The 251,035-nt window shown below is 56.3% G+C and overlaps 9 protein-coding genes across 48 annotated transcripts; 3 read left to right on the top strand and 6 right to left on the bottom strand.

Moving 5' to 3' along the window:
* Window positions 1-13,610: 13,610 nt before the first annotated feature.
* Window positions 13,611-86,585, top strand: KIF1A (kinesin family member 1A). 27 transcript variants are annotated; one of them, XM_070422552.1, is made up of 52 exons: window positions 14,254-14,301; window positions 26,520-26,561; window positions 30,676-30,843; window positions 35,310-35,386; window positions 35,637-35,816; window positions 36,394-36,459; window positions 37,100-37,278; window positions 38,239-38,350; window positions 39,790-39,867; window positions 40,573-40,638; window positions 41,350-41,367; window positions 43,251-43,326; window positions 44,042-44,120; window positions 44,963-45,105; window positions 45,545-45,571; window positions 46,806-47,017; window positions 47,729-47,808; window positions 48,095-48,170; window positions 50,237-50,316; window positions 50,847-50,953; window positions 51,747-51,830; window positions 52,264-52,444; window positions 52,623-52,695; window positions 52,894-52,987; window positions 53,937-54,085; window positions 54,415-54,593; window positions 56,327-56,464; window positions 62,009-62,127; window positions 63,698-63,783; window positions 64,339-64,477; window positions 64,690-64,864; window positions 64,972-65,062; window positions 66,598-66,716; window positions 66,870-66,925; window positions 67,737-67,845; window positions 68,069-68,135; window positions 68,236-68,320; window positions 69,761-69,866; window positions 70,276-70,401; window positions 72,144-72,170; window positions 75,476-75,499; window positions 76,630-76,744; window positions 77,550-77,683; window positions 78,183-78,244; window positions 78,624-78,769; window positions 79,240-79,440; window positions 79,902-79,979; window positions 80,403-80,527; window positions 81,418-81,570; window positions 81,997-82,189; window positions 82,921-83,054; window positions 83,397-86,585. In XM_070422552.1, exons 3-52 carry the CDS (start codon window positions 30,738-30,740, stop codon window positions 83,437-83,439), a joined length of 5,373 nt encoding a protein of 1,790 aa, XP_070278653.1. In that variant the 5' UTR covers window positions 14,254-14,301; window positions 26,520-26,561; window positions 30,676-30,737; the 3' UTR covers window positions 83,440-86,585. The 27 variants fall into 27 exon arrangements, with proteins under 27 accessions (XP_070278655.1, XP_070278660.1, XP_070278656.1 ...); XM_070422554.1 differs by lacking the exons at window positions 14,254-14,301; window positions 26,520-26,561 and adding an exon at window positions 13,611-13,706; XM_070422559.1 differs by lacking the exon at window positions 26,520-26,561 and having other exon boundaries at window positions 14,199-14,301; window positions 46,884-47,017.
* Window positions 86,586-89,984: 3,399 nt separating this feature from the next.
* AQP12A (aquaporin 12A) lies at window positions 89,985-93,425 on the top strand. Of its 2 annotated transcripts, XM_070423384.1 has the most exons (4): window positions 89,985-90,107; window positions 90,144-90,591; window positions 92,613-92,729; window positions 93,070-93,425. In XM_070423384.1, exons 1-4 carry the CDS (start codon window positions 89,985-89,987, stop codon window positions 93,273-93,275), a joined length of 894 nt encoding a protein of 297 aa, XP_070279485.1. In that variant the 3' UTR covers window positions 93,276-93,425. The 2 variants fall into 2 exon arrangements, with proteins under 2 accessions (XP_070279485.1, XP_070279484.1); XM_070423383.1 differs by having other exon boundaries at window positions 89,985-90,591.
* Window positions 93,426-108,070: 14,645 nt separating this feature from the next.
* LOC139015467 (G-protein coupled receptor 35-like) lies at window positions 108,071-109,099 on the bottom strand. The gene has a single exon (XM_070423255.1). It carries the CDS (start codon window positions 109,097-109,099, stop codon window positions 108,071-108,073), a length of 1,029 nt encoding a protein of 342 aa, XP_070279356.1.
* Window positions 109,100-127,035: 17,936 nt separating this feature from the next.
* GPR35 (G protein-coupled receptor 35) lies at window positions 127,036-139,047 on the bottom strand. 3 transcript variants are annotated; one of them, XM_070423380.1, is made up of 2 exons: window positions 138,823-139,047; window positions 127,036-128,816 (listed from the first exon to the last, which is right to left on the bottom strand). In XM_070423380.1, the coding sequence occupies exon 2, from the start codon at window positions 128,804-128,806 to the stop codon at window positions 127,901-127,903; it is 906 nt and encodes a 301-aa protein (XP_070279481.1). In that variant the 5' UTR covers window positions 128,807-128,816; window positions 138,823-139,047; the 3' UTR covers window positions 127,036-127,900. The 3 variants fall into 3 exon arrangements, with proteins under 3 accessions (XP_070279481.1, XP_070279482.1, XP_070279483.1); XM_070423381.1 differs by lacking the exon at window positions 138,823-139,047 and adding an exon at window positions 134,287-134,300; XM_070423382.1 differs by lacking the exon at window positions 138,823-139,047 and adding an exon at window positions 131,657-131,715.
* A 2,810-nt stretch (window positions 139,048-141,857) lies between these two features.
* CAPN10 (calpain 10) lies at window positions 141,858-154,215 on the bottom strand. 4 transcript variants are annotated; one of them, XM_070422548.1, is made up of 12 exons: window positions 153,667-154,215; window positions 151,156-151,287; window positions 149,789-149,985; window positions 148,766-148,979; window positions 147,021-147,162; window positions 146,197-146,363; window positions 145,739-146,017; window positions 144,689-144,891; window positions 144,327-144,582; window positions 142,639-142,838; window positions 142,423-142,468; window positions 141,858-142,252 (listed from the first exon to the last, which is right to left on the bottom strand). In XM_070422548.1, the coding sequence occupies exons 1-12, from the start codon at window positions 153,790-153,792 to the stop codon at window positions 142,223-142,225; spliced, it is 1,992 nt and encodes a 663-aa protein (XP_070278649.1). In that variant the 5' UTR covers window positions 153,793-154,215; the 3' UTR covers window positions 141,858-142,222. The 4 variants fall into 4 exon arrangements, with proteins under 4 accessions (XP_070278649.1, XP_070278650.1, XP_070278648.1 ...); XM_070422549.1 differs by having other exon boundaries at window positions 145,739-146,014; XM_070422547.1 differs by having other exon boundaries at window positions 145,739-146,019; window positions 148,762-148,979; window positions 153,667-154,213.
* Window positions 154,216-158,962: 4,747 nt separating this feature from the next.
* RNPEPL1 (arginyl aminopeptidase like 1) lies at window positions 158,963-168,049 on the bottom strand. 2 transcript variants are annotated; one of them, XM_070422546.1, is made up of 11 exons: window positions 167,434-168,049; window positions 164,549-164,689; window positions 163,839-163,972; window positions 163,293-163,409; window positions 162,871-163,106; window positions 162,498-162,611; window positions 162,042-162,154; window positions 161,842-161,950; window positions 160,690-160,920; window positions 160,474-160,616; window positions 158,963-159,974 (listed from the first exon to the last, which is right to left on the bottom strand). In XM_070422546.1, the coding sequence occupies exons 1-11, from the start codon at window positions 167,965-167,967 to the stop codon at window positions 159,687-159,689; spliced, it is 2,160 nt and encodes a 719-aa protein (XP_070278647.1). In that variant the 5' UTR covers window positions 167,968-168,049; the 3' UTR covers window positions 158,963-159,686. The 2 variants fall into 2 exon arrangements, with proteins under 2 accessions (XP_070278647.1, XP_070278646.1); XM_070422545.1 differs by having other exon boundaries at window positions 163,839-163,990; window positions 167,434-168,048.
* A 294-nt stretch (window positions 168,050-168,343) lies between these two features.
* DUSP28 (dual specificity phosphatase 28) lies at window positions 168,344-175,421 on the bottom strand. Of its 2 annotated transcripts, XM_070422543.1 has the most exons (3): window positions 174,949-175,421; window positions 174,644-174,773; window positions 168,344-168,660 (listed from the first exon to the last, which is right to left on the bottom strand). In XM_070422543.1, exons 1-2 carry the CDS (start codon window positions 175,354-175,356, stop codon window positions 174,654-174,656), a joined length of 528 nt encoding a protein of 175 aa, XP_070278644.1. In that variant the 5' UTR covers window positions 175,357-175,421; the 3' UTR covers window positions 168,344-168,660; window positions 174,644-174,653. The 2 variants fall into 2 exon arrangements, with proteins under 2 accessions (XP_070278644.1, XP_070278643.1); XM_070422542.1 differs by lacking the exon at window positions 168,344-168,660 and having other exon boundaries at window positions 174,396-174,773.
* Window positions 175,422-179,337: 3,916 nt separating this feature from the next.
* Window positions 179,338-221,783, top strand: ANKMY1 (ankyrin repeat and MYND domain containing 1). 5 transcript variants are annotated; one of them, XM_070422538.1, is made up of 18 exons: window positions 179,338-179,382; window positions 179,908-180,028; window positions 182,624-182,813; window positions 184,969-185,112; window positions 189,100-189,572; window positions 191,072-191,288; window positions 191,671-191,835; window positions 195,660-196,072; window positions 198,662-198,833; window positions 200,030-200,170; window positions 200,560-200,700; window positions 203,102-203,209; window positions 204,734-204,865; window positions 210,520-210,633; window positions 210,961-211,126; window positions 213,782-213,860; window positions 214,570-214,664; window positions 221,363-221,783. In XM_070422538.1, exons 2-18 carry the CDS (start codon window positions 179,925-179,927, stop codon window positions 221,479-221,481), a joined length of 2,973 nt encoding a protein of 990 aa, XP_070278639.1. In that variant the 5' UTR covers window positions 179,338-179,382; window positions 179,908-179,924; the 3' UTR covers window positions 221,482-221,783. The 5 variants fall into 5 exon arrangements, with proteins under 5 accessions (XP_070278639.1, XP_070278638.1, XP_070278640.1 ...); XM_070422537.1 differs by having other exon boundaries at window positions 214,504-214,664; XM_070422539.1 differs by lacking the exon at window positions 191,671-191,835 and having other exon boundaries at window positions 214,504-214,664.
* Window positions 221,784-222,424: 641 nt separating this feature from the next.
* GPC1 (glypican 1) lies at window positions 222,425-249,620 on the bottom strand. 2 transcript variants are annotated; one of them, XM_070422536.1, is made up of 9 exons: window positions 249,449-249,620; window positions 228,841-228,999; window positions 227,423-227,814; window positions 226,507-226,672; window positions 225,819-225,949; window positions 225,612-225,731; window positions 225,384-225,517; window positions 224,846-225,021; window positions 222,425-224,505 (listed from the first exon to the last, which is right to left on the bottom strand). In XM_070422536.1, the coding sequence occupies exons 2-9, from the start codon at window positions 228,947-228,949 to the stop codon at window positions 224,270-224,272; spliced, it is 1,464 nt and encodes a 487-aa protein (XP_070278637.1). In that variant the 5' UTR covers window positions 228,950-228,999; window positions 249,449-249,620; the 3' UTR covers window positions 222,425-224,269. The 2 variants fall into 2 exon arrangements, with proteins under 2 accessions (XP_070278637.1, XP_070278636.1); XM_070422535.1 differs by lacking the exon at window positions 249,449-249,620 and adding an exon at window positions 248,319-248,962.
* Between the last annotated feature and the right edge of the window lie 1,415 nt (window positions 249,621-251,035).

The following is a 251,035-nucleotide window of genomic DNA, read 5'->3' as shown; positions in this document are numbered from 1 at the left end:
GGTGGTGAGAAGACTCACAGCTCACGGCTCTGCATGCGGCCCAGGAGAGGCAGCTGCCCCAGGTGGACAGGCAGTGCCAGAGCACCCGGGGTGGGAGCAGGCAGGCGGGAAGGCTTTCTGAGTCAAGACCTGACATGGAGGAAGGGTAACTGGGTGCGGCTGGGGGTGCAGAGTAGGCCGGGCCCAGGAGCCGGGCACAGTTGGGAGCGTGGAAAGTCTGTTGGAGGCCCTCGGAACCACAGACTTCACCACCGACAGCAGGAGCGATCACGGCCAGGAAAGCCGAGAGTTGGCAAGGAAAGGGAGGTGCCTCCTCCTGGGTGACCCTCAGTGCCTAGAGTGCATCAGAATCCGCAGATTCCGACTCACAGGATGAAGCCGGGTCCAAGAAGTTGCATTTCTTGCAGGCAGGGAGCCCCAGGAGGCCAAGTTCCCAAGCGCAGGGAGGCTCTAAGGGGGGTGGGCCTCGGGTCCCAGGTCACCGGACTTCAATAGCCTGTGCTTGGGCCCCACTCTTGACAGAGAAGGTGAGGGGACTACGTGCTGGCGCCATGGGGCACAGCAACACTGAGCTTCCCGTCTTCCCTTAAATGCAGCTTTCTGCTGCTTCTGGAAGGCAAAGGGGGCAGGCTGGTTGTCCCCATGGGGCGGGGGTGGCAGGCTACCTGATCCCACCCAGAATCAGGGTTGGAGTGCAAACCCTGCAGATGGTCCAGGTGGGTGCAGGACACCCAGAACGTGACTGGGTACCCACCGACCAGCACCATAGACTTGGAGCTGGCTGTGAGCAACACGACAGTGACCTCTTGTGGCCGAGTCTGTGAGACATGCAGAGGCAGTGACAGATGATAATCACAATTTTAAAATGTCTGCAATGTGAGTAACGCACGTTCTCCAGACACACACTGTGGAGCACGAGGAGCCTTCAGCTCCGTCTCTGCCAGCCTTATTGCACCATCTGTCAGCAGCTGCCTGGCCCTCACTTTCACTTGTCTAATTTTGCCAGAGTTTTTAATCCTCACCGAGGATATTTTTTCCATTGATTTCTAGAGAGAGAGTGGAAGGGAGGGAGGAGGGGAGAGGGAGGGGGAGAGAGAGGAACTTAGGTTTGTGCCTTGACCAAGAATCAATGATGCTCCAACCAACAAAGCCACCCAGCCAGGGCGAGGTCTCTTTTCATGGGTGATAGTACTTTAGTGGACACACACCCCAGGAAGCTTTTTGAAAACACTTTCTGGCTCAGGCAGCTGGGTTGGGCCCAAGACACTGCATTTATACAAACCCCCATGGCACGGAGAGCCCTGGGTCTGCAGGCCTTTTCGCTGCCCAAGGCCCCTGCCACCTGGCCAGCCTCCTCTCCCCGAATCTCTCCCACTCTCCCCCACCCTAGGAGCCTCTGGGCAGAGGGGACAGGATGAAGGGAGCAGGGCAGGAGGGTCCCTTCCCTGGGTGGGAAAGGTGAAGGTGCTCCGAGAAGGGTCATCCTAGGTCAGGAGACTCCCCTCCCAGGGCAGACCTACCCCGGGTTTCTCTGCCAAGTCCCAAGCTCAGACCTTCACCCAGCTGTGCTGGAAGCCGGGGCAGCCCTCCCAGCCCTCCTTGTTCCCTTGCCTCTGCCCTGCCCTGCCCTGGCGGGGGCCCCGGGAGTATCTGCACATCCCTCTGTGCTGCCCCTGCCCCCCTCCCCCCAGACCTGGTGTGGCTGGAGGGGTGTCTGAGGTCGAGGGTCTCCTGCTGACCTGTCCCCTCCACCTGCCCTCTGGGAGGCCATCAGTGTCGGGGCTGCTGAACTCCCCAGACTCCAGATATGGCCCAGGAGGCTGCAGAGGAGGCTGGGGAGAGGTGGGGACCCAGGGGGAAGCTCCTCAATGCCCAGCCAGGATCACAGGTCCCAGGGCGTCCTGAGGGGACTGGAGCCCCCTCTGCCAGATCCATCTGGGAAGGGCTGAAACCAAAAGCACAGGGGAGGGTGGGAGGGGTCTTCTGCATGTCCCTCTCCGGTCCTGTCTTTGACACATCACAGAACTGAACTCAGGCAGTCCTCGCACCCTCTCAGGAAAGCAGTCCTTTTAGTCCCCTTTTTACAGACAAGGAAACTGAGGCACAGAGCAGGGTGTGACCTGTCCAAGGCAACCCATTTACCATGGGGAAGAACACAGGGAAGGAGAGGCTGGCCGAGCTGTCCTGGAGTGGAAGGGGGCCTGGAGTGACCCCCTGGGCCCATCTTCACCCGGACACTGGCTGCTGTGTCACACGCTGATGGGTGTCAGTGGTGTGTTGGGGTCCCCTGGCCTCAGCCCCAGGTGCGATGTTCCTGGGAGGTGGGCAGGCCTGTAGCTCCACTCCTGCTGGCCAGGGCCCTGATCCTCCAGAGGAGGGAGCCTGGGCCAGGCATGGGCCTGGTGTTCGGGCTTACTCAGAAAACTTACCCCCCCAGGGGCACCCCCCTAACCTTTCCTATCATTTCTTCACTAGTTCTGGAGTATGGCTGAGACCAAGCGATCCCTGGGGTCTCATCCATACTGACAAGGCTGGAGGAGCTCACTCTTCCCCATCAGGGCCGCTCAGACTGAGCATTGGTCTCCAGATTCCAGGGTGAACCCCTGCCTCTGCTCAGCCTTTCCCTGGGAGCCCCTCCACATGCCCCCCATTATTTCACCCATCTTCATGGCCAGATCATGAGGGGCCTGAATTCACCCCAGGAAGCGATGCTCGTGGTGGTCAGCTTGCAGGACCTCGAGCCCCACACTCATTCCTGGTGAAACTTCAGCAAACAGCAGCATCATCCGGGCTTGGACTAGCCTCCTGGCTCCTCACACGCCCTCTGGGAAAACAAACGAGGAAGACATTGATCCCCAAACTCCTTCCTCCAAGGTCAGCCTCTTTCTGCCAAGATCTAAGAAAAGATTTAATTTCAGCCACCTTCGTTGCCAATTTTGTTTTGCACTGTCATCTTCTGACCTCCGTGTCGGAATGAATCCCCTGAGCTGCGTTTTCTGGGAGCAAAGCAGAACCGAAGACCCTCGAGGGCGCTCCTGCCCACAGAGATCAGCCTGACCACAGCCAGGGATTCACTCTCAGTTCTGTCTGTGCAAAGAGGCCCAAACAATTGATTCCTTAGGAAAATAACAAGCACATCATTGCGCAGAAAGAAACACAAATTTGGGGGGAAAACAGACAGGTAGAAATGGGACACCAACGCACGTGGAGGTGAATGACCTGAGTCCAAATATTCTGCGTCCAGGCACTTAGCCTGCGGGTCTCACCAAAGAGCCTCACGTGGGAGGGGGTCCTGGCCACCGTGTGCAGTAGGTGACAGACAGATACACGACAGTGCAGAATGTGGTTCGGATTAATTATGGGATGTCCATGCAGTGGACGGCCACAGCCGTTGAGTCTGATAAATGAGGAGGGAGCCTGCCCACACTTTCGTGGAATAGAAACTGACGCCTTTGCAAACTCAGTTGCTCCAGGTGGGGGTCCTCGGTCCCACTGCCCATGGCATCCACTTCACACCGCCCAGGCCAGGTGTCTGCACAGCCTGACTCAGTGTGCCCCTGAGGCTCAGGCAGAAAACAATGTGATGATGAAAGCAGAGACTTACGGATGTTGCTCTGCTGGCTTTGCAGATGGTGGACTGTAGCTCCCGAAGCTGAGAGAGGAGGGGCAGGTTCTCCCCCTGGGCCCTCTGGAAGGACCCTGCCACTCTGACACCTGGATTTTGGTCCAGTGGAACTGCTGCACTGTGGCCTCCAAAACCGCCAGAGAATAAATGTCTGTGTTTTAAGCCACCACGTTTATGATGCGTTTTACAGCACCCACAGGAAACTGCATGGTTCAAGAGGAGTTCTCCCAAAGGATGGATGCGAACGCATACACATCACATGCACACAGTGCATGCACACATGCACACACGCACACATGTGCAGACACACACACAGATGCACACACCGAGCTGTTCATCAACCCTGCCCTCTCCCTGCCACCCCCACCCTCGCTTTTGTTACTGAGCCATTGGGGTTTTCTCTCTCTGTGTCTTAGTCTGTTTGGGCTGCTCTAACAGAATACCACCAATGAGGTGGCTTATAAACTCCAGAAATTTCTCTGTCTCAAGTCTGAAAGTCCAAGATGAAGGTGCCTGCAGATTCTGTTCGGTGAGGACCTGCTTCCTGGGCCATAGGGGGCACCTCCTTCCCGTGTCCTCTGTGGTGGAAGGTGTGACAGAGCTCTGTGGAGTCCCCAACCCCATTCACCAGGGCTTTACCCTCATGACCTATCATCGTCTCCAGAGGCCCCACCTCCTCACACATCACACAGGGGGTTAAGACTTCAACATAAGAATTTTGGGGGAATACAACCATTCAGCTTTAACACCTTGTGAAAAAAACCTTGATAATATATTTTTAGAAAATTAACGATTTTATTTAGATTTTCACTTTTTATATATTTACACTAAAATATTTGTTTCTATAGTTATATCCTCTTCTTATTATCAAAGAACCAATCCCTTTTTATTCCCTGAAGTTAATTTTTTAAAAAAAATATTTTTATTGATTTCAGAGAGGAAGGGAGAGGGAGATAGAAGCATCAATGATTAGAGAGAGTCATTGATTATCTGCTTCCTACATAACCCCCACTTTGGATCAGGCCACAACTTGGGCATGTGCCCTGACCAGGAATTGAACTGTGATCTCCTGGTTCATAGGTCGACACTCAACCACTGAGACACATTGGCAGGGTTCCCTAAGTCTAATTTTGTTTTTTATTTCCTAACTTCAGGTTTTGCCTGAATTTCTTTCCTTTACTTTCTGCTGAATTTTGTTGTTGCTGTTACTCACTATCTGAATTCTGAGGTTGGATGTATACACCAATCATTTTCAGTCTTTTGTGGATTCTTCTATCGATGCATTTTAGACTTGATCTTCCCTCTCTTGGCACAATGGCCACATCCCACTGGTTTTTGTAGATCATTCTCACTCTCACTCATAAATAGAGTGCAGTTTTGGTCTCATTCCCTCATTTAACTCAGTAAGTTGTTTAATTTCCTCGGTGTTACATTTCCCCTGGACTATGCTTTTCTGCTCACTTCCTCTTTTATTACCTGGGCTCTGAGAAGATGACATGCACAGTTTCTTCCTTAGATAATGTATTGAGATTCCCAGGGGGCTCCAGGCCTGATTAAAATTATGTCGACACTCTGGGCTTTTGAGAAGGGCCCACATGTTCCCAGTGAGGGTTTGGGCAGGGAGCTGGTTGTTATTCTCTAGTGGGGCAGCCACAGGGACTTCGCTGGCTGACTGGCAGTTTTTTCATGGTGGGCGGGGCTCCAGACCCCCAGAGGGAGGGTGAGCCCAGGTGTTAGTGGCACTGGGTGTCTGTCCTGGAGAGCACAGGAGGGAGACTGGGGCAGAGAGGACCAAGGCTGACTGCGGGAGTTGGGGAGTCAGGATAAGAGGGGTCCTGCGTGCACACTCCTGGGTCACTGCCATGTACCACCTCCCCCGCTTGGCTGTAAGTTCTGTGGAAATGTCTGTCCTCAGTAAGACTGAAAACTTGCCCTGGGCAGGACTGTGTCCATGCAGTCCATCACCCTGAGCCACTTAGCAGTGTGTTGGATGCCCCCAGGTGTCCCACTCCAGGCCACCTTCTCTAGACCCTGCCCCTCCCCTGCCTTACGTGCAGGCTCACAATAGAGCCATGTCCAAGGAGCCCCCAGCCTGCTCCCTCCACCTGGACCCAGCTCAGAGAGGTGCTGGGTGTCCTGATTCATTAGCCACACCTAACAAACAACACAGTGGCCCACAGAGAGGGACAGCTCTTCCCATCCCCTGCATCCCGACACAGCTCAGAGCTTGTAGGGTCTCTGAGGATGCCCAGAGGAAGGGAAGCCACAGAGGGGCCAGGAGGGGAGGAAGCAGAGGGGCGTGTGTTGGGGACATCACTGACTTTTAAAGAGTCAGCATTTCCTTCTGGTCTGGGTCACTAAGGGGCTGCTGGAAGCAGCTGCTCTGTGGACACGGGTCCCCACAATGGGCTCTGGCTTCAGCCCAGCCACCCGGCTGCCAGCTGCTGCTGGCCAGACACTGAGTCAGCAGCCAGCCACCTAGCGCACCATCGCCTGAGCCCAACGCAGTGCAGGTCCCTGTGGGCCTCCACACTAGAAGCCCAGGGTCCATTCACTCTGAGTCTTGCCAATCTCCACTCCTCGCTGGGGGTGGGGGTGGAGGGTAGGGAGGGGGGAGGGTCTCCCAGCTCTGTTCTGTCCCACCCATCGTTTTGGGTTTCCGAGTCTGGGACCCAGCAATGCCTCGCTCCTGCAGGCTATGTCACTCCATGAAACTGCCTCCTGTGTTACTCTCAGTGAGGTGAGATGAGGAATTGTGGAGGGGCAGGATCCCCAGCCCTGCCCACTCTACAGGGGATGAGCCCCCGATTGAAGCCTGGGTGGGCCAGCCACCTGGAGCCTGCTTCCCACCGTCCCCAATGTCTGCCTAGCCCCCTGCCTGGCCCCCTGCCCTGCTGCTTTGGGCCCTGAGAAGCTACTGGAGTCGTGGAGTGTTCAGCCAGGGGTCTGGCTTAGACTGACCTCAGGCACCCTCTGAACATCAGGGGCCTTTTCAACTCTCTCAGCTTTGGTTTCTTCATTCGTAAAATGGGGTGATCATTGTACCTCCCTACGCAAGAGGGTGTGAGTGAATCGAGCTCAGTTGCTCAAAAGTAAGCACTTTGCAAATTCTGCATCATGCTGTAGATGCTGGGGAGGCCCCGGTGCTGCTGCCAACCAGGAGCAGGTGCCGGTGTTCCAACGTGGCCTGTCCAGCTGAAGCCTCCAGTCAGCTCAGCTCTGACCAGGTTTGCCCAGACTCAGGCTGCCCTCTGGTCAGCGGGTGGAGAGTCCCAGCCCTCCAACTTGAGTCTCTGGCTAGCTCCTGGATCTGAACCCCACCCACATGCTGGGCCAGTGACGGGGGCTCTGCTGGGCCACCTTCCCTGCATTCAGACCCATGTGTGGTGTATGGTGTCCACCTCATCTTACCAGCCCCATGTTATGCAGGAAACCTGTCCACACCATTGAAGAAGTTCCTAAATGCTCTGCATACATGTTGGCCTACCAGTTGGGAGTTTGTGCCACACCCTCCCTCCTGTCCAGGACTGCGGCCAGACAGCCTGGTTTTCAGACAATTCACACACTGCCTGTTGGTTCACTTGTTCTACCTTTCTCAAACCCCAAGGAGGGCATCGTCCCCACTTTAAACATGACCTGAGCCTCTCACAGGTTGGAACAAATGAGAACTTAGAGGATGGGAACATTCCAAACAGAGGTGAAAGCAGGAAGGCTGCATGGAGGAGGCATCCCAATAGGGCTTGGGGGGATGGGAATTCTGTTTTAGGGAAAGGCCACAAAGCTGAAGAGAAAGTGTGACTACAGAGTGGGCAAGGCCTGCAGGGGTGCAGCTGGGAGGACACGCCTGGAGAACCCACAGGGACCAAGTGGCCAAAAGGATCCAGAGTCCAGATCAGGGAAACTGTCCTGCACAGGCCACTCTTGGGGCCTGGACCTGCTTAGCCGGCTGAGCAAAGTTGGGGAGAATAGGATCCTGGCTGGGCCAGCAGGATCCCGCCTGGACACCAACACATTGGCTTGGAGCAAGCCCTTTCCTTCATTTTCCTCTTCTTGGCCTCAATTTCCCCATATGTAAAATGCAGCTTCGGATCCCTAAGGACCTTCCAGCAATGGATATGGAACCCCACACCATGCTGCTCGAGCTTGGCCCACTTCAAGCTTAGGACTCTGGACTCCAAAGGCAGCTCTCCCAGTCGGACACCAGGCTGGACACGCCCCCACCGTTGCTATGGCAGCGACGTTGCCAGGCAACAAGGGGCTGGAACTTGACTAGCACGGGTTGCTATGGCAACCAGGCATGGCCTCCAGGGGCCTGGTCTCCGGTGCGGCCGGCCCAGTATTCAGCAGGTGGTCCAGACAGGGAGATCCCAGCCTTGGCGGTGGGCACCAGCAGAGGAGCCGGGGCCTGGTGGTTCCTGGTGGGGATGAGGCTGCAGACTGCTGGCCGGGACTGAGGCTGGGCAGCCTCTTTCACACCCCAAAGCCATCCAGCTGGACTCCCACAGGTCTCCCACCCAGCTCCGCAGACCTGCATATTTCTCGTAACGCTGGGCATTTTACCTTTCTCACTGCTATTGTGATTGGACTCCTCCATTACAGGCTCTAACTGGTTATTGTTTGCTTTTATGGAAACTGTTGCCTTCTTGGTGATAATTTTTCCTACCTGCCCTAACATTGTTTCCCATAGCTTTTCAGTGATCCCTTAAGTCTTCTGGGTCGACCATCACTTCATCTATCAATAATGATAATTTTGTTTCTTTCTTGCCGATATTTTTACTTTCTAATTTTTCTTATTTATAACGGCAAATGCTAATCCTACTAAGCAAAACGGAGGTGGCATGCATGTCCTTAATCATAATGGGACCCTTCTGTTGTGTCCCCATTACAGCTACCATTGTATAGGTTTGCTGTGTGCCCAACCCTGGTCCCAGCACTCCACCTGCGAATCCTCAGCACTGCTCTATGGGGTGGGCACTGTCCTTATTCTGCCTTCAGAAGAGGTGACAGGCAGAGCAGTAATGAACTTACCCAGTGTCACTCAGCTAAGACTGAAGCTGGGCTCTGGTCCTGGCTGCCCCTTGACTGGACGCATCTGCTAAGACCCTGCAGGAGCCATCGGCCAAACGCCTTTGCAGCATCTGTTGAAATCATACCATTTCTTTTTATCCTGTGACTTACTCTACACAGTCTCCAATATTGAACCACCCTTGCATCTCTGAGAAGAACTTAGTCATGGTGTGGAATCATTTTAATGTATTTAAATTGCAAGCCGTGGGTGGCTTCTCCTTTACTGCGCCCCCCCCCCCCCACCCTCCAGCTGCCCCCCTAAACCCAGTCTCAGTGTGGCCTCCTCTCCACACTGGAAGGAGGTGAAAGGGTGGTTGGTGGTGGTGTGGACATTTCTGAAACATGGGTTTGATCATTTTCTGAAGACCTGTTTGTGGGTAGAAAGAAGGGCAGCAGCTCCAGCCAGAAGCGAGGAGACTCCTTGACTCAGTTCTGAACTCATCAAATTTACCAGTTTTCTTTCCAGAAGCTGTTTGGGGGTCCAGAGAGAAGTGAGCTCTTGACTTGCCCGTTATAAGCTCACAGGATACATTTGAAATGTGACCCGAGTGGACATTTTCAAACCAGAGGAGTCGGGATGTGCGGGGTGGAGCACACAGCTGAAAGGAGATGCTGACTCGTGTCTTAGAAGACAGAATCAGAACATGGCGGTAAAGGGGCAACAGGCCCCAAATGGAGTCACCTGTGCTGCATCCATATCACCAAACTGACTGAACACCTAACCCGTCTGCAGTTGCAGCCTCTCCCAGTAATTTAACAGTCAGCCTGGGATTTCCTGGCCAGCACCAGTGAGGCCATCCCCAAAACCCTTCTTGTCCCCCAAAGGACAGTGGCAGAAAACTGAGACTACCCACTCTTCAACAGAAATTCCCCCACCCCCTTCCTGTCTATAAAAAACTCTCCTTTTTGCAGCTCAGAGGAGGTCTCTCTACTTGCCAAATGGGACACTGCCCGATTCATGAATTGTTGAATAAGGTCAGATTGATCTTTAACTTTACTATTGAATTTTTGTTGTTGACAGTGGGTTGGAAGAACATAGGGGGTGCTGTTGTAAGGGCTACAGTGTGAAGACTGTCAGTCCAGATATTTTGATTGGGGGGTGGGGGGGAGTGGGCACTGACTCCTATCAACACCAGAAGGCGATGGTGGGATAGGGTTGGAAAGAATAAAGAGAAGAGTGAGAGCCACAGAGGACAGAAGGGCCAGGTGCAGAAGCTAGGAGTCCCAAAAAGAGGAAGATATTGCAACAGGGAAGAGCAAATATTTGAAAAACAATAGAGGAGATAAATTTTCCAGAATTGAAGAAAAATAAACAAACTCAGACTGAAAGGACTCACAGACTGAAATTGGAGAAATACAGAGAAATCCAACATGTTAGAAAGTTCTAGAAACATCCTGGGAGAAAGAACATGGCACAAGAACCGATGGATGCTGGACTTCTCAACAGAAAACAAGGAGACCACAAAGTAATATTTTTCAAAGTATTGAAGGAAACAAACTTTGCACCTAGAATTTTACATCCAGCCAAATTGAAAGTATAATTAAAGTATCCTCAGGAATACCAGGCTTTAGAATGTTTCTCAACCCCAAGATTCTCATTAATAATACTTTGTATTTCATAAGTAGCACAAATGCAGAAGAAGCTCCAAGAGGTATGGAACATCAGGATTACCAAGCATCTTGGGATGTGAATTGTCTTAAACAAAAGCAAAGAAAAATATCATATCCACAATAACTCAGAGCTACAATTCTGGACAATATCAACCGCTAAAATACTTGACTATTAAGGGAAGACATAACTAGAGGGGTACACAGGGCTAACAAAGCAAAAGGGTCTAAATCAAGGGCAGTGGCCACACAATAGAAATAATAAAAGGAAGTCAGTAGAAGAAAACTCACCATACTCAGTGAGAAAGAAATAGGAAAAGTTATACAGCGAGTGTAAATTTTTAATGAGATGGCAAAACTGATTCTTGATATAACAGTAATTACTAAAAATGTAAGTAAATTAAATTCCAATTAAGAGGTATAAGTAGATTAGATTTAAAAATTTCAACAATGGATTGCCTAAAAGATACAAAGTTTAGAACAAAAATGTTAGCAAAAGACATACCAGACAAGTAATGAACCAGAGGAAACTGGGTTGACACCTTAATATATGACATTCAAATTTGAGACAAAAAAGTAAAAATAGAAAAAAACAACAACAAAGAAGGCCACCACAGCATGCTAATGAAAGGGGTCACACTCCTCAGAGTCATTCTGACACGTAAGACGGCGCCTCAGTGAGCAGCACATCTCATCTGCCAGAGTTGCAGGGAGAAGGAGATATTTCAACACTTTTTGTAAAATATATATTTTTATTGATTTCGGAGGGGAAGGGAGAGGGAGAGATAGAAACATCCATGATGAGAGAGAATCATTGATTGGCTGCCTCATGCACGCCCCCTACTGGGAATTGAGTCTGCAACCCAGGCATGTGCCCTTGACCAGAATCTAACCCCACACCCTTCAGTCCACAGGCCTACTCTCTAGCCACTGAGCCAAACCGGCTAGGGCTATTTCAACACTTTTAACTGGAGATTTTAATTAAAAAAATAACTATTTAATAATTCAAGCAGACAAAAATGAGCAGAATCTGTAAATCCTGAACTATTAACCAGTTAACTGCCATGCATCCAAAACGGAAACCATTCCCACACGCCACGATATTTTGAATTTAATTTAAAAAATCAATTTGCAATGAATATTATAAAAATAAATATATTACTCACAATTCAGGTGTTCTTGAATATTTTCAGTTGAAAACTCTCACGAAAAGTGATTTTAAAGCGTCTATATTCGCTTACAAAGGGTTAAATATGCATAGACCTCTATAGCCATCAAACAGAGATGTAGAATATTTACAGAAACAGACCATGTGCTAGGCCCCAGAGAAGCCTCGATAAATTCCCGAGGTGAAATTCCAGCAGACAGAGCTGCTGAGCTTGGTTTGTTCGCCTAAGGCCCCTTTGCCGGAGGAACGCCCTAAATGGGCCTGGTCAGTGGGTGCCCCGTCCTCCAGCTGGCTCCAGCCCAAGGGAGCACTACCCAACCCTGCAAGGAGTGCGAGTGAGGTCCGGGGATTTGTTGCCCACACCTTCCAGGCTGGCTGCATCCTCAACTGAGGCCTCTGCTCCTACCAGGGGCCATGCCCTCTTCTTCCTCAGCCCTCACAGCCTGGGGTTTCCCTATCTCCTACCCACCCCTTTGTAAATGGTCGCCCTTATCAAACACTTCTCAAATTACCCAGCTTGAACATGCCATCTGCTTTCTGCTAGGATCCTGATTAAACACAGGCCTTGCTCTTAAACAATAATGCAATTAAATTAGAAATTGGTAACAAAAGATTATAATAAAAGAAATTCTATTGTAAAGTAAATAACATTGTTAAATAACCCATGGGTTTAAAAGGAGATTATCAGGGACATTAAGAAATATTTAGATCTGAATGATAATGAAAGCATTGTATGTACAAATTTGTGAGAGTCAACTAAGGTAGTGATGTAGAAGGAATTTTGTAGCTTTAAATAGATCAGAAAACCAGAAGGTTTAAAAATGAATGAGCTAAGCATTTAGCTCACGTGCGAGCAATAGACCAAACCCAAAGAACCTAGACAGTAGAAAATTATAGATAAGTACAGAACTAAATGAGATAAAGGGAAAGATGAGAACATTAACAAAACTAAAATTTGGTCCTTTGAGAATGTTTTAAAATATTAAAAAAGAAAAATGCAAATAAGTAAAATCCAGAATGCAAAATAAGTACAGACACAATATGCTAGTACAGAAACAATAAGAATAAACATCTAGTGGGGGTGGGGGGGAGGTAAGAGATCAACCGAAGGACTTTATGCATGCACATAAGCATAACCAATGGACACAAGACACTGGGGGGTAGGGGAGGCCAGGGGAAGGTCAAGGGGAGAAAAAAAAAGTAGACATGTACTACTCTTTGTAATACTTTAAGCAATAAAACAATTTTTTTAAAAAAGAATAAATATCTAGTAATTTTAAAACCTCAGTGAAATAGATGAATTCTTAGAAACATGTAAAATGACAATTTTGGCTCAGAGGACTTGACCGGTTCAATAAGTATGTTAGAAATGGAAATAATAAAGACCCCCCCCCCCCCACATCCCACCCCCAGGGGCCCAGATAGTTTTTTTCTATCAAAAGTTTGGAGGAAAAATAATTTCTCTTTTAAGTGGTTCCAGGAAACAGAAAAAAGGAGATGTCTAGGGTCTTTGGAGGGAGCGGGGAGGGGTGGTCTCCTTTGCAGACGTGGGTATGTCTGTGCCCTCGTTCCTTTGAAGGCACGTGCCACACAGACGGTGCAAAGCGAGGCGAAGCACTTCTTCCCCAGCTGGGCTGCGTGAGGATTAGATGGTTAACAGAGCAAGGCCTCGGGGCAGCGCAGGGCACCTGGGGCCCAGGGCGGCTCAGCCCCGGGATGTCGGGATGTCGAGGATGCTGGGCTGGAAAGGAATTGGCCGGGTTTCCAAGTGGCATGACGTCACCGCACCCCTCTGCAGTTCCGGTGGGTGAGCCGGCCCCAGGCTTTGTCAAAGTTGCCCAGCGCCTGGCTGCCGGTAGCGGTTAGCCGCGCACACAGGGCTGCCAGTCAGTCCCTGGTGGCCCAGCGAGCGGCTGGGGATTGATGAAGCCGGGGGTTTGCGTGTAGACCCGGAGCAGCGTGGGGCTTGGTGGTCCCGGGCAGTGAGGCTGGAGAGACAGGGTGTGAGGGCAGCGATGGGCTGGTGATCAGGAGAAGTGGCGGCGGGGGGGGGGGGGGTCTCCCCCAGGCCTGTGGGGGCGGAGAAGGCGGCGGGTCCGCGGGCGGGCGGGTTGCATCATCCTGCCAGGAGGGCTGTCCGCGATGCTGATGCTCTGGGCTCCGTACAGCGCTCTGGCCCATCTCACCTGTTACACCTGAGTCAGGGTCTCCATCCCGCCCCTGCTGCCGCTCTCTGGGGTAAGGAACCCCCCGTGAGCTTGGTCCCTCCGCAATGACGCTGTTGTCTGTGCTGTTGGCTGCAGGGTGGGGGCAGGTAGAGAGGGATTTCATGTTTTCATGTGATAAGGGTCATAGGAGGGCCCGGTGCGGAGTGCGCGGGCAAGTCGGGGTGGGTAGGGGGCCTCGGGGTGGGGCGCCGCCAGGTCCTGCTACCTGCGTGGGCGCGCGGGGGCTGCGCCAGGACAGCGGGCACCGCGTCGAAGCTGGGTGTCGGTCCCCCACCTCTCCACCCAGCTTCGGTGTCAGCGGTGATGTCACAGCCGGGACCCAGCCCCCTTGGGCTCCATCTAACCCCATCCCCGCGGCGGCCGCGACGCCCGTCCTCTCCCCGCGCGACAAACCAGCTGGCGGCTGGGCTCGGGCGCCGCGCGCAGCCAACCAGCGCGGCGGGAGGGGCGCGGGGCTGGGCGGGGCGGGCGGGGGGCGCGCAGCCCGTCACGCGGTGCAGCCGTCACAGCGCCCAGTGCAGCCCCGGAGCAGCAGCAGCTCGGCGCTCAGGGACCAGCGCCCCTGCCCGTGCCCATGCCGGGCCGCCTCCAGTGAAGCCAGAGAGGTAAGCCCGCCGCCCGCCGGGTTCCTTCGCCGCGCCAGGCATCCTGCACCTGCACCCCGCATCCTGCACCAGCACCGACTGCCTCCGGCGCCGGCGTCCTGCTCGCGGCCCGAACCGCTGGCGCCGTGCGGCCCCTTCCCTGCCCCCATCCCTCCCCCGTCCCCGCGGAGAACAATGGGGCAAATGCAGGGGTGTCCGCCCTTCATTGGAAGCCTAGCTGGGCCCTCTGGAACGGCCCCTTCGCTGCGGCCCCTGCTGCGCCAGGACTCTCGGCTGGGATGGGCGAGGGTCGCCTGGGGAAGGGTGAGCGCCGCCGGCGGCATCTCGAGACACTCGCCCTCCCTGCCCGGCCCGACCCCTCTCTGGAGAGAAGCCGTAGAGCTGGGATGCGGCGCGGGCTGAGCCTGGACCAGCGGGGGCGGGGTGGGATGGAGAGGAGACTTGGATGGGGACATGGGGGAGGGGCGCGGCTGCAGCGGCCCGACTCCGGGGGAGGGTGCCCAGGGCGGGGGTAGCTGCCCTGGTCCCCAGGGTAGGGGAGGGCAGAGACTGAGCCAAGAGCCTGACAGGCGGGCGGGCGAGGCCCGCGGGGGCTGCTGCAGGAAGGCCCGGCCATAGGCCTGGTGCGCATCTCCGGAGCTGCCCATCATCCTACCCCAGCCGTGTCCCCTTCCCAAGAGCCCCCAGAAAGACCAATGGCTTGGGAGGGGTCGCCAGCAGACAAGGCCTGCGTCTACGCAGCCGGCTCCCGGTAACAGGTGTGGCCGACAGCGGGCGGGGAGGGGTTGCGGGGCCGCCACATCTCCGCTGCAAAGCTCCCCAGGGGCCCGGGCTCTGATGTCAGGGAGGAACGCGGTGGGGTAGATCCTCGCACTCCCTCTCTAAGCTGCCCCTCTCTCTAACTCTCCCCGAATCCGAGGCGGAGCCCTCGCGCTCCGGTAGGGGCGGGATCAGCATCCCGGCGGGGCGGGGGTCCGCAGTGGGCGGGGCGCTCGGGGGGCGGGAGGGCCGCGGGCGCAGGGCCGTGAGGGGGAGGGGAGGGAGGGAGGGAATGCCAAGTCATGGGGCCTGCAGGGCGCGGGCGCGACGTCACCCCGGCGCGGACCCGATGCGCGCCCACGTGCCCTGGAAGAGGGACATTTCCCTAGAGACCGCGGACCCCTCCCCAAGCGGCTGCCCGGCCCCCAGGGGGCGCTGGCATTGTGGGATGAAAGGCCTGTTGGGGCTGGCTGGCGGCTTCGGAGAGGCGGGGGTGCAGTGGCCCCATCCTAGCCCTGGGGACTCAGGTACCCGTTCCTGCACAAGTCACATCGGCCCTGCTCTCTGCCCTGCTCTCAGCTGGCGAAGGGGCTCCGCCAGCCCACCTTGCCCATCCGCCTCTCCGCCTCTCCGTCTGAGAAGGTAGCTTCGAGTTTGAAGGGAAACGGTGGGGTCCAGTGTGGAGGTTGGGGCTGTACCTGCGGCGGCCATTTTGCAGGTGTGGCTGTGGGATGAGGGTAGTCAGGTCTGGAGCAGGGGCGGCGCCTGCAGTGGGGTGGAGAGCTTGCAGTGCAGGGTGGGCATCTGAAGATGGGCAGAATGTCCTCCGTGGGGTGTGGTCCTCAGGGCAGTGAGGCTGGGATCAGGTGTGGAGTCAGGGCCCCCTAACCCCAAGGCTGTCAGTGAGGGCCCCTGTAGGGACAGGCCTGCCTGCTGCCTGCTGCATGCCCCCCTGCCAGGCCCCCCTCCCCCCAGTGCCCCACAGACCCTCCCTTGGGGCCTCCTGCTTCACCAGCCACAGCCAGGTGGACACAGGTTCTGCTCCAAACCCAGAGCTGGTGAAGCTGGGGTTCATACCCAGACCCACGGGGTGAGGGGTTCCGGACAGCCAGCCTTGCCCCTTCCTGTCCTCCCTGGTGTCACCGCTGCTGACCCAGGGCTGATCGTGTCCTCTGGGAGCAGAGCAGGGAAATCTTCCCATGGGTGGAGGTGGAGGTGGGAGCCTGGGGGAATGGGGAGAGCCTTCCTAGGCCATGCAGCTTGCTTGGGCCAGCCAAGGAAGCGAGCTGGGTGTGGCAGGACAGGGAATCTTTTGAAGGGGTCCTGGTACCACAGGATGGGGACATGGGGGGCTGTGGAGAGGCTAGCAGCCCTGGAACCATGCCCTGGCCTTTAGGGTTGGCTGACCAGGGCACATGTCCAGATGACCCTGCACTTCTAAGAGCCAGGAGGGCCTGCGGTGGAGAGTGGCTGGTCAAGGGTCACTCAGTAGCTAATGACCCTCAGGATGACCCCCAGGTTGTCCTCCTGCCCAGCCCATTTAGTGTTCTTAGGCCCAGGACAGGGCTCACCACCCCAGGGAACCCAGTGTGTCATCTCCACGGTCCCTCTCATGCCCAGGAGCATCTCAGAGCTCTTTTGGGGCTGGACTGTACCCTGCTCCAAACCTGTCGGCTTTGGGGTGTCCAGGGGCACAGCCAGGCTGGGGGGCCAGTGACATCCTCAGTTTGTTTGTTCCCTTAGCTGACTGCCTCTGCCCACCTGTTTTCCCCCTTCCCCCCACAGGCATGCCCAGGGCTGGGGTAGAGGACCTGGCGAGGCCTGTGCCCCACTGCCCCACCTGAACTAGCAGATTTGCTGTTCGATTGCTGACATGACCAGGTGGTGTTTAACTCCTGATCCTGGCTGCCGGCTGGGCTGAGAGGTAGTGGATGACCCCAGGCAACCCCATAGCCCCCAGCCCAGTGCCATCAGGACCAATGAGGTAGTCATTGTATTGGGGTCTTTGGAAGGGTGGAGGGCACAGTCAAGGTCAGCTGTCAGCTGAGGCTGACCCCTCCCTGTTCCTCTCAGCCCCTCCTGGGTGCCTCAGTGCCCCCACCCACAGCACCACCTCACACCTGCTTCTCCCAAGTTACCCTGGCTTAGCCTTCAAAGCTGAAGCTGAACCCCTTGTGGCCTGAGTACCACCCTGATCCAGATACTCTGCCTGGGTGGCTGGGCTCCCCCCTCTCTAAAGGCTCCTCACCCTGGATTTAATCCTCTAATCCCCCAGCTCCCTGGAGTGGGGAAGCACCACCCCATCCCCTGTCCCCCTGCTCAGATTTTAGCCCCTAGAGGGGCGTCTAAGGAGAGCAAGTCTGGACCCCACCTGTCCAGGTTCCCTGTTCTTACTCCTTACCCTTCCCCACATGGCCCTCGGGCTGGAGCAGCCACCCCGTACACACACACATACATGCACACTCACCTGACTACACACTGACACCCACACAGGTTCACACACTCATTCCCACACACAGAGTTTGCAGTCAGCTATGTCCATGTGAGGTTCTTAGAGCCCCTCAAAGGCTGCCACCACCTTGAAGCCCTCTGTGAGCACCTCAGGGTGTCAGCCTATCCCCTCTGTAGGAAAGGCATGGACATTTATTGGGTGCAGATTCTAGTGTACACGTCGTGTGAGTCCCTTGTTGTTGCCCCTGAGACTCCACGAGGCAGGTGGTGTCCCAGACTTGGAGACTGAGGATCCTGAGATGGGTGTGCCTTGCCAGGGGGACCTGGGACTCTCCCCAGCTCCCTGTGACTTCCAGAGCTTTCTGTCCCCCTCTCCCTCCCCCTCCCACCCGCCCTAGCGTGCCCAGCACAGTCTCCGGAACAGCAGGCACTCAGTAAGTGCTGTTTCCAGATTGAGCCGGTAGCTTTTTAACCCAAGTGGTCCATTTCCTGAGGGCCCAGGGCGAGCAGCTGCCACTCTGTTAGGGGCGGGGTCCTCTTTGTGTCTCCCACTCAGGGCCTGCTGGTTCCTGAGGCAGCTGCCTCCCTTCCTCTGGGTCTCCTGAAATGCAGCTCTTGGTTTCCAGTGGAATGGCTCCAACTGCTCTTGCAGGCCCCACTCCATGCAGACCCCCTTCCTTGAGCCAGCCGCTGGCTTTCCTCAGAGGGAGGCAGTGATGCCCAGGAATGGCCTAGAGGGGTGTCAGGAGTCCTGGGTCCCACTCCTGGCTCTCAGCTTCTTTCTCCATCTGTCATCATCTCAGGGTGGCAAGGGGCAGGGCTGGACCGTTAATGCCCAAGGCCATGGGGCAGTGGGCCCAGGCTTCTGTAGAGCTATCATGGGGCTGAGGCAAGGGGTCACTCAGCTGCCTACTGTCATTCTCCACCTGCTTCTGGGGCCAGGGCCACACCATGGCTGTGGTCCCTGGTGCCTGGGAGGCGGCAGCTGCAGAGTGCAGCAGGCCAGGCCCCAGACCAGAGGAGAAATCTTAGCTCCGTATCTATCCCCTTTGCTCCGGCTTCACAGTCAGGCAGGACATTCTTGGTGGTGTCTTTTCCTAGATCTGAGCTGTCTTTTTCTTATATTGTATGCATTCCTTCTGTCCTCACCTTTCCCCAGCTCTCAGTCACACCCTTTCTGGTGCCCACACCCCTGGAAGCCATCTCCATCCCTGAGTTGGAGTCTGTGTCTCAGCCCCCAGCGCTGCTTCTTTCTTGGTTTCCTGTCCTGTTTTGCTGGAGCACATCCTTGTGTGACTTCCTGGAATGGGTGACGAGTCCTTGGCTGAGTAAGAGTGTCTCTGCTCTGCCCTTACCTGGGTGGATGGTTTGTTGGATGGCACTTGTTTCTGGTAAATCATTTCCCTGAGAACGCTGGCCGCATCCCTTGCGTCTGAGAAGGCTTTTTCAGTAATTCCTATTTCCTGTCTGGACTCTCTCAGGATCCCTTCTCCCTGAGGGTCTGTCTCCTGGGTGGGTCCACGTGTGCTGGTGCTCGTCCAGCCCTTCCCACTGAGGACTGGCTCTCTTCTTCCATCTGCTCACCTGCTCCTCCCTGCTCATTTTCTCTGTTGTCTTCCCTGAAAGCCTGCATTGGTCTTCTGTGTTCTTGCCTTTCCCCTCACATATTCTGTCTCCTTGTTTTTGTTCTATGCTCTGGACAATTTTGGGCCTTCACTGTTGAGTTCTCTTTTGGAACTTTGTGTTCAGCATTCGCGTTTTGTCTCTGAGAGCTCCGTCTTCCTTGTCTTGAACCTTCCCATTTCATAGCGCCCTCTTCTTGTTTTGAGAGTGTAGTGTCTCCTTGGAACATTCTGAGTACATTCAGAGGTTTGGGGTCGTTCCTTGTTTTTGCTTTTGTCCCACGGTTTCTCTTTCCCTTGGGCTTGTTTTCTGCTGGTGATTCAGTCCTTCACTTTGCAGCTCTGTGCCCTGCTTGCACACGTGAAAGCCTTGTTGGTCCTTTCCGGTGAGGGAGGTGCGTCAGGCTGGTGTCCCGTGATCGGAGTGGGGTTCTGACGGGAGCTCAGTGGGATGTGCATTGGCAGGCCTTGCTTTAGGTGGAGCAGTGGGAGCTGGCTGCCCAGCTGTCCCCCATACCAGCATGCACACTGAAGACTTCCCTCTTTCCAGATGTGTTCTTCCATTTCTGTAGAGAAGAGCCTTCATTTGCCTGGACATTGGCAGCCTCTGCCCCTGTGAGGCGGGGCAGGGGGATGGGTGTGGCTGTTCTGGGACACACTGCACCCAAGGGGTCCTTTTCAGCCTGCACCTCCTTGCCCAGCCTTGAGTCTGTGACCACCTAGTCATCGCTCCTCGCACCTGCCGCCCCCCCCCCCCCCCCGCCATCAGCAGCTTCCCCTAAGGGTCCCCAAAGAGCTTTCTCATCTCTTCTCAAAGTTCTCACCCCTCCTGGCAATGTTGGGGGAGCTTGCCCTTCCTCCTGCCCTCCAGCATGTGGTGTGTCTGATGCAGTCCCCCCAGTCCCCCACCTTCACACCCCTCTGCAGCCCCGTTCTGGCTCTGCCGCAGGCAACAGGGTGGGCTCTGGACTCCTGCCACATCAGTCTGAGTTCTTGCTCCCCTTCATGACAAGACATCTCAAAAGAAGTTAAGTCTTTAAAAAAAAAATACAGGCTATGTTAACAAACGTTTAGCCATGTGCCCACCATCAACCTAGAAATAAAGCATTTCCTCTGCCCCTACAGTGCTCACACCCACAGGCATCGCTGACGCTCCCAGGGAGCAGGGTCTGGCATTGCCCCACCTTTCAGACCAGGGAAGGTTCTGTCCATTACTGACTTAAGGGAGGGCTACATGGATGTCCTGGCAGCATCCAGGTCTTAGACGCCAGCCTAGAGGTTCATCAGTGCCTCGACTTTGGTACCCAGTGCTCTCAGAATTCCCTTTTCTGCCCCTGGGCTCTCGGTCGGTAGAATTATTTGTGAATCTGATACCTTGTGGGCTGTAGCTCACTGGATGGCTTGTCTGCATCTGTCTGAACCATGATTTCGAGATTCTAAGGATCCACAAATGACTCCATGTCCTTCACTTTCACACCTGGACAGCCACTGTGTGACCAGACCACAGGGGATGTCCAGTCTCTGGTGGTGGGTGGTGGGCGGGGGGGGGGGGGGGCTTTAACCTATGAATTTGTGGGGACACAGACATTCAGTTCATAACACCAGTTGTCTCAGCATCACTGGATTAATAGTTCTTCCTTGTCTCGTTGCCCTGTAAAGTCACATTTGTCAGGTAGCAGAAAGGCTGTCTATTTGGGCGTTTCTGATGTCCCTTCTGTGACTTTGGTGATTCCCCGCCTTGTTCCAACCACCTATCTTAATTACTATAGCTTTATATTAAGACGATATCAGTAGGGCATGTTGCCTTCTATCCTCTTGTATTTCTTTAAACTTGTTATTGGTGTTCTTAGCATCTTACTTTTCCATATACATTTTTAGAGGCAAATTATCAAGTTTCATAAATAACGTGATGGAAATTTCATTTGAAATTAGGTTGAAATTTTGGATTCATTTGGGTGAAAAATAAGATGTTGAAATATTTTCCTCCATGAACAGGTTATAATTCTTTATTTAGATTTTATATAATGTTTTTTGTAAAGTTTAAAATTTTCATAAAAGCTATATGCATCTTTTGTGACATTTATTCCTATAAAGGTACTTTATACATTTGTTTATTTTTTAAATGGTACTTAATTTTTTTTAACTCTTTGTCTCTAGTGTATACCAACATGGTTGGTTTCTAGCAACTTTGTTGAACCTTCCCACTAATGAAAATATTTGTTTGTGGATGCTCTTGATTTCTGTGCAGATAAGTAAATAGTCTGCAAATAATAACAATTTGGCTTCTTCCTTTCCAACCCATATTTTGTCATTGTTATTTCTTTTTCTTGCCTTATCACTCTGGCTAGTACCACTGCTACAATGTTAAATAGAAGTGGTGACAGCAGACATTTTAAACTTGAATTTAAAGGAAATGTTCCTAATATTTCACCACTAAGTGTGATGTTTGGGTAGGTTTTTTAGTAATGCCTCTTATAAGATTAAAGAAGTTTTATTTTATTCTCATGTTGCTCAGAGTTTTATCATAAATGAGATGGGAAAATTGAGTGCTTCTTCAGTACCTATTGGGAACCTCATTTGAATTTTTCCCTTTAATGTGATATGTGGTGAATTACATTAAATAGCTATACTAGCACTCAGCCATATGTTATGTTACCATAGTGATACTCTTGGAATAAGTCTGCTGCATTATCCTTTTCTTTTTCTACCTGACTTTCCTGCTAATATTTTGGACTTTTTTTTATCTGTGTATCTATGTTCATCAGTGAAATTGGTCACTTCTCAACTTTTCTTTGTCTAATTTGCTACCAAGGTCATATTAGCTTCAGTGAATGAGTTGGGGATATAATCTTTCTCCCTCTGTCTCCTTCTTTTTCTTGTTCTCTTAAAGAGTTTGCGTATGATTACCTGTTTGTTTGTTTTTTAATGTATGGTAGAACTTTCCTATAAAAAATGTCTGAGTCTGCTGTTTTACTTGATGGATATATTTTTAAACTGTTGAATCAATTTCTTTAATGGTTGTAGGAAAATGCAGGTTCCTACTGACTCATTTTTTCTCTTAGTCTCTTTGTTATAGGTCACCTGATTCTAGATATTTCTATATTATGGAACAGCGGTTCTCAACCTATGGGTCTCGACCCCTTTGGCGGTCGAACGACCCTTTCACAGGGGTCGCCTAAGACCATCCTGTATATCAGATATTTACATTACGATTCATAACAGTAGCAACATTACAGTTATGAAGTAGCAACGAAAATAATTTTATGGTTGGGGTCACAACATGAGGAACTGTATATAAAGGGCCAGAAGGTTGAAAACCACTGTTATGGAACATCTGAATTATGCTTTCTTCTTATAAAATATGTTGGCTTTGTTTTGTGAAGCAGATAAATTGCTTGGGGACTAACCTGATACTTTCAAACCTGATTTTAAGCTTTTCTAGGGTTACTCTAGAGTATATATCACCCCAGGGGTGGTTAACCCAAAGGGTGAGTTCTTTGGGTTGTCGACTGAATGTCTGGGGTGGAGGGATCAAGAAAACTCTCTATTCTGGTTGATAGAAGCTCAGTGTCTTACACTGTGTGTGAGCTCTGGGGTTATGTGTTCTTCTTTGCCTGGACCACATGGGCATGGACTAGTACTCTACAGACCCATGTGCCCATTTCTGGAGCTCCAGTACTGAGCAACTCTTTCCACAACTCCAGCTGCCTCGACCTGCCCTGTGCCGAGCCGGCACGGCCATAGGTGAACCTGAGAGGGGGCGGTGAAGGATTTAGAAAAGACAGACAAGAGAATAAAGCTGGGTCTAGGTGGGACATTGCTTCTCTGATGGAGAGACAGCGTGATGGCCTGCAAGCTGAGTCTTTATTTTATAGCCACATTCCACGAAGCAAAGTAAGGGCGTGGTTACAACGTTCTTGGGTTTCGAATCTACTCAATTACATACACCCGATCAAGCTTTGTTTACTTGCTGCATCTCCCGCAGCCCATATCACTGAGCCAGGTGGGACCACAGGTTCGGACCATAAGGTCAAGCTTACAACTATAGCCTTTGGCTATAATTGTGCTGGGACTTGCACATGGCTTTGCCAGAGGATCGTGCCCTCTCATTAGTCCCAGGCTTGAACCTGTCCAAACGCTGTAGCCGCTCTCCACACTGCCCGAACTCTGACCTCCATCTCCCAACTCATAAAGCCACTGCGAGGTTTGAGGGGTTGCAGGGCTCACTTCATATGGTTCCCTTCTCTCAGTGATCACAGTCCTAATCTGCCTGTTGTACAGTGTCTGGAAACTGTTGTTTTCATACGTTTGTCCAGTTTGCTAATTGTTTGCAGTGGCTGCCAGAGGTGTGGCCAGTCGTATTCTTATTATCATGTACCACTAAGCTTACTTATAGCTCCAGAATGATTTCTCCTGTTGTGTATTAGATGTTTATTTTAAATTTCTAAAATTTGGGTTTTTACTGATTTCTTATTGATTTTTAATTGCATTGTGTTCAAGTACATGATACATTTGATCCAGTCATTGAAACTTAGTAGGAGGTGCTTTATGGCTTACTACATGGTAAAATATTGTAAATGGTCCGTACATGTTAGAAAAGAATGTTTCTCTAATTTTTGAGGACAAGAGAGCACATACTGGTTCATGATTATTATGTTGTTCAAATCTTCCACACCCTTAGCTGTATGGCTGATCTGTCAGTTACTGAGAGTGTGTTTAAGTTCCTGCTGTGTTAAATTAGTGAATTCTTTCATGTGGCATGAGTCTTAACCTTAGTTTTATGTTCTCATCATTTTGTCTCTCTGGGACCAGAATTCTAGGTAATTTTTTCTGACATATATTCCAGTTCATTAATTCTCTGTTCAGTTCCATTTAATTTACTGATTAACATGTCTGCTAAGTTTTAAAATTAAATGATTACATTTTTATTTCTAAAGGTTATGCATGGTTACCCCCTCCCCCCGTATTTAACCCCATTATTTCCCATTCCTGCTCATTTCTGTGAACATTTCAAGCATACTCATTTTATCACCAATTCCAGTATCTGGAGTCCTTGAGGATCTCATTCTGACTTTCTTTCTTTTCCTCCTTTCCCCCTTGGCTCTTGCTGGGGGTGCACTGCTCCTTTGGTGTTTGGTAGCAGTTGATTGAACTCGCGTTTGACTAATCATCTGTGGGAGTATTGGGGACCTGAGGGGGAGGAAGCTCCTTCCAATATTTCCAAGGAGGATTTGTATTTGCTTTGCAAGGTGCTTTGGGTGCAAACACATGAGACCATTGTCAAAATGAAACCCGAACTCGACAACAACAGGTTGGTGGCCTCAAATTCTCAAAGAACACTGGCTTTTCCTCCACCTGGAGCTGAGTCATTGAGATGCATTCTCCTGTGTCCCTTTGATGGAAGGTGGCATTCCCCCGACCTCCCATTGTAGCTTTGGAGGATGCAGCTTTCTGTGGTGATTTGGTTCCAAACCCAACTTGCATGTGTTTCGCCCATTCCCCACCCAGCAGGTGAAACTCAATTGTCTGCATTTCTGGTGTCAGCAAATTCCTGCACTTCCTTCCAGATGGGCTTGCAGCTTTAATTTCGGCTCCTCCTTCCTTTTTTTCCTTTTCCTCAGAAGTTTCCTTATTTTATTCTTATGTGCATTATCCACCCCGAGTTTCCAGGTGATTTCTAATGGCGTAGGGTGTCTCGTCCGTCGTTTGCCAGAAGTGGAAGTCTCTCATTCACCTGTTTCCCCCTCAGTTGAGAGATATTATAATGAGCAAACTGATTTTTGTCTTCACATTTACCAGTGTGTGTCCACCAAAACAAGGTCTTTTAATTCATTTACTTATCTGAACCATTTGGTAATTACTTTAAAAATAATTCTTCTTAGGTTAAATATGAAGGCGCAAGTCAAGAGGACTTGTCCAAAGTTAGATTCCTGAGGCTTCTCCCCCACTGCTCCTTCTCCACCTCTTTTCCTCTTTCTCATCCTCCTTTCTGTCAATCTCATCCGTTCCTGTGACTTAAAGAGTCAGTGCTGCCGTAACCCGTTTGGCTCAGTGGATAGAGTGTCAGCCTGTGGACTGAAGGGTCCCGGGTTCGATTCCGGTCAAGGGCATGTACCTTGGTTGCGGGCACATCCCCAGTGGGGAGTGTGCAGGAGGCAGCTGATCGATGTTTCTCTCTCATTGCTGTTTCTAACTCTCTATCCTTCTTCCTTCCTCTCTGTAAAAAAAATCAATAAAAAATATTTTTTAAAAAAGAGTCAGTGCTCACAGGGACTGATCCATTTTTCCACCCCCCTTCAAATGCACGCACCCAATGCCCTCTGAACATCTCCAGCTCCCCAGTGCTGCTGACACCCGGGTAAGGGGTGAACCAGATGATAGCACTGGCCTGGCAGTTTGGGCTGCTGGGTCACACCCACCTGGTCCTGCTCAAGGTGAACCTTCCAGTCCTGAGGCTCCCTGAGGGAAGCTGGGGTCTGGATGGACCTGTGAATAATGTGATGGAGACTTCCCCTCCCCTCACCATGCTTTTAAAGTGTCTATTTCTGGCTTTAGCTGCATTTCACCGTGTCGACATGTTGGATCTTCATTATTCAGGTCAATATTTTCTAATATCCTATGAGGTTTTTTTTCTTTGACCCAAGGGTTATTTAGAATTGTATTGCTTAATGGTCAAACAATTGAGGGATTTTGTGGGTTTTTGTTTATTTGTTTTGTATTGATGTATAGCTTAATTCTACTATGGTCAGAGAACATATGTCTTAAGATTTTAATTTTAAATGGAAATTTGTTAGAGTTTGCTTTATGACCAGCCTATGGCTAATTTTAGTAAATGTTCTATGTACACTTTAAAGGAGTGTGTAAGATATGTATTTTTCCTTCTCAGTACCTGATAGAACAAGTAAACCAAAATTTTTTATTTTTTTATTTTTTAATCCCTCTGTGTCTTTTTATTTAAAGGTATCTCATGTCAACAGAATATAATTTTAAAAAAATCTGTCCTGACAATTGTATTGTTTTACTAGGAGTATTTAGTCCATACTAATTGGGTTGGGCTTTTAGCTACACTCTTAAATATCAGTTTCCATTTGAGCTAACTTTCCTTTGCTCTGTTTTTCCTCCTTAATTGCCTTCTATTGGGTTAATAAAAATATTTGAAAATTTATTTGTCTTGCTAATAACTTGTTAGTTATACATTATTTTTTGTTTTAGTTTTTTAAAATAATTAATCTAGCAATTGAAACAGGTATCCTTGACAATCTAATAGAAAGTATCACTTTTCTACTTTCTCAATAATGTCGAGACCTTAGAACCTCGTCTTTGGCTTCCTTCATTTCTGTTGAGAAATCGATTGTCAATCTGACTTTGTTTCTTTTTCCATAAAAGGACCGCAAAATCATTTGGTCTGGCCCTGCCAAGGCATTAGAGGTGAGTTAATTAAATGTTTGACCAAATGTAGCAGGCTAATTTTTAAGCTGATAATTTTGTATGGCCTTTAAATGATGTTACAAATATCCAAACGGCCCTTGGCAGAAAAAAAGGTTCCCCACCCCTGCTTTAAAGGTTGTATGTCTTTTTTTCTCTGTCTGCTTTTAAGATAATTCTCTTCATCTTTGGTATCAGCAGTCTTATTATGATCTGGCTTGTTGTAGTTTTCTTTGTATTTATCTTCCTTTGTGTTTGCACAGCTTCTTGAAGATGGATTGAGAGGCTTCAGCAGTTTTAGACAATAAATGGCCATTATCTTTCTAAGTATTGCTTCCCCCCATTCCATCCCTTCTCTTCTTATGATCCAATTACATGCATATTGGACCATTTCACGGTGTCCTAGATTCCTCTGACTCTCATTTCTATGTTTTTCATTCTTTTTTCTGTGTTCTTTAACTTTCTAATGACCTGTCATCCAGTTCATAAACACAGTCTTTCTCTGGGTCTAATCTCTTGAGTTCTTTTTTGTAAAAAACAGTATATATATATATATATATATATATATATATATATATTTTAAAGGTTTTTTAAAAATTGATATTGAGAGAGAGAGAGAGAGAGAGAGAGAGAGAGAGAAAGAGAAAGAGAGAGAGAGAGAGAGAGAGGAAGGGAGATGGAGAGAGAAAAGCATCGATATGAGAGCAGAACATCCATAGGCGGCCTCCTGTATGCCCCCTACCAGGGATCGAGCTTGCAACCCGGGCATGTGCTCTGACAGGGAATTGAACCAGCAACCTTTCAGTGTATGGGACAACACCCATCCAACCGGACATGACATCGCTTTAGTTCTTAATTTTAGTTATTGTATTTTCAGTTTTAGAATTTCCATTTGATTCTCCCCCCCTTTTTAAATATATATAGTTTCAAATCCTCTTGCTAATAAATTCTCTATTTTCCCATGTATTTTCTTCATCATTTTTTCCCTCTCATTTTGAACATGTAAATCATGGTTATTTGAAAGTCCTCGGATAGCTCCTGGGTCTGGATCATGTGTAGGTATGTTCCCTTTTTCTCTTTGTGTTTTTCTTTCCTCCCCTCACCCCCAATTTGTTTTGAATCATATAGTCCCGTCACTTTTCATGCCTTGTAACTTTTGCTGTAAGGTCAGACATTACCCATTAAAACACTGCAGAGGTTCCAGGTGGTGCACCTCTTCTCTTCCAGGAAAACAGAGCGGAGGGTCGCCTCTAAATCAGGCAGAGACGGCTGAGTCGGGGTGCCTCTGCAGTTTGGACACTGCTTACCTTACCCATGGTTCTGCCCTGTGCCTCCCGGGGCTTTCAGATCTGGCCTGGTGTGATCACCAGGGCCCCTCCTCCGCTGGATCCAAAGGTTGTTGCTCTGATCTCTTCTCCTTAGCACCTGAGACCATGGGAGACAACTCTTGATTTTCAGAGGTTTTCTGCTTGAGTATTTAAACTTCTCCCCCTCATACCTTCTGAGCTTGGACGTGTCTTAAGGGGAGAACTGGACATCTGTTTGGCGTCATTCTCTACTTCTTTCTCCTGGGATCTTGGCCTCTCAAGTTTGTTTCTCTTGACCAAAGACCCTGCAGGTTCCTCCGTCCCCCAGCAACGGCTCTCTGCCCGGGAAGACTGCAGATTCCCAGCCTCTGGCCTGGTGACCAGAATGCAAATATGCTCCCAGGGAAAGTGCCGCAGAATGTCATCTCCTGCCCTGGCAGTCCCCCGTCTCCGGAATCTTGGCCTGCTAGTCTGCATGGCTTCAGTAGCTCATTGATTCCTCAAAACAGATTTAAAATTTTTATTCAGCTTCTTTAGTTGCTCTTGATCCTGGGGTCCCCCAGAGGGCTTGGCCAGAGATCTCACCCTGTCCTCACAGAGAGGAGGCTGGGGCACCGCTGGAAGGGGTCTCTGGGCCAGATTCTCCTGAGGGCGCTATGACAGGTAGGGAGGCTGAGGCAGAAGATTCCCTTTCAGGCTCAGCCTGGGCAGCGGGAGCTCAGGCAGCGTATCGCCTGGTCTGCCGCAGTGGCAGCTTTGGTGAAAGGATTTCCGTACCTTTGTGATTCCCATGAATCGCCTTCCCCACCAGGTGGGGTTTGAAGCTCTGCACTGGTCCCAGCATCATGGGACATCCCCCATGCCTGTGACTGCGCTGTTGCCCACAGTGACAGTCCCCTGTGCCCTGTCCTGGAGCCAGGGTGGCACTGTGCCTCCCGTCCCCTCACCTCCCCAGAGCCCCCCAGGTGCTTCCCCTCTCTACCCCTGCCCTGATCTGGGCACATGGGGACTTGACCACAGTCTGCTGTACTGGATGAAGCTCACTCTTCCCTCGCTGGCATTCAAGGCCTCCTGGAGCCAAGGGCCCTGTGACGGCTGGTGCAGGACAAGGGCTGCCGCCAACAGGAGCGCCTGCCCACCTAGCCTGCCTCTCTGCCCAGGGTTCTCTCTGGGTGCCTCAGTCGGGCACTGTCCTACCTGTCGGCCAGGCAGTGGGTGCCCAAGGGCCATGCTCCTGCAGGGGGAAGGATGGGGTGTCATGTGGGACACCCTCACCAAGCCCAGACCTTGCTGCTCCCTGAGTCCCATCTCCGTAGCCTGGGACACTTCCACAGGGAAGACCTGGTCCCGCCTCCCCTCCTGTCTGGTCCGAGTCTTGCTGCGGGCACTGCTTTGTCCACTCACTTCTGGCCTGTGGGCTTTTAGCACCCAGATACAGTCCTCTCGAACTGCACAGACCCGGCGCAGAGCCCACCACAGGCCTGTGTCCTTAAGGGGAGTTGCTTCCTCAGTGTGAGTGAAGGTGACCTTCAGGTGGATGTAAAGGTTACCTTCACACTCACGGGGATTGTCACAGAGCAGGCCCTGTGGAGTCTTGGCTGCACTGCAGCAGCTCACTCCCCAGCATCCTTCACTGATTCATGGGTGTGGTAACTTTTCTTGCTGAGGATATTAATTATAAGGTATTTAAAAATATTTTCTTCTCTTCCCTGGATTGTCTCTTTCTGCTGTGTGCCTTTTTTGTTTGTTCTAGTCTCTGCATTTCTTGCTAGAGGGTGTGGTTCCAGTCAGTTTCCCCCGCTAAGCACCCCGCACTCTCCCATGGCAGCCAGCACACTGGGCGCGCAGCAGCAGCAGGAATAGCTGGGGTCCCACTGCTGGACATTTTGGGTGCAGTTCACACCTCTTTTTAGTGTGTGCTTCACACCCACCCTCATCTGGTGCTCAGACCCCTTTGTTTAGGCTGGACAGAGCCTCTGGCGTCTGCCTGGTGGGGGAAGTGCTGGTGGGGGGCAGGGTTTTCGATATTCACAGGATGGGGGTCTGGTTCATTAGTCTGCTAGGGCTGCTATAACAAAGTACCACCGATGGTGTATCTTAGACAACAAAAATTCGTTGTCTCACAGTCTGGAGGCTGGAAGTCCAAGATCAAGGTTCCTCCTGCGGCTGGAGGGAGAATGGGCCCCAGGGCTCCCCAGCTCCTGGTGGCTACTGTCAATCTTTGGTGTTTCTGGGCTTGTGGATGCATTACCATCTCTGCCTCCTTCTTCACCGGACATCCTCCCTGCAAGTGTCTGTGTCCAAATGTTCCTTATTATGAGGACACCAGTCATATTGTGTTAGGGGCCCACCCGACTCCCGTGTGACCTCATTTTAACCAGTTACATCGGCAAGGACCCTAATTCCAAATAAGGCCACGTTCCGAGGTCCTGGTGGTTAGGGCTTCCACATGTGCGTTTGGAGGACATAGTTCAACCCACAACAGGGTCTAATGCTCCCTCCGGTGACTTTCCACAAATGTGTGTTTTTGGTGTCGCCCAGACACTGGCCTTCAGGAGAACCTGAGCCTTCCTGGGTCCCACAGCAAAGTGGCTGTCTCTTGTTAGGCTTCACGCCTCCCATTGACTTCCTTTTCTAAAATTCGTGGCGTTTCTCCCCTGCAGCTGCCCCTCCAATCCTGTCCTGTGGGCTGGAACCCGGTGCAGGTGTCACTTAGGGTTTGGTGGGAAGTGGGTTCAGTTTGCCAACCAGAAACACCTCTTCTGCCTTTTTAGATATTGTTTCCAGTTCACGTCTCCCTTTTTCCCAAGGTGTGTCCTGTTCTCGCTGGGGTTCTTGCCACTGCCAGGAGTGACCCACGAAGGTTGCAGAGATGGCCGGGGCCTCAGTGAAGGTGGCGGTGCGCGTCCGCCCCTTCAATTCCCGGGAAATGAGCCGTGACTCCAAGTGCATCATCCAGATGTCCGGAAGCACCACCAGTGAGTATTGGCTGCGATGGATTGTTGGCTGCTGCTGGTGCTAGGCCATGGGTCCTGTCTCCTGGCCAGAGGTAGCAGCTGATCTGGCCTGGCTCGCTCTTGCTTCTCGTCCACACCGTGTGTAGGTTTCCTGGGGCTGCAGTAACAGATGACCACAAACTGTGTGGCTGAAAACAACAGAAATGCATTCTCTCAGTTCTGAAGGCCAGAGTCCGAAATCAAGGTGTTGATGGGGCTGGTGTGTCCATGTCATCATGTGGCCTCCTTATGGGGACAGCGATCAATGGATTTCACACCCACCCTACTCCACTGTGACCTCATCTTGACAACTAATCACATCTACAAAGACCCTGTTTCCAAATAAGGCCACATTCTGAGGTTCAGGGAGCCATGAATTTTAGGGGACGCTGTTCCACCCATGGTTACTGATTCCTTGTCTTGCTTCAGTGGCCCCAGGTTCATAAATTGTTTTCCTTTTTCTATTCTTTTGCTGTGTTTATAATTGTAAATCATCTCAGAACCTTCCGAGAGGTGGGAGGCCTGGAGTCAACATTGTGCATAGGAGGTGGGAGGAGAGAGGCAAATTCAAGAAAGTCAGAAAGGCAGACACACCCTGAGGGGTCCTTAGCACACAGGGTCCAGAAGAGAGGATGCCTCTCAGACCCCCTTGGCTCCATTGTCACACTCATTTGTAGTGAGTTGCTGCTTGGGTGCAGATGTGGGCAGAGCTCACCGTCTGAGCGGAAGCCCTCTTTGCCCATGCGGACACTGTTAGTTGCCTCTGTCAACCTGTGCAGTCTCAATGCCTAACTCATCTGAGAAGTCAGCACCCATTTGCCATCACTGTTCTAGAATGTTCTAGGCTCCAAATAGAGCTGCACTGGACACGGAAGAGCCCAGAAGGAAGCATGGCTGTGGCCGAGCAGGTGGCCACACTCTGCAGGCCTTTTCATTAGAGGAGTTGGAGACACATGATGGGGGAGGCTGGCAGGACCCTGGGCAGCAGCTCAGCCAAGGGCCCGAGGCTTGCTGTCATTGGCTGCCCCCAGGCCAACATGTCCTTGGCACTCCCTGATTGAACCATCCGGGGACAGCTCAGAGGACTTGAGCTGCTTTCACCCTGGAGGCCAACCCATTAGAGTCAAGATGGGCTCTTCACTGGCAGAGGTCACAGTGGTGACCCGCATCTGCTGTCCCTGCAGTCCCATAGGAATGAGGACTGTCTGTTACAGCACAGGTGGGGAAACTCATCAGCCGGCATTTGCTGAACGTGAGCTCGTGCTAGGCTGCACTCTAGGCACCGGGTACTCGCTGGCCTCAGGCTGATGCTCGGTGGGGTGATGGATGATGCACGCATGTGCACAGTGAGACAGAACTAGACCGGCCCCACAGGGTCAATAGGGTGCAGTGACAGGGCAGGGGGACTTGCTGAGGTGCGTGGGGTGTGTGAGGCAAATTAGATCAACGGAAAGGAGGCTTCCTCATCAGAGGATGGGAGGGTCTCCTGTGCTGACAGGCAAATGCCTGGGTTTGAGCTAATGCTTCGCTGGAACCCCGCTGAGGTTTTGGTCTCTGCTTTAGCTAGGCTTCCTCCTAAATCCTCTGAGTCTGGGGCAGTGACCTGGTAAAACAGCACGCATCTCTCTCTTTCTTTAGCTCACACACACACACACACACACACACACACACCCCTATGTTTGCCAGTTTCTGTCCTGTGAACACTCTCCCCACAGCCAGTTTCAGGCCACCTAGGGTTTACCAACAGGCGCACAGATTCCGAGCACCGGACACCGCTGTGCTGGAGGTGCCGGCATCTCTGCCTGGGATGCAGCTGAAGACTGCAGGGCATGCAGGCAGACAGTGGCTGCCGTTGACTCCTTTCCTCCTGGTCTCGCCTCCCGACTCAAGCTGGCATCCCCACAGCTCGTGTCTTTGACCCTGGGGCACTGCCCCCTCCGTTGGCTCCTGCAGAGCCTGGCAGGGCTGGGGGGCATTTCAGGGAGCTGTCCCCAAGCCGCCTGCCCAGCGTGCCCAGAGGGCTGTTCTCCTTCCTCTCCTCAAACGTACACAAGGAGAACCGGGGACCCTGCAAGGGAAGGCTGTTCTCCAGTAAAACGGCTCCTCTCTGCGTGTAGCAGGCTGAGGGGGGTGCCTGTCCGGCGGCCTTGGCAGGTCACCCTGGTGAGGGCTCAGGGGCGACAGTAGAGAGCCAGATCTGGGGTGGACCCTAGGCTCCAGTCTGGCTGTGTGCCCTGTGACCCAGGGAGGGCACGACCCCTCTGACCTCAGAATCTGTAATGATAGAGGGCATTTCTCAGACACCACAGGACCTGCAGGGGGTCAGCCACACCAGGGGACCCGTCGGCAGGGGGTGGAGGCAGGTCCCGAGGGCCAGAGCAGCTCTGCTCAGTGGTCTCCACGGCAGGTTCTCCTTAGCACGTACCCCTCCCACTGACCTGTCTGTCAGCTGTCCCAGCCCACCCACAGTTCCTTGAGCACACCTGTGCCCTGGCCCTGTGCGGGCTCCCACCCCAGGGAGCTCATGGTCCATGTGGGTATATACAAACATGCTAGCACCAGGACACCATCAGAGCAAGGTCAGCGCCTGGAGTTGGGCCAGTGTGATGTGGGTGAAGAGAGCAGGATGGATGGGGGTGTGGGGATGGGGCCAGGCTGCTCAGAGAGCCGGTGTGGGGGCCAGCCAGGGATGGGAGAGCAGGACGGGGCTCGGGCCTGTCCTGGGAACCTGGCCCACAGGCAGGGAGGGGAGGAGATGAGGTCATGGAGGTGAGGCATTGTGGGGTGAGCCAGGGACCGGGCCACTTGCTGCTAGGGGACCCAGTGGAGGCCCAGCCCAGGCTGCCCATGCCAAGAGGGCTGGTGATTGTTGTTTCTATGGCGCCCGCATGATCTGCACTGGGGTTGTGGTGGCCAAGCCCCTAGGTCTCAGGAGGTGAAGCCAGGGCAGCTTGCTCTCTGCTGGGCCTGGCTCCTGGAGGCAGCATGGATGTGACCCCCTCTTGGCTGCGAGGACAGGGATGTGATGGTCCATCACCTTCTCCTTCTTGTAGCTTCCCAAGGGCACTGGGTCATCTCCCAGAAGCGCTCAAGCCTGGGGTCTGGAGCCCAAAGCCAGGTCAGCCCTGGGGATGGGGCTTCATTTGATGCCCGTGCTGTGAGCAGGACGTTCAGCCAGGGCAAATAGCCGAGGGGCCTGCCCAGGAACCGGGTCTGGGGCAGCCGCAGGAGCCTGGCAAGGCTGAGGGGAGGTGTTGGCTTTCCAGGGCTGCCCTACAAGGTACCACACGGAGGCTCGGACATCAGGTCTGGAGGTTGGAAATGCGAGCTTGGGTGTGGGCAGGTGGTTCCCTCAGAGGCTGTGAGGGAGAATCCGCTCCCTGCCTCTCCGGCTCCTGGCGGCCACTGCAGTCCTTGCGGTCCCTGGCGTGTAGCCGCATCGCTGCATCCCTGTTCCATTTTTGCATGGCCTGCTCCCTGTGTGCATGTCTGTGTCAAATGTCCCCTTTTATAAGGAAACAGTCATGTTGGATTAGGGCCATCTGACTCCAGTATGACCTCATCTTCACCAGTTACATCTGTAAGGACCCCACCTCCAAATAAGGTCATTCTGAGGCCTGGGGGTCAGGACTCCCACATATGAATTCGAGGGGTCTGCTTCTCTTGATGCTGGTGACAGGTCACCTGGTGGGGCCAGGGGTGTGGGGTCCTGAAGGCTGTGCCGTGCCCAGGAAAGTGAGGGCCCCAGCCAGTTGTCCCTGCGGAGAATCAGTGATGGTGAGCAACCATGGCCTCCATCCCCAAACATGGGGGTGGGGGAGTGGCCTCCTAGGGGTGCCTGAAGCCTTAATGACTGGGATTGGTCCGAGTTCCCGGTGGATCCCCTGGAGGGATCTGCCTCCAGCTGGGTGGGACGTTGGGGGGTCTAACGATCCTCTATCAACATGGACATTTCGGGTTCAGACGGTGGGCAGCAGGCAGGGTGGCCTGACAGGGTTGGGGCCGAGGTCCCTCCTGCCACTGAGGACCCACTGCCTGCTGGGTTCGGAGTCTGGGAAACGCTGAGGACTGGGCCTCACAGACCTGGGGTGAAGCAGCCTTGGACTGGGGGGAGGGGTGTCCTGGCACACTTGGCAGGCGCCAGGGTGGGTGATCGCTTCACCTCGAGTTTGTGGCTTCCTTCCTAGTTTGATGAACTGATGTTCCGTGACTCGCGAGCCAGGCCGGGGTGCAGCTCGGTGAGGGAGAGGGGAGGGACCTGTGAGGGGACAGTCCTTAGAGCCATGAGCGCACACCTGGAAAGAACCTGAAAGGGCACTGATGGGAAGAGAATAAGTCGTGTCCCTGCGGGGGGCGGGGGGGCGGGGGGGGGGCGCAGCCAGCACTCCCGGACACACAGTGGAGACGCATCACAGCGCTAACCACCACACCTGTCCCCCTCCCCACAGCCATCGTTAACCCCAAACAGCCCAAGGAGACGCCCAAAAGCTTCAGCTTCGACTACTCCTACTGGTCACACACCTCGGTAAGCCCGGGCTGGGGGTCCACGGGAGGTAGGCCCCAGCTGTGTGGACACCGCTCAGCCCCTCCTGCTGTGTGGCCCACACCCAGTCCCTCGGCCTCTCTGAGCTGCACGTTCCTCTCTAAATGAGGCGATGACCACATTTCTTCCTGCCCTGGAGGTTCCGGGACATGATGTGGGCCCTCGGGGAATGTAGTGGGCTGAGCCCTCAGCGCCCCCGACTCCTGCAGCTGCAGCCCCTCTTGTCCTGCAGCCCGAGGACATCAACTATGCGTCGCAGAAGCAGGTGTACCAGGACATCGGCGAGGAGATGCTGCAGCACGCCTTCGAGGGCTACAACGTCTGCATCTTCGCCTACGGCCAGACGGGGGCTGGCAAGTCCTACACCATGATGGGCAAGCAGGAGAAGGACCAACAGGGCATCATCCCACAGGCATGTGGGGCAGGGAGGGCATAGGCGATGGGGTGGCAGGACCCAGTGATGGCAGGGACACACAGAGCAGCAGGGGCAGCTGGGAGACCTGCTGGTGGAAGTGACCACCCCCCCGCCAGGGGCTGTGAGGACTGGTGGTCTGGGCAGGGAGAGGTGCCCAGGTTAACTGAAGGCTGAGATGCAGATGCCTCAGATACTGCTGGGACCCACCCCGGCCCAGCCCCCGGGTGGGCTTCTGGATCTGAGCTGCTCAGTGCTTGACCTGGTCAGGGCAGCAGAGAACACTGGGTGGTCTGTAACATGGCAGACCACCCACCCCCCCCACCCCCCAAGGACGGCCGGAGGAGCAGGCCAGTGTGAGCAGATGATACGTGAGAAAAGGTCAGATGTCAATGAGGGGACCACTGAGTTAAGCAGAAGACAGCAGCTCATTCGCCTGCAGGCCTTCTCAGTGCCTTCAAGATGAACTGTGAGGGTGTGAGGGGCCAAGAGAACAACGGCTAGCCTGGGCGCAGGCAACCCATAGCACCCTGAGGGCAGGGCCTTCATCATCTGACTATGTCTTGGGTCTCTACAGCTTTGCGAGGACCTGTTCTCCCGCATCAATGACACAACCAATGACAACATGTCCTACTCCGTGGAGGTAGGGTTCCCCGCCCAGCTTCTGGTCCTCTGGGCATGACTGGGGTCGTAGGCATGGATAGCGATGCTTTTCTGGTGTATAGTGAGACCCCATCACTGGTTTGTGCCCTTAGCTTGTCACTCGCTTGCACATGTGGCAACCATGCCACCACACCCACTCAGGGCACAGGTGTGCAGGGCGCAGGGGAGTGAGGGCCAGTCCTCTGCTCAGCTGGTGTACAGTGAGCTGCTGCTCTGTGCTGGGCACAGGGACAGGTGCCTCAGAGCTGCATAGCCTGGGCCATACTGTGGCTGTGGCCTCAGAGTGGACCCCAGGATGGCTGTGGGTGGGGAGGGCCAGGCAGGCAGGGATGGGCTGACACCCCCAATGCACACACTCACGCAGGGGCTTGGATTCCTTTGCACACCTCCCCCTACCCAGTGGGTGGTCCACGCTCCCTACCCCAAGAGTCTCTAATGGTGGCCCTTGCACTCCCTCCTCAGGGTTCTTGGGTAGTGACCCCCACATCTCCTAATACCCCCTCCTCAGGAGTCCCTGATGACAGCCCCACCTCCCATCTTGAGTATTTCTGATAGCTATCCCCACACCTATCTTTGGGGTTTCTGATGGTGGCTCCCATACAAGTGTCTCCGCCCTGTAGGTCAGCTACATGGAGATCTACTGTGAGCGTGTCCGCGACCTCCTGAACCCCAAGAACAAGGGCAACCTGCGTGTGAGGGAGCACCCGCTGCTGGGGCCGTATGTGGAGGACCTCTCCAAGCTGGCCGTCACCTCCTACAATGACATCCAGGACCTCATGGACTCAGGGAACAAGGCCAGGTGTGTGGGGTGACTTGCCCACCCTCTCTGTCCTCTAACCCCCACTGTGCCCACAGCTTCCAGTCTCTGTGAGGAAGGCTGGTCCCTGGGGCACCTGTCGTCTTCCCTGAGGAGGTGTGGGCCTTGGGGGCCTGCAGCTCCCTGCACAGGGGGACACTGTGACCTACAGGTGGGCTGCTCCTCCTGGGGGTGGGCTGTGCACCCTGTGGGGGGAAGTGCCGGCGCCATCTGTGGCTGCTGCCCCTGTTGGTCATCCCTACAGGCAGCTGGCCTGCTGGGCCCAGTGACCAGGAGACTGAGGTCTGGCCCACCTGCTCTGAGGGTAAATGGGGCCCGTGGATAGGGCTCTGGGCAGGAGCTCATGGGGAAGTGTCAGCTGTAGGCACTGCCGGCCATAAGCAGCCCATTTTCCTGGGCTTCACTGCCTGGTTGTCATGACAACAGTCCCCCTCTTTATCACCCAGGAACTCCTGGAGGGTTAGGGTTCCCTTTGTGGGTCACCACCACCCCTCATTTGTGGTCCTGTGGGGGCTCTGTTCTGATGAGGCCCCTCGTGCTGTGGGCTGTCAGACAGGGAGCCTATCGGGGGACACTTCCCTGAGGTCTCTGCCTGTCGGTGGCTTTGGGGCTTCCCACATCACAGCCGTGAGGGCTCCTGCTCAGCTTATAGAGTGAGCAATACCTGGCTTTGCTGAGCACCTGGGAGTAGAGATATATCCCCAGTCACAGCACCCCAAGTACCAGGCTGGAGCTGGGGGGTGAGGGTCCCATGATGGACATGGTGGACAGGGGTGTGTGGGCCCTGTTGCTCTGACAGGAGGCATGGTCACCAGCGGGGCAACCCTGAGAACCCAGGGGAGCTGACACCCCATGACCTGGCCCAGGGGACTGGCACCACTGGTGACCCGAATGTCCAACCACAGGATGATGGGTAACCCCAAGTGGCTTCTGTCCCCTCAGGACTGTGGCCGCCACGAACATGAATGAGACCAGCAGCCGCTCCCACGCCGTCTTCAACATCATCTTCACTCAGAAGCGCCATGATGCGGAGACCGACATCACCACAGAGAAAGTGAGCGTGGCCTTGGTGCTGGTGACATCAGGCAGGCGGACGGGTCCGGCCGGTCAGGCAGGATGAGGAGGCCAAGCCACACACTGGCCTGGGAGGCATGGGCAGCGACCTCACACCGGGTACCAGGCACTTCCAACCCTTGGTGAGAGGTTGGCCAGACCTGGGAGGCCGCCTCATCTGGGCATTTGATGCCACCTGGGTGTGGAAGGGACTTGGGGTGGAGGAGCCATGGACTCTCCTACCAGATGGTTTTGGTGGAGACTGGGGGCTGAGATGTCCCCAGAACTGCACCCCAGCACAGCCCCACAGGCTCAGGATGCCTGGGCGACCCGTGGAGGCAGCAGTGGAGGCCAAGAGGTCTCAGCTCGAGTGAGTGCCTGTTACAGAGGTGACCGTGGGCACTGGCATCTTCGAGCACAAAGGAGAGGCTGTGCTGAGCGGGCACCACCCTGCCCCACTGCCCACAGCCCCAGATGCCTTTCCCATGTGCCTTGGCATGCGCCATGGACCCAGGCAGGGGGGTCCTCTTCTGAGGCCTCTATCCCGACACACATCTGTGGGCTCCGGAAAGGGGCAGCAGAGCCGGTGCCAAGCCTGTCACGTCCACCAGTAGCTGTGCCCTACAGCGCCAGGTTCCCTCTGATTGTGCCTCTCCCCCACCCCCACGTCCAGGCCTTCTCCCAGGGCACCTCAGCCACCTCCTGGAGGGCCGGCTCTCTCAGGCAGCACCCTAGGATCCACAGAGGGTCAGGGAAGATAGCGCCACTCAGACCTGGTGGTGCTGGGGTCACCTCGGCCAGGCACTAGCCTCCTGGAGGCTCATGACAGCCCAATGGGGCCTGGAGGGCAGGGATGGGTCAGCCTGGTTGCAGGGTACCGAGAGGATCCCACTGATGTCTGGGCCTGTTGACATCTGGGCGAGTTGCCCTCAGTAGCCATGCTCAAGAGGGCCTTGGCCTCCTCTGAATGCAGGTGGCCACCTGCCCTAGGCCAGGGAAGTGTACTGGGGCCCCCTGCCCCGGGCACGAGGAATTCAAGCAGTGGCTGGGGCACTGGAACCGGGTTTAAACCCCAGCACAGGCAAAGTTCCCATCTGTGGAAATGGGTGCTAGTGAGGGACCCACCTCATGGGTGCTGTGGGGAGTCCACGCACAAACACGTGAAGAGCATCGAGTGTGCAGAAAACAGTGTGGCCGCAACCCTGTGCTCAGGGGTGGGGGGCCTGCAGCCTGTGAGGTGAGGTGGCCTCAAACCTCAGGTAGTGTCCGAAGAGCTGCGAACAGAGGTGCAGAAGGAACGCAGGGCCACAGACTTTTAGACCCCAGGGTGGGGCTTGGCCATGGCTCTGCGGGTGGGCCCTTTAGGCGGTGCCCAGGGAGGAAGGGTGCCCCATAGCAGCCTCATGGCATCTTCTGCAGTTGACACATTTGCCTTTTCAGGTGAGCAAAATCAGCCTGGTGGACTTGGCTGGGAGCGAGCGGGCTGACTCCACAGGAGCGAAGGGCACGCGGCTCAAGGTAGGGGTCCGACTGCCACGCCCATGGAGACCAGTGGGTCCCCTGCTACCCTACTCAAAGGCGGGGTCAAGTCTTCAATCCTGGCTTGTTCCAGGGTGGGCCAGGCAGGAGGGCTCAGCCCTTCTTGGGGTTGGAGGGAGGTATTGGGGCCACCCTCAAGGGTGAGCCTAGGTGGGTGGGTGGGGGGCACAGGTGAGGAGATGGGAGAAGACCAGCAGGCAGACAACCTGGCAGGAAAGCTGGGCCCTCTGTGGGCCCCACAGCACCTCGCCACTGGGGTCTGCGCTTTCCCACCGGAAGAACACAGGCTGAGGCAGCTGTGGGAGGTGCAGTGAGCTGGCCGGCCATGGTCCTGCGGGGATACAAGCAGTCTTGAGTGTCAGGAAAGAGAATTTTTGTTTCCCTGAGCCCCCCTTTGGTCCCCACTGTTACCTGATGGATGGGATGGGGCTTTGGAAATGTTTCCAGGTGGGGCATCTGTGGGGTGTTACTAGGATTTCTAGGAAGCCCAGGAGAACCCTGGGCAAACTGCACTCCCTTGCCCGGCCAGGTGGGCCTCTGATCGGCCTCCTGTCGGAGGCTCCCATACCCCCTAAAAGCCCAAAGGGTCAACAGTCCTGGCTGGGTGGCCTCAGCCCACCCCACATGGGTCAGGCCCCAGGCTCCCGAGGCTTCCTAATGTCCCGACCGTCTTCTCCACCACAGGAGGGAGCCAATATCAACAAGTCCTTGACTACACTGGGGAAGGTCATCTCTGCTCTGGCTGAAATGGTGAGTGGGCTCGGGCTTCTAGGACGAGGCTGATGGGGCAGACCATGGAGGGGCCGCCCTGTCCTGCTTTCCTCGGGGATGCTGGGAGCCTGTAGGGGTTTGAGGGAAGCCCAGAGATGTGGGTGGGGTGTCACTAGGCTACAGATGGAGTCACTTCCTGAAGCCTCAGTGTCCCCACCTGTAAAATTGGGGTGAGCTGTATTCCCCCCAGGGCCCTTTGCAGGTCACCATGAGCTTTGGTGAGCTTGTTGGCGGGCGTCCTTCTCGGAGGGCAGGGCTGTGTCAGCTCTGACCTCAGTTAGCCCCACCTGGGCCATCCTCCAGGAGGGAGCCCATGGCCCTTGGAGCTGAGGGACTGGGTTTGATGGGCCCCACAGGGCAGGCAGTATTGCCCACTCACCAAGACACCCAGGCCTTCAGCCAGGGATGGGCAAATCTCCGGAGACCCTGCCCACCTCTGAAATTGTTGATGGAGGGAAGGGCTGATGGGGGGCAGCAGCCTGAGAGGCTGCACTATCATTTGGTCTGACTCTCGGGCCCAGCTCAGGGTGGCCAGCGATGGCCGGGCGGCGAGTGATGGACGCCTGGCACGTGCTCAGGCCTTCCCTGCTCCTTTGCCCTCTGGAGCCAGCCCGTCCCCCTCTCCTCGCACACCCTGGGGCCCCAGGCTCGCTCCAGGTCCTCAGACTCTTTCTGTCTTTTCCTTTTCAGGACTCTGGGCCCAATAAGGTGAGCTGCTTACTTCAGTTCCGGCGGGGAGGCGTCTTCAGTCCTTGATGGGGAGGGGCTAGAAGCAAACAGTGTCCTTAGCTCAGGCTACCCTCGCGAAGGCTGCGGCAGTAGAATCCACCCCTTCATTTGTGCACTTACCCAGCAAACACATTGCGCCCAACTCTGAGCTAGGCCCCGAGCTAGGAGAGCAACACAGCCTCTGGGGCCTGGGCAGTGCAGGAGGCAGATAATAGAAACAGAAAGGAAGACTATAGGGGTGGGCAAAAGTAGGTTTACAGTTGTGAGTGAAACAGTTACTAAAGCTATCATAATAGTCATAACCTGCATGTCTTTTTCCATACGAACAATTGTGTTGACCTTCTAGGAATAAGACGGTGCAGGCTGGGAAGGCCGAGGAGAGGGAGGGCGGTGGGTGGTTCTGGGAGTTGCTGAGCATGGCAGAGCAAGGGCTGCTGGTGGGTGGACGGGCACTGGTGAGGGAGCAGCAAAAGTCAAAGGCGAAGTAACTGAGTGATTGTACGGCATATACTGTGGTGACAAGGACAAATGTGGCAGAGATTCAGCCTCAGGAATTAAGTAAAGAAGAGTAGGAATGGAGTTTTTCACCCACCAAGTTTCCAAAGGACAAAGGGAAGCCCCAAGTACTGATGGCTTGGAGCTCAAACCGGCTCACAGAGCCGGCCCAGCGTTCCTGAAACCCCCTTTGATAGCGTGTCTTGAGAGCTTTCACCCTTTGTCCCCTGAGAGTTGTGGAGCTCCTCTTGGGGATCATCCTAAAAAGCAATGACGAATGTGTTGGCCCCAGAGAAATGGCCCGGCCCCTTGCAGGGGCACCTGTGAGTGTCCATGGGAGGGGCTCTGGGGGCAGGGGCCGTGTCTGCTGGCCACTATGGGGGCTCCACAAATATTTTTTTAAAATCTTCTCCCAAGGATATTTTCCCATTGATTTTTAGAGAGTGGAAGGGAGGGAGGAGGGGTGGGGAATAGAGACAGAGAGAGAGAGAGAGAAACATCAATGTGAGGGAGACACATCAATCGGTTGCCTCCTGCACATGCCCTGACCGGGGCCAGGGATTGAGCCTGCAACCCAGTGCTCTTGACCGGGAATTGAACCCAAGACCCTTTGGTCCAAGGGCCGAGAACCCCAGCTAGGGCCACAAATACTTCTTAAGCAGCTGTGTACATAAAAGAGCCAACACTGGAAAGTAACTGAATCTTCATGATTAGTGGAGTCACTATGTCAGTCATGGCGGGTTCACCGAGGTGATTCTCGCAGCCATTATATGGGCTGGAGTCCACATTTTGAGTGGATTTGCCTTACTAGAGGAATAAAGAGCCACTGGGGTAGACAGTGTGGAGGGTGCTTCTTAATGGGAGGGAGGGGCACTGGTATGAAAGCAGGGCTTGCAATCTGGCTTCTGAAGGGAGGTGGGAAGTTTGATGGACATGGAGGGTGAGTGCTGTGTGGAAGGGCGGTAAGCTGTGGGGCTGGCGGAGGCCGGATGCCGCACTTCGTTGTGGGCCTTTTATTTCAGTCAGCAGAGCCACTGCTGGTGTTTGAGGAGGGGCTCAGATGGGCCCTTCTGACAGGGCGGAGGGCGATACACCAGCCGTGACATCAGCATGCCTGGGCTCGGGTCCCACTGTGCGACCCAGACACGGTGGGGATGACAAGCGAGGGACCTGAGGGATGTGCAGCAAGTCGCTGATTCCAGCCCTGGGGGAGGTGCCTGGCGGGGCACCCTGGGTCCAGGTGTGGAGAAGCCTTAGAGCTGGCCCAGCCCTGTCCCCCACGGCAGCCTTGGCTTTGGGGACCACCCTGTGCTTGCCTCTCCTCCTCCATGAGTTCAGGGTTGACCTTGAATGTTCCTCCCGCACAGAACAAGAAAAAGAAGAAGACAGATTTCATTCCCTACCGAGATTCTGTGCTGACCTGGCTCCTCAGGGAGAACCTGGGTGAGGACTGGTGGGTTCGCCCAACCCTGGGGTTCTAACTCCCAGCCTGGGCCACTGCCCCGTCTTCCTGCCTAGAGGAGTGCCCAGCCACCAGGAGGCCTAGTTCCTTTCTGGGCCACGACTGAGGTGAACCTGGGGGTCCTTCCAGAGGGCCTGGGACAGTGGCCAGAGAAAGGTTATTGACAGCAAGTGTGGGGAACCAGGATGGTCCATGGGCCACAGAACCCACCCACCATGTCAGGGTTCCTTGTTCAGGCCCGTGACACCCAGACCAAGTGCCCACTCCTCTCTGGCCTTGGTTTCCCGTTCTATGATAGGGACCCGGGACTCTGCTTGCTGGGTTTTGGGGAGCTGCCATAAATCACCCCTTCTCCTCTCTGCCTGAGTTTGTAACCAGTAGCAGTAAATGGGGAGATGGAAACTGAAATGCCTCTCACCCAAATATAAACTCAGGGATCCTCCCCAGCGGGGGAAGTTGATGCCTAGGGCGATAGACTGAGTCTTGGGCTGGCCTGATGAACATAGACAGCGGATCCCCGGCCTTTCTCGGCTGCATCCTAGAGCCCCTCTGTGCCACCCAGTTGGCCCATTTTTCTGTTTACCTCTCTGAGCCACAGGCCCCCCCCCCCCCCCAGCTGTAAATGTAGGAGGGGACCGAGAGGGGAGAACAAGGCCGTGGGCTGACCTTCTGCACGGCCTGGTCTTCTTCCCACAGGTGGGAACTCGAGGACGGCGATGGTGGCGGCCCTGAGCCCCGCAGACATCAACTACGACGAGACCCTGAGCACGCTGAGGTGTGTTCTTGAGGGAGGCGGGCCCTGGGCCCCAACCAGGCTCGGGTGGGAGTGATCCCTCCCTGCCCAAGTCAGGAACACCTGTGAGGGGGGTGCCTCTTGGGGAGGTCATTTCACCTGGGACTCCTTGAGGCTCCAAGGACTGTCAGGGGTGCCTGGGTCTCCATGGGACCTGTTCCATTCCCATAACCCTTTGGGGTACACTTTGGGGCTACAAGTGGCCAAGGGCCCTCGTGCAGACGACTGAGAGAGCTGTGCTTGTGGGCTGAGCAGCTTGCAGCCCCAATCAGTCATGAGAGCCACTGCGGATCTTTAATTAGCAGAGGGGTGAGGGTGTCTTAAAGGTCCCCCTGGCTGCAGGCGGGTACCCTTTGGGGGAAGCCCGGGCTCCTGCCCTGCAGGAGGCTGCCTAGCAGCCAGGTCAGCATCTCGGGTCCTTTTGACTGAGCACTGCTGGTAGTAAAGAGAAAAAGGACACGGGACACGCTCCCCTCTGTACCTACGTGTGCATTTGCTGTGCAAGGCTCGGGCTCAGACAGGCAAACACGTGGATGTTCTCACATCCCCTACGGGCTCCCTCCACCCTGGAACCGAGGTCCAGGAGCCCAGGCCTCTTCATAGGGAGAAGATGCCGCCCCATCCCTTCTGGGGCCTGGGTTTCCCTAAGTGGGTGAGCTAGGGCAGGGTGACCCCACCTGTAGGTCTCTGGGAAATGGCCCTATTGACTCCCAGTGGGGTGACTCTTTGCTCTGCCCAAGCCCCAGGCCCTTGCTCTGCCCCCCCACCCCCAACCCTTGGGCCTGCCAGCATGGGCACAGCCCACAGCTCCCTCTGCTGCCCAGGTACGCGGACCGGGCTAAGCAGATCCGCTGTAACGCCGTCATCAACGAGGACCCCAACAACAAACTGATTCGTGAGCTGAAGGATGAGGTGACCCGGCTGCGGGACCTGCTGTATGCCCAGGGTCTTGGGGACATCACCGACAGTGAGTATCTGTGTCCGCCTGTCCTGGGCTGGGGGACCAGGCTGTGGGTCCCCAGGGACCTCCTGGGCCAGCCTGGCCTCCCTCCTGGGATTCCCTCCTGGACTGGGGTGGGTCAGGCTGCCACCAAGGTCCCTCTGACCCAGTCCCAGCCCCTGCCTTGTTCCTGGCAGAGCTGCCCTGGATGGGAGGCCTGGGTACTGGCCTTGGCCTGGGGGGACCGCGTGGTTTGGGTTTGGTGCTGGCCCAAGCAGGCCAGAGATGGTCTCCCCAGAAGCCATGTTGGCATGCCACGGGTGTGGGGGTCCCTGTGTCCCCGCTGAAGACCAGAGCTGCCTGCCTGATGCCCGGCCTGGGACGGGCAGCCCCGGACTCTCGAGACAAACCTCTTCTTCTGTTTCTCTGTCTCTCCTCCCTCCCCCACGCCTCCGCTCCCCCTTAGCCAACACTGTGCCCGGAGGACCCAAATGTGTGTATCCCCTTGCTGCTCTCTGTGCATCCCTGCTTCTGCCACCTGCCCTCAGGGTGTGGGGCAGCCCAGTGGGAGGGGCGAGGCCCAGGGACAGCGGGGAGGGGCAAGCCCACCCCCTCTTTAGGGGCTGGGACAGCAGCCCTCTCACAGGTGCCCTTCTGGTAGATTTGGGGTCACATCCCTGTGTATATGGAGCACCAGGGAGGCAAGGGGCTGCCAAGGCCTCTTCAGACTAAAAGTGTCTGGGCTCAGGCTCCTGGCCCCCATGTGCCCCAGAGGCCTGGGGAGTCCCGAGTGTCAGCGCTGGAGGCCCGGTCCATCCCTGGCTCCTGGCCCCGACCTCTCTCGGGCCCTTCATGCCCCAAGGCCTTTTCCCTCTGGAAATGCCAAGAGTCTGGTTGCTGCCAGATCCTCCCCACCTGTGACCCCTGCTGGCCTTGGGCCTGGCTCCCTGAGCAAGGGCACAGTTCAGTGCCTCCCGACCCCAAGGGTGGAGGGGCTCTCGGCTTCCCCAGTACCCCGTGCTGTCCCGTTTGCTGCTGCTTTGCTCCACGTCTGCTTCTGCCAGGAGGGGCCTAAGGGGTGTCACAGCCCCAACTCTGGGGCCTTCGGGGCCCTGGTGTGGCTGGGGCTCCCTGGGTGCCCAGTGCTGGGATACTCCATGCTCAGAGCAGCCTCTCGGTAGTGGAGGAGTAGGGGCTTCCTGAAGGGTCCCTCCAGGGGTGGACGGCACAGCTTGACCCGAAGCTCAGAGATGCATTGTGGGCCAGGTGAGGGGTGGGCAGAGGGGGGCGCCCACAGCAGAAAGGATGAGCACGAGTGTCAGGGCCCAGTGACGGTGAAGGGAAGTGGACAGGGCGGGAGATGCAGGGAGGGCTGGAGGAGCCATGGAGCTCACGCAGCTCAGGTTCAGAGGCTGAAGGCAGCCTGGGTGGCGCGGGTTTGGCATGCAGGTGCAGGGAACGCAGAGAGGCCTTGGCCCAGGGCAGGGGAGTGGAGCGAGGGGCTCTGGGGGTCCGATGGTGCTGTGCTGCTGTGGGAGGGGGCGGGCAGGGGGGCAGGGCCCATCGTGTGGGGTGACAGGTGGCCTTGCATGTGTTGCCCGGCGCCTGGCAGCTGCGCCTCACTAATAGTTTCTGTTTTCTGCCTTCTCTTCACCCACCTCCCAACTTGTGTCTCTTTTCTCTCCCTCCCGTCTGTCTGCCCCCCTCTCCCTCCCTTCCTCCCGTAGACCTGTCTGACCTTGACAACAATGACCATAACTGTGGCTGGGCGGAGTTGAGTCAAGCCCCTGACAATCTCTCCACAGTGACCAACGCCCTGGTGGGCATGAGCCCCTCATCCTCGCTCTCAGCCCTGTCCAGCCGCGCGGCCTCTGTGTCCAGTCTGCACGAGCGCCTCTTGTTTGCCCCGGGCAGTGAGGAGGCCATCGAAAGGCTGAAGGTGAGGGCAGGGCCAGAGCGGGCACCAGGCCCTGGGAAACTGAGCTTGGAGCCGTGGGCATGGCCTCGCCTCCCGGGGAGGCCCCCTCCTCTGGGCCCAGGGCCGAGCCCTCTTGTTAAAGGCAGGAGGTGAGGCCGTGCCCCGGGCGCCCCCTCCACCTGTCACTGCTCTCCACCCAGCACCACGGGGCCCTCCTTGCTGACAGGGGGGTGGGTGTCCTGGGGGCTCTGCCTCCCCTCTTGGCTATTCTGTGGTTGCGAGCCTTTGCCCTCTGGTCCCCTTGTGCCCACAGTCACTCCCTCACCCCCTGCAATGAGCCAGGCTGGTTTTAGGTTTTCTGTCCTGTTTTCCTGGGTGCAGGGTGAGCCCAGACCTTGGAGACGGAAGGATTTAGGGTTCAAAAGCACAGAGGCCAGACTCCAGGCTGGGGTGGGGCAGCAGGGGGCGGGGGCCCTGGGCATAGGCCCACATGGGGTGGCGGCCCCCCTGGGTGTGGGGTCCACCAGGGTGTGGGCTGGAAGCAAACAGGAAGTGTTTTTACTCCGTTCCCTGGGTGTGTCCAGAGGCAAGCACACAGTTTTGAGCTCACACTACCCCTCAGCCCTGGATCCTTCAGAAATCAAGCTCCAGCCTGGAATGGGGTCTTGGTGCTCTGCAGCCCTGCTCTCTGCCTGGCCCCTGACCTCGCTCTGCTCTGTGTCGCCCCCCCAGGAGACAGAGAAGATCATAGCCGAACTCAACGAGACCTGGGAGGAAAAGCTTCGGCGGACGGAAGCCATCCGGATGGAGAGGTGGGTGGTGGGGACACAGGGCCAGCACAGCTCTGCGCTCCAGCGTGGGCTCTGGCAGACCCATCCTCTTTCACCTGGTGACCCCCAGGTCCTGTCCTGTGGTCCCACAGACCTGATCAGGTGGTCTGTACCTCCAAGCAGACACCTTAACTCACTGACCAGATGGGTCACTGCCTGGGCTCTGCCTTGGACTGTGTGGCCAGAGCACCACTGGCTCCCGGTCACTTGTGGGGAGGCAGGTCCTGTGGCCTCTTGAGGTTTGAGCTAACCCCCATCTTCCCTCCAGGGAAGCCCTGCTGGCCGAGATGGGCGTGGCCATGAGGGAGGATGGCGGCACTCTGGGTGTGTTCTCTCCCAAAAAGGTAGGAGCAGGTCCCCACTTTGTGGGGCCCGGCTTGAACAGGCCTGGGCCCCCTGCAGCCTTCGAGGGGTCTCAGTCCTCTAGAAGGAGTGGGCGTACAGCAGGGGGTCCAGGCCCTGAGGGCCCACACCCACCACAGACGGGCCCTCCCTGTGTGAGACCCAGCCCCCCTCCTCAGGGCGGGGCTTCCCTATAGCCTTAGGAAGTGGGCTGGGGTGCTCGTCCAGGTCAGGGTGACACTGGGAACCAGACTCAGGCTGGACCCTACCTGGAGCCTGTGCTGCCCACAGACAGGGCGGGGCCGGACCTGGGGCTGGGAGTCAGCTCCCTCTCAGAGCTCACCAGACCTTGTCTTAGGAGGGTCTCAGGGTCTGCCAGCGGGGAGCCCTCCAACGGAGTCCCCCTCCGATGCTCAGATGGAGCATTTGGGGAAAAGTCTCTGATGATTCTAGGAGCCAGACACCACCACCACCCCAAAGATTGCCAGATCCTTCTAGCCCTTAGGAGCAGAGCTCCAAGCCAGGGGGCCTCCCTGGAGGCAGTGGTAGTGGCTCTCCAGGCCCTGCCCCTGCCACCTTGTTGGTGAGGAGGCACCGGGCCTCCTCCCACAGTGCAGCCCCCAGTGGTCGGCTTTTCACCCCAGCTTTGTTTGGGGCAAATGGGTTCTGTGTTTGCCAGTCTTTGAAGCCCCCGTTGAGCCATTGGGGGCTCCAAGGGAAGAGGAGTCAAGGGCACTGGTATGGTGGGCTCCCTGGAATGGGACCAGGCTTCTTGGGCTTCTGCCCCTACACAGTCCAGGCTGGGGGACAGTGCATGCTGACAGGCAGGAGGAAGGGGTGTTGGGGGGACCTGGGACAGAGTGGGGAGCAGGCAGGGCCTTGATGGGGTCTTACTTCACATCCCTTCTGGAGAGGCCTTGGTTTTCTAAAGTGTGTTGTTCCTGGGCTGTTTCAGACCCTGCTCCTTCCTGGAGGGGTGGGGCGCCCCCAGGCTGGCTTGTGGAGCTGTGGGTGCAGGGGCCTCAGGGTGCTGGGTGCCCTGCAGTTCTTTATCTTCATTGGTCGCCCTGGGTATGGAGGACAGCCCTGGGGACCACTGCAGACACCTCCTCCTCAGAACCACAGTGTTCCTGGGACTCTGGGTCCCCTCACTTAGCCCAGCCGGCAAGCACAGCCCTTCCACACACGCGTGCTCCAGGCTGGGGTGGCTGGGATGGTTTGTCTGGGAGTCTGATGACCCGGTCTTCACAGCCCTACACAGACGTGTGAGTGGGGTGCTGAGGGACTTACAGCTCTGGGTGGGGACAGCGCGCCCCAAGGTGTCAGGTGGGAAACTGAGGAAGCTGGCCCAGCCTCTGCCTGTTGCAGGACTCTCGCCCAGGACACAATATGGTGGTTCCTGAGCTGAGGGATGGGGGGAGAGCATCAGAGGGATGGACGTGGGGCGGCGGGCCCCAGGGGGCAGAGCCTGCAGCAGCTGCCCTGGGGACAGAGTGGAGCAGGGAGTCCAGGGCAGGACTTAGACAGGGGCCACTGGGGGGAGATGGTCACCTTGGCTTTGGACCGTGTTTTGCTCGACCATGGACAGGAGAGGCATGGTGAGGGGTTGTCGACTTGGATGGAGACTTTCACAACCTCTCTGCTCCCACTGCCAGCGTCTGAGGCCTTCTTGGCCAGAGTTCTACTCCTTGGTTCGGGTGCCCACTGGAGCCCTTGCTCCTGGGTGCCCACCACAACTCCAAGCGCCCCTGGGCCCTTGAGTGCTGAGAGCTGGGCTCCCAGTCCCTCCCGAAGCCCAGCTCCCCCTGAGTGCCAAGGCTGAGCCCCTACCCAGCCTGCTACCTGGCTGTCCCCTCCAAGTCTGTGGAGTCCCTGTCAAAGGCTCTTCCTCTGGGAAACTTTTCCTTCATGTGTCCGGTCCTCCCTGCCAAGCTGGAAGGATGCCGTGTCCCTCACAAGGCCAGGCCCAGCATTGGTGGTGGTCTGGTGCCCAGGGAGAGAGGTCAGGTAGGCAGCCAATGCTGGGCTCCTGCTCCCTGCAAGACAGGTGACCCTCCTCTCTCCCTAGACGCCGCATCTTGTCAACCTGAACGAGGACCCGCTGATGTCTGAGTGCCTCCTCTACTACATCAAGGATGGGCTCACCAGGTGGGGCAGGCTCACAGGTGGGGTGGTTCACCAGGTGGGGTGGGCTCACAAATGGGGTGGGCTCATAGGTGGGGTGGCTCATAGGTGGGGTGGTTCACCAGGTGGGGCGGGCTCACAAATGGGGTGGGCTCATAGGTGGGGTGGCTCACCAGGTGGGGCAGGCTCACAAATGGGGTGGGCTCATAGGTGGGGTGGCTCACAGGTGGGGTGGGCTCACCAGGTGGGGTGGGCTCACAGGTGGGGTGGGCTCACCAGGTGGAGCAGGCTCACGGATGGGGCAGCAGTGGGGGTGAGGGCCCATCCATGTTTCCTGGAAGTGATGCTCTGGCTACGCTGGGCCGAGTGGCTCTCCCAGGATTGGCTGTGTTTGGGGGTATTCCATGTGCCCCCACTCATGTGCATCTTGGATGTTTCCCATTAAAGCCCAGGTAGGTGTCCCTGGAGGCTGCAGGGGAAGTGGGGAGGGAGCCAGCAGGTGGCATCCTGGGTACCCTGGTCATTGATGACTGTGCTCCCCCTGTTCCCCACAGAGTGGGCCGCGAGGATGGGGAGAGGCGGCAAGACATCGTCCTGAGCGGGCACTTCATCAAGGAGGAGCATTGTGTCTTCCGGAGCGACTCCAGAGGCGGCAGTGAAGGTATTGCTACTCTTCACCCCACCCCAGTGCTGCTGAGCCTCCGGTCAGCCCAGGCCAGCTCATTACCTCCAAGATCCCTGGTCAGTCCTGGGAAGCCCCTCCATCAGACAGGGACTTGGGCGACTAGGCTGGGGCTGTGGGCAGCCTCTCCTGTGTCGGAGTGTTTTGGGGTGATCCTGGGTGGTGGGACAGTGAGCCATGAGGAGCCAGCCAGGTTGAGGGTGGAGAATTATTTCTGGACCACACTTTCCCGCTGTCTGTGGAGCGGCCACCGGCCCAACACCTGCTGGTCAGAGTGTTGTTACAGCTGAGGCCAGGTGTCCAGCCACCTCTGGGCTGCACACGGTGGCCGACACCTGCTGTATAACTGGGACACTTCAGGGTGGTGGCCTTAAACAATATTGGGGACATTGGCTCTCCCAGAATTCTCTGTCCCCAAAGCCTGCCCTCCCCTGAGTGGGCGGGCACAGAGCCAGAGAGGCTCCGGGACTCCTGGGGACATGCTGCCCACCTGGAGAGCCTGACAGGGTTGGTGTCAGCCCAGAACAGCCTCCTGGCTCTTTGACAGGGTGCCACTCTCCTCATCTATTAATCAGGTGTGACCCCTCGGCTTCTCTGAGGCCCAAAAAGGTGCCACTAACAGTTAAGGCTTTGCTGCTAGCCAGGAGGAGAGTGGTGGTGGGGCTGCCCATGGGTGCCAGGTGAGCAGAGCCCTGCAGGTAGCTGGAGGGCGTGGCACCCACGATGACAGCTCCTGACAGGCCTTCTGTCTGTCCCTCTATCTGTCCTGTAGCCGTGGTGACCCTGGAGCCCTGTGAGGGGGCAGACACCTACGTCAATGGCAAGAAAGTCACGGAGCCCAGCATCCTTCGGTCAGGTACAGCCAGGCAGGAGGCCCCTGCCACCCTCCGCCGGTGGGGCCCGTCTGCTCCCAGGGCTGTGGGCATTCGGGAAGGCAGAGCATTGGTTCGAGGCACCAGGCTGGGAGGAGAGCCTGGCATGGGGTGGCACCATGGCAAGGATGGGACATGGGGAAAGCCCGGGACTGCACTTTGCAAACATCCCTGGCTACAGAAGGGGAGGGGCTGAGAGGGTGGATTTGGGGCAAGTGAGGAGGTCCATTGAAGTCTGGGCCAGGGGCGAGCGGAGGAGTTCCACAGAGCTGAGGACCCGGGGGTGGTTCCTGGGGTGGGAGATGCTGGGAGCCTAATTCGAGGAAGGGACCGCTCCCCCTTTCCCTCTCCTCCCCACCACCCGAGGCCACCCGGGGGGGCAGGTGCCCCTAGTTCAACCTGGCTTCTGTCCCTCAGGAAACCGCATCATCATGGGGAAGAGCCACGTGTTCCGGTTCAACCACCCCGAGCAGGCGCGGCAGGAGCGTGAGCGCACGCCCTGCGCGGAGACTCCCTCAGAGCCTGTGGACTGGGCCTTCGCCCAGCGCGAGCTGCTGGAGAAGCAGGGCATCGACATGAAGCAGGAGATGGAGCAGAGGTGAGGCTGGCTGGGAGCCTCCCCTCAGGGCCCATGCTGCTCCCACAGCACCGCATCCCCCTCCACCCAGTCACCCACCCCCACCGAGTCACCCATCCCCGCCGAGCCACCCACCCCCACAGTCACCCACCCCCGCCGAGCCACCCACCCCCACAGTCACCCACTCCTGCTCTCGCAGGCTCCAGGAGCTTGAGGACCAATACCGCCGGGAGCGGGAGGAGGCCACCTACCTGCTGGAGCAGCAAAGGCTGGTGAGAGCGCCACTCCCTGGCCCCCAGGCCCCACACAATGCCTGGGTGGGGCGAGCCGGGTCCCTGCTTTGCAAACAGCCCTACTCTCCACTACCCCAAGCCATCACTGTGTTGGTCCATGTCTGGGCCCACTGGGCAGGCCTGGGGCCCACAGCTCGAGGGGCCCAGGAGGAGTCACAGTCCCTGCTTCTGTGCTAGGACTATGAGAGCAAGCTGGAGGCCCTGCAGAAGCAGATGGAGTCCAGGTACTTCCCAGAGGTCAACGAGGAGGAGGAAGAGCCAGAGGATGAAGGTGAGGGCTCCCCAACCTGCTGGTGGGCAAGGCCTGGGTCTCCAAGAACATGCAGCCCCCAGGGCACTTCCTGGGGTCAGTTGGTCTGCATCTTTGCCCTGGGGTCCTGCCTATTCCTTGGGAAGAAGCCGTGTCCCTAGGAGGCAGGATTCAGGGAGATTGTACTGCAGCAGGAAAGCACCCCACAAGCTGCACACGCGTGTGCAAACACATGGGGTTCTGGAGGCAGCAGCTTGGACCATGGGGAGGATGGGGAGGGTGTCCTGTGTCCACTCACCCTGTGCTACCACCTGGAGGCTGGAGCTCCCCCTGGACAAGGTCACACTGCTCCTCACCTTGGGTCATTTGCTTAGGTGGCCCATCAACTGCACTCATGCTGCTGTGGGGCCCAAGGGTGGCCATGGAGTTCATGTCCTGCTTGATCTCTGGTCTGCTGGTTAGCACCTTTGTGCGGATGTGACCTTGGTTTCCCCTTGTCTGGACTCATCTACCCAATGAGTGCCCTTTGAGCTCCAAAAGGCAGGGCTCTGGGTGGGAGGAGTCGCTGGGAGGAGGGGTTGAGCCTGGGAGCATGGACTGGCCCCCTTCCTGGGCCCTTCTTGGTGGAAAGAGGGCGTGAGCTGGAGAGGGTGTGCAGGGCAGTCCCCGTCCCACTGCTTCCCCATGTGGCGGTGTGCCTGTCATTTTCCTGCTGGCCCCTCACTCCTCACCAAGCTTCAGTCCGACTCAGGATGGCTCAGGACGATGCTCATGCACTGCCCTCCTTGGGGCCCGAAGAGCCTCCTTTCATTTTACACGGCTCATATCACCTCTTCCTGCCAGCTTCCTTCTTTCTGAGCACCCAGAACAATTAGGCTGAGATTGGGGACCCAGACACAGAGCCCCTGGCCCCGACCCAGAGCAGGATGTTGTGGTGTGGCCTCGATGACCGTGTGGCCCCTCCCCACAGTCCCGTGGACGGAGAGGGAGTGCGAGCTGGCGCTGTGGGCCTTCCGGAAGTGGAGGTGGTACCAGTTCACGTCGCTGCGGGACCAGCTCTGGGGCAATGCTATCTTCCTCAAGGAGGCCAATGCCATCAGCGTGGAGCTCAAGAAGAAGGTGGGCCCACTGGCGGTCTTGGAGGGAGGGTATCACCTGTCCTGCTTATGGCTGGACTTGACACTGGGCTCCTCTGCTCCGGGCATGGTGGAGTGGTGCTGCCCGGCCTGGGCCCATGGGTGGGGGGCGGGGGGATGGGAGGGAGGCAGGGAACTGACCGAGGTGATGTGGCTCCCGGCAGGCAGGTGGGCAGGTGTAGCCCTCTCTGGTGGTGGGTGGGGAGATTCCCATGTGCAGCGTGATTATGGGTGGTGGGAAGGAAGCCCTTCCCAGGCCCTGGCTCCTGCCCACCAGGGGGCTGACGGGTGGTCATCTTGTGCCTGTCACAGGTCCAGTTCCAGTTTGTCCTCCTCACGGACACACTCTACTCCCCACTGCCTCCCGACCTGCTGCCCCCAGAGGCTGCCAAAGACCGAGAGACGCGACCCTTCCCCCGCACCATCGTGGCTGTGGAGGTGCAGGACCAGAAGAACGGGGCCACCCACTATTGGACGCTGGAGAAGCTCAGGTGTGGCGGGTGGTGGTGGAAGTGGATGTTGGGGATGGGGAACCACCAAAAGGGGGGTGGGCACCAGTTTTATGGGGACACCTGTCCATGCAGCTTGTTCTCCTGTCTTAATCTCTTTGAAAATCAGAAGCAAACAGTGACTGAGACCCAGCCTCATACAGGGCCCGGTTCTCCCTCCACCAATGCAGTGGAACGTGTAGTACGTCTTTGTGGAGGAGGCGATGGGAGCTGCAGGGAGGTGGCACAGGATGAGCACGCAGGGCCTGAGAGGCCGGGAGGGGGCTGCTGGGGCTGCTACAGGCCACCTCCTTGGTCCCCACACGCTCACTGTGACATGTGCCCTGCCCTTAATTTATAAAGGTGACTGAGACACAACAGGTCAGTGCCACTGAAGAAAAGTTTAATGTCACTCACAGTCCCTAGAAATGAGAGGAACGCCAGGGGGGAGCACAGGACGGCAGAAGGGAGACAGGATCGAGGGAGAGGCCTCGGCCACGGCCCTATGGGGTTTTCATGGGTAAAGCAGGGTGGGGTGGACAGCAAGGACAGGGCTGCCCCTAGTTGCCTGGTATCTGGCCTTTGGCTGATGGAGCGCAGGGGCACTGGCTGGGTGTATGTCAGCTAAGGGGGTGGCTGTGTGTGTGTAAAACTCACCCCAGAGTGTTTACTGTCTGAGAATTGGCTGGCCCTGGGAGGGGCATCCTCCCCAGCCAGCAAGGCCCCAAAGATCATAAAACATCATCCTATATCATAAAAGCCTAATATGCAAATCAACCAAACAGTGGAATGACCAGTTGCTATGATGCACACTGACCACCAGTCAGCAGGAGCTGCCCCCAGCCCACAGGCCCCCAGCCAGCCAAGGCGGGTGCCAGTGGGGGACCCCCAATCGCCCTGCCAGTCACCCCACAGTTAGGCCCTGATCACCAGCCAGGCTGAGGGACCCCCTACCTGTGCATGAATTTCGTGCATCGGGCCTCTAATAAAATATAATTAATATAGCACACACTGCACACTCATAGACTCTCACATACCTTTCTTGTATGGCTCATTCACACACACACACACACACACACACACACACACAGACAGTGATCCCGCCCCTGCCCAGGCAAACACACTCGCACTCACAGCCCTCCTCACCTCCCAGGGCTGCAGGCTGATGTTTGGATAAATATTCACCCTTCATTCATTCATGTTACCCCTGAGTGCTGGAGGGAAATGATTGCATTTTCTTTCTTCCTCAACTTGTGGGTTTCCTGGGGGTAGTAATTGCTTAAATATCATTTTCTGTATCCTATCACCAATTTGCCCTTTATTCCTGGAGCATCCTGAGGTCCCCATGCCAGCTCCCCTCGGGGTTCTCTCCCCACTTTTCTGCCCCTGCTAAGGGTTACTTCCCTGTCGCTGGTTTCCAGCTATCCTGCCTGCTTGCCCCACCTTGCTGCTACCTGGCCAGAGTTGGGAGGAGTTAGTGGTGACCTCGTCTGTTTACCTGGAAGTCCTTTGCTCAGTGACCAATTTTGAGAACCTCAGAGGGCTGTCAGGAAAGCAGCTTGGGCCTCAGACAACCCTGAGCGGGACGCTGTGGCCAGAGCTGAGTCCCAGAGGAGGCAAACATGGACTGGCCCTTCCTGGGCCCTTCTTGGTGGAAAGAGGGTGTGAGGTGGGAGAGGGTGTGCAAGGCAGTGCCCGTCCCCACTGCTCCCACACTGACCTCTGCACCCTTGCAGGCAGCGCCTAGATCTGATGCGGGAGATGTATGACCGGGCAGCCGAGGTGCCCTCCAGCGTCATCGAGGACTGTGACAACGTGGTGACTGGCGGAGACCCCTTCTACGACCGGTTCCCCTGGTTCCGGCTGGTGGGCAGGTGGGCACCGCCCTCCCTGGGCTGAGACAGAGCGAGAGAGAGAGAGTGAGAGAAAGAGAAAGAGAGATTGAGATAGAGAGTGAAAAAGAGAGAGAAAGAGAGATTGAGAAAAAGAGAGAAAGAGAGATTGAAAGAGAAGAGAGGGCAGGGGGCCGGGAGCCTCCCAAGGCAGGACCCCGACTGGCCCTGCTCCCGTCCTGACTTCTCCGCCCCAGTCCGACCCCTGTTATTTAGGGACCATGGGGGGCTCCCAGCATTGTCCCCACACCCACTGTGAGGCGTGGCCACCAAGTCACCCAGGTCTGTGTGTGTGAATGTGTGAGGCTGAGTCTGACTCCCCAGGTCACCTGGTGGCTGTGGTGGGAGTGGGGACACAGGGCCGTGCCACCCAGAGCCTGTCCCAGGCCTCCTGTCCCTGGTCTCCTGGCCTGGGTCTGCGCCCAGCCCCTCGCCCTGTGGGACGGACGTGGTGTTCAGAGGCTTCCAGATGGCCAAGCACATGAGGTCTTCACATGACCTCAGCCATACCACATAGGATCACTCTGCCGGTGCTTCCAGGACCTTCCGGAACCGTCCGCTGACCACACATGCAGTTTCCTTCTGAGCCTGGGACGGGGTGCCCTTTCGGTCCTCGTCTTTGAAGGCAGTTCTTGGTGGTCTGTGTGTTTGGTTTGGGTGTAACTGGAAGCCCCTGCCCCTGTGTGCCCTGTGCGAGGCTGGTGTTAACTTCTCTCTGTCTTGTCCTACTAACCTCAGTTCAGTCATCTCTGGCTGCAGCAGCTACCCTCTTCTCAACACGTGCATGAGCGCGCGCATGGCTGCTCTCACCCCCTCCCCCACCTCCTCGAGCCCCGACTCCGACACCACCGAGCCTGCGGAGGAGCAGAGCCTGGGGGAGGAGGAGGAGGAGGAGGAGGAGGAGGAGGAGGAGGAGGACCTGGAGGACGACGTCTTTCTGGAGCACGCGCTGTGCCACGGCCGGGACCCGTTTTACGACCGGCCCCCCCTGTTCAGTTTAGTAGGAAGGTTGGTGAGGTCGAGGACAGCATGCTGGGAAGGAACCAGCTCTTTTGCACAGGAGCACTGCTGTGGGCACAATTTGACCGCCCTCAGGGCGTGACCACGGGCCAAGGGGCTGGCCTCGCAGGAGGGGGCCTGAGGAGCTCCAGGGCGCCTGCATTCCTGAAGCTTGGCCGCCAGCTCTGTGCAGGGGAACACACTTCAGAGAGGGCCTAGAACCCGGGAGGTGGCCGCTGGACCCTGGAAAAAATCCTTGAGCAGGACTCCCACTGGGGACATTTGGAAAGCAGGGGGCAGGCCGCCCTCAAGGCCCCGTGGTCCTGGGGATCAGACCCGCCACCAGTTCAGGCAGCTTCCCCACCCTCCACTGTTGTCCGGAAGAGATGGGGCCTCTAGGGAAAGGAGCAGAGCATGGGGAGCTGTCCCGCAGGGCAGGGAGGAGGGCTGTACTCAGGCAGTGGAAGGACCTCCCTCAGAAGCAGGGGCCCTGCAGACCCTGCCTCTCTCTGAGCCTGTCTCTGTCTAAAGGTGAGGACTGTTTGTCCTCTGACCTCCCAGGCCATCATGGCCAGAGACACATGGCCCTGCACCCGCACAGGAAGTGCCCTTTGCAGAGAAGAGCCCAATGCTGTGTCCTGGGTGGATAAGAGAGGCCGAGGTCAGGCAGATACAGCTGCCAGTCACGTTTGTTTATCATCATGGAATGGAAGTCTGACTGGTGAAAGAAAGACCTAGAAGCCTCCTGTGGGAGAAGGAGAAGCAGCTCATGAAGCAGCTGAATTTACATGTTTACAGTAGGAAAAGGTGTGAGATGGTTTTCGCAGCAGCCGATTCTGGAGCTTGAGCTAGTCCAATGGAGGTTTCGGAAGCCTTGGCCTTGAGCGCCAGTACTGACAGCTGTGGGCTGCAGGGGCCTCAGAGAGTGGGGTTCACACGGATCCTCTTGGAACGAAGCAGGTTGCCATGGGCACACATCCTGGATTTATTCTAATTAGGGTCCCTTGAGTGACATGCTAGCCTACTGGATAAAAGCAAGTGGCTCTCCCTCTGAGATGCCTGGGCTTCCGTCTGCAGAGCCCGAGAGGGAGTGGAGCCTCAGAAAGCCCAGCCACTAGGGCACTCAGGTGACAGGTAGGCATGGGGCAGGGCACAGGGGGGCGAGGACTAGGGGAGAAACGGGGGTGGGTTCTTGCAGTCTCAGCCAGAAAGAGCTGGGTCCTTCCGGCACTTCCCCGTGTGGGTCTGAGATGTCAGGAAACAACCAAACCACAGCAAAGCCGCCCTTGAGAGGCCGGCCCTGCCTGTGGGCGGTCCAAGGAGGGCTTCTTTTGGAACCGTCCTGATCTTTTTGTTTGGCAAGAATTGGCTTTTCCCCCGCTCAGCAGCTCTGTGGGCCGGGCCCCGGGAAGGACCCGGCTGTGGTTTCCTCTGATCCTCTGGTAGCTGCTGGCTCTCTCCAAAGCTTAAGCAGAATTGGGGCACTCACTCTCATCTCCCTTCAGAAAGGCTTTCCTGGCCCAGCATGCATCTTTGCACCTCACCAATCTCGTGGTCAGCGCTGCCTCCTCCCTCCCGCCACACAGCTCTGGCTCTGCGTCTCTGCCACCTCCTCTCTCTGGGCGGGTTTCAGCCTGCTTCAAGGTGTGCTCACCTCCGTGGACAAGGCCCCCAGCCTGGGCTTCCCTCGTCCTGACCCAGCCTCCTTACCCATGCCCAGGGTCCGCCCCCCAGGGGCATCTCCCGTTGGCAGTCTGGGGTGCTGGGTGAACTGGGGGATAGCTGACCAAGCAGAGGGAGTGTTTCCCCTATAATCCACTACTCTCAGGAATTGGGGAGGAGGGGTCACAGGAAAAGAGGGACTGGGTGAGGGAACAGAGGTGACTGCCCAAGGGAAGTGTCTGGGACTCTGGGTGGGAAAACGCTGAGCTGTTCCATATACTCTGCCACCTGGGCTGGCAAGGCCAAACCATCAGCCAGGTGTACTCTGTGTACCCGGCTGCTCAACCCAGATCTTTGCCGTGTGTGCAGGCAGGGCGTCCCCACAGTGGCTCATGCTAATGCCAGGTGGTTTCTGCCCCATGGCCCCACCCCCTCATGTCTAGTGCTGTTGTGAGGTGGCTCTGTACGGGGTGTGGGATCTTTGAGCCCTAGCTAGTCTCTTGAGGCTGGTGCCGTGGCCAGAGGTTCCTTCTGGCTGAATGTGTCCATCACCATGGCCAGGTGGACCCGGATTAGGAGGAAGGAGCCAGCGAGGCTGCCTTCACCTTCTCTGATCCGGAACCAGAGCAGCAGCCAGATCTGTGGTCCCAGCCGTATTTTGTGCACCCCTCAGAAAGAAAGATGAGGCCAGCTGCTGAGGCGTGCCACTGCTCAGTCCAACCCGTTTCAGTGCTGAAGTGTGAAGAGTGGGCATCTTAGAACCCAGGAGGTGCGGGAGCACCTACCACCCAGGTGTGGGAAAAGCAGATGTCCCTGCAGAGCTCAGGCTCCGAAGGGGCTGATCGGAGTCCCGGGGACACAAGGGCCCCTGGACCTGGGCCGGCAGGGAGCTTTGAGGTGGCCCTCATCCCAGCTCTCCCTGCTGGCTGGGAGGCCTGGCAGCCCTTAACCTCTCTTTTCTGCAGGCTGTACTAATTGAGGACCCCCGTGCCCTTACTTAACCCATAAGAGGAGGTATGCCCCCTCAAGTACCCCCGATTTCAAGCAAAGGCCCTTGGCCAGCCAGGTGCTGGGGTGGGAAGGCCACCACTGTCCCCACTCCGAGGCAGCTGCCGGGAGCAGCCCATCAGCCTGCCCCCTTCAGTCCCTGCCTGCTAGGTGCCCTGTGTGACTATGGCGAGGGGCTACCAGTATTCGGGCCTCAGTTTCATCTTGTAACCAGGGCCAGGGATGGACTTAGGGCCCATGTGGCTGGAATAGGGGCTGGGCAGCAGGGCTGCAGGTGAAGCAAGGAGATTGTGTGTCATCGAGGTGGGGTCTAATCTGCACCCCACGACTCCTGGGATGCTGTGGAGGCCATGGGGGAAGCGGGAGGGTGGCCGGTGGTAATGGACCCGCCAAAGGACTTCGGTGAGCCTTCTGAGGTAGAACTGATGGGTTTGAGAGATAAAGTGGTTTCAGGTTTTGACCTGCTGGAGGAGGACCAGCAAGGCTGTGGAGGTCAAGATTAGGAGCCCCGCCTGAGGGGGCTGCAGGACTGGAGTCAGAGTTACCAGGCATGTGCTGTGGTCACAGCAGGTCCAGAGAGGGATGTCCTGGACCTCAGAGTGTGGGGCAAGGCCAGTGGCTGTGTGGGTGGTGTCTGACCTCCAAGCAAGCCGAGTGAAAGGGTGACGGGTGACACCGCTCTTCTCCCCTCCCAGCTTCTCCCCACTCTGCCCTGTACTGCTCTCGGCCATGCACCTGGGTGCCAGCGCCCACCTGGCTAACAGACCCTGATCTTCCTTCACCCACCTCCCCCCACCTCCGCACCCTGCTGCTGCTCTAGCCTTTGTCTGTCCATCTTCCATGCTGGGACCCTGGGCCTCCCTCACCCACCTTGTGCACCTCCTCCCCAACACCTCCCTCCCTCCTATGACCAAATCCTGCACCTCCATCCCCAGCCCCCAGGAGCTCAGGGTAATGATGTTTGCATCTCTGGGCTGGAGCAGAAGCTACCTGTGGATCCTGCTGGAGGGGAGGGCAGGCGGAGGCAGGTTCTGCTGGAGTGTGCAGAGGGGGGCTGCCCCCAGGGGCTCACGTGGGTGGGTCCCCCTGAACAGTGGGGGAGATTTGTTCCACATCAGCCTGCCCAGCCCCCAGGGTCCTGTCTGTCTTCCTGGCTGCCTGTATGACCCTTGCACATGGGCAGACTCAGGGACTGTGGTAGCTGCTGGGTGATGCAGGCTCTGTCTGACCTGTCCTGGCACCAGCTGGGCACTGCCAGGGCAAGGGAGAACTCTGGGCGCTCTGTGAGTAGCTGGCAGGGCCATGGCACGCAGCTCTGTGGGGTCTGCGGGTGTCCGTTCAGCCAACCCTCTCTGAGCTGGGGCTGGTGCCCTGTCTGGGCTGACACCACGGAGCCCCCACCACTGTGTCCCTAGAAGCTCAGAGGAATTGTGAGCCCTATTCCGGCACCTGGGCCCATAAGTGTTGGATCACTGGGAAGTGGGTGGGTGTTGGGGACTGTCAGGGCACCAGTGCCAGCGTCGTAGCTCAGTGTGGCCCGGTCCCAGGTCCTCCTCCTTGAAGCAGGCTGAACCCCTCCTCAGCTGCTTTCTCGTCAGTTAGCAGGTGTGGCCTGAGCTGTGCCCTGTGCCAGCCCACTGGCCACTGCCTCTGCCCCAGCGCACGACCTCTGCCTCCTCCTGTGTCCTCTGAGCACCTCGGCCTCTGTCTGTCCCCCTGCCCGCCCGCCGCCCGCTGCCCAGCCTCCCTGCGCTCCGCTCGCTTTGCAGTGTTGTGTCGTGAGCTTGGCCGCACTGTCGCCACCGCCGCTCGCAGCGCACACCAAGCTGGTCCTGACAGGAGCCTCTCTTCCCCCAGGGCCTTCGTGTACCTGAGCAACCTGCTGTACCCCGTGCCCCTGGTGCACCGAGTGGCCATCGTCAGCGAGAAGGGCGAGGTGAAGGGCTTTCTCCGTGTGGCCGTGCAGGCCATCTCAGGTGTGTGAGGACCGCGGGCCTGGCTCTCTCCTTCACTGGTAGAGGCCCCAGGCAGGGAGGCCTCTGCGGGCATCACAGAGGTTGGTGTGCAGCCAGCCTCACCAGGCCCCCCGCCTGCACTGTCTCCTCCCCACCCCCAACTGACAGTTAGCCGCTGGTCTCCAAGTGGGGCCCCAGGAGAAGCCCCCATGCTCAGCTCCTGGCTCTGGCCTACCAGACTCTCCCAGGGTGACCGGGGCCCTTTGGGGCTGTGCAGGCTGAGCCCAGGGCTGTCTGAGCTCCCTCTGGCTCAGCGGACCTCCCTCCCACCAGGCAGCACCAGGGGGAGACAGAAGCTCTCCTAGCTCACCACTTGCTGTCTCTCAGCCCCAGGACTGGCTGCCCAGACCCCGCCCACAGTGGCCCTCAGAGCCTCTCTTGGTCCAGGGAACCCCTCTTCAGACCCCACAGCCCCTCCCAGCTGTGTCTCTGTGCTGTGAGCCCCTGGGGACCCTGCCAAGAAGGAAGCCTGCGTGGGAGCGGGGGCAGCACTGGAGAGGGACAGAGGGCAGGGATGCTAGGAGCAGTTGGTGGCTCTTCCTCATCCTTCCTGACCAGCTCTGTCCCATTTTGGTGGGGTCCCCCTGAGCAGGTTGCTTATAGGGTGACACTGCCTCTATTTGGACCACACCTGATATTCTCTGTCTAGTGGATATGGTGGAGGAAAAGGAACTCTAAAAAACACACCAAAAAACCAGCCTCAAGGTCACAGAAGTCACGCCTGCCCCCACCCCCAAGTGGCAGAGCTCAGCTCCCTGATCTCTCGCACTGAGCCCTGAGCCTGCTGTGCACAGCCTGGGCTGGCCCCGGGCGATGGTGGGACAGGACTATAGGACAGCCGGGCTGGAGAGCTCAGGGTGTTAGCATCCTTGCAGGCCCCTGGCAGACTCCCCAGTTTGCAAGGCCTCCTGGGGTGACATCTAACCAGAGTGGCTGCAGTTGGGGCTCAGGGGCCTTTAGGCAACAGGAAAAGGGTTTGGATTTTGTCCCCAGCACAGGGGAGACCACTGACTACTCTGAAGGAAGGGTGTGGGGTGCTGAGTGCCCAGGCAGGCGATCGTAGTGGCTTTGCAAGGGTGGTGGCAGAGGGACAGGTGGGGTTCCACGGTGAAACCAGGAGACCTGGTGGGTGGGCTCTGCCCTGAGGGGTGGAGGGAGGGGCCAGGAGGACCCTGGTTCTGCTATAGCATCTGAGTCTGGGGGAGGCCATAGGTGGGGGGGGATCAGGACTCAGGGAGAGGGGCGGGGTCGTAAGCTTGGTTTTTACAATGTGGGGTTGTGGCCCCTATCAAGGCAGGCTGTGTTGAGGCTGTGGCCACTTCTGGGCCCCCAGGCAGCACAGGCTGGTGGTCGGCATGCCCAGGGCGGTGCCTTGGGCATCCTGCAGTCGTGGTCAGCAATGTTGGGGATGGGGTGGGTCAGAGCACAGCCTGGTTCCTGTGCCCTCCCCCTACCTGACCGCTCAGCCTGGCTCTGCCACACCACCTGGGGACAAGCAGGGCCCTGACCATCTGCTGGGTTCCTCTTCTAGCCGATGAAGAGGCCCCTGATTATGGCTCAGGTGTCCGCCAGTCAGGAACAGCCAAAATCTCCTTTGATGACCAGCATTTCGAAAAGGTACCTGGCAAGCAGCTCCTCTCCCTCAGGCTCTTTCCTGTCCCACCCCCACCGGCCGCCTGCCACCCTGTCCTGAACCTCAGTGCCCACCGCCTCCAGCTCAGGGCAGTGTGCCTGCCCTTCTGCCCCCCAGTCCCTCTCTGAGGGGCTCACCAATGTTGGCGATGCACAGGAGGGTCAAAGGGCAAACAGAGATGGAGAGCACAGGGCAGAGGAGGCTGAGTGGGCACCTGGCACAGGGAACCTGGCCGGGACCCTGACAGCCAAGCAGAAAGGTTACCTGCATCCTGTCCATGGTGGGAGGGGCTGCGGGAGGGTCCTGGATGGGGCAGAACTGAGGACCTTTCCCACTCATGGAATCAGCATAGGCCATGACAGCCTGGGAAACAGGCCTAGGGAGATGGGTACCCACCCACCCTGGGGCAGGTCTGGAACAAAGATCCATGAAGTTCTCACCTGACTCTGGATAGCACAGGCCCCTCTCCTGGCCTCTTGACGGGCTGTGGGGACTCCACCCAGCCCGCTCTCTCTGACCCTGGTTCCCACCCCCCATAGTTCCAGTCCGAGTCCTGCCCTGTGGTGGGGATGTCTCGTTCCGGGACCTCCCAAGAAGAGCTGCGCATTGTGGAAGGCCAGGGCCAGGGCGCAGACGCGGGGCCCTCCGCCGACGAGGTCAACAACAACACCTGCTCAGGTAGGTCACTGTGGCTGTCCGGGGCTTGGGGCTCTTGGACATGGCCCTGCCCCACTGTAGTCTGGAGGTCCCTCCACTTCCAGCCCGGCCTTAGGGTGATTAGGACCAGGCCCAGTCCCTGAGGGAGGCTGTGCAGGCCCCAAGTCTGACCTAAACTCCAGCACCCCCGTAACATGGGGGTCCCGTCACATGGCTGTGCCCTTGGCTCCCAGCAGCGGTGCCTCCGGAAAGCCTCCTCCTAGACAGCCCTGAGAAGGCCACCCTGGACGGGCCCCTGGATGCCGCCCTGGACCACCTGCGCCTGGGCAGCACCTTCACCTTCCGCGTGACCGTCCTGCAGGCGTCCAGCATCTCTGCGGAGTACGCTGACATCTTCTGCCAGTTCAAGTGAGCTCAGCCCCACTGGACAGGCCAGCGGGCGGGTGGGCAGGCTCTAAGCAATGCATGGATGGTGTCCCAGTGACCCCAGCCAAGTGTCTCCTCCTGCTTTGCAGCTTCATCCATCGCCATGATGAGGCCTTCTCCACGGAGCCCCTGAAGAACACGGGGAGGGGCCCCCCACTTGGCTTCTACCACGTCCAGAATGTAGGTCCTCAGAGCCCTCCTCCCTGCCACTGGGTGGCCCTCCCAGGGTCTGGCTATGGGTGGCCTCCCTGAAACAGCTTCACCAGTCTCACCATGGTTCCTCCTCCCTCTTCCGGTCGCCAGCATGTGCTGGACGCGGCCAGGCAGGAGGACACAGAGCCTCTGGCACCAGGCAGACATGTGGGCTGTTGCTGGGCACTGGGCCTTCGGTGGGTTTAAGACTGGGGGTGGGGGCAGTAAGAGTCCAGAGAGCTCCCTGAAGGGAACAAGTTTCTGGGGTGGCCAGAGTCTGTGCTGAGGCTGGGGCGCCTAGCCGGGCAGCCTGTGTGGTATGGGAAGAGGTGGAGGCAGGGCTCTGGGGGGTCAGGAGAGCTCCAGGCAGGGAAGCATCCAAGCCAGGCTGTCAGGAGAGCAGGGGGCTTTCGGGGTCGGGGAGCAGGGGTAACCAGGAAGTGTGTGGGGGGTGCTCCATGTGGCCATAATGAAAACTGCCAGGTGATGAGGACTCCAGGGCCAGGCTGGGGAGTGTGACCCTGAGCTGCATAGTCTGTTGGCATGAGGCCTGCGCAGTCACAGAGGCCGTGGTCAGGTGGCCCTGCAGACCGGCCCATCCTGGCCCTCAGGTGACAGGCAGCGGGCCATGGTTTCCCAGCTGGGAAACAAGGCAGGTCTGAAGTGTGCACACTGGCTGGCTATTTCCTGGGCTGCCCTAAACGTTATCGCCTCCCAGGTCTGGAGGAGAGGTGCCTGAGGTCAAGTGTGAGCAGGGTTGTTCTGGGCCGGAGGGGAGCAGCTGTCCCAGTCTGTCCTGGAGCATGTACACGCCTATCTTCCCTGAGGCCTCATAGGGTCTTCCTTCTGTACCTGCCTCTATTCTGATTTCCCCCTTTGTAAGCACATGGTCATATTGGTCTGGGCCATAACCCACGTATGGGCGCGCACATACAGTGCGATTGAAACTTTGTGGCCCATGCGCAGAAGTCGGTATTTTGTGGAAGAGCCACACTCAAGGGGCCAAAGAGCCGCATGTGGCTTACGAGCCATAGTTTGCCGACCACTGGGTTAGGGCCACACTAATGCCCTCATCTAACTTGCTGGCCTCAATAAAGACCCTGCCTCTAAATACAGGTGCTGGGGGTTAGGGCTGCAACTTATGAACTGGGGTGGGGATCCAGGGAGACACAGTTCAACCCGTAACTCTTGGTGAGTGGGCTAGGGCCCCAGAAGGGTCAGACCAGACCCCAGAGGCACCCTGGCCTTGGTCACCATTTCGAGCTCTGTGGTCTGAAAGGATAGCCGAGCCCTCTGGCCCAGCCCCATCTGTACTGGGAAGAGAGACCAAAGCCACCCATCTGGTAGTCTGTCCATTGGGTGGTGACAGAGGAGAGGCAGGGCTGGAAGGAGCTTGGCTAGGAGCATTGTCCTTGTCATGAGCGGAACTCAGGCCCATGGGGCCTTCCATCTGGGCCTGGAGTGCTCGGTCCTCCATGGAGGCCCCATGCTCCCCTCTGATCCCCTGCCCACCTTGCCACCAGATTGCCGTGGAGGTGACCAAGTCCTTCATCGAATACATCAAGAGCCAGCCCATCGTGTTCGAGGTCTTCGGCCACTACCAGCAGCACCCATTCCCGCCCCTCTGCAAGGACGTGCTCAGGTCCTGGCCCAGTTCTCATGGTCCCGTGGGGCCTCCGGCGGGTCTGGGGACCTGTGGGAGGGAGAGAGGCAGGCGGGGCTCCCTGCTCCAGCTCAGGGCCCTGCAGACGCCAGCCTGCTGGGTTGCCTCACGTGGGTGCTTCTTTCTCCACAGCCCCCTGAGACCCTCACGCCGCCATTTCCCACGGGTCATGCCGCTGTCCAAGCCAGGTAGGCCGAGCTGTTGGGAGTCTGCCCCTGTGGGTGCCAGTGTGGTTGGGACCTTGCAGCTGAGCACAGTCTTCATGCTGGGTCATCGCTCCCAGGCTCGGGGTCCCCAGGCACCTACTAGGCCTCACGGGGTCCCCATGCAGTGAGGGGCTCCATTCTGGGCACGGGATGACGGCAGAGAAAACACCTCGGGTGTCTTTGGCCCCACATCAGGCACGGAGCAGCTGGGTGGCGGTCAGGTGGTGCCTGCCCTGTGCCTCACGGGTTCCTGGAGCAGACGACAGAGGCGTGGGAGCCCAGAGAGGAAGGCATTGAGGGGCTGGGACCATCTGAGCCTGTTTGTCAGGAATTGGTCACGAGTAGAGGGCCAGTGGGACCTGAGGGGCAGGCCTTGTCTGTGCTGGGTAGAGGTGCTGGGACAGGTGCCACAGGCTGTGGCCAGAGTGTGGTCTAGCAGGGATCCCAGGCGGGTTGTGGGCCTCTGAGCAAGTGTGGCTCCTGCTGTCTGCTGGTTCTGTGGCATCTCAAGCCACCACCCTCTCTTCGAGGGCTGGGTGTGTAGACATGTGCTCCTCCCCTGGGCACGGAGAAGCACGCGGTCACATCTGATCTGGAGCTAGTGAGTGGCTGCGGAGGCCTGAGTGGGCACATCCTGGGACATGGGGTGGGGAGCCGCTGGTGGCTTTCCTCCGAGTGAGATGAGCTTGCTGCCTGGACGCGTCCTCCACCTCGGCACCCTCCCTGAGCGAGCCCTCAGGGCGTGGTGGGTCCGGTCTCTCATCAGCACGTGCTTCTCTCCTGTCACCCCCAGTGCCCGCCACCAAGCTCAGCACGCTGACACGGTCCTGCCCTGGGCCACGCCACTGCAAATACGACCTGCTGGTGCACTTTGAGATCTGTGAGCTGGAGGCCGACGGCGAGTGCGTCCCCGTGCTCAGTGTGCCCGCGCTGGGGGGCTGGGGTTCCCGAGGGCCATGGTGGGGGAGGAGGTGGCACATGATGGGTTCCTTGCCCCGCTGACTCTGGTCTCCATGGACAGCCTCCCATCTCACCTGTTCTCCCTCCTTCCACTCCTGGGGCCGCGACTGTGCTTGGGCCTGAGGGGAGGGCAGACGCCAGCCTCACACATCTTTCTCTCTCCAGTTACATCCCTGCAGTGGTGGACCACCGTGGCGGCATGCCGTGCATGGGGACCTTCCTGCTCCACCAGGTGCCAGGCCCTCCCTGCCCCAGCCCAGCTCATGCCCCCTCCCCGGCCCCACATGGCCCCCAGGCTCCCTGACCGTATCCTCTCTCCTGGTGCCTGACAGGGCATCCAGAGACGGATAACCGTGACACTGCTGCACGAGACGGGCAGCCATATCCGCTGGAAGGAAGTGCGAGAGCTAGTCGTGGGTAAGTGAGGCGGGTAGAGTCTGCCTTGGGGGCTGGGGCTGGGTTTGTGGGAAGGCAATGGACCCACCCACCCAGATGCCTGAATTCTAACCACAACTCTGCCCCTGTTGCTGTGTGACAATGGCCAAGTCACTTAACCTCTCTGTGCTTCAGTCCCTCGCCTGAAAAGGAGAGACTAGGCCATGGTGGTGATTCCAAATATCTATTTAATCACTGCGTTAGCTTACACCACATACCGGTTGGCTTAAAACAGCAGAAATTTCTCCTCTTCACAGTTCTGGAGGCATAAATCCTAGACAGAGGGGTTGGCAGGTGGCCATACTCCCTCCCCTCCTGGCCTCTTGTAGGATCTGTAGATACCTCGTTCCAATCCTTCGTCTTCTCGTGGACTCTTCTTACAGGGACAGTCCCATTACATTCGGGCCCAGTGTTACCACATCTCAGTTAATTACACCTGCCAAACAGGGTCTTTTGCTTCCAGGAAGGTCGCGTTCTGCAGTGCCAGGGGCTAGGACTGCAGCATATATTCTGGGGGGACACAATTCAATTCATCCAGGACCTTAGCCGGCTTTCTTCCATGACATCATCCTGTGAACTCTTTGTCTGCTAGCGATGTTTCCTCTGCCAACCTGTAAAGAATGTGTCTTCCCAGTTTTCATTCAAGGACACAAACTGTCCATTCCCGTGTGTCAGCGTGAGGCCCCAGCCCTCGCCTGCCCTGGAGCTGATGACTCCTCTCAAAACCCCGCCCTAGGCGTGTCTGTGGCCATGTCCCTGGGGCTCAGAGGGCTCTGAGGGCAAGGCAGCTGGGATGTGTCCACCCTCGAAGAAGCGGAGGGGTCAGTTTCACTGTCACTGCCGGAGCAAGAAGTGATCAGTGAGGCCCTCAGGCAGGATTCCGGACTCAGTGGCTCTGGCAGCTTCCACAGACACAGCCGCCCCTCGAGGGCGTGCAGGCGGCAGCCTGGGGGGCTCTGTTGGAAAAGCCCCCTGCAGGAGCATTTGATGGCACGGGTTGTGTTTCTTCTCTCACTCTCTCTCTCTCTCTCTCTCTTAAGTATAATGAGAAGGGGGGACATTTTGTCCTCATCTTGCTAAGATTTCCTTTCCAACAGGTAGGAAGCCTGAGCATTTTGGCCCGAGCGATTGGACTCTGTTAGGAGAGAGCAGGGGGAGGAAGAAGCGCAGAACTTAGACTGCGGGAGGAAAGATGGTAGACCCGTGCACTGACCTATAGCAGCGGGCTGGCTGCAGACCCTGCATGGGCTTCCCTGTCCACCATGGGGTTACCCTTCGACAGATGTCCTGGTGGCCACACCGGGAGCCAGTTCCCTGCAGGTCTCAGTGCAGAAGCTCCGGCCCAGGCAGAGGTGTGAGCAGTTACCTAGTGCCCCCACCTGCCCGCCTGGAAGTGACACGGACCTGTCACCTTTTCCGTAGGTCGCATCCGAAACACCCCAGAAACAGACGAGTCCCTGATTGACCCCAACATCTTATCTCTCAACATTCTCTCGTCTGGGTACATCCGCCCGGCCCAGGATGACCGGTGAGTCCCCTTGGGCGGCAGGCTCTGCTCCTGAGTCCCTGGAGATGAGTCCGTCTGGCTCGGGCCCCAGGGGTTGGGGTGTCAGCCTGCGGGACCCTTGGCTGGCCTGGACGTGTTGGGTCCACCCACATGGGCTGGGGTGTCTGGCCCCGAAGCTTCTAGGCCTCCTGCCTGAGGGAATAGGAGCAGGGAGGGAGGCTTGTGGCCTCAAAGTCCCGTGGTGCATGTGTGAGCATCGTTGTTCATCCGATCGCCTGGCAGGGACTGTGGGGCAGTTGTGGGAATGAGCTGGGTCCTGTCTGGGGAGTTCAGTGGGGGGGTGGGTGGGTGGGTACCATGGGTGGTGGGAGGACAAGCATCCCATATTCCCCCGACCTTGCTGCTGAGGCAGGTGTGTGACCTCTGGCAGGGGAACACCGACCAGGGGTCCTGGAGGCGGTTCAGGGGCGCACTGGGTTGGCGGCCCAGCATCCTGGGTGAAGGTGTGCCCACCGGTCACTCCTTGTCACTGGGCCATTCCTGTCAAGGCTCCCAGGTGATGGTCAAGATCTCACAGCTTAGGCTGTCCCGGCATTTGGCACAGTGGACTGGGTGTGGGACACCTTGGGGACAAACCAGCCGGGGTGGGAGGGATGTGACGGGGAGACGCTGGAGCCAGCTGGGGCTGGGGGTTCACGACTGACATTGCGGAGAGCGCCCTGGAGTCACTGGCGGGCACGGCTGGGTCTGAGGGGCTGCTGTCCAGGGCTGTGGGGAGGTGAGCAGGTGCTCCAGTCCCACACCGGCTGCTCCCAAGCCCTGCTCCTGCCTGACTCTCTGAGCTCGACCTGTGGGTGTCTCCATGGGCCCTTGAGGCTGTGAAGGCTGCATGTGCTCGCAGAGGGAGGTGGTGCCCACATTGTGGAAGCGCCCATGTCTATACGGACAGAGGGTCCTGGGGAGTTGCCTCCCGCACTGACTTTCGGGCTCAGACACCCTGAGAGGGGGGCTGTGAGGGACTGTCCCTCAGATGAGCAACTTGGGGATTGAGGAGCAGGGACCCCAGCAGTGGCAGATGAAGCTCTAGTTTCAGCCCTGCCCTGGAACCTTTTAGAAGGAACTCACCTTGCATCATATCCAGAGGAAGGAGGGCCTGGGGGATGTTCTCATGTGGAGGTGACACCATGACAGGCAGGCTGGGGCTGCACCTGGGACGGTGAGGCGGACAGGGGGTGGGGTGGGCCTGTCACTGTGTGAATGCACCCCGGGACCTGGCGGTGAAGGCTGGGCGCCCACCCACACGGGGGCCGCCTGCACGGATGTGGGCTGCTGTGTCTGGGCCATGGGAACCGCGACCCCCACGGGAAGGCATGTGCCCCTGGAAGAGGTCTGTGTGTCATGCTGAGTGATGCCTTGGACCTCAGCCTTCCCCCGACCTCTGGTAATTCCTAGATTCTTGGGGCAGGAAAGGAGTGGGGGACAAAGGAAAGAGGTGGAGGGGGTGCCTCCCAGGCCTCCCAGTCCACACTGAGGGCTGTGTTGGTGGGTCTTCTTGCTGCTGGGGGCATCTTGGGGAGCCTCAGCCCTGGGCTAAGTCCCAGGGTAGCCTATGAGGCTGCTGGACCTCAAGCCAGCAGGGCTTTGGCTAAAAGGTCCTTCCTGTCCCTGGAGGCCCCAGTCCCATTGCTGATGGGCTCTGGTCCTGCACCTGGAGGCTGTGGGAGTGAGGCAGCCCCAGGGCAGCTCTGGGGTCCATCAGCCCCGTGCCTGAGGTCAGGGCCCTGGTCCCAGGACAGGAAGGCGGCGTAGACCATCGCTGCTCTGGCCCCATGCTTGGCTTGGCCTGCCTGGCCCCACCTCCCGCCCTGTCCTGGAAAAGCCTAGGGGACCCTCCTCAGCGGTGGCCCCAGGCAGGCACCATGCTAAGGCTTGGCCGGCCAAGCCAGCGGGCCCCTCCCTAGGGCCTTCTTCTCCCGGGACCCTGGCTGTCATCTTCGGAGCCCGTGGTGGATCCGGCTGCTCTCCCCCCTCAGATGCTGTGGCTCGGCGACCCCAACCTAGCTCAGGCTTCGGGTCTCGGGCTGCCCACGAGCTTTGCCACAGCCCCGGCCTCCCTGCTTGAGGCCCCACGCTTTGCAGCCTCCCTGGCTCAGAGTGGGCCTGCCGGCTTGGTGGCTTCTCTCTGTGCAGCTCCCCCTCCCTGCCGCTGCCCGATGTCCCTGCCCGCTGCCCCTGCCCGCTGCCCCACCCCCCACGGCCCCAACGCCTCACTAACCTGTGACTGTTTGTGTTTTGCAGGCAGTTTCTTGATTCGGACATGCCTAGGTATCATTTGTGCCCTCGGTTTTCTTTCAGCATCTCCCTGCTCCCCCTCCACCCCCCAGCCCTGAGTTTTAATTTCCACTTTCTGGATTCCCTCTACACTTGCTCACCTCTCCCTCCTGTTTCTTCATCTTTTATTTCCTTAGAATATCTTTTTGATTTTTTAAACTTGCTTCTTCACCCCCCTGGCTGAGTCCCTCTGCCCCTCTCTCGGTTTTGGCTGCTTTGGTAGTTGGCTGCCCTCCCGTAGACACTGGCTGGCTCCCGCTCCTCCCACCCCAAGCCTTGCCCACCCTGTGCCCACCCGACCTCACCCTGCCGGAGAGCAGCGGGCGCTCTGCATGCAGGCTGGCTGGCCAGGCTCCCCAAAAGGTGACAGAGAAAAGAGGGAGGGAGTGAAGCCACCCCGCCAGATCTCCACCTCTGCCCCTTCCACCCCTGAGTGTGAGCCCTCACCTGGCTGTGGCCACCACACACCCTTTAGGAAGTAAGTGGACAGTACAGCTGTGAAGGGCCCAGTAAGTCTCTGGACTTGATTGGTGGTCTCAGGTTAAACCACTGGAGGCACAGGTTCCTGGGCTGGGGACCGAACCCAGTCGAGGCCCCTGAGGCTGGACGGCCACCGTCCGTTCTGAGCGAAGGGTCAAGGCTGTCAAGTTCTGGGTCCTGGTGGGTTTGGCCAGAGTTCCATGAGGTGGTCCTGGGGGTCCCCTGTGGGTAGCTGAAGGCTTCCGGCTTGAATGTTTGGGCCTGTAAGCTACGTGGGGGTGGAGGGTGGCATGGCCGGACCATCTGAGGCTGTGTCCCTCTTGGGTCCTGGCTGTGATGGTCTGGACAGATGGGTACTGTGAGTGGTTCCTGCGGGTGTGTCCCTGAGGGCGTGCACACACACCTGTTCAATGACAGAGGCTGCGACAGGCCCTTCCCTGGGAACACCAGCTGGGTGAGGCAGCGACCTGCAGTGGTGGTGGCCGCACCGAGGAGGGGAGCAGGGGCCTGCCTGTCCCAGGCAGCCGGGAGGGTTTGCTGGAGGAGGCGGCCTGCTAGCTGGTCCTGGGGTGGGCCAGGCCGGCCGAGGCGGCTGCACCTTGTCCTCAGAAGGCGCTGGTGGGAGCCCATCAGCCCCGGCTCCTCCCCGGAAGGGACCCAGCTTAGGGGCTGGTTTCTTGATGAGTGGAAACTTCCTGCCCATCAGTGTGATTGCACGGGGGTGTGGATATTTTGTTTAAGTTTGCATTTCCACAACCAGCTCAGTGCTCAGGCTGGTCCTAGACACCACCCCGCTCAAACATGTTGGCTCCAGGAAGGTTCTAGGTCAAGCATATCAAACTCAAAGGCTAACACGGGCCAAATAAACAAGGTTTAAGTTTATGTGGGCCGCAAAAAACCAAACGCTTCAGTTTTCATAGAAACGTAGGTTTATTTTGATAGAGACATGCTGAATACAAAGGGCTGAAATAAATAAATCATCGTTAACATAAAATAATAGAACATTTTAATAAAAATTAATATTTTTCTTGAACATTAACTTACCAGACAGTGAATAACTACACAAATTAATAAGCATAATGCTAATAAAACTTGTAATGCTAATAAAACTCGTAATGCTAATTTTCTCCTTCTCCGAAAGTGAAATATTTCCTGTTGCGCACACCAAACAAGTCAGTACAAGACTAATGATGTGGCAATCGGCTGCTAAAATATTCACTGCTAGTATTAGTGAGAGAAATGGTGAGCCTGAGCGTAAGGGAAATGAATGCAACACGATTATAGTAATCAGTCAGCGAATAACATAGTTCATTATTAATAATCATGTACAACAGGATTTTATAAAAATTAAGTGACGAAATTTTTATTAAAATGTTTCTTACATATGTTATATTGGCTGGGCCGCAAAAATATTCGTTGTGGGCTGCATTGGTGGGCCGCGAGTTTGACATGCTTGCTCTAGGTAAAGTACAAACAGTGCCTTGTGCCTCATGAGTGGGGAGAGGGTCCCCATGGGTCTGAGGTGGGGCCTGGGAGTCTGCATTTCTAACACATTCCCACAGCGTGCTGGTGCCGCAGGCCCGGGACCCCACGTTTTTGCCACGCGTTTCTCCTGACAGTAATATCTGGGGGATTAGCTGAATGTGTTGTGGGGCAGAGTGAGGGGTGCTGTGTGGAATGGGGCTCCCTCCTGGGTGACCTGGTGCCCAGAGAGGTCCTGAGAGGACGCTGTGCTGCTCATGAGTGAGGGTCCTGGCATGGCCTCCTCAGCCTCCCAGCCGCATCCTCGTGGCCTCTCTGGGTCTGTGTTCCTGCCGTGTGACTGAAGGGCAGCTGTCCTTGGTTCCCATGCTGTGCCCTGCAATCTTAGGGCATCCCTCGTGGCTGTCACTGTGCCACCTACCCCACCCTGCACACACTGCGCCGTTGCTGACTCTCACTTGGGGTCTGGGGGAGACCCCCTCCGCAGAGGCCTCAGGAGCTGGGGCTCAGGACGGGTGTCCAGAACCCTTCCTGCCTGGGCTCCAGGGTCTGGTATCCGTGGCACATGGAGACGCTGATGGGGGGGTCTGCAGGAGGTGGCATGGGGGCTGGGGCAGCATCATGTTGTGCCAGATTGGACCCTGGTCTGGTTGGCCTTCTTGGCACCTGGGTGATGGGGCAGTAGAAGGCCCAGGAGGGCCTCTCGCACCGCCCGCCCTGCCGGTGAGACCCAGCAGTCAGGCTTTGGAGACATTCTAGGTCAGCAGTGCCCGATCAGGACAAAGCCACGATCTAGCCTGACGAAGGGCCTCTCACCAGGAGCGTCTCTGAGGGTCCTCGTGTCCGGTGGGCTTGCTTCCCACAGCCCCAGGCCCGGTTCCTGGGGGGCGGGGGGGGGGCGGGGCTCTAGTAATAATCTCAGTGATGCGAACGTGCGCCACCCAGGCCTCAGGCATGCGCTTGCTCGAGTAACAGCTCATGTCACCCACCAGGCAGCTTTGAGGCAGGGAGACAGGTCTGCTGACAGGCCGAGGCCAGGTGGCTATGCCATGGCATTTGGAACTGGACAGTCTGGGGACTGTACGGGTGGCCCTACAGAGCCTGGGTGTTTGGGGCCCCCCAGGATGGACGGCGTCCCTAGGTCTTGGCCGCAGCTCCAGGGATGCCCACCTGGTCCTGCAGGGGACAGACCCAGGCTCTCCCTGCAGACACTGTGGGTGGTGCTTGGAGTGGTGTGTGGCCCGTGTCTGTTAGCTTGTGCCGGGCGGGCGACAGTGCTTGTTCTGACATGAATCTCTTCTGTGTGTGTACGTGTGTCCTGCCTGCCTCGCCTTTAGCGTTTCATTCGGAAATGACACTAGGTACAATCACTCTCTTCCGCACTCGCTTGGTCCTTCCTCCGCTGCTTTTCAATTTCCTTTCTCCTCTGATGTCTCCCCGCGCTCTCTGCCCCTCTGTTGCCCGCTGTCCTCACATCCCTTCCCCTGGGTCTTTGTCCTCAATGACCTATGTCGACACGGCCCGGCCCCCTCCCACTGCTTAGCCCCGAGCTCCTGGGCGGTGCCACAGAGAGAAGGGCAGCAGAGGCACTGCCCATGCCCCTCGCGGCCTGGCTCCCCAGGCACCCTCCACACTCCTGGGCCTGTGCCACTGCCCGGCTGTTGTGTTGACGTGTTCCTCAGCTGTGTCTCTGTGAAGATGCTTGGATGGAAACCGGGCGAGGCAGGGGGCTGTGCAGCGCTGCCAGGGCCCACGGGTGGCCACAGTGGGCACTGAGGCACATTCCCCACCTCCAATATGCGGGCACAACTGTAGGAGCTCTGCCGTCCATGGCTTGAGCTGCCCCCACCCCGGGAGGGGTTTGCCGGCCCCTGGCTCATGCTCTGCTCATTATCTTTCCGGGTTGGAGATGGAGGCAGAGGAGAGGCCTCAGCCTGCTCTGCCCGAGTGGAGAGTCTGGCCGCAGTGGGCAGTGGCGCTGTCTGCACCTGGCCGCCGGTTTCCACTCCCAGCATCCTCCCCGAGGGCCCTTCCTCCCCCAGGGGCGAGTCGGTCATGGAGGAGGTGGGCCCTGGAGGGTTTTGCAAACTGGGGCAGGTTCCTTAGGGTCCAAGGAGAGACCATGGCACCTCCTTACTCAGACCCAGGCTCCCGCCCTGTCCCCACCCTTGTAGTCGCTCCCCTCTTTCCTTGTCCCCACCCTCCCTGCTCTCAGCTTGAGAGCTGTGGGCTACCACATGCCACTCCTCGTCCACTGTGGAGGTGACAGCTGGGCACACCCTGCTGGTGGCATCTGGAGCCTCCCCCCAGTCCTGAGTAAGGAGGGGACTGTCTTTCCTGGACACTGCCCCCAGTCCTCTGGACCTGTGACCCCAGCGACACTCCCTGCGGGTCGCCACATCTCTCTGTCTGTCTGTCCGTCTGCATGTCCCCACCCCAGCCCAGTGTGGCCTGCACGTTGTTCTCTTACCTTCTCTCTGCTCCCCGCCAGGACCTTCTACCAGTTCGAGGCTGCGTGGGACAGCTCCATGCACAACTCCCTCCTGCTGAACCGCGTCACCCCGTACAGAGAGAAGATCTACATGACCGTCTCTGCTTACATTGAGGCAAGGCTCCTGTGCCCAGGCACGCCGCCGAAATCACCTGTCCCCTGAGCCAGCGGGGCCTGCCCAGGGCAAGGAGGGCGAGCGCGCTCTGGACAAGCCCACACGACCCTGCTGTCTCCCCAAGTCCTCGCGACACTCATGCACATCGAGCAGCAGTGCTGTCAGCCCACCCGCGTCTCTACTGTGTGGGCTCTCGGTGTGGCCAGGTGGCGTCTGTGCTCCAGGCAGCTCAAACAGAAGCCCCCTCCCCATCCCCAGGGCCTGGCGCACAGGAGCAGGCTGGGAGCCTGGGCGAATCTAGTGGGTACGGTAGCCAGGAATCTGGAAGTTTGGGGTCAGCATCGAGGGTGAGGGCATCGCCCCCCCTCAGAGCCTACTCCTCCATCTGTAATGGCTCTGCCCTGACAAGTCCCCAGTGCCCATCGGCTTTGTCAGAGTCATAGTTGAGCTTCAGGAACACAAAGAGCGGCTGCATGTGACACCACACCCGCCACCATGACGTGGTCTGTGGCGGGTTAGACGCACCGCGTGGGTACGTTCTCACAGACGTGTTCTGCAGCGTGTCTCGGATCGATGGTGACCCTCAGGGCCTCGGTACCGAGGCTGGTCCTCGGCAGCCCTGGGAGGCAGGGCCCGCTGCCTCTGCCGGGAGGTGCTTCAGCGAGGAACAGGGACTCTCCCGCCTGCTCCGGGGCCACGCGGGGCCCGGCGAGGCCTGGGCTGTGGTCAGTGCCATGGCTCTTGCCCCCAGGAGGTTAGAAGGGCGTGTCCCTCTGCCTGAGCCCCCGCTTCCCTGTCCCCGCAGATGGAGAACTGTGCCCAGCCGGCCGTCATCACCAAGGACTTCTGCATGGTCTTCTACTCCCGAGACGCCAAGCTGCCCGCCTCGCGCTCCATCCGAAACCTGTTCGGCAGCGGAAGCCTGCGGTCCTCGGAGAGGTGAGCTGCTGGAGTGGGCAGGCTGGGAGGGGACTCGGGATGGAGGCTGGCTGCACCTGAGGGTCAGACTCTAGGACCAGATGTGCCTCTCCCACTCCCACCGCTCCTTGCACTCTGGGGGGACAGTGTCAAGGCAGTGAGGTTCCCCACATGCTCTGTCCTGTGGACCCCCCATATCCAGGCCACTCTGGGCACAGCTGGGAGGAGGGAGTGTGGGGGTCAGGACTCAGTGGCCTTGGGCTGGCCATGACCAGCCATCTGAGAGGTCCACAAGAGGGTTGGTGGGTGCCCCTGGCAGAATCGGCCATCCCAGAGAAAAGGGGGTCTGAGGTGGGGACTATGCGAGTAGGGCTGCAGTGTGGGGGCCTGGCACCCAGCTCCCCCTTGGAGGCCACCTGCATGGGCAGGGCAGGTGCGCAGTGTGCATTTGATGGTGGTGAGAGTTGGTCCCGGGCATCCCCGTGCTTGGTGACAGCATGTCCCCCTCTGCCCCCAACAGCAACCGTGTGACCGGTGTGTACGACCTCAGCCTGTGCCACGTGGCCGATGCGGGCAGCCCAGGTAGGTGTCTGTCCTGCTCTCTGTGGAAGGCCGGGCGGGGTAGCACTTATTTCGAGTCACCTGGGGTCCTCTGGGTCACTCCAGGTGACGTCAGCGAAGCTGCCAATTGGGGGGTTCCTTCCCTGAGAGAAGCACGGGCCTCTCCAAGGTTGTTCTGAGGGGCTGGAGGACAGTGAGGGGCGAGGCAGCAATGGGAAGGCTGGCAGAAGGGAGGGCATCTCGAGCTCTAACCCCCATGGGACGGATGCTGTATGACTTTCCTTGGGCGAGCCCAGGGTGGCTCTGAGGGTGGACCAAGGGTTAGGGGAGGGGGAGCTGCCCCAGGGCCCTGTCCCTGCACCCCCGGTGGGGACGTGGTCAGACAGGTGACCCTTTTCAGGGATGCAGCGGCGGCGCCGTCGGGTGCTGGACACGTCGGTGGCCTACGTGCGGGGTGAGGAGAACCTGGCGGGCTGGAGGCCCCGCAGTGACAGCCTTATCCTGGACCACCAGTGGGAGCTGGAGAAGCTGAGCCTGCTGCAGGAGGTGCGTCTGTGCCAGACCCTGGGGGTCCCAGGCCACCCCAGGACAGAGCGAGGGCACTCACACTGCTCTCACGGACCTAATTGCGGAGGGCTGTCGGCTTGCAGACAGAGACCAGGAATCGGGGTGGGCAAGGCCCTCTGTCGCTAAGTCAGGGGCCCAGTGACCAGCAGCTGTGGACAGCGGGCAGCAGAGGCCCGCACCCACCCCCTGGGCCCCTGCCGGATGCTCGTGTCTGAGTTCGAGTGTCCATCCGCTCGGGGCTGGCACAGGCTGGGCGGGAGGCCAGGATGGAGGAGGGCAGCGTGTTGGCCGCAGGGCACGGGAGGGGCTGATTCCCCGTCAGCAGCGTGGCCTCAGGTTGCTTTGCTCTCCCAGGATCTGACCTTGGGCCCAGGTGCTCAGGGGGCTGCCCACCCTGCCCTCGCCCGCGAGTGCAGCAGGGGAGGCCACGCTCTGGCTCTCGCGTGCAGGTCGAGAAGACCCGGCACTACCTCCTGCTGCGGGAGAAGCTGGAGACCACCCAGCGGCCCGCCCCTGAGACGCTGTCCCCGGCCTCCAGCGAGGACTCGGAGTCCCACAGCTTGTCCAGCGCCTCCTCTCCACTCTCGGCTGATGGCCGAGCGTCGCCCCCGGAAACTCCCAACGAGAGGCAGCGGGAGCTGGCCGTCAAGGTAGGCAGCTGGGCAGTAGGGCGGGTGGGCAGCACGGCCATGACCCAGCCCCTGCAGAGCTCCAGTGACATGGCCTTGTCCGTGCTGGGTCCTGTCACGGCCTGGAGCTGGGAAGATGAGGGGTCTATAGAGTCCCCTTGCCCACAGCCCCCACCGCACCCACACTGGAATTTGGGAGCCTCCTCCCTGAGCAGTGGCATGTCCTCTCTTAAATACCGAAATCGATGGGGAGCTGACCACCCGAATCCCAGCCCATTTTGCGGCTGAGGCCACCGAGCTGGCCTTCGCCCAGTCCCAGTCCTGCCTGGGGAGGCTTCCCCGTCTTCTTAGAGGCCTGCAGGTGCTCCCACCTTGACCTGCAGTGCCGGGCACCTGGGCCAGTCTCTGTGCTGTTGGGGGCTGAGCCCTCGGCCGAGCCTGGTCCCAGGAGACTCCTGACTGGGTGTTTGCTGTTCCTGCAGTGTTTGCGCCTCCTCACGCACACGTTCAACAGAGAGTACACACACAGCCACGTCTGCATCAGCGCTAGCGAGAGCAAGGTGGGCACCGAGTCAGGCCTGGAGCCCCCACCCTGGCTCATGGCTCCCACGCCAGTGTCCCCATGGCACTCCAGCCGTCCTGGGTCCTCGCTCCCTGCCCCGCAGCCTGCCGTGCTTGCCTCGGTCCTCTTCGCTGGCCTCTCCCTCTGCCTGGGAGGGCCACTCCCCATGGTCCTCAGGGTGCACGTCCTAAAGTCTGGCTCAGCCGCACCTTCCCCAGCACCACCCAGTGTGGTCCTCCATGCTCTTTGAAGCCCTACAGCCATGAGTCCCTGGTGGGGCTGGGAGGGGGTGGGAGGTACCTGCAGTGGGGGTGGGGGTGCCCTAAATGGGAGTTCAAATGCCAGCAAAGGTGCAGGAATCAGCCACCACGAGACGGTCCCCTCCCTGTGTCCCCTGAAAAAGCCTCTCTCTCCTCCACAGCTCTCTGAGATGTCCGTCACACTGCTGCAGGACACGTCCCTGTCCCCTCTGGGGGTGGCCACGCTCACTCCCTCCTCTACCTGCCCCTCTCTGGTCGAAGGGCGGTATGGAGCAGCCGACCTGAGGTGAGTGAGCCCTCAGGCTCCTGCGCAGCTTCCCGCTCTGCAAGACCAGCGACGACGATAGCCGTGACTCGGGCACGGAGTGCGAGAAGGGGGCGCGGGTGGCCAAGTCACTCGGGGCGGGCCTGGTGGCGTGGGGTCTGCAGGCACTGCCCCCGCAGTCTGCCCTGTGCCCACCCCGCAGCCTCCTGTGAGCGTGATGTCCTAACCTTCTTTCTGAGGCCATGTTCTGCGGACGCATACATTTAAAACTAGCCCTGAGTAAAAGCAGGAACAGGTCAAAATAGCACCAAACAAGGGACCCTTTTCATGGGGCGGCGCTCATAAAATGCTCAGTGAGAAAAACCTGAGCCCTCTCCTGCCGACAGGGACACATGGCACGGGAGCCGTGCTGGGAAGAGACCCTCCCCACACACTGCTGACACCGCTTATGTCTGATCATCCAGTTTTAAATCCCTTGGCGTTTCCTGAATTTCTTCTTAAAAACAAAAAAAATGGTATTGAATCCTCTGGCTGTCGTCCTGGGACAGGCCTCCTGGGCCACCAGGTGCAGTCATAGGGCCTGGCGTGGGCCATGGGCCAGACGGTCCCTGAGAGACTTGTGTCTCTTTCAACTCGATTTGGGGGATGACGAGTGGCTACAGCCACCTTTATGGGGTGAAGGGGGAGGGGCAGAGAGCACCACGGGAGAGAGGTGTGGAGCCCCTCACAGCGGACCCCTCCCCACGGTGTCCAGCACAATCCTGGAATCAGGTGGGTGGGCCAGACTGTGGGTGCGGCCATCAGACAGCCAGAGGTGCCACAGCAGCTCTGAGAGCACGAGGCCCCATCAGGAGCCTGGGGAGGGTGGTTCCGGGCCCAGTGAAGGGCAGCAGCGTCCCTCCTTTCCCCAGGAGCCTGCAGCCCAGCTCCCGGCCGACCAGCCCGGAGCCCGAGAATGTGCCAGAGGCTGATTCCAAGAAGATCCCCTCCCCTGCTCGGGCCACGGAATCGGACAAGGAGCCCCAGCGCCCGCTGGTTCCCGACATCCAGGAGGTCCGGGTCAGGTGCGCAGGTCACCGGCCAGCCTTGCCCCCTGACCTAGGGCTGGGGGAGGTCAGAGCAAGGGCTCTGGTGGTGATGTGTCTGCGAATGACCGGTGTGGCCACCATGCACATGTCCTGAGCTCACCACTGTTGGTGGGTGTGGTTGTGGGTCACAGCGTGACAGGCCAGGGCAGCTGCAGCCTTCCTACGCTTTTCCATCTTCCAGCTGGGGACCGAGGCTCAGAGACGGGTGGGTGGTTCTGGTCTCTGGCCTCCCAGGTTGGGGTCTTGCCAGGTCCCCAGGTGCCTCTGTCCTGGCTGCTCCTCTCGGAGGCCCGCTGGCAGCACGGCTGGGGACCTGGCTCATAGTGGACAGTGAACCTCCGAGCTGGGCCTCCCACTGGCTGCCAGGAGGGCGTGGACGAGCAGACGTTCCTGTTCCCACAGCCCCATCGTCTCCAAGAAGGGCTACCTGCACTTCCTGGAGCCGCACACGGCCGGCTGGGCCAAGCGCTACGTGGTGGTGCGCCGGCCCTACGCCTACATGTACAACAACGACAAGGACACGGTAGAGAGGTTTGTGCTCAACCTCTCCACCGCCCAGGTGGAGTACAGCGAGGACCAGCAGGCCATGCTCAAGGTGCGGACACGGAAATGGGATGGGCAGGCCCTGGGCTGGCAGGACACAGTGCGTCCCAGGCAGGGAAGGAGAGGGCAGGAGCCGGGGCAGCCTTTCCTGTCCCAGGTCTCTACCACCCATGGGGCTCATTGTCCGGGTGGCAACCAGTGGTGGTGATGGGACAAGCATTAACCTTCTCCCATCCCAGGGCCAACAACCCCGTCCCCCCCTGAGGATGCCCATGGTGGGGGGGGCCCGAGCCACCCAGGCCAGCAGTGCTGTGGGCCCAGGAGTCCAGCCCCCTGCCCCCCAGCCTTACCCTGCTCCTCTGAGCAAGCGCAGCTATGGATGTGGGTGCTGGGAGCCCCGACTCCTTCCCTCGGCCACTACAGTGGCACTAGGTGATTTTTGATTCCCTGGGATGGGGGTGGGAACTCAAACCACGATGCCAAGGGCTCAAGCTTGAGAAGAAGGGACGCCAGGATTACGGGGCCCAGTGGACATATCTGGACCACAGCTGTGCCAGGGTCCCAGGGGAAGGAGCCTTGGCCCTTGAGGTGGGGACACAGAGCAGTGGCAAGGGGCCCTGGGGCATGAGAATAGAGGGGTGTCCTGCAGAACCTTCCGGGCCAGGCCGTGCACACTGCAGAGTTCACATAGCCCTGTCAGCGCCCCCAGCCTGTGGGTCTCCCCTCTTGCTCCCTCCTCCCTGGCTGAGTGCTGACCCCAGGGAGGGGCGGTGCCTCTCACAGCGCGGTGCTTTGCAGACGCCCCACACGTTCGCCGTGTGCACGGAGCACCGCGGCATCCTGCTGCAGGCCAGTAGCGACAAGGACATGCACGACTGGCTGTATGCGTTCAACCCTCTCCTGGCCGGGACCATACGGTAGGGCCACCTCCGACTGGATGGGTGTTTCCACCTCCGCTGGGACGAGGGAGGGTGCAGGCCTGGGGGCATCCGCAGGGGCGTCGGTGTTCATGTTTGCCCTTGCTGCTCACGGAGTGAATAAACTCCCCAAATTTTTAAACTTCACCTGCCACCAAGGCGCACTTTTCTGTAGGGAAGAAACCTCTGTGTAGGGAATAGCCAGGGCCCCCTCCCTCCGTGACTTCACAGGGGTCACGGTGACATGTCTCTCGGGTGACAAGGGAACCAGAGCGGTCTGGGGTCAATGAGCTGCAGGCTCCGTCCTCCCTGAGCTCTGCTTCTCTTCCAACCCTCCCGCAGGTCCAAGCTTTCCAGAAGGAGGTCTGCCCAGATGCGGGTCTGAGTGGAAGACACCCCCCTCCAGACAGCCAGCAGGCCCGGCCTGCCCCCTCTCACCATCCGTCTGTCTTTGCCACCCAGTCCTTCCCACCAGACAGCCAAAAAGTCCCCTCCTCCCAGGGACGCTGTGCTGGGCCAGCGAGCCCGCCTCTGGCTGGGGACCTGCACCACATGACTGTCATGCTCCCAGTGGAGGCCGTGTTGTCATCATTCCTTCTCTGAGACTGTGCCCCGGGGGAGGGGGGGAAGAGCTGGGAGACGCTGGAGAGACCGGAGGGCACCAGCCAGGGGCATCGGTGACGTTCTCATATTTTTTTAAGCATAGACAGACTTATAATTAATATACAGTAGTTAGCAACATGGAAGCAGTCCACTCAGAAGTTAACTATAAGACTGTATTCTATTTATAAGTATTTATTTCTAACGACCTTTAGGATTCAGATGGACCCTGTCCCCGCTTGTTCCCACACCAATCTCCCAAGCCTCTTAGGGACAGATGGGGTGGGCAGCTGCCTCGGAAGACCACAGTGAGGTTGGTACCACTGGGCCACCTGCCTGAGGCCTCTCCCCAGCTGCCCATGGGGCAGACCCTCGTCCTGGGGTGTGTGCCTGAAGTCCCAGCAGCACAGAAGGTGGCGTGTGTCCCTTCTAGCAGGAGGTACAGCCACATCCGACCTGCACAGCAGCTGCCTGAGCTGTGACTCCCAGCAGTGCCAGTGCAGCTCCAGGAGGGTGTGGGCGGTGAGGCAGTGGTAGGGCTGCAGGGGCTATGCTGGCGGGGCCGGGGAGGAGGGACAGGAGCCCACGCTCGTGCCGTGTGTCCAGGCAGGTAGGGCGAGGCTGGCTGGGGTTAGAGGTGGTCCAGGGTGAAGCCCCCCAGCGAGGGGCTTGAGGTACAGCCTCTCCAGTTGCTGTGAGAAATGGGGTGAGCTCCAGGTTGCTTCTGGAAGAAAGTCTGGGATTTCCCCTCTTTGCCCCGAGAGGAGAGAGTTCCGTGAGTGCCATGGGCTCCTCCTCCCCCTTCTGCATCAGATGTGCCACCATGCTCTTGTTCAGGCCCCTCTGCAGACCCTGTGCCCAAGGGTTGACCAGGACAGGACAGGAGTCAGCGCAGGACAAGAGTCTGGACAAGGGTCCTGTCTAGGCCCTAAACCCAGCTGAGAAACCACAGGGGTCTCCTGGGACCTGTTCCCACACCCGAGGCACATTGGGCCTCTTTTTAGCTCAAGAAAAAAAAAACACTGCAAAACTGTCCCCAGCAGAGCGGCTTCACTTGGCCCCAGTTCATGCCCAGCCTTGCTGGTCCACAGCTTTCTCTGGCAACTCCCTCCATCCTTGCCAGCCCCTGCTGGGCACCGCTCACTGACACCAGCTTCCACTTGGCTTGGAGGACTCCAGCTCACCCTGGAGACAGTGGTTCTGAGACCCACACTGTCCCATGTGGTGCTGACATGACACATGGACATTCTCACGGTTCCGGCCACTGAGGCCAGAGGTGCCCCCAGCTCCTTCCTCTGGGGGTGTGTGGTGTGGGCTTCATCCGAGAGATAAGGGTCCAGTGAGGTTTTCCTTTGGGGAAGTCGTTCAGGCCCCTTAAGCTTGGCCTCAGATGAGGGATGCAGGAGGGCGGACCCTGTGGCAGCCGTGTGTGCCTGCCAGCCTGCACCAGCCCAGCTGGAGGCTGACAGCCCTTCTGTGCCTGGACAGCGCTCCTGAGGGGAAGCCGCCAGTGAGCATCAGGGCCCAGGACCGCGTCTGGGCGCACATTGTCCAGAAGCAGGGACGGTGCTCACCTCACAGGTGTTCCCGGAGGTGATGGGCTGAGACACACAGGAGAGGAGCTAGTCTGGACAAACACTGGCTTCTATGACAGCCTGTGGTGGGGAGAAGTAGGGAGGGGCGAGTGCTAAGACAGTCAGGCTCCCCAGGGCCCAGCCACGGCCCACTCAGGTCAGCCAGCCTGAGGGTGTGGCCCCAAGAGGGTCTGAGGCCTTTGCACGAGGGCACAGGTGTCTGAGGCCAGCCAACCTGCAGAGCACCTGTGTCCTCGGCAGGGCTGAGGAAAGGGGCCCCCGAGAGGGTTTTCGGAATCTCCCCAAATTCAGGAGCCTCCCCAGCCATGGAGGCTTCCAGGGACCGTTTCATCCTGGCCTGGGCCGTCTCAGCAGTGATGAGGAGCCAGGAGTGGACCTGGCGTCCCTTCCGGGCTGGCTGTAGCGGGAGGTCCTAGGTCCGAGTCCAGACACCCAGAGTGGCCGGAGAGGAAACCCACACGGAGTCAGGAGGCCTGGTCTCTGTGCCCGCCCTGCCCGAACCTCCATGTGTCATGTTAGCTGAGACAAGTCGTTTATCAAACCGGGACTTCGTTTCCACATCTGTGACAAGCGAGGCTCATCTGGGGGCCCCTGAAGTTTTGCACCCTTTGGGGTGCAGAGAGCAAAGTCAGGTCTGGTGTGGCTTCTGTTCCCGCTGAGTAGGGAGGAGAGGGAGATCCAGAAAGCCAACTCTGGTGGTTTTTGTTTGAATGCTTGATGCTGCTCAGGCTGCGGCCTCGTTTTGTTTGAAAGACACCATTCTCATCCGGATCCGCTCTCTGTCCCCCAAGTGGAGTGTGAGTTCCTTCCAGAGGCTCTAGGGAGAGGTCCCAGGGGGGATGCTGGGCTCGGCCGGCCGGCCATGGGCTCCAATAACCTGGCTGGTGTCCAGGGTGTGTGAGATGCTCAATAGTTGCAAGGACTCCCTGTTCTGAATAACCACTCGTGAGATGACAATGTTTCATTTCGGCCACACACGCATGCACGTGCACACATACACCCAGGCGGCTGTGTGAGGCGGTCCCACCTCAGGCGGGTGTGGCGAAGTGCTCGGGGAGGTGTGAGCAGGTTGACACGCTGGTCCTCCCGACAACAGGCTGTGGCTTCTTCCTGGGCCTGTGCTCCCTGTAGCTGCCTGTCCCCGAGGCTCCCTGCGGCTTGTACATACGTGGTTGTGTGGCACACCCACCCCTGCACCATAACTGCCATCCTGCCGTAATGACTCCAGTTCCCCAACGTCCTGACCCCGAGTGTTAGCTCTAGGCTCCTGTACTGTGTGTGTGCACCTACGCTCTGTCCAGTTATGAAATAAACGTGGTTCCTCACGCAGCACCGAGCGCGGCCCTCTGCTGTGTGTTATTTGCACATCGGGTCACTGGTGGGAGATCTTAGACTTTTCACAAAGGTTGAGAAGTTAGGTCAAAATAGATCTTAGACATAAACGTAAAACACAAAACAGTAACACTTCTAGACAGACTTATCGAAATGCATCACTAAGAAAATGACCAGGAACTGGGAGAAGATATTTGTAAAACAAGGTTAGGACAAAGGATTTGTGTGCAGAATATATAAGAATACATGAAGCATCATTATAACTCACCTAGAGGCCTGGTGCATGGATTCGTGCACCAGTGGGGTTTCTCAGCATGGCCTGCAGTGATCGGGATGAAACTGACTCTCCGACAGCCCCGAGGGGTCCCGGATTGCAAGAGGGCACAGGCCAGTCAGAGAGACCCCACCCGTGCACAATCAGGGTCAGGGAGGGCTTCAGGGCGTGTCTGGCCCAGTCCAATTGTCCAGACCCCAGCATCAAGCTAACCTACCAGTCAGAGCATCTACCCTCTGGTGGTCAGTGTGCATCATAGCCACTGGTTGAATGGTCGAACGGTAGCTTAAGCTTTCATATATAAATACACACATACACACACACACTAATAATAGCCTAGGTCCGTGGTCGGCAAACTGCAGCTCGAGAGCCACATGCGGTGGCTCTTTGGCCCCTTGAGTGTGGCTCTTCTTAAGCCTTAGGAGTACCCTAATTAAGTTAATAACAATGTACCTACCTATATAGTTTAAGTTTAAAAAATTTGGCTCTCAAAAGAAATTTCAATCGTTGTATTGTTGATATTTGGCTCTGTTGACTAATGAGTTTGCCGACCACTGGCCTAGGTGGTTGTCACGCCGTGATGCCCTCACGCCGTCACAAGGAGGCTGCGGGTGCAGCAGTCGAGTGCGGGTGGGTGGGGCTGCGTGCATGATGAGGCGCACGCGAGTGGGCGAGGACTTGATGCTGTGTGTGTGTCGCGGAGGCAGGGCCTGGCAGCTGCTCCATACAACAAGGCCTGGGGGCGAGACCCCCGGCTCCAGCCTACCTCTTTGGGGCAATCCACTGAGGAGCCCCGGGGTTCCGGGTCTCTCGTGATTTCGCACGTTGGGTCACTAGTAGATAATAAAAAAAGGTATACACTTAATAAAAAATGAGCAAAATGTATTTGAATGACCAATAAGCTCACAGCAATGTGCTTAGCATCCTCTGTCATCAGGAAAATACGATCGAAACCATAAGTAAAGGGACGTGAACTCTGGGTAGGGTAGACAATGTGTGTGAAACTTCACACCAACTTTCTTCACCGCCCACACGTCTCACACGTTGCTCTTGTGTCACATACCACGGCTGCCTAGGCAACGCTGTGGCAGCTTTATTCGCACCAGGCAAAAAACCAAAAGAAAAAAAATACCTAAATGTTCACATCGGAGAAATGGACACACCAGCTGTGGTCCTTCCTTACATGGAATTCCATTCAGCAATAGAAAGGTCAGTGCCCCTCATGGACAGACCCGGGCTCCGGTTACTTTTCCTTGTCCACGAGAAACTCGGGCCTGTGGGAACATGAGCCAGGAGAGTGGATGGGCGGTACGAGGAAGGAAGGCGAGAGGCCCGGGGACGGTGGAAATGTTCCCTTCCTGGGTGATGGAGTGGTTACTGGGTTCATGTGTTTGTCAGAAGGGTGGAGGTTTCTGCTGGAGCTTCCCTTTAAGTTTTATCTAAAAATCAAAAAGTGCCTAAAAATTAAAAAAATGAGTTGACAGTGATCGCCCACACAGCGGACTGTCGAACGGTGCCTTCCTTCTGTGTGCTGCGTGGACACGTGGAGGCGGAGGGCCAGGCCCCACCTGGTGGGAGCAGGAGTGACAGGGACAGACGGAAGGCCAGTGGGTGCTGACGATGGAATGGGAGGCCCCAGCACGGACACACTCTCCACACGGTCCCTGAGGGAACCCTGTCTTGCCTGTGTCCAGTCTCTAGGTCTCTGTGGCTTCAGAATGTCCCCCCACTCTTCTGAGAGGTCTGGGCCTCGAACGAGGAGAGGACAGGGGCAGCTCCCACCCCCCAGGCTGGAGTCTGCCCGGGCCTGTCTGCCATCCAGGGTGCGGTCTGGTGGGCAAGGGGGATGGTGGGTGGGTTTCCTACAGGGCTGCCCAGGGTGGAATTCTTGTTGGGGTTAACCTCACCCTCTCGGTAAAAGTCCTGGACCTCAAAATTGGGGACAACCAGGAAAAAAGCCAGCTCCTTGTCCTCCATGCTGTGGGCTCCCCTTCCCGGGTCTCGGGCTCCCTTCTGTGCAAGCAGAGTCTGGCAGGCACAGGCATTGGATTAGAAAAATAAAAACAAGGAATGGAAGGGAGGGGGAGTGGGCAGGACAGGGAAGCCCTCTGTTCCCCGGGAAACAGGTTCCGGTGGGATGAACACAAGGGGGCGCTGCGTGCACCCTGCCCGTGGAAGGCGCTGCCACTGCTCCGGGGAGCCAGCTCCAGAGCCGGGGCAGCATGCGGGCCCCAGGGCCTGCTGGGGTGCCGCCAGGTGATGTCATGCCCAGCTGGACTCCCAGAAAGGACATCCAAACTGGCAGTGACTCCCAGGTCCCTCTGGCCTGGAGAGACATGGCCCAGCAACGTGTCCTCAGGAAGGGGTCCCTTTGGCACATAGTAGGGGTGGGGAGGCGTTCCCAGGGAGCCCTACATGCCAGGGGCCCGGGGTCTGAACGAAGGCCCTGAACGCCCCAGCCGGCCATTCTGCTTTGTTCCCAGGGAGCCCCTACGTGCCAGGGGCCCGGGGTCTGAACGAAGGCCCTGAACGCCCCAGCTGCATTCTGCTTTCTTAGAAAAGCATTTTATGTGTCTACACTGCCCTGCAGAACACACCGCATATAGTGAGGTGGGCCTTTCTGCTGGTTCAGCTTCTTTGGGCGCCCAGAGCAGCCCTCTTGGAGCCCCCAGGGCTTCCTGTGGGGACACCTGGCCTCACAGACGGCTGCCTCCATGCAGGGAACTGGTGCAGGCAGAGTGCAGGCAGAGCCAGGGACCCGCCCAGGCACAGGGAGCTGCCAGCGTGGAGCTGGGAGCCTGGGTGTGGCATGGCGCTCGATGGAGGCTTTGAAGAGCTGTGGCCAGGCTGCAGCCCTGGGCTGGCCGAGTGGGGTGCGTGTCCCGGTGTGTCTCACACCCTGGGGAAGACGCCTGGCTGAGGGCCGGTCCGCTGTGGGCGTTCCTGGCTCTGCTCCTGGGTCTGCAGCAGGTGGGATGGAGGTGAGGGTGCAGGTGTGGCGTTCCCAGGAGTGCCAGCCCAGATGGACGCTTCCACGGCTCCCCCGCCCTCGGGTCCTGGGGTGGGTCAGCCCCGATACGTCAGCTCAGGTTCCCTGTTCAGTCAGGCTCCATAGAGCCCCTGGAGCCGATGGCTGGTCTGAACGTGTCTCTCTCGTTCCTCTTGGCCACCATTGCCCTGTGCCAGGCGGCCAGGAGGGTGTCCAAGGCCCTGCTCCCCAAAGGTGCCTATGTCAGCTTTGCCCTGGAGGCGGCGGGCGCAGCCCAGCTGGGGGCCTGCTGCCTGGAGATGCGGATGCTGGCAGAGCTGGGCCCCTGGGCGGGCGGCTTCGGGCCCGACCTGCTGCTGACCCTGCTCTTCCTGCTCTTCCTGGCACACGGGGCCACCTTCGATGGGGCCTCGGCCAACCCCACCGTGTCCCTGCAGGAGCTCCTCCTGGCCGAGGCCTCTCTGCCCGGCACTCTGCTCAAGCTGGCGGCCCAGGAGCTGGGCATGCAGGCGGCCTGTGCCCTGACCCGGCTCTACTGGGCCTGGGAGCTCAGCGACCTGCATGTCCTGCAGAACCTCATGGCCGAACACTGCAGCTCGGCCCTGCGCACGACCGTCCCCCACGGCGCGCTGGTGGAGGGCGCCTGCGCCTTCGTCTTCCATCTGACCCTCCTCCGCCTCAGGAATAGCCTTCCCGTCTACAGAGTGCCCGCCGTGGCCCTGCTGGTCACCGTCATCGCCTACACAGGTGAGACCTGGGCGTCTTCCCCTGCGTCTCCTCAGAACCTCTGGCAGGGCCGCCAGCAGCTGTGGGCAGGAAAGGGGCTGCCAGCTGAGGGGTCTGCGAGCCACAGACACTGGGGAGGCCATTCCCTGGGAAACAGGTGGTGGTGTGACCAGTGGGGCTGGACACAACGTGGCAGGTGGGACCCCAGGTCCCTGTCAGGGCCTTCCTCCTGGCCAGGCCTCTCCACACTCTGAGCTCCTTCCAGAAGCTGAGCCAGCAGAAAGGCCCCCCTCACTGTATGCAGTGAGTGTTCTGCATGGCAGCGTAGACACGAAAATGCTTTTCTAAGAAAGCAAAGTGGCTGGCTGGGGAGTTCAGGGGCTGCGTTCAGGGGCAGATGGGCAGCCGGCGGTTTCTCCAGGGTGTGGCCAGGCTCCAGTCGGCAAGCCCTGCGTCTTCTGTCACCCCTTCCCAGGGGGCTGGGTCCTGTCGTTTCTTCCTCACCCAGGTCTCCACCTCCCCTCTCGGGAGTGGCAGCAGACACTCCGCCTCTCTTTGGGGTCACTCCTCCCACCCAGGCAAACCTCTTGACCAAATTCTCATGGGTCCTTCAGCCCCTGTGGGAGCCGCCCTGAGCCTCCCCCTGGCCCCACCCTGCGTTTGGCCCTTAGATGGAGGTCACCTATCCTGAGGTCCCCCACTTGGGCCTGCCCCCAGTGAGACAGGGGCCTTTCCCCCCTTCGTGGAAAAGCAGAGAGCCACTGACCACAGACCTTACTTTCCAGCTGTCCCTGAGTTGGGGACAGCGCTGGGCCAGGACATGGAGGAGCCAGGCTGGGGCCCTGCGGTCTGTGGGACTTGCCCCTAGGAGGGTCCTCTGGGCTGCACGCTCCCTCTGCCCCTGGGCACCGGGTCAGGGTAGGACAGCAGCGCCTCTCAGGAAGTGGCTGCAGTGCCCCTGTGCTGGGCATGGACAGGAGCCTGCACTCGTCAAGCTCTCTGGGAAGGGCACCTGTGACCGTGGCTGTGCTCAGTCAGCGGCAGCTGTCGGCTCCAGGCGGGGGGAAGACGCAGCAGAAGACGCAGCAGGAAGGGGCTGAGGCCGAGCTCCCCAAGATCTCCATTTGTGGGGTTCCCAGGGAGGACAGACCCAGCCCTGAGGGCCCACTTTCTGTGTCACTGACTATAGTACCTGGGCCACCAACGGCCAGAAAGCTGCCACTGGGGCCCAGGCACAGGTGGGGAGATGGAGGCAGGGCTGAGCAGAGAGCTTGTCAGGGGCAGAGCCCTGAGGCCAGATGGCCCGGACACTCACCTGAGGTGACAGCCAGGAGCTCCTGCGTCTGCACAGGACCCACCCAGGTGCCTCCCGCAGCGTGAGCACCACTGCCCACGCCTGGCCTCCACATGCGGCTTCAGGCTCCCTGTCCACAGGGCCCAGACCTGCCCCGGGAGGCCCCTGCTCACGGGGGTCTGCCTGGCCTGGGGTTCAGGGACGCTGGCCTGGCTCTGGCTGCTCATCCAAATCTCCCCACAGTCCTGGTGTTGCTTTGTTCCATGATCTCTTTATCTCTTTGTCTCTTGGTCTCTGTCTGTTTGTCTGTCTGTCTGTCTTTATCTGCCTCCCTATCTTTCTGTCTCTGTCTCCGTATTGCTCCATCTCTGCCTCTGTCTCTGTCTCTCTCACTGTCTCTCTCTCAGTCTCTCTCTGTCTCTCTAAGACAACCTCCCTCGAGGTGGGATGTGTTGGAGAAAGGGGCTGGGAGAGATGAGTCCATCCCAGGGGTGAGAGGTCAGGTCGGCATTGGATGTCCCTGGAGAGACTCCCCCGGCTGCTCCCTGACCATGAAAGCTTTGGCCTTGGTTGAGTGGCCTTCCTGCCGTGACCCCACCAGTGCGGGGGCCGAGGATGGACTGGGCTCCCTGCCTGGGTGCCAAGAGCCCACCTAGGCTAGGGCACAGTAGGATTCAGGGTGGGGATTTTGGAGGGTGGCTCTGGTCCAGGTGAGGCCACATGAGGCCTGTTGGTACTTCCTCCACAGCTGGACCCCTCACATCTGCCTTCTTCAACCCCGCCCTGGCCGCCTCAGTTACCTTCCACTGCTCAGGGCACACCTTGCTGGAGTACGCCCAGGTGTACTGGCTGGGCCCTCTGACAGGTAAGGGCCGGCGGGGGGCACTGGGGTCCCCAGGAGCTCCCAGGGGCAGAAGCAAGGCTAGCCCTGGGCGTGGCTCATGGTTGGGGAATAGGCCACACAAAGCCTCCTGGTAGGCAAGCCTGCAGGGCCCAGCTCTCCAGTGCAGAGCGCATCCAGGGGCTGCTTCCTTTGGGGAGGGGAGGGAGCCTGGTCAGGTTCCCAGGCTGCTGTCACCCCCTCCCCCAGCCCAGGTCTGCAGGCCCCCCACCCCATCCTAGGGAAAGTCTGGCGTGTGAGTGCCCAGGTGTCTTGGGCTGCAAGAAGCCCGAGGGCCCTATGTCTGACACTCCGTCTCCTGCAGGGATGGTGCTGGCCGTCCTGCTGTACCACGGCCACCTCCCCCGCCTTTTCCAGAGGAACCTGCTGTACAGTCAGAAGAACAAGTATCGAACCCCCAAAGGGAAGCCGGCCTCAGGGCCTGAAGTTACCCAGACACCCAAAGAGGGGTGCAGAGGCCAAGAGCCTGGGCAGAGGCGGGTGGGGCAGCAGCCTCTGGGCTCCCTGTGAGCTCCATGTGGAGGCCAGGTCCCTGGCTGAGGGGCACAAAACCCACTCCCACTTCCTCCCCAGACACCATTCCGTCAATAAACTGTCCCCAGCCCTGCCTGTCTCCCTGGCCTGGCAGAGGCCTCTGAGGAGGTGGAGCTGGCCTGAGTCCCCCCATCGTTCCACAAGGTCTGTCCGCCTCTTCTTGACAGCGTCAGAATCAAAGGTAAGACTGAGGAGGAAACCACTTCTAGGAATATATCCCAAGAAAACAGAAACACCAATCAGAAAGGATATATGCACCCCTATGTTCATAGCAGCACAATTCACCATAGCTAAGATCTGGAAACAGCCTAAGTGCCCATCAGCAGATGAATGGATTAGAAAACTGTGGTACATCTACACAATGGAATACTATGCTGCTGTAAAAAAGAAGGAATTCTTACCATTTGCAACAGCATGGATGGAACTGGAGAGCATTATGCTAAGTGAAATAAGCCAGTCAATGAAGGAAAAATACCACATGATCTCACTCACTCATGGATAATAAAGACCATTATAAACTTATGAACAAAAGTAGATACAGAGGCAGAGCAGCCTCGAACAGACTGTCAAACTACAGCGGGAAGGCCGGGGAGAGTAAGGGGGCAGAAAGGGGCAGGGGGTAAGAGATCAACCGAAGGACTTGTATGCATGCATATAAGCATAACCAATGGACATAAGACACTGGGGGGTAGGGGAGGCCAGGGGATTGTCAAGGGCGGGGGAAAAAAGGAGACAAATGTAATACTCTTTGTCATACTTTAAGCAATAAAACAATTAAAAAAAAAAAAAGACAGAGGAGGAAAGGCCACAGTCCAGGTAGGCAACCTGGGCCTGGGGAGACCCAAAGGCAGAGTCTCCCATAGAGGGCTCCGGGCTGCCCTGGACACGCCCAGCACCCGCGGCCCAGGGGGTTCCGAGTGGCTAGGACACCCTGAAATCTGTTGGGAGGTTATGGATGGTGGCTGGAGCCTGAGGCTGCAGGGGAGTGGGCCAGACAAAGGGCCCCCAACCCCTTCACCCACCAGCACCCTGACCCTCAGGCAGCAGGTCCTCAAAGTCAGGTGAACCCTTGCCAATCACAAGGCCTTCAGGGCAGATCCCCCACCCCTCAGCCACTTCCTCCCCAGCGTGGATCTGGAATCTTTCACCCCAAGAGAACAAAGGCCCCTCAGCTAAGGGTCCTGGAGCCCCATCCAGCCCAAGGCCCCTCCCTATCGTCCAGCTGAGGACAGGAGGGAGAACCAAGGACAGGTCCTGGTCAGCTTTTCCCTGGGACTCCACCAAGGGAAGGTCCAGGAGAGAACCCCCACCCCGCTTCCCTGGGCTCCCCGACCCAGCCTGGCAGTGCGGCTGCTCTGTCTGAACCCCAGCCTCCTGCCCTCATTGGAGTGGCCCCCTGATAGTAAGGGAGCCGGGCACCTTGCATAGGGCCTGAGAGTCAGCCGTGTGTCTTCCAGAGGGCTGGGCAGGGCTTCCAGGAAGAGGGCTCTGAGCGAGTGCACAGGGTGGTGAGGGCCACCAGCTCCCTCAGAGAAGGGCCTGTGTGGGACCAGCAGGCGGTGCTTGGGGAGGGGCGGTCACTGTAGCAGCAGCACGCAGAGCAGAGGTGGCAACCCCTGCAAGAAAGAGGGGTCCTCACGGGGCAGCACCGGGGTCGGAGGTGGGAGGCGGCTGGCATGTCTGTCCCCAAAGTCCCTTTGGTCTCTGCACAACTACTTCCAGGACAGAAACTGCTGATGCTCAGGCAGTAAACATCATCAGTAAATTAGTACAAGAAAAACGGGCACATGGACATTGCAATAAAGCCTGTCAATCAGGAAATTCTCAGAATGATTCGAGGAGCTAGAATCTCTATTTTAGATGCAATCAGCAATGTAAAGGAACATCCATTAAGATTGGAAACACAAATTAAATTTAAGGAACTGCATTTGATGGAAAAGAATACAATGTTCATATAAAGTTTTGATGAACCAATTACTAACATAGAAGTTAAAAGTTATTTTTTCTTAATATATTTTTATTGATTTCAGAGAGGAAGGGAGAGGAAGAGAGAGAGAAAAACATCAGTGATGACAGGGAATCATCGATTGGCTGCCTTCTGCACTGGAGACTGAGCCCAAAATCCAGGCATGTGCCCTTGACCGGAATCAAACCAGGGACCCTTCAGTCCACAGGCCGATGCTCTATCCACTGAGCCAAACAGGCTAGGGCAAAAGTTATTTTTTCCATATATTTCAAGATACAATGATAACATTACAAACAAGTGTTTTCAATTATATGTAAACTAGAGGCCCAGTGCACAAAATTCGTATGGGCGAGGTGGTCCCTCAGCCGGGCCTTCACCTTCTCCAATCCGGGACCCCTTGGGGGATGTCCAACTGCTGGTTTAGACCTGATCCCACAGGCAGTCAGACATCCCTCTCCCAGTCTGGGACTGCTGGCTCCTAACCGCTCACCTGCCTGCTGGCCTGATCACCCTAACTGCTCTCCCCTGCAGGCCTGATTACCCCTAACCACCTCTGCCTTGGCCCCACCACCATGGCTTTGTCTGGAAGGACATCCGGAAGGTCATCCAGAAATGTTTGGTCTAATTAGCATATTACGCTTTTATTAGTATAGATCATGAATCAGATTCTTATATGATCCCCACATTAGAAGAAATCTCAGAGGGAAGATTAAAATGGCACTGTATAGATTTGCATTTCAAAACTGATTTGTATAGTGTTTTTTAAATTGCTCTGTGAGAATCATCAGCTCTAAATGTACTAAAACTTATGTTTCAAAATAATTTCACAGCCTCTAACATGCTCTGGGGGGACCTGTCATGGTCCCATCACAGAAAGAGCCTTCAGCCTTCTTGAACTTAATAATTGTCTAAATGATCTGCAATCTTACATTTGCCAAGAGTGGCTGGTGTTGCTTTCGATTAGATTACCAAAAATGACATTGCTGAAAGTTTACATCTTGATGACCTAATGAATGAATCTGCAGAAAAGGAAGCCAGGGCAATCTCAGGATCGATCAAGATGGCTCATTAGCCCTAACCGGTTTGGCTCAGTGGATAGAGCGTCGGCCTGTGGACTCAAGGGTCCCAGGTTCGATTCCGGCCAAGGGCATGTACCTTGGTTGCAGGCACATCCCCAGTGGGGAGTGTGCAGGAGGCAGCTGGTCGATGTTTCTCTCTCATCGATGTTTCTAACTCTCTATCCCTCTCCCTTTCTCTCTGTGAAAAATCAATAAAATATATTTAAAAAAAAAAAAAAAGATGGCTCATTAACCGAGTGTTACTATTGCAGTCCATGGAAGTCACACCAGCCGCGTGAGTGTACATTGTCGCTCACGTACCATTGTGAGCCCTGTCCTGGTTGATCAGCAACAAGGTGTTTCGAGGGGAAGGCTTTCTGTTTTAATCCCTTCAGGGCCCATTTTCCCACCTTGCGGAAGGTCTGCATTCTCATTTGCCCCGGGCCCCACAGCACATTCGGGCTTGGCTCCCAGGCCATGGCCTGGTTTCTCCTCCTGCCCTGGTGCAGGTGAGGCGCCCCAGGGGCACAGCAGGTGTGCACGGGCCGGACCAGCCCGAAGCTAAAAGCCCGGATGGCCAGTAGGCTGTGGCTGGTTGGTGGCCACATCACTGCCTCTCTGCGCTCGAGGCAGGGGTGAAGCCAGGTGGGGGCAAAGTGCATGTCCAGCGTCCAGTTGAGCATCCCAGGCCCAGCTCCAGCCACCACGTTGTCCAGCACCCAGCGCCCAGCACCGCTGCCACAGGACCAGGGACTCACTCAGGGGCTGGGAGATCAGCACCCGGGCTGCCGTCCACAAACCAGGCAGCACTTGGTCAATGCAGAGCTGCTCGCAGGACCCTGTCCCTGGAGTGGAATCCCATAGCTCCTCAGCGGTTCCAAAGTCGGTGCGGGGGACAGAGGCGCCCTGCTCAGGGACATGAGTACCTGCTTGCATTCCCCTGCTGCCGGGCACCTGTATAAACATATACACTTCCCATCTTCTCTGGCATCACTGGAGACGTTGGAGACTTCAGGTTTCAGGATTACTTTGTGTCCTTTGAAAGTGGTCTCCATCAACAGCCAGCTAGTGGCTCAAATGGAAATTTTCAGGTGTGGTTCCCAGTGGTCACCACTGGGTGGCGCTCACCGACTTTTGCCCTGAGGCCATCTACTCCACACAGGGCCAAGTACTGTACAGTCTCACATGGCATTCATCAGAGTGCTAACCCTTTTTGTTCAGAGGATGCTCTAGACTTCCAAATTCACCATCTCTGTGGGCTCAGGCCATCCCATTGGGCCCCGCTCAGCACAGCCGCTCGGCGCTGCGGAAGGGTGGGTTTACAGGCCTCTGTTCTACGAGTCAGGAGCGGGAAGCAGTTCCCACACAAGGCCCCCATATCCAGTCAGGTACCAAGGATGCAAACCCTTCACTGCACATGAACTCCGTTCCACAGCCCAGTTCCTGTCCAGCGTTAGCCCTGGCATTCCCACATCCTCCCCACCGGACAGTGGCTTCTAGAGGGACCGCATCACAAGGCCGCAGAGTCACAGCTGCATAGGCGGCCATGTCAGGGAGTCCCAGCACCAGTCGCCCTGCTGTCTGGTGAGGCTGCCACCGCCAGACGCTTCTCTCTACTGACATTTTCTCTTTTAGTTTTTTCCTACGTGGTTGTTCAGTGGCTCACACGGAGACTACTTAGATAATGATTCTCAGGCAACGTCTGCAACTGCAGGTGACTTGGACCCGACTCTGTGGGGTCCTTCCTCGTCATTCTGTTCGTAGGGAGCAAGCACACTATTTTGTTGCTGATCTGTGTAATAAAATAATCCAGAAGCACAGCAAGAGTGTCGTTCTGTTTTCTAAAATATTTTTTTTCCTTGATTTTATTTTATTATGTAAGTGATCACATAGCATTTCAAATGAAGGCCTGACAGAATTACAGTTTGGGGTATGTTTTGTAAATGTACCTTCTATCAGTGTGACTCTCATTCATAAGTAGTTTCCATCTTACTTGGTTTATAGACCCTGCACATGGGATGTTTTTATCACTACTACTTAATAAGTCCCTTCTATTGATCCAGACACTGAGGCATCTGGTTCTCATATGAAGCCCAGCGACTTGTCTCTCCTGTGGTCTCACTGTGTGGCTGAGTGACAAAGTCCCTGTGACTTATCCCTCCTGTGGTCTCACTGTGTGGCTGAGTGACGAAGCCCCTGTGACTTATCCCTCCTGTGGTCTCACTGTGTGGCTGAGTGACGAAGCCCCTGTGACTTATCCCTCCTGTGGTCTCACTGTGTGACTGAGTGATGAAGCCCCTGTGACTTGTCCCTCCTGTGGTCTCACTGTGTGACTGAGTGACGAAGCCCCTGTGACTTATCCCTCCTGTGGTCTCACTGTGTGGCTGAGTGATGACTGATCAAGCACACGGATGTCAGACACTGTTATGATTCCACGGCTGTGGTTCCCAATGGAACTCGCATAGAAGGGGACCCCCGGTGCAGCCCCTTCCCCTGCCCTGGAGGGGAAAGAGGGTATTTGGGTGTGGTCGGCTCTCCAGGCCCCAGAACTTCGGGGTAGAACAAGGGTTGGATTAACTCTGCTTATAAGACTAACCTGGTCAACTAAATTTTAGTTTAAACAAAGTTGGGAAAAAATTGAATCATTGAATGTGTTGGTGGCTCTGGGGGACCTGCTCTGTGGACGCTGCCACCACCAGCACCCGCACCCCATCCTTTAGCCCTGAGTCCAGCTCTGGACAAGGACTGTCACTGGACAGGGCCTGGCCCGGAGCAGGTCTGCCTCAGGCCAGCCTGTAATGTGTGGGTTCTTGACTTCGTGTCGGAAAGATTTCGAAATACCAGTTCAGATGGGTTTGAGAGCATGTTAATTAATGCTGGGACAAGGAAACGAAGGGAGAAATTAGGGAAGAAGCAACAACAGGAAGAGCCTAGATCAGGGGTCCTCAAACTTTTTAAACAGGGGGCCAGTTCACTGTCCCTCAGACCGTTGGAGGGCCGGACTATAGTTTAAAAAAAAAAACTATGAACAAATTCCTATGCACACTGCACATATCTTATTTTGAAGTAAAAAAACCAAAACGGGAACAAATACAATATTTGTATTTGCATGTGGCCCGTGGGCTGTAGTTTGAGGACCCCTGGCGTAGGTGTTACTCCGAGTCGGTTCTCTAGAAATGTTGTAGGAAAGCAGTGCGGCAGGCGAGGTGCTTCAGCTCACTGGGAAGTAGAGAAAAGGGAGCCTTGAGGACAGGACCGGGGTGAGCCTGGGTCGAGCTGCCACTGCCCACTGCTCCCCTGGTTGCAAGTCGTGTGGGGACCCTTAGAAATAAGTTCTTGCCCAGGAAGGGGCATGGGTGTGCCCTAGAGTGAGCCTGCATTGAATCTCTGAGGGCTTTCTATCCTGTTTTTATTCTACAATTGAGACTCTTAGGGGAGGGTTTCACCAGGATATTCATCAGCATTCCAGGTGAATTTTTAATATGCTGATGCATCAAAATGCATGTATAGGGGAGTTTTGGATTATTCTTTGGTCTATTTTACTTTTATAAGGTATGTCTGGTTTTAAGGTTTTTTTGTTTTGTTATTTATTCCCCAACTCCATCTGTCTTAGGATATAGCTGGCACAGATGGCATTAATTGGGTCTTTGTTCCCTATTTTCCCAGGCCAGGGTGATTGAAGTTATATATTCCCTGGCTGGGGAGGAGGATATGAATCGTTTGCTCTTGGTTGGGAAAGATAAGGTCTTGCAATTCACTAGCTGGATGCAAGCTGCCCAAACGGTTTGGCCTTGTTTAATTTTCTCGTCTCAGTTTTCCCATTCCACTTGCCCAGGAATTTTCCTAGCTTCTTTCTATCCTGCCAAAGGACTGTCCTCTCTCAAACTGGTTTCCCCAAGGCACCCCTCTTCTCCAGCCCCTCTCCGACCCCAAGTGACCCCTCTCAGAACAGGGTTTCCCAGAGCACACCTCAGAGGGGTCTGAGCTCAGCCGTGACCCTGCACGGGCAGGCCCTATCTCCTGACCCCTCTCCTGGGACACACCCTAACCTCAACTCGGAAAAGTGCCCTGAACCAGCTCCCAGGTCAAACTGCCACTCCTCAGCCAGGCCCACCAGCAAGTGATGAGGGTGACAAAGATTGTCCAGGACCCCTGACTACCCTCCCCTGCTCAAAGGTCTGGTCTTGCATTTGGAAGGAACCTTAGAAGTCAAACAGTCACCCCTTCCCAGCCACCTCTGCCCTCAGCCCCTGCCTGGCCACTCGCAAGGACAGTTGGAACTGAAGACAGTGGGCAGTTTAGAACTTGGCAGGGCAGGGCCTGAGACCTGGCAGCTGGAGGCCCTGCCTGCACGGCTTGACCCTGGGCCCCCGTGGGCCCCCTTGGCTCAGCCCACTGCCACTGGCTGCCATGGGACGTGAACCCAGTCGTGGGCATCCAGCTGTCCTTCAATTCTCAGCACTTCCAGAGTGTGCCACCAGGCAGGGGGGCAAAGTCCACACCACTTGGAGGACAATAGGCCTCACCCCAGCAACCCTGAATGATCCTGTGAATGAGGCTGGCACGGTCTGTCCACTGTAACCTGGGGTACTGGGCACCTGCCATGGCCGAGGAGGCTCTTCTGTATGGAGGGCACAGCACAGCGTCCAGAACCCGACACTGCCAGTAACTGTCCATGCGGGTCACTGAGGTGGTCAGTTATAGCCACAGCCACCGGCCAGGACTCTGACCTGGGATTCAGCTCTGAGTGTCCCACCTGTGACCGGGTGTGAGTGTGGCCCCATGAGTGGCAGTTCTGCCTGTGGCTTCACAACCAGAAGCTGAGAGTGTGCCACACTGCAACCTCCACCCCCCGAGATACCAGAGACTTGCTCCCGGGCCGGAGACGCACCAGCCAGGCCAGGGAGCACGGAGGCTCCTCCTGCCCATGATGCGTGGCGTTGGCAGTTCAGGCTCTGTCTTTTTTCACCTGGAATTCTGAACTTACCTGCTGGTGCCTGCCCAGCAGGCTGCACTTGTGCAGGTGGTCCGTCCTGTGTGATTGGGGACGCTGTGTGATTGGGGACGCTGATGAAGCCCCCGGTCACCTCCCCGGGAGCGGCCAGATGCCAGATGAACATGGTGTGGACAGGGGCAGTGGTCTGAGGAACAAAAAGCACTCAGAGAGGGTCATGAAAATGTGGGAAACACAGGTGACACTCCCAAACCCGCTGAGGGTGTAGAAACAGGCCTCAGGGACCAAGAGTGGGCAGGAGGGGAGCACCCCTCACCTCCCACCCCCACCGTTTTCATCCCCGCATCTCCCTCTGCACCTGCTTCCTCCACTTCTCACATTCAATACCTGCACCAAACAAGGGCAGCCCTGTCACCCCGGATGAATGCAGGGTGTCCCCCTGCTGTCCCTGGGAATCTTGTGATGTCTGCCTGCCCCATCTCAGTGGTGCAGCCGTGTGGCCAGACTAACCTCCTCCAAGACACACGTGAGACCGTGAGGCCTCTGCTGGAAGCCTCGTGATGCGTCCCTATCCCAGGTTCTCTGATCTGAACCCCCTGCCTGCCTCGTCGTCCCAGCAAGGACACGGGGAATGGCAAAGGCTTATTGATCAGCTCCTCCCCACGTGGAGTAACTAATATTTTGGGGTCCACAACCCACAAAGCACTGAGGCCACAGGCTTAATTCACCCCATCAACCCCTTCCCGCTCCAGGTGGGGCTCCCCTCAGATGGCAGGCCCAAGAGCCCCGTCTTTCTCGTTACTAACCCTGCTGTGACTGTCCCTGGGACCTACCGACAAACACGTAATCGCTGTTCCTTTAAACACTTCAAAAGGTAGATTTCCTTCCCCGGGCTCCCTCCTATTTTCATCCAACCTTCCGTCTCAGAAACTTGGACTTGACTCTAGTAAGGGAACCAAATCACTCTACCAAGATGCTTCTAGCTCAGGCCACATACTGGCTCACAGGAGAGCAAATCTGTGGTGGGCTCCGCACCACGCCAGTCAGCTTGCTCGGAGACAGGAGGGGCTCAAACCTCCACCAGGAGATCCACTGCCCTCAGGCCCCAGGAGCAGCCCCGGGACAGAAACGGGGCCTGCACTTCACGTCTGTGCCCCGCGGTGCAGTCTCTGAGCTGGAGTCACCCTAAATCCACTGGCTGAGTGTCCTGGGCTAATGGGGAACTCGGGCTCCTCTCAGCGCCCGAGGCAGGCCCTGCACTGCATTAAAGTGAGGGTCACAGGGCCAAACACAGGGAGACAGACTAGACTTCAGGTGGGGGGTGCTCAACAGAGTGCAGGGAGGTGGACTTGTCTCGAGCACCTGAAATGTATGTTATTCACCAATGTTACCTCAATACGTTTCCGTTTTAAAAAAGGGTTTGGGGTGCACTGTCATTGATGCTGCTGTCAGGAGACCAGCCCAGGAGACGACACAGATTAGCCGCGGTGCCCCAGCTCAGCGCCGGCCGGGTCTGGAGGTGCAGGCGAGGGTCAGCCTGCCGTCTCTTGTAAATGAAGGTTTGTTGGAGCACAGCTGGCTGTCCCCAGGCCACGGTGCCGAGCTGACCAGGGAGGTGGAGACCCGAAACGGGACCAAGGGCATTTTGTTTGTGAGAACGACTGTGCTGCGGGCGACTGAGGGCGGCTCTCACGTCACAGATGTGTCCCCGCCTGCTCCCGGGTGCCTGCAGCCTGGAGGAGCACTCTGACGCCACTGCCCTGCTGCCGGGGTCCCCAGAAAGTCGGCCTTGGAGGAGAGGTCTCTGTGTCTGTGATGCAAGTAGGAGACTGTGACTGATCCAGCGTCCTCCGTCGGCCCAGTGGATGAATGACCAAGTCTTGTCCAGCGAAAGGCAAGCTTTCATCCCACCCACCTTCCCCACCATCCAACAGCGTCTGATCGGAGCCCTAAGTCATCTCCCACAGGCCCGGAGGCCACAGTGAGGCTGCTGTTTGCGCAACGTTTTCCTAAGATGTGGCCCCACCCGACCCAGCTAGTAACTCACTCAGCGCCAGCTGCCAGCACCTTCCTGAGGATCTTTGGCCGCAGCCTTGACCCAGTGACTGTTTCGTCAGAGCCATCGCCACTGGATGTCACAGATGGCGGCTATTTATCACATCCTTCCTCATTTCCAGGCCCCAAAGCCAACACCGAGACAGGCTGCTGCTGGGGCTCTCCCAGCCGGGCAAAACCTCCCGAGTCTGAGGCAGAGCCGCCACAGCATTTGACAGGGAAATTAGTGACCATTTGGGGCAACCGCCAGCCTCTTGAACTGACCTCCATGTCACAGACGGGAACCAAGGCCTCCGTGTCACAGACAGGGGCACTCCAGGGGCAAGTCCGGGGGCTGTTTCTCAGGGTCATTCTGATCGAAAGTGCCGGGAGCCGGTCCATCCTTGCTGTTTCAAGGGACCTGGCGTATATGGCATACTGTTCTTACTATGTTTGCTCCCTTTAGCACTATGTGTTTTAACCAAGGCCACCTCTCCGAGAAAGGTTGTTTTCCCAGGTAGGGATTTTTCCCTGAAGTTAAGGAGGGGATAAAACCTCTTAACTAAGTGCCAGGCGGGTAGTTAATCACTTTAACTACAAACAATCACCCTTAAGCTACATAATCTTTACTCCCTGGAATGGAGATAAGAAACGCCCTAACCTTTGCAATAGAAATTGACAGGATTAAAATCAACTGGTATAAATACAGATGTAACAAGACAACAAGACACAGAACCTAGAGACAGAACCTAGAGACAGGACTTGGCTGGAGAACCTAGACACAGAACCTAGAGACAGAACCTAGCGAGAGAACATGGCAAAAGATCCTGGACAGAACCTGGCTACAGATCTTGGCTGGAGAACCTAACCAGAACTTCGCTGGAGATCCTGACCAGAACTTGGCTGGAGATCCTAGCCAGAACTTCACTGGAGATCCTAACCAGAACTTGGCTGGAGTTCCTGGCTAGAGATCCTGGCTAGGCTGCTGATCAACTGAATGCTGTCTCTGTGTCATTCCTTCTTCGCCGACTCTGTCCACACCTTTGGGGACCCCTGGACCTGCTGGGGCTGGACCCCAACACGAAAGCAGCAGGCAGAGTGGGTTCTTCTGTTACCAGTAAGATGACGAGACCTCGGTCCTTGTCTTGAAGGAAGATTTCAGTCAAGAGACACCGTGCAGCAAAGCAAGCGTTTACTGGCAGCAGCGAAAGCACACTCAGATGGGGTGTTTATGAAACCAGGGGCAGTGCAACAGGGACGAGCTGAGCATGGAAAAAGCCACAGGAGCCGAGGCTAGGCTGCTTTGCCTCCCTAGGAGGTCAGAGAAAAGGGGGCCTTGGAGACAGGTTTGAGGGTAAGACTGGATGAGCTGCCGATGCCCATTGCTCCCCTGGTCTCCTGGGGTCCCTTAGAGCAGCGGTCACCAACCTTTCGGACCTCATGGACCACCAGTGGCAACCGCTGCCTTAGAGAGAAGAAGGGGGAAGGGAGAGGCACCGGTGTGCTCCCCTTGGCACAGAGGGGAGTCATCTCTCTTGCAGATGGGAATCTTAGGGAGGTCTCAGGGGAGGGTCTCAATAGAATATTCATCAGCTTCCCAGGTGTGTCCTTACAGGGTCATGGTCTCCACTGACCCGTCAGCACCCGGGCAGGGGTTACTAGTCAATGCAGCTGGTCCTGAGGCAGCCAAGGTGTAGCTTGTCTGGTTTTGCTGCCTTTCTGGGCATGGAGCTGAAATACAGCTGAGGCCTAGATGCTATCTCTAGGAAGGAAAGGGTCAGGGAATAAACCGCATGACAGTGATATGAAAGGTCAGGGGTGTAAACCACATGACAGCGATATGCTGGGGGAGGGCAGAACCTGGGGACGAGGTTCGTGTTTTCCCCGTTTTGTCCCTTGCTGCGCACCTGGGGCTTTCTGCCCTGGTGGCCTGGCTCTGCTCATGTCTGTCGACTGCCCCAAAATGCTGTGACTGAAAAGGGGTGCTTGGTGGGAGTTCCCACCTCGGCCCCTCATCATCCCTGGCCCAGGAGTCCTGGCGGGGACCTGCAAAAGGTGCCATGGGTCTGGCTCCAGGAGTCAGGCCAGGGAGAGGGCAGCTTCTTGTCCTCCGGGACACTGTGATCTCCAGACTTCGAATCATGGGCATTGGCTCTAGTTACCTGGACAGGCATTCAGTGTAGTCATGTCTGGAGCTGCACCTACATGAGGCTGACCCTGGATCTGAGGGTCCCCGGGACGAAGATGGGCTGAGAGAAGACAGCTGGTGAGGGCGGCGTTGAACATGCACTCAGGGAGCCGGCTCGAGGACGCCCATGGGCCCCTGGAGGGCTATTCTGTGAGCAGACTCTGTGTCTGCTGGCCCAGCACCCGGGCTCCGCGCAGAGGCCAGCAATGCCACGGCAGGCTCAGGTAGGGAGTAGGCAGCTGTGGAGTACAAGTTCTCATGAATGGGTTCAGTGCCCTTGCACAGGGGCCCCACAGAACTCCCTCATCCCTTCTGCTGCATGAGGTCACAGTGAGCGGGCAGCTGTGAACCAGGAAGTGGCTCCCACCAGAACCTGGCCATGCCGGCATCCTTCCCATGCCGGCTTTCCGGTGCCCGACTGTAAAAAATAAACGCCTGTTGCTTCTAAGCCCCCCGGCCTGTCATGTTCTATCAGTGGGAATGGCCTAAGACCATCCCAGACCCTGTTCTGCCGGCTCTTGGAATTGGAGGGCCACCCTGCCCGGGAGGGAGGCTGGGGTGCCAGGGGCCTACACCCCTGGGTCTCCACACCCTGCATTGCCTGTTCACACTTTGGCCATGTTTCCGTTGAGTGCGTTACTTTTACTTTATTATTTTTTAAAAATATATTTTATTGATTTTTTACAGAGAGGAAGAGAGAGAGATAGAGCGTCAGAAACATCGATGAGAGAGAAACATCGATCAGCTGCCTCCTGCACATCTCCCACTGGGGATGTGCCCGCAACCCAGGTACATGCCCTTGACCGGAATCGAACCTGGGACCTTTCAGTTCACAGGCCGGCGCTCTATCCACTGAGCCAAACCGGTTTCGGCGCGTTACTTTTATGAAGTTGGTTTGGGTCACAGTGAAGATTCATTTTCCCTTCGTTGATTATGTAAAACTTTAATCGCAGCTGGACACAGCTGCGTGGGCACTCCTTGCTTTTTTGTGACCCAGAATACTCTTTGGTGAGAGAAAGTGTTGGATCCGTGGACCTCGGCCCCACAGAGCATACACCACTGGAGGGGAACGTGTCATGTATCTACCCCCGCCCCCACCCAGACCCACTCTGCCAAGGAGCCGAGGGGGTGTGAAGCAGGCTCCCCCCACCCCTCCACCCCTCCATCCCATTCAACCTGGCCCAGCTCCTCCACCCAGCGCTCCACCCCCTTCTCTGCCAGGTGCCGGACGCAGGCCTGGGAGCAAGATGAGCAGCACCGGGGACAGCACCCAGGCTTTTGCTCCAGGGCTTGAGGCACAGAGACTGTGAAATCAGTTCCCTGTCAAGAGTGGTGGCCCCTCCTCGGCATGGGTCTGGTCTGGCTGCCCTCAGTCAGCAGCCTGTTGTGCCCCAGAATTCCCCAGGCTGGGGGGGCCTGGGCCTCTGGCACCCGATTCCCCAGAAGGATCAGTCCTGGAAGGTGACCAGGGTGCTGAGGCAAGGTGAGGACACAGTAGCTGAGCCCTGCTCCTCCCACAAGTTTGCCAACAGCCGGAGCCCAAGGCCCCTGGCTCTCCCCGGGCCTTTGTGAGGGAGGTCTCCATGGAGCAGCCAGGAGGATCTTCCCAGAGTCAGGCCTGGGCTCTGGCTGCGGAGGGCCACTGGGCCACACTCAGCGGCCTCGTGGGGGACGACCGCCTCCCAGAGCCAGGACTGTTTTCACCACTGCCCTGAGCGTAGCTGGACAGGTGAGGGGGGGCTGGTCGCTTGCTGCTCAGGGCTCTCCTCCAAGGACCCTCCTCTTCCTGGAGTCACAGGAGGGCCCTCTTTCAGGACCCAGTGGGAGGAACTTCACACACTGCAGCTTCTGAAGTTTCAGGCATCAGGCCTGAGCCCGCTGAGGGAGGGACTGAGAGGCGCCGAGCAGAGGGGACACTCTGGGTGGAGCTGAGGAGGTGGGGTGAGGAGGAAAGGGGGCCTGAGTGGCACCCCCAAAGGGATGGGAGGCGATCTCTTTGAGGCTCTTCAAGAATCCAAGTTAAACCTTTTTAAAAAAGAATTTCTTTAAACTCATTTGACGGCTATGTCTCTTTAAATGGGACGCCGAGTGGAGACATGGCTGCCCTGCGGCCCTGGGACCTAGTCGGGTTATGTTGCAATGGTTGGAGGCTTTGGGAGACCCTGAACTTCAGTAGACTTTGTATCTTATCATGATCTGGAGGTGACAGAAGAAATAATGTCTTGGTTCTCTGTAACACCCTCTCCAGGACGTCCAGTGCTCAGAGAGTGGAGGGTGGAGGTCGGAGTTCAACCTGGCGAAAATGGGGTCACTGCACCACGGAGCTTGCGGGCTGGACAAGGGAGAGAGCACCCGAGAAGCGGGGCTTTGAGGGAAAAGATCCATGTGGTGGCAGTCCTTTGATTTTTTGGTTAAATTCTATTTGCAGAGGGAAAGCCCTGACTCCGGGACCCATCATTCTGAGCCAGCACCGAAGTCAGGCTGCGCTCAGGGAAGCTGTTTCTTGCAGACACTGTGGCAGCAGGAAGAGTGTGGCTCCGTGGGGGCCCGGGACGCCTCCCGCCTCCTGGTTTAGGGCTGTGCGGGGCCCCCTCCTGTGCCCCTCTCCTCCGCTGCCTCCCCCTGGGCGCCCAGGTCGGGATGGTCACAGGCAGGAGCACCCGGCATCCTTCCCCAGAAAGGCCAGGGCCTGGCGAGGACGGCCCCCACCTCCTCCTGGAACTCTGCGGCCACGAAATAGTAGCAGACAGCGTCCAGGCAGCAGTTGGCATTGGCAATGCGGGAGGCCACCTGCACAAAGGTGGCCACCCTCTGGATGGTGGGGCAGGCTGCATTCATCCACTGGGCCACGAGCTTGGCCAGCAAGGCCACGTGCAGTGGAAGGAAGCAGAGCACAAAGGTGGCCAGGTTGGCCATCACCACGCAGAGGGCCTTGAGGATGGGGGTGGTGGCCTGGGGCTGCGCCCGAGTCCACTCACGGTGGAGGCGCCGGAGCACCTGGCTGGAGCAGAAGCTCAGGATGAGCAGCGGGAGGAGGAAGAGGAGCAGGGAGAAGATGAGAGCCTTGGGGCCCCGTGTGTGACCCCGCCCAAAGCAGAAGCTCTCCCCTGGACGCAGCCAGGCGACGGGCAGGGCCACAGCCCCGATGACCAGCAGCCAGAGGGCTGCGCAGGTGAGGGCAGCCTGGCGGGTGCCACGCCAAGCCCGGGCCCTCAGGGGAAAGTACAGGGCGGCATAGCGGTCGGTGGCAATGGCTGTGAGGAGCCACATGCTCATGTAGGTGTTGACATAATAGAAGCTCTGCAGGACCCTGCACAGGGGGCCCTCCTGGGCCCCCACCGCCTGGCCCAGCGTGTGCAGGACTCCCGGCAGGCTCAGCAGCAGCAGGCAGTCAGCCACCACCAGGTTGACCATGTAGATTCGGGTCTCCGTCCACCTGCGCATGCGACAGCAGAACACCCAGAGCGCCAGGCTGTTGAGCAGCAGGCCCAGCACCAGGATGAGGCAGATGGAGGCGATGGTCGCCGCCTGCGACAGGGTGCCCCTGTCTGTGCTGCAGCTGTGAGAGTTGTTCCCAGGGCCATCGGCCACAGGCACCATGGCTGGCCCCCCCGAGAAGGTGGGAGGATGGTGGGAGCTTCAGCAGGCTGTTTGTCCTGGGGGCAGGGAGGGAAATGCTGCAGCCTCTCTCCCTTCTTCCTCCCTTCCTCCACCCCCTCCAACTTTCTCTCCCACTCCCCGCCCCCCCACTTCCTGTGCCAGTCCCAGGGCTCCCACACAACCTGGATCAGGGTGCCCCCTCTCCTAACCCCAGGGGCTCCACTTAAGCCCCCTGAAGACTGTGGACCAACCAGCTGCCCCGCCCTACCCAGTGGCATCCTGCCAGGCAGGGGGCTCTGTAGGGGCTCCTCTCTGGGCCTCCTGACCGAAGGCTTTAGCTCCGTTTAGGACCTTTGCTGACCTAGGCCCCTGCACAGTAACCCTGTCCCCCCAGGGCCATGTGGGCCTGTCCCAGTGCCATCCACCCACGGCCCCAGCAGTGGGGCCCCCAGACTCCTCTGGGCGGCAGAGCTGGCCCATGGTCCTTCCTCAGGAGCTCAGGGCCCTGCCCCACACCTGGGAGACCTCAGGGCTCAGGACCTGCTGCCACACTCAGGCGTGGCCCCAGCCTGGGACTAGCCAGGAGGCATGAGGGCCAGCTGACACCTGCTCCTGGAAGCCCTCTGTGGTGGCCAGCGAGGTGAGGGCAGAACGGGCCTTTCAGAGGGAAGGCCTGCCGTGGCTGGTGTGTTCAGTGGTTAGAGTTCTGGCCCGTGCACCAAAGGGTCATCAGTTCGATTCCCAGTCAAGGGCACGTATCTGGTTGCAGGTTTGATCCCCAGCCCCTGCCAGGGCACGTGTGGGAGGCAACCAATTTTTCTCTCACAGATGTTTCTCTCTCTCTTTCCCCCTCCATTCCTCCCTTCTACTCTCTCTAAAAAGCAATGGAAATATATCCTCAGGTGAGGATTAAATAAATAAATTTCAGAGTGAGAGGCCTGACTTGGGATGTACTCACCAACCCGGGAAGCCAGGGCCTTGAGGATTTGGGCTGCGGCCACTCTGCACACAGCCAGGCTGCTCGGGCTGGGTCTGGCCCCAAGGCTGTGTGGTCACCACCTTCATGCTCTCCTCCGGTGGGTGGGGCACGTCTCTGAGGTATCTGGTAGGTAGGCGGTACCTCCCAGAGCCTCCCTCCTGGCCTACACGTCCCCCAATACCCCTGCCTGTGGTGCATGACACCTTGCACACACTTCCTTCCTGGCCTCAGCTCTGTAGCAGGGCCTCCAGCCTCACATGCAGGCCCGCTTTGGCTGGGCCGTGCTCCTCCTTCCACCCGAGTAGCCCTGTGACTGACACGGGCTGGGGAGTTCCGTACAGGAAGGCCGTGTGGTTTGGGGCTAGCAGCAAGCCAGCCACATGCAGGAGAACCCAGAGACCCTAGGCCAGCATTCCCTGTTGCCAGGGCCTCGAGTCTCAGAGGCCTATGGAGAGGGGACAGGCCCACGGCTGCAACATGGGGCTCGGGGCACCTGTACTGTCAAGATGGGCAGGTGTAGTGGAAGTTGTGGGGTGCTGCCTGGTGACCCTCTTCAGGACAGAAGTGCACACTGCCTGAGGGGCTATGGCCCAAGGCCCCTCTGGAACCGCCTTTAGCAAATGACTCTCAGAGGTCATGTATCCATCGGCCTCAGAGTGGTCAGCTCTGGCCACCCAGCTCAGAAACACCCTCTGCCCATCCTGCCTCACTTGCCCCTTCCAGGTGCGGCTGGGAAGAGAACTCTCAGGAAACCCCTGTGTGCCCCCCAGTGCAGGGGTGTATCCTAGTGCAGGGGTGGCCTCACCCTTGCCACACTCCATGCTGCAGCCCTCCGGGGACCCAGGCCTGAGTGAGGGGTAGGGCTGGGGCTGGGGCTGGCTGAGAGTGACAGTGAGAACCGGCCAGGCTGCCTGTAGGAGGAAAGGGGCCATGACTCCTGGGCCTTCCACTCGAGGACCACCTGGAGGAGAGCAGCGGGGAGAGGGAGCTTCCTCCATGAATTTCTGTGAGAGGTGATGGCTGCCAGCTGGCGATACCCAGCAGGTGCCCGGGGGATGCTTCAAGGAACAGCTGTCCTCCCAGACCTGGAGCCGGGTGGAGTGTCAGGCACTTCGGGTGGCACTGTGAGTGGCAGAGCCCCGAGAGCCCGCAGTGGTGAGAGGGGAAGGGCCCGCTAGAAGAAGAGGAACACAGTTGTTTAATAATTTTCACCTGACTAACCATAGGTAGGAGGTTTTCTTACCAACACTGGGAAATTGGAGGATGTGCTGTAAGAAGAAAAGCAGACCTGGTAAACTATAAGAGACACCTTGGGACCCCGATGGGTCCATTGCTCAGAAAAGAAAATGAATTTTGAGAATAGGCCGAGGACAGGACGGACTTTGATTTGGTTGCTGTGACTGGACCCTGACCCCCTCCGGGGGTTTGCCTCAGGAATGCTAACCATTCTCTGGTCCCAGGGTCCCAGGAACGGGCTGAGCTGGGTTTTAACACCATTGACAATTAACTACCTATTATCGGACTTTAACATCCTGGAAGGAGACACAGCCCACAGACCCCGCAGCCATCCCACCACCCTCCTTCCCCTTGCATGCAGCCTCTCCTCCTCGTCCCTATGTGCCCAGCGGGCTAGTAGGAGGTGCTGGAGCAGATTTCCATGGATGACCTGCCACCCTCCCACACTGCCGGCAGCATTGGAACAAACACTCACATATGGTTTAACCCTGGCTCTGCTTAATTGGCTCAAGTAGTGACAGGCAGCCTGGACCCGTTCATGTCCGGTTTCAGTGGCGCCCTCCATAAGAGGAGTGTGCCAGAGGGCATCTCTTCACGGCCAGTGCTTTCCCAGTGGCAGGGGCTCAAGGGCACCCAGGCTCCCAGGGGGCAGGGTGCCGTCTAGACTCTGCACAACATGGGGAGGCTGACACATCTGTCCATGTGTGGGTTTTCATGTCATCTGACTTTCTGTGTCGTTATCGGATGGTCACTTTGGGGATGTGGGCAGCAGTTTCCTGAAGTTAGCTGGACTCTGCATTCCACCGCCCTCTCCCTGGGAGGAGGGGCAGCTGTAAAGTGGGTCCCTGTGACACAAGCAGTTAGACAGACGGGAGCAGAGTTGGAATGAGAAGCCAGGTCCAGGTCACCACGCAGAAAGCCCTGGGTGCCAAGCAACGGGCAAAACTGGGAAAACAAGTGTTTTAGGCTAGAGCCTGGCCCCAGGGTGACCTTTCCTCCCCTTCCATAGCACTAGTCACATGGTTTATACCCCCTCAGAAAAGGAACAGGGGGCTGGAGAATAGCCTCATAGGATTCTCATAGGAGCCCTCTAACAACCACTCCCTTAAGCACTAAGGCCCCCCTCCCCGCCACCCCCAGGACATTGAGGTTCTGACCCAAATCAAATAATCTTAAGAACAAAGCCTGGGGTTTATTGACCACAGAGACAAGAGTTTTGATCAAACTAGAGATAACAGCCAGGCCCCAGAAAAGCAGCAAAACTAGATGAGGCCTCAGGACCAGCTGCAATGGCTAATGACTGGCTACCCAAGCACCAACCAAAATCAATAGAGACCAGGGCCTTGAAAGGACACACCTGGAAAGCTGATGAATATTCTATTGAGATCCTCCCCTGACACCTCCAGATACAAATCCTGAGGTGAAGGACCCAGCACTCTCTAGGGCACCCTGTGCCTCCTTCCCCAGAGCAGGTTCTCTCTCTCTCTTCTCTCTCTCTCTCTCTCTCTCTCTCTCTCTCTCTCTCTCTCTCTCCTCCACCTTTCCTCCACCTTCTTTCCCTCAAGGCATGCACTTTGCCTTTCTCTCTCCTAAATTCCAAGGGCCCCCCTTCTGCCTCTGTAATGCAGTTTTCTGAGTCCACAAAGCCCACCTGGCTCACTTCCTCTACCTTTGTGACTTCTAAGTAAACTTTCTCTTATAATCAGTTTTTGACTCTGAATTCTTTCCTAGCCGAACTCCAGGACCAAGGTCTAATTTCACCATTAATACTGCATTGGCCACCCCCTCACTGTGGCTGCATGGGCTGGCCTGAGGCTGGCACAGCTCTGTGTCTGCGTCCCTCCCTGAGCCTGCATCACCTCACTGTCTTCTCCAGCACTCTGTGAAGCCACAGCCTGCATGGCCTCGGGTTCAAAGACTTGGAGAAAGAGCTGACGCGCAAATTAACCACACAAGACAAGAAATATAAATTTGGAAATTATGGGGGAAGCCAGTGTGATCTTGGTACAAGGGACCAAGTTCCACTGAGTCTCCATTCCCATCTGCTTTTATTTACTAGAATACACAATTGCCTTTTAGGAATGCAAACAGACATATCAAAGGTGATGTTTGGTAAACAGTAAGATTATCAGGTTGGGGGAGTTTGCTTTAGGCCATTGAGTCAGCAGTAGGTAATAAAATGCAGATATTCATCCCTGTGAATATCAAAAAGCCCCATTCAGCCTTCTGACTGGACTTCTCCCACTTATATTAATTACTGTTGATCTTGGTTCCCAGCAGCACTCCCTCTGAGTGGCACATCCTTCTGGGTCACTGGTCTCATGTGCTTAGGAAGAACCCTCTGAGAGCCCGTGGACAGTGGGGATCCCAGGCAGCTGGGTCCCACTGACAGGGCACTGCAGCCCCTCCTCCAAAGACTGCCTTCTCCCCACACCACCTGAGCCTCGGCTTAGCCCCCAGCAGAGACAGGAAGAGCCTTCTTGAAGCCAACTGCCCCAGAGGAAAGGCTCAGACACTGGGCACCAGTCAGACAGGTGACAGACTGTTAGAAACAGTGGCATTGGGATATCCAGCAGCACCTCCGTCTCTGTATGAAAATTGTCGACCACTCAGATTCTGCATCAAACCCAGCTCTCCAATCAGAAGCAACTTGGTTCTGGGCAGTTCTCTGGGTCTTTCCCACGCCTGCATTTATACTCTGCAGCCACCTAGACCTGTCCACGCCTTGGGGACCTGAGATGGCCCCCACTTCCTGGTAGACACCTCACTCTCAGCTGACCACCCACACTTCCTTTGGCTGTTCCCAAGCGGTCTGGGTTGCTAAGCCCTCACCAGCCTACTCCCTCCAGACCCTCTCCAGAGTGACTGTGGCCTCATACTGAACAGTGTCCCAAGCCAGATAAAATACCCCAGGTCTAATCCAAGGAGAGGAAGCATGAGCTTATGTCCTCCCACATTCTGGGCCCTATGCTCCTGCTGATGCAGCCTCACAATGAATCCGTTTTTCTTTCAGATGCCTATTCATTGCTAATTAGTGGTGAGGCTGATCCTGACCATGTACTGGGCTGTCCTTAAGCTGTGGAGGGAGGGGGGCTGGTGAGAGGCTCCCCACTTAGCCTGGTCCAGCCCAGAGGCCTGACTCTGGTGTAGGGCACCCAGAGTCTGTGGTTCATGATCAGGGCTCATAAGTCAGTTCCCGGGATGCTCACCATCTGTGCTTTTGCCTCTGTTGCTTTTCTTGTCATTCCTTCAGGGATCCTGTGAAAGCCCAGCTGCCTCCATGTGCTGGGGCTCCACCAGGCAGGAGGAAGATTGGAGAGCTGGGTTTGAGGCAGCTATAGGCTGGGAAGGAGCAGCACCCCTAAGGGCCAGCAGGGCGGGGCCCTGTGCATCCATAGGAGGTAGACAGGTCCTTTGAGAGCTGAGTGCTTCCTCCACCGTCAGGAGACCCTGCAGAGGCTCCAGAAAGGGCGCTTTCCCCTCCTGCTGCTTTAATTTCCTCCACCCAGTGAGGACAGAGCAGGCTCAGCCCAACCTGTGCAGGTATCACAGCCACTGCCCCTCTGAACGCAGAGGAGCCTCTGAATCCTTAACACAGGTTCCAGGAGGCTACTGCCACCTGGGCAGAGTTAAACTTTCGATCTAGTGCTCTTTTCTGGTCCACACTGGCCGTTGGGCCACCCCTCTCCTTAGTCTTACAACGCTGGGGCAGGGAGGGGGAAAAGTACTGGAACCAAGTACTAGGCCCAATTCTGCCTGTTCTCCTGATTCCCAGGATCAGGACAGGAGACCCTCTCAGCACACTAGGCAGTTCCTTGTGAAGCATCCATCTTATATAAAAACTGCTGTTTGAACTTTTAACCCTGCTATTTCTGGCTTCTGTAAATGCTTGCTGGCTTAAATAATAAGGAAAATAAGACTACTCCCATTTCAGAGAGGCCATTAAACCTTCTCCAGACGAAGTTATCAGTGCTGGCGTCAGGCCAAGCCTTTGGTTGAGGTCTCAAAGCCCCAGCACATAGGGGCTCTTTAAGAACTTGCAAAGGGGACCAGAACAGAACCCCATATTTGGGAGATAAAGAAGGTAAAATGGTATAAATACAGGAAACTTCCTGTGTGATCTGGCCCAGAATTTGAGAGACATTTTTCTCTGGGCCCGAGTGTAATAATAATAATAATAATAATAATAATAAATGTAACTCCATCACTCTAAGCGTTGCTTGGTTCTTCTCCAGTTTTCTCTAACATTATTGGTTCCCTGAGATTCCGGGAAAACCAACCCATCCTTGACCTTTTGGCCTCCGGTGTGGACTGGGTTGAGGACCAGGGGAGCTGGATAAGCCTCCGGGAGGCGCCGCTCTGCTGATTTAGCAGAATTGAATCGGGGGACTCCGGGCACTCTTGGACCTCAGCCCAGGACCCAGCCAGCATCTGGAGAGAGTGGACGGACACATCTGGACCTGTCGACAGAATCGGTAAGGTAGGGGCCCCAGTCAGTCAGGCCCACTCCAAGTGAGTGGAAGGGGGAGCTTGATCACCTCCCCGGAAATCAAGGACTTCCTCAGGCAAATTAATCAGGAATCAGGTGGACTGTTTAAACTCTGGGTAAATATCTGGTAGAAGTCAAAACTTGGGCTGTCTGGTATATAAATGTGGGACTCCGGAGGTGAGTGGATTCAGATTCGATTAAGGAATTATGAGTACACTCTGCTGTTTGTTTGTGGGGGACTAGCCAATTTGCTACTGAGAAGGGGGACTGGACGCAGTCTTAACTCCTCCGGTAGGTCCTCACCAAGATGTTGGTCGAGAATTCTGTTCTGGGGCATGGGTGCCGGGAGTGCCCCCACACCCATCTGGGGAGTTGGGCATTGTTTCGTTTATCTGCTCAGCTCCAGTCTGGGCTAGTCTACTGAGAGATTGTGAGTACGGATGTTTGTCTGTCTTGGCATAATTATCTGCCCATTAACTGGTCTGTGTGAAGCGAAAGCTACTTTGATTTATTCTGCATTTCTGTTGATTCGTCTGGCTAAACGTTTGGGCTGAACCTGTGATGGCCTGCAAAAGTCTCTAGAGACGTTTGCTCTCTATCACAGAGGGAATCAGGCCACTTAGCTAATACAAATTTCTATCTATTGGTTGCTCTTCCCTGAGTTGTAAATTTGCTGTATTAAATTGAAATTTTGAAGTTCTGGGGTAGAATTAAAGGCTAAAACAAAGACTGGCTAGGTTCCAAGATTGCTTGGTTCTGAGGTTGCTTGTAAGAAAAGCAAGAGAGAAGTCTTTTCAAGTTAAATATTTGCTTAGCAAATTAACAAAGCAGTAAATTTCAAAGAACTAAGAACTTGATATTTATGGTTTTTCTTATCTCTTTGGGTGGATGGAGACTTCCAGGGGCAGGGCTTACAGCTCCGCACGGCAGAGAGATGTGTCGGCCCTGTCCCTGCCTGTGACATCATAGTCCTGCATGAGCCACCTGAGGCAGAACTAAGGCTGAAGTTATTATTAACTGTCTATGGACCCCGTTAACCCTGGTTGTGTCTTGTGTGGTCTGTTGTCTTCATGGTTGTGTGTTTTGTTTGACTTGCCATTTTCAGTTATTTATTAGGATCCTCATAGAGGACATAACCTGGTCTTTCCCTTCCTCCCTCATCCTGATTCTGACAGCATCTGTAACTGGATTAAAGATCTTTTATTTCAGGAGGCCCACCAGGCTTTCAGTCTGCAAGAAATCTCCCTATACACCCTTGTCCTCATCCACTATCTTTCCAGGCCGACTAAGAGTCATTTTTCTCCACAGGTCGGACCCCAGCCTACGGGAGGGAGCACTACTACAGTGGTAGTCTGTGGTTTTCTCCGAAACTCCCACTGTTTAAACGGAGACAAACAACTGGACTGGGGTCAGGGGGATTGGTCGGAGAGATCAAGAGTAGTAAAGGAGGAGGATTTAAGATTCTCTAAGGCAGCGGTTCTCAACCTGTGGGTCGCAACCCCTTTGGGGGTTGAACGACTCTTTCACAGGGGTCACCTAAGACCATCGGAAAACACATATATAATTACATATTGTTTTGTGATTAATCACTATGCTTTAATTATGTTCAATTTGTAACAATGAAATTGGGGGTCACCACAACATGAGAACTGTATTAAAGGGTCGCGGCATTAGGAAAGTTGAGAACCACTGCTCTAAGGGTTTAGACTGGCTGCACATTAGAATCACCTGGGAATCTTTTTAAAATCCTGATTTCTGGGCCTCATCCTCTGGAAATTCTGTTTCTTTGTTACTAATGTTGTGGCCCCACCCCATAACAAAGAAACAGAATTTCCAGAGGATGAGGCCCAGAAATCAGGGTTTTAAAAAGATTCTCAGGTGATTCTAATATGCAGCCAAGGTTGAGAACCACTGGCTTAGAGTAAAGAGGAAAAATCTATGAGGGAAAGCAACTGTTACAGAAAGAAAAAAAGTATTCTTAAATGTAAAAGCCTAAATATACAGGATCTCAGATCATTTGCCTTGTTTCAGGACAGAGTAAATGGTTAATGCAGAGAGGGGGGAGGGGTGTTGGCAGTTAATTCTGAAGCAGGAAGAGATAGGTTTTTGTTGATTTTACTGGCTGCAGACCGCTCTGCAGGTGTAGGGGTCTGGTCCGTAGCCTACCACCAGGTGTCTTATCAGAACTAAACTAAATTCAAGGTCGTAAGTTTTCTGCAAGCACAATTAATCTTTCTCTGCCCTGGTTTATTCTTTTTAACCCTTCCAATACTAAATTAAACTGATACAATATACTTGAAATTACATAAGAAAAAATATAGCAATTTGTACTAGACAAGTTTCAATTTACCTGTTCTTAGTTTTATCACAGAAGGTCTAGGTATGTTTTCTTGAAAGTAAAAGTACATTTAAAATATGTTCATAAATATTAATCTAAAAATGCTGACTGTTCACTTTTGGTAATCATTAAAGGATTGAGGTTTCTAAGGATAAAGAATTCTAATACATTAAAAACAAAAATGAAATTCCCAGGAGCCAAGTGAAGGAGAAACGAAGCTGGTCTGCAGCCGCCCTGATGATTTAGAACTGGTTGCTAGGCAGACTCAGCCCCTGAGAGCTAGGTGAAAGAAGGCGGGCGGGGGGTGGTGGTGGTGGTAAGGAGGGGCAAGGGGCTGGATGCCCAAGCTGCCTGCAGTGGCCCTGGATGAAGCCGCCGCAGGGAGAAAAGTGGGGGACAGCAGAAATTTACCTGACACTAGAGCTGCCCCACTGCCGCCCAGTGAGTAATGAGTGTTTTACAACAAGCAATACAAGACTTAGGCCTTTGGCTTGCTGGATACGGAAACCAGTGACTGCTACTAGCCTTCCTGCAGCCCCAGGAATAGAGCATTGAGCCCGGGATCTGTGAAAGCAGCAGATAGAGCTAATGAAAGCTCCCTGTTTGCAAATGTACTGAAAGGGTTCAGTACCTGTTGCTGCTGGAAGAGGAGGGGCTGATATCCCCTTCCAGTGCACTCCTTTGGGAGAGGCCTGGTCGCTGCTCTGCCACAAAGGGGACTGGTGGGAAGACAAGTATAGCAGGGCCCTGTAACCTATAAACAGGATTAACAAAAAGGGCAAAAGAAAGGCACTCTCCCTGGACCCAGGAGCCATCAGGACTTTGAAATTCTCCAAGAGAGGAGGAGTCTGACTGAGAGACTGGCTGAGACACCATTGGGTTAGAAGAACCAGAGGCTGCATATTGAACTTATAAACTGCAGTTTGCTAGGCAGAGGACCAAGCCCAGTTGTATAGGTTTTAAGCTGCCTGTGTACAGCAAAACAACTTTCTCCCGTGCCAGAATACATTTTAGGGAAATTGGACAGACTGTGTTTGTGGCTAGAAAGAAGAACTGACCACCATGCACAGCCCCGACAGTGGTCTGCAGAAAACTATAATAGACTTAGATGATGCCTGCATCTTCATAGACATGGCTCCAGAGAGACAAGGACAATTTTGCTTTGTGTGGGAAGGTTAAGAATAGACTTTAGTCACCTCCCTAAGATATTTGTATAGCCCTACCATGTGTCATGTTTAGTAGCAGAAGAGTTAGCTGTCAGAAGTGGCCACAGATTTCGGGAGACCAAGATGGCGGTGTAGGTAAACACCGGAGACCGCTGCCGCAAACAACCATTTCAAAAATACAACTAAAAGACTGAACGGACATCACCCAGAACCACAGGAAGGCTGGCTGAAGAGAGACTCTACAACTAGAAGGAAAGAGAACAGCATATCGAGGCTCAGAGGCGGCGCAGTGTGGAAAATACAAAGGTACTGAGGTGCGCGCGCAAAGCGGGCTGGTGGCTGAGGGCGCGGTTGTCGTTTTCTGTCGGGAGTGAGTCTCAGAGTCTGGGCTTCAGATCCGGGCGAGTCTCTAGGGACCCAGACTCAAACGGGAGAAGCGGGATTATCCGGCATCAGTTGGAACCTGAGGGCAGCTTTCTCTCCGAGGTTTGCAGCGGCTGCTGGGGTTCTGAGAAGCAGAGCCTCTGGGAACGGGACTGAGCGTGGCCATAACTGCTCCCTCCGCCCGCCCTGTTGATCCCGCCCCGCCCAAACCCTGCGCACAGCCATTTGCCGATCGCTTCAGGCAAAGGCTGGATTAGCGCCTCCCCAGAAGGCAGACGTTTTCCATACAGCTGATTCCTATAGCCAGTCGGCCTGGGGGTCAAATCCCTCTAGTGTTAACTACAACAATTAAGGCTTGGCTAGAACAAGACTGCGCACAGAGACCACAAGGGGGTGCACCAAGAAAGCATAAAAGATGCGGAGACAAAAAAACATGACAGAAATGGAGGATATGGAGCTAAGAATCGCAATTTTGAGGGCTTGCCATAAATTTGTGCAGAGCCTCACGAAAACTAATGAGACCCTCGATGCTACGATAAAGAAATTAGAAAGTAAGCATACACGGACTGAAATAAAGAATATTATACCCAATAGCAGACCAGAGGAGTACAATAATCAAACCAAAGATTCGACAAAAAACACCCAATTGGAAAAGCAAAATGAAAAAAGAATCCGAAAGTGTGAAGATAGTGTAAGGAGCCTCTGGGACAGCTTTAAGCGGTCTAATATCAGAATTATTGGAGTGCCAGAAGATGAGAGACAGCAAGATATTGAAAACCTATTTCAAGAAATAATGGCAGAAAACTTCCCCCATCTGGAGAAAGAAATGGACTTACAGGTCCAAGAAGCGCAGAGAACCCCAAACAAAAGGAATCCAAAGAGGACCACACCAAGACACATCATCATTAAAATGCCAAGAGCAAAAGACAAAGAGAAAATCTTAAAAGCAGCAAGAGAAAGAGGCTCAATTACCTACAAGGGAATACCCATACGACTGTCAGCTGATTTCTCAACAGAAACTTTGCAGGCCAGAAGGGAATGGCAAGAAATATTCAAAGTGCTGAATACCAAGAACCTACAACCAAGATTACTTTATCCAGCAAAGCTATCATTCAGAATTGAAGGTCAGATAAAGAGCTTCACAGATAAGGAAAAGCTAAAGGAGTTCATCACCGCCAAACCAGTATTATATGAAATGCTGAAAGGTATCCTTTAAGAAGAGGAAGAAGAAGAAAAAGGTAAAGATACAAATTATGAACAACAAACATGCATCTATCAACAAATGAATCTAAGAATCAAGTGAATAAATAACCTGATGTACAGAATGAACTGGTGATTATAATAGAATCAGGGACATAGAAAGGGAATAGACTGACTATTCTTGGGGGGAAAAGGGGTGTGGGAGATGCGGGAAGTGACTGGACAAAAATCATGCACCTATGGATGAACACAGTGGGTGGGGAGTGAGGGTGGAGGGTGGGGTGGGAGCTGGAAGGAGGGGAGTTATGGGGGAAAAAAGAGGAACAAATGTAATAATCTGAACAATAAAGATTTAATTAAAAAAAAAAAAAAGAAGTGGCCACAGTGCTATGATATATACATTATATAAATATAGTAATCTTTAATTCTCCTAATGCAGTTGTCAAAAGGGCAGGTGCCCAACTGGGCAAAGAAGAATACCCATCAGGTTTTGGTCTCTATTGAGAGACAATTGGCAGCCTGTATACTGTCTTGCAGGCCTGTGTGACCATCCCCATGTCAGGGGTGGCACAAACCTCAACTTTAGCAAACTGGGGAAGGCCTGTTTAGAACAGAGGGAAGTAGTGAAGTGGTGAATACTAGCCCTCTGTTACAGGAATTACAGACCCCGTGAGATCCTGTGACATGTGAGACCCTGTAAAGAAATAAAGCTCCCTTAGTTCATTCCGAGAGAACAAGTCAAGTAAGGGAGCCCTATTACAGGGACAGCTGTAACTATCTATTTGAATATAGACACATTTTAAATTTCTTCTTGCCATTTGAAGGCAATTATATTACTCTGAAGAGTCCATAAAAAGGACTGACACAGAAAATCAGAAGATCTTAAAGCAGGTCAGTATATTTTTCTCATGTAATTCCTCTGAAATTTAGCAATGCTTAATAAATCATGGCAATACATTTCTTTGCATAAATTAATTAAGACTGGTTCCTAATAGTGGTTTTATTAACCGAAAACTTTGACTGGAGTATCATGTTTTAAAGAGCACTGCCTGGACTCTGAAGACTTGAAGCCAATAAGAGTGCCACGGAAAAAGCCTGCTTGGGAGCCCTGAAAATGGCTGGCACTGGAGTGTCAGGCTCATGCCATACTGTGCCAAGCCAGCTCAGCCAAGGGCTCAAAAGCCTGAGTGAGGGTGGCGAATGGATGAAGAAATGACAGACAAAGAAAATAAGCTGGGTCTAGGTGGATCTTCCTGTGCCTGGCTGAGGCCACAGAGAGAGATCCAGAGGCAAGCTTATTTTATAGCCAGAGGTAAACAAGGTAGTGGTCACCATAGTTACAAAGTTCTTGTGAGTTTCACTTGTTTGGGCAGCACTTGCTGCATCTCCCACAGCCCACTAGCTACCTAGGAAGGATATAGGGAGGGTCATAAGGTCAGGCCTAATTATGCTAAGAGGACTGTGCCCTCTAAGCTGGGACTTGTTTGTGGCTTTGCCAACAGGTCAGTCCGAGGCTTAACCCTATAGCCGCGCCCTACATCTTGCCCTTTTTTATTTTTCAGCTACTATACTGAAAGTGAAACTTAAGCATCAAGAACAAAACTCTGGCTATTAAAACAATAACAAAACAATGCCAATGCAAAACCCAAACTACAAACATGTTAACATTTTAAAACTTAAACATAAAGCTCTGGCTATTAACAAAACAATGCCAATGTGTTAACATTTTTAAAACTAGTAAGAATAATAAAACAATGCCAATGCAAAACAGCAATAAGTGAGTTTCTGCTAAATGAAAGTTTCTTTTGCTGATTTACTCAGAGTCCTTGGACTTGGCTGCACAAGACTTTGCAGAAGACTGACAGCTAACCAATGCTAGCATAGCCAGAAACATGATTGAGAGAGTAGTTTCCACATCTTGTTTTTCTACCATCTGCTGGGCCTCAGTTGTTAACTTCTTCAGCTGACCCCATGTTGGCACCTTGGTCCCTTGTGTAGCCTTCATCATCTTCCTTTTTTGTATTGCTGTAATCGGGCAACTCTCAATCTTTTGAATGAAGGGACAAGGAGCTTCTCTGGGTCCATTGTGGTGATGCACGTAAAGCTCTGGCACCCAAATTGGCTGTGCTGCTCTTTCTGGAAAGATACAAACACAACCTCTTCCCCACATCATTACTAGAGCTGGTAAAACTCTTGTCAGGAGGCCCACTGCCTTTCGGCCACTGTACAACTCTCTGCATTGTAATTCAAAAAGTTTTACACATAACATTCTTCTCCCCCTTTTTTGTTTTTATAGTTGCATATTAAGGGTAGAATGGCGCTTTCTGCTATTACCTGAGTCCTGATCTATCACCCCAGGGAGAACTTGCCAATCTTGCACTTCCCAGGATGGCATGATAAAAGTTTACTGAGCTGGCTGGAATGGATGCAGTGGGGTTAAGGATAAGGCTCCTTAGGCCTACTTTCTCCCGTGCCTCTACATTTACCTTTCCTTCCTCAGAAAACCATGTGCAGGTTTTACTTACAAAATCCAACAAATCAAAAAGCAGTTCATACCTCACAGAACAGCCCCGTGCTTAGAGCATAGCATTAAGCATTGGATATGTATAAATTCTTTTCCTGCAATCTTGAATTTCCCATGTTTTACACCTAGTTATAATACTAAACTTCGCTCCTTACCTTCCTTCTTGTTTTCTGCACGTGCTTCACTGGAGCGTCCTTTCACCTGACAACTGTAGTTCCCCCAAACTCAGGCCCAGCGTTGGGTGCCACATGTGCTGAGCCAGCTCAGCCAAGGGTTCAAAAGCCTGAGTGAGGGTGGTGAAAGGATGAAGAAATAACAGACAAAAAGAATAAGCTGGATCTAGGTGGATCTTCCTGTGCCTGGCTGAGGCCACAGAGAGAGATCCAGAGGCAACATAAGCCTTTATTTTATAGCCAGAGGTAAATAAGGTAGTGGTCACCATAGTTACAAAGTTCTTGTGAGTTTCACTTGTTTTGGCAGCACTTGCTGCACCTCCCACAGCCCATTAGCTACCTAGGAAAGATCTAGGGAGCGTCATAAGGTCAAGCCTAATTATGCTAAGAGGACTGTACCCTCTAAGCTGGGACTTGTTTGTGGCTTTGCCAATAGGTCAGTCTGAGGCTTAACCCTATAGCTGCGCCCTACACCCTACCATCACTGGCAGTTGGTCAGAGTAAAAGGGGAGCAATAAGGGTGCCTCTGTGTCCCTGCAGAACCCCCATGCACTCTGGTCTGCAATGAGTGGGAGAGCTACTGAGATGGGCCTGAAAGCCTAGGACATGGCCCTGGGTAGAGCCACTGCAGGTGAGGGATTCACCTAACTCAGCAGATACTGCAGGCAGGCCTGATGGCAGCTGGATGGCTTGGCTTCATTAAGATTCAATCATGAAATTCCGGCAAAGGTAGTCAGTTACCATTCTTGTTGTGTTTATGCAAACAATCAGGCCAAATTGAATACAATAAAAAAATTGGAATAATTTGGCTCTTTTGATAAACATAGAGGTAATTTTGAGGAGAAAAATTCTATTTCAATAGATTTTATTAAAACTGAAATGTTTTCTTTCCCTTCCACCGGACCATTTGTTACGGTTTGTCTCTGCCAGGTCACAAGCCCACCTTCTTCTATGCCCAGGCCTCATCATCCCTCTGACAGACAGCAAGGATCTCTTGGCTCTGAGAGAAAACTCCGTCCCTCCTCAGCACAAAGCAGCTACAGAAGAAATTCAACGTCCATTTTCCCTAAAAGAATTCAGAGCCAGGATCCTTGAGGTAATATATTAGGCAGTTAGACAGACATGAGCAGAGCAAGGACGATGGACCAACTAGCGCTACCACATGTAACTAAGTATTTCTACCTCTAGGTATGTAAGACAAGGTGCATAGCCAAAGAGGTACTCACCCAAAGTCTCAGCCCCTAGAAAAGGTTGGTAGACTATTTGTCCAAAAGACTTGACCCCTTTGCATTTGGGTGACCTACTTTCCTCTGGGCAGTAGCAGCCATAGCTATGCTTATCAAAAAAGCAAATAAGTTAACCCTAGGGCAGGAACTAATCCTAACTGCCCCACATGAGGTTGAGGCTTTACTCCGGAACACACTGGAGTGCTAAATGTCAAATGCTCGAGTCACCGAGTTTCAGGCTCTTCTACTAGACCAGCCCCACATCCGGTTCCACAAGACTCCTGCTATCAACCCTGCCAGCCTCCTCCCAGGCGATGACTCTGAAGAACCTCTATATGACTGTTCAGAGGTCGCTGACTTAGTACAGCCCACCTGGACCTCACTGACACCCCACTGGCATCGCCGGACAAGGTACTGTTCACGGATGGGAGTAGTTTTGTCCAGGAAGGAATCAGGTATGTGGGGGCTTAGACCGAACCATCTGATCTCAGGCACTCACTCGCGGGACCTCGGCACAGAAGGCCAAGTTAATTGCCCTTATTCAGGCTCTCCGATGGGCAAAAGAAAAATCAGTAACAATTTATACAGATAGCAGGTACTCATCTGCAATGGCTCACTTACATAGTGCTATTTACAAGGTAAGGGGACTCCACAGAAGCAAGAGGGAGCCGGGCCACAGACGAAGCGGCCCGGAAGGCTGCCCTAAAACCAGTGGGGCCTCTACAGATTCTAGTGATTTTTCCAGACCCTGACCTACCCACCTCACCAGCTTACATGGAAACCCAATCTAGAAAAGCTGAAATCCATAACCAATCTTTACCCAAGTTCTTACAGTCCACCCCGAAAGCAGTCCAGGAGCATGTCCGAGACACTCTGCCTGAACCAACTTCTGATCCGGTCCGTCCCTTCCAACCTGGTGACTGTTTAGATAAAGAAATTTGCCACCCAAGGACTGACTCCTACCTGGAAAGGACCACCCCCATGGCAGTCAAGGTCGACGGGATCCTGATGTGGCTTCATCACACCCAGCTTAAGACAGCCAGGCAAAATAGAGAGTCCGGGACTCTTTGGACCCTCTAGAGCAGCAGTTCTCAACCTGTGGGTCGCGACCCCTTTGGGGGTTGAACGACCCTTTCACGGGGTCGCCTAAATACATCCTGCATATCAGATATTTACATTACGATTCATAACAGTAGCAAAATTACAGTTATGAAGTAGCAACGAAAATAATTTTATGGTTGGGGGTCACCACAACATGAGGAACTGTATTAAAGGGTCGCGGCATTAGGAAGGTTGAGAACCACTGCTCTAGAGATTATTCCTGGCCTTCATTCCGGTCCCTTATCTTATAAACAGGCCCACTGACTTTATTCAGCAGAGAATTAATTTTATTAAGCTTATAATCCTCAAGGGTCAATATAACTCCCTCCCCAACAATGATACAAAAGAGTCAATGATCTGACTCATGTACATAAAACCAGTGGGGAATGAAGCATCCATCTTATATAAAAACTGCTGTTTGAACTTTTAACCCTGCTATTCTGGCTTCTGTAAATGCTTGCTGACTTAAATAATAAGGAAAATAAGACTACTCCCATTTCAGAGAGGCCATTAAACCTTCTCCAGACGAAGTATCAGTGCTGGCACTAGGCCAAGCCTTTGGTTGAGGTCTCAAAGCCCCAGCACATAGGGCCCTTTAAGAACTTGCAAAGGGGACTGGAAAAAAAACCTATATTTGGGAGACAAAAAAGGTAAAATGGTATAAATACAGGAAACTTCCTGTGTGATTTTGCCCAGAATTTGAGAGATATTTTCCTCTGGGCCCGCGTGTAATAATAATAAATGTAACTCCATCTCTCTAAGCGTTGCTTGGTTCTCCTGTTTTCTGTAACACTTGGAAAACAAAACCCTTGAGGTTCGGGTTGATAGAAGTCAGAGACTGGAAACTGTCCCCAGAAGGACAGGGCTGTGATGACAGCAGGCAGGGTTGGGGGTAGGGAGGGGCACCTGGAGGACCAGAGTCGGGTGCAGACACAAGGGGAGACTGGCTGGGATGAGGGGTGTGGAGAATTTGGGGAGCACTGGATGGGGTGAGTGTGGACCCCATCCCTGAGCAAGGGCCTGTGGGACTGCAGCAGCCTCACACCTATGAGGTCAGCCCTGCCAGGACATGTCTACCATTCTCACTCTCATCACAAAGCTGGAGAACAGGGCAGGAGGGTTGTTTGGTGCCCAAGGACATGCAGGTGGGACGGAATGAGTTGGACTTGGAACCCAGGCCCCCCTCGGACCAGCACTCACAGCAGCCTCTGGAAAGCTCTGGTCGCTCTGACTTGAGTCTGGAGGCCAGGGAGGTGCAGCCACAGCCCAAACCGGCCTGGCTGGGCACCCAGCCCTCAGCTCCACCAGGCAAGGCTCCGGGCTTTCCTGAATGAAGCATGGGAGTGTGTCCCCTCAACAGACTCTGACCACCTCCTCATGGTCCCACTCTCCCCACTCTCTGCACATCTGTGCAGCCCCTATGAGGGCCCAGGGATCCTGGCCTGCACAGTGGGAGGACACCAGGCCGCTCACTCCACCAGACTTCAGATGGGTGGGCAGCAGGTTGGGGGGCCCGAGAGAGTGACCGGGGGAGATGCCCCAGCGCTCCCACCTCCCACCGTGCAAACGTGGGCAGCACACAAGCCCTGTCAGGATCAGCCCTGGGGGGCAGCTTTATTCCGATCTCAGGGAGGTAGCAGGACCCAGCAGGTATACATCCCACTCCAATGCCCAGGTATACCAGGCTCTGGACACAGCAGGTGGGCAGCCTCATCCCGGGGTCCCCGGGTGGCCTTGCTCAGGCCTCAGTTCTTTTGTCCTTGCCCCTGGCTGTCTTCTGTCTCAGGGGTGGGGCTGTTACCTTCCAGGCTCCGTGCCTGGGTCATCCCCTGCCCAGCAGGCCTCTTGGAGAGTGTCCACACCCATGGTGAGTTCAGGGCCCATCCTGTGGCTCTTCACTACTGGTCACAGTCCCCCTCCTCTCCCCAGCAGGCAGCACCTCCTGGAGAGCCCTGGATCTGGTCCCCACACGCCTGTGTCGTCTCCTAGGCCACAGTCACACACAGAGAGTCCTGGCTCTTGTGAGCCTTGGCAGCGGGAGTCCCGGCTAATGCAGACGCCTCCTGGAACTCCTTGGTCATGTAGTAGTAGCAGATGGCGTCCAGGCAGCAATTGGCATCCGAGACCATGCCAGTAATGTAGATGATGTCCTGAATGACACAGGTGTTCAGGCCTGTGGCCAATCGCCACGTCAGCACCACGTGCAAGGGCAGGAAGCAGACCACGAACACCACCAGGTTTGCCCAGACCATGCAGGCAGCCTTCCGGGTTGCCTGGCCCCCGTCAGCAGTTGGCCTCTGGCCCAGGGCAGTCACCACCTGCAGAGAGCAGAAGACCAGCACGGCCAGCGGCAGGTAGAAGCCCAACAGGGAGAAGACCACGGTTTGGGGCTTTTGCCGGGAGGGGTTCCCAAAGCAGAAGCCACCCTCTTGGTCCTTCAGGACCCAGCGAAGCAGCAGGGAGCCGACCACCAGCACCCAGAGCACTGCACACACGGCCCCGGCCTGCTTCGGGGAGCGGAGCCCGCGGCCACACAGCGGGTGCCGCACAGCCACGTAGCGGTCCACAGCGATGGCCATGATCAGGCTGATGCTCATGTACCTGTTGACCAGGTAGATGCCCTGGGAGAGCTGGCAGAGCACCGTGTCACCACTGTTGTCCTTATTCATGGAGAAGAGCATGAAGGGCAGAGTGCAGAGCAGGCAGAGGTCGGCCGCGGCCAGGTTGACCATGTAGATGTGGGTCTCTGTCCACTTGCGCAGGCGGCAGCAGAACACCCAGAGCGCCAGGCCGTTGAGCAGCAGGCCCAGCACCAGCAGCAGGCCCAGGTAGGCGTGGAAGATGTGTGTGACCAGCGGGGAGCTGATGATGGGGCAGGTGCTGTTGTTCATGGTCCTGGGGCTGCAGGAAGGGAGCAGGGGTGAGGAGGGCGGGCAGCATACGGAGCTCAGGGAGTGGCAAGGCCCCGCCCATCTCTGGCCGGGGATGAGCCCCTACCCTATATCCAGAACCCAAAACTCACTTTCCCAAAGAAGTCATTGAAACCATAGGAGCTCTGAGGCCCCCGAAAGCCAGACCCCTACCCGCTAGAAGGTGGGAAAATCAAGGCCTTTGGAGCTGGGTGGGCCCAACGTGGCCCGGTGAGCCAGCCCAGGCCTGGAGAGACCCTCGAACTCTCGAGAGCCCTCCTCTCCCGGGCCCTGCCTGCTGCTGGGCAGAGAGGAAGGCAGAGGAGCTCGCTGCCCACCTCCAGTCCAGCCGAGTCAGCTCTCAGGACAGGGCGCCGGAAAGGGCGACTCTAAGGAGGGCCCAGGACGCTGCTGCATGCCTTCTGCCTCTCCTCCCACTTCCCGGACCTACCTTTGACCCACACCTGCACCTCAACAGGGTGGTCAGCATGTACCCCACCTGGCCACTCGTGGCAGCAGAGGTCCAGACAGCAGGGGCTGTGGCTCAGGACAGCTCCCCAGAAAACTCCAGAAGTCTGGTCTTCCTCCTCCTGCCTGCCCTCCCTATTCCCTGAGGCCCCCTCCCAGGCCCCATCAGGGATAGGGAGCCCCTTGAGCTCCCTGAGGTCAGAACCCTGAGGGAGCCCTGCCCTCCAGGCCCAGACCGGCTGCACGGTGGCACTAGGTGACCTCCACCCGTCATCGTCATCATCAGAAGCTCCCACACAGCCTCCCCTCCCTGTCTATGCTGGCCTCTCACGCCCCCGGATACGAATACACCCCATTACGCAGGGCAGGAGGCCCAGGACCAGCCCACCAGGGCCTGAGGACGTGGTCAGGGTCCAACCTCCAGGTGATGGCACCTGATGCTGAGATGGATTCTGCATTCACCCTGCGCTGGTCAACCTTGGAGCCTCCCAGGGGCTGCGGCCGCTGGTGTCCCATGTGGTGGGGTCATGGAGCATGTGATGAGGACCAGGGCACCATGCCTCCTCCCACCCCAGGAACACGGGCCCTCCGGGTGGGGAATGGAAGTGGGTCAGTCAGGGGGGTGGGGGGCGGGCTGGGCCAGGCTGAGTGGGTTCTTTTCTCTTCCCTCCCCCCAGGAAATAACCAGCGTTTGCAGAGTCATTAGGCTCATTAGCGCTGGCTGGGCCCCCTGGGAGCCTCCAGACACAGGCCATTAGAGAGGCAGGGGCAGGTTTCAGCCAGAAGCAGAAATACTCCACTGAGTATCCCATCCCATCTCTTTTGCATTTTAAAACGGCACATTTGCCAGCAATTAAAATTTCATGCACGCTTTTCCGTATGTAACATCCCTACACGCCCCATGATCTCACTCCTCGTTTTTTGAAGGATTCTGTTGGTTCTTTCTGAGACACCTCATTTTGTCCGTATCCTGAGGTTCCTCGGACCATGAGCCAGGCCAGGCTGTGGACACCCCCAGAACCCACTAGAACCAGCCGCTGGGATCCTTCCTTCCTGCCCACCCCGCCCTTCTAGCTACGCCCCACCCAGAAACCCTGGTGAGCTGCCAGGCCAGCTTTGTGAGGTGCCCCCAGCCCAGAACCCTCAGATCCTGTCTGGGACTACTACTCCAGGCTCCTCATCTCTGTCCTCTGGGGTCATCCCAGGAGAGCTTGGGAAGTCAAGGCCTGGGTCCCACCCAAATGGCCTTGTGTATCCCTGCCCATGCCCAGCCCCAGCATGGGGACCCCAGCTGGCCTCCTGCCCAGACATGCAGGACCGTCCCCTTTAACAGACACTGCAGTCGCCCTGCAGAAGCGCGTGCTCTGAGCGCTCAGCCACCTGGGGCCCTGTCATATCCGGCCGGGGGAGTCTGCCATGGGAAAGGGGAGCAGGCTCAGCTTCCTCTTCAGTCTGCTTCCCGCACAGGAAGCAGAAAGCCACCTTGTGATTTGCACCAAGATGCCTGTGCAGTCAGTCACCGTCAGAGAGACCTATGCACACACTGGGGTTGTCCCCCCCCCCCGCCCCCGCCAGCCCCTATGTCTGCCAGCCCCAGACACCCCACAGTCGGATCTGGGGCAGACAGTGGTGCCTGGGCTGTACAGGCCTCCGGAACTGGGACCCCACCTAAGAAACACCCCAGGATCCGGGACTGGCATGTGTGAGTGAAACAAAATTTGCACAAAACAAGGCGAGGATGTGAATATAGACAAATGGAACATGACCCTGCCAGAAAAGGGATGAAATATTACCATTTGCAACAAGATAGATGGATCTTGAGTGTATCGTGCTAAGTGAAATAAGCCAGACAGAGAAGGACAAAAACCATGATTTCCTTCATATGTGGGATATAAAACAAAAAGCAACAAACGAACAAAACAAACTCATAGACACAGACACCAGAACGGCGGTCACCAGACCGGGTGGGAGGGGGGAGAAGAGGAAAAGGGTCAGATATATGGTGACAGAAGGAGACTAGACTCTGTGGGGAGCACACACTAGAGTGTACAAAAGTCGAATTATAATCTTGTTTCACAAAACAGAGCTCACCGAACTGGCCACACAGAACTGAAATAATTTCTATCCAGTTTTTGAATGCTGGTCACACCCACAAGGTAGATTTCAGTCTCAAATTAGGTGGGAGTCTAGGCCCTGGAGACACCTCGAGCTCCTCTGAACTGCAGCCCACCCTCATGGAGGAGGGTCCCCTTTCCAGACCTGCCCCTCAGAGCTCCTCCATTAGGACACTCCCCTGAGAGTCCAAGCCCCATCACAGCCCTGGCCCCTCTCTGAGACTCCCCAGGCCCCAAGGTTGGCACTGACCTGCAGTCAACCTCGGTTTCCCTGGCGGAGCCGTCTCCCCCACCCTTCGGCTGCCAGACTATAGCCCTCCTTAAGGCAGCAGGCAGTTGGCGGGCTGACGACAGCAGAGTGGGGGTGACGGGCTCCCCTCTGCCTCTGCCCCAGCCCAGAGCTGCCTGGGGAATTTCCAAGAAGGGAAGTGGGAGTGGGCACTATGTCGACACCTCCAGACAGCACACGCACTTGCAGCATCAGAGGGTTCCCCAGCAGAGGCATCTGTCCTGCTCACTGCACGGCACCCTCACACGCACAGCCATGCTGACGGTGACCACCAAAAGGCATGGACACACAGCGGCTCAGGGACGACTGCCTGCCGGCTGCTTTACCTGGCCTGCTCCTCCCCGTCTCCTCCTCAGAAGCCCCTTCCCAGGCTACCCAGCTCTGGTCTCGGCACTCCGAGCCCAGCGTGGAGAGCGGCCTTCCTTTGGACCCCGACTCAGCCCCCTGCACCCTGAGGGCAGGGACTTTGTCTCCTCAGCTTCCCCCACCAATTGCCACCTGCAGCATCTCTCTATACAGACTGCTGGGAGCCCTTCGACCCCACCCCTGCCCATTCACAGAGGTGGAGCGGAGGCCCCAGTGGGGAGTGTGGCCCAGCCTCCTGACCCGGGGACCAGTGCTCCTGCTCAGAGGCCCCTGAGGAGGGCCCTGTTTCACCCCTCTCCTTCGCAGTCCCCAGACCCAGGTCTGACAGGGGCGGGGGGGTTGGTCTCTCCATGGGCTCCTCCTGCCCCCTCCCCCTGCCTGGCCCCCTCTCAACCCAGTTCTGACACCCTCTCCATCTGTTTTTTTTTTCATACAACTTGTCTTTTGTATAGTTGACCTTTGAACAACTTGGGGGTTAGAGGCAACAACCCCCACACAGTTGAAAATCCACATATAACTTTGACTCCCCCCAAAACTTAACTTCTAGTAGCCTCCTGTGGACCAGAAGCACTACTGATAACATAAAGTCAGTTAACATATTCTGTATGTTATATGCATAATATACTGAATTCTTACCTTAAAGTAAGCTAGAGAAAAGGAAATCATAAGGAAGAGAAAATATAATATTTATTGAAAGAAATCTGAGCGTGAAGGGGCCCACTCAGTTCAAGGGTCAGCTGTACTAGTACTTAGTCTTTGCTTGTGACCGGGACCCCGCCTGCCCTCGGACATGTCACCACGGGGCACAGAGCAGCGCCTCAATAAAGCGTATTAGCCAGTTGGCGGCCCTAACAGCGGGAAGAGTTTGTCCAGGGACCCTGCCAGGGACCCTGCCAAGGACGGAGCAGGGTTCCTGGCTCCCAGCAGGTGCCCCATAAACATGAGCTGCTGCAGGCTCAGAAACATCTGCCTGGTGGGAGGGAGTACCTGCCCTCTGACCCTTCCCCATGAGCCGGCTCCCTCCCCGTGGAAGGCTGGCTGTCCCAGTCTGAGAGGCCTGGCCATGCTGGGCAGGCTTCAGGTGCAGACCAGGCCCACTCCCTTCCTCCTGGACAGTCACAACCACAGCAATGGCCCTCTGCCGAGGAGGACAGGCGAGGGCAGCCTCGATGCTGCTGCCAGCATCCGCCAGGGGTTGGAGGCCTCCTCCCGTGCCTGCCACCCCTGCTGCAGTCCCAGAGCCCTGTCCTGTTCCCATCCTGACTGGCCTGGGAGAGTCCATGTGACAGGCTTATGCCGGGGGCAGGGGGGGGGGGGGGGGTTGGCACAGATCTCAGGGAGGCTCCTCCTGCCCCCTTCTCTGAATTCTTGGGGTCAGAGAGGAAAGGGCTGTTGGGCTGTGAGAGACCGTCATGAGCTACATATGCATCACTGCCCTGGGTCCACGTGAACCCTGGAGGGAAGGGCCCCGGGGAGGCTGGGCCTCTCGGAAGGAGCCTGCTGGACGTTTTCATGGGCCAGCCCAGCACACCCTGCAGACACCTGGTGCTGCCAGCCCCGCCCTTGCAGCAGCCACTTCTCTCCCTTGAAAACCTGCCACCCATCCACAGGGCCTCCTGCCTGTCCCCCTACACAGAAGTCATATTTGGCCTCTGAGACCCCATGCGGCTCATTCATTCATGCCCTCAGCGAATATGTCTGAGCGTGGACAGGTATCACTGAGGCTAAGAGTGGGCACAGGAGGGGCAGGGGTTGAGGGAGGCCCCCAGTGGCACACCCTCAGGGCCTAGCTGTGCCTGAGGTTCCCTTGGTCATGAAGGGTCATGAAAAGGTCATGTGGGGAGCGTGAGAGCAGATGGGCCTGAGAGGTGCATTTGGGGCTGCCTATCCTGGTCCAGACCCCCATCCTCACCCCACAGAGTCACAGACACACACAGGCCCAGTGAGGGGAGCTCTTACGACACCACCCTTGCCTGCTCCTCCTCAGGCCCCTCCCGCAACAGCTGCCCGAAGCACCTGTCACCCCAGATTACATGCCTCAAGGCATCTAGACACCTGCAGATGACAGAAGTGCCCCTGTCAGATGACTGCAGCACCCCACCCACCCGGCCCACAGCTGGACGGGCCGCTGTGCAGTGAGACTACAGCCTGTGCTGGCGGAAGGCAGAGAAGGCTCTGCTGGGCGCTGATCCCGAGCCCTCGCCACCCCAGGTTGGCTCACTCACCCTGATAGCTGCTGTTCCCCTCCTCCTGGCTGGCTCTCCAGGACTGCCTGCTCCTGTTCTGCTCTGCGGCTGCATGAGCCCCCTGGGACCCCTCCCGGCAGCAGCCAAGGGGGGCCTCGGAGGCTGCTCCATTTCCCTGTCACATGGGCAAACGCCAGAGTCCTGACTCCTCCCAGCCTCTTGCCCTCTCCCTGCCCCTGCGGTGCTTCTCTACCCTCCCAGGCCTCCTTCCCCGGTCTCCACCCGAGGCTTCTCTGACTGGGAGGCTGGCCGCTGGCCCCACTCCAGGCCCCGCTCCTGGACAGGCTGCCTTCCCGCAGGGCCTCGGACATCAAGCTGCCCGGCCTGGATCCTGGCCCCTGTCTTCGAGGCGCCCCCCACTTCCAGGAGGTCATGCCCCTGTTCAAGAACCTGCTGGGCTTCCCACTGGGGGACAGGAGTTGCCAGCCTGCTCCTGGTGAGGCCCTCAGGCTACAGGGGTGATGGTGGAGAGCCTGGGGTGTGATTGCATCTCACCCCTGCTTGACAGTCAGCTGTGAACCTCCAGGAGCTGGACCCAGAGCTGAAGGGCGTGCCTCCCTTTTCGAGGACAGGTCTCTCTGAGAGGGGTTCCCTGCCCCCTCCTCCCCCGCCCCGAGGGCAGCAACCTCCAGCTTTGGCTGGTTTGAGCCAGTGTGGGGTAGACCCCAAGAAAAGGTAGCTTACCCAGCTGACGCTGAGCAAGAGGTCGTCCACTTCTCTTGAGAAACACTTGCTGCGTTCTCATGCCACCCTCCCTCCCCAAGACCGCTGGCCTCAGACACTCACTTCCCCTGGACATTGGGCAAGATGCCAGCTAATGGATATGTGAACACACTTCACAGAAAAGGCGATGTAAAGGGTTCGTTAAAGATACGAAAAGACCCCAACAGACTCACAAAGAGAAATATAGATTAGAAGTGCCTACAGTGGCATTTCCGTCTCGCATGGGCAAACGCCAGAGTCCACAACACTCTTGGAGGGGGTGGGGGGCCAGCCTCAGACCTCTCCCGTTGATACTGAGCATGGCACACACCGCATGGAAGGGGGTTCGTCATATCCACCAAAATTAGAGATGCGTGGCCTTTGACCCAGTAACGCGCTCCTAGGAACCATTCTACAGGCAGGCAGAGGGAAAAGCTGCTTCTGAGGCTATCCCCTCCCCCCGCCCCCCACCTTGCACGGCAGGGTCGCAGCAGCCCAGGAGCCATGCTGGCATCTGTTCCGTCCAGGCCATGGAGCAGCTGGCAGCTGGAGGGAGGAGCCATCTCTGTGGCCACCGCCACCAGGTTATCTCCAAGAGGTGCCTCGAAGTAAACAAGGGTGTGGATGTCCATTCACTTATTGAGGGCCAGCTGGTTATATTTTTACAAATGGAAGGATAAGCCATCAAGTTCGTTTTCAATTAAATTGTGGCCTGTGGGGAACAGGTGGCTATGGAGTGAGGGAGAGAGGGGTAGAGACTAGACTTCTGTGAATACACCTGGGAGTGTGGATTTGACTTTAGAACCATGTAAACAGTCATGTAATTACTAAAGTCAATTAAAGTACATTTTTAAAGGAATTCTTATATTTGAAAACAAGATGAAACCATGAACTTGGATTAGCAGTTGGTGGCATAGCCCACCGAAGTTTCCCATGTGACTTTGAAGTCCAGTATTCTATGTCTCTGCAGTCTGTGGACAAAAAGAATGACAAAGTGTTTCATCTTCCAAATAATTTTAAAACACACTTTTGCCTGGACATCTATATAACCCAAGGATTTTAACAGTGCATAAAACATCTTCAACTTCTCGGCAGTCATGCTGTTGATGGTAGTGTTGGTGTTGTTTGGGGATTATTGTGCGTCTTAGGGGATAAAACAAATGAATAATTATGTTGGGTGTGGGATCAAGAAGATGCAAATAAGTCATCAATAAGGTTAAGAAAGCCACATAGATCAGAGCTGACGGAAAGGCTGCACCTACGCGCACTATCTCATCTTACAAAGAAGCTTCCTGCTTCTGTCCACCTACAAGGCTGGGCCGGGGGATGGTGGGAGGTGGGGGGAGAAGGGAGGGAGGCTGGACTGCGTTAGGGGTCAGGTTAGAGTCAGGCCAGAGCAAGTCTTGATGTTTTACTTAATGTTTGTTCACTTTGAAAATCTGAAGAGTCCAAGATTATTTATCCAGAGTCCTGTGTGGGCATATCCGCACGCACACACACACATTCACACACACACACACACACACACACACACACACACACACACCATCCAGGGCCCCACTTTCACATCTGCTCACCCTCACCCGGGACACACACCCCTGCTTGCCCCTCCTCAGGACACAGGCCCACCCTCTAGCAGCCTCTTCCAGCCGTCCCCAGCCGTCCACGTGCTCATCTCCAGCATAGATCTGCCAGCACTGCCTCGGCCAGACCCTGAGCTGAGCGCCAGCCTCTCCTGAGGTCAGTGACACCTGCACAGCTCCCCAGGAATGTAAGGGTTATTTTCACATTAGAACGTCAATCAATAGAATTCATTACATTAATAAAGAAGAACATTTACACAATCCTTTCAATCAATACCAAAAAAATCATTTGACAAAATTCAACACTTATTTATGATAGAAACACAGCAAACTAGGAATGGAAGAAACTCCCTCAACCTGACAAAGGGCATCACGGATCACCCACAGGAACCACTGTACTCACTGGGGGACTGGAAGCTCCCACTGTGCTTAGTAGCAAGGACAGTGCCTACCACCTCCATTCAGATGGTTCTGGACTCTACTCAGGGCAAATGAGACAAAAAACCAACAACAACCATGCTTCCAGGCAGGACAGGGAGAAGGAAACCTTTCTATCTTCAAAAATGACACATTGTGTATATAGGAAACCCAAAGGGATTTACTCCAAAACTCTGAACCAATAAGTGAATTAGCAATGTTATAGGCTACGAGATTAACAGACACAAAAAAATGTATTTCTGGCAACAAACAACTGTAAAAGGAAACTAAAAATACAATAGCATTTATAAGCATGAAAAAAACAAAGTACTTAAGAATAAAGTAAAACATGTATGCTCAAAGCTACAAAATACTGCTGAGAGAGACTCAAGAAGGTCTCCATAGATCAGTGGTTCTCAACCTTGGCTGCACATTAGAATCATCTGGGAATCTTTTTAAAATCATGATTTCTGGGCCTCATTCTCCAGAAATTCTGTTTCTTTGTTATGGGGTGGGGCCACAACATTAGTAACAAAGAAACAGAATTTCTGGAGGATGAGGCCCAGAAATCAGGATTTTAAAAAGATTCCCAGATGATTCTAATGTGCAGCCAAGGTTGAGAACCACTGCCATAGATGAAGGCAGATGGAGAGGTATATCATGCTCATGGATTCTCATATTGATCTATACCAGTGGTCGGCAAACTGCGGCTCGCAAGCCACATGCGGCTCTTTGGCCCCTTGAGTGTGGCTCTTCCACAAAATACCGACTTCTGCGCATGGGCCATGAAGTTTCAATCGCACTGTATGTGCTCGCCCACATGTGGTATTTTGTGGAAGAGCCACACTCAAGGAGCCAAAGAGCTGCATGTGGCTTGCGAGCCGCAGTTTGCCGACCACTGATCTATACAATCAAACCCTGAAGCCTCAAGTGTCATGTCTGCTGGTTCTGCTTCCTGGGCATATCTAGACACCGACCTCTTCTCTCGGCCTCCACCACCTCCCGCCCAGCTAGGACATAACCATATGTTCCTTGGATGTCTCAAGTTGGTCCCCAACCTCCAATCTATCCCTAAGACCTCAGTCAGAGGGAGAAGTCAAATAAATTTACACCGGGCCCTGCTTAAAACTGCAATGTCTGCCCCTGCCCAAGAGAAAAGACCCAAGCTCTTTAAAGGGCCTCAAGGCCCTTCCTTTACCTACCCCTCCAGCCTTAGCGCTCGCATGTTCTCTGAACCTGCCCCTCTCCCACTTGCGCTGCAGGCACAGAGAGCTCCTTTTCATTCCCTGAGGATGCCCAGCTCCTGCCAGCTTCTGCCCTGCTCCTGGCTGACCCTAATCAGGGACCATCCCCACACATCATCTGCCACCTCCTTGTCAGGACTATCCGGGGGCCTCAGACCTGCAGATATAAATACTAGAGGGAGCTGGTGGGCACAGCCTGTCCCCAAACTCATCCTCAACCCTGGAGAAGACCCTCCCCATAAGGAGCACAGCCATGTCCAAAGACCCCAAGGTGTTCCCAGGAGCAACATGACTCTTCTATTCACCTCAAAATGCAGCAAAACCAGTTTAAATCTGTTAAATGTTGGGGGCGAAATCCAGGAAAATCAAATGAAGCATCCATGGGACACTGAGCAAGGAATTATTGTGAACAAAGAGACAGAGAGAAGAGAGCCTGGAACATATGAGAATTTGGCTGCAGTCTGGCTGTCCCTGCACCTTTTCCATCCCGCCTCCTGTCCAGGAAGTCTGGCAGGCCAGGCCCCTTCCCTGTCTACCTGCTCGCAGGGCCCCGGGGTCTCAGTACTCACCGCAAAAGCTCTAGCACCCCCCACGCTGATCCAGGCCGGGGGGAGGGAGGGTGGGCGAAGACATTAGAGAGAAGACCCGGGACCAGGACTGGGTAGGACAGGGCTCCCCCGGAGAAGGTACCATGCCTCTGCAGCAGGAAGTGAAAATGAGAAGAAACTGCAAACAAAGCGGGCAAAGTCTGCTGAGAAGGGCGGGAAAGCTGTTCTTACCTGCACACACCCACACCTGCCGCTACGACTGCCAACTGCGACTGCGGGCTACTGTGCACAGGAAGGAGGCAGTCTTCACCCCCTACTGGCAGGTCCGCAGACCATCTGGGGATGGACCCCAGATGACCTGGCTCTGGCTGGACATAGCCCTGGGCTCAGCGCTGGCACTCCGCTTGGCTGGGCAGGCTTCTCTGGGTTCCATGGAGCCCCAGCTCAGCCCAGGCTGCCCTGCACTGGGCTCTGGACCAGTCACAGACGTGAGAATACAAAGACTGAGGCCCAGGTGTCTCAGGCATAGGAGATAGGCCATGGGGCAGGAGGGGGACCTGCTCAGACCCTGGAAGAATGGGGAACAGCGCATGTTCCTCCACTCCTCTGGACAGGCTGGCCCACACCCCCTACCAGGCTACCAAGGACTCCAGGGCAAACCAGAGGGCCAGAGCCGGGATGGGGGTGTGGGGGGCACACTGTGAATGGGGACAGAGCCCAGACAGGTTTTCAATAAGGACATTAGATAGAGTCCAGAGACTGAAGACCAGAGACTGGCTGCACTGAGTGGACCCAGGCCCTGTGGCTGCAGAGGCTGCCCAGGGAAGGTCTCCTTAAGCTCTGCCTGTGTCTGTAAGGTCCATGTAAGGCCAGCTCAGGCCCAGGCAGGAGGGGCTGGCTGGGAGGGGCTTGGAGACCATGCCCGACTGCCCCAACCACACAGGTCATGGAAGCCCGGAGGGCCACTGCCTCACCAGCCTGCAGTGGGGCCCCAACTGGGCCTTCTGCCAAAAAAGTCCTTCCCCACCACCCAACGAGAAACCAAGGCTTGTCCCCAGATCCCGCCACAGCCAGGGTGCCTCGGAGGGGAAAGGGTGAGTCACCCAAGGGTTTGGGGGAGGAGCCAACTCCAACTGCCACTCTCACCCCTCCGCCCCGGAAAGGCTAGCCCCTGCCTTTGAGAGTTCTGGGCCCCTTGCCCGGATGTGATGGGGGCAGTTAACTGCATCTCACATTGTCTACCATAGCCTCCTCCTTTGGAAGGGTGGTACGCCGCCCCCCCCCCCCCCCCCCACACACACACACATACATAGGGCCACCCTGCGGGGAGTCTTAATGGGTGACATAATGCTTGGCTTTCTCACTTTTCATGTAATCAAACTGCTTCCAGCAAAATAAGTGGAAAACAGAAGATGGATGGATGACAAAGCCCAGAGGTTGCAGGCTCCTCAGCTGGAGCAGCCCCCAGGGCCAGCGATCTGCCTGGAGCAGAGGTGCACAGCTGGCTTGACGAATCAGTGGTGACAGTGGGCTCTTGGGGTCACTTCCTAGTCTCTAAGCACATAATTGGGGCTGACACATGGCATATGACCAGCACCCTTGGTGGGTCAGACATGTCAGTCAGGAAGGCCAAGGGGACACGGAAACCTTTCCACCCTACAGACACCAATCAAAGCCGGTGTTATCGGTGGAGTGCTCTCTGTGTCCCGACTTATCGCCTGTGGAAGTAGGTTTCTTGTGATGTCACAAGAAAAGGACTTTTCTGAGATTCACATGAGAGAATAAGTGGTGTTTATTTGTGTGGAATTAAACCCCTGAGTTTCCAAGTTCCCCTTTTCCTCTGTCCCACCAAGGAAAAAGTCCTATTTTGTCGTCAGCAAAGCTGGGATTAAAGCCAGTGTCGTTTCCACTCCATATGTGCACAGTCCAGGGCAGCATCTGGCTAGCGTAGCCTGTGTTCCAGCTGCAGCCCATTGTGTGCAGGGTCCACATGGCCATGGGCCTTGTAGTTTCTAGGGCCACACGGCTATGGAGAGAACACAGGAGCAAAGGAAGCAGGACACAGGAGCAAAGGAAGCCAGAGGAACAAGAGTGAATTCCTTTGTCTCAGGATTATATATTCCCAAATTTACTCAGGCTTGCTGTGGCTCCACCCCTTTGGCCAATTATCTTTGTTCTAAGGTTAGACTGACAGGCAAGTATTTTCCCTACATCACCCACTTCACTGCCCATACCCCCATCTTTCTTTGTCCAGTCCTTTCTGCCAGTGACGTGCAGGGACTGGACTGGTGGTTTCCTGGTGGTATGAAATTGCAGGTCCCTGGGGAAGCTGCCCAGATGCTATGCTTATAATGTCTGACCTCCCCTTTGCTCCTTTCTTATTAATACTAATAACTAATTACAATGGTAACACTGGCACCACAGGGGTTGAACACGAGGACCTCCCTGAAGATGTGGGAGTGGTGGCTCCATTGTGCCTCCATTAGAGTTCGTGTGGCCCCTATGGACTGGAGGTTCCACCGCAGGGCAGCCCCAGTCCAGATCACTAGGCCTCAGGTACAGGGTGCGGCCATGAAGGGCAGATGGGAAAGCTCAGAAGCAGGTCACTTGTGCAGACAGGACAATAGGCAGTGCCAGTTTTTCCCAGGACAGACACTCAGCTGGCTGGATGCCCTGGCTGATGCTGACATGATGTGGACTGAATCGGAGGCGCAAGATGGGGTTTCCTGTGTCGGATATGGGGAGGGGTCCCAGGCACATCCCCTCCCAAGTGTCAGCACTGACCACATGAGGCAATGCTGCACAGCGGAACACCAGGCCTCGAGTTCTCCGGTGCCTGCCTTTCCAAACCTGGGAATACCATTTGGTTGGTGATGGCAAGGCTGCCAGATGGGGAGATGGCAGGAAGCATCCTTCCTGCACCTGCCCTGTGCACCAGATCCTCCTCGACCCTCCCAACCTTGTCTCCTCACCACCCTCCTCCTCCCTGAACCTCCCCACCTTGGAGGCTGTGATCCTCCCAGTGTCTCCCTGCCTGAAATAAGACATCTGTGAACTGCTCAGTATTCCTGTTTATTTATAAAGTTACATCCAGAAGTGCTGCAAACAGCTGTGTGCTGACACACTCGTTTGTCAGCTGAGGCCTCTCTGGAGCCCGGAGGGACTCCACGGAGCTGTTGTCATGGCTTGGGGGCCAGGACACTCGAGTTGGGCCTTTCTTGCTCTCCCTGCAGCACCTGCCTGACCCTGGGGCTGCCTCTCTCCAGGATGAGGAACCTTCACCTAGTGCCACAGGCACATGCAGCTGCTCAGTGCAGGACTGGCAGCTACAGCACTGAGGCTGGTGGCACCGTGCAAGGATGCTGTGTGAGGACATCGTGGGCCAAGGGAGGCCTCTGAGGACTCCAGTGTGGTTATCCAGTTAGGTCTTCATCACTGCCATGAAGGAGGCCTGTGAAAGGAGAGATGGTGAGGTGTGGGCAGTGGCTTCCCTGGACAGCGGGGAAGACACAGTGGACCTCATGCCTCAGGACACAGCCCAGTCCGCAGTGTGGCCCACTGGGAGAGGCTGGGGAATGAAGGCCCCAGGGCACCAGGCAGCCCCTCCCAGGCCCCATGTACCTCTTGGAGGAGCTGCCCCAGCATTTCCTGGCTGTGAATGGAGCGCCTGTGGGAAAGAACACCTGGGTCAGCCCAGGGCCCCGCCCCAGCACTCAGGCCCATCTACACACCCATAGGCTGACAGGCAAGGAGTCCCCAGGTACTGTGAGGCAGGCGGGAGAACACGGTGAAGGTGGGCACTGAGGTCCTCAGGACGACAGCCCCCCACAGCCCCACCTGTCTATTCTGGTTGCGATGGTCACTGTGAAGGCCCCCTCTGTGTCTGGCAGGTAGGTGGAGGGCACAATCCTGTAGGTTCCTGCAGACAGGTGGCAGACGCGGCTCACTTCCTGGGTGTAGCAATGTGGCACACAGCTCAGCAGAGGCTTCTGGAGCAGCAGGGAGGGCGTGCCCTGGCCCCCATTGTCCGCTGGAACCTGGGGAGGCACAGACTGACTAGGAAGCCTGTCCACGGGGCAGGTGGAGAGGTCCACTGTCCTCAGTCTCAGTTGGGCTGCTCTTTCCCAGACCCAAAGCAGCCCCGTCTGGGGACATGCTGAGGGTGTGCTGGGCTGGAGCAGCCCCGGCTGCAGTCTGCTTGGACCTCCTGGGGCTTCATGCCTGGTCCCCCACCATACATGTGCCCCCTTCCAAGGAGGAGTGCAACAGCTCCCCAAAGCTGGGCTTACTGCTCACTGAGGCCCTGCCACCCTTGCCAGGAAACCCCATCAGGTGTCAGGTGCCCATGCCTGGGAACCACCCAAATTGCCCCTGCTTAGGCCCAGAGGCACCTACTGGCCACTGGCACTTTTTCCCAAGCTCCTGGGAGTGGGCGTTTCTCAGCAGCTCTGCCCATTCTCTAGGGTACAGAACCTTCTCAACCAGAAATTCCTACCCTCCTCCCAGATCACCTGTGCTCCAGGCTTCGTGTGTCCCTTCCCCCCTCAGATCCTGGAACACCGGCCACTTCACCCTGCCCATCTAGAATTGGGCCCCCGGGAGCACAACAGTGTGTGGGATGGGGAGCCTCATTGGCCATGCGGTCTGGGCCTGCAACCTCTGACTTCTCCCCTTCCTCTAACTACAGGTCTGCTAAGCATTTTGCCTACATGGTGGGAGAGAGAGCCGACAACCAAGGAAGGCACTCTGGGTGGCTATGACTCACTGGCAGCACCCCCTTCTGGACTCCTCTGGGCTCACAGCCAGTCTAGGTAGAAAGTGGGGACAACATACTTTCAGCCTGAGTCCCTGGGAGCCCCCTCTTTCCGTGGATCTGTCTGGGATTCAGGAGCTACCTCACATAGCTGAGCCCACTGTAGCCCTAATTGAGCTGCCTGGCCCCGAGAACCTCGGGGACCTTGCGAGCTCCTCACCACCACCTGGCTTTGTGTTTTCTTTCTGATCTGAAACTCCTGGCAGTGCCATTTGGGCAGCAGAGTGGCTGTCAGTTCCCCAATGGTCTCAGCCAGTGTGGCCTTCCCCATACCCCTTTTACTGCGCTTCCCCACAAACTTTTGCCATCACCCGCTTCTCCCTGGCTCTCAGGGGCACACACGCACCTAGGAAAAGCCTTGTGCTGCGGGCCATGGGCAGAGGGCAGGGTTACACAGCTCTGGGGTGCTGCTGGTGTTTGACTGATCACTCTCAAGTGATGCCATTGGGCCTCCTGAGTGGGAGGCACCGTCCTGGGGAGAACTGACCCCATGACACAGTTGTTCTGAGCCAGAGCAAAGGGACAAGGGGATGCCTGAGCTACCTGTGACCCCCAGTGAATTACAAACTTTATGAAACCTAGAAATGAGTCATGCACATGACCGGCCAGCCTGGGCAACATGCCCAAATGACCAAGTCCAAGACTCCACATCATGCCCCACCCCATCCTGGCTCACAGTTCCCCCCAACTCCCAAAAGCTCGCAGGGCTTGCCTGGAAAACATGGAAGCCGATGGGGTGGCAGTCGCTGTCTAGGCAGTGCTGGTGCAGAGTGATCCGGACGCAGCGGGGGCCTGCACCCTCAGGGATCGTGAGAGGGAAGCAGGGGTTGCTGGAGTAGGAGGCAAAGTTCCGGCTGCCCCCGGCCGTCTGGCCGATCTTCCAGGAGCCCTGTAGCTGCACAGTCTCCCACTCCCCCGCCAACAGGGTCTCCCCAGGGCCAGGGCTCTGGACCACTGTCTTGATGGCACTGCCCGGGAAAGACAAGCACAGGACGGGGGCTAAAGGCACTGTCTGGCCTGCCTTTATCAAGGCAGGAGCACACAGGCCCCCAAAGAAATGGCCAGGCCCCTCACCTGAGGGAGACTCTCCCGCTGGAGAAGACCCGGAGCAAAAACTGTCCTGGCACGTTCTTTAAGAAGGTGCTGGGGACTGCCAGGTAGTAGCCGGAGGTGAGCTCACAGCGGAGATGGACCTCACGGTCATAAGCATGGCACACAGTGCCAGCCACAGGGGGTGTGGACAGGATCCTGGGCAGGCTGACCCGCCGCTTCTCCACCTGTGGAGAGGAGGCCTGTGTGGGAACTCACAGAGACCCGCCCCACCCACTCCTGGCATCAGGGCCTCTCCCCAAAGAGTTAACACATGAAAGCACCCCACCTCCCAGGGGCCGGCTGAAAATGCCCATGACCCTGGGCTTCCACTCAGCCTGTCCCCATGAGAGCCTGCAGGACCTCCTGCTCCAGGACACACAGATGCAAAAGGGCTGTGCCCACAGCTACTGCAACCTGGGGCTGCTGGATAAAAGGCTTTCCAGCAACTCAGCAGGAGGAAAGGAACACAATGTAAGCCACACCCACAGAGGGACAGGGAACACTGTGCCTTGTGCTATGAGACCTTGGCAGGACATACAGACTAAAAACTAGGCCCTGGCAGCAAACAGGCAAGTTCCTGCACCAGCCATGCTCCTGTCCCCAGGACAGGCATCTCCATTGGGGTCCAGAGGGCTCCTTGCACAATCCCACAGGATCAGCCGTCACCATCCCCACCTGATAGGGAGGAGACTGAGGGCGCAGGGAGGGTGGAGTGACCTCTCCAGGTCTCACAAGAAGTGGCCAAGCCGGGCTCAGACCTCCACAAACACCAGCCCCCAGAGCCCCACCGACTCGGGGCTTTGGTTCTGGTTTCCTTTGGCCCACAGACACACCCAGTCCTCCCAGTGCCGGGTCTGTGGGAGCCCCCACAGGCACATGATCCCCAGGACAGCCAGGGCAGGGGGGAGGCCTGTGGGGCTCTTGTCAGTCACGTGTATCCCAGCACGGCAGCTCCTAGGAGTCAGACATCCACGTGCCTCCCATCCTGGACCCTGTACTGCAGTGAGTGGGAAGCTGGCCCAGCGGAGGTACCTTCCAGAGATGCAGACCCACGGCAGGGTAGTCCTTGCCCAGGATGCTCGCCGGGCTCCACACCACGCGGCTGTTCCCCACTGGTGCCTGGGCCCGGCCAGCCCAGTCCACCATGCGCATCCTGGGCCTCTGCAGGACAGCAATGTACACCTCGCTCGGTTCTGAGACCCGCAGCCAGAACTTGGGGTTGCTGGGAAAGCCGCTGTTGTTCCGGCAGCCTCCTGCGGACTGCCCCAGGACCCAGGCCCCCGGCAGCTCCTGAGTGTGGCTGAGCACCTTCTCTAGGGCAAGAGCACACCACAGGTTAGGCTCCCCACCCTCACGGACACCTGCCTCCCCCACCGGGAGCCACCGCAGGGGGGCGCAGGCGCCTGCTCAGGTTTGACTTCTGAAGGTAGAGTCCATTTGGGTGGCCGCATTGCACCCCTAAAGGCTGCCCCAGGAATGGCACTGGTTACCTGAGTAGAGGCTCTGCAGGTGGCCAGCCTCCGTGACCGGGTAGCCAATGGTGACCTCGTCAAATTCACGGAGAAACTCCTCCTCATCCACCCAGAACTCCCCTTCCTGGAGCTGGGACAGCAGCTCCGCCGAGTCCACTGGGTCCACCTGGGTCCACCCTTCACCCCTGGCAGGAAACTCAAGTCATCAGAGATCTCTCATCTGAGAGTGACAGCACTGACCGTGCAGTGGGGCAAGAGGAGCCAGAGGGGACAGAGGGTATCCTGAAAGCCCTGTCCCTGCCAGCACCTTGGGGCCAAACTCCATGGCCCCCTTCCCACGCTTCCATTTGCCCTGGGCTGAACCTTCCTCAGGACCATCACCTCTGCTCCTACCACATGACCTGGCTGAGCGAATGGGTCAGTGAGCAGTGACAGGACATCTGCCCATCGCTTCAGGTGTGGTTGCTCAGACCAAGTGTGACATCTGCTCACCACCCCGGCCACCTAAGGGGACTGTCGCAGCGCCCTCGTCCATCAGTTATGGGTCTTAAAGCCAAGCTGAGGACATAGCGTAGGCATCTCATAGGTCCCTGTCCCTTAGCCTGACTGGACGTCTACTGTTCTATGGGCACCCTCAGCACCAAGCACTAAGCCAGCCTCCTAGACCACCTGAGGCCAAGTACAGACCATGTGGCCTTGGGGTTATGGGGGCCTTGCTGGGAGCCAACTGAGCGCTATCCTGACCACAGAGCTACCATGGCACCAACGACGGCATGGGGGCCCAGGATGCCCCTCTGAGCCTGCACACCACCCCCCGCTTGATGGCCCCCAACTGCACTCACCCCTCTCTCCAGGGCCCCTGCCAGCAACGCCGGCCCCAGGGGTTCTGAATGCGAAGCAGCAAGATACTCTGACCAGCCTGACCCCGGAGCTCATGCAGGTCCGAGATGATGAAGGCGTGAAACTCCCCCAGCTCCCTGGCACCTAGGCGAGGAGCAGCTCAGTCAAGGGCAGGAATTCCCAAACCCAGCAGATGCACAGGTCTTGTCTCCTTCTGTGGGGACTGGTCCAGCGCCCCCAGCTGTGGCCCCACAGGCACCCAGATCCCACAGATCACCGGGGGCTCCTTTCCTAACCACTGTGGACAATTAGCTCAGCAGTGGCCTTAGCCAGCACAGAGCCCCCACGAGGGAACTGGACCAGGCCTGGCAGCTCATTCCCTTATCTGGGCCTCACTAGCTGGCCACATGGCCATGCAGGATGCCTGGTGCAGGGCCAGGTCTCAAAAGTGCTACTGTTAGCACTGTCATCAACAGTCTGTGACCACCAAGAGAAAAGGGAGATCACTTGGCAATGCCAACTGGGGAGGCAGGGGATGGATGGGCAGTGGGAGGACTGGAGGTCCGAGGAGAAATGACTCCACCTGTCCTGAGACCAAAGACAGAAGACATAGAAGGAGCCAAACAGGATGACACCTACCTGGAGAGGAGGGGTGGTGGTCCAACGCAAAGAGAAGAAACTCCTGGACTGTCTCTAAATGATTTATTCAGAATGGCATTGTAGCTGCCACCCACGTCCCCAGCCCCTTGCCACTTCAGTGGGGTCCAGGTGACCTCCAGCAGCCCATGTCTAGCCCACCCTCAGGGGAGGAGCCTGTCCCAGGCCTGTGCCAACCCTTACACACACACCAGGGTAGCATAATTGTCAACAAGAGCAAATTTATTTCAACGTTCATAGTCTTTGACAAAATATTCATTGTAGCCTGGCCAGTGTGGGTTAATGGTTGAGTGTTGAGCTATGAACCAGGAGGTCACAGTTTGATCCCGTCAGGGCACATGCCCAGGTTTCAGGCTCGATCCCCAATAGGGTGTGTGCGGGAGGCAGCTGATCAATGATTCTCTGTCATCTCTCTCTCTCTCCTCCTTCCTCTCTGAAATCAATTAAAAAATATATATATATATATAAAATTCCACTGTGGAAATAATACTAAATAGGATACTTGTATGCATAAAGATGCTGTTATTTATAACAGCATAAGATCAGAAAGACCTTAAACTTCCAACATGAAGGGAAAGATGAAAGAAGCTACAGCAGATCCACTAATGCAATAAGTTGACAAAGTTTATGTAACATCGAAAATTATCTAGGATGCAGAATGCAAAAGGTACGTTTATGAAAAACAGAGAAAGCATACCAAAAAGTCAAAGGTAGCTACGTTTGAGGGAGTTTTTCCTTTCAACAACCCTTCTTCAATGAACATAGATATCACAACAGTGGAAACCTGAGTGCTGATTTCACAGGTTGCCAGCTGAGCCAGAGATGGTGCCACCACATGCTTCCTAGGCCATCTCTGCATAGCGGTGACCTACAGGCACCTGCCTGCCCTGGAGGTAAGTCCTGGTCAAGGGAAAAGGGACCCCTCCCTCTGGAGAGGGGCAGACAGCAGAACAAGTTCACACGCCAGACACCAGCTTGGGAAGAAAAATGTCCCCTCTTTCTACTCAGTGCAGACAGGGCCTCAGGGACTGCCTACAGGATCTGAGGGTGCATGTGTGTAGGCCCTTTGGGTGACCACCGCCTCACCTGCCTTGGGGCTGAACACTGAGCAGCTGATCAGACACCGTTCCTTGAGGCTGAGCAGCTGCCAACAAGTCTTGGGTTCTGAGCCACCAGACCCATCCTGTTGGCTTCTGCTGCTTGCCAAGTTCTTCAGGTTCCACCTTTCTGCCAGGCCACCGGTTAGGTCCACCAGGGCATCTGCCACCTGCCCTGCCCATAGGTGCTCGTAGGACCCATGGACCCTGCAAGACACAGGAATGAGCCTCAGGCAAGGGGAGCAGCACCCTGCCTCTCTTCTATCCCCTTGGTCTATGACACCTCAAATCATCCTGTGATCCCATCCACCCGGCTTCAATAGCTTTTCTTTCCTGCTGCCTCGCCCTCACCACAGCCAGAAGCAATCACGCTTTCACGGCTGACATTCAGTGTCCCAGCAAAGCCCAGCCGCCGCTGCCTACGTGCAAAACCTCTTCTATTGCCAGTGTGGGCACAAACGTGAGGCACGTGGGCAGAGGCTGTGACATCCACTCCATCTAATGGGATCCAACCCATGTCAGCAGCAGGCCTCCCTCCTGTCCTCGGTGCAAAGGCCTGCCTATCAGTTCACTGTCAGCAAGATGGTAAATGCATTCTAGGAGGGAAGGGCCTCGATTCACTCTGCATGAGCGTTTTGGGCTCAGTCAGGACCAGATAAAAAGGCTGATACCTAGCTGGCCTCTTTCTTCCCCAACAACCTGCAGAGAGGCAGCCTGTCCCCAGGGGTGAAAAACAAATAGATGGAAACATCTTTCTTGCTGGGGTTTGAGGAAAGAGAAAGGAAGAAAACACATACCCTCCCTCATGCCCAGCTGTGAAATAAGGGCAGGGAAAGGGAGGCAAACCACAGGCCAAGCCTCAAGAGTTCCCGTCTCCAGACCAGTCAGCCCCACCCCAGGACCTGCAGCCAAGCGCCTGGAAACGACAGGATTCTGCAGCGAGGGAGAGCGGAAACATGCTCCCGGGGGCAGTCTAAGGTGGCATGGCCCAGCCCGCCAGCCTCCAGCACACGTACTTGGCATAGACCTTCTCCAGTAATGGAAGCCAGAACACATCCTCTCTCTGGCACCGGGAGAAGCAGAGTCTCCCTGCAAGACAAGGCAGACGGTCATCTATGGTCACCTCCACCCAGCGTCCAAACTGCCAAACTCGACAGGTGAAGGAGCCACGGTATGTCTGGTCGAGCCAGGTCGGCTGTCCCGGAAGAAAGACCTACCGTGCACAGGGAAAGGCAAAAGGAGACCATGAGACAAACATCTCGCAGTGCCCACCCAGCGTGCTAACCAGTGTGACCACACTGCATCGTCCCACAGTACCCTGCGGTCTGCAAAGGATCTGCCCTCATTCCATGCCTTGGAAAACCAACCATTAGACTGAAAACCCAGACTTCTCAATAAAATATTCTAAGACCATAATGAGGGAGCCAGTGTCTCCCAAAGCTTAAAGTCAACCATTATGCCCTAATGTCCCAAATAAGCCCTTGACCTGAATCCAAAACAAATGTGACTTTTAGAAGCTTGAGACCCAATTCTCAGCAAAGCTGGCTGCAGATGGCAGGTTGCCATGGGCACAGCAACCCTCTGCAGACGCCTGAAGCCCAGGACCTCTGCCAGCACCTGGATCCATGTTCACTGCCAGGCTTGTTTTGACCCGAGAGGCAGTGTGGGCTGTGCATCTAGACAACATGTTTGGTCCTGGCTCTGCCACTCACTAGCCGGAAAACAGTGACAATGGTTCTAGTGCCCTCATTGGTGAAAATGGGTCACAGCGGGTGAGGCCTGTGAGAGTGAAAGCCAGCGATGTGCTGTGCTTACTTAGCATGGGGCCTGGGACCCCGGAGGCGCTCTGAATGGGGTCACCACTGTCAATGAACATTGCTGCATTCATTGGTGATACTTAGCAAGAAGCCAAACAGAGGCCATCAACAGTCCAGGGAGGGAGTCTGAGCAGGCCTTATTTACCTGTGGTGTCTGTCAGAAAGAGTTTCAAACATCTTTTGCCAATTTATATTTAAAACCTATTTAAAAAGTTAACTAGCTAAGGACACTAATTCCAAACCAGGTCACAGGTCCCTCAGCCAACCCTTTCCTGTCTAGGCTGGCACGTTTGACTTTTTAGTTCAGATGCATGGCTCTGAGTCCGTAAGAAGTGGGCTTGGGGTTTGACAGAGCGGGGCAGAAAGTACTGCTGTGGGAGAGGGGACACTGCGTCTGTGCCTGGGAGCCCCTGTGGCCTGACAGCTGAGCTCCCCACTGCCCATGCTGAGCAGCTGCAGCAGAGCCCCACAGAACACGGGGTTCAGCTGCCTGGCCTCTTCCTTCCTTCCTGGGCACAGCAGACAGGAAGACAGAGCAGAAGAGAAAGCTGCATTATCACAGACACCTGGTCCAGGAGGTGCCGGCTCTTCTGCAGGGCGGCGCAGGCACACAGGAACCAGCAGTCCCCCAGAAGCCCTTGCTTCACCTGCCCTTCCTGTGGGTTATCTGGAAACAGCCGGGGCGTAGCACAAATTTCCTAAAAAGAAAGAACGTTGTCCACAGTTACATCACGTCTCATGCTAGTCTTTAAAATAGAGAACACAGGATCTAGGTGACGGGCTGGGAGGAGCTTTTCTGCTTATCCATGTTGCCTAACAGGAGAAGGGAAGCAGCTGGCTTTCTGCAGACATTATCTGTCAGCCCCTCCTGGTTTCAGGTCACTCTGTCTAGCTTAGATTATGGGGTCCCTGACTGTCCACATTCCTTAATTGACAAAACACCCAACTCTGAATAAATGCTACCACCTCCCTTCTTGAAACAGCTAAATGTTCATCTAGAAACTGGCTTCACTTTATTATTTTTTAATTTTACTTATTGATTTTTAGAGAAAGAGGAAGGGGGAAAGGGGAGAGAGAGACATTGATTTGTTATTCCACGTATTTATGTATTCATTGGTTGATTCTTATACGTGCCCTGACTGGGAATCGAACCCCCACCCTGGGTGTTTTGGGACAATGCTCTAACCAGCGGAGCTACCTGAGCAAATGGTTTCACTTTAAATTCATAATGGTGAATCTTGAGTGGGTCCTCCATACTGCTGGAAATCCTACTGTTTCTCTAAAAGGCTCACTTTCCCACAGCCTGGGTGAGCTTATGCCTCCTCTTCTCCCTCTTCTCAAAATGTCCTCGCCTCGTGCTTCATTAGAAGCCACCTGACCCGCCCTCTCTCCTGCCTCAGGCCTGCATTCCTCCTGAGACCCCTTCCCTCTGCCACCTACTCGGGCAGAATCCCTCCAGCATAAGGCACAGCAGAATCTCCGTCTTCTCTACCACATTGCCCCTCAGCACTACTTCCCTTCTAGGTTTCCCTTCACTGACAAACTTCTGGAAAGAGCTGCCGTCACTACTTCCCCCCCTCCCCTGCCCCTGCAGCTTCATACCCCCAAGCCTTCTTTACCAGTGTCACCTCTGTGTTGTCAAACGCAACAGGCATCAATGTCCTGTTGGATTCCACAGCATCAGAACAGCGTGTGTGTGAGAGAAGGGAGGGGATGGTGGGGTGCTGTCCCTTAACCCCAGCAGTCCTCTGGTGGTTTTCGTGACTCCATGTACTCCTGGGTGTCCTTTCACCTCACTGCCTGCTGCTTCTCAAGTACACCTGTCCCAGCACTTGCTGATCCCACTGGGAAATGTTAGAGCCCCTCCAGGCTCAGTTCCGAGTCCTCCTCCTCCCCTACCTGACACTGTCTTCCAGGCCCTGGCCCGTAAGCCACCAGTCACAGTCCCAACTCCCAGATCGAGCCTCTACCCAGATAGTCCTGAACTCCCAACTCTCACATCCACCTGCCCACTGACAGCAGCAATTCACACGTGAGAGCAAAACCAACCCTAGATTTCCACCTCCCCCCACTTCCCTTACATCAAATGGGACCACCACCCACCCAGGTGCTCAGGCTGGAAACCCAGAAGTCATTATCTTCACCCTCTACTTCTAATCGGTCACTAAGACCCATCAAAGTGCTAACGGCTGTCACACTAATCTAAGCCCCTTCGTCCTTCTCAGGACCACTGCAATGGCACTCTTGCCCACAGGCAGTAAGAGTGAGCTTCTTCAAACACACGCCCAGCTAAATCACTCCCCTAAAAAACCCTCTACTGGCCTTCCATTGCAACTAACGTCCATTTTTACCCCAATTCCACTCGTGTGGCCTATAAAGCTCTTCATGCCTTGGCTCCTCCCAGGCCAAACAGGCCCTCGCGGTGCTGCCCCAGAAAGGCACCTGGATCACCAGAGCCCAGAAGTTCTGGCAGCCACCTACACCCTGGGGAGACAGGCTTGTTGCCAGGGCAGTCTTCTCGGCAGACAAACAATTTCTAAAGATGTCAACATAACCCTAGGCCAGAGCATCCCTTTAAGTGACCACCTTACAATGTTTACATCGGGAAATGCAGGTGCACTAAGTCCAAAAGAGAAATCTGCAGAGCAGAGTGGCTTTGCTCCAGAGGCTCATCCCGGCCCTTCCATGAGAGCATGAGGTCAGCAGACACAAGAAACAGAAGAGCCAAGCAAACTAGAAGCGAAGGCTGGTGAGACGCCCTTCAGAGCGGAAGCCAGGAGGTGGGGCTGGGTTTGTGTCCGTTGACACGCCCCTCCCGCTGTGCCTCAGTCCCCTTCGGAACTGCGCTCACAGGTGGGGACCCCGAGCTCGGGATTTAGCGCATCCTGAATAAGCTTCGAGGGAGCACCAAGTGGAGTAGGGAGCCTGGGAACCCGATCCGAGGGCAGCAGGCAGACCCTGCGCCCAGACCGGGCTGACCCCGGCCCCCGAGCCGGCCGCTCCGCCGGCCTCCGCGCTCGCACCCCGGCAGGAAACACGGGGCAGAGACCTGAACCGAGACCCCGCCAGCCGCTCACCTGGGGCCGCCTCCACGTGATGTCCTCCCGGAACTGGGCCAGCGGCGTGGAGAAGCTGGAGAAGAGCGAGGAGTCCGAGGCAGGGAAGGCGGGGTCCCGGAAGAGCTCCCTGGCCGGCGCGCGCATCTTGGGCGCCCCGGGCTCCCATATGCAGCCCGCGCCCCAGCGCCGAGCGGGGCCCAGGGGGAGCGCAGCCCCGCGAGGGGCCGAGTCGGCTGCCGGTCCCCGGGCTGGCCGCCGCTCCAATGCTCCGCCAGGCTCTCCACCGTGTCAGAGCCGCTGCGCGGACGCCGCCGAGCGCCGCCGCTCGGTGGGCCGAGCTCCCGAGGGCGTGGCTTCCGAGTTCGCCTCTCGCGACGCGCGCCGTCGCCCCGGAGGCATTTCTCCTTCCGGGCCGAAGGTGCCCGGAACTGTTCCTGCCGAGGTTCACCCCCGGCGAGGCTGGCGGGCGTCTTGTCCTTGGGCCTGTGCGGGTCGGGCCAGGGCGTCGGAACCGCTTGGACTCGCGGGTTATGAGGGCTGAAGGGAGCGAGGAAGTCGCCTCGGCCGAGGTCGCGCCATGGACCACCGATCCCAGCATGCAGCGCTGCCTCCCAGAACGCGCCTCCTTCCGGCGTTCGGAGGCGGGCCCGCCTTTGTGGGCGGAGCCAATGGAAGACGCGCTTGGGCGGGCGAGTAGTGAGGGGTCGCACTGGTCTGCAGGTGTTGCTGCGCGCTGGGCTCGTGGGAATAGGACGGCCCGGGGTCCTGACCGGTTGGCTCAGTGGATAGAGCGTCAGCCTGCAGACTGAAGGGTCCCAGGTTCGATTCCGGTCAAGGGCATGTTGCGGGCACATCCCCAGTAGGAGGTGTGCAGAAGGCAGCCTATCAATGCTTCTCTCTCATCCATGCTTCTAACTCTCTATCCCTTTACCTTCTCCTCTGTAAAAAAATCAATAAAATATATATATTTTTAAAGTGCCCTCTCTGAGCCATAGGAGAGCTAGCTTATACCAACACAGGTCCCTGAGTGTTCCATCCTCATGCAAATGAGGACTCCAAATTTTTGTGATTCAATTGGCCCAAAGGCACTATTACGATTGATCAAAATGGAGCTGCTCTGATTGGTCAATAAAGAAGCTGATGGGATATTGCTGTGCAGTTCTGATTGGATTGGGAAAGCCTCAGTCCTGTTGGTCGAAATAGGATTCCAAGGGCTGGCTCAGATGGCAGGCATGGTGCAGGCAGGCAGCTCAGGCAGTGCAAATGCAGGTAGTTGAGTGCAGGCTGCTCACTGAAGTGCAGTTTTCATGAGAGGCCTCAGTTTAGAAATGGCCGTTAGGCTGTTTGTTTGTTTTAAATTTGAGCCCAGTCAGCGATCAGGAGCCCTTCTTTCTCACAGTCCACAGAAAGTAGGAAAAATGCATAGCCTTAAGAGCTAACATCAGATTCTTCTAAATAAAGGCAAGTCTGTGTCAGGAAAATACCTTTTGGGTATGTGAGTTGCCCAGGGCATGGCTGCTGCAGGTGTCTCAGCCTGGATGTGGAGGTGTAAGAGGGAAGGGGAGGCAAGTCAGTGGCTAAGGAAATGAGGCTGGGATCTGGGTGGGTGAGGGCCAACAGAGAAGTCACCTGGGTGTGGAATGAAGGACATGTTGAGTGAGGACGCCTTGATCATTTTGAACTTTTTCGTGTGGATTTTTCTGTCTCCCTATGACTTGCAGGTCTTCAGTAAATCCTCTGACAACTTCCTGTATACTTTCCCTTTTCAGAGCCTGCTGGGAGCCGGTCCATCCTTGCTGCTTGACACAGTCGCTGCAGGAAAGAAACATCTGCACAGCATATGTTTCAAGGGACCTGGCGTATATAGCATACTGTTCTTAATATGTTTGCTCCCTTTAGTGCCATGTGTTTTAACCAAGGTCACCTCTCCGAGAAAGGTTGTTTCCCCAGGTGGGGATTTTTCCCTGAGGTTAGGGAGGGGATACAACCCCTTAATTAAGTGCCAGGCGGGTAGTTAAGCTACATAATCTTTACTCCCTGGAATGGAGATAAGAAACGCCCTAACCTTTGTAATAGAAATTGACAGGATTAAAATCGGCTGGTATAAATACGAATGTAACAAGACAATAAACATCAGATCCTCATCAGATCCTACCAGAACCTAGCCAGAGAACATGGCAAAAGATCCTGGACAGAACCTGGCTACAGAACTTCACTGGAGAACCTAGACAGAACATGGCAAAAGAACCTGGATAGAACCTGGCTAAAGAACCTGGTGACTGAACCTGGCTGGAGAACCTGGAGAACCTGGCTGGAGAACCTAGCGAGAGAATATGGCACCAGAACTTGGTTGGAGATCCTGACCAGAACTTGGTTGGAGTTCCTAACCAGAACTTCGCCGGAGATCCTGGAGGGAGAACCTCGCTATGCTGATGAACCGAAACCAGTTTCCATGTCATTCATTCTTCGCCGACTCCGTCCACACCTTTGGGGATCCCTGGACCCGCTGGGGTTGGACCCCAGCAAGAGCCCCCTTGCTAACTCTAGCATTTGTCTTGCTATTGCAGCCCATGCATCCAGTCTTCATTGTGACCATTTACTGGCTTTTCATTTGTAATAACTGTCCCTTAAAACATTTCAAGGTCTCTGGCAGGTTCTTTCACACTCCCTTTGTTTCACCAATGCCTATCCCTGTCCCATGGCTTATTTCCAGCCCCCACGTGTGGCTGAGATTTTAACGTTTTGGATTGTAAAGTCCTCTTCTGATTCCTCGGCTGGCTGACTGCTCAGCTGTTGGTTTGGTGTGCTGAGTGGCTCTCCCTCTCATACTTCACTGATTCTCCCGTGAGCCGGATCTTTAGGTCGGAAGTTCCCAGTTCTGCCCAAGGCATCTGGCCTAGAACAGGGGGACTCACACTAGTAAAAGTTGGGGGTGGTGGTGAGAGAGAAGCACCCCAGGGATGAGCCTGGACTGCACAAGACATGGCCTGTGGGACACAGGAAACCTTATCTGGACCCTCGGACCCCGAGAGGCTGCGGGCAGTGCAGGCTCTACATGCAAAATGCATCTCCCTCACCCTTCCTCAGGCTTCAACTCTCCATCCTGCCTCCTGGAAGCCATCTGGCCTAGGTCCCACCTCCCTGGGCCCCAGCAGATCTGATATGCAGACCATCCCCCAGCTCCATCGACATCACAATCCTACTGCCTCAGTACTCCATTCTCTGTCCCGCAATATATGTGGTGGGAGTGGTTGCATGAGGCCAGTGTGAACAGAAGGGGTGCATGGTCCCCACGTGTCCAATCACCAGTGTGAGCCCCTTGTTTATCTGTGGTTAGGTGCCTGGAATGTTTGAGATGTACTATCATCCCTCAGCCTGGTTCCCTGAGGACCCAGTGCCAGGAAGCCCCTACCCCACTGCTGGCCTGAAGTGAACAAATAGCACAAGTGAGAAATAAACCTGGGAGGCTGAAATCTTGGTATTTCAGAGTTGTCTGTTGCTGGCATGTACTTTAGCCTGCGTGGTATGGAAAGCAACCCCTTGGCGAGGGTGCTACTCTAATACCCAGGATGTGTGCTGCCGGCTTGGGGGCTGGCTGGGGCCCATTACTGAAAGCAGGAATGTTGCAGCCGAGGAACTTGTGGGAAAACAGCTGTGATGGCTCATGAAACCGATGACGTCCTACATAACTTGGTCTGGTGAAGAGGTTGGGAAACATTAGCACGTTTGGGGAAGATACTACTAAGATGGTTGGAAAAGTATTCTGGGTTTGTAAGCTGGGAGGAAAGGAATTGAGAAAAGCTAGGGATGCAGGGACCCCCAGGCTAAGAGCACCCTGCTGGCCCCAGAGGGCAGATCAAGGTCCAGGACAACATCAAGGATATGGGTGTGGTCACTTCTGACAGCTGAGAACTGCTTCTGAGCTTTCCAAAGTCCATAGAGGCTGGTAGGGTGGAGCCCCTCTCAGCAGTGACCATCCAGGAGGCTGCAGGCCCATAGAACTGGAACCAAGCGCATGTTGAGGCCACCACTTTGTGAGAACTGAACTGCCAAAGAAACTCAGAGCCAGGACTGAAAGTTTGGGACTAGAGACTTGCACACAGCCTTGGCAGGGAAGAGGCTGAGAAGCAGTGCAACCCCCAAGAAGGCCTTCTTGGCCAGAGCCATGTTCAGGAGGCCAAGAAGACAGGATGAGGATGGACCCCTGAGGGTGGAGCCAAGGCCCCAGAGCTGCCCATTCCCGGGACAGGGTCTCTTGCAGCACCTGCCTGGCAGGACAGGGGCTGCTAGGCACCTTCTGTGTCCTCCTCCCCCAGGATGTTGTTGCAGTGGCCTGGTCTCTGTTCCCTGTAGGGAGGGTGAATGTCCTTGGGTTGAGTGAAGCCCCACCCGGCCCTGGTGCAAGGCTGGTACATGGACCCCCATTCCTGGAGACTACCCAAGACCCTGGGTATGGGCTTGTGCCACAACTGGGTTGCCGGGGGGGGGGGGGGGGGGGTCCTCCAGGGGAGGGGAGGTCTGAAGTGCAGGGAAAAGTCAATGGGACATTTGGTGACCTGGGGGCTGGATGTGGTGACACCAGGGTTACTGGCCTGCCATTTCCGGTCCCACCATGTCCTGGCCCCTTGTGAAAAGGAAGCTCTGGGCCTGAATCTGGCCAGTGGGCTGGGTAACATGTCACTTTGGACCAGAGCATGTAATCCTGGCATGAGACAGACCTGTAACCAGATAGAACTGCTGCTCTGTTGGCCTGAGCCCAGCCGCCACCCTATAAACTCAGTGGCTGCATCATGGCCACAGCCCACAGATCAGCCGTTCTTTTGGTGACGGCCTGAGTGGGAGTCCCCAACCTTAGGGCCTCTTCTGACCCCCCTCTGTACCACAGCCTCTTCAGGACCTACTCTCGTGGCCGTCACAGCCCTGCCCCCACCCTGTCTTGCTCCTCTGAGGAAACACCCCACCACTCACCTCTCCCTTTTACTCCTTTGGGGTGGGGAACCACCGCTGAGAAAGGCCCAAAGGGTGGTGACAAGTGGCCTACTTTTGCCTTGGTATCTGAGGGTCGAATGGGGCACCCAGAGGCCTGGCCTAGGAGCTGGGAAGGCTGGTCCTTAGAGCCCGGAGGCTGCAGGGCAGAGTCAGATGGCCAGGAGTGGCTGGAGTGCAGAGGAAGACCCTCAGCCCCATCCAGCATCCTCCTGCCTCTGGCTAATGGCCTATGTGTCTGAGGATGGGCTTCGACCAGCTCCTGACCTCGCCCCAGAGCACTCAGGCAAATACAAAGGACAAAGGTCGGGGTGAATAAGCTGGGAGGTCATTTTCAGAGTGGAGGTTTAATGGGATATCACGGCGACCCTGTCACAGCGGTCTTCTGGGTGGCCCAGCTCTGAGCGTGGGGTCCCCAGGCCTCTCCCAGCATGGTGGGCCTAAAAAGAGCACCAGCACCACCCGCTACCTTCCCTCTGGGCACAGCTGCAGTAGCCCAGCAGCCATGAGATAGACATCCTGTCCCACATCCCCTGGGGCCCGGGACCCCGTTCCCTGAGGGGCTAAGGCTTTCCAGGGGCCCTTCCCCAGGGATGTCCATTCTCTCCTCGGTGTCCCCTGCCCCACACTGAGGGCGTGTCTGCATCCTCGACCCTCTGCCAGGGGCCAACCGAGGCTGCTCACCCCAGGTTCGGGGTGTAGGGCTCTGCGGGAGGCATGCTGTGGGGACAGAGCAGCTCAGACCTCCCAGCAGACATAAGGCACAGTGTGGTGGTCGCTATGGGACTGTGGGGCCGTCACCCCAGGGGCAGAGCCCGGCAGTCAGTGTTGAGACAGAAGGACGTGGCGTGTGCTGGCTGCTCTGGGGCCTGCAGTGCAAGAGAGCTGGGGGGACCATGTCCACGGGCCTCGGCTGGCCACGAGGAAGTCCCTGGCAGAAGCCACAGGAGGGGCATGTGTGGGCCCAGGCAGAGCTCGTGGCCAGAGCCGATGTGCAGTCATGGCAGGCCTGGGCCACAGAAGGCACAATTGTGGTGTCTGGGAGGTCTGGGCTAGGCAGACACGTTGACGTCCCTGAGAGCAATGGCGCTGCTGGGGGCCTCGTCCCCGAGCAGCAGGGCAGGCGTGTCCACGTCCCCCTCGGCTTCTGCTCCAGCACCACCCTGCTCTGCACTGGGCTCTGCGCTGGGACCCAGGCCCTGGGTCAGGATCTGCTGGATGGTCCTGCGCAGGTTGGGGTGCAGCCGGCCCTGTGTCTGGTAGAAGACTTCCAGCGCAAAGGACTTGAGGGCACCCGTGCAGAGGTCCTCATACAGCGGGATGGTGTACATGCGGGACATCTGGGCGGGGGGACATGGGTCACACTGGCTGCTCTCCTGCCCCTCCTGCAGCCACCTGCCCTGGGCCCAGACTCTCAGTGCCAAAGGGAGGGCCCCTGTTAGCCTCTCACCCCCACTACCGGCCTTCTGCAGAGGGAGCTTGGGCTGGGGGCACTCATGGGACAGGGCAGAGAGGCCCCTGTAGGCCTGGAACCGTTTGGCCTCTGAGAAGCTCAGGTGCCCCTGGTGCCCAGGCTAGGAGCCCAAATGCCCATAGGCCAGGGCCAAGTGGGCCTAGACCTCCAGACTGCTCCCAGCGTGTTCCCTCCAGACACAGCCTCCCAAGGACTGGGGGTGGGGAGGTCTGGACTCTTCCCATGTGGTACCCACCCCACTGCCAATCCAGATGCCAAGTCTTTCCCACCCCATTCTCTGGGATGTCCAGCCTGAGCAGCCAGACTGGAGGGTCAGGTGAGGCGGTGAGGGTAGGAGAGGTAGGGGCCCATGCAGGTGACCACACCTGGCTCTCGAGGAAGCGCCGGACCCGGTGGAGGTCAGGGTAGTAGTCGTTTCGGACTACGATCTGCAGCCAGCGGATGCGGATCTCAGCGTTCATGGAGTCCAGCAGGGAGGAGTAGCACTTGGACAGGCTCATCACCACCTCTGTGGGGCCAAGGGCAGGTCAAGGCTGGCAGGCACACCCATCCCCAGCCACCCCAGCAGCTCCAGGACCCACCCTGGGGCAGCGGGGACCCATCCAGCAGCCTGTCCAGGAAGAGTGCCGTCTGGAAGGTCCTCCACTTGGAGATGTCGATGGCGCTGGCTGAGGCAGCTGCCTGCTCCAGGGGCTCCGCGGTCCACAGCCGGAAGAGGGCCTCCACGGGCCGGGTTAGGCTGGATCCCTGAGACAGGTCTGGCTCGGCCAGCGGCGGCCCCGTGGCATTGAGCCAGCGCTCAAACTCCAGCCCTGCAGGGAGGTGTGATCCTGGGGTCCCCACTGGGCTGGGAGGGGCCATCCAAGGCCTGCCCAGGAGTCCCCAGACCTTGGGGGTATCCCTAGGCCTGATTGTTCAGGGCCCAGAAGCCCCCAAGGCAGGGACAGTGTGGGGAGGCTGGAGTCAGCGCTAGCACCTGCCACTTCAAGGCACCAGACTGGCTTCTGTCAAGGGGGCACAGAGAGGCCATAGGCTCCAGTTGATGAGTAAGGGACTCCAGTCCCCCCTGCTTCTCCTAGGTACAAGACAATGGGGCACTTAAAACCCAACCTCAGCACTGAGGGGTAGTAGTCTGTGTACCATGCTGATAAAGTGACATTCCTGCTTTAAAGCCCTAGTACTGGCAGCTGTGGGGGCAGGCTCTGCCCACCCCCACCTCCAAAAACCCTTGGTACACTTAACAAACCTTCCCAAACAGGTTCACCCCACCCAGAATGCCCAGCCACACCTCACTGCCCTCCAGCAAATCGTGGCCTCTCCTATACCTCAGACCCCTCCTTTCATCTCTAAGCTCTCATACCCCCAGGGATACCCTCATGGGTGTCAAGCAGGCCAGTGGGCTTCAGCGAGCTCTGAGGCAAACCTCCCTCCACCCTGCCAACCCTGCCAACCCTGCCCAGGCCCTTTGCACAAACCGTTTTCATGGCCCCCTTCTGAGACTGCCTAAATAGGTTGGCTTGGCTCAAGTGCCACCTCTTCCTGGAAGCTCCCTGGGCTCCACCAGGCTGAGAAGCACACCCTGGCCTCCCAGCCTGAGGCTCACACTGTCCAGGGAGGATGTCAGAAGGAAGGATGGATGAACCTGTGGGACTTTCTCCAGGCAGAAGTGGCATCCTGTGCAGGTGCGGTCCCCAACCCCCCTCACACCAGCATTCCCCTCGTGCTGGCCTCACCTGCCCGGCAGTCCACACTCTGCTCCTTCAGCTCTGGGAAGAAGCTCAGAAAGGAGTCCAGAAGGTCCTGGGCCACCACACTGGTAAACTTGTACTTCTCCACGTAGGCCTGTGAGGGTGGGACAGAGCTCAGCAGGCCTGGGGACTGGGCAGGGGCAGGGGCAGGAGGGACAGGACCTGTCCAGGATGGGGCTGCTCACTCGAAGGAAGTCGTCAAAGCGCTGGGGGTCCCCACAAAGCTGGGACAGGTAGTAGACGAAGCAGTAGCCCTTCTCGTAGGTGAACAGGTTCATCAGGTGGCTGGGGTTCACCCCTGAAACAACACTGGTGCTAGGTCATGCCCCCCCTTCTATGTTCCGGGGAACAGGCAGGGGTGGTCAGGTGAGTGGAGCAAGAAGGGCCAAGGGCCACTGTTCCACATGAGTCCAGCTGCCCTGGTAGGGGGAGGGCACCCTCCATGGTGACAAGTGCTCAGAGCCCATGAAAGGCGGTGATAGGCTGAGGGAGCCTCGGGAGGCGTTCTTGGGGCTGGGTTCCCCTGGCTTGGCATTTGCAGGGACTCAGCCATGGTGGGGCTAGAGCAAGCATAGGGCAGGAGAGAAGGCTGTGGGGTGACATCTTCAAAGCCTGGAGTAGGGCCTGGAGGGAGTGCGTACCTGGCTCCAGCTTGACTTGCAGCTTGCTGACTGGGCTGTCCTCTCCGAGGAGTTTCATCTGCCTGTGCAGGGCATCCAGGCGGAAGGCCGTCTCCAGACAGGTGAAAGCAGCACCTGATGGTCACAGAGGCACGGGAGGCGGGAGGAGAGGGGGCAGGCCTGAGCACAGAACAGGTGCGAGGCTGTCCCTGCCCTGAGCCTTGTGGAGCTGACCCAAGGCCACCTCCCTGGACACACCACCGCAGGGGCCTGCACCCTGGAGGCTGGGCTGGGCTGCAGTGCGTGGGACAGCCCTGATGGTGCCAGCCAGCGCAAGTCCAGAGCAGTGCCCTCACCTCCCGTCCCCTGCCCCTGGGCTGGCTGCAGGCAGTACCGTAGGTCTCGGTGGTGATGCGGCGCTGGGCATAGGTGGCCAGGCCTTCGCTCAGCCACATCTCTTCCCATGTGGCATTGGTAACGGCATTGCCAAACCAGCTGTGGGCCACCTCGTGGATGACATCGATGACCAGGAACTCGTCACACTCCAGGATGGAGGAGATGACAAAGGTGAGGCAGGGGTTCTCCATGGCCACGATGGGGAAGGAGGGGGGAAGGAAGACGATGTCGTACCTGCCCCAGGAGGGAGGGTAGGCCAGTGACGGTGAGAGGGTTGGGGACCTGGGTGGTGAGGGTCACTTCCTTCCCAGAAGGTCAGACAAGGCCCCCCCCCGCCCCAGTTGCTTCTGGGTAGGATGTGGATTTGCCCTCTGACCCCTCTTGTGGCGTGCCAGGGCTCCCAGGTGCTCCAGGACATACCTGCCCCACATATACGGCCCATACAGCCGCTCGGCCGCACTCAGCCACTGCTCCACCACGCCTGACAGCTTGCTGGTGGCCATGGACAGGAGGCACGGTTCGGCCCACACACGGCTCCTATCACAGCAGGGAGGGCATGGGCTGAGGCTAACTCTGCCCTGCTCACCCCACCAGCCCCTCCCTCTGCTTCTGGGCTCAAGTACCACCCATGTCTTGTCCAGCCCGCTCCTGCCCACCCTCACCCCTTGCCTCACTGGACGGCCACCATGCAGGCCTCTTGTGGGAGGGGCCAAGCCAGACATGGAGGGGCTGCTTGGTTCCTTTTATCTCTAAGTAGAAGGAACCTGCGTGGGCTTAAGAAGGATGCCCGGTGGTCAGGGCCAGGCTGCCAGGTCCGGGGGTATGTGGGGTGAGCGGAGCCTGGCAGGAATGGCCCGAGGCCATGGCAACGAAGCAGAGCTGGTCTCCACAGTGTGGGGTCTCCCCAAGGCCAGGACCCAGGTAGCAGCAGCAGCTGCTGCAGGAAGCAAGACTCAGAGACTCTACCTGGGCCCAATGTCTGCCGGCTGCAGGTCCCCGGCCACCAGGGCCACGAGGTAGGCGGGGACGGGGTGCTCCATGTGGAAGTGGTAGACGCCCTCCTCCTCCACGTAGGTGCTCTTTGTGGCACTCATCAACACCTGCACCCCCGACGGGGCCTGCACATGGGAGGCCCCACCCATCAGGTCACCTACAACTCAGATCAGGCACCCCAAGTCCCCAATAGAAAAATCCTACAACCCACGTCGGAAAAACCCATATTCACATAGGAACCCCACAATCCCTCAACAGGGCACACCGCAACTGAGGTTAGGGAGCCCAGTGTCCTCGATGGGGAACCCCATGCTCTCTGTCAGGGTACCCACAAACTGGGTCAGAGAGCCCCACACCTGTCAGGGAGCCCATCACTCTATAAGAGAACCCCCATGCTAAGCTCCTGGTCTGCAAACCTCTTGCCCCCCTGGGTGGGGGCTGCCACCCTCAGGCCCAGGAGCCCTGACCCCTACCAGGGGACCTGCAACTCCATCTGAGCCTCCTTCTCAGGGTCCTTTGCTCATTCCAGGGCCAGGGCCCCAATCATCAAATAGCCCTTTCCCTGAAGAGCAACCCTTCCTCCCTGCCCCTCCCTCCCCCGAGTGAGGAGGGTGGGGTCCTTCTAGGAAGGTGATCCCGCTTGGCCTGGGTGGAGTGAGAAGGCCAGGTGGGTAGGTGCTGACCTTGACTACGGCTGAGTAGGTACACTTGACAGCGGGTGTGTCAAAGCAGGGGAAGAAGGAACGGTTGCAGACAGAGTGGCCTTGGGTGAAGACGAAGGGCTTGGCACTGCCGTAGGTCAGCTCGGGATCCAGCCACCAGATCTGCAGACAGGCGACAGGCAGGGCATCAGCAGACGCCCTCCCCACCAGAGTGGGCCCAAACCTGCTGTCCTGCTCAGGCTTCTAGGCCAGAGCCTCTGGAGGAAGGACCCAGGGGGCTGGGAGGCAGTGGGTGGCAGGCTCACCCAGGGCCAACAGCCACTCCCAGTCATTACCAGGCAGGGGGACATGCATCCAGAAGCCAGCCTGTGCCCCTCATCCCAGCCTCCAAAGGGAAACCAAGGCACAGTCAGAACACCCGAGTCCAAATTCTCACAGGCTAGCCGGCAACAAATCTGGTCTTGGCCCGGAAAGGGAGTCAGGACATAGAAACGGGGAATGAGAGCTTCCTGATGATTCCCACACAAGCAAGCACAACAAGCTCGGGGTCGCCCCTGAGAATGGGATCAGCCTCGCCGGGGAGGAACCCCCACAAGGAAGATAAGCTCCAGACCAGGGGACGGTGGGCAGTAAGCTGAGGCCAGGCACTCAAAGAGGACAGGCAGGACAGAAGTGGCCACGGGCAGGGCCGCTGGGGCCTGTGCCTGGAGCACTATGGACAGATCCCACAGCAGCCTGTGAGAGGCTGTCTCCCCTGCCAAATGGTCACAGACTTCTTCAAATCTCCCTTTAGCTGCTGTGTCTCTGTCCCCTCACCACAGAGAGCCCGCAGCAGTAACTTGCTGATCCCCATGGCTGCCCCATTGGTTCAGGAGCCCTGTCTTGAGAGTCTGTTAAAACATGCAGACTCCTGGGCTCCGCCCCAGAAGATTCCCAACTGGGGCCCAGGAATTTGCATTAAGGAGATGCCCTCCAGTGGAACATACTGCAGGCAGCCCTCTGTCCACCCTGGAGACAGGCTCCATTAGTCCCCCAAACTCCCTTCAACCCTACCACCACAGCCTCTCACAGACTCCTTCCCTCCCCTCCCCTGTAACCCTCCTGGGGCTCTACCCAGCTCAGACCTCGTGTCCCCACTGCCCACATCCACCTCTCAGCCCAGTGGGCACTGCTCACTCCTCAGCCTCAGAGACCAATGGGGTCCACAGTCCTCCCTGGAAGTCAGGGGCTGGGCAGACACCCAGGCAGGCAGGACCCCACCCCAGAGGGGGCACAAACTCCTAGGGTGCACAGGGCCAAGGGGCTGAGGTGTAGGTGCTGATTGGCTGGAGAAGGAGCAGGCCCAAGGGCTCCAGACACCACAGGGCAGGAAGAGAGTCCTTCTTGCTGGTGGGTGGGGTTCAAGAATGGGGTACAAGGAGCATGGGCCCCAGAGTCTGCAGCACCCCAAACTGCCTCCCAGGGAGCTGCATCTTAACTTGGCACAAGGACAGGCCCTGAGTCCTGGGGCAATCACACATGATGGTGAGAACTGAGGACAGACACCAAAACTCTGTCCTCCACAAATAGACCAGTTCATGGGCCAAGTCCTGTACTCCAGCCCACAGCCCCAGAGGTGCACAGACTGTGGGGACCATGCTGCCCCTCCCTATCTGAGCACCCAAGGGCCCCATAGCAAGCCATAGAAAGCCCAGGGACAACAGCCACCCTTGCTGGCCTAGCTCCACCCCCACTGGGCTGTTGAGGGCCCTGATTCCACTACTCAGCTGGCCACGGTCTTGGGTGAACCAGACACACAGGCTCCAAGTTCACATAACAAGGTCAGAGAGGAGCACATCCCTCTAGTTCTCACTGCTGTGCTGGGAGGTATATCTGTCTGAGCCCCAGACCACCCCAGCATGCCGCAGGGGCCATCCAGCCACCAGTGGCCAGCACACCTGAGAGAGCTCAGGGAAGGAGGGGAGGTGGCAGGGCCTACTACGTGCTCCTGGGAATCCTGCAGGAAGCCCAAAGTTATGTGTCTGTCCAGGACCTTTCTGTCCAGATGTCACCTTGGTGGCTACTGGCCTAATGCCCGAACACCACCTGTCCATCCTCCTGTCCCTTTGCATGCCATGGGCAGTAACAGATGGAACCTCCTGGGGCCTTCCAGAGCTGTGTGCATGGTGTGTGTGTGTGTGTGTGTGTGTGTGTGTGTGTGTGTGTGGAGGGGGGTGGTGTCACATGTGTGCTGTCCACATGGGAGCCCAGAGCCATCTAGCTTTTCTGGCAGAGCCTCTGGGGCAGTGGGAGCTCTGTGCCCAAGTCCTGCAGAGCTTACATGTGTCTGTTGGGGACATACACAGGGCCACTCCGCCACAGCATCCTGCCAGTCCTCACTCAGGAGGCCCAAAGCATTAGTGCCAACCTAGCCCTCAGCCTCCCGCTCCACCAGTTCTGCCCCTCATGCCACCTCCAGAAAACAGACCTGGTGTCCACAAGTCCTCAGAAGGCCCAGGTCACACGGAGGCCCTTCCACATCTGACACCCCTGGTCTGCCCCTCAGTGCTAGGCTCCAGCAGATTCATGGCTTGGCAAGTGCTGCCCTGTCTCTAGGCAGGGCCTGTCCCTACACAACTGAAAGGAGAGGCCTCCCTTGGTGACATGCTGTTACTGGGCCAGCACTTGGGCTCTCACTCTGTCCACGCCTCCTATGGACTCTCCAGGCACCTGTACAGGATTCCAGGACCAGGTTGGGGAGTGCCAGATGAGAGGCCAGTGCCTCTCTGGGGCCAATCTGTCCCTGCCTCCCTGCAGGTGCCCTAGCCTCATGTCCAGTTCCCTAACCTGGCAGAGTGGGAAGAGGCTGCCTGGAGACGACCCCACGACCAGCCCACCGCCCTGGAGCCCACCCGGTCGGGACTTACGGCAGGGGCATCGGTCGAGGTGTAGCGCAGGATGACCTGGAAGGGCTGGTGCGCCTGCAGCTCAGGCGGCAGCGTGACGGTGAGCGAGGAACCATAGTCGGTGAATGGGTCCACCCTGAAGGCCAGCGGGCAACAGGAGGGCTCGGCTCCGGGCCCCTCGGGGAAGGCGGGCAACGGGGGCGGGGGCGTGGACCCGGGTCCGGGGGTGGCGAAAGCAAAGGCGCAGGGTGGCTCGGCGGCGGTGGCGGCGTTGGGGGCGCGGCGGAAGGCGGCCGAGTGCAGGCGCAGGGCCGGGTGCGTGTCGAGCACGAGCGCGCGGGGCGCGGGCCGCAGCGCGCATAGCTCGAGCACCAGGCAGCCAGCCAGCTCGCGCGCCTCGGGCCGCAGCTCCAGGCCCAGCTGCAGGTGGCGGAGGCGGAAGAGCTGCGCGCTGGAGGCCGAGGCCACGTCCAGGGCGGGCGGCGGCTCCGGCGGCGGGCGGGCGGGCGCGGCCTCGGCGCCGGGCGCCTTGCGGCAGCAGCACTGCGCCGCCATGCCGCCACCCTAAGTGAAATCCATGGGCGGCTTCGCGCCGGGCCGCGGGGAGCCGGCGAGGGGTGCCGGGCGGCAGCGGCGGCGGCGGCCGGGCGCAGGCACAACAGGAAGTCGCGCTGGGAGCCGCCCGGCCCGGCCCCGCGCCGTGCGCCGCCCCGCTCTGGCTCCGCTTGGCCGCCGCCGGGGGCGCTGTGCGCGGGGGACCGGGTAGCCGGGGACGCTGTGAGCGGGGGACCGGTGGCCGGGCGCGCTGCGTATAGGGCCGAGAATGGCGAGCAGGAGGCGCTACTCACGGGTGTCCTGGGCGCTGTGCGCCGTGCGCTGTGCACAGGTGGCCCGGGCGCGGTGTGTGGGATACCGTGGACGCCGTGCGCCGGGGGTACTGGGAGCCCGATGCCGTGCGCGGAGCTGAGAAGCTGTGCTCGGGGCGGGATGGGGAGTGGGGCTCTGTGCGCAGACGGCCTGGCACAGTGCACGGGGTTGGGGATGGGGTAGTGAGTCGGAGCTGGGGGCCCGGGGGCGTTGTGCTCGGACCGGAGTGCACAGGGGCCAGGGTGTGACAGGCGGCGAAGTGGCCTCCCGGCCCTGTGGGCTTCCACGTCCAGGAGACCACAGGAGGCGCGCTCCCTCAGGGACTCTGCGGGCCAGGTTCCTGGGGCTGTGGCTGCTGAGACACCTGGAACAAGGCTGCCTCTGTGAAGACGAGAAATGCAGCGTCTGGAACTCAATGTTATTCATCTATTGGGGGTTGAGGGAGTGATTCTTATATTCCCCCCAACTCACTGGTGAGACCAGTAGCCCTGTTCTGGGCTATGTAGGGAGAAGTGAAGCTCAGGGGCCTTAAAACTGTACTGCCAGTTCAGCTGGCCACTAGCTATGAAGGTTCAGCTCCTCAGTTGCCCCAGCTGTTCCAGGGTCTCCCTGTGTTGGGAGTGCAGTGTATGGCTAATGGCAATCACACTGGACAGAGGATATTACATCATGGAAGAAAGTTCTGTTGGACAGTGCTGCCTAACAGCCTGCAGGGCCCGGTAGGCCAGGTTGTCTAACCCTAACCCTAACCCTAACTCTAACCCTAACCCTAACCCCCTAACCCTAACCCCCTAACCCTAACCCTAACCCTAACCCTAAAACCCTAACCCTAACCCTAATCCTAAAACCCTAACCCTAACCCTAACCCTAGGGTGAGTGCTGGGGCAGTAACCAGACCTGGCCTGCCTGCTCCCACCCTACCTGCCCAGGCCTGGGCCCAGAGGGGACAGCTGCAGATTAGGAAGGATGCCCGATGAGAGGGTGTCACATGTACCTCGAAGCCATGGGATGAGAGGGACCACCAAGATGTTGCTGTCAGCATCGCATAAGAACTCTGGGTCTTGGGGGGGAGGGGTGGGGAAGGATGGGGCTTTTTGGCCTGGAGAACACCCAGGAACCCTGCACACCTCTTTCTCCTGCTCAGTTGCCATGTGGTGAGGTGTGAGGCTGGACTGAGACACTGTACTTGGCTTCAGTGTCATCTCTGAGTAGTGTTGAATCCTTCTGGACTCAGTGTCACCACTGGTAACCATGCCATCCTGCCTGCCCTCCTCCCCCAGGGGTGGGAACCACGGCTGAAAGGGAAGATGTGTGTTCACTGATACAGAGCACATGCATTAAGTCAGTGCCATCTTATCTTGGGGTCCCAGCCTCTCTCTTGGGGCCACCCACCACAAACTCACTAGAAGCCCAGTGTTCCAGACGCTGCATTTCTCGTCTTCACAGAGGCAACCTTGTTCCAGGTGTCTCAGATGGCCTGGCACAGTGCACGGGGTTGGGGATGGGGTAGTGAGCCGGAGCTGGGGGCCCGGGGGCATCCTTCCTAATCTGCAGTCACCTGGAGAAGGGGTGGGTCCTGAGCCAAAGACTCAATAGGGAGAGGACTGGGGTTGATCAGTCCTTGCTGTCTTCAATGGTCCAGCACCCACCTAGGTGGCAGTGGTCCCACGGTATGAGGGCAGTGTTTTAGAAGGCACTCCAGTTGACCAGCTTCTCTGAGCTCCACACCCAGGCCAGTGAGGCTGGGGCTAGATCATTAGGACTGCACATGGGCACCTGCATTAGCCTGCCCCAATTACCCTCAGGCAACCTGCCTGCCCTCCTCCCCCAGGGGTGGGAACCACGGCTGAAAGGGAAGATGTGTGTTCACTGATACAGAGCACGTGCATTAAGTCATGTGCCATCTTATGTTGGGATCCCAGCCTCTCTCTTGGGGCCACCCACCACAAACTCACTAGAAGCCCAGTGTTCCTGCAGTCACCTGGAGAAGGGGTGGGTCCTGAGCCAAAGACTCAATAGGGAGAGGACTGGGGTTGATCCCTAGTCACCTGAGCCTTTAGGGTAAGTGAACATCAGAAACTTCTTGCCCTCCTGGTTCCCTGGAGTTAGGGGTGGGGGCTGGGTCTTATCCTTCTCTCCTGGAGGGCCCTGGGCATCTCCTAGTGGCCAGTTCTGCACATAGGACAGGTGGAGTGGTGGCAGTCTTGCTGGTCCAGAGGGGCTGTTACCTCCTCTGCCCCTGGGGTGGGGTCCCTTTCACCCTGCATTTATATAAGGGGGCCACACAAACCAGTCTTGGAGCAAATAGACCTATTTTTAAATATTAGTGCCTGGCTATCAAGGCACCTTATGAATTGTGAAGCTCACAGAAGTTGTCTCTACCCTGTCCCTGTCCTGCTGATAAAGGTCTGGGTGGCTGCAGTTCCCACACCCTTCCTGACCTAGCCAGGGGAGAGGAACGTGGAAGTCTGGAATGCCAGAGGCTGGGGTTTTTCTCACAGGAATTTTCATACTCCAGCCTTTTGACGATCAAATCACCCCAGCCCTCCCTTAATGCATGTGATCCATGCACTCCCATTCAAGTGGCAGGGTCCAGGGAGGAGAGTGGGTCCCTGGCCTCCCCTGCTAGGAGGTAGATGTGGAGGCAAGGGCTTTCAGGAGAAGTGGCATTCAGGAGGGGCTGTGTTGTCCCTTGGACAGAGGTCTTAGGGATAATTGGGAGCTACATTGGATGATTCTCAGAACAGAGCTGATGGGATAAAAAGCTGATGTGACCCACAGATGTCCTACAACCAGGCCTGAACTCTGTCACCATTGCACCCTTGTCACCCAGAGCCAGGGCATCAGGTTAGGGGGATATACTATCAAAAGTGCCATGGGCAGTTTGGCTGCATCACACAGAGTAACAACCTGCCTCAGGTTTTTGCTCCTGACCTTCAAGCTGGACAGTTACTCAACTCCCAAAGTTGCAGATGGAGCCACTAGAGCACTTGCCAAATGGAGAAGATGGCAGTAGACCCCATGGGGTTAATGAAATGGTGATGAGCTATGAGGAGTTTGGGGGGAGTAAATGAGAGCTGGCAAGTCTTCTATTAAGGTTGTAGGAGTCAGGTTATGACGGGGGCTGTGGCTCTCAGCGATGGGGGCTACTAGAGGGGCTGGGTGTGGTGGTGTATGATCTGAGTCAGGGACCAATGGATGGCATTGTTCCTGTCACAGTTCAGGAGCAAAAGGGCTGGGGAGAGGGAGGCCCCTTTCACAACTACTCATGCCTCACTTACAAAGTGTCAGCTTCCTGTTCCCTCAACTTTGGTCTCTGCTGGATCAGAGGCCTTCATTTCCAGGCAGGATGCTTACACCAAGGACAGACCCTGTTCCCCTGGATGTTTGCCTCACACCAGAGGCATCAGGCAAATCAGGGTTGCTCTGCTGGGTGGAGTGACTGATCATGACTTTCAGGGGCAGCGGGGTTTTGCTGCTGCTCAGTGGGGATCCGAGGGGCATGATGGAACTCAGGATACTCTCCTGATCCTTCCCAGATTGTGTGGGAAAGGAAACAGAGGCCATAGCACGAAAATGCATGCAGGGCCATGTGGGGCCCCTGCAGGATGAAGCCTTGTCATCCTACTAGGAAAGATCACCACCAGCGAGGAGTTAGCTGAAGGTGGAGGGGATACAAAATGAGTAATGGGAAAGGGAAATTACACCAACTACAGTTATTTTACTCATTACCTTGTTATGTATATATTTCTACATATTAACCAGGAACTACAGTATCTGAAATTCACATTATAAACCCGAGAAAGAAGACATCTACTAAGAAGGGCTCCTGGTGACAAACTGGGCTCAGATTTTAAGAAAAAGAGCCTAGCAGTCATTTCTACACAGAGGCCTCTCATGCAAACTGCACTTCAGGGAGAGGCCTGCACTGAACTGCCTGCCTCCACTGTGTTTCTGTCATCTGAGCCAGCCATTACAGAGGAACTAGAGGCCCTATGCACGAAATTCGTGCAAGAGTAGGCCCTCGCAGCCCCGGCTTTGCCCGGAAGGTCGTTCAGAAGGACATCTGGATGGTCATTCCCCTATTTGGTCGATTTACATATTATGCTTTTATTATTATAGATTCCTAGAATCCTATTTCAACCAATAGGACCGAGGCTTTCCCAATTCAATCAGTTGTCCAGCTATATCCCATCAACATCATCATCAACCAATCAGAGCAGCTCCATTCTGAGCAATTAGGGAAGTGTCCTTTGGACCAATCAAATTGTGAGAATTTGGGGTCCTTATTGTATGAGGACAGACTACTCAGGGACCAGGGGCATGGCCTTCCGTCCATATAAGCCAGCTGTCCTTTGGCTCTGAGTACACTTTCCCTTTCCACCTATATCTGAAGACTGTTTTCCTTGCTGAGCTGAAACAATGGAGGTGTCTTGCTGGAGCAGAGCAGAGCAGAGCAGCCCAGCACAGTGCAAAGCAAACCAGCATGGAGCAGAGCAGAGCAGAACATTGAGGAGAGGAGTGAAGTGGAGCAGAGCCAAGCAGAGCACAGTTGTCTAGCTAGAGAAGGGCCTGGTGCCAGGGCTGCCAACTGCCCTGCTGTTTTAAAACAACTATGCTGTGTTGCAATTGAGCTGTTTTGAATAGTTTCTTTCTGCACCACACCCCATATTGGGGCTTCCTGTTGGCATTGAATTGGCACCGATTATCACTTGACAACATGTATTACCCAATTTTTCCTTTTCTTTCCCCCACTACCTTATTTAAGAAGTATTGCTGGTGATAAATTTCCTAATATCTTTAGGCCACAGGTTGTCCATATGAGGTGCATGTTAACCAGAAGAGGAATGCACAGACTCAGATGTGCATGCGGCCAGTGCATTGTTGGTGTGAAGGTGGCTGCAGGAGGTCAGACTAGGGCTCAATGCTGGTGCTGGAACTGGGAGGTATGGTAAGAGGTGGGTGTGCTAGGTGGTTTGTCACAGCCTTGCACCCTCACCTGCATGTCATGGCAACTACAAGTCTGGAAACCATGGGGCCTCGCTGGCCCAATCCAGTGTTGGGTTCTGAGATAAGAGACAGGACCAGTGTGAGCCTGGGGAAAAGCCACTATGGTTTTAGCACGTTGCAGACATGAGCTTGCCAGCAGCCCCAGGTGTCCTCCAGAGTTGTCCAAGTCACAGTGGCCAGCAGCCAACATCAGGGTGGCAGGTCTCTGTGACCCCTGAACTTCCCCATCTCCTGACCTTGGCTCCCGGCCTTGATTTCCCTATAATGTCTTTCTGCCTAAAGTTCAAGTAGTTTTGATCTTCCTGACGAAGCCCAGTCTAATAACCTGGGATTGTGAATGGATTACACCAAGCATGTCAAACTCAAAGGCTAACATGGGCCACATAAACAAGGTTTAAGTTTATGTGGACTGCAAAAAAACAAAAGCTTCAATTTTCATAGAAACGTAGGTTTATTTCAATAGAGACATGCTGAATACAAAGGGCTGAAATAAATGAATAATCATTAACATAAATAGAACATTTTAATAAAAATTAATATTTTTCTTGAACATTAACTTACCAGATACTGAATAACTGCACAAATTAATAAGCGTAATGCAAATAAACCTATTTTTCTTATTCTCTGAAAGCCAAATATTTCCTGTTGCGCACACCAAACAAGTCAGTCCAAGACTAATGACGTGGCAATCGGCTACTAAAATAGTCCCTGCTGGTATTAGTGGAGAGAAATGGTGCGCCTGAGCGTAAGGTGTATAAGGGAAATGAATGCAACACAATTATAAAATATTAGCGAATGCTGTAGTTCGTTATTAATAATAGAGGCCCGGTGCATGAAATTCATGCATGGGGGGGGGGCGGGAGAATCTCTCAGCCCGGCCTGCACCCTCTCGCAGTCCAGGAGCCCTCAGGGGATGTCTGAATGATGTCCCAAGGGGACGGGGCCTAAGCGGGCAGTCAGACACCCTTAGCACTGCTGCTGAGGCGGGAGTGGTCCCCACCACCACTGCTGCGCTAGTGAGCAGGGCTTCTGGCTGAGCAGCACTCCCCCTGTGGGAGTGCACTGACCACCAGGGAGCAGCTCCTGCATTGAGCGTCTGCCCCCTGGTGGTCAGTGCACAGCATAGCGACTGGTCATTCCTTATTTGCCTTTTATTATATAGGATTATGTAGAACAGGATGTTGTAAAAATTAAGTTACAAAATTTTTATTAAAACATTTCTTACATACCCTTACATTGGCTGGGCCGCAAAAATATTAGTTGTGGGCTGCATGCGGTCTGCGGCCCTGAGTTTGACATGCTTGGATTACACCATCCCAGGAAACTCCCAGTCTGGCTTGGGGGCTGGACTGACCATTCAGGGCTCACTGTGTGGAGGGCTCCGGGGTCAGGCGGGACCTGGACTGCAGGCCCTCCTCGTACTTCTGGAGCTGGGACCAGAAGCCAGGGTTGGGCTCGGCCACGGGGCGGGCGCTCTTCACGGTCTGCAAAGGAGGGGATTAGGTGAAACGCCGCGCAGCACTCGCTATAAAGTCCTCAACTACCCACCACGGGTTGGGGGGTGGGGTGGGGGGGTGCCCCGCCCCTGCCCGGAGCCCCGCCCCCTGAGAAGGCTCCCACCCCCGGCTCCGCCCTACCCCACCTGAAGGACCGCCCTACCTGGAAGGCCTGTGCCAGGCTCAGGCCACGGTGCCGCATGAGGTACGCGGTGCAGACGGCGGCCGAGCGGCTGCGGCCATTCTTGCAGTAGACGAGGCAGGCGCCGCCGGCGCGCACTGCGGCCTCCATGGCGGCGCAGGTGGGCTCCAGGTGGGCCAGCAGGTCCTCGGCTGGGTCGTCGAACACGGGCACGCGCAGCTCGGCCACGCCGGGCGCGCGCGGCCCGGGCTGCTGGCGCGAGACGTTAACGCACAGGGTGACGCCCACGCACGCCAGCAGCTCCGACGCGGCTGCAGTGCGCGCGTTCCCGAGAAAGAGCGAGGGGGCGACGTGCGCCAATGGCGGCTGTGTGGCCGGGGCGCCGCCGGGGCGTTCGGCTCCTCCGGAGTCCATGACGCGCTCAGGCATCTGGCCCGGGGGTCTATTTTGGGAAGTCTGGAGGCTGGCCCGGGTCCTAAAGGTATCCGAGGGCTGCCCGGAGCGGTCAGCATCTCCGCTGTGCACGAGCGGGTCCCGCCCACAAGCCCCTGGCCACCTCCTCATTAGTCAGGCCCTGCGGAGCGCCTCCTCTGATTGGCTACGGGTGCTACGTGTGGGCGGAGCTTACCAGCAGACAGGAGAGGCGGGCTTCTAGAATTGGCTAAAGGTCCCTGCGGACCCGAGAGGTTCCGCTGCACCGGGGTCTGACCAGGCAGGCGGGCCAGGTGGGCTACCGCGGGGCTCGGGGAGGGGGCGTCTCAAGCTGTGGCTGTTGTGCAGAGGAGCAGGGGGGCCCTGTCACAGATCCTCACCCGCACCTGACCAGTATTCTGAATCTCGTTGTCTTGGTAAATCGCCTGGGTTCGTGTATTTTTCTTTTTATCATGTATTCTTAATAACTACTTCCTATAACTGTATTGCGGGCTGAGGTGCCCTTTAGTATAGCTTTATGCTTATTCCTTCTGTTATCTGCTTCCTGATAAGTTGCCCTTTGTAATTTCTGCATTTTATTTCCCTTTTATTTATTTTTTTAAGATATATTTTTATTGCCGAAACCGGTTTGGCTCAGTGGATGGAGCGTCGGCCTGCGGACTGAAGGGTCCCAGGTTCGATTCCGGTCAAGGGCATGTACCTGGGTTCCGGGCGCATCCCCGGTGGGGGATGTGCAGGAGGCAGCTGATCGATGTTTCTCTCTCATCGATGTTTCTGGCTCTCTATCTCCTTTCCTCTCTGTGAAAAATCAATAAAATATATTTTTTAAAAAAAGATATATTTTTATTGATTTCAGAGAGGAAGAGAGAGATAGGAACATCAATGATGAGTGAATCACTGATCAGCTGCTCCTGCATGGCCCCCACTGGGGATGGAGCCCACAACCTGGGCATGTGCCCTTGACCAGAATCGAACCCGAGACCCTTCAGTCTGCAGGCCAATGCTCTATCCACCGAGCCAAACTGGTTAGGGGTATTTCCCTTTTATTGTAAAACATAGTTTATATAAAGCTATTTACCATTAACTTTTCATTTTTTTCATAAACGGTATTTTTGTTATTTTTCTAAGTTATTAACTTTTGAGACATCCTTGTTAACTTCAAAAAGTTAGTATCATTTAATATCCACACAGTTGCCTCTTCAGTAAGATTCATTAAGAATACCTCTTCAAGCCCAGCAAGCGTGGCTCCGTGGTTGAGCGTCGACCTATGAACCAGGAAGTCATCACGGTTGGATTTCCAGTCAGAGCATATGCCCAGGTTGCAGGCTTGATCCCCAGGTGTGGGGAGTGTAGGAAGTGGCCCATCACTGATTTTTCTCATCATTGCTGTTTCTCTCACTCCCTCTCCATTCTCTGAAATCAATAGAAATATATTAAAAAAAGAAAAAGAATACCATCTCTTCAATAGATTTTTCTGATGACCGGTTCCTTTCAGGGAATGGTTTCAGTGAAAAATAACTGACTGCAGTCTTGCATATATTTATTTAGTTGCAATTTCAATTTTATTCTAATGATAGTAAAATTTTCTGATTCATCTCCATTGTTTGCCTAAGATTTGCAATCCATTCTACCAGAGATTATTCTCCAGTACCGAACCCCTCCCATCCCCTACCCCATACCTAGTACTGGATAAATCTGACAGAATGAACCTATGTATAATCTCTGGGTGGTCTTGATTCTCTCGGTTCAGCTGCAGCCTCCAAGCACTGGTAACCGTCAGATCTTTGTTACAACCTGGGCCAGCTCCTTTCTGAGCTAAAGACTCAGATACCACTTTGCAGCCAGGTCTTCATTGGCTGCAGGTCCGGACATCTCCCACAAAAGCCCTCCCAGAATCCATTTTCTTCTTCTGCCCTAAGGACAGATGGGCTTTCTTGGGTTGGAGAGGCAATGAAATTCCCATTTTCCCAAGTTCATGGGAGCCAACCAAATAGATTTTCTGTTCCTGAGTTCCAGAAGTGGGTCCTGGTTACCTCTAGCCAATCAGTAAAGCTGTTATCCCATCATTGCTTCATCAAAGGGCTTGGGCTCTCATGAACCGAGGAGGAGAGGAGCATGGAGATCTCCATTTTATCCTTAACACCACAAGAGGAAGGCAGCCTTGGGTGAACGCCATGTTGGGAGAAACCAGATCCTTGATGACATTGTTGGGCCACTGAACCAAACCAAACCTGAGACCTTCCTCTTGGGGCTGTTCGGTTTCCTGAGCCAGCAAATCACCCTTTATTGTTGGAGGATGAGGTGGGTTTTCTGTTCCAAGGCCTCCTACGTGATACGTCACACTCCTTCATCCCATTGAGCTAATGAGTGGGTAATAAGTCTCTGTCTCCAGTCTAGTCTCTTCACCTTGATGGCTGTGTTTAGTTTGGACCACCCTCTTCTGGACCTGACGCCGGCTTCCTGAGGAGAGCCCTTCTTCCTGCTCCCTTCCACAGCAGTTTGGGAAGCCGAGCAGAGGCACAACGAGCTGTCTGTAAATGTGTTTATATAAAGAGAAATTCAACTAAAACTTCAAAAGATCCTACAAACCTGGTAAATCCTATCACCTGTTGAGGGTTGAATGGTGGATCCTAAACCCCTGGTACCTGTTAATGACCTTATTTGGAAATAGGGTCTTTGCAGATGTAATGATGTCATACCGGATTAAACCAAATGACTAGTGTCCTTATAGGAGAGGAAGACTTGGAGACACAAACACTGATGAAAGAAAAACTTATGTTGGTTTAAGCCACCCAGTTTGTAATGCTTTGTTACAGCAGCTTTAGGAAACTAATATACTGCCCAATACAAAAGACTAGACCAGCGGTTCTCAACCTGTGGGTCGAGACCCCTTTGGGTGTCGCCTAAGACCATCGGAAAACATATGTAATTACATATTGTTTTTGTTTTTAATCACTATGCTTTAATTATGTTCAATTTGTAACAATGAAAATACATCCTGCATATCAGATATTTACATTATGATTCATAACAGTAGTAAAATTACAGTTATGAAGTAGCAATGAAAATAATTTTATGGTTGGGGGTCACCACAACATGAAGAACTGTATTAAAGGGTCTTGGCATTAGGAAGGTTGAGAACCACTGGACTAGACAGTAGTTTAAAACTACTATTTGTACACACACACACCTATTTGTGAAAAATCTGACAGTTTGGTGAGATTGGCCAAACAATTCTAAATCCTAAAATGTGGCCCAAAAAGAGGTGTTCTGGAGACTTCTAACTTGTCAGTCCCAACAGCTAATCCTTCTCCCCCAGTGAGTCCAGGCCTTTACCTCATCTAGTTTCCCCAGGAGACCTTGAGCTCCCCCTCTGTGCCCCCCACAAACATTTACTGAGGAAGGAAGCCCGCTTCAGAGCCAAGCAGAGCTCGATCCGGTGCTGGCTTTACGGCGATGGTAGACAAGTGAATTTATCCCTCAGCTGTGCAGCCTTTCCTCGGGGCCCTCTTCGCGGGGCGTTGGGAGCATTTCGCTCCCTCTCCCCAGGTATGCCCTAGGCCAGAGGCTGACCCAGCGTCCTCTGTTGGACATAGGGGTCAGTGAAGGGTGGAGACCGACTGCCGGCTCCCTGCGGGGACTCAGAAGGCCAGGAGCGCTGGCGGAGGTGCGGGGGCACGAGGGCAGGGTGTGTGCCCATCGGGCAGGTACACCCGGCCAGGGATTCCTGTGAAGTCACAGAGGGTCACACCTTGCACCCACCCTTAACGCCCGGGGGCGTGTCCGGGAGAGGCGGGCGCGGGATTGGCCAGGCCAAGAGCTGTAGCGGGCACGTGGGCGGGGAGTGAGGTCGTCTCCAGGGAAACCCGACGCTGTCGGGCTCCAGCACTGAGCCCAGTGGTGACTGGCCAGCGGGTCTGCGCTGCTGGCTGACCTGTTGTGGTCGCTGTGAGCTCACCGAGCCTGGTGCGACCCCGTGGCAGGGGCGCGGTCCGGATCCCGGCGGGGCAGCAGCGAATTGCGGTGAGCCGTGTGTGTGTGTGTGTGTGTGTGTGTGTGTGTGTGTGTTGAGGGGGGGGGTGTCTCTGAGCTCCACTGAGGCGGCGGCGGGGGCTGCGCGTGGTCCCCCACTCCTGAGGAGGAGCAGAGAGGAAATTTGAGGCCCGACTTGCGTGTTAGGCTGTGAGTTAGGGGTTGGGTGGGGGCCATGCACCTGCGCCGGGTCCGGCCGCCCTCGCAGCTGGCTCCTGAGGACCCCGGGGGAATGGAGGGCACTCAGCTGGCGCCGACGGACCTCGACACTTGTGGCCGTTGGAGGGTGGCCCCACCGCCCTTCCTGTGGTTTTCACCCCACGGAAGGGACAGGAGACGCTCGGAGCTCTGGCGAGGATTTCCTGGAGGTTCTAACAGTATGGGTGGCGCGGTGGCCTTGAACCAGGTCCGGTTTGGGGAAGGGGCGGTTCCTCTGAGGCCAGTGGGCGGTGGGCGGTCGGTGGGCACTTACCAGGAGCCCTGAGAGCTACTGTGGGTCTCCGGCTTTGCTTCCAGGTTCATAGCGAAGAGACATGGAAGGTGGTTATTCCTCAGACCAGCTGGAGAGGAGAGGCAGCGAGCCTACTCTCAATGAGGATTCAGGGACCTTGGAGAGCTCCATCCTCTTCACCAAAAGGTAGGGAGGTCTGCGGCCCACGCTGAGGACCAGACTTAGCTGGGATCTTTGGGGCAGGTGTTAAGAAATCGCTAAAAGTTATATTATCCCTCAAAAATCTAGTCTCTGCAGAAATAGCAAAACCCCAATGTTGTATCAACAGCCACTGAGGAAAACTACCATAATGGGCGACTGGGCCCCAGAGCCCGATCTTTGCACCTTCCTTCTAGCCTGCCCACGCTGGGCTTGCCTGCCACCTCACCGCCTTAGGGCATTTGCTTTACACCATGGGGGTCCCAGTCCCAGGTTGGCATAGCGTCTTCACAGGGTGTTGATGTGAGAGCTGACACTTGGTAGGCCAGGTGCTTCTCTCAGAGCGAGGAGAAATCCACCCTCTGAGTCCCTTTTATGGGCTGAATTGTGTCCCCCACCCCTGAAATTTCTATGTCAAAGCCCTAACCACAATGTGATAATATTAGGAAAGGGGACTTTTGGGAGATACGTGTGGTAATTAGGATTAGGTGAGATCCTGAGGGTGGGGCCCCATGATGGCATTACTGTCCTCACAAGAAGAAGAGACTAACAGCTCCCACTCTCCAGCATTGAGGACACAGAGAACCGAGTCTTCAGACACCCTAACCTTGGATCTCCAGCTTCCAGAACTGGGAGTAATAAATGCCTGCTATGTAAGCTGCCCATCTGTGAGTTTGTCACAGCCTCTGAGCAGACTGACATGAGGAAGTAAGGAACTATCTGGTGACAGAGCCAAGTGGTCAAACTCGTGTCCACCTTGCCAGCTGATCATTTCCAGTGACCCTAAAGTGGGTCTTACAGCTGATTGGCTGCAGTATGATTTTCTTATTTAACCTCAAAATCATTTTTATTTATTATTTTAGGGAAATTTTTGAAAATTTGTATTTTTCTTATTTTTACTGTCAGTTATCTTTCCTCCTCATTAATTTTTTAAATATATTTTATTGATTTTTTACAGAGAGGAAGGGAGAGAGATAGAGAGTTAGAAACATCGATGAGAGAGAAACATTGATCAGCTGCCTCCTGCACACCTCCCACTGGGGATGTGCCTGCAACCCAGGTACATGCCCTTGACCGGAATCGAACCTGGGACCTTTCAGTCCGCAGGCCAATGCTCTATCCACTGAGCCAAACCGGTTCTGGCCTCATTAATTTTTTTAATTAACAAGTAGTATCTGTGCCATTTAGAAAATGAGAAAATACTGGTATGCTAATTTGCCAGGGCTCTAACAAAGAACCACAGGCAGGTGGCTTAAACAACAATTTATTGTTCTCAGGTGTGAAGTCCAAGAGGCGTGGGCAGGGTGGTTCTCTTTTAGGGTGTGGGAAGAGTCTGTGACAGGACTCTCCCTGAGGCATGCAGATGGCTGTGTTTTCTCTGACTACACATCACCTCTCTGCAATCCTCTGTGTCCCAACTTCTTCCTTTTATAAGGACAATGGTCACATTGGATTAGGGTCCAAATAAAGTCATAAGGGGTAGGACTCCAACACATTTTAGGGGGTGGGGGCACAATTCAACCCATAAACACAGGTAAGCAAAAGAACAACAGGAAAGCATGTCTGAGCCCCAGACTTCATCATTGTTGCATGTTGGTGTCTATCCTTCTTGGCTTCTTCCTACATGCGTATAACAACATGGAATAGAAATCCTGTATTTGTAGCAGCCCAGTCCCTCCTTGTTGGGCAGGCTTTAGGCCTCTGTGGCTCATGGCTGGCATTTGAGGGCCATCTGGTGGAGGGGGCTCAGAGTCTGAGTGTTCCTACACTGTGTGCAGCCTGACAACAGCATGGGTCTAGACCAGCTGTGGGCAAACTACGGCCTGAGGGCCGGATCCGGCCCGTTTGAAATGAATAAAACTAAAAAAAAAAAAAAAGACCGTACCCTTTTATGTAATGATGTTTACTTTGAATTTATATTAGTTCACACAAACACTCCATCCATGCTTTTGTTCCGGCCCTCCGGTCCAGTTTAAGAACCCATTGTGGCCCTCGAGTGAAAAAGTTTGCCCACCCCTGGTCTAGACAGATACCCGGATGTAGCATCCCCAAGACAGGCCTTTAGAGGGGGGAGGGAGGCAGAGAGGGTGTGTGTGTGTGCTGGGTGAGGCTGGGTCCACCTTTGAATCAGGATTGTACTTGTAGATAGCAAGAACAGGAAAGAGGCAAACCCACCCTGGCACAAATTCTCTGCCCCTGCTAAGCGTCCACCCACCCCTGCATCTGCCCTTCCTCTGAGGGGTCCATTGCTGCCTCTCGAGTTGCTCTTGGATCATCCCTTGACCCGAAGCTCCCTCTCCTTGCTTAGCCTGTTCTATTGGTCCACGAGTGTCTGCCCAGCTCTGGGTGGATGCTGCACACCATTACCCTTGTTAGACAGCCTTACAGTACTTTCCACTTCCTGGGCAATCACTGTACCCTCTCTGCCTCAGTTTCCCTTTCTGGAGAATGAGGATACCAACAGCCTTTGCCTTGGGGTTGTTGGGAGGTGCGGTGTGGTAGAGTGCGGTTCTCGGCACACAGTCACTCTGAAGACCTCTGGCCAGTTCGGTTCTTCCCTCTTGCTGCCCTTCATGCTGCCAGGAACATTCCAGAGGCCCCAGAGGAGGAGGAGGAGGAGCCCCAGGCCCCCCTTAGGGAGCAGGACCTGAAGGAGACCTACATCCAGCTGGTCCAAGGTGTGCAGGAGTGGCAGGATGGCTGCGTCTACCGAGGGCATTTCGGGCTGGACATGAAGCTGGGGTATGGAGAATTCTCGTGGCCTACGGGTGAGGTAACTGGCTTCCAATGCTTCCTTCCCTCCTGGCCCAGGGCTCAGCCACCAGGGCCCGTCTCTCTTCTTCTGAGAGGGGTGTGATGTGAACTCATGGTCCAGCAACAGAAGGGATGCCAGCCTAACATTGTTCCTATCCAAGAGATGCCTGGAATGTGCCCCAAGCTTGGAGGAGCCTCCAGACCTCCTGTGACCAGGCAGGCAGGGACCTGAGCCCATGCTGAGTTTCTGCCCTTGAGCGGGGGTCACCAGGACATTCATGACTCGAGCACTGACTCCTGTTCAAATTTGTTTCTTAGTTCTTTTTTTTTTAATATATATTTTTTATTTTGTTTTAATGCTTAAAGTATTACAAAGAGTATTACATATGTCTCCCTTTTTTTTGTTTCTTAGTTCTTAGCTGATTTCTCTTTTAACTGACATTGTGGTGTGCAGGGGTCAGACTGCCCTCTCAGGGTGGTGGGAGGTTTGGGTACATCAACCTGTCTGCCCAATGCCAGGTTCTCCCTGTGGAGGGAGAGCACAGCAGGGGCCTGGCAGGGACCTCTGGGTCCACCAAGCAGATGCTCGTATAGCCACGGAGGCTTGTGAGCCAGAGGCCAGGAGGCAGAGGGTGCGCCACTCTCCAGCAGTTGCCTTGAACACGTTAACTGTATTGAAAGAACAGGACCGAGCACGTCCGCTCTGCTGGTCAGATGAGGCCCTCGGTCTGTGCAGGGGCCCGAGGAGGGGTGGATGGAAGCATGGGGACATTGTCCAGTGCTGGGCGTGGTCAGAATCTTCTCATGCTGATAGTTAAATGCCCCACGGTCCTACACAAACAGTGTGCAGCGTAGGTTTTTACTCTTCAGTTGAATGGACTCTGATACTCCCCACGTCATTGTACATATGGAATGATAGTGGAAGGCAGGCGGTCCCCAGCCAAGGGCCTCTCTGCTCATCAGTGTCTGGCCCTGACAGACTCAGGAGGAGTAACCAGCAGACCCCAAATTAGACCTGGTTGAACCGAAAAGGGCCTGTTGGCTCTTGTAACTGGAAGCCCATCACAGGAGTCCCGTAGTCCTCTGTGTGGCTGGGTTCAGGATTCTAATGACCCACCAGGCCCTTTTTCTCCCCATTTTTATAGGGTGGAGGTGGGGGCAAGACTTATCTTCCACCATCTGGAAGCCCACAGGGGTGGCATCATGAACTCCTGGAAGAGAAGAAAAACCCCAGCAGGACCCGGGTCTGACTTGGGGATGGGTCCTGTGGTCAAACCCAAATCAAGGCTAGGACTGGAGTCCTCTGGCTGGCCAGGCATGGTCACATGTGTGGGGGATGAAGGTAGGGTCAGTCCATTGACAAATGAATGGGGAGACATCTCAGTTGCTAGAGGAAAGAAAAGGGACAGGAAGCAGGCAATAGTGCATCCCCTTTGTGCAGAGCACTGACAGTCGACTGAGTGCTGTCCAGCCCGCCTCTAGTGCAGAAGGCAACCGTCTGACACACATGACAGTCGAGTCTGGCAATTGGACCTCACATTCTCTGTTCCTTCCGGGGTCCCATTGGAGGGCCGGCTCTGATAGCCCCACCCCTAACACAGACAGAGGCCCCCATCCATGGAGGAGTTTTAAATCAAAGCCACATCCATGTTCTTAGTCAGAGCCCACACCCCTCCCCCTAGGGCCACATGGGTGACCCGGAGGCTGGCAGCCCCCCACTCCCTGGGCCAGCCTGCTGTCTGAGAAGCTGAGTAGAGGCCAGACAAGATGAGAGCTGAGCCTAGGCAAGAGCTCCTGAGGGGAGACAGGTTCTGCCTAAACCCAGGGTGGGCACTGACCCCATCATGGCCTCCCCCTTTCTGACTCAGGATGTCTGGGCAGTTCTGACACCTCCCCCTCACTCCCTCACCTGAGCCAGGCAGGAGGGAGCATGACCATTGGGGGGACTAACCACCTGGCACCCCCTGTGCCTGATTTGGGTGACTAAGCTCTGTCACGTTGGCCACCGAACTTGAAGAGGACCCTGTGTCCAGGCACCCCTTGAGTTTGTAACCCCATTGGTCCCCATTCATGCTGGCCAGACATGGTGGCTCAGCCGGGAGGGGTCCTGTAGGGGTCTGGGTGGTGAGGGGCAGCTTCTCAGACATGCCTGTCACAGAGCTTTTTGTCCACAGTCCTACCATGGGCAGTTTTACCGGGACCACCGCCATGGCTTTGGCACCTACATGTGGCCAGATGGCTCCAGTTTCACTGGCATGTTTTACCTTAGCTTCCGAGAAGGCTACGGCACTATGTACATGAAGACAAGGCTCTTCCAGGTGAGGGGATGGGGCTCCGAGTGTGGGTGAGGGGCGGGGCCGCTGCATGTGCAGGTGGGAACAGGGCCACCGTGAATCCATTTCTTTACACCCTTCAGGTGGCCAATGATGGTTAATTTTTTTAGTATCTTCATAAACTCATGGATTTTAACATAGTTGATATATTTCAATCCCTTGCTGTTATTATGCTATTTGATACCCAGATTGTCCCACCTTTGGTCAGGGAGAGCCTCTATGTTTTAGCTCTTGCGATTTTGACACAGTTCCTGCAGGTTTGGGTCATTTTCTCGCTTTCTGCGGTGACAAGTAGTTCCAAGTTCCTTCATGCATCTCCCACCTTGGACCAGAATTGACTGTTTGTCTAGGGAGCGTGGTCCCTTTAGTGGGACACAGTGTTTAGGAACCACAGTCTGGGTGTTCGTTACTGCCTTGTTGGTGGTTGTTATTTTTAGGCCTTTTCAGTAGTAGATCTAGAAGTACATTTTTTTTCTTTTTTTCCTTTTCTTTGTTAATCCTCACCCAAGGCTGTTTTCCCCCCACTGATTTTTAGAGTGGAAGGGAGGGGGAAAGACAGAGAGAGAAAGGACCTGAGAGAGACACATTGATTGGTTGCCTCCTACACATGCCCCAACTGGAGCTGGAGATTGAGCCTGCAACCAAGGTATGTACCCTTGACCAGAATCGAACCTGCAGCCCTTCAGTCCCAGGGCTGGTGCTCTAACCACTTAGCAAACTGGCTAGGGCAAAAATATATTTCTTGCTGAGAAAAGACATCCCCCGTTTCTCCTAATATTTCCAGCTGCAGTGTAGGAGGGTGGGGCTTTCACTCACAGCTCTGCTGCTGTGTCTGCCTACATTTCTCTTAGTCCTAACAATATTAGTTTCTAACTATTAACAAAATTTCTCATTTGCTTTGTCTCATAAAATATCTGTAATGGTTTCAGGATAACAACATAGCATCACTACCACCATCATGGTTTCTGAAGACAGTTCAAGATTCCTTGGCCTTCTTTTTGTCTCCCGGCCTGTCCCACCAGGGTCAAATCCCATGGAAGGATTCCTTTCTGGGGCCAATCCACCACTGGATATAGAGCCACATTCACGTGTGCTATTTTGCTTTCATGGCTTAAGAGTCTATTGTTAAATCTTGCTTTAATTTAGTTTTGTAATTATGTACAAAACTGCTATTTTCTTTTTTTTCTCTTTTTTTTCTTTTTCGCTAAAAGTATTACAAAGGGTATTACATAAGTGTCCTTCCCCCCCCCCCCCCGCCTTTGACAAACCCCTGCCCTCCCTTACCCCCCAGTGTCTTATGTCCATTAGTTATGCTTATAAGGATGCATACAAGTCCTTCGGTTGATCTCTTACTCCCCTCCCTCCTGTCCCCCAACCCTCCCTGGCCTTCCCACTGCAGTTTGACAATCAGTTTGAGGCAGCTCTGCCTCTGTATCTATTATTGTTCAAAAGTTTGCAATGGTCTTTATTATCCATGAATGGGTGAGATCATGTGGTATTTTTCCTTCATTGACTGGCTTATTTCACTTAGCATAATGCTCTCCAGTTCCATCCATGCTGTTGCAAATGGTAAGAGTTCCTTCTTTTTTACAGCAGCATAGTATTCCATCGTGTAGATGTACCACAGTTTTCTAATCCATTCATCTACTGATGGGCACTTAGGCTGTTTCCAGATCTTAGCTATGGTAAATTGTGCTGCTATGAACATAGGGGTGCATATATCCTTTCTGATTGGTGTTTCTGGTTTCTTGGGATATATTCCTAGAAGTGGGATCACAGGGTCAAATGGGAGTTCCATTTCCAATTTTTTGAGGAAACTCCATACTGTCTTCCGTAGTGGTTGCACCAGTCTGCATTCCCACCAGCAGTGCACAAGTGTTCCTTTTTCTCCACATCCTCTCCAGCACTTGTCGTTTGTTGATTTGTTGATGATGGCCATTCTGACAGGTGTGAGATGGTACCTCATTGTTGTTTTGAAAAACTGCTATTTTCCTAGTCAAATCTAGCAAACGGGTCCACCCAGAGGAGTACACTTTTCTCTAACATCCTGAACTCTAACATTCTGAACCCTCCCTTGTCATTGCTGATGTTTTATCTTTGCACCTACAAAATTTCAGCAAATATGCATACATATTCCTGCCCCCTCTCCTCAGGGCAGCACATAATCCCTCATTTCTTGCAGTCTTGAGGGATGGATAGCAGCATGAACATGGCCTCCAGACAGTGCTGAGGTCATGGCCTGCTCACGGATCCTGCCATGTTTGCTGGTGACCTTTAGAATGATTTCCTAGAAGATTCTTTGCTCAGAAATAAACACTGCGTCCCTGGCTGGTAGCTCAGTGGTTAGAGTGTCAACCTGAGGGTGTAGGGTTCAACTCCCAGTCAAGGGTACATACCTCGGTTGCAGGTTCGCTCCCCGCCCCCAGTCAGGGTGTGTACAGGACGCAACCAATTGATGTGTCACATCAATGTTTCTCTCTCTTTCCCTCCCTCCCACCTTCCCTTCTCTGCAAAAGCAATGGAAAAAAATATCCTTAGGTGAGGATTAACAAAAAATAAGAATCAAAAAAAGTAATCAATGTGGACACTGAGAAAGCAGATGTTAAGTAGGGCTAAGTAGGGCTCCTGGTGGCTAACTGGGCTCAAATTTAAAAATACACACAACAAAGCAGAGCCTAGCAGCCATTTCTACACAGAAGCTTCTCATGCAAACTGCACTTCAGGGAGAAGCCTCTACACTGAATGCCTGCCTGCACTGTTTCTGCCATCTGAGCCAGCCCTTATAGAGGAGTCCTGGAATCCTATTTCAACCAGTAGGACTGAGGCTTTCCCCATTCACATGGAGCAGTGCAGCTATATCCCCATCAACATCTTCACTGACCAATCAGAGCAGCTCCATTCTGTCCAATCAGGAAAGTGCCTTTTGAACCAATCAAAGTGCAAGCAATTGGAGTCCTTATTTGCAAGAGGACAGACCAATCAGGGCCAAGGGCGGGGACTTCTGTCTGTAAAAGCTAAGTCCCCTCTACCTCTGGGAAGCACTTTCCCTTTCCCTTTTCCTGGCCTGCTTGGAACAGAGCAGATCACAGCCTGAATAAAGTGTCCTTCTTCTTTGCACCCCAAATTCGGGATTCCTGTTGTCCTTGAATGGGCACCAGTGACCATTGGCTGACAACACATACCAAAAACAGAAAATTTAAAACCTGCAAGAAGTAGCATCTGTGGACACACCTTCCTTATTTAACCATCGGGTGATTGGCAGAGTCTGCATTTGTGATTATAGCTCTGATGACAAGATACTTCCTCATAAAAATTCCTCTGCCCTCCCACAACCTCCAGACATCCATCAGCGCCATTGCAGGAAAGATCAGGTCCCTGGGAACTGAGTGTTTCTCTGCGTGCCCTGCAGGGAACTGTGCGGCCAGGCTCCCTTGTCCTGGGGGCTGTATTGTCACTCATAGTTTCTCATCTGTTCTTCCTGGCTGTTCCGACTCCATACCTGGTGGAAGCATCCAGAAAGGCCCAGGAATTGCTGCATTCTGCTAGGTTTATGGGCAGCAAGGATCAGCTCCTCCTCCTCCTTATTCACACCTGCTGGGGTCTGTCTGACCCGGAGCCTGGCGCCTCACCCACACGCTGCTGGAGCACCTGGGCTGGGCCCCTAGAGTTAGAGCTGCAGGGGGTTCCCTGAAATGGGCCCCTCCTGACATCCCACACACACTTCCACCTTGAGACCCCTGGTCATGTCCCCACTTTCCAAGAAAGGACCCGTCCACCCCTGACCACACATCCTCCACCGAGGTGTCTGTGTTTACACATTTGCTGTAGGTCCCTGTACCTGGGACATGGGAAGCCTCAATGGAGATTTGTTGGGGAAATGAAGGCATTTCTTCTTTTGATTTTAAGAAACTGGTGGCAGAGCCTACAGCCCTGCTGAGTCCTCCCTCTGCCCTGGCGGGACTTGTTTTTCAGGGGCTGTACAAAGCAGACGAGCGGTTTGGGCCGGGCATCGAGACCTACCCCGACGGCAGCCAGGAAGTGGGGCTGTGGTTCCGGGAGCACCTGATCAAGCTGTGCACGGAAATACCCTGCAGCGTCTCCATCAGCAGTTACCCCGAGTTCCAGGGCTTCCTCACGCACTCCCCCGCCAGAATCAGCCTCTCTGAGGAGGAGACCATGCACTGGGACCTGCAGCAGGAGCGGGACCCGTTTTTCTACGACTACAAGCAGTTCCTGCTGAACGACGACCTGACTCTGCCCCCGGATGTGTATCTCTACTCCACGGACAACACCCACATGCCCATTACCCGCTCTTTCCGAAGAGACTTGGACTCCCGGATCTTCCTGCATGATATTCCTCCGTTTGTTGAGGACGGAGAACCGTGGTTCATCAAAAATGAGACCCCTTTGATGGTCAAAATCCAAAAACACACTTACAAGTTCAGGTAATCAGGGCTGCCATTCGGCGATGTCTGGGGGTCCGCTCCTGCTGCCCTGATGGCCCTGGCGCCTGGGGTATTTGTCAGGTTGATGTAAATAGGCTTCTTTTTTTTAATGGATTGGCACAGCCCAATGATGAGTGGGAGGGAAGGCCGGTGCCAGGGCTTGTGGGCTGGGACATGCCTGGGAGGGCTGTGGGGGTGGGGGATCTGCTGGCCTACTCCGGGGGAGTCTGCTCAGTGAGAGTGGAGCCAGGGCATGGAAGAGGGTAAACTCCTGATCCCATGGGGCTGAGTCACATCCTGGTGCTGGGACCTTGTGCATGTTTCCTCTGTATAGGTCAGAGCTAGTGCCCCACATCTGCGGACCTGCACAGGGTCCTGCCTGTGATTAGATGGTCAAGTCTCTGCACAAGGTCCACACAAAGAGAAGGGACTGTTATTACCATGATGTCTTAATATGGATCTGGCCAGACAGCCAAGGATAGGGGAGCAGGGCAAGAGTGGGCTGGGGGCTGGCCAGGCCTCTGGCTTCTCCAAAGATAGCCGCTGGTCTCCAAAGGCTCCCCCACCTCACAGCCCTGCCATAGTTAGCAGCACCAAAGGGAGACTGATTTCTTAAGTAAAATTTTCAATATTCTAATCCCTTTCTTAAATTTTGTCTTCAGATATCACTAAACTGTTTTAGAATGCATGTTTATGAGTACAAGCGGCTACTTACGCACCCATTCATGCACCCATCCATCCATCCATCCATCCATCTGTCCATCCATCTAACCATCCAGCCACTCATTCATCCATCCACCCACTCATCCACCCACTCATCTATCCATCCATCCATCCGTCCATCCATATTCATCCATCCATTCTTGTACCCATCCATCCATCCATTCATCCATCCATCTGTCCATCCATCCACCCACTCATCCATCCATCCATCCATCCATCCATCCATCCATATTCATCCATCCATCCATGCACCCATCCATTCATTTATATTCATCAACACATCCACCCATCCATTTGCTTCTTCATCTATTGATGCATTGATTCATCCATCATGCAAATATCAGCTGAGCCCGTAGTCAGTCTTTGAAGACTATTGGGTACAGAAGCTACCATAAAACCACAGGTTCTTGACTGTGCACACAGGCTTCAGTGTGTGTGGTAAATGGATCGTGGGACTTGCATGTTCTCTACTCAAATAGGAATGCAAAAGGGCAGAGGTGGGATGTGGTTGCTTGGTGCTGAGTGCCAGACCTGTGTGTGTGTGCTCCTTGCAGCCACTGCCACCCAGGGCAGATGCTTAGCCTGAGCATCTTCACCTGCAGGCAGTGTGTCCCGCCACTGTGCCACATCCATGCTGACTGTGGCTGACGGGGAGGGGAAGGAGGAAGGCTGGGCAGTTCCGGGCCCTGGAAGGAGGAGAGGCCGTGTGGGAAGGAGGGCTCAGGACGGCCCCTTCGGTGGCGGCATTGGGTCCACTGAAACTCTTGTATTGCCAGGAACAAGAAGGAACACTCCAGCTGGAACATGGGTGCCATCCTGGAGGGGGATCGGAGTGGCTTTGCATGCCGTGGCCCCAAGGAGCGGCTTGCCAAGGAGATGATCCTGAAGGCCGAGGAAGGGAACTACGACTGGATTTATGGGATCCTGAGGGACAACCTTGCCAGTCCCGACGTGGCCGACGCACGGGGCTACACGGTGCTCGCTGCAGCCGCAGTGAGCATCCCTCCCTCCCATGCTGTGTCTGCTGCAGGGTTGCCCTGCAGGAGCACTGACCCCTGAGGCCCCTGGTGATGGCACCCTCGAGTGGGTGGGGGACATTCCCTCTCCGTTCGGTGAAGCTGCAGTCCTCCCAGACTCGAAGTGGACGTATGGGGTCAAGTGGAAAGGGTGAGGGCACATGCCTTGGTCACATGTCTTGGTCACATGTGTGATGCCCCTTGCCCAGCCCAAGCAAGAGCTCAGGTCTCTGTCTCGGAGTTCAGGCTGGCGTGAGGCCTCACTCGGGGAAGCTGTGTCCCACGTGAGCATCAGATGCCTGTCTCGCCCCTGGCTGAGGGAGCCTGCTGTCCTTGTGAGACCAGCCTTCTTCCTCCAGATTCACTGTCACATTAACATTATCAATCTGCTGCTGGACAACGGGGCTGACGTGAACAAGTGCACGGATGAGGGCCTCACGCCTCTCAACATGTGCTTCCTCCTCTACTACCCAGCCACGTCCTTCAGGCCCAACATCGCCGAGAGGACGGTGCCCGAGCCCCAGGTCAGCCATGGGCCCCACCGGCCTGGCTCAGTGTCCACCGCCCACCTACCCCCTTCCCTCCGCTCCCATTTGCCACCGTCACCTCTCTGTCTTCCAAGCTGCCCACCAGCTTCCCCTCCCCACACGGACCAGGTTCAGATGGGTGAGAAGACCATAAGGCCCGCGGCCCGGAAGCAGGGACAGAGCCTGCACACTTGCTAGGGTGTTCAGAGCTTGCTGCCCGGACTCTGAGGGACGTGTCCTTACAGCCACGTACACAGCAGCTGGGGCCCTGAGACCCCTCTCATGGTCCTCCTCTTATAGGTGGTGCTGTCTGAATGCGCTAGTTTGAGCTCCTGCTTCCGGTTTTTGTGGGTGACAGTTTGATCAATGGTGATGCGTTTATGACGGGGACACCCACACAGCCCAGGTGTGAGTGGGTCATACCATCTAGGTCTGTGTAGGTGCCTCTGTGGTGGTGGCACAGCGATGAAATCCCCATAGTTAAGTTGTGCGTGCCCATGCCCAGAAATGGGTCACGGGACAGCCCGTGTTTAATTTGTTATGGAACCTCTGATTCCTTTCTGCTTGTCGGCATTTCTCCCCCATTTCAGCCCAGACTCCAGGACAAGTCGCAGTGGAGGGGCCAGTTCTCTGCGGTGTAGGCAGACCTGGTGTCCACATCTCCTGAGCAGGGGCAGTGGGGCCACACCCACACAGAGAGATCCCCACCCCTAGGAGCAGACCCCGGGCCCTGATTGTCAGCCATGAGAGGCAGACTGAGCCCGAAATCCACGAAGAAAGCCTTGGGAGGGGCTGAGGGCTTCTTCCTGTTGTGGTCCTGGGCCTCGTGTGTGGTGCTGGTGAAGTTAATCTGGAAAATGTCCCTGTGGCCCGACGAGTCTGTATTCATCCCTCGTCTCCTCCCAGTCTCTTCAAGTTTTTTCTCCGGAAAAGGCGTTTACTCAGCCCATCCTGTGTCCCCCACAGACAGAGTTCTTCAGGTGACCAGATGCTCTCTCTAACTCTGCTTCTCAAGTTCAAGTCCTGCATGGGAGCTCAGAGGCCACCAGCCCAACCTGGTGGTGAGAGGCGTGTGTGGGGAGGAGTCCAGAGCCATTGCCCGGGAGGTCCAGTGTGCAAGCAGGCAGGAGACAGAGGCCTCCCACCCAGGTGGCCTTAGGCTTCTGTCCGGAGGGCCTGCCTGTGGTCCCTGATGTGTCAGGAGACACGCTCAGCCTCTGGGCCACCTCAGTTCCTCTGTGCTCGCTCTGAAGGGCACCATGGTCAGGCTTTTTGCAGACACTCTGTGACCAGCAGTCAGGACTGATGAGAACGCAGGCCAAAAACCAGAAGTGAGGGTTTGGAAGCCAAAGCTGTCCTTTCTGCTTTGTTTTTACAGCAGCATTAGTTTATGTCTCATGGGTGTGTATCCTCAGTTTTTCTAGGTCAGAAGTTGTTCACTACAATAACGACTGACTTTCAAGGTCAAAAGTGATCTCATGAACAGAGGTGGTGGTGATTCTTGTTCTCGTGCCGAGTCACCTTCAGTGGCAGCCTCTCAGACAGACAGGGTTGCTTGGTCCCCACAGTCACTCCAGGGGGTGTGGGCTCAGGAGAGTCTGGAGTTGGCAGAGGAAGGAGCAGTGGGGACCGGCTGAGCGTCCTCAGGGACCTGGTACCTAGAGGCGACCTCATACACTCAGAGTAAATTAATTCTTGATGAAGGAATTGGGCCCATAATGCCTTTTAATTCTATTCTTTAAATTCTTGTAAAATCACTCCCTTATTTTGTTTTTAAACTTTTATTCTGAAGAATATTAGATAACCACAAAAGAACACAGTGCAATGAACTTCTATGGATCTGTCATCCAGATGAAAGTCCCTGACATGTGGCTCATCTTCCCTCATTCATGCTCCCTGGCCTGACGCCCTAGCTGGTGTCACATTAGAGTAGGTTCCCCACAGATGGCTTCAGCCATAAAGACTTCCCTATGTGTCTCCACCAGCTAAAGACACATCTTCTCTCTGTCTTTTTAACACAACAACAAGCATTGTTATCCCAGCTTTACAAATCAAGTGAATTTTCTAATGTCCTCTAATACCGTCGTGTTCAGTTTCCCCAGTTCTCTCATGAAGACGCCCGAGAATGGACTTACAGGTTCGCTTGCTGCATGTGGTTGGTGAAGGTTTGTGCCTCCCTGTCTCCCAGCTGTCTGTTTTTCCTCTCTGTGGGGTTAGGCTCCTTTTTGACCCCTGCACTGCCCCCAAGGACAGTGGCTTACAAACGTGAGTGAATGTGGAGCCACCTGGAGCAGGATTGTCCTTGTAGGTGGCGCTGTGGGAACGTGGCCATGTCAACCTTTATGCACCGTCACAGCTGGTTTGCATCACAGGGCTGGAGTCAAGACAGACTCCTAGGCCTCCAAACCTCAAGTATTTACAGAAAAGAATAATCACAGGTGGCTGGGCCCCACCCCCAGCATCTCTGCCTCAGTGGGTGTGGGGTGGGACCCGGGAATGTGCATTGCTGGCAATGCTGATGCTGGTCTGGGGTCTGTCTTTGGAGAAGGCAGCCTCTGAAGCCCAGATGAAGAAGAGTGTCACCTCACAGAAACACACTGAGCTACAGCGGGAGCCCGTGTACAATTTTAAAATTTTCTAGAAGCCACACAGAAATGTTAAAGATGGAATTACTTTTATTAACATACTTCATTTAATCTAATGTATCCATGACCTATCACTTCTATGGACCCTGATAAAGAAGATATCTACTAAGAAGGGCTCCTGGTGGCTAACTGGGCTCAAACTAAAAACCAAACAAACAAACAAAATCAGAGCCTAGCAGCTATTTCCACACAGGGTCCTTGCATATAAACTGCATGTCAGATAGAAGCCTTCACTCAACTACCTGCCTCTGCACCGAACTGCCTGCCTGCACCATGTCTCTGCCATCTGAGCCAGCCCTTACAGAGGAGTTCCTGGAATCCTATTTCAACCAACAGGACGGAGGCTATTCCAATCCCATCAGAGCTATATTAATCTTCTGTGTGTCTCCTCCCCCGCCCCTGTCATCTTCATTGACCAATCAGAGCAGTTTATTTCTGATCCATCAAGACAGTGTCTTTTGGACCAATCAGATTGCAAGGATTTGGAGTCCTCATTTGCATGAAGATGGATCAGTCAGGGATCAGAGGCAGGGACTCCTGTCTCTCTATAAGCCAACTCCCCTCTGGTTTGGAGAACACACTTTCCCTTTCCATTAGAGCAGCGGTCGCCAACCAGTGGTCTGCAGACCACTGGTGGTCCGTGAGGTCCGAAAGGTTGGTGACCACTGCACTAGAGAATGAAGACTGACTGCATTTCCTTGGCTTAGGCTTCATAGTGGTGGTTTTTCCACAGCTGTTTGCTCTGTTTGCTCTATTGAGCTGTTTGCTCTGAATAAAGTTTTCTTCACCCCACCCTAAATTGGGGATTCCTATTGGAGGTGAATTGGTGCCACTGACCCTTGGTTGACACTTCAGTGTGTAGCCAGTGAGGAGACACTTTATGGTCTCATTCTGATATCTTCACACTTACATGTGCCTGGTGTTGGAAGGGTCTTGCTCTGTGTGCTGTGACTATGCGTGGCTAGTGGATGCTGTATGGCTCAGGTATGTGTGAGGGGCCTCCAAGGCGTTTGCTGCCTCTGTGGGTTTTAGGGAAGGCACGTGGGCACTGCTGTCTCAGCACTGTCAGCCCAAGTCCTGTGAAGGCCGCTCTCAGTCATGCACACAGATCCTTGGGAAAGAAGGTGTTTAATGGAGTTGCCATGCTAATCTTTTTCCTTCTAATATGTTTTTTAGTGCTTTCCAAAGGAAATTCAAAAACTCTCAGTTAGTCACTACTCCTCCTTCGCATTCCGTGACTCAGACTCAATGTACAATGATGACTTGGTACCCATCTCAGAGAGCCCGAAGTCCAGCATCTGGAGGGACAGCCCCCAGAGGTGGGAGTCCACATTGCCGAGGGGCAGCGTCAGCATCAGCGACCAGGGCCAGGAGCTGGAAGATGTGTTGGAGAGCTTGGACCGGTGCACGCCGTGCAGCAGCACCGAGACCAACTTTGAGTCTAACCACTGCGTGCAGAACTACTCCATCAGGTTGTCATGGAATATGCTGGAGAAGAGTGCCAGGGCTTACAGCATGCTCAAGGTGCCCTCCCCTGAGGCCATCTCTGACAAAGGAACCATGAGGCAGATGGCATGGACCATGACCAAGTAGGTGGCTGGTGTGTGAGCAGCAGGGCCGAGGGTCACGGTCAGGGTGAGTCACAGGGTCAGCATCACTTTCCTGCTCCCCTGGGAGGGGATGTTTTCTAGTGCCTGTGCCTTATCTCTAAGGGTCTTGGGGCAGGGGACTTCTCTGGAGGCTTGGCAGTGCGGGCCTGGCTATGGCTTCTGAGGGACAGGCAGGAGGGAGTCCAGGAGTGTGCCCTAGACTGGCACATGGGCAGTGGGCACCACACAGGGGTTCACACACTATCACCTCCATACACTCAGCATGGATGTACCCTGCCCCCCTCCTCACAGTCTAGACCAGTGGTTCTCAAATTGTGTCCCATGTCCCCTGGAGGGTCTCAGACCCTTTCAGGGAACCTGCAAGGTTGAAATGATTCTCATAGTAATCCTAAGTCTGTGTGATAGTCGTGTGACTTATGTGACAATTGTGTGATGGTCAGGTGACATGGTCAGGTGACAGTTGTATGACATTTCTTCACCTATGCAACACATGCACAATAGAATGCTGGTTTCACTTAGAATTGCACTTGCTGACACCACAGAAATGACTGATTTATTACATCATTTAAAAAATATTTTTATTGATTTCAGAGAGGAAGGGAGAGGAAGAGAAAGATAGAAACATAATGATGAGAGGGAATCATTGATTGGCTGCCTCCTGCACATTGGACTGAGCCTACAACCCAGGCATTTGCTCTTGACCAGAATTGAATCTTGGACCCTTCGGTCTGGAGGCCGACGCTCTATCCACTGAGCCAAATCGGCTAGGGCTGATTTATTACATCTTGACTGTGAGCCCATGCCTCTTAACATTCTGTGTGACAAGGTGGGGAGGATGCCTGAAGCACATCTGCCTCAAACCACAGTTGGAAGGTTTTGGAGGGAAAGCACTTCAATGACTTGAGTGGCACACAGTCACCAGCCCTCCCCATGGCCACCGTGTTTAGTTGACAGCATGATTGGCTGGCACATGGCGGTCATTCACTCTCTTAACAGTTAGCTTTCACTTTAAGGACAGTTGACACTGTTGACAGTGATGACATCCCAGCTTTGAAGTGGGAATTAGAATTTTGGAGCATTTGCATGCACCACATATTGTTCATGACACATGTCCACCTGGGGACGATCTTAGTGAGGCAGTCTGTCCACATGACCAAGTCCCGACATCATAGGAGCACTCGGAGGATCCCTCTGGGGAGGGGGGGGGGCGGTTCTGGTGCAGCTAGATACATATTCTCCACAAAAATATTTCATGTTAATATACAATGGCTTTGTTATTGTTACTTTTTAAATGTATTAGTGAGGATTTTAAAAATTCTCAGTTTTAATGTGTAATACATTAGACATGAATGAATAGAATCCACATAAACAAAATCTCTTTGGAGTCCTCAGAGAATTTTAAGAGTGGAAAGGGGTCCCGAGAGCAGGAAGTTTGAGAACCACTGCTCTAGAGTGACCTGGTCTCTCTACTGTCCTCCTGCCCACCCCACCCTGGTTCTGTGCTGCCCATGCCCTCCGCCATTCTCACCACCGGCTCAGCTCCTCATCACAGCCATTCTCCTCCCTGCCCTTCTCCTTGCCCAGCAGTGCTGCTGTCCAAGCCCACCCAGGTGGGCCCTCCAAGCCCAGGCCTCAGCCCATCTTCCCCCCATAAGAGATGTGTGTGTGTGTGTCAGTGAGTGTATGCAGTGTGATATGTATGTGTGTGTGTGTATGGTATGTGTCAATGTGTGTATGTGGTATGGTATATTTTTGTATATGTGTGTGTGTCAGTGTGTGCATGTGGTGGTGTATGTGTGTGTGTGTATGGTATGTGTCAGTGTGTATATGTGATGTGGTATGTTTTTTTGTGTGTGTGTGGTATGTGTCAGTGTGTGTATGCATGTGTGTCAGTGTGTGTATGTGGTGCAGTATGTTTTTGTGTATGTGTGCGTGTGGTATGTGTCAGTGTGTGTATGTAGTGTGGTGTGTATTTGTGTGTGTGTAGTGTGTGTCAGTGTGTATATGTGGTGGTGTGTGTGTGTGTATGTATGTGGTGTGGTGTGTGTGTGTATGTGGTGTGTGAGTCGCTGTGTATGTGGTATGGTATATATTTGTGTGTATGTGTGTGTGTGTTTATGTGTGTGTGGTGTGCATTTTGTATGTATGGATGTGAGTGTGCGCATGTCTGGTGTGCATGGTACAACCTTGAACCCTGGTGTTCCAGGTACTCTCTGTCATCACCTCAAAGACACCACAGGAGGGTGGTCTGGTCCCTATCCCACACTCCAACACATTGGTGGCTTCAGTGAGGCTAAGTGGCCCCGAGGGCCAATGCCAGGCAGGGCCACAGCTGGACTTGCACTTGCCCAGGCTGGCTCGCTTAGGGTGGTTTGGTGAGATGGGTTGCTCTGTTCCGTGTAGGGGCTGGAGGTCTTGGGAGGGCAGGACAGTGGGGCTCAGGGCACCATGAGGTCAGTGTCTCTGAGCATCCTCCACTGGAGAGCACCTGTCTTAACTGGGGGTGCTGTCCAGACAGCCTCCTGTGCCTCTCTTCCAGCCTATGACATGTCATACTGATCCTTCCAGACACAGAAACATGTGGCTGACCATCAACTGCCTGCTGCATCGAGGCGCTGACCCCAACCTGTGCCGCGTGCCTATGCACGTCCTGTTCTTCGCTGTGAAGGCCGGGGACGTGGACGGGGTGAAGCTGCTGCTGGAGAGTGGTGCCAGGACCGACATCCAGTTCCCCCCAGAGGTAGGGCCAGAGGTGCGGGGAGCAAGGTGGGGGGCAGGCTTCAGAGGATGCTCCTAGTGTGAGGTCAGAACGATAGGTTTTGGACCTCACTGGCACCGTCTGTTTTTCCCCTCTGGTTGTGTGAGCCCCCCGCCTGTATGCAGGCCCTTTGCTGTGTTTAGAGGGTGTCGATGGTATGGCTGGCAGTTTTGTTTGGCCTCAGCCGTTACTTTCAGGGGTAGGTGGGTCTCACTTTAGGCCCCTTGGCCAGGCCGTTTCTTTCCTTTTCTTCTGAGTATAAGATAAAGTAGTGCAGGCAAGTAGAATTTGTGTAAGACCCAGGATAATTTATAATGGCTTTTTAAGTTTACTGATTGGACTCCATCTTTAAAACTGGCTAAGGTTGCAGCCTGTAAACTTGGCACAGACACCCTCATCTATCCATCCATCCATCCATCCATCCCAAATCAAGAATCGATTATTTATATTCATCTTCAAATGGAAGTTTCGCTTTATCGAAATGTTTGAGTTGCCCGTATTACTGGCACCAGAAGAACACCCAGTTCCTTGCTGTGCCCAGTGGACTGATGTCAGTGGTTTCTGAGCATCCCTCCAGCCTTTCTCCAGGGGCCCTTTCCCGTTCCCCCGGGTCCTACGTGGAGGGTTGGCGAGTCCTCCACCTTGGCCCGAGGTGCACCGTGTTCCTGGCTGGGATCTCGCTGAGTTGGCTGTGCCTCCTCCAGGATCTGGGCCCCTGACCATCTCCATGTGGTCAGTGCTCACTGGGTATCCTAGAGACAGTCCTCCGTTGATTCTCTCAGCCGATGCCAGGGGCTGCTGTGGGTGGGCAACAGGCCTCAGGTAGCGATTGGCATCGGGAGCTGCATGGCTGTCTACAGGGGCATCTGAAGAAGCGCCTGGCAGGGAAGATGGGCTTTTCTTGGACGGAGGCAGGGACAGTTGGTCTAAAATGAAGCTGGCACCAGGGCCTGTGCGCCTGTCTGTGGCCAGGGCAGACAGATACCTCTTATGAATTGGAACGGACATGTCCATGGTCCGTGTGGGAGGCCTCCTTGTCCTGCATGTCCTGTGAGGCTGGTGAGAGTGCAGTGCTATGAGTGGCACTCTAGGACTGGCCTGGGCTCTCACCCTGGACAGGCCCTGGCACCCGGGGCGTAGCTCACCTCACCCTAACTCCTCCTGCGTTTCCTCTGCAGTTGGGGGCCCTAACCCCCCTCCACATTGCAGCTGCCCTTCCCGGGGAGGAGGGTGTCAAGATAACAGAGCTGCTGCTCCACGCCATCACGGATGTGGACGCCAGGGCAGCTGACCAAGACGACATGTACAAACTGAGCAAGGTGGGCCATCTGCCATGCGGGAGCGGGGGCACTAGGGAGCCTGGGGTCACTCTGCAGTGTTGTCCATTTAGTTCAAAATTTCACTTGTCCTTGTAGAGGTTGATTGATGCTCTGTGCACCCCAGACCCGCCTGGCTGTGCCACAGCACATGTGTGGCTCACCTGTGTGAGGGGGGAGGGGAGGGCTTGGGGCATGCGCACAGGAGAGGGTTTCACGGGAAGCTGCTTCAGATCCACAGTCTGAGGAGGAGGGCAGCCTGCTCCTCTGTGTGAGCACATCTGTATTGTACCTGCTGGGGGCTCTTGGCACAGCTGGTCGGGCAGGTGGCAGGTCTCTGAGCCCTTGGAGAGAGGCTTGGGCCAGGACCTGACCCCTCTGTCTGCACACAGCCAGAGATGCTGCCTTCAAGCATGAAGCTCAACAATGAAGTAGGCCCGCCCAGGATCTACAGCAGCGTGAACATGTCCGTCCCTGAAGAGGGGGGCAGGACACCTCTGCATGTGGCCTGTGAGCGGGAGGACAACTACAGGGTGAGCAGGGCCTTCTGGGGCGGTCGGGAGCTGTATGCCCATGTATGCGCCCTGGGTGTGCACACATGAGTGCATTTACATAAGTGTGCACACGCATGGGTTTTTTTTTTGGTGTGCATATGTACCTGCATGTATGTTGGCATGACGGTGTGAGTTGTATTTACTGGCCAGCACACACGTGCATGCATGTGCACACATGTACACATGCATGTGTATGTATGCTTGGGTCGTGCATGTGTATGTGTGTAGCTGGGTGTTTGGGGGCAGGATGGTGAGTCGGCAGCCGTGGTGGGGGGGCGGGCTGGGCTGAGGGCTCAGACCTTGGGGTGTTGGCCTCAGGCCATCCTGCCTGAGTTTCAAAACAGATGAGTGGGTCTTGTCCACAGTGAAATGGGATCCACTAGGGCAGTGGTCGGCAAACTCATTAGTCAACAGAGCCAAATATCAACAGTACAACGATTGAAATTTCTTTTGAGAGCCAAATTTTTCAAAATTAAACTATATAGGTAGGTACATTGTTATTAATTTAATTAGGGTACTCCTAAGGCTTAGGAAGAGCCACACTCAAGGGGCCAAAGAGCCGCATGTGGCTCATGAGCCGCAGTTTGCCGACCACGGCTAGGTTAAAGCACGGCAGAGAGTGTCAGCAGGCCCTGCCTGTGACTCGTGCGTCGAAGCGCTGTTCCAGGGCATGTTTACGGGATACTGTCCACACCCGTGTCAGCACGCACATGCATGGTGGTGTGGCACCACGGTCCCTGTGTGGTGCCTGCTCACACATATCCGAGTGTGGCTGGCATGTGCTGGAACTGGCTTGTGTGTCTCAGTCACCCGCGGATTTGGTTTCCTGCAGGGACGGGGTCCTGCAGAGCCCAGAGGGCCCTTTGGCCCTGCAACACTGCCTCCCATGGGCCTTGGGATTAATTCCTCGAACAAGGAGGCCGAATGGCCAAGGTGGGCAAGTGGGTACTGGGCACCAGGTCTGGGCTTTGTGTTATAGTGGCCAAGGCAGGCCAGACCAGTAAGCTACTGAGCACATAGAAAACTGAGCCTCAGTTTACCCTCTTGTAAAATGACACCAATGGCTGGCCTCACTGGGCTGTGGCACGGGCAGTTTGCCACTGAATAGGGTGATGACCACACATGCTGTCTCGGCACGGGAGTGCAAGGACCTGAGTGAGGGTGGCGCTTGGGCAACGCCGGCAAGGGGCGGTGGGAGGCACCTCCAGGCCTCCCTGCTTCAGAGCTTCCCTCTTGTCAAAGCCTCCTTAAGCCTGGGCCACCATCCTGCCAGAACTTGCTGAGGGGTGCCATGGGCCTATGTTAGGAATGGGGACAGAGAGGCTCTAAGAGGCAGGCTGGCCAAGGCCCCCAGCCAGTAAGTGTGAGGCCTGGGCTTTGAACACAGTGCTTTCCAACTCGCACACTTGTGCTCTCTGTGCTGACTTCAGATTTGGAAAAGCTACAGGGAAGCAAAGTTGGGAGACAGAAGCAGCAGCATCATTAGGCCGAGGACAGGTGGTGATGGCCGTCCAGCCGTCAAGTCTGAGTTCCACGGGCTTTCCCAGGAGCTTTTAGGCCTGGCCAGCGAGGCTCGAAAAGGGGAGTAGGCTTGGAGGGGAACAGTCCAGCTTGTGAGCAATTCTGGGGAACAAGGGGAAACCAGGGTTCCCCAGAGGGAAGGGCCGGGAGGGTACAGCGGCCCTCCATGCTGAAGGTCTCCTTTCAGCGCAGCTGGGCTTCTCTGTTTCTTTTTTGTTGTTGTTAATCCTCACCCAAGGATATTTTTTCCATTGAATTTTTGGAGAGAGTGGAAGGGAGGGAGGACAGGGATAGAGAGAAACATCGATGTGAGAGAGACACATGGACTGGTTGCCTCCTGCAGCACCCCATCAGGGTCCAAGAATTGAACCTGCAACCCAGATATGTGCCCTTGACTGGGAATCGAACCTGTGACCCTTTGGTTTGAGAGCTGACACTCTAACCACTGACCTACACCAGAAGGCTTGGTTGGGCTTCTTTCACTTGCTGTGCCCTAGAGGACCCTGAGCCCTGGTGAAGGGCACGTTCCTCCGGCCACACCTGCTCTGCACCTACAGTGATGGTCATAAAATCCTGACTCTCCCCTTCCTTTGAAAACAAGTTTTAAATAAATTCACCCATCATTTGTCCTTCCTGTTTTTCATTGGAAAAAAATGAATGTTTAGAAAACATCTTTTTACTTTGAGGATTGACACACCTACCCACCATTCATCTACCTAGAATGCAGGGCTCTCTGTGCCAGGCAAGGTGCTGGGGAGGAGGAAATAGAAGTTGATTTCAGGATGTTTGAGTTAATGATCCATGCCAGGTGCTCCAGGGTCTTGAGACTTGGGCCTCTTAACCTGCCTTTCTCACCCAGTACGCCAGGGATGTCGTCCACCTCCTCCTCTCCAACAGAGCGAACAGCAGCCTGCTGTGGGGCGGCCACTCCCCGCTCTCCCTGTCCATCGCCAGTGGGAACGACCTGGTGAGCACGTTCTGAACCCCTGAGGGACATCTGCAATGTTCTCTCCTCCAGCGTCCCCTCCCCATCAGTGTTTTGGCGTTGGTGGTGTTGGCAGTGGCACAAAGGCAGCATGGTGTAAGGGGCGTGGGCCACCTCCCGTGGGGATGGAGCTCTTTAGAGAGAGAAGGCTAACGAGAGAAGGAAAGTGAGCAGGGAGGTGAGGTTCAGTGGGTGGGTGCCCCCTCATGGGGCCTAGATCCCAGCTCTGCCTGTCCCAGACATCGACTCCTCGGTGCTCCGGGAAAGGCACATTGGCAAGTGCCCACTTCTGCTGCCGCCAAGGAATGTGTTTATTCACCATCCACCCAGCCAGCCAGCCACCCATCTACCCTCCTTCCATCCATCCTTCCATCCACCCACCTTCCACACATTTATGTACTCATCTATGCACCCACACACCCAAATACACATCTATTCATCTACCCACCATCTATCCACCCATCTACCCACTCACCAACCCATCCTTTTACCCATTCATTCTACATCTATCATCAATCTTTCTTCCTTCCTTCCTTCCTTCCTTCCTTCCTTCCTTCCTTCCTTCCTTCCTTCCTTCCTTCCTTCTTTCCTCCCTCCCTCCCTCCCTCCCTCCCTTCCTCCCTTCCTACCTTCCTTCTATACCCCATGCACCTTTCATCCTTTTATTTGGATGAACCTACTGTGTGCCAGGCAGGCGCCAATCTAGGCATCAGGTGTTGAGTAAAACAAAGTCTCAGCTCTCAAGGATGTTACATTCTGGTTGGAGAAGACAGACCATAGTCCAGTGTGACACATTTTCAGGTAATGGTAAGTGTTATGGAGAAAGTAAAGATCAAGAACAGATAGAGTGATGGAGGGAGGCTACTTTAGCAGGATGCCCAGGCGGGCTTCTCTGGTGAGGGGACTTCTCAGCAGAGGCCTAAAGAAGCTGAAGGCATTGCTGCCAGTGGCCACAGGTGGGACTTCTGTGGGGCCTCTGCAGGGGCCTCGCCTCCTCTCCCTCTTTCCTTCAACAAGTCATGTGGGCACTTGCTCCTGCCGGATATTACAGGCAGGCATAGTAGCAAAGAGAGCTTGCTCCGAGGGACAGAGCTCTGGAGAGAGACAAACACTAGTTCTCTGACATCCAGCATAGCTGCTCTTACTCCTGGATTCCTGGGGACACAGAGGGAAACAAGGGACATGTGGCCCACTTTGTGTCTGGGGCAGAGGCAGCCTGTTCCCAGGGATGAGGGGCTGACAGGACAGTGTGCAGACAGGGTGACGGCCAGGCGCCTGGGCGGAATGGCAGCCCCCCTAAGGAACCACCATGTGCCCACCCCAGTGGTCCTCGGAGCTGGCAGCAGTGGAACCTGTGGGCGGGAGCCATGGAGAATGCCCGGGGTGGGGGGCCTCAGTGAGCCCCAGCTTGGCCGCCACTATACTCAGTGCTGCAGTGGCCTCGCTCTGGGTCTTCCACCAGTGGAGGGAGGGACCTGGTGGCGCTGACAGGCTGTCTGTGTACAGATTGTGAAGGAGCTGCTGACCAACGGTGCTGACCCCAACCTGCCTCTGACCAAGGGCTTGGGCAATGCCCTGTGTGTGGCCTGCGACATCGCCTACGAGCACCGGAGGAGTGTGAACAGCAGGCTGGGCCTGGTGAGGCGGCGGGTGTGGGGGGCCGGCTGAGAGGGGCAAGTGGGAAGGGGCGACCCACGGTCCTGGGCCTGGGGGCTGTGGGACCCTTGGTCTGCCTCATTCCCAGCAGGCGGAGCTTCGTGTAGTATTTCTCTGTGTTCTCCAAGCCTCAGCATTCCAAATACAGTGGGGCCTTGACTTACAAGTGTCCCAACTAACGAGTTTTTCGAGATACAAGCTGTCTCTCAGCCGATTTTTTGCTTTGAGTTGCGAGCTAAAATTCGGGTTACGAGCCAGCTTCAGATACCCCACCGCTAGTTGGCGCAGCGAACGTCACAGTGAATGCCACAACATCAGCCCAGCATCACGTGTCTCACTCGTTCACTTTATGATTTGACATACGAGTAATTTGAGTTACGAGCTCCATCACGGAACGAATTAAACTCGTAAGTCAAGGCCCCACTGTACTTGAAAACGGGTGAGAAATTCTTGCCTTTTAAGATGTATAGATCTAAAATATATACAGAGGCAAAGCCACTCAACAGGCCAGACAAAAGTCCCCTGGTTTTTCTCAGGAAAGACACGGGCCATGGTTTTGGTCTGGTTGCAGGATTCTAGATTTTTCTATGTCAAATGGGCATTAACCAGGGGTCCTAATCAAGGGACCTGCTAGGCAGGGATTGGGGAGCTGCATACCAGGCAGGGATTGGGAGCTGGGCTGTCTCCACACTCTGCCCACCAAGAAGCTAACGCTGTGAGGCTCACTCACCAATAAACACAAAACTAGATGCTCTGAGATCAAAACATTGAACACTCACTTATATACCCACTCAGATAATATATCCAATTCTTGTAAATACTTCCAGCACTTGTAATGATTAAAACATTTTTATTAACTGTATATCATAAGCCACTTATAAAAATATTAACACTGCAAAGACTGTCTTTACTCCATTGTATGATCTTGCTTCCTTTGTCAAATATTAATTGAGCATAATGGCTTGGGCTGATTTCTGGGTTTTCTGTTCTGTTCCATCGATCTATATGTCTGTTCTTGTGCAAGTACCAAGCAGTTTGGTTACAATGCCTTTGTAGTATAATTTGATATCCAGAATTATGATCCCTCCTACTTTGTTCTTTCTCAAAATTGCTTTGGCTGTTCGGGTTTTTTTTTTTTTTGGTTCCATATAAAATTTTGGAGTATTTGTTCTAGATCTGTGAAATATGCCATTGGTATTTTAATAGGGACCTATTGAATCTAAAGATTGCTTTGGGTAGTATGGAAATTTTAATGATATTCATTTGTCCTATCCATGAACACGTTATATTTTTCCATTTGTTTGTATCTCCTTCTATTTCTTTTTTCAATGTCCTGTAGTTTTTGCGAGTAAAGGTCTTTTACCTCCTTGGTTAACTTTATTCCAAGGTCTCTTTTTTTTTTTTGCAATCGTAAATTGGATTGTTTCTATAGTTTCTCTTTCTGAGAGTTCATTATGGGCATATAAAAATGCCATCGATTTCTGGTACAATGGAGTAAAGACAGTCTCTTCGATAAATGGTGTTGGGAAAATTGGACAGGTACATGCAAAAAAAAAAATTAAACTAGAGCACCAACTTACACCATACAGAAGAATAAACTCAAAATGGATAAAGACTTAAATGTAAGTTGTGGAACCATAAAAATCCTAGAAGAAACCACAGGCAACAAAATCTCAGACATCTCTCATAGCAATATGTTTGTCAATACATCTCCTAGGGCCATGGTCGGCAAACTGCGGCTCGCAAGCCACATGCGGCTCTTTGGCCCCTTGAGTGTGGCTCTTCCACAAAATACTATGTGCAGGCGTGCATGTACAGTGCGATTGAAACTTCGTGGCCCATGCACAGAAGTCGGTATTTTGTGGAAGAGCCACACTCAAGGGGCCAAAGAGCCGCATGTGCGAGCCGCAGTTTGCCGACCACTGTAGGGCAAAGGAAACTAAGGAGAAAATAAACAAATGGGACTACATCAAAAGAAAAAGCTTCTATACAACAAAAGAAACCATCACCAAAACGAAGAGAGAGCCCACTGCCTGAGAGAACATATTTTTCAGTGATAATCTGATAAAGGGTTAATTTCCAAAAATATATAAGGGACTCATATAACTTAACAAAAGGAAGACAAACAATCCAAGTAAAAAAAATGGGCAAAGGACCTAAATAGACACTTCTCCAAAGAGGGTCTATAGATGGCCAAGAAACCCGTGAATAAATGCTCAGTCACCAACATCAGAGAGATGCAAATTAAAATGACAATGAGATATCACCTCACACCTGCCAGAAGGGCTGTCATCAACAAATCAACCAATGACAAGTGCTGGTGAGGATGTGAAGAAAAGGGAACCCTAGTACACTGCTGGTGGGAATGCAGACTGGTGCTGCCACTGTGGAGTTTCCTCAAAAAATTAAATATGGAACTGCCATTTGACCCAGTGATCCCACTTCTAGGAATATATCCTAAAAATCCCAAAACAACAATCAGAAAAAAAAATATACACCCCTATGTGCATAGCAACACTATAATAGCTAAGATCTGGAAACAGCCCAAGTGCCCATCAGATAAATAAATAAGAAAGCTGTAGTACATTTATACCTTGGAATACTCTGCAGCTGTAAAAAAAAAAAAAAAAAAAAAAAAAAAGAAGGATCTCTTATCCTTTGAGACAGCATAGAGGGATCTGGAGAGCATTATGCAAAGTGAAATAAGCCAGTCAGAGAAAGACAAGTATCACATGATCTCACTCATATGTGGAATCTAATGAACAAAATAAACTGATGAAAAAAATAGATCCAGAGACATGGAAGAATGGAACAGACTGAGGAATAGCAGAGGGAAGCGGGGGGGGGGGGGGGGGGGGGGGGGGGCGGAGGGGGGGAAGGGGGGGGAGATTAACCAAGACACCTATATGCATACACATAGCCCATGGACACAGGAAATCATGCAGTAGGCCTTGGGGGGCAGGGGCAGGGTGGAGGGCTTCAATGCGGGGGGCGGGGGGGAGGGCGGGAAGGGGACATTTGCAATACTTTCAACAATAAAGATAAATGATAAATAAATAAGTATAAAATATTAACACTGCAGAATTAAACTAGTTTTTGTTGTCTCTTTAGTATGCACATGCATTCTTTTTCTTACATCTCCCAAGGTTACAATCAGGGATCTGTTCAATAGACTTGCAGCTGTCGGCCACCCACCTCAATTCCTGTTGGTTTAAGAGTTTTCCAGACATTCCTCCTTACTTTGTAGGTAGATAAGTACATTGCTGGCAAGTCATGGCAGTTTTCTCTTCTCTTCCAATGTGTGTAGCCTGTCTCCTTTATCTTGCTCGTGGCCTTGGCAGGCTGGGTGTGAGCAGTGGCACCCCTCCTGGTTCTGCAGGGCGTCTGTCCACTCCTGATCACCCTGCTTTGCTCCTTTTCCACATAAGGGCCGTCCTCCAACCTGCAGCTGCCAGGACTGTTTCTCAGGATCTTTATGACAGTTTTTTTTTGTTTTGTTTTGTTCTTTGTTTTTGCCAAAATGAGGTTATAGTGAACACATTTAAAAAAATTTTGGCAAAAGACACAAAAAATGTACCATCTTAACAATGTTTAAGTTCAGTGGCATTAAGCACATTCATATTACAGCCGTCACTACCATCCCTCCCCATAACTGTTTTCATTTTGCAAAACTGACCCTCTGTCCCCATTAAACACTCATTCCGCCTTCCCCCACCCCTGTTCCCTGCCTCCTACTCTCTGTCTCTGTGAACCTGACTCCTCCAGGGATGTAAGGGGAGTCACACAGTGTTTGTTCTTCTGTGTCTGCCTTATTGCACGCAGCATCATGTCCTCAAGATCCCTCCATGTTGTAGCAGGTGTCAGATATGTTTTTATGTTGAGGCTGAATAATATTCCCTTGTGTGTATAAAGCACATTGTGTATTTATTGGTCCATTGATGTACACCTAGGTTGCTTCCATGTTTGGCTATTTTAAATAATGACACTGTGAACATGGGTGTACAAATATCTCTTCTGGACTCTGCTTTCAATTTGGGTATCTACCCAGAAGTGGGGTTGCAGGGTCATGTGGTCATTCTATGTTTAATTTTTTGAGGAACCACCATACTTTCCTCGACAGTAGCTGCACCAGTTTACATTCCCACCCACAGTGCACAGGGCTCCCATTTCTCCACATCCTCGGTAACACTTGTTCTCTTCTGAGTTTACTGTATAGTAACCATCCTGATGGGTGTGAGGCGGTATCTTATTGGTCTTATTTTAATTTTATTCATGACGTTGAGCATCTTTTCATGAGTTTGTTGACTATTCATATACCTCCTCTGAAGAAATGTCTATTCAAGTTCTTTGCCCATTTTAGAAATTGTTTTTTGTTAAGTTTTAAGAGTTCGCTCTGTATTCTGGACATTAATCACGTCTCAGATATGTGATTTAAAATATTTTCTCAGAAGCATGGGCCACCTTTTTGCAATGCAGTAGTGTCTTTTATGCACAGAAGTTTTTAATTTTCATGAGGGCCGGTTTGTCTACCTTTCCTTTTGTTGCCTGTGCCTTTGTTTCATATCCAAGAAATCATTGCCAAGTCCATTTTGGTGATGCGTTTGTCCTATGTTTTCTTCTAAGAGCTTGATAGATTTAGCATTTAAAGAAGCAGTTTTCGGTAGAATTCAATGCTTTTTCTCCATCGTTCCTTTATGGGATATGATTCCGTGCAACATGCTGAGCCCTCTGGAGCCTCAGTGGTGCATCAGGCTTGTATGAAGGTTGTCATGCTTTGCCTGAGGGAGGGGAGGGGAATAGAGGGGAGGGGGTGGACAGGAGAGGAGAGGAGCCTGGGCTTAGATCAGGGAAGCTTCTTCCCACAGCTTTGGAAAACTGGTTCCCACTCCACTCGCCATAGGCCTGGCATGACATCACCATCGCCATAAGGAATCCATGTATAAATTGTACTCATGCCCCCGAAACCCATGAGTTGGGCCTGGTCAGGCCATGCTGGCTGCTGGTGTTCGGTGGCATTTGCCCCCAGATGCCTGGTTCTGTGCCGTGAAGCTTCACACACAGTGTCACCAGGGTTTCCAAGTTTGTGAAGAATGAATGTTAAACAGGCTGAGAGAGAGACGACCCTGCCTGAGGGAGCCACCATGCATCCCCTAACACCGGCCCTGCCTGCAATGGTCAGCAGTAGACCCTACACAGACCAATGAGTGCCCTGCAGGTGATGGGCTATTTTTCACCTATTTATGCTGGGATACCCTGAGCCTGCTTGTTTGGTTAAATTTCCTGGCTAAAACTATAAAGCCATAAAGCCTCTTATTGAAGGCGCCTGCTCCTGGTCAGGATAGGGATGGGAGCCCTGTTGAAATTGGTGATAAATCTTGAGCTAGAGACCTTGTTGCGCTGTGTGCGAGAAGTCACACATGCACACACACCCCCACACCTGTGCACACCCACAAATGTGTACACGCCTACATGCATGTACACACATGCACATACATACACATTCACACTCACACACCTACACGTGCACACACCTACGCATCCACACACACATGCACACACCTACCTCCTCCACACCTACACACAATCCTGGCAGCAGGGGTGTTCACACGCATTTGATGCAGCTCTCTTCTCCACAGATTGACCTGCTCATCAATTATGGGGCTGACATCCTGGCCCCTGTGACACTCACGCAAGGGGACAAGGTGGCTGTGGGCACAGCCGTCGACTACGGGTATTTCAAATTCTTCCAGGTATGGCTTTGAGTTTCCTGTTGGTGATAGGGGCGCAGCTGGGGCCTTTAGCATCTCTTGGGCATAGCTGGGCCAAAGGTCCCTCATGCCTCCTTCCAAAGCGAGTCCCTGGCCTTCTGGAAGAGAAGACCTGGCACCCGGGCATGTGCAGGCGTGGCTGACTGTGCCTAGCTTTTGGAGTGCTCTCCTGGTTTGTCCTCACAATGAGCACCGACAGAGGATGTGTGCTCCCCACTCAGTCTCCCTCCCCAGGCCAGAGCTGGGAGTGGGACCCGCCCCCCCCGGGGTGGGAGCTGGTGCCCCGCGGTGACTGGCACTGTGCCGCAGGACCGGAAGATTGCCCACTGCCCCTTCCACACGCTGATGCCGGCAGAGCGGGAGACGTTTGTGGCCCGGAAGCGGCTCCTGGAATACATGGGCTTCCAGCTGCGCTCCGCCATCATGGCCAAGGAGAGCCTGTGGGACCCAAAGGTGCTGTGCTTGAGCAAGAAAGGTGGGTGGCTGTGGGTGCAGCCGAGGCCGTGTTTCCTGACAATTGTGGGATGGGAGGGGCTGGGCCAGGAAGGGACATGAGAGAGACCTGTCCTGCTGCCGCCAGGGCTTTAATAGGGGTGAGGACCACAGTCTTTTCAACAAACGGTGCTGGGACCACCGGTTATCCAAACATAAGAGAATGACATTTGACCCTCAGATAACCTATAAAAATGAGTTCAATTTGGCCTTGGCTCAGTGGTCAGAGCATCAGCCCATGCACCCAAGGGTTGTGGATTCGATGCCTGTCAAGGGCTTGTACCTGGGTTGCAAGTTTGCTCCCTGCGTCATGGTCTGGGCTCTAGCAAAAGGTAACCAATCGATGTGTCTCTCTCATATCGATGTTTCTCTCTCTCTTTTCCTTTCCCTCCCTCCATCCCACTCTCTCTGAAAAGCATATGTGAAAAGACAACTTATGGGAGAACATATTTGTCAATCATACATCTCATAAGGAACTTGTATGTAGAACAAACTGTTACAACTCAATAATACAGTAATTGAATTAAAAACTGGACAAAAAAACACGAATAGAAATTTGTCTGATGGTGGAGTGAAGGTACATGACCCCCTCGAGACTGGAAAAGGAGGCCAGCCGTTCCATGGAATGTGACAGCTTGTTGTAGGGCTGAATCGCTTTCAGAGATGGGATTGAGCAGAGGCAACTCCTCAGGCTGCACAGCTAGTCTCCACTGCTGGACAGTTGTCGCAGTAAAAGTTTTGTAGGATGGTTAAGGTACTAACAGCTGACCAGACAAAGGGACAGAGTTGCTGTTGGAGCCAGGAGCCGTACTCCTCCTGGTCATGTATGCATAGTTGCTTAGATTTGATGCCAGCACCTAGTTTGACATTTGTCTAGGGCTGTGCTGTTCTGGTCGTCACTGACAAAAATCTCTCTGGCTGCACTATGTCAGCCTACAGAGCCAGCTCGTCCTTGACTGGAAGGCCTTGGTATGCTGTTGAGTGCAGTTAGGTTCACAGCATAGAAACTTGAACGGAAAAGAAATCAGGCACAGAGATGGAGTCAGTCTTAGTTATATCGGCATCTACACAGATTTCTCTAAAGAAAGATCTAAATGGCCAACAAGCCCATGAGAAGATGCTCATCATTGGCCATCGGGGATGAACACAATGCACCACATGAGGTGTCACTTCAGTATGATGCTGTGATTAAAATGTAACGAGGTGAGGAGGAGGAGAAAGGGGAGCTTCCTGCCCCGCCGGTGGGAATGGGAACGGAAGAGGGGCTGGAGAGTCCTCAGATGCTAACCACAGAGTCACCACGTCACCCAGCAAATCCACTCCCAGCTCTGTGCCCAGAAGAAATAAAAATGTGTCCCCCAGCACCTGTACACGAATGTTCATGGCAGCACGGTTCACAAAAGCCAGGTGGGAACAACCCACATATCCAACAATGGATGAATGAATAAACAAGTCGTGGCAGATGCACATACGGAATGTTATTCACCCACAAAAAAGAGTGAAGCCCTGACACCGCCATGTGGATGAACCTTGAAAACATGATGCTCAGTGAGAGAAGCCAGTCACAGGGGACCATGTGTTGTATGAAATGTCTGGCACAGACAAAGCCACAGACCAGGAAGATAGGGGTCCCCAGGGGCTGGGGCTGGGGAGTCAGGGGCTGGGTCCTCTGGGGAGTGATGACGATGTTCTAGAATGGATTTTGTGGTGATGGCTGCACACCTGCGAATGCGCTAAAAGCCACTGAACTGTGTACCTTATAGGTGACTTGGGTGGCATGTGAGTTATATCTCAACTGATGCTCAAGAACGCCCTCCTCCCATTTTCATGTTTCCTCATAAAGAAGCAATCTGTGAAGCTCTGGCACCAGGCCCCTTGTATGTTTTTTTTTATTGTCACCTGTACCAGAAGCATCCTTGGTGCCACGTGGCCTTCCTAACATTGCCCTGGCAACGGGTGCACTGTCAGAGCTGGCTTCCTGGGCCCATGTCTTCATCCCCACCTGGCCTGAGTGCTGGTGGGCTCAGGAAGGGTAGGGGAGGAAGGAGGGCTCCCACTTTCCTGCTCTTATGGCCAGTAGGTGTTTCCTTGCAGGGTTCCTGTGTCTGAAGGGGTGGTGAGGAAGCAGAGGTTAGGTGGCCTTTCTAGGGGGGGATGAGGTGCTATTTAAAGAGAGAATGGTGCAGGGACATGGTGGAAATTGTGGTCATTATGGGGGACTCACTGCCCTCCAGACGCTGGCCTACTGTGCACCCTCCTGCAGTGTCCAGAGAGCAGAGCAGGGTCCCCCTCCTTCAGAGGAGGCTGTGGACTGGGCGAGGCCAGAGAAACCTGGTGCTGCCCCATGGCCTTTTAATGGCTTGGTGAGGGGGACAGTGAGTCTGTCGATGGCACAGAGAAAGGGCTGCAGATGGGTAGGCAAGCAAGAGGCCCTGGGCGGCCCAACACCTCCAAGCCAAGTGCCACTCTGCCTCCTGAGACCTGTCATGGGATGTCAAGGCTTGGGGTCCTGCCTCCTGAGGTGCCAGGTGGGCTTCAGGAGGGTGGTTGAGGCAGGCAGCCCGGGCTCCCTCTACCTGTAGATACTACAGCCCACGGGAGGGCCCAGGGAGACTAATGCAGGTCTCTCTGGGTACAGCGCAGATGATCCCCTGCCACAGGCTGAAGCAAAGGGACCCCAGCACGCCCAAGGACCCGCAATTGGAGGAGCTGGAGCAGTAAGTGGCCGTGTGGCCCCGCTCGCCAGGAGCATGGGCCAGGATGGGTGGCAGCAGGGGGCCACAGGGCACGCTTGAGGAGCCGCTCCATGTCTGGGGGGCAGCTGGGTGGGAGATGTGTGCTGCCTTGTGCACCCTGCGTCCCATACCCCTCCTAGCCCCTCCACGGGCCCCTTCCCCTAGAATAGTCTGTATATGTCTATGTGCCTTATTGGTCCCTGTGGGCATCCTGGACTGCATCCGCCCAGTAAACCCTGATGGATGGGTGGGCGATGGATGGCAGGCAGGGGTGGTTGCCCACCTGGGCTCATTTTCTTGCTGAAGCAGAGCTCGAGGGTATGCCCTGCTCACCCACAGCCCCGTGAGTGCCTGCTCAGAGCTGTTCCTCCCACAAAACACAGAAATCCTCCCCGCCTCACACTGTGGCACGTGAGGGTCCCACAGTCTCCTGCCCAGCCCTGTCTGAGCCCTCAGGTGGCATCTGGGCACGGTGCTTGTTTTCTGTTCTGAACGGCTTGTGCTGGACATCCCTGGACAGGACTTCAGGTCTCTGTCCGCGTGCAGAGGAAATGGGGAAGGTCCGGAGCTGGGTCGGTGGCATAGGGGGCAGGCACCGGCCGACGGCTGCGTGGCCCCCTGGCAGGACTCCCTTCTTCAAGTTCTGCTACCAGTGCGGCCGCTCCATTGGGGTGCGCCTGCTGCCCTGCAGCCGCTGCTACGGGATCCTGACCTGCAGCAAGAGCTGTAAGACCAAAGCCTGGGCCGACTTCCACGGCAGGGACTGCGGCACCCTGGCGGCCATCGGTAAGTCCTGGTGCCGGCCGGGCTGCTTGTGGGCCTGCTGCTTCTAAGGGCACAGGCACCAACCCGTGGGGTGGCCGAGCGAGGGTCCCCATCTTCCCTGAAACCTGTGCGATCCAACCCACTTTCCAGAGTCTCCAGTTGGGCTTGTGGGGGGACAGGGAGGCACTGAGCCAACCTGGCCTTTCCCCACCTACAGTGGACGCCATGCCCCATGTCCCCATGGCTCCTGTCGTGGGCCCGTCTGGTGGCTCCACTGGACACCTGGGCCCCCTGGTGGACACGGGCTTCCCTGGGCCACCAGCACTTGGCCTTGGGGCTGCTACAGGAAGGCTCCCCCTAGCCTGCCCCCTCAGGCGTCTCTGGGAATGTGGAGGCCAGCAGATGTCTGCTCTGGGGACACCCCCTCTCCCCACCCTCCCTTCCCTGGGAGTGACCTGAGGCAACCCCTCGCCAGGTGGTGCTCTGAGGGCGGCCTCGTGGGCCAGGCTGGGACTTGGCTGGGTGGGCTCTTCCTCAGGACTTGTCCCCGGTGCGGACGAGGGGCTGACTGGCCCTTGCCCTTGGACTGTGCCCTAGTAACCGATCCTCTCTGAGCTCTGACGTTCCCTGTCACCCCCGTTTCCCTCTGCAAAATGGGGCCTTTACTAACGGGCTCACTCTGGGGTGCATCCCAGACCTTGGTCACAGCTTCTTGGGCTCAGGGACCCCAGGACAGGAGCGGGGGGTTGCAAGGCTCCACCTTTGAAGCGCCATCAGTCGAGTACCCCACACGTGAGCAGGGTGCAAGGCATTGCCTGGCACCGCACCCTAGGGCTCTCGTCACCAGGCTGCCGCAGGGGAGCCAGCACACAGAGCTGAGCTCTCTTCCAGGCAGTATGGCCAGGAGGGCAAGGTGCATCAGGGTCTGTTCTCCTGTGCCCACCTGCGCCTCCTTGGGGGTGCCCCTTATGGGCCTCCTCTCTGCCAGTTCCTTGCCCAGGGCCCTACCTGGAGGAAGAGAGCCTCGGGGTGGAAGGATCTCTGTAAAGGAGCAGCACGCTCCATGCCAAAGCTGCGAGTCTCACCTGCCGGCACCCGCACCTGGGGGCCACCTGGGGCTGCACGAGGGACGGTGGCAATGATTTCCTCCTGACCTCACAATAAAGTGGTCCCACTGGGTGTGTTTTTAACCCTGTCTGTGCTGCTCAGCTGTACACGGGCCAGCCCAGAGCTTCCAAGGGGCATCCACGCTTCTCATCTCCACACGGGCCTGGCCATCTTTGGGCAGATGGGGGTCAGACCTGGAGCAAAGGTTCTTGCTAGAAGGTGCTCCTGTGCTTTGGGGACATTTGGCAGCTTCCCAGGAGCCCACATCTCTGCTCCCCATCCCAGGCTCAGAAGGGATGGGGTGAGGGGTGTCACTCATGTTCCTCCCAAGGCTCCAGGGTGTTGTCAGTGTGTGGCAGGTGTGTTCGGGGATAGTGGATGTGAAGTAACCATGACCCAGATGGAGGAGGCATGAGCTGACCATGAGTCAGGATCACGGCATGAGGATGGGTGGTGGGCTTGCTTTTGTGGAGGATGGAAGCGGGCAGTGGGAATGAGGGCAGAGTGGTGGGGGCAGGTGGGACAGATTGGGGAAGGGGCAAAGGAGCCTGTGCAGGGCCCCAGCCAGATTGACTCCTTGCTGGTCCAGGCAGTCCCGCCCGCAGCCATGGTTTGGCCTGGTTTTCCTGGTCTCTTGTCAAGATGGGGCTCCCTATCGGGAAGTTTGCTGGGGGCTCCGGGCGATGTTCCTGTAAGGGGCGAGGAAGCCTCTGGGGCAGAGGGGACCAGGATCCTGTGCTGCACCCAGTCAACCCCCCTTAATGTGGCCTTGGGTGAGTGGGTTCCGGGCTGGGGGCGCTTTCCTGGTGAGGCGCTGGGGGTAGGGTGTGAACCCCAAGAAGGGGTGTGGGTGGCTCCCAATCCATCCGCCAGCAGGGAAAACACTCTGAATGAGCACTTGTGAGCAGAGGTTACTGCGGAAGGTGCTCCTGCGCTCTGGGGACGTTTGGGGTTTCCCAGGAGCCCACATCTCTGCTCCATCCCAGGCTCCATCCCAGGCAAAAGGAAGAAAAGATAAATGACATTTATCCCTACACCTGGAAATCACCGTAGCTGACACTGCTGTGTGTCCTGCCAACCCCCTCTGTCTGTACAGACACATGCACACATGCGCACACAAGCATGCATGCAAGATACACGTGCACACCCACATGCACACGCATGTGCACTTGTGAAAGCATGGTCTGTATGTTTTAAAATAAGCCATGAACATCTTTCTTTTCTATTAACTATTTTTCTGCAACGTAACTTTCCCCAGGTGCAGTTTTATTTTTGTGCTGCAGGCAGTAGTTGCTCCTTGTTAGAAAAGACGACAGTGAAAACTACCCTGACCTTCCACTCAATGCTAAGCATCCTGAGCATGTTCTTTCCGATTTAATCCACACACACATGCACACGCACACACATGCACACACACACACACACACGTGTGTGCATCCTCAGCACCCCTGTGCACACTATGCTTTTTCACTCCTCCCCCCCACTTTTAATTAAAACAACGGCAATTTTGTGACCCTGACCTGCCTTCCCCACACTGTGTCATCTCACATGGTCCGCCCAGTGCCTTGTTTATGGGCATTTACGTCATTTTGCTCATTTGTCAACATGCGGCACATGCGTTGGCCTCGGTTTCCCTTTGGTGGAACTCACAGAGGTTAAGTGTCAGATTTCAGGAGTCCCCCCTGGTTCCTGCGCTCTCTGGGAGGGATAGAGCCTGTCTGCCCTGCACTCCTCAGGAATGAAGTTCCCTGTGTCCTGAGGAATTCATGGAAGTGTTACTGCCCTCACCCTCTCCACACCACGTGGCATTTGTTTCCCGCGTTCCGGTTGGGGGTGTGGCTCTTCCTGACTTGCAGGGGCTCCCTGGAGCCCAGCACCCTCCTCGTGTCCTCGGATCGGGGCACCTTCTCCCTCCCCATTTGACGTGCTGCCTGGGATTTTCTGTTCTGTGGAGGCTGCGTCTGTCCTGAGCTTCAGGGTCTGGTTTGCTGGGGACTGAGGAAGCCACCCCAGGCGAGACCATAGGGGGTGTGCACAGCCTCCAGCATTCTTGTTTTACCTGTAATTTTGCAAGCAGCCTAGAAGTAATGTTTGTGTGAGATGTGAGCGCCCCCCACAGCCAGCACATTCCCAGTGACTGGTGGTGATTGTCACTGCGCAGGAGCTCCAGTGCCTGCCGCAGGCTGGGCTCCGTGGTTAACCTGCATCCCTGGGACCCGTCTCCACAGGCTCACCCTTGTGAAGTGTGCTTGCTGCCACCCACCTCACTCAGATGAACAACGTCTTTTAGACCTTGTCACTTTTTCGTTTGGTTGGGGCCACATGCTCCGGGCAGTGGTGGGTGTTGCGCTGGGGTTTGATGGTTTAAGCTCACTTAGGATTGCCAGCCACTGCTCGTGCCTTCTCACCTCACATCCGGTCCTTCGGGACATCTGCTCAGCTCTTCGCAACCTGGCCACTTCCAAAACCTCCAGCCACCGCCAGCCCTAGCCCCTGCTCCAGTGCGTCTGTGTCCACGTGCAGGACGTCCATCAAAGTCCTTGCTGCTCCCCTCTGGCCTCCCCTACTAGTCACTGATGCCCCTTGTGCCTGGCTGTGCCCCCATCAACCTGGAGCGCTCCCTCCTCCTGCGCCCAGATGGAGGCCGCCACATCCTCCCTCCTCTGGGCATACTGCCCTCTGGCCTGCATGCTCTGGGCCCCCAGAATAGGGAAAGGACAGTGTGACAGGTCCCCTGTAGGTCCTCACCCTACAGGCGAGACTGCTGTTTGTGGGGGATGAGTGCTGTTGGTCAGCCCCACAGGGCGGGACTGTGCTCACAGCCGGTGCAGAGAGGGTCCTGGGCACCCATGGATGGGGAGACCCAGCTAGGAGTTCCCAGGTTCACCTCATGTCATGTGTCTCCTACCCACACTGAGTGACATCTGGTGGCCGTGATGCATCCTTGTCCTGCGTGCTGGGAGGTCGGCTCCAGGCTTGGCAGACGCGGGGTCCCTGCCAGTGCCTTTCCGGCGTCCGTGGCTCTTTCTTTATCCCTCCACGGCACACTGGCTGGTGCTGTGCGGTGTTAGGTGACAGTGGCAGCTGCAGGCCACCTTGTGACTTCTCGGGAATGCTCTCAGCCACCCCCTTCTCCAAAGACACAAGGCACTCTGTCTCCCGGATCGTTCCGGTCAGTCAGTCATTCGGCGTAAATCTTTAACTTCCTTTTGGGCTACATTTTGTCCCATTGATCTGTCTGCTATGTCGACAGGGTGGCGCACCCTCACCCATCTGGCCCGCAGCCTCGTGTCCTTGGAAGGCTGACTGCCTGGGCAGGCCACCCACCCCTGCCATCCTCACCACCTCTCTCCTCTGAGCTTCCTGCTCCTCAGGAAATTAGGTTGCCTCTGTCTTCGGAATGTATGGGAACTGGCCACTTCTCTCCACATCCTTGGCAGTTGCTGTGGCATCTGGGGAGGGTACCTCGTGACCCTACTCGGTGCCAAGCTCTGTACCACCTGGCCCAGCCCGACGGCAAGCAGTGAGGTGGGCTGGATGGGAGGCAGGGCTACGGAGATGTGGGGTGTTGCAGGGTGACAGATGGCGATTTCAGAGCAACCATGGAAGCCGGGGCTGCGGGGTCCTGGTTAGACGGACGGAAGGTGGGGTAGGGTGGGGTAGGAGATGGAGGGACCAGTCTGGAGGACACCACTCCCTGAGTCCCATGCCTGAGGGGTGACCAGGTAAGGTCAGGGGAGGAGAGGGACAGGAAGGTGGGAGTAGAGGGAGAGGGTCAGCTGGGGAGGAGGCCTGGGGACCAGAGAGGGTGTTGGTGTCGGGCTGGAATGTTGGTGATGTCAACAATGGCCTGGAATCTGCCAGCATCAAAATTCCTCCCAGGAGCCAGCGTGCTGTGCTCTCTGGAGAGACGGGCGGTGAGAGTGGCCAGTGGGGTCCCAGGAAGCATGGAGAAACCATAGGGCAGGAGCTGAGGGCTCCTTCCACAGAGCAGGGCCCACCTGCTCACCCTGGGAGCCTAGGGAGCCAGGCACCTGCCCACCTTCCCTCCGTCCTGTTGCGCTTCCTCTGGCCATAGGTGTAGACTGATGGTGAGCCAGGCACTGCCCTCCACCCCCACGGCTGAGGTCCTGGCTTAGTTTCGTGTGTGATTTGTGTTCTTGTTCACGGTCTTTCTTCGGCTTAAATGCCGAGGCGCTGTGGTGGCCCGCCGTGTCCTGCGGCCCATGGCTCTGTGTCCTGGGGAAGTCACTCTCCCTTCCTGTCATGTGTTCTGTGTCTTCTCCAGGTTTTGAAGCGTGAATCTCCATGTCTCAGTCCTTCTTTCATTCAAAACATGTTGTTTTGATTGTAGCACGCGGCAGGGACCCGTGTTCTTTTTCATGGCAATCGCCAGTGGCTGGGCCCTGTCTGTGAGGGGCCTCTTCTCCCCACCCCTCTGGCCCTGGAGACACCGCAGTTTCCAGAGTGTCAGACAGCATCTGTTGCCTGGGGTGGGTGCAGCTGCCACCCAGTGGGTGAGGCTCAGGCTCTCCTCTCCATGGGGGCGCCTTATTCCCACCGCCAGGTTCTTACAGCTCCCGCTGGCCCACCTCCGGGCACCCACCTTCTGCAGGGGGTCTAAGCCTCGGCTGCACTTGATGCCGTGTCCAATCTCTTTTTTTGTTTTTGTTTAAAAAATAGACTCGTTCTCACCTGACAGTTTCCATCTCTCCATTTTCCTCCCTGAGACCACACAACACTCAGCCGCCCTCCTCTCAGGCCCCGGGACTGTGACCTCTCAAACTAGACTCCCCTCGTGTTTTCTCCGGTTTCTTGTTCTCACCGCCGGTCTGGTTCCTGGTCGTTGCGTATTTTAAGACCTTGCTGGCTTGTTTCTCTGCTTCCCCAGGTCGGGTATGGAAATGGGTTTATGCTGGAAACCAGGAAAGTCCCGGTTCATAGTTTCAGGCCACACAAAGGAGGTGGAAATGTTTAGATTCTCCGAGGTTTCACTTTGGTGTGGGGTCCTGTCTGGGCAAGGCCTCATGTGTGCAGAGTTGGGGAGGGCTGGAGGGCCAGCTGGTCTCCTGGGATCCCACCCTCCAGTGTCCGTCGCCTCCCTAGACCCTGACCCCATCTCTGGCAGCCTTGACATGCAACTTGCCATCTGTCTTTGGTTTCCAGCAGGGACAGACCCCGTCCTCGCCCTCCTATTACTCACTAGGGAAAGAGGGTTGGGGGAATCAGCTCTCCGTCCTGGACCAGTGCTAGTGCTTTGACTGTAAACGTCATTTCTGGACAGAGGTTATCTCCAGGAAGAGAAATGTTGTCACCTGAAGGGGAGCAGAGCATGCGTTCCTGTGTGTTGGCACGTGTGTGTGCACACAGGTGTGTTGAGTGCACACTTGCTGTCTGTGGCTGTCTGCTGCCTGCCCATCAGTGTGGGTCGTCAGGATGTCTGTGGACTTCCAGATTCCTTCGAGGAATAATGGGATGGACGGCGGGCCGGGCTTGGGAGCCCAGGGGTGGTCTGGGCCTGGCCCATGGTGGGCAGGACGAAGACCCCGACGCAGCCCAGCGGGTGGTCCTGTGCTGAATGCCCATCTCACGTGTGCCCTCCCTTTCGACAGGAAGAAAGTACTTGTCGGAGATCAGGAAGAAGTTCAAGAAGTCCGTGAACAAGTACCCAGAGACCTTGGGGTTGCTGCTCCAGTTGAATAAAGTGTACACCAGCTACAGTCATGAATGAGCCATGGCTGCCCACCTGCCCCAAGGCTGAGTGGGCCCCAGCGCCCAGGAAGGGGGAGGAGCAGGGCATCAGGCACCCTGGGCTCATGGAGGCCAGGGGAGCAGGCAGCCACTGCTCTACAGGTACCCCCAGCCCCACTGCACCCAGGCTGTCAGGGGAGTCCCTCTGTGGAGCCTCATTCTTCCCTCCGGGGCGTGCTGTCCACCGTGTTGGGGGGCCCTGCCCCTCACACTCCGGGGGTCTGGGCTGGCGGCACTGAGCCCTCAGCACTCCAGGCTTCTGGGGAGAGGCTTTGCTGAATGTCTGCCAGGCTGCTGGTGTGGGCTGTGATGCCCAAATAAAGGAACTCAGCAGCAGCTCATGTGTCTGTGTTGGCTTCTAGTCTCTAGATGAGGAGCTGGGCTTTGCCCACAGTGGCACCTGGGCAGGGGGAACGGGGAGAGGACAGGGCTGGCAGCTTCGCCCCAAGGACCATGCAGGCCTTGGCTTGCGGAGGCATGGTGGCTGGGGCAGTGGTTCCACTCTGGTGAAAGACGCAGGGCACAGCGGACTCTAGAGCCGGATGGCACCTTCAGGACATGCCACCAGCCCTGGCCTCAGGACAACACTGATCCCCCTCCCTCCAGCTTCCTGGGCATCTTCAAGGATCCTTGGCAGGAGCTGGAATTTCCCGGGCATGTGCGAGGGTGTGTGTGTCCAGAGCAGCAGAGGTGTGGATGGCAGAGGGGCCTGGGCCTTTTCCTTCTCCAGGGCACCAAGTCCTAGTGGAGTGGGATGAGGACACGCAGACCCTGCACTTTGCAGCCTCCAGGCCACTGTGCTGGGTGCAATCGCTTCCCCTCCCAACAGGCCCTGAGGCCCACCATGCTGTGCACAGCCCGTGGGAACGCGCTTGCTGCTGGCTGTGCAGGGAGGGATCACAGCAGCCACACAAGGTCTCCAGCCTTTTATTCATACAAGGACACAGGAACATATGTCACCAGCTGACACCACACGGCAGGACACAGCAGGCCTGGCGACTGCCTGGCCAGCTCTTCCAGAGACCCCTGTGAGGTGAGGACAGCACAGGCCCCATTGGGCCATCCCATGCAGCACAAGGGCACCATCCTGGCACACCACAGTCACTGTCCAAATCCTGAGTCCGGCTGGCCCTCGCCCACAGGGAAGGAAGCCCTGGGCCCAGTCTCCACCCCAACACTTCAGGGTTAGCATGGGGTGAACATGCCTGTGGGACTGGGCTACCTGGTGGAGCTCGGCTGGAGGCCTGGACCCAACACACCGAGAACGGTGCCAGGGGCCCTGACCAGCAGCCAGGGGCCTCCCCAAGGCCTCAAGGGAAAGCAAAGCGGTGCTAAGCAGCCTGCTCGGGACGCTGGCACTGGCTAGGGTGGCTGTCCCTGCCCATGCTGGCTCCGCCTCCCCCAGACCCTCCGGGCCCACCTTCTCCTTGCCTGAGCCCCTCTCTGGCAGGGTGCCAGCCCCCTCCCCGGGGCCGGCAGCAGCTGGGGCCGAGGAAGGAGGGCCCCCAGGCCTGCATGAACAGGGTGTACGCTCAGATCCTGGGCCCTCAGGAGGTCATACTTCAAAAGCTATTTGGGAGGAGCTGAGAAAGCTCCCAGTGAACATGGATGAGAAGCATCTGTACATATCTGCACATCTGGAAAAGCCCTTAACTGTCAAAGCTCCCCCAGGCTCCCTGCAGCTGGCAGGGTCGAAGGAGGGACCCAGGCGTCCCTCTGACCTGCAGTGCCAGGGCTCACTGGCCCTGAGCTGAAGTCTCACCTGCCACTCAGCATCCCTGTGGCCAGGTGATGGCCATGGGTTGCCTCCATCCCTGGCCTATGTTACCCTGAGCTGGCCCCTGGCCCTGGCCCTGGGTGGGGACAGGAGGGAGGATAGTGGCCAGGTTACTCCTCCCACATCTTAAAGTCCTTATGCAGGCCGTGGACCCAGCCCATGTGTGAAGGGGAGGCTCACCTTTGCGGAGGGCCCCAGCTTGCTCTTCTGGGATGGCCAGGAGCAGCAAGCCCACCCACAGACAACTGAGAGCAGAGCCCAGGATGCATGGCTGTGCAGGCTGCTGCTCATGGCACATCTGAGGCCCCTGAAGCTGGTCTTCGGCAAGGAGGTCTGCAGGGACCGGCAGCACCTCACCAGACAGGCTCTCACCTGACTCAGGGTTCTGGGGGGCCTATGGCATCACAGGGTGGAGGCCTCGCTGCATATGAGGGGTTCGTGCATAATCTCAAAGGACCTCAAGGTCTCAGGTGGTGGAAGCCCTGACACCCTCTTGGGGATTCTTGGGGCACTGAGGGGTGGGTCCCACTTTCTGACATCTGGAGCCCCTAGTTGTCATGGAAGGAGGCAGAAGAGGAAGGCACAGGCTCAGGGTGCCTCCCCACAGGCCCTGGCACTGGTCGGTGATGGTGCAGGGAGCTGGGGAGAGGCTTGTGGGCAGACTGGGGCCCAGGAGGGAGGGCCTCCAGGTCTGGGTGAGCAGGGACAAGCTCAGATCCTGGGCCCATGGAAGGTCCCTGAAATACATGGCTTTTGGGGACATTGTTCCCAGCTGACCTGAGGGCCTCACACAAAATTAAGAGCCAGGGTGATGGCAAAGCCAGGCCTGTGGGGCCAGCGCCACTCACCCTGCCCCAGTGCGTCAAGACAGCAGTCCCTCGCTGTCCCTCTCTGTCCTGCCCTGGGCCTCTACGACGAGGGGAATTAAATATTGTCTGTTCGTGTTTTGGCAAAGTCAGTCCTTGGCCTCAGTCCCTGGGGCTGGGAGCAGTTACCGCCACCGGGGCCTGGCCACTGAGAGAAGCAGGATGAGGAGGAGGACCAGGAGGGCCATGCAGGGCTGGGGGCAGCCTGTGGCTGAGGTCTTCTGGCCCTCCCGCTCCGACAGGCCGGGGAGGGCGTGGGTCAGAGTTGTCCGTGAGCTGGAGCTCTTCTTGTTGACCCTCCGGCCGCAGATGTCTTCGGGGCAGCCGTCCCCACTACCTGAGCTGCTGCTGCCGTCGTCACCTGGGGAGGAAAGGAGGTTCGGGCAGGCCAACCTCGCCCTGGGGACCACAGGTGCAGTGTTCCTGCGTGTGGGCCTCCCATGCTAGGCGGCATCCTGCCCAGGGCAGCTTGCACTGCCTTGGTTTGCCAAGGCTGGATGGACATCCTGGCCAGGTCTCAACTATGCCTGGGGACATGTAAGGGGCTGGGCAGCAGCAGTGCCCTCAGAGCCACTGGAGGCTCAGGGGCTGGGAGGGCCCCTCCCCTGCACCCTTCTGCAGTGGGGTGGAGCTTCATGGCACCCCCATGGCCCTCAGCCCCCGGCATAGTCCCCACCCCCAGCCTGGTGCCTGGCCCTCACTGGCGTCCTGGAAGTCTGCGTCCTCGCCGTTGTAGGCACTGCGCAGCCGGTTGGTCATGATCTTCAGCTGCATGATCTGCTGGCGGATGGTCATGTCGGGCTTGGTGATGTCCACTTCCACCTCAGGGTTGTTGATCTGGTTGGCCAGGCCGTCACCCATCACCTCGGGGAGGTACCTGGGGCCAGGAGGGCAGCCCTGGGTGACTGCCTGAGTCCCTGCAAAGCGGCACTACCCAAACACTCCCCTCCTCCCGCCCAGGTGATGGCACATCTGAGACCCCCTCCCAGTGGCCTTCAGGCACCAACAGGAGCCCATGAAGGCCCCACAGCAGTGGGGTGTGGACACACTGCATGGTGTGTGGGGCGAGGAGTTGGCTTAGGACAAGGATTTGGCCCTCGTCCCAGCTTTCTGTCTGCTGTGTGTCCCAGGTGAGGCATAGCCCTGTGCACCACACAGCACCTGATGCCTCAGGCCAGATAACGGGCCCACTGAGAACTCACGGGAGGGACGACCTGTGGTCAGCCAGGTGGCACCTACCGGCCCTTGGCCATCCCATTCCAGCAGCGGTCGTCACTGGAGGCACTCATGGCCATCTTCTCACTGCACAGTGTCCCTGGGAGGCTGATCCAGAAGTCCTGGGCGTCGCGGAGCTGGGCTTTGGCCTCAGAGACCTGCAGGGCAACAGTCAGGCCACTGGGGGCCCTGGCCCAGCCTGCCCTCCCCTCCCCCATCCCCCAGGGCCTGGCCGGCTGAGGGGCCACTCACCAGCTTCTCCAACTCGCCTGCAGGTGGCTTCTCCTGCAGTGCCAGCTTGCCCCGGGGCCGCTTCTCCTCAGACCCGGGGCTGTGAGGGTTCACCTTGGGGTTCCCGCAGCCCTGGATGACCTGGGGGGAGACCACAGGGGTCCTGGAGGGGCACGAGGCTATGTCTGGGACACCCCTCCCATGCTGACCACACCCTCCTGCCCGCACCTTGGCTGTGAGTGTGTCTCTGTTGTCCTGGAGGGCGTTGATGGCCTCCGCCAGCCACAAATGCACGCTGCCGATGACGTTCTCTGCGCCCGCGGGGCCCCAGAACTTGTCGGTGATGAGCACCATGGAGTCTGGCACAGGCGTGGGCACACACAGGCAGTTTGTATGTCTGCATGCTGGCCCACTTTATGTCAATGCGTGCAAGCTCATACATGTTGACATGCACATACCGCACTGGCCTACCACACTTCAGTTCAGGTACATGTCAGCTCACACATATTTATATGGATGCATGCTGGCTCCATATGAGTAATACCAGTGCATGTGTGTCGGCATGTGCCCTTGTTGACCCACACCATGCTAGCACATGTGCACGTTAGCATGTACCTATTGTCCCACTACATGCCAGCACATGTGCATGCCAGCTGACCCACATATCAGCAACATACATGTTAGCTCATGCATGTGTTAGCCCCCTGTGTCAATACATGCTGGCATATGTGCATGTTGGGGCACTTGCCCAGTGGGGAAGGGCAGGAACTATGACTCCACAGGGCTCCCTCCCACGCAACTGCCTGTGTCACACTCCACCCAGGCATTCAGAAGGAATCCTTGTCCCTTGACCCTGAGGACCACCTGCCTCCCAGGGCCCTGGCCGCGTTGGCAGGTGGTGGCAGTGAGGGCTCACCCAGAAGGTTCCTCCACTCAGCGTCCAGGTCGGCCTGGTTGGCCAGGCAGCCCTTGAGTACGTTGCGGCAGTAGTCGGGGCAGGGCCGGGCGCCGGGGACCCCCAGGCAGTGTGCGCAGTACAGTAGCTTCATGACGGCCCGCGAGCACTCAGGGCCCAAGGGCACCTGGAGAGCCAAAGCAGCCTCAGCACCTTGTGGTGGGTGCCCAGCCCCCCAAGAAGTCCCAGGGTGGGGGCTCTGGATGGTAGTCAGGTGGCCTCAGTTCTGCTCCAACCACAGTGGGGCCTGGCCTGGCCTGGCCCTTCTCGGGGGTCCTATCTCTTCCCAAGAGGGTGTTGGCCATGGGGGCACTCACCCTGATCATCACTTCCTGGCACACTGTGTCACTAGCCCTCCCAGGGAAGCCCTCCTGGAACACAAGTGCCATGCAGATGAGAGGACCAGAGTCAGGGCTGAGGGGTGGCGTGCTAAGGACCCCAGCTGCAGGGGAGGTGGCTCACACCCAGGGCTGTGAGACTAATGCTCTCCCACACCTATTATCAGGTGGGTCTGACATGGGCTGCCCAATGGGGCAAGGCACCCGCTGGTCTGCATGGCCTCGGGCCCCAGCCTGCTCTGGCCTCAAGGCACATGTCGCTCTAGTCTCCTGTTCTCCTGACCCCTTCGGCTGGATCAGCATCAACCCTAGACCCTTCTTGCTGTCCTTCCTGCCTGGCACCCAGCCTGGCCAAGGACTAGACAGTGGGTGGGCTGCCCAGAGTGGAGCTCATGTCTTCTGATGTGCTGTCGGAAGGTCCCTGGGCAGCAACCCAGGATCAGGAGGTGGCCCAGAGGCCCAGGGGCTGGGATTTGAAGCAGTGGGGCAGGGCTTGGGTCCCCGAGGGGCTTCTGAGAGCCCTAGGCAGCTGGGCGCACCTGGGCCACCTTCCGGACCACATCACCAGCCACGCCCAGGCCCTGCACGAAGGAGCGTGTGGCTACGAAGGCACGGGTGGCCCTCAGGCGCAGCTCTCGAGGGGCATCCCCAAAGGGCCGCAGGGGCTCGGCCTGCTTGCCCAGGCAGTCCAGGTAGTCATCAGGCAGCAGCAGTTGAGGGTGCAGCTGCCTGAAGAGGCGCTCCAGCAGGCGGGCCCAGAACTCAGCCAGCGCATCCTCCAGGTGCAGGTTGGCCCCTCGGTAGTAGAGGCGCAGCTCCGTGTATAGGTCCCGAAAGGCCTTGGCGTTCTGTGTGTACAGCTCCCCGAAGGCGCTGGGGAAGGTGTCCTGCAGCGCCCGCTCCGAGTCATTCAGCAGGTGCTGGAAGTGATCTGGGCATGGGGAGGCGGCCGTGAGGTCCCCACACACAGGGTCCCCCCTCCCCCCACACACACACACAGGACAGACCCAGGAGTGCTGGGTGTTCCGTTCACGTCCCACCCGCCCCTCCCCAGGTGGTGGGGGAAGGCTTTCCCCGAGGCTCATCATCTGAGGCAAGGCAAGGATAGTGTGGTTGACCCAACAGGAACAGGTGGGCCCTAACGAGCTGAGGCCAATTAAAGTTGGCCAGGACCAGCAGGCATGTGGAGATGACTTCGGGGTCCCTGGCTCCCTGGAGTCTATGAGGCCAGCTATTGTGGACAGGAGTCCAGGAGCTAAGATCCACAGGCCTCAGACGAAAGCCACTCAGGCCCCGAGATCTTTCTGCTCAGGCTCGCTGCCCCCTCACTCCAGCACTGCCCAGTGCCTTCTCCTTCCACAGAGATCTCAGTTCAGAGGCCACTTCCTGGGGATGCCCCCTAGTGCTCCCACTTAGGCATCATCATGTTGTCTTGACATTCATTGGTTAGGGCCCTCGGTTCTCTGCCTGTGAGGGACTCAGAATGAATGACGAACGCGCCAAGCTCTTTCTGCCACCACCCCAGGCAGGCCAGGCACTCTGCCCCAGCCCCCGCTGCCAAGGCCCAATCTTAACCCTCACACTGAGCTCCCTGGCTCCAGGCCACCTGGTGGCAAGCACAAGGCTGGTCTCAGGAGGGCACCACCTGTGAAAGGAGCCACCTCGAGGGCAGAGGAACTCCCTTCTGAGGGCCTGATGGAAAGGATGGCTCCACACCCCTGAACACGCATGTGTGCTGGGCTGTGTTCACCACAGTGGGTGCAGAGGCCTCAGACTCTGGGGCTCGTGGGTCCCTGCATGCAGGTAGCCTTTTGCTACTGGGACCCCAAATCCAAAACCCAGCCCCAAAGTGCTACCCCATCCCCCCTCTGACTCCACTTCACCAAGTGAGACCCCCCAGCTCCTCCAGGACACTGGTTCGGTGTCCTGCGGTCCCTAGGCCCTGGGTCCCACTCACCGTCGAAGCTGCGCAGCTGAGCTGCCAGTGTGGCCTGCAGGGTGCGGCTGCTGTCCAGGAGCGCAGTCTCCAGCTCAGCACGGCTGCGGTTGGCCAGGTTCTCCTCCATCTCGCTGGTGCAGCAGGTGTAGCCCTGGGGGCAGATCCGCAGGTGCTCACCTGCGGGGAGGGGGAGGGGGGGTACTGTGTGAGTCAGAGGAGGGGTGGGAGGCTGGGGGCATGGACCCAGGGTGAGGCAGACGTGGGACCAGAACTGGCCTCAGGCTGGTGGGGTCTCCTGGGCAGTGGGTATGGATGGCAGGCCCCAGAGTGGGCACAGCTCAGGTGCTGGTTCCTGGGTGAAGGTAGATGGGGGCAGGGTGGGGCCTGAGTGGCCTGTGCAAACCCCAGCCCTTCCTTTGCAGGCCCTCACCTATAGGCCCTCCTGGGAGAACCTGGTGGGTATGGGCACAAAGCAGGGGTGCAGAAGACTGAGGCCAGGGTACGATGTTGGGTGTCATCCCCACCCTGCTGCCACCATGCACTGAGGAGGGAGGGCCACCAGGGGCTGGGAGCAGCTCAAGTCACCTCTGTCCCCCAGCACAGAGTGGCCTGAGGTCCTGTGTGTGGGGTGGGGATGGGCTGCCAGAGTCAAAGCTCACTAGAGGAGGCTTTCCACCTGCCTCGTGTCCCTCGCCTGCCCGGGCCCAGGCTGAGGATGGGGAGTGAAAAGGGGATCCTGGAGGGGCAGGCAGAGCAGCCTCAGCCTCCTCCCCCAACACTACCTGGGGCTCAAGGTCCCACTGAACTGCAGGCCTGGGTGGACCCGACCTACTATGGGGGTGCCTGGTGACAGACAGTTCAGGGCTGGCCAGAGGGACTGGGTCCAAAGGGTGCAGACTACCCAGGGCAGGACAGGGCTGGGGAACAAGTCTGCTGGAGGGCCTGATGTGAGCCATCCCCGTTGAGCAGGACTTGTACCCCCTTCAAGTGTCTGTCCCCTCTCCTGCACCCTCAGCAACCCATCACCCCTGGTGCTGAAGGTTAGAATTGACTCCCTGGCAGTGCTGTTCACAGCAATGCCTGTCCAGGTTCCCTGGCCGGTCAAGGACAGGCTGAGTCAGCACAGCCTGGCAGGGAGGGTCAATCGAGGGAGAGGGAACACTGTGCCTTTAAAAATGTGCTAGTCCTGGTTTCATAACAACTATGGTTTTGAGGTGGGTGCTGGGATCCCATTTCACAGACCAGGAAACTGAGACTGCAGAGATTAGGTATCGGGACCAGGTGGCTCAGGCTGCAGGTCCTCACACCCACTGGGGCACCCGAAGCCCCACTTGCCCCACCCCCTACTCACAGCCCCCTTCCCAGCCCATTCACTCCCACAGGACCTGGTGCCAACCTGGGCTGGGCTGGAGTGAAATGCAGGCAGGGTCTGACCTGGGCACAGGCTGGGTGGAGCAGCGGTCAGGGGTCCCCCTGTGCACAGCTCTGGGGTGGGGGCAGGGCTTCCAGGGTCCTGAGGTGGGGGCTCCCAGGTGACCTGAAGTCAGGACCTGGCCCAGGGCATGAGCTGGACAGAAGCCTGGGCAGGGGGAGAGGAAGAACCTGGAAGTGATCCCAGCAGGCCCATCTGAGGGGATGTGGCCCCACCTTGGGTCAGTGCTGACAGACGCAGCAGCAAGATCACTTGTGTGCTCAAGCCTTGGAGAGCCCCAGGCCTGTGGGGGTGCACAGTCAGGGGTCTGGAACCCGGCCCCAAGGGTGAATGAGGCTGTTCAGGTCTCCTGGGAGTCAGCTGGGGCAAGACATGCAGCCTGGCTCCCCAGGGCCTGGCAGAGAGGAGGTGCCCCATGCCTGTCCTCCTTCCATGGGGGACAGGCACCTCCAGGCAGGGAGGGCTGGGACATGAGCACATTCCCAGCTACCGCCCTTCCCTCTCAGCTGCTGTCGCTGACTGATGTGTGGACCAAGACCCTGGCCAGCAGGGGCCAGGATACAGAGCCCAGGGCCCTCTCCCCGGGAGTCCCAGCCGGCAGAGCAGGGCAGATACCGAGCTGTCTCCCAGAGGGCAGAATGGGGCTGTGTGCACCCAATCAGGAGGAACCTGAACCCCCCACCCCATGCTGTCCAGAGGACCCCATTCTGCCAGCCTCCCCAACAATAGGGACCAGGAGAGCACCCTTTGGCACCTGCTGCTCGGAACCATCAGTCTCCTGGTGGTGCTGGGGGTGGAGATGAGACGGGGAATGCCCTGGGGGAGAGGGAAGGGCTCAGCTGTGATGGGTACTCGGGCCAGGCTGGCTGGGTCCGGGAGCAGTGGGCTCTTTGGATATAGCTCTTCGGATGGGTGGGCTGCAAAGGCATATGCAATCATAGGCCAGAGGGGCAGCAGCATCCTGGGCTGGCTGACCTCCCTCCAGAATCCTCCAAGTCCCCTGGTGGTCACCCACCCTTTCCTGAAACCCCACATTTATGTAGACAGCAGAGAGAGAGGCTGAGTCCACAAGAAGCGAGTACAAGACACCAGACACGGGGAACTCCCTCAGGGACGGCTCTGAGGGTCCCTTGGCACTGTTAGCCCACCCATCGCTCACAGCCGTGAGCTGGCCCCTCGGCCTTGCCTGGCCACCTCGCCCAGCCGCCAGTGACCGCGCTGTTCCGGCAGCCCCAGCACAGCCCCCGTCCCTCCCTCCCTCCTCGGACATACACGGGAGTGAAGACACGGAGCCAGAGCTCGGGCACCGGCCTGAGGCCCCCAGGCAGGCTGGGCCGAGGCGGTCCTCCCAGCCCGCTCAGGGCAGACCCAGCGGCTGGCAGTCAAGGCACACAGGCTTTGCTCTTCCCCTATGTCCAGCCCTGGCCCCTCTCGGCCTGAGTGTAGGTCATCCGTTGGCCCTGGACTTCAGGTTGGCAGAGGTGGGCTCTGCAGGGCACCCTCCTGCAATGCAAGCCTGCCCCTCCTGGTCAGAGCCAAGCAGTGCTGGGGGGTGGTCTGCCAGAAGGGATGAGCTCCCTGACCTTGGAGGTGTGCAAGGCAGACAGGAATTCTCCACTTGCCATTCCACACCTTTCTACTCCCAAACACCTACGTCTTCTCTCAGCTCAATACTTGGAGAAGGGTGAGGACCAGGTCAGGGGGCTGGTCCTGCTCCCCCCGCAATCCACTCTGAAGCTTCCAAGTCTACCTCTCTCGGCCACCCTGCTCCCCACAACTTGGCCTTTCCCTCCCCACTGACCCCTCCCGGGGCACTGAGGCTGCTCCCTGAGCTGGCCAGCGAGCCTCCCTCCTTTCTGCCAGGTCCCTTTGCTGGGTTCTTGACAGCTGGCTACATCCTTCCAGAACTCTCCCTTCCCTCAGTCTTTGGGACACTTCCTCCTCTCCCGATCCCAGGTTTTTTTGGGGGGAGAGGAGAGGGCTGTTGTTTCAGGCCCCCAACTCCCAGACCGCCCATCCTGCTCCTCAGTTAAAGGACCTGCAATGGCTTCTCTGGCTGGGGTTCAGACTCCTGGGGCCACCCCCAACTCCGGCTTCTCCTCACTAACCCCCATCAGTCCCTAGGCATCACACCCTCCTGCCACCTGCTGACAGCTCCCAGCCCGCCTGTCTTAGGGCACGGACAGCCTCCAAAAGGTGCCCCCATCCCCCAGGGGGATGATGGTGCCACGCCAAGCCCATCTCTCCAGAAGCTTCCACGGCTCACTCGGGTGTGCAGTCTACAGCTCAATCACCTTTAAAGCCACATCCCAGATGCTCTGCACCCACTGACCCAGCCACCGAGTCTCTAATTCGGGGCATCTCTGGTAGGGAAAAGCAGGCAGGGCTCCCCCCACCCCCTACTCAGTTCTGGGCCCTACAGCAGGCTTGAATTCAGCCAGGGGTGCAGAAAGCTTCCCCAAGCAAGAGGCTTCTCTGGACAACGGCCCCATGCCCACTCCTGCTCCTGGACCCCGCCCAGCTCCAGGAGCGGCGGATCCTCCTGGCATGTCCGTCCACCAGCCTGCTGGGCCAGGGCACTGGACAAAGGATGGAGGTTCCCTGGGCACTGCCCACCGCCCAGCTCCAGACCTTCTTTTCTTCTCTCTGCCACCCTCCCCCACCTCACCTTTGGCCCTGGCCAGTCCCCATGCCCCTCCATGAGGGGTAGCCTCAGACCCACCTGGGAGAGGACATTTCTACCCTCCCTCTTACTAACACATCAACTGCGGCAATAGCCCCTCCCCCTCAGCTCCCAGCACCCTTTCCTGCCCCTCATCCACCACTTCACCCACCACCCCAAACAAAGCCCCTCCACCATTTCAGCCAAATGACAGCGTCACCAAGGAGCCCCTCTGCCACCGATGCGGAGCCTCCATCACACACTGGGACTGTCGGACGCATCTACGCTGGGTAGGAGGGGTCCGCCCCCCAAGCCCATGAGGGGCTCCTGCTGCCGGAGGGCGGAGGGCGACAAGCGGGAGACTGGCCCGGGCTGCGTCGCAGGCAGCCTAACAAAGGCCGGGCGGCCCTGGGCTGACCCTGGTCGCCAGCGCCGTGGGGGTTCCAGGCGCCCTGGTGCCGGTCACTGGCCGCAGGCTGGGTGCGGAGGACCGCACGCCTCGGAGCCGGAGAGGACGCGAGGGGGTCTAGAGATGCGGCTGTGCTCTTGGCGCAGGGAGAAGGGGGTGCTGGCGCAGTGGGCGAGGTGGCGCAAGGTGGAGGGAGTGCGGGGCTGCGGCAGAGGGGAGGGGGGACGCCGTGGGGGCTGCGGTAGGCAGGGGGAGGGGAGGAGAGCCAAGCGATTGGCAGGGAAGGGGCTTGCCGCAGTGGGTGTGGCAGGCATGGGGAGGGGGTGGCTGGAAAGGGGGCTCACAGGGGCTGCAGCACTGGAAGGGAAGAAGGATGGGTTTGACAGAAGAGGAAGGGGGGCTTGATGCAGTAAGGGGGCTGCGGCAGGCTACTGGGGAGCAGGGGAAGGGGGTGAGAAGGGTGGCGGGACACTACGGGGATACTGGCGCAGAGGGCCATGGGGATGGGGTAAAGGTGGGTTACTGATGGAGAGAAGGCTGGTGATGGGGTGCAGGGAGGATGGAGAGATCCAAGGGGTGTGGAGAGGGGCGAGGGGGCTCATGATGGGGACAAGGGTGGAGAAAGGACGAGGATGCAGAGGAGGGCCAAGATGGGCTGTGGCAGGGTGAGGGTGTGGTAGCATGGGCTGCGGAGGTGGTGATGGGGCCAGAGTGCTGGAGATGAGGATGGCGAGGAGGGAGTGACGGCGGTGGTGGCGCGCCTGGGGATGGGGATGCACTGGAACGCGGAGATGGAAATGGCTATGTGGTGGATGGTAGGCTGGGGCCCGGGCGGGGTCCCCCAGCTTGGATCCCAGCTCCGTGGACGCCACCCAAGCCTTGGCCCTAAAACCCTTCCAGCGGCGGCGGTGGTGGCTGCGGCTCCAACGGCGGCGGCGGCGATGTTCCGGGGGAAACGCGCGCGACTCCGGGTGCGGGTAGATGGGGTCTAGAGGTCCGGCGGGAAAGGCAGAGGAGCAGGACCCGGCTTGGAGGAGAGAAGCCGGAGCAGGGCAGGGCGGGAGGATGAGGGATCAGGACTCTGCGACCACGGCCAGAGCAGCACCGCAGCCGCACTGGCGCGCGCGCGCGGCGAGGGCGGCTCCCCGCGGGGACGCGCCTCCTCCCGCAGCCCCGCCCGCTGCTTTCTCGCCACCAGCCTGCCCCGCGCCCCCTCCTGCCGCCTGCCTGGCAGCAGCCCACAACCACTCGCTTCCCTCAGCCCTGTGACTACCAGGTGCCCATTGGGGCAAGCAGCAGAGCCCCTCCAGGGTGCTGCTTCCCATCTGGCTGGAGGACAGGCCCCTCCCCCCCGTCCCTCTCTGACACAGCTTGCACGGGGTGTCCTGTGCTCAAAGGACCCAGGGTTCATTCAGGGATGCTGATGAGGCTGGGGGGGTGGGTGATGTCAAGTTTCTCTCCTGGATGGAGAGTGGTATCTGACCACCTGGGAGTCCCCTCTCCCACTGACAAGGACCAGATCCCCTCTGCTGTCTGGGTATTCAAAGGCCACCGCCAGTCTCTCACTTCCACGACCTAAGCCTCCATCCCGAGGTCCTGGATCTGCTTCCCCCAGGAAATACTAAGCCCCACTTGACCACAGTCTCCCCTGGCTCAGCCCCCACCTCCTAGGTCACCCTCCCACACCTGGGCCCCTCCCTGGACCTCATGATGGCTCCCATCAATACCCTCCACTCCCTGTAGCCCCAGCCCTGCCCTTGCCTTCACTGTGCCTGACAGGTCCACTGGAGAAAACCTTCTGCTCACCGCTGAGCCACCCTCTGCTCAGTGCAGCGGTCCAGTGTGGGTACCCCCTCAGCCAGCCTGCACACAGGGACACGGAGGGACTTGCTGGACAGGCCACTCTTGAGCAAAGTGCCCTCGCCAAGGAAGGACACAACACCTAAGACCCTGGAAGAAGGGTTTTGCCAGGTAGCTCATGTGCTCTCTGTGCTGCCTGGCTCCTCCTCAGGGGACACAGGTGAGGTGTGGGCCCCATGAAATGTGGGCCTGGTCACAGCTCTGGCTGAGAGGTGGGGCCCCTCCCTTGCCTCTCCACAGCTGCTTCAGGGCTCATGAGCAGTGCTGTGGCCTCAGGATAAGTAAGGGACCAAAGGGACTCTGGGTTTGCAAGGGTGGCACCCGTGACCCCAGGTCTTGGAGAGGGTCCTGGGCCTGCGATGCTCCCTAGAAGCCTCGCCCCAGGCCAAGCTCAGCCCCGCCCAAGCTGTGCTGTGGGGGGCACCTGTCTGGAACAGGTATACCTGCCCACCCCTCACAGCTCTCCCATCTAGCTTCCCCTCCCCCCACTGCTAGGGCCTGGGGGCAGCTGAGGAGGCCCAGGGATGGACTGGTGCTGCCCCTCTGCCTTGCCCAAAGGGGACATCCTTTTACTAGCAGCGGGGGATGCTGCAGCTCGGATCCTCTCAGCCACGTTCCCCACAAAGACGCAGTGCAGGCCCATCCATCCACCCTGAGAACGCCAAGCAGGCAGAGCTGGTGCCGACTCTCAGCTGGGCCAGAACACAAAGAAGAGCCTCCGGTGCCACCAAGGGAGCCCCTAGGGCAGGCCTCCAGCCAGGCACGCCAGCCCCTGAGCAGTCACCCCCACTTGCTGCTTGGGCTAACACCTCCACCTCACACGCCCTGCCCCCTTGCCCCATCCTCTTTCAAGGCCCAGTCACTCTCCCCTCCTCCAGGAAGCCTTCCCAGGACCCTCTGGCACAAAGCACCTGCCCTCCCTGCAGCCCTCCCTGAGCCCTGACAGGAGGCACTGCCCTGCCTGCTGTGGAGACTCCCCTCCCTCCTCTGGACTCTGCCCAGCACCCAGGCCAGAGCTGGAGCAGCATAAATAAACATGTATAAAGAAACTATACAGAACCTTTGCCCAGTGCTGGCATTTAAGGAAACAACATAACACCTTCATGGCCCCAGAAACTGGCACCTCCTTGATCTGTGAACCCTCCCCAGAGGCAGCATGACAACCAGCAGTGAGGTTGTGAGGGAACCTACAGGGTAAGTTCCCACCCCATGAGGGGTCTCTTCCTGTCACAGAGGCCTGGCCGAGGTCCTACCCCCGCAGAGATGGAGGGCTCCCTATGTGCTATGTGAGGGTCTCAGCCATCTCCAGGTTTCTGAGTCATTTAATCTTCAGTGATTCCTCTTTCCTCTTCTAACATAACAGAGCCAACCAAGGCAGCTAAAGTGGCATGGGATGTCACTCAGCTTGGAGTGGACGGGGACAGGGCCCAGCACAGCTGAACAATCCTGGCCTCCCACCTTGCCCTTGGATTCCAGTCCCAGGGGAATTCCTGAGCAGGCGGGCAGACACCTCCGCTGAGCAAGCTGCAGATGCCTCCTGGAGAGGCGGGCTCTTGGCAGGAGGGCTCCTGCCACTGACTCAGCATGGCCACCCAGGCAGCAGGCCATCTCCAGCACGCACCCAGCTCTCAGGTGTGTGGGTGCCAAGCCCTGCAGGCAAGACTGGAGTGGGGGCACCACAGGTACAGGACAGGACATGGTTAGATGGGAATTTCAGAAAAATGATGCATTATCTTTTAGTGTAAAAGGAATTGGCCCAAAAGAATGGAAAGCTGGGACTTCAACAGAACCTCGTACACCCCTGTTCATAATAGCATTATTCACAAGAACCGAATGTGGAAATGGGCGTCCACTGATGGATGCGTGATAAACAAAATGCGACTTGTCCACACAACAGGAATTATTCAACAAGAACTGAAGCACTGACACACACTACGGCCCGACAGACCCCCGAAACACCGTGCCCATGGGAAGGAATGACACACACTGTGAATTCCACTTGTGTGAGGGTGGGCGCCAGGGGCTGGGGGAAGAAAGGGGAGTGGGTGTTTAATGGGGACAGTGTCCTCTGGGGTAGATGAGAAAGCTCTGGGATGTGGTGGTGATGGCTGCACAATGTGAATATGCTTATTGCCACTCAACTGTGTACCTAGAAATGGTTAAGAGGGTAAATTTTGTTACGTATATTTCACCACCAAAAAAGCAAACAACCTCACTCCAAATATTTGGGATATACTTATACTAAATACGAGAGCCTACTTATGCTAAAATTTTATTTGTTGTTTATTTGAAATTAATTTCAGGACATATACCACAGAATTATTCAGTCTGTCTGGAAATGCCAATTTAACTGTAATCTGTAGTCTTATCTGCTAAATCTGACAGCCTGAGGTAGAGTATGGGGAGAACCCTGACTGAAGTCACACAGGCCCCCATCGACATACATGTGCACCCATCCCATGGAGTCACCCTGCTTGCCCGGCTCCCTAGAGGTGGGACCTGTTGTGAGTCCTGGGAGCAGGTGGGAATGTGAAGACCGTCTCATTCCCTGACTTCTCTAGCTCATCTCCTTGGGATGGTCAAGCTGAAGCACCATCTGACTAGGCCAGGTCTCTAAGGATTCAGGGATCTGCTGCCCTGGGTACCATGTCTTGGCCTCCACCCTGCCCACCCACTCCCAGCAGGCAGAGTGGCACCGGGAAGCCATACAGACAGCCCTGGGGCAGTCAGACCTACAGCAGATAGCTGAAGGGATGGAGCCAGCCCCATACCCAGAGAAGCCAGAGGGACAATGACCAGGCCCATATGACTCCTCTGAATCAGGCTGCCAGACCCCCAGGCTCGACCACATGTGGGGTCCCCCTGACACTGTGTCCTGTCCCCCTCTCACCTCTCCATAGGCCCTGCAACATCTTCTGGGGCTTCTGTCCAAGGCTCCTGTCTAAAATCCAGTGCCATTCTCCAAAGCCTCCCGAGAGCCCCTCTTGACTGGTGGCAGGGCTCTGTGCTGGGGGGAGTACTCCCTCACTGTGGGCCGCCCCTCCAGGAGGGGCCTTGGCCAATCCTTCCCCAAATTCCTAACTTCCCAGGGCCAGGGCCAGCCAAGCAGGAACAGAGATACCACGGATGGCCACACCCTGGAAGCATTACTGGGTGCCCAAGGGCAGTCCTCTCCTCCAGCCTGGACCTCCTTTGAGTCCTCACACCCACAGTATGGCTCCTCAGCTCTGCCAGGTGCAGGCTGGCCCCTCCCCACCAGCAGGCACCCTTCCCCACAGCCGCCTCTGGAAGAGAAAGCGGGCTGTCTCTCCGACAGCTGCTCCCGACACCACGCCGCTCTGGGTAGCATGAGTTCTGAGCTGGCACGGCGAGGAGCAGCCCACTACAGGAGGCAGGCACTGCTACCTACCCCAATTCACAGAAAAGGACATCAAGGCAAGAGCAGTTCAGCAATCAGCTCAAGGTCACACAGCCAGTGAGTGTCGTGGGAGCGCCTTAACTCCACAGGCTGGCTGGGTGCACAGGGCAGATTTGGGCTTCCTCTGGGGATCCACCTCTTTTCTAAGATGACTGCCAGTGAGAATGACTGGCCCTGGGCCAGGGGCATGGCCTGCCAGGTAGCCCAGCAGGTGGCCTCCCTCAGAGCTCCTCCCTCCTTCCTTTGGCTCTGATGCTACCTCCTCAGAGCAGCCCTCCAGCCTTCCCTACATTTTATTTTTGTTAATTCTCACCCGAGGATATATTTTCCATTGTGTTTTTTTTTTTTAGAGAGAGAGTGGATAGGAGGGAGACACACATAGAGAGAAATATCAATTGTGAGAGAGACACACAGATTGGTTGCCTCCTGCATGCACTCTGACCGGGCCCAGGGGAGGGGTGGCGGGGGCAGGGGGATTGAGCCTGCAACCAAGGTATGTGCCCTTGACTGGAATTGAACCCGTGACCCTTCAGTCCATGGGCTGATGCTCTAGCCACTGAGCAAACCGGCTAGGGCCTTCCCTACTTTTCTGTGCATGTCAAGTGCTCACCAAGGACAGGGCAAGGCCACAGCTCACCGCAAGAGCAGCTAAGTCATGCTTGGGACCCAGCCCCCTTCCCAGGTGGGGAGGGGTCTTAGCTCTACAGCCCGGCGGTGAAGGGGACAGAGAGTGTGATTGCAAACCCCCACGCACTTGTCTTAATTCATACATGATTTCTCTTCTAACAAATGTCACACGTTGTCTCTGGTCATTGTGGTCAGCAAAGCCACAGCTTGTGAGATTTCTGATTCTTGTCTGATCCCTGTGCATTGTTTGTGGCTGCATTTCAGCACAAAGAACAGCACCCGGCACACAGTAGGAGCTCTAGGAACACCTACTGAGTGATTCAGAGACAGGACCTTTCCTCATCCCCATTACTCTACCTGCAGGCCAGGCTCCCACTTGGCCCCAAATGCCTGGAGACCCTTTCTACCCCTGTCCTGGTCCCAGGCTCCTTGGGTGCAGACACCGGGGCTCCACCAGCTATTCCTGGGCCCACGCCTGCAGACCCCTTCTCGGAATTCTGTGACGGAAGCGACACATTATGCAGAGGGTCACGAAAGAAGCCAGGAGCAGTGTGGCAGTTATCAGGTACCTTTATAAATGTGATCTGGGCCACAGAGCTTTCCTGTAGCAGGTCTCACACTGATTAGAATCTCAGAGCTGTGGCAAGTGTAAGTGGTATTTTGAGCCATCTGTTACAAAGGTGAAGGGACAGGGAAGTCTCAGCGGTTCCTATTGGTGACCAAGTCCCAGACACCGAAATGCCACTGTGCCTTGTTAATAGTAACAGGATATGTAGCTTTCAGTTAGAGGTTAGAAAAAAAATGGAGATATAATATATCCATTTGGGTGTTAGGTCACTCCAAGGGAAGATGTCAAGACACCTGGAATGTCCTGTGGGAAGCCCCCGCCAGGCCCAGGAAAGGGACCAGGGATGTGTGGCTGAATTTTTAAGAATCTTGTCCCTTTAAAATACCTTTGTTGGTCCAGTGTGTCCCACACTCCATGACAACTGGAAACACCAGTGAGCGCCTGAGCCAACGCTGGCAGCGGGTGGCATCATCTTTCTCCCCAGAGCCTGGCGGTGGTCACAGGAGGGTGGGGTGTGCACTCAGGGCCCCAAAGGCTTGAGGATGTACTCGGATGGCACATATGGCTCACCATAGGGGCCCTGATGGCTACAGGTGGCCCTAGGCATTGAGGATATGTTTAGACACAGGATGGACCTGGGTGGCCACCCACAGGCCCTGACAGAGGTCCTCCGTGTTGAGGATGTTGTCTGAAGGTGTGCACAGGCCACACACTTCCACAGATTTAGGCATTGATTGATAATGAGCCCAGAACATGTGGCCCCAAGGTAGACTCGGGGCCACTGTCACCTCCAGGTGGACCTGCCAGGGCCTTGCTGCCCACCTTGGAGGGAGACATGCTGGTCTGCAGCCCAATCCAGGGCCGTCCAGCCAAGTGTAGAGGAGGCTTAGGACACAGACAGTGCCTGCTGGGCCCTGGACTGCTGGGTTTGAGGGCTTGGCAGTCCAACTGAGTTTCTCACTAGACTCATCTTCCGGGAGGGAGGGACCATGGCTTCTCATCTGTGTGTCCCACAGAAGTGAGCAGAGGGTGAGCACATGTGGGTGGATGGGTGGGTGAGTAGGTGGATAGATGGATGGATGGGTGGATGAATGAATGGATAGGTGGATGGATAGATGAGGGTCCTGTACCTCCCAACCTGGCTAGCCCTCCCTCTGCACTCGGGACCACATATCCAACACCTTCAGGACAGGTCATGTGGATGCCCCCCAGTCTCGAAACAAGGCAGGCATGCATGGCCTTGCCCCCACCCACTCCTCCTTCTCAGCGCTGGCACCATCACCTGGTGCCCACACCAGACACTTGGGGCAAACCTGGGCCAGGGCAAGAGTGACTCACTCAGCACGGAGGTGGCAGGGCCTGGCCTGGGGCAGTGAGGTAATGAGGGAGAAGCCACTTGCTTGATGGGTAGGCTCTGAGCCCTGGGGACCCCCTTCTGGGACTCAGTTTCTCCATCTGCACACTAAGTGGTTAGACCAGATGGTACTCAGGGTGCCCTACTGACACCCCCAATCCTGCTCACTCTGGAAGTCTGGGAGGAACCTGCAGGCAAGGGGCCATAGGAGGTCAGGGCTTGGCTGAAAGAGGCAGGGTCTGGGACTGAGGCTTTGGCCAACTCTAGGGTACCCCTGGCAGGTGGGAAAGAGGGGAGGGAATGAAGGGGCCCAGAGCTGGGGCTCCTGAAGGACCTCCCCTTACCGGTCCCAGACCCTGCTGTGGCTGCCCTGTCCACTGGCTGGGCCCTGGGCCTCGCCTGCACCCAGATCCCTGTGCTGATGGAGGCCTGCCTCGAGATACGGCCGGGTGGTCTTCACCTAGCACCAGCCCCGCAGCACTGCTTGCTGGTATTCTGTCTGCCTCCTGGCCTCCACCTGGGTCCTCAGGCCAGTTTGCAAACAGCCTGGTTCCCTCCTCTGTTGGTCATGTGTCTTCTGAGATAATAGCAGAGTGTTGGGCAGGGCCCTGAGCCTCTTGGGGACTTAGGTCAGAGCAGGTGGTGAGGGAATAAGATTGATGGAGCCCCCCGGGGCTGCCCTGTCACCCAGCCAAGCCTCCAGAACCCAGGGAACATTTAGCACAAATGAGCAGCGAGCTTCCCCATGCTGCCGGGTGCCTCCCTCCTCTCCCTCTCCACATCACGCCCTGCCTCAGGGCCCCTCAACCCCCTGCCTGCCCGAAGTCCACCTGGGGCTCAACACCTGTCCTGCACACTGTGTCCCCTGCTTGGAGGCCCTTCTGCTTGCAGGTGGGGACCCTGAGCCTGTCCAAGGCACAATGGAGCCACCAGCGCCGCTCCCAGCCAGGGGCCATCTGTTCCCCACAAGGGTCCTAAGGCTGGCCCTGCATTGCCCACCCTGGTTCTCGGACAGGCCACAAGAATGTGGGTTGGGCCAACAGTTACCAGGCTCTGAACACCAGACCGAGCGCCACCTCCATATGTGCTCCCACCTGGGAAGGGGGAGAGGCCTGGAGAAGGGAGGGTGAAAGACTTCACACACTTTGACAAGAATGGAAAAGCTGAGACCCACAGGGGCAGGGGGTGGCCAAGGACTAAGTGGCAGCACAAAAGCCTGAAGCTGAGGCCACCCAGGCCAGGGCTGTGCCCAGAAGCCTTCGGGGGGCCGGGGGATACTCTGACCACCATGCTGTCTGACACCAGGACTGAGCCCCTGGCAGACTCGGGAGGCATGGCGCTGTCTTAAGGGGCCACCATCATTAAGTTCTCAGTGGCCACAATCTCCACCCACCACCCACAGGAAGTGTGCTCCCCCGCCCCCCATTACAGTCATGGGCCCCAGGACCTCAGAAGGTGACCTCACTTGAATATGGGGTCCTTGCAGATGGAACTGGTTAAGGTCAGGTCATACAAGAATTGGGTGGGCCCCTTTGGTAGGATTGGTGTCCTTATTTTCACAAAGAGAGGTCTGGAGGCAGACACAAGGTGAACACCATGTGAAGGTGAAGCCAAGGAAGGGACGCCAAGACGACGGCAGCCTCCGGAAGCTGGGGAGGCCCGGCACCTTGATCTTGGACTCCCAGCCTATGAGCTGTGAGATAACACACTTGTGTTGTGTAAGCCGCCTGGTCTGTGGTGTCTATTCTGGCAGCCTGAGGAAGCTGCCACACTCCCGACCCCTGGCACCCGGCCCAGGCCTGGCACAGGGAGGCACTCAGCATAGCTACTCCCCAGACTTGGGGAGCACCCCAGGAGGTAGAGCCCGCAGGGTGCATGTGTTGGGGATGCCTGGGGAAGCTGGGAAACAGGGCCAAGCCCCAAGGGAGGAGGCATGAGGAGGACCCAGTTGGCGGAAGGGGGTGCATGTGCCAGGAAGGTGGGCCAGCCAGGAGCCGGCCAGAGATGATGCTGAGGCCATAGGCAGATGAGGGGAAGGGGTAAGGTTTGCCTGGACTCCCAGAAGCTCCCAGACCCACCTAGGATTCCAGAATTCCTGCCTGGAGAGACTAGGTGTGAGCCCCTCACACCCTGAGTCCCCCTGAGTCCCATTGCCTGACGGGGCTGGTGGCCTGGGCCCTGGCCCTGGAGTCTAGCGTCCACCGTGTGGGAAAACAGGCCAGCCTGCATCTCACCCCTGGCTGCCATGTGCTCCCACCTGGGAAGGGGGAGGGGCCTGGAGAAGGGAGGGTGAAAGACTTCAGCACCCCCCACTGCACCGCCCCCACCCCCAAGAGACGTCAGGCAGCTCAGGGCACCTGCTCAGGCCTGTTCCTAAACACACACAGGCAAGAAAGTCTGCCAGCTGGCATATGGATGAGGAGCCGGGAGCTGGGGTGGGTGGCCCTGGGCTGGCACCCTGACCCTCCTGAGCCTGTGGGCAGTGACCTGACCCCACAGGGCTATGTTGACAGTTAGACATGATTGGGGCTGGCACCTGGTGCTGGGCACAGAGGCATTACATGGGCAGGGGCTGGGAGAAGGCAGCTGGCCTGATGCCTTCCAGGCTCTGACACGGGTCTCGAGTCTCGGTGTGAAATCCCCCTGAACCAAGTCGGGCCTGGGGGAGGAGGACCTGGCTTTCGGTAGAGATGTCCAACTTGTCACTACCTAGGCAGGTCTAGGACTGGGCAGGGCAGACACTGGTGCCAGGTGGTCTCGGCAAGCCCCTCTCCCGGCCTGTCTCTCCAGCCAGGGCCAGCCAGGCCAACCCTGTGCCCACACGTGGGAGCCCAAGCAAAGGCGTGAGTACACCCACACACCCAGTGCGCTCTCCTCCTGGCTCTGAAGCCCAGCCCACGTGTCCCCAGCCCCTCTCCAGGAGGCCTCCTTAGCCTGCAGGCCTGCCAACCACAGGCTGGCACTGTTTCTAATTAGTGCAGCCAGTGTACCAACAAAATGACCACCATCTCCTAGGCTTGCCTGCTCCTGCACAAGAAGTTCGTCCATGATTCTCTGGGGACTGGGCCCAGCCTGGTGCTGGGTACTCATGGGGGCTTCTCCTCAGATGGCCAAGAGCACACAGCCAGGACAGCCTTTCTGTACACCGGGTTACCTGACTCAGATCCCTGGTGCTCAGCAGCAGCCCTCCTTAGCAGGACTGGAGCAGCAGGCCCTAGGGCCACCGAAGAGCCAGCCTTCGCTGGATGGGCACCCTGGGGCAGTGGGGGAAGGCATAGGATGGCAAGGCCCAGCTATGTGTCAGGCTGGGTGGGGGCAGGTCTGGGACAGGGAGGCCGGGTGGGGCTGGCGCTAGGAGGGGTCGCAGGGGAGAGTTTAGACTATTCTGACACAGTCTAACAACCCGGGGCCAACAAGAGAGTGGTCTGGCTGCAAGCCCCCATTTCAGGCCTCAGGGCTGGGACTGGGCAGCCACGGATGCCACAGGCCTTAGGTCGGCAGACTGGGCTCTGGACCTCAGAGCTCCACGTGGGCTGTGAAGGAAGTAATGTGGCTCCTTTGAGCTTCGGTTTCCTCATCTGTAAAACAGGTGAGGCACTAAGACCCTCACCTGGTGCACTAATTAGAGCCAGATTCCTCGAGTCTGGCTCACAGTGAGGGCTGGTCTCAAGGGCGACAGACACACTGTCACCTGGGGGTCTGGGTGACCTCTGCAGACCCCAGGGAGGAACAAGGGGGAGGATGTGGCCCGGGGTGCCCACGTAGTGCCCAGGCAGCATGTCCCCCCTCCCACAACCTTCAGGGATCGTGGAGACTGTTACCATTGTCACAGGTACAGAAATAGGCACAGAGAGCTGAGCGGGTGGGAGGACAGTGTAGCAGGGCCTGCCTCTGAATCCAGGCCCAGGGGACGCCCCACCTCTCAGAGGAGCAGGTGCTGTGTCCAGCACAGAGGCTCCAGCAAGGGGCCCAGGCCATTGCATCACGCAGGTGGCCCTGTCAGATCCTGGCTCCCCTGCCCCTCCTCCCCCACGTACCCCTTCAAGCCCTGCCCCCATGCTGGGGATGATGAAACCTCAGCTCCTTGAATGGCGGGGAGAGAGAGCGAGGCAGAGCCAGAGGCACAGACCACCTTGAGGACCACGCGAGGCACACAGTGGGCTTCTGCCTTCCGAAGAGGACGGGGGACACAGACCCTCTGGTTTGGGGATAGGCGGTGTCCTGGGTGGCCTGCAAGAGCTCCAGTGATCATGGCTGAGGGACAGACTCAGGGTGGGTTCTAGGAAGTGTGGGGAATGCCCAGGGCTTCCGAGTACCCCTCCACAGAACCTGTGCCCACCAGTCAGGTGGTCAGAGTGGGCACAGAGAAGCAAAGGTTTCTGCTAAGGGGCCTGCTGATGCTCACCCTGATTGGCAGGCAGTCCCAACCCTGGGGCCAAGGAGCGTGGCCAGGTCTCATCTGGCACTGAGAGTCCCCTGCCCCCGCTCCGCAGAGCCTGGCCCACAGCAGGACAGGCATGAGTCCCCAGTGAATGTTGACCCAGAACCTCCTTGACCCCAGGAGACGGACCAGGTTCTGTGGCTACAACAGGGGAGTATGCAGACCTGTGCTCCCTAACCCCAGGACCCCAGTGAAGGGGCAGAGAGACACACAACACATTGTGCCAAGCGTCGGGAGGCCAGGCAGGTGCTCAGGAAACATCTGGGGACCAGAGGCAAAACCTGCCAGTGTGCATTCGTGATTCAGCACCGCAGAGGGATCCAGCCTGGCCCTGCTCACAGCCCTGGCTTCTGTGCAGCACTCCGGCCTGAGGGAGGGCCGCCTGGGCTGTGTGTTCCCCAGGCCTGCCTCCTCACCTGTGAAATGGGCTGACAGCCATCTTCACCACCACTGGGACCAGCAGTCCCCAAACCCACACAATCTCCTCTTAGAGCCCACCACCAATTCTGCTCCCTTGGGCAGAGGCTGAGCGGCCACCCCAGACCCAAGGCTGCCCTCCCTCCCCTCCAACCACAGGGAGCACCGAGTCTCCACCCCGCGTGACCTGGGCCAGCTGAGTGGGTTGCCATGCTAGCGAAGTCTGGCTGTTGCCCTGCAGGAGAGGGAACCTATGTACATAGCAGAGCTCCCCAAGAACAGCGTGCTGCCGAGGGGCCACCAGAGGGCACCCCGTCCACGGAGGCCCGGCTGAGTCACAAGGAGCAGGAGGGGACAGGACTGGTGGCCGCTGCCTTGGGAGGTCACTGTTTCTTTCGTCCCACATGGTGCTGGCACTCTCCTTGGTGCCTGGACCCCATTGGGCACTCGGGAGTTGTAGCGCTCCTGGGGCGGGGGCCGGGGGGGGGGGTGCGATTTGGGGAGGGGGCGCGATTTGGGGAGGGGGCCTAGCAAAGCAGCTCTCCTGATGGAGGAGCCAGGGGCACTGGCAGGGAGGTCATGGTCGCTGGCATTCCAGACCCAGAGGAGGGTGGTGCCTGAAACCTTGGCCTGGGCAATGCTTGGACAGCTGCTGGGTCACCACACTCCCCCGGCTGGATGGACAGCGCCCTGCCTCCACCCATCACACCCACAGCAATGCACTTTGCTTATTCTTGTCCTACTCACTACATCCCCCAGCCCACGGGGGGACAATACCCAGCCCTCCACCCCCACCTCGGCTTCTCCAGCTTCCGAGTTCTCTCCTAGCCCTTGGCAGCCACCCAAACCTTGCCACTCTGTCTCTCGGCCTAACTAGGATGGAGGCCTGTGGATGAGAGCAAGTTTAGGATGGACCCCGAGGACACAATGGCTGAGTGGGAGTGGACACGTGGAGGAGGGCAGTGGAGAAGGCTTCTGTCCAAGATTTGGGGCTGGGTGGGTGCAGAGACCCTGGTGTCTGGGGAGGGGTCCAACAGGAAGGCCAGGGACATCCAGGCAAAAGTTCCTCTGTGTGTGTAGGAGGAGTGGTGGTGGTGTGTGTGTGGAGCATGAACCGAACTGTGTAGAGGGTCTGTGCTGGCTCCAGGTACTGGGGAGGGAGGCAGCCCCTGACAAGGACAGGCCTGTCAGCACAGGAAGGCCCCTTTTGGGGAGGGAGGGGGGTCTCTCAAGGCAGCCTTCTGTGTGCCCGCCCCTTCAGGGCCTGGCTATCCCCTAACCCCCAGGTAAGGCAGGGCCACGGGCCCACCCCTCATACTGATGCACTCCTCTCTCATTCAGCATTCCTGTGGCCGTGGCCGGTTCATGTCTCCCATCTCACTGTTTGAGTATGGCCCTTACCTGCCTCGCCCACCCCAGTCTGTGAGGCACACGGGGCAGTTTAATTTGAGGATGAAGTCTGGAGTCTGGGAGGTCCTTAGTACACTACTCCATCTCCCACCCTCACACGCATTGCCTCTGCAAAGCTCCTCAGAATCCACAGGGAGGGGACGGGCAGGGCTGTCCGGCAGCTGCGGGGCTGAGGCCACCTGGGAGGGTCCATGCTCTTACAAAGAAAGGACATGGCCCCTGGGCGAGATCCAAAATGCTGACCACCTGCAGCTGGAATCCTTGGGAAGTGGTTCAGAGTGCTAGGCAGGCGGGCATGCCAGGTGGGCACAAGTTTCCGGGAAAGAATCTCTGGCAGGCAGATTCCTGCTCACCAAGGCAGAGATCGCTCCCCCACCCCTACCGCCTTCAGGCAGCCTTTGCTGGGGACCCCGCGGGAATCCCCAGCCCACCCCGAGGCGCCTCCCAGAGAGGCCCGCACAGTTGAGTGGGAGTTCCTAGCCCCAGGCCACCGTCAACTGCGCCCCTACAGCCCACTCCAGTCCCGCCGCCGGCTGGGCTGAGCCGGTGGCCGAAGACGCCCCGCTGGAGCCCTGGCCGTACAGGGGGGCACCGTGCCGGAGGCGCCCGGCCACAGCCCTGCGAGGACAACTCCACGGGAAGGAGCTGGCGAGCCTGTTTGGTGCTGGTGGCGACCGAGCGGAGCGTTGGAGACCGGACGCAGAGAAGGGGCAGGGGCTCGGAGGCGAGGGCCCGAGGGGATGCGGGCGAGGGGAGGCGCAGGGGGCTCCTCGGAACTCGGCGGCCGGGCACAGGCGGCGGGATTCGGGCACCCGGGGCGAGTGGCCGCGCACGGCCAACGTGGGTAAGCAAGGAAACCCGGACGCGCCGGGGTCCGGGGCCCGCAGCCCTCACTCACCAGAGATCTCCGCCTGGGGCACATCGCTCAAGCTGAAGCCCTTGGCGCCGTAGATCTGGCGGACTTCGCTGCAGCTTCGGCTCTTGCTGGCAGGGTCCCCGCGGGCGCAGGAGGCCAGCGCAGCGGCCGCGCACAGCAGCCACCAGCCTCCGGCCCGGAGCTCCATGGCGGGGCCGCGGCGACCCCAGTCGCCTGCCGCGCCTCTCTTGGATCCGGTGGGGCCCGCGCAGCCCCGGCCCGCGAAGGGCAGAGCCAAGGTCCCGGCACGCGGCTCGCAGTCGCAGACGGCGGCGGAGACAACAAAAGCCGGAGGCGGCGCAGGGCGCGCGGGGCTCGAGGACCGGCTGCTGGGTCGGGCCGCCCAGAGCGCAGCGGGCGAGCGCGCAGTCCCAGCTCGGCGCCTCCCCCGGCCCGGCCCGGCCCCTCGGCGGCCAGGGAGAGAGGAGGGGAGGGGAATACAAGGGAGGGGCGCTCAGGGTGGGAGGGGGAGCCCGGGGGTGGGGCGGGGCGCGGGGGTGCAACCAGGGCCACCCGGCGCTCCTCCCCTCCCTGAGGACTTGGGGGCCCTGTAGCTCCCGTGAATCTGTCCACTGCGTGAGGGAGGCGGGGACAGCGGGGGAGCGCGCTGGCCGTGTCCGTGGTTCTCCCGAGAGCGGGCCCCCCACACCCAGCGTCCAGCACCCCGGGCAGCAGCACCACCTGTGGGGGCGGGGCGGGGCGGGGCGGGGCGGGGGCGCTGAGGCAGGGCTTCCCCCGCCGGACGTGACATCACGCCTTCCACGCGCCTATCAGGGGCCTCCCCGCCCCCAGCCGAATTCAGCATCCCTCCAATCCTCCCAGTCCCCGGCTCCTGTCCTGCTGTCCTGCAGTCTGGCAGCGCGCCCCCAGTCCGCTCCCGCAGCGACCCGGTCCTCTCTACCCGCCGCTCACACCTCCGTCCGCAGCCTCCCTTCCCATCTGCACCCCTTTACCACCCTCGCCCCTACACCCTGCTCAGCTCCAGTCACACCTGGTGTTTTTTGGGAGATGGGGGGTGGGGGGGCCGGGGGCTCTGCGTGGGGAAACTAGCCGAAAGACTCCACCCCAACCCTCTCCTTGCTCTCTAGAGAGACACGAGCCGAGCCACTTACTTGTTGGAGATTTTCAGCCTGTTTTTGGTCCCCTCCACTTGATTCTTTGGATGCTCGAGAAACAAAAGGGTGCTGTCTATTGACCTGGGCGTCTGGGCGGTGGCTGGTGACCTCTTGGTCCAAGGGGCGAAGTTGGGTCAACAACAGGTCAGATTGCTGGGTAATGAGAGCCAGAGTGAAGCGGAGCTCTGAGGGCAGGAAAGCGAGGCCGGAGGCCGGTAGCTGCCCTTAGCTACAGTGGGGATGGGGATGGGGCCTTTCTTCCCAGGCTGCCCCGCCCCCCACCCCAGGCCTCTCCCTCTCCTCTCGGCCTTGTAGGTAAAGGCAGACACCAACAGGCTTGGCCCAGGCTGTAGATCCAGGTGCCTGATTGGCAGAAATGGGGGGAAAGCAAGTAAGTTGGCACCCTTGGCTGATAACCACCGGTAAGGGTGCAGGATCCTTAGGGGTTGTGGTTTCACCTCGAAGCAGGGACTGACTGGCCCACAGGGTGCTCCCCCCACCCCCCACCATTCCCTTGGGCCTCCCAGAGAAGGCTGCTCCCTTCACCCAGCGAGTCATTGCATGAGAGGGAGGGTGTGGGGAGCCAATCCCAGTGTACAGACCTCCTGCCCCTCCCCTCCCCCCCACCTGCTGCCTCATCACAGAGTGACTCACAGACTCCCCAGCAGCGCACCCAAGGGCCTGCTCCTTCTTGCCTGGGCCTGGACATCTCCCCAGTGGCTGCCTGGCTCAGGCCACCCCGGGGGTTAGGGACACCTGGCCCACACTCCCACCCTCTCTGTGCAAGCTCACTTCCAGCCACATGCTTCCAGATCAGGCAGGAGTCACACTGGGGCTTAAACCCTGCCTGAGGCTTGAGAGCCATCCACTTTCTCTGTTGTTATGGGCATCACTGTTGCCTCCTCTTAATCCAGCCAGACTGGGAAGTTCCTAAGGGTGGGGTGAGTGTCCAGTTCATTTCCCAGCCCCCAGACAGCAAAGTGGCCACGCTCACATGGCAGGTTCCCAGGACATGGTGGGCACGGGCATACCTGCCCAGGCACCTCTCAAGTGTACGATGGCTCCATCCCTTAGGACAGTGGTCGGCAAACTCATTAGTTAACAGAGCCAAATATCAACAGTACTTCTTCAAAATAGACTCGCCCAGGCCAAAAACTGACTTCTGCGCATGGGCCACGAAGTTTCAATCGCACTGTACGTGAGCGCCAGCACGTGGTATTTTGTGGAAGAGCCACACTCAAGGGGCCAAAGAGCCGCGTGTGGCTCACGAGCCGCAGTTTGCCAACCACAGCCCTAGGGCATCCTCTCCACTACTTCAAGGTCTTTGTATCATTCCTATTTCACAGATCACTTGCAGCCGGGGCCCTTCCCCTAGAGAAGACACTGTCCTCAGCTGGATTCTGAGCTCTCCTTGCAGCAGTCCAGGGGTGCCAGGTAAGTAAGGAGGCAGTGTCCTGTGCCATTGAATAGACTCCATAAACATATAGGTTTGGTCCTAGCCTTTCTATTGTTAGTAAATTTACATATGCAAATATCCTCTCTGAGGAAGACTGGGCACTGGCACCTGTGGGTAGTAGGCACCCG

Source organism: Myotis yumanensis, unplaced genomic scaffold, assembly GCF_028538775.1.
Source record: "Myotis yumanensis isolate MYYU_CA2020_CCGP unplaced genomic scaffold, mMyoYum1.0.hap1 SCAF_8, whole genome shotgun sequence".
In the NCBI taxonomy this organism is placed as follows: Eukaryota; Metazoa; Chordata; class Mammalia; order Chiroptera; family Vespertilionidae; genus Myotis; species Myotis yumanensis.
This window is presented reverse-complemented; position numbering and strand designations above follow the sequence as displayed.

Bases quoted from the DNA above. Each gene is read 5' to 3' on its own strand.
- CAPN10 (XM_070422547.1), bottom strand. From the start codon at position 153,792: ATGCGCGCGCCGGCCAGGGAGCTCTTCCGGGACCCCGCCTTCCCTGCC. The intron at 144,583-144,688 runs GTGAGGGGCCTG...TTTCCCGGGCAG, and splicing joins AGCGGGAGAGTCTCCCTCAG to TGCCATCAAGACAGTGGTCC. The intron at 142,839-144,326 runs GCAAGCCCTGCG...GTGCCTCCCCAG, and splicing joins TCGGCTTCCATGTTTTCCAG to GTTCCAGCGGACAATGGGGG.
- LOC139015467 (XM_070423255.1), bottom strand. From the start codon at position 109,099: ATGGTGCCTGTGGCCGATGGCCCTGGGAACAACTCTCACAGCTGCAGC.
- DUSP28 (XM_070422543.1), bottom strand. From the start codon at position 175,356: ATGCCTGAGCGCGTCATGGACTCCGGAGGAGCCGAACGCCCCGGCGGC. The intron at 174,774-174,948 runs GTAGGGCGGTCC...CCTCCTTTGCAG, and splicing joins GCCTGGCACAGGCCTTCCAG to ACCGTGAAGAGCGCCCGCCC.
- RNPEPL1 (XM_070422545.1), bottom strand. From the start codon at position 167,967: ATGGCGGCGCAGTGCTGCTGCCGCAAGGCGCCCGGCGCCGAGGCCGCG. The intron at 161,951-162,041 runs GTGAGCAGCCCC...CCACCCTCACAG, and splicing joins GCTTTGACGACTTCCTTCGA to GCCTACGTGGAGAAGTACAA. The intron at 159,975-160,473 runs GTGTGGTCACCT...CCCCCCGCCCAG, and splicing joins GGCGCTTCCTCGAGAGCCAG to ATGTCCCGCATGTACACCAT.
- KIF1A (XM_070422554.1), top strand. From the start codon at position 30,738: ATGGCCGGGGCCTCAGTGAAGGTGGCGGTGCGCGTCCGCCCCTTCAAT. The intron at 36,460-37,099 runs GTAGGGTTCCCC...TCCGCCCTGTAG, and splicing joins ACATGTCCTACTCCGTGGAG to GTCAGCTACATGGAGATCTA. The intron at 56,465-62,008 runs GTGGGCACCGCC...CTCTTCCCCCAG, and splicing joins TGGTTCCGGCTGGTGGGCAG to GGCCTTCGTGTACCTGAGCA.
- AQP12A (XM_070423383.1), top strand. From the start codon at position 89,985: ATGGCTGGTCTGAACGTGTCTCTCTCGTTCCTCTTGGCCACCATTGCC. The intron at 90,592-92,612 runs GTGAGACCTGGG...CTTCCTCCACAG, and splicing joins CACCGTCATCGCCTACACAG to CTGGACCCCTCACATCTGCC. The intron at 92,730-93,069 runs GTAAGGGCCGGC...CGTCTCCTGCAG, and splicing joins CTGGCTGGGCCCTCTGACAG to GGATGGTGCTGGCCGTCCTG.
- GPR35 (XM_070423380.1), bottom strand. From the start codon at position 128,806: ATGAACAACAGCACCTGCCCCATCATCAGCTCCCCGCTGGTCACACAC.
- GPC1 (XM_070422535.1), bottom strand. From the start codon at position 248,484: ATGGAGCTCCGGGCCGGAGGCTGGTGGCTGCTGTGCGCGGCCGCTGCG. The intron at 225,022-225,383 runs GTAGGTGCCACC...TCCTGGCCCCAG, and splicing joins AATGGGATGGCCAAGGGCCG to GTACCTCCCCGAGGTGATGG. The intron at 224,506-224,845 runs GTGAGGGCCAGG...TTTCCTCCCCAG, and splicing joins CGCAGACTTCCAGGACGCCA to GTGACGACGGCAGCAGCAGC.
- ANKMY1 (XM_070422537.1), top strand. From the start codon at position 179,925: ATGGAAGGTGGTTATTCCTCAGACCAGCTGGAGAGGAGAGGCAGCGAG. The intron at 211,127-213,781 runs GTGGGTGGCTGT...CTCTGGGTACAG, and splicing joins GCTGTGCTTGAGCAAGAAAG to CGCAGATGATCCCCTGCCAC. The intron at 214,665-221,362 runs GTAAGTCCTGGT...CCCTTTCGACAG, and splicing joins CGGCACCCTGGCGGCCATCG to GAAGAAAGTACTTGTCGGAG.